The 243,793-nt window shown below is 39.9% G+C and overlaps 5 protein-coding genes and 1 long non-coding RNA gene across 13 annotated transcripts; 3 read left to right on the top strand and 3 right to left on the bottom strand.

The window, feature by feature from the left end:
- The first annotated feature begins 39,913 nt into the window (after nt 1-39,913).
- Nucleotides 39,914-44,819, top strand: LOC119483561 (multidrug resistance-associated protein 4-like). The gene is made up of 8 exons (XM_037761792.1): nt 39,914-39,978; nt 41,797-41,866; nt 42,120-42,226; nt 42,404-42,493; nt 42,586-42,758; nt 42,948-43,053; nt 43,807-43,941; nt 44,045-44,819. Exons 1-8 carry the CDS (start codon nt 39,916-39,918, stop codon nt 44,129-44,131), a joined length of 831 nt encoding a protein of 276 aa, XP_037617720.1. The 5' UTR covers nt 39,914-39,915; the 3' UTR covers nt 44,132-44,819.
- A 6,946-nt stretch (nt 44,820-51,765) lies between these two features.
- LOC119483588 lies at nt 51,766-52,393 on the top strand. Of its 2 annotated transcripts, none has more exons than XR_005205743.1 (3): nt 51,766-51,788; nt 52,029-52,102; nt 52,329-52,393. It is a non-coding gene; the product is annotated as an uncharacterized LOC119483588 (long non-coding RNA). The 2 variants fall into 2 exon arrangements; XR_005205742.1 differs by having other exon boundaries at nt 52,032-52,102.
- A 1,963-nt stretch (nt 52,394-54,356) lies between these two features.
- LOC119484014 (multidrug resistance-associated protein 4-like) lies at nt 54,357-62,247 on the bottom strand. Its single transcript, XM_037762572.1, has 6 exons — nt 61,854-62,247; nt 57,819-57,883; nt 56,660-56,826; nt 56,424-56,504; nt 55,224-55,352; nt 54,357-54,491 (listed from the first exon to the last, which is right to left on the bottom strand). The coding sequence occupies exons 3-6, from the start codon at nt 56,678-56,680 to the stop codon at nt 54,357-54,359; spliced, it is 366 nt and encodes a 121-aa protein (XP_037618500.1). The 5' UTR covers nt 56,681-56,826; nt 57,819-57,883; nt 61,854-62,247.
- Nucleotides 62,248-71,208: 8,961 nt separating this feature from the next.
- Nucleotides 71,209-158,868, bottom strand: LOC119483527 (gamma-aminobutyric acid receptor subunit gamma-3-like). Of its 4 annotated transcripts, none has more exons than XM_037761727.1 (10): nt 158,486-158,868; nt 157,985-158,139; nt 127,058-127,125; nt 104,580-104,671; nt 104,101-104,232; nt 99,547-99,629; nt 90,878-91,015; nt 85,429-85,581; nt 75,101-75,300; nt 71,209-72,599 (listed from the first exon to the last, which is right to left on the bottom strand). In XM_037761727.1, the coding sequence occupies exons 1-10, from the start codon at nt 158,644-158,646 to the stop codon at nt 72,318-72,320; spliced, it is 1,464 nt and encodes a 487-aa protein (XP_037617655.1). In that variant the 5' UTR covers nt 158,647-158,868; the 3' UTR covers nt 71,209-72,317. The 4 variants fall into 4 exon arrangements, with proteins under 4 accessions (XP_037617655.1, XP_037617657.1, XP_037617658.1 ...); XM_037761729.1 differs by lacking the exons at nt 157,985-158,139; nt 158,486-158,868 and adding exons at nt 151,821-151,899; nt 153,970-154,130; XM_037761730.1 differs by lacking the exons at nt 157,985-158,139; nt 158,486-158,868 and adding exons at nt 151,821-151,920; nt 153,970-154,130.
- A 2,059-nt stretch (nt 158,869-160,927) lies between these two features.
- On the bottom strand, nt 160,928-194,939 carry LOC119483532 (gamma-aminobutyric acid receptor subunit alpha-5-like). Its single transcript, XM_037761745.1, has 10 exons — nt 194,405-194,939; nt 193,930-194,008; nt 193,192-193,316; nt 190,864-190,931; nt 189,525-189,745; nt 181,932-182,014; nt 175,177-175,320; nt 167,589-167,741; nt 167,157-167,368; nt 160,928-166,699 (listed from the first exon to the last, which is right to left on the bottom strand). Exons 1-10 carry the CDS (start codon nt 194,427-194,429, stop codon nt 166,400-166,402), a joined length of 1,410 nt encoding a protein of 469 aa, XP_037617673.1. The 5' UTR covers nt 194,430-194,939; the 3' UTR covers nt 160,928-166,399.
- On the top strand, nt 169,379-243,058 carry LOC119483524 (gamma-aminobutyric acid receptor subunit beta-3-like). 4 transcript variants are annotated; one of them, XM_037761712.1, is made up of 11 exons: nt 169,379-170,014; nt 198,955-199,002; nt 201,552-201,643; nt 202,703-202,770; nt 215,693-215,913; nt 219,446-219,528; nt 220,790-220,927; nt 229,460-229,612; nt 235,903-236,150; nt 236,577-236,645; nt 238,493-243,058. In XM_037761712.1, exons 1-11 carry the CDS (start codon nt 169,863-169,865, stop codon nt 238,862-238,864), a joined length of 1,644 nt encoding a protein of 547 aa, XP_037617640.1. In that variant the 5' UTR covers nt 169,379-169,862; the 3' UTR covers nt 238,865-243,058. The 4 variants fall into 4 exon arrangements, with proteins under 4 accessions (XP_037617640.1, XP_037617641.1, XP_037617642.1 ...); XM_037761713.1 differs by lacking the exon at nt 236,577-236,645 and having other exon boundaries at nt 169,380-170,014; XM_037761714.1 differs by lacking the exons at nt 169,379-170,014; nt 198,955-199,002 and adding an exon at nt 201,030-201,459.
- Nucleotides 243,059-243,793: the final 735 nt, after the last annotated feature.

The raw sequence follows: 243,793 nt of genomic DNA on the forward strand, positions 1-243,793 counted from the left end.
AACATAACATGTGAGGTATATACTATTATTATCTAAAGCCAATGAGAATCATTTTAAATATTTATTTAGTCGTGTAAATTAGTCGGAAAAAACTATTTTGGTAACTCTGATGAACTGATTTTGCTACTGCCATTTTCACTGCTTTTATAACTGTGAAATCGTGGGCCATTATAATTATCACACCCTGTTGCTGCTAATTGGCATCCACTGTAACACCCACCTTTTGTAATTATGCCGGTCTTCAGAGTTGACGCCTGAATCCTGCCGTTTCAGGTTGTGTTCCTGTTATATGTTCCCCTCGCCGCCGTGTGTGTGTGTGTGTGTGTATTAAATCCCATTCTGCTCTCAGCGCTTTTCTGATTTATTTAAAGATACAGCGGGTGTTACTCACTCCGTCTCCGTGGCCTCGGGCGGACGTCGGCCAGCTACAAAACAAGCCGAGCCGGGCCTACAACTTGATTTAACCCTAGCACTCAATTTCACTATCGTCTAATCTGCGGCGTCAGGTGACGATGGGGGGGGGGGGTGCTCAATCTTGTGAAGCTACAACACTTAGTGGTGCGTTTCAGTGTCGGCGCATATGGTGGCGGGGGTGACCTCAGGCGAGAGGGAAAAGTGGTTAGGGAGGACATGGAAAGGTCAAAAAAGACAACACAGACGGTGTCAAGGCTGTCTTTGGACCTTTGTGTGAATGCTGTAGCTTTGAAGCATTGAAATTAAACACAGTCACGAACTAGTTATTTAGAGTTTCTCAGTATGGGAGATGCATTTCCATTGCATGCAGCACCAGTGTGCGTTACCCATTGATGGAGGTCTGCAGTGCGACAGCCACCTTTTTTCAATATGTGGACTGCTTTCAATTAAAGCGTGCTTTAGAGCCGCCTAAGTGGGATTTATGCTGCCGGGCTTCATCAGTGTGTGTATGCGCTCTGGGGAGGATTAAGGCCCATAGCACAGTTTTAATCTCTGATACAGATTATGACTTCTACGAAAGGCTTCGCCACCGTCAGATACAGTATCAGTGCTGCTGTTGCATTCAGGATTTGCTTACTTTTTTCATTCATGGCTTTTCAAAAGTCTTTCTTTACCACATTCCCTCTAAAAAATAAAAAATCCCTCCAGCGTCTTTTTCTATCAAACACCTAGACGTGCCAACGACAGGAGAGGAGCAAAAGAGACGAGACACTGACAGCTTTAACTCTTGTATAAACCTTATTAACACGTTCTTGTTAACAAGCTCTTGCAACAGCCTCCGGGACTACGTTTTCACACGTTAACACACTCACAGCTGGGAGATGTGCACCGTTACCAACCACTTTGCTTTACAAACTTTTCATCACTTTACTTTTTTATTAATACACATTATTTTCTTTGTACCAGTTTTGCTTTTATTATTCTATTTTATTGTTCTTACTTCTGCAAACTGCACTTATACTGTTACTCACATAAACTTCCCCCTCTTCGCCGCCGGGGCAGCTCACTCTGTGTTTTGCCGCGCTCAAAGACACGTCAACAGTAGTCGCTTAAGCTCGCAGAGAGTGTTATTCTCCACCTGCCCAGGTTTGCCCTGCCACTCCAGGGCCTCAGACCCGGCAATTGTCCTGTCACCAGCCCACTTTTCCAGCCCTCAGGCTCCCAAGTCACGGCCTATTTCCTGACCGCTTATAGAGATTTGCTGCTTGGATGGAAGTGTACTCAACAGGCTTTCAGTGCAGGCTGACCTACTGGCTTCCATAGCATGGGCAGAAAGCTCAGCTAATGGTCTGTTTGCTAAGCCAAAGCTTGGATAACATGTTCGGCGATTGCCTTACAGTAACTACTGTATATATTATTAGTTGTAGTTTTCATTTTGGTGTTTTATTTGGTTACTTCTATGCAGTTTTAGCAGTCTGGTGCTAGTGATGGCAATGTCTGTTGGTCGGTTAGTCCACCACTTAAGCTTTGTTTTACCATGACATTTTGTACAGACATTCATGAGTCCTACTGACTTTAGTGATCCAACTTCTGAGTGAATATCTCAAGATTTGTTTAATGCATTGCCATGAATTTTGGTGCAAACATTCATGGTGCCCAGAGGACGATTTGTAATAACTTTCGCCCAGGAGACCAGTGTTTATATCCCGTATGAAACCAGAAGTCAGCGTTGGTTTATTTGTCACGTAACTTTGGTACTGAAGTTCACCACTTCCATAGTTATTTTAAACCAAACCACAATCTTTTCCTAAACATAACTAAGTAGTTTTGTTGCCTAAACCCAACCAAGTTGTTTCCTGTGAAGCCGGAAGTTTATTTTGAAAAGACTGTATGTATGTAACGAGCAGAAATTGACACGTATTGCTAGACATTTGTAGGAATACGCACAAAAAATGAGGAATAACTTCTCGTAAGATATCAACAACAACATCAATTTTTCTCGTTATTAGCATGCAGCCAAGAAAGTTTGTTTTCTTCCAAACTTTTAATTTTAATATTCAGTGCAGGTTATAATGCGAACGCTATCAATAACAAGGTTGGCTGCATGTACAGTATGTAGGCTGTATGTAGAATGGCATGCATACATAACATAAACATGAACGCAGACATTCCCAATACAACTGTGTCTTTTATTCCACCCACATCCCTTCACTCCTCGTCCCACACACTCACACTCACAGGTTGTTATTGAGGCATGGTGGGAATTTCATTTCAATCCATCAAGTGAATTCTGTTCAAAAGCATCTGACCAAACCAAAATATTGGCAAATCTCCCAACAAATCACTGAAAACGAATTCCACCCCCAGGTAGGCTGAGGCAACCCTCCACATCTGGAGTGTAAACGCACACGGTGGGTCGCTTTAGCCTATATATGTGCGCGTGAGTGCACGCGGCGAGTAATAATCTGTCGGCTATCATCACTGTCAGCCATGCCGGCGTCGAATCCCTCTGGGATCACACACATGTGCACGTACGCTCGCAGGCACGGGGGATGAGCGACACAGCTGCTTAGGAGAGACGGAGAAGGCTGGGGATTACTAAGGGTTACCCACTGCTATTACAGTATGCATGTGTGTGTGTGAGTGTGGCTCTGTCTTTATGAGGACCAAATGTCCTCACAAGAAGAGACAGGTTTATAGTTTCTCTATCTGCTTGTGTGTGTGTGCAGTATGTGTGAAAGACCTTGACCTGTTAGTGTAATGTGCGTTCACCCACCCTATCGCTAACAATCCATCAGTGATATTTACAGCACGGCGCGTCAGATATAAACACCTGATGAGATGAAATATTGATTTCCCTACCACCCTCACACACACCTAATAAAACGATAACCCCGCGGCCCATTTCATAGCTTCTGTGTACTTTAGAGTACGCAGTTAAAATGATTTGTGTGTGGCGACTGCACTAATTCATCACCGCTTTATTTCTATTTTCCATATTTCTCATAGAGCAGACAGGTAGAGAAGCACTTTTAACTTGAGGAATGTTTCATTTAACTGTATCTGTGGAAGAATTGAGAAACAGGTGGAGGTTATTGGTGAATCAAAGTTGTACAGAATTTGCCTACAGGGATAGACGCTAATATTTTAACAGTAATTTGCAATTTTTAGGTTGTAGCGGATTGACTTTTGAAGCTAGAGTGAAGATACTTGTATCATATGAAACTACAAAACCTAAGGAATTCATTAGTACCAACCACGTTTGACTAGCTTGTCGTGTAGGAAGTTAAATATTGCTGTTAAAAAACTGTCATGGCCATTTTCAAAGGGGCCCCTTGACCTCTGACCTCAAGATATATGAATGTAAATGGGTTCTATGGGTACCCACGAGTCTCCCCTTTACAGACATGCACACTTTATGATAATCACATGCAGTTTGGGGGCAAGTCATAGTCAAGTCAGCACACTGACACACTGACAGCTGTTGTTGCCTGTTGGGCTGCAGTTTGCCATGTTATGATTTGAGCATATTGTTTATGCTAAATGCAGTACCTGTGAGGGTTTCTGGACAATATGTGTCATTGTTTTGTGTTGTTAATTGATTTCTAGTAATAACGCATAACGCAGCATATTTGTCCACTCCCATGTTGATAAGAGTTTTAAATACTTGACAAATCTCCCTTTAAGGTACATTTTGAGCATTAAAACAATGTGTGATTAATTTGCATTTAATCTTGATGACCTATAGACAATCATGCAATTAATCATTAACAATTACATATGTTAATTCAAAACAATACAAAAAAGGCAATTTAATGTAACTTAACACTTCCTTTCTTCACTGTGACATTAACAGAATAAAAATATGTAATTATTTATTTAGATTAAAAGTTCTTTGTTCTCTCACAGTCTCTTAGTGCACACACCACAAAAGATAGTCTTTTAATCTTTTTCACATAAAAACACATTTTAAATGAGTAGGAAATAAATTATTTAAATATTTGCTTTGTTTTTTTTTTAATTAAGTATTATAAGCTGCTTAGAGTTAGTGTTAGGAAGTTAAACAGGTCATATTTCTCTCTCTGATATCTATTTTATATTGCTGTGAAAACATCTCCGTCCAAAACATGGATTTATTCAAGTTTCTCGCCAAAACTAAATTTATAATATTACATTTAATAATAATAATAATAATAATAATATTAATAATAATAATAATAATAATAATAATAATAATAATAATAATAAATTCAACTTATATAGCGCATTTCAGGAACTCAAAGACCCTTGTCATGATGTCATTAGAATTTATCTTTACCAATACTATTTTTTTACTGAAAAGAGTTTCATAATGTATCATAACCTTCATTTACATTAGCTCCGTTATTTAGCCTGTGCTGCCCAACCAGCTGCTAACAGCTAACAGCTAACGTTAAGGGATCGGTGACTAGAAAGCATTCACGTGGGATCCCACAGAGTAACTTTTCTTGGCCAGGGGCCATCGGGCCGTGGTTAATGTCGAACCCTGGCCTACATGTGTTTGTTGTTGATTTAGAAAAGGCTTCTGACTGTGCTGCCCAGCGTTTCCTATGGGAGTACTGCCAGGGTCACTGCTGCAAGCCCTCTAAGCAAGAATTTTGTCTTCTTGGCACGGAGGCAAAGAAGAGTCACCTTAAGCTCATTTTCCTCTTTTCTCTTTGTGACATTCAAAGGGTGTAAAGGTGCAGCTGAGGTCTGGAGAGAGTCCAGTTCACTGACATTAGGGGTGTTATCTGCTTTCTTTGCCGACGACTCTGTCCTTCTGGCTCCAACGAACTGTGATCACTGATGTGCACTGGAGCAGTTTGTTGGCTGAATGCGACGTGGATCAGCACTTCCAGGTCTGAGGTCCCATACGACGGAGCAGCTGCAGTAAATGTGGATGTTGTACAGGAATGTGGTGGAGTCAGTTGAGATGCGCCGTCCCTTTTGAAGGCATTTTTGCACAGACTGATCCAGGACATGCTGGTGGATCACCCAGCTGGCCTGGGGGCACCTGGGACTCCCGTGGGAAGACCTGGAGGATGCTGATGGGGAAAAGGACATCAGCCTGCTCTGCTAATTTAGTTATCACTGCAACCTGGCTAAATAAGAGCTAGATATTGGATTGAATTATTTCATTTTATCATATATATAACATCAAATGGCGTAAGAATGGAATTTGTGGTGCAAAAACTGAGAAGCCCTGAATGTAAACATAACTGTTTCTAGATAAATCCACACATTTAAGTTACACTATATTGGGAGATGAGCTGCAAACCTTGGTCTTGCCACCTCTAACCTCCTCCTCATGACTTTGCAATCACAACTTTATGTTACTTTGATGCCAAAGTCAGCTTATTTTGAGCTGTTTGAACAGTCAACCAAGGCTGCCCTTTATCTGGCGAGGACACTCAATCAAGTGAGTAACCCCTCCGCTTTACCCCAACAACCGTGATCAAGAAGCCCTCGATCGGAGCACATAAACCCCGCTCAATCACCGGCGGTTTGAAGGCTCAGAAAGTAAAAGTCCCTGGGTAAATATAAAGTTGAAATGAATGTATGCTTTGTTCGCTTCAGGAGGAGGATGCTGTTTGGGGGTGCGAGCTCTCCCAGGTGTTGCTTTGTGACACCAATAAGGCAGACTGTTGCTCTGTAATGAGCTGAGAAACCACATCCCACACTCCGGTTCTCTGGTGGCTGGAGTGTAACAGGCCTCGTGCTATTTTTTGATGAGACCTGAAAATGTCCGTTCTGCTCAGGCAGGACTGGGGGAGGACAACACGGGTAGCCTGCGCTGTGTGCTCTGGCACCGGGTCAGCTGACAAGCCCATGGCTCGGGTTAGTGTTTTCTCCGACAACATTCCCTGTGAACATTTTATTTATTTCCATGCAGATGTTCCAGGCATAACAAATACAGTCGCCTGCTGTTTACTGTCTTGTACTTTCAATAACACATTATTGTTTGGAGGGTTTGGCAGCACCAGTCAATTATCTTCAAGTGGATTTGACAGGGTGCCTTAATATTTATCGTATAGTAAGTATGTGCCTTCATAACCATTACTGCGTATGCAGAGAAGATATATTATTCAAACAGCTTTGCCCATATCTATTTTTTATGGAGTGTACAGTGGCACGTATTTCATAAACTGGTCACGTTCTGCGTGTAACCTGGCATCTATACAAAAGTAATTGTTTCCTGAATGTCAAACGAGATGTTTTCTTTCCTCCCCGCATCCACTCATTTTCATTTGGGACATTTTGCCGCTTGTTATTTATGCCTCGGCTCGCTTTCAAGGCGAAATAGGAGTTTCAGCTCTGTCTGCACAACACCGAGTTTTAAAAGAATTGTTCCCGCAGAAGCGAGGCTCTGCATGTAAGCGATGACTGCAATCTGTCTTTTCAGTCTTGTTCGCTGGCTACAGATCAGCAGCTCGTGGCGGCTGGTGGGATCTGGTGGGCGAATAAAACGCAACAGCTGATGTTTTCATGATGCAATCCCAGCATAAAGTGGGTAAGCACATCATCAGCAGCTCAACCGTCTCTTTTATTTAGTTATTTACTCAGCAGTTCAGCCCGTGGGCGCATGTGCATGACTCCACAGCACAGACGGGGGAACGCTGTACAAATGTGATCTGCACAGGCGTCATCTTCAGTAGAGGAATAAAGTTTACAAACAGCAAAAAATAAATAAGTGATTTTTTTTTTTCTTTTTTAAATAATTGCTAAAACAGATGGGACATTTGTCTTTGTCTTGTTTACTTGTATTCAAAGCCAGCTGTTGCGGTTCATTTTATTCTGTTTTATTCATTCCAAGCAAAGTGCAGATGTAAAATGCATCACTTCCTGTAAGCGAGAGGATTCTGCTCAGGAAAAGACCGACCAGTGTAGATGCAGAGACTATTTTCTGTTTTGGTTTACTGCTTTCATCAGGAATCTGTTTTTAGTAGGGCTGTCAATCGATTGTTAGATAGATTTGTCAAGTATTTAATACTCTTATCAACATGGGGAGTGAGCAAATATGCTGCTTTATGCAAATATATGTGTATATTTATTATTGGAAATCAATTAACAACACAAAACAATGACAGATATTGTCCAGAAACCGTCACAGGTACTGCATTTAGCATAAAAAACATGCTCAAATCATAACATGGTAAACTGCAGCCCAACAGGCAACAACATCTGTCAGTGTGTCAGTGTGCTGACTTGACTATGGCTTTCCCCAAACTGCATGTGATTATCATAAAATGGGCATGTCTGTAAAGGGGAGACTCATGGAACCCATAGAACCCATTTACATTCACATATCTGGAGGTCAGAGGTCAAGGGGCCCCTTTGAAAATGGACATGACAGTTTTTCCTCTCCAAAATTTAGCGTACGTTTGGAGCGTTAATTAACTTCCTTTAGGACAAGCTAGTATGACATGGATTCCTTAGGTTTTGTGGTTTCATATGATACCAGTATCTTCACTTTAACTTTAAAACTGAGTCCGCTACAACATAAAAATCACAAGTTACGTTAATGCGTTAAAGAAATTAGTGGCGTTAAAACAAATTTGCTTGTTATTATCACATTAACTTTGACTGTTTTTAATGAAAGGTCTCTGATAATCCTGAACATAGTGGAGCATTTGGCAGTTAAAGAGCCAGATATTTCCCTCGGGAGTCGGTGGAGACCAAACCAGAGCTAAAAGATATTGAATAATGGACTTTCGTTCATCAAGTGGCCTGAAGCACGACTCCACATAAATGATAATGCTGCTCTGTATCTGTGTGTGTATGTGAATGAGAAACTGTATACAAAAACATCTTTATACGATGATTAAATGTCAATGTCGTGTTTACATCTTGACAAGATTATTATTTCAAGTACATTTTTACCTCAAAATTGATAAATGCATGTTTTGAAATCAGACCTCAGAGTGCAACACTTCCAAAGTGGTGCCGTTCTTTGAAAATATTCCGGGTCAGCCCTGCAAAAAAAAAAAAAAAATACAAAAACAAGCTTTAGCAAAGCAAGCAAGCAGACTCTCACTGGAAACTAGATTAATTGGCATTTACTTTTCCCCGAGCACCAAAGCAGCATACGACAGAAACATGGAGTGCACCCAGTCATAGCATCGTATTCCAAAGGTTTCCAAATGACACTTTGATATGCAGTGTTTCCTCCTGCCAACAAGAATGAGCAATTAAGGCATGTTGCACTCAAGGAAGACAGGCGGCGCTTGGCAAAAATCACACACTGTGGCTCACTCTTCAAAAAAAAAAAAAAATACGCAATTAACACCTGCTCTCCTACCCTCGCTCACCCCTCCTGGCTCTCAATAATTATTTCCAAAGCTCTCACTACACCATTAAATCCAAAAATACAAGCATGTGCATGTATGTGCTTTTTCAGTCTGTGACTCACTCAGTTTTTAGCTCATGAATGGGAAAAGCTTTCCAGCACATGTTCTGACACAGTTTCACAGGACAACATGTTAGACCTATATGTTCCGTTCCCGAGTTTATTTATACTCTGAACAATCCTGCAGCTCTCCTCTAGTCTTAAAAACACACAAACGCACACAGAGTGTAGGAAGGCCTCTTAGCTATTCCTGCTCCTTCCATTACAGAGCAGCAACATGGTGCATTTGCTGATGCACTACACTTAGTGGCGGGTGTACGCTCGCTCTCTTTTTCGAGTAGAAGTTTGGCAGAGAGGTCGAATCAAAGTTCACACAATGGACCGTATGGAGTGTGTGGACTGCTGTGTCGGTGCATGTGACTCATGTTGCTGTCTTGTGATGGAAAGTGAACCAGACATGTCACAGGAACCATGATAGCACATCAGCTCTCTAAATATAATGTACTCTAACACACTCATGTTTAAATTTAGCCCCTATTGTACACTTTTGTTTTGTAGGAACACGTATTGTAATTGCTTTAAACTATTGAACTTCTACATTAAATGCAAAGCTTCAGGAGATTTAGGACTGCTGGGAGTAAATCAAAGCTTTTAGAGAAACGTTTTGTCGACAGATGGCAAAGTAAATCTGCGCATTCTTTTTGCGTTCAGTTTAACTTTGATCCACAAAGTTTAGACCAAGAGCAACCCGTCTTGACAGTGCTGACCTTTTAAGGGAATGAGGAGCCCGAGAGTCCATAATGGAGCAGGCGATTATAATTTATTAATTGCGTTGCACCTTTCACTTTTATTTAACCTGCTTTGCTGGATTATAAACTGCAGGGATGACATATTTTTGTAGGCCAACCAGGAAGTTAGCATCGCCCTGGTTCCCTCGACAAAAAGCCAATTTTTCCTTTGGGTTTTTGATTATTACAGAAAATAAGCTTTGTGGTAAACAAATGTTTATGATACTTAGCAAGATAATCTTCAAAAATGAACACCACTTTTATGATTTTTCAAGTTGCAATCACCAGAAGTAAAAACCTAACGTTAGGCTTGAACAATAGTATACACAACGAGGCTGTAAAGACGACACAATGCGCAAGGCAAAAGCGTGCCATAAGAACACCGTTCTTAGTTTTGTCTTGTCATTTGTACGCCATGTAGTCTGTACTGACTGCAATGCAACAAACACAGGACTTTAAACCAGAAGAGTGGTGTTCAAGACCAGTGTTTTGTTTTGTTAGATTCGTTAGTTTCGTTTGTAACACGTTTTTTGTGAAATCTGTGACCTGTTTTCATGCATGATTATGTAACAGTACTACACGGTACTATGTTATGGTACTACACCCTCATAGACGCGTGTAATATTCACATCTCGGCAAGGCAAAACCTGACACTATCATCTGGTGGACAGGCAGGTCTATACACATTTTCAGTCTGTTTCAGTGTATCTTTGGTGAGCCGACGACATTATTCCTGGCTGAAAACATGCAGAGTGAATAGACCTAGGCTACCTAGCTAGGCTGTAGCTTTATATTTAACGAACAGACTGGTATCAAACTTCTCATCTAAAAGAAAGCAGATTATTTCCCAAAATGACAAACTATCCCTTTAAAATGATTCACTTTAACTTTTGGACAACCTCCAGTTTTACATACTTGCAGCATCAGCAGATTCTTCTCAAATCAAACAAGTCTTTTGTGGATTACTGGCCTGAAAGCTGGCGTGTTGCAGTTGGTTTAACAACATCCTTTAACACAGCAGACTTAAGTGTCGGGTATGAAACTTTCAAGAGGAACATGAAAACTGTCCTCCAGTCGGCCTCGTCTATTAAGCTGCCTTTGACTTCGGTAAGCTGCCCACTCTATTCGTTTTGTTCTTTGATGGTTTAGGCAGCTTGTTTGCTGACGCTCTATTGAACGATTCCCTTTTTTCTCAACGGCAATAACAGAGAAGGAGATAAACGAAAAAGTAAGGATGGGGGGACAAATGTTAGACATTGAACAGCAATGATGAGTTGACGTTGATACAGATAAATACAGTTGATAGATGGCTAGACAAACAGAGAGAGAATAAGAGAGAGGCTTTGCTTTCACTGCCCAGTTGAAGCTTGGGTACTAGCGCCTAGCCTTTCAGAAGAGACATGATTTATTAAAACCGGTTTACATGAGGGAGCAACATCACGCAGTCTAATTCTTCTTCCTTTTTTTAAAAGTAGGGATACTTAAACCCCAAAAAACCGAGCTCTAAATAAAGACATACAAGCCCTACTTTTTATATCTGTCCTGTGCTGCTGCTGCTTCTGCGGCGTCAGTCGGCTCCCCAGAAAATTAGTTCTGTTTCAGTTGTCGCGCATGATTGAATGAAACTGGCCAACCAGGGAGAGGACAGTCAAAACAAAAGGCAGAAAAACATGCAGAGTGAATAGAGAAACCACGAAAACATAGCAGCCGAACAGGGAGAGATACAAGGGGAAAATGAAACAAACATGGATCCGATAGTTGTCAAAGCAAGTTGCGGACAGATGCGGGTTAGTTGTAGGTGACTGTCAAAGGGAAATGTTCAGATATCTCATCATGTAGATTTTTATTTCTTGCAAATTACAACATGCTCAGGAGCAGATGCCAGCCTCGGACTTGGCAAATGTACATCCATCTGCTCGTGAAGTTTGATTCCTCACATTATTATTGCACTCCAGTGTTCATTTATGTGGAGATTAAAGGGAAAAAAAACCTTTATAAAGAACTTTAAAGGGGCACACTTCCAATTTTACACCGTTTACTTGCCATGGATAGTACGACTCAGCCAGCCTGTGAAAACAACTGTATTGTGTCTTTCATTACAGACTGGGGAACAGTTTGAAAGATGAGGCCGCTTAACAAGAAAGATACTATTCAGTTGCATTACGGCAGTGGTTCCCAACCTGGGGCCCGGGACCCCCTCAGGGGGGCGGTAAAGATCACAGGTGGTGCACCAGGATTTGTCTGCTCTGAGGTTGTCAAAATTAAATTTGCATATGTATAACTAAAATCATAATAACACACTTACTGGATAATTTATACAAAATTCAGTATATAAACCTATTTAAAAGATATATATTTTTGCTACTTAATAGGCCACATTGTGTTTAAACTTGGTATTTGTGCTTATAAATAACTTATACTATTTGTAGAATTAGCTTCGTGGCTGCGTAGGATTGTTTCTGACTCGTATCATGTGCATTTCCAATAACTCCAGAGCATTGTAAAGTCAAGGAGTCTAAATTTAACGACCCTATTAACAGCTTCGTAAATTACATTTATTTAAGCGCAATAACAAATACATCTATTGTAGTAAATTAATTAAGTCATTTTTCCAAATAAAGATCATATTATGTATTTGCATTTATTTATGTTGATGAAACTAACGACTTATAGTAATTAAAGAAAGTTGATTTAATACAAAAAGACTAATTTAATACACTGAATCAACTTATTCAAATTGAGGATTTTGTTCGGGGATTTATAATTTTTTTAAGGGAAGGGTGATGACGTACAAGCAAGGAGGGCTTCAAGGGAAATAGGTTGAGAACCACTGCATTATGGGAATTGTAGGATCCAAGTGTGGCTCATATTAGAGACTAAAAATCAGGATCTTTCGGCCTCTGCTGCACCAATTTTGACCATTATTTAAAAAAATCTGTGTCATGTAAGTCCTCTAACTTTATGGAAGTGCAATTCTAAATCGCTGGAGTATCTCTTTAATGAATTTAGTAGAACAATTAGCTGTTGTTTTTACCTTGTTCTCCTGGTCCATTGTGTGGTGTGAGTTATTTCCAACGCAGCTAAAACCGTCTGCAGGGAAAGTGTCAGGTCTGGGTGTCAGTCCTCGGAGCAGGCAGAAGCACCAATTTCTCTGCTGTCAGCTTCAATTGACCAGAATGCACTGCACTGAACTGCACAGCCACGAGAAGTGTGGCGGTTTCCATAAGGGCCTTGAGTATCACTTTTCCATACCAAAAGCTCTCTTCTCTTAATGCAGTTGCTATGTACCCCTCTCTATGATTCATGTAAGAAATGAAGTGTGAAAGAGTCGCACAAAATAGTTCCAGCAATGCAAAAAACATGACCGACTGGTGATATACAGTGTGCTGTGTTGTTGAGACACCCTGTCCTCCTCTCCGACATGCCCACAAACAGCAAACAGACACACTAGCAAACACACACAACAGGCTTTCCCACTAATTATCCTTTTTTTTGTCTCAGTGCCACTTAGGAGCTAAGCCTGATTGCACCTCCGCATGATAAATGCTCCTGTCTAAACTGCTATTCTCTTAACTGCTCCTGCCGCCTTAACTGTGTTCTTCTATGAACAAACAATTGGGTTATTTATCCTCAAATGGCAACCGAATGCTTAGTGGCTTAATTTTTAAAGCAGCTATAGTCAATATAGTTGTATTAGAAATGGATCCAATGACTGTGTGTAACGTGAAAAGTGTTGCTGGTAGTGATGAACCCTCAGCGAATTAGCACCAGACTCTGCAGTTCTCTTTGTTTTGGTTTTCTGGTTTGCATCTGTGCTGTTTTTGCTGTTTCACTGTTTTTATAGCATAGTTTTCAGACATAGCAGGCCGATAGCTTCAGAGAAAATGCTCTAAATACCCACTGTACACTAAAGACAGCAGACAGACAAAGTTAGAAACTGGCTAGTGTATTATTTAGCAGCTAAAGAGCATATTTGACCTAAACAGACCTAAAACCTCAAGTAAAGTAAATATTGCACTTGCCAGGTAGCCAGAAATATGTCTCTAAATCAGACATTATTATAGGTGACTGTATGCTAACCAGTGGACAACCTCCGAGGTCTGAAAAGTGAAGCCGATGCTGAAGTGCCTTAAGCATGCATTCTTTCTACTAGCCAGCAGGGGGCGACTCTTCTGGTTGCAAAAAAGAAGTCTGATTGTATAGAAGTCTATGAGAAAATGAGCCTACTTCTCACTTGATTCATTACCTCAGTAAACATTGTAAACATGAGTTTATGATCTCAAACGCTAGTTTCAAGTCTTCTTCAATACAGCATGATGTTCATTTAGTAAATTATGGTCCCATTTAGAGTCAAATAGACCATAAAGCAGGGGATGCTTTAGGGCGTGGCTACCTTGTGATTGACAGGTCGCCACCACGACGTTGTCCGGTCTGGGAGTTGTCCGTGTTTTCGTACTACAACTTTAACCATTTCACAGTGTTTTTTCACTTCATGATAATAATTGTAACAATTTTGGTTGACTAAAAATGTCTTATTCAGCGTTCGGTTGTACTTAGCTCCACTCTCTCGTGTCACTTCTGGTTGCAAAGAACCAAGATGGCAACGGCCAAAATGCTGAACTCAAGGCTTCAAAACGTCAGTCCACAAACCAATGGGTGACGTCAAGGTGACTACGTCCACTTCTTATATACAGGCATGATGCTAACAAGTATCAATTTAAAGCTAATAATATATAGTTGTGTTCGCAGCTTGTTTCTGCTGCCCCCAAGTGGACATAAAATCAGAGATTGAAGAGAAAAATATGACTTAATTTCAATACATGTCAGTGTTTCAAGATCATTTATGAATTAAGTTCTTTATTTTGCCGGTAACAAGCTGGTTTCAGAAGTCAACCAACTAAACAGCAGCTCAAGTCACAGTAACGGTCCACCTTTGCATGTCCCACAGGCAATGAGGGAAATTGAATTTAAAAAGCAATTATAAAACATCTAGAGGGAAAGCACCTCTTTACCTTCCGAGTGATTCGGCCACCCTGGTGTTATTTATTCCCTTTTGTTTTTTCTCCAACTTTTTTTTTCCGCAAACTTTTCCACCTCAACCAATCGTAAAATTTCTAATTTCTGTCAGGTTTTCATACACTATTTCAATTCTATTTTTTCTGTCATTTCAATTTCAAAACCTTTTTGGTGTCGAGGCTTCACGGATCGGCCCCTCGCTGGGTTAACAGGGTGATCAAGATGGCTGAAGCACATTAATCCGTCGACTTCTTTGATGAACAGCTTTATCTTTTAGCGACTAGATTTGAAATCGCGTGGAGAGAAAAAAGCTCTGAAAAGCTTTTTGTTGCTGTTTTGAAAAGCCAGTAATGGCACATTTTGTTGTATCGTTTTTTTTTGCTATGGCTACCTTTGTAGGATAGGTGAGTTTATTTTGGGAATAAATCCCCCGAGCAGGGGAGTTGCTGTGTTTCGACGTGCTTTCCCCGAGCTATCCACATCAGCAGGCTGCCCCTGTTAACTGCCAGCCCTTATCTTTCTCTCTCTCTGTCCTTCCTTCTCTCTCCATCTCACCCTCCCTCCTCTTTCTCTCCCTCCCTTATCTCCCGCTAAGACTTTTTCTCTCGCCGCCATCGCCTTCGCTACTCCCTTCCGCTCTATTTCAGTTTCCTCTCTCGTCTAGCTCCCTCCCTTCTCATTTTCATCATTTACTTCTATTTAACCCCCACCACTTTCTCCACATCCCACACACACATGTATTGTGTCGTTTTTGTCAATCATTTCTCTCACAGTAGGAAATGTTTGATCTTCACTATACACACCAAGACTTTCTGACACACAACTTTCAATAATAGCGTAGGAATCCTTGATAAATATAATAAAAGATCCTCATCTTTCATGCAAATGACTCAGTACTGTAAGTAATTAATTACAGAAATGTCATGCTGCTTACATCAGTCAAAGGGAAAAAAAAAAAAAAAAACGGCTTTAATTGTGTTTTTGGAGTTTGAAATAGAAATCTCTTAATCAGAGTTTTATAGATTTAAGACTTATTGATTGCATGAAAAGAAAGCATTTATCAAAAACTATAAACAATAGCTTAGTCAAACTGTCAAAACTGCTTTTCATGTTAACTTACAAGCCAATGTGACCTTGTGATGATTGAAACTCTGCACAGCAAGCCACACTTTACCACAACCCTACAAGGACCAGCAGTATTTTACCCCTTAAGCCCTGTAGGATATCAAACCTCTCTACTAAGTATCTAGAGACGTGCTGCCTGCCCTGAAGCTCACTAATTAACATGTTTATTGCTCACATTAAACAAACAAGATATAACAAGTTAATGTCTTGTCTTGTTTCCCCCTTTTCCTGCCTAAGCTAAGTTAACTGGCTGCTAGTATATTTAACAACATATGAGAGTAGTATTGATCTTCTAAGTCTCGGCATTAAAGCAAATTAGTGTATTTCCAAAATGTCAAACTATTCCTTAGCAGAAAACAAGAAAAAGGACAGATTTGTTTTTTTTTTTAAGGATAGTTTTAAGGAATCTTTACTGTATTATTAACCATCTGCCCTGTGTAGAAACCATAGTGGACGTAGAAACCATAGTGGACGTAGTCCCCGTGATGTCACCCATTGGTTTATGGACATTTTGAAGCCTTGAGTATGGCATTTTGTCCGTCGTTATCTTGGTTTCTGGCCGTTGCCATCTTAGTTTTTGTTCATTGCCATCTTGGTTTTCGTCCGTCGTCATCTTGGTTTTTGTACGTCGTCATCTTGGTTTTTGTCCATCGTCATCTTGGTTTTTGTACGTCGTCATCTTGGTTTTTGTCCATTGTCATCTTGGTTTTTGTCCGTCTCCATCTTGGTTTTTATCCATCGCCATCTTGCCCTTAAGCATCCCCTGCTTTATGGTCTATTTGACTCTAAATGGGAGCATAATTTACTAAATGAACATCATGCTGTATTGAAGAAGACTTGAAACTAGCGATTGAGACCATAAACTCATGTTTACAATGTTTACTGAGGTAATAAATCAAGTGAGAGGTAGGCTCATTTTCTCATAGACTTCTATACAATCAGACTTCTTTCTGCAACCAGAGGAGTCGCCCCCTGCTGGCTGCTAGAAAGAATGCAAGTTTAAGGCACTTCAGCACTTAGCTTCACTTTTCAGACCCAACTGGTAGAAACTAATCCATCTAGCACTTTGTTGGAAGACAAAAGTGTTTATACCAGCTCCGAACAGCCACACCTTAAGGCCATAGAAAGGGGCTTCCTAGAAACATTCAGTTGCACATGAAAAGTGACAGAAAATAGTTGTGTAAAGAATGAAAAAAGAGAGTTAAAAGGAAAAGTTCAGACTCTGTTTTCTTTCTCACCTCCACCCCTCTGCCCAATCACTGCATGGAGTGTGTGGGAATGTCGAATTGTTGGTTTCAGGAGGTTACAGCAATTGTCTGATGCAATTCAGACATCAGAAAGTAAGGGGAGGGGGGTTTCAAATGCTGTTCGGCCATTCAGCAAACACTTCTGACGGAGTACTGTATAATGGCCACCTTTTATTGTTGAGCACCGCGAGATCGGTGCTTTGCTTGCGGCAGTATATTTGCCGAAGGACAGAAGAGTGCTACTCATTCATCTTCCCTTCTCTGTTTCTAGGGGATTTGAAAAGTGGCCTTCCAGGCAAAAGCCTGCTTCTGTAACCGGTGGGCTACTATTGCCCTATTTTTACACCACTGCTTTCCCAACAAGGACTGCATGCACTTTGAATGAATATATCAAACCCTGAAACACATTTGGATAGTCTGTATTGAGCGAGCTACATCAGATCAACCAGTAACACCCCGTTGATGGACACTGGTTTGTGCAAAAACCACTGCAGGTTTCACAGGATTAAACCTCTGGTCCAGTGTAGCTCGTATCTACAGCTTCCCAGATGCATCATAGCCACAGCTTGTGTTACATTTTTAATGTAATGCCACTATTTCTCAACTGGTGAAACCCCTCTCTCCTCTCAGACGTTGTTGTTTGGCATCCTGGGAAATCACAAAATAACTTGAAAGACAAAACATGAGAATTTGATCAAGAGGAACTCAGCGTGTATTTTCCGTTTAACTGCTTTGGGGACAGAAGATCATGTCTTTTATATTTGGTGTCATTTTGACGTCGACCTTGAGCGAAAAAAGACCAAGAAATATCTGTACTTAGCTTTTCTTTTTCTCCTACCCCAGCCTCATTCATGGGCGGTAGTCAATTCTACTATCGATCAAGAAAAATCTAACGAGATGAAGTACCTTTGATGATTAAACTGCTAAGTCCTGTGAGGGTAATCAGTCAATCTTTACAGCTCTCTCCTTGAGATGCAAAGCTGTCGAGTAGGGATGCACCAATCCGACTCTTTCAGTCCCAATACCGATACCTGGGCCGATATAGAGGTTATTAATTATGCGTCACTGTGTGGAAGTGACTGGGATCATTCTTTCATGTGTAAGGAAACATCAGGCTTGACTTAAACATTTACTTTCCTAACAAATAAACACATAGATATAGATTTACTGAATTATTTGGTAACACTTCTTTTTACAGGTCTGCAAATTTCATGGTAATTAGGTGATACATAGCAAGTAATTACTTCCAAATTACCCCAATATTAACCTCAAAATTGATCAAAAATGACTTTATTATAAACATAATTTAATAATGATATGCTAAAATAGCAGATAATGGTTAAAATAGGGCCCTTAGGCTTGAGAAGCAGCTGTGCGCTGCTCTTTATCGGAGGTGGAAAACTAATAAAAGATACTTCTGATCAAATCTCACCGTTATGTAACTTATTGTCAACACTAATGTAACCTGGTAGCTAATATAATGATTCAGGGAGGTTTTTTTTAAGAAACTTAAATATGTAAATAGATAGTAATTAATAATAGCATAATGAGTTATTACTCATTATGGTAATTACTATCTATTTACCAGCAGACATGGAAATAAAGCAATTAACTTTGTATTCTTTTCCTGGAAATGTATTAAATAAATTACCAGCTATTGGGAAATAGCAGAATATAATTATTAGATAATGTTTATATTAAGGTCACCTTCGATAAAGTTTGAGGTAAATATTGGGGTAATTTGGTAGTTATTCCAAAAAGGTTACTGGCTAATTATCACCTCATTACCATGAAGTTTGAGGACCTCTTCAAAGCTAGATGTAAAAACACTTCTCTGTAGTGTAACTAGGCCACTACGTGCTCTATATCTTTTTATATTCATTATTGAAAAGCTGTGAATGTCATGTCAGCGTCTCCTGTTAGTGAATTCTATATGAGATTTCCTATCAAACCTGTAGCCTGTAACACCTGATATAACAAAGCCACCCAGATGACAGAGGTCCACATACTGTAACAGCAGTTTCAGCGTCCCCAAAGCGGGCAGGCGGCCGCTGGAATATAGATCATATGAATTATGGATTTTGATGGAAACAGGGAAGCAGCATGTTGTTCTTTGTGTTTGTTTGCCAGAGGTTCAGTCGGTGTGCAGAGGTGAAACTCCTCACAGCGGGAGTCCTGCACTGTGGAACGGGATTGCTCTTGAATTGGCTTTGCATTTTGGTTTTGTGCCGTTCCTGTTTAAATCACAGGATTTTCAAAAGCAAAGGCGAGCTGTGCCGCGCTGTAGAAAATAATCCTCCTTTAAATGATTTACTCAAGCTACTCAGATTTAAAGGAGACTGTGTGACATTTGTTCAACAGCAGCGTGGGATTATGTTTAAATGCTAAACTCTTGAGCATTGAGCTAAAATGATAAACTAACTGCCTTAACAGTAAGTGAAGAGTCATAAAGTCAGCGAACTGACTCAATAATATCTGTTATAGTAGTACATAAATAAATAATGCTAACAATAAATATTAGTTATGATCTGAATTGATTAAAATAATTGTGATAAAACAACATATCAAAGGACAGACCGGTGATCCATGAACTGGAAGCAGTGACGTTAACGTATTATTTATTGATATTTAACAGTTTTTCACCAAAATCTTTGGGAAAAGAAAAAAAATTGTAACGTTAAGTTAACGTTACTCCTCGTAGATCATAAACGTTTGAATATAAAACGACTCGTTGAAATCAGTTGAGAAATGTAGACGTTATGTTGCTTTTTATCCAGAAAAACAGCATCTCCCCCGTACACTTGTAGAGGGTTACAGGACAGTCTTGCGCCAATATGGCGCCCACGTTGATGTACGATCCAGGAGTCAATGCTATGATTTAGCCTATTAGTAACATTTTCTCTCCATCTCTCCAATAGTTTAGCCTTCTGCATGAGCGGTGAGCTCAGCGTTGCAGTGCAGCAGCCGTGACGGCTGATTACAGCTATAGCAGAAGGCTAAGCTATAAGCAACGTTTTCTCTCCGTCTCTGAAACACTTCGCCGCTATTGTAGCTCGCTAGAGCCTGGAATCATAGTTTGTCATCTCAAATGTATGTGATAACGATTCTGGCCCCCAGCAAGATGACATTTTAGATGTGTTTGCTTCCAGTCTTTTCTTTGTTTTGCGTCCAACACTGTGACATAATCATGACGTTGGCTGTAAAAAGGTATATAGAACAGTATTTAACCAAGGTTTGGCTAACATTAGCCACCATAACTACAGACCAAGTAAAGCTGTAGCACCAAAACTCCTGACTCTATTGAATTAAGCAACGGAGCATTTTATTGCTTATGAATCCAACTTTTCATTTGTAAGATGAAGACATAAGTTACTTAAGTTAAAATATGAATTGTGTTAAAAAGAACATAAAATATGTTTTAATGAGTGAATACAGTCTGACAATAAGTAACTTAAAGGATCAACCACTGATGTTTTGCAGTTCCTCACGGTGCTCCATCCAAACTACGTCAGCCTGGTAGCAGTTTAGCGTTGATAATTGAATGAAAACAGCTCTGCTAGTCCCAGCAGAGAGCCTTGACCTTTGCCATATGTCATCTGCTTCATCTCCCGTCTCGTCTGGCGCCATCAGAAATGCAACGAGCACTGAAATATTCAACATTCAAACAAGCGATACGTCTCCCGTAAGAAATCGATTTGGAATATCAAGCAAGGCATCCCTCGCCGTTGCTTTAATTTGTAATGTTCGTAATTAATTTTTTTTTACACTCGCCACTGCACATTTTAATAGAATGCTGTTTGTCAAGTACAGTACAACCAATTTCAGCGGGTGCTCTGCTTTCCTGCATGTCCTCCTCTCAATATTCCTGTCTCATTCAATTTTAATTGCAGCTCCCAGGCTTCATACCCGACTCTGAACCTCAGATCATAACCACCTTGTTTACGACCACATTTTTAGATGTCGCTGTATTGAAATTACAACGCATTTCATAAACAACATTCTCTCACGTAATTTGAATGATTTAACGGCAGAAAATAAACTCTCACACACGACGAGGTAGTAGTCAATCACAGGGATTACACTCTTAGATACATGTACACTCTCTGATTCTCCGTGCAGCACGTTCCCCACAGGGGTATCCGCTTTATGTGAAACTCACAAATCAGTGCGTGATTGATGTGCGGTCTGGCCGTGAAAGGAACTAAAGCGCTTGATTGATGTGGCATGCCAAAGAGGAAATAGCAGGGTGTTGATGAGGTGTGTCTACAACATTGAATTTTGTTGTCATAAAATAGAAAGGATAGCTCTGCATCTCAGGCGCCAGCGAGACACCATCTTTTTTAGTTTGGGGACCTCAACTCCAGAAGCTACATGCTATTTTTCGTCCCCGTAATTTCCCGGCCGTGTAATAATAGGGCCATTAGCCACTGCTGATGACAGTGGTCAACCTTGATGCATGGCTTGCACAATGCAAAACCCACTTTCCATCCTCTCTCACACACCCACGCACTTTTACTTCCTCCTGCTGTCGATGTATTGAATCAGGAAGCAGCAGAAGCTAAATTACGTATGATCACGGATCCGAGCTGAACAACAGGTCAAGAGGGATGTTTCTTCTGACGCAGGTGTGCACTTGACCAACAGCAGGCTCTTGTGACCCTAAAGCTAATTTATAGATGTACATGAAGGATAAGTGTGCGCTCTTGTTTTCCGCAATCATTTTTTCACATAAAAATCGCCTTTAAAATGTAAAAAAAGTATTTTTTTCTGCCACAGATCAGACTGCAAGAGATAAACTGTACACGCTCCGAACACTTAAATCGGTATGGTGGTTTTCTGGCTGGGTAGTGCTTTAGCAAACAGCCTGAGGCGTTGGACATAGCCGTCCTATATATTCTCCACTGTTGTTAACCTGTGGTGTGTATAGACATATTTATCCTCTGTGTGTGTGTGTGTTACTATTAATAGCTTATTGGAAAACTATTTATTATGTGCTGCTACTTCTACACAGCTCTGTAATAACCTGTTATTTTTGTACACTCAAAATCACTATCTTAATTGGGGCACTATACTATCTTCTGTCTTTCTTTCTATCTTTTTATCTTTCTTGCTTGGTTTCTTTCTTTCTTTCTGTTTCTTTCTAGATTTCTTTCTTTCTTACTTTCTAACTTTTTTCTTTCTTTCTTTCTTTCTAGCTATCTTTCTTGCCTGGTTTCTAGCTTTCTTTCGAGCTAGCCTTCTTTTTTTATAGATTTCTTTCTTTCTTTCTAGCTTTCTTGCTTTCTAACTTTCCTTCTATCTTTTTTGGGGCACTATACTATTCTTTCTTTCTTTCTTGTTAGCTCTCTTTCTTGCTTGGTTTCTTTCTTTCTTTCTAGATATCTTTCTTTCTTTCTAGATATCTTTCTTTCTTTCTTTCTTTTCTAGCTATCTTTCTTTCTGTCTAGATGTCTTTCTTTCTAACTATCTGTCTTTCTTTCTAGCTATCTTTCTTGCTTGGTTTCTTTCTTTCTTTCTAAATGTCTTTCTTTCTTTCTATCTATCTTTCTTTCTTTCTAAATGTCTTTCTTTCTGTCTAGCTATCTTTCTTTCTTTCTAGATGTCTTTCTTTCTGTCTAGATGTCTTTCTTTCTTTCTTTCTAAATTTCTTTCTTTCTTTCTATCTATCTTTCTTTCTTTCTAGATGTCTTTCTTTCTTTCTAAATGTCTTTCTTTCTTTCTATCTATCTTTCTTTCTTTCTAACTATCTTTCTTTCTGTCTAGATGTCTTTCTTTCTTTCTACCTATCTTTCTTTCTGTCTAGATGTCTTTCTTTCTTTCTACCTATCTTTCTTTCTGTCTAGATGTCTTTCTTTCTTTCTTTCTTTTCTAGCTATCTTTCTTTCTGTCTAGATGTCTTTCTTTCTTTCTTTCTTTTCTAGCTATCTTTCTTTCTGTCTAGATGTCTTTCTTTCTTTCTACCTATCTTTCTTTCTGTCTAGATGTCTTTCTTTCTTTCTAACTATCTGTCTTTCTTTCTATCTTTCTTTCTTGCTTGGTTTCTTTCTTTCTTTCTAACTATCTTTCTTTCTGTCTAGATGTCTTTCTTTCTTTCTTTCTTTTCTAGCTATCTTTCTTTCTGTCTAGATGTCTTTCTTTCTTTCTATCTATCTTTCTTTCTTTCTAAATGTCTTTCTTTCTTTCTAAATGTCTTTCTTTCTGTCTAGATGTCTTTCTTTCTTTCTAACTATCTGTCTTTCTTTCTAGCTATCTTTCTTGCTTGGTTTCTTTCTTTCTTTCTAAATGTCTTTCTTTCTTTCTATCTATCTTTCTTTCTTTCTACCTATCTTTCTTTCTGTCTATCTATCTTTCTTTCTTTCTACCTATCTTTCTTTCTGTCTATCTATCTTTCTTTCTTTCTACCTATCTTTCTTTCTGTCTATCTATCTTTCTTTCTTTCTACCTATCTTTCTTTCTGTCTAGATGTCTTTCTTTCTTTCTAACTATCTGTCTTTCTTTCTAGCTATCTTTCTTGCTTGGTTTCTTTCTTTCTTTCTAAATGTCTTTCTTTCTTTCTATCTATCTTTCTTTCTTTCTAAATGTCTTTCTTTCTGTCTAGCTATCTTTCTTTCTTTCTAGATGTCTTTCTTTCTTTCTAAATGTCTTTCTTTCTGTCTAGATGTCTTTCTTTCTTTCTTTCTAAATTTCTTTCTTTCTTTCTATCTATCTTTCTTTCTTTCTAACTATCTTTCTTTCTGTCTAGATGTCTTTCTTTCTTTCTAAATGTCTTTCTTTCTTTCTATCTATCTTTCTTTCTTTCTAACTATCTTTCTTTCTGTCTAGATGTCTTTCTTTCTTTCTTTCTTTTCTAGCTATCTTTCTTTCTGTCTAGATGTCTTTCTTTCTTTCTAACTATCTTTCTTTCTGTCTAGATGTCTTTCTTTCTTTCTTTCTTTTCTAGCTATCTTTCTTTCTGTCTAGATGTCTTTCTTTCTTTCTTTCTTTTCTAGCTATCTTTCTTTCTGTCTAGATGTCTTTCTTTCTTTCTAACTATCTTTCTGTCTAGATGTCTTTCTTTCTTTCTAACTATCTTTCTTTCTGTCTAGATGTCTTTCTTTCTTTCTTTCTTTTCTAGCTATCTTTCTTTCTGTCTAGATGTCTTTCTTTCTTTCTAACTATCTGTCTTTCTTTCTAGCTATCTTTCTTGCTTGGTTTCTTTCTTTCTTTCTAAATGTCTTTCTTTCTGTCTAGATGTCTTTCTTTCTTTCTAACTATCTGTCTTTCTGTCTAGATGTCTTTCTTTCTTTCTAACTATCTGTCTTTCTTTCTAGCTATCTTTCTTGCTTGGTTTCTTTCTTTCTTTCTAAATGTCTTTCTTTCTTTCTATCTATCTTTCTTTCTTTCTACCTATCTTTCTTTCTGTCTATCTATCTTTCTTTCTTTCTACCTATCTTTCTTTCTGTCTATCTATCTTTCTTTCTTTCTACCTATCTTTCTTTCTGTCTAGATGTCTTTCTTTCTTTCTAACTATCTGTCTTTCTTTCTAGCTATCTTTCTTGCTTGGTTTCTTTCTTTCTTTCTAAATGTCTTTCTTTCTGTCTAGATGTCTTTCTTTCTTTCTAACTATCTGTCTTTCTGTCTAGATGTCTTTCTTTCTTTCTAACTATCTTTCTTTCTGTCTAGATGTCTTTCTTTCTTTCTTTCTTTTCTAGCTATCTTTCTTTCTGTCTAGATGTCTTTCTTTCTTTCTAACTATCTGTCTTTCTTTCTAGCTATCTTTCTTGCTTGGTTTCTTTCTTTCTTTCTAAATGTCTTTCTTTCTTTCTAAATGTCTTTCTTTCTTTCTATCTATCTTTCTTTCTTTCTACCTATCTTTCTTTCTGTCTAGATGTCTTTCTTTCTTTCTAACTATCTGTCTTTCTTTCTATCTTTCTTTCTTGCTTGGTTTCTTTCTTTCTTTCTAACTATCTTTCTTTCTGTCTAGATGTCTTTCTTTCTTTCTTTCTTTTCTAGCTATCTTTCTTTCTGTCTAGATGTCTTTCTTTCTTTCTATCTATCTTTCTTTCTTTCTAAATGTCTTTCTTTCTTTCTAAATGTCTTTCTTTCTGTCTAGATGTCTTTCTTTCTTTCTAACTATCTGTCTTTCTGTCTAGATGTCTTTCTTTCTTTCTAACTATCTTTCTTTCTGTCTAGATGTCTTTCTTTCTTTCTAACTAGATGTCTTTCTTTCTTTCTAACTAGATGTCTTTCTTTCTTTCTTTCTAGCTATCTTTCTAGCTTGGTTTCTTTCTTTCTTTCTTTCTAGATATCTTTCTTTCTTTCCAGCCCTCTTTCTTGCTTGGTTTCTTTCGTTCGTTCTTCTTTCTTTCTCTCTATCTATCTTTCTTGCTTGGTTTCTAGCTTTCTTTCTTTCTAACTTTCTTTCTCTCTCTCACTCTCTCTCTTTCTCTCTTTCTTTCTAGATTTCTTTCTTTCTTTCTAACTTCACTTCTTTCTTTCTTTCTTTCTTTCTTTCTATCTTGCTTTCTTTCTATATTTCTAGCTTTCTTTCTTTCTAGTTAGCTTTTTGTCTAGCTAGTTTTCTTTCTAGCTTTCTTTCTTTTTAGATTTCTTTCTGTCTTTCTTTCTTTCCATCCAGTTAACGTTGTTTAGTTCCGTCAATTTAAATCAAACACCAGCATACTGTATATACACATATCCCAGGGATACATCCACCCACTTCTCCAGATGAAAGCAAGTGAGACACGACTGTGTCACCAGCCAATTTTCATGAACACAACAACACAAACACCATCTAAGAATATTCATACCCTGCCGCGCTCACATATTTATTTCCACTACTAAGATACCGCAGCAGCTCAGGGATACGACTTGTCATTTATGGCGAGATTTCACTAAAGGTGTGAATGTAACATCGCTGTTCAGACACTCACCTGCTTGTTCCACTCACCTAGCACTGACAAAATAAATAGCAACAAGGCAGCGCCGCTCCCTGAGAAATGACATGCGACTAACAAGATTTGCCCTCAAAGTCTGCCATCTGGAGTTGCACATCTCCAGTGTGATTATCGGCTGAAAGAGCTGTACAATAGGAAGTGCGTGTACGTATTTGCGCAAAGCTTTTTCACCTTTCGTGCATGTTTATGTGTTTGCAGTTAAGTGACAAGTTAGTGTAGGCAATAATGACTTTTCAATTTTTTTCTTTTGAGGATTACCACATGCTGCCACACACAGGAAACACACATGCTAGTCTAACGGGAGCTCACGTTGATATGTTGATTTGGTAGCTGTAACATTCACACAGGAGCAAGGGCAGAAACAGTGGAAAGAGGAGAAGAAAAGGCTGAATACCCGTCTGATTGGGTTATAAATACTCTCAATGGGGACTCTGCCTCATAAAGATTATCTGTGGCACACAGAGCACAGAGGCAAACAGTGTATGTTTGTGGCGTTGGCTGGTGTGTGTGTATGTGTGAGATATAGAGAGACAGAGAAAGGCAGAGTGTGCATTCAGAAAAATTTCATCCGGAGTGTCTTCAGCTTGCAGGGATGAAGCCTGAATATTTTATTTGACTCGAGCAAGCGCAAGAAAAAAAAGAAGAGGCTCCAGCTTCTAAACGAGTCGGTGTGTCTAAAGGTTCACCACTTCTCATGATTGCACACTCCACACGTCTTACTGTATATATGGGTTTGGTGGCATCAGTCCAAATTAGGCAATCATGTGCCAGCAAGTAGAGGCTTTAAAAGAGCACTCCAATCAATACGGTGGTCATTTCAGCCTCAGGGTCCCATGCAGGAGGAGCTGTAGAGGAGCAGGTATATACTGACCAACACACCAACTGGTGCATTTGACAAATCTCATAGGTGTGGTGGATCTCCTTACGTTTATAAAAGCTTGGTTCACTTCCAAGCTCTGGTCCCGTCTGTGTGGAGTTCACTATTTTGATGTATTTCGGTGTGAGTTTTCTTCTTAGAACTTGAACCCTTTCACCGTTTGTCTTTTTTAGTTCATGAAAGTTAATTATAACATTTTTGTCGCCTAAAAATGGCAGCAAACTGTGGAAACGAGATTGTTAAGGTCATTGATCTTGAATAGTTAAGGTTAGGCATTGACCTTGAAGGCTTAAAGCTTCAGTAGGCATCGCAGAGAGAGAGCATTGCAGAGAGAGAGAGAGAGAGAGCGTTCCTATTGGCTGTTCATTCAAGGGAAGCAGCTGAGAAGCTGAGAAAGTGTGCTCTGGCTGGTGGGCGGTGCTTGGTATTTCCTCAACTGATCTCCACATGGCTGCAGGATCACAAACGTTCTCATTTGTACGGCTCAACCGTGCACTACAAGATGTTTCTGACAACATTTGAGGCGAGAAATAGGCATTACAGTAACAGCATTATATCTTTTTTAGGACATGGCAGGGGAATAAATTGGAGATCAGCTTTTTGGGAGTTACTCTTATATATATTCTCTTATTTATACTCTTCGGCATAGCGTTATTACTGTTACCGGTTTGTTTGAAGTAGAAGTTTGGAGACGGCTGTTACCGTCTATGAGGGACACGGGCGTGGTCATGAGAGCCTACTCTGGATGACGTATATGATGTCTGATTTATAGCCACTAACAAGAATGAAGCTGCCAGGTAGCTAGCTACCGTTTCACTGTTTTTGTGTCTTGTCTGTTCCCATCTCACGAGCAGCGTGTCCCACTAGGAGTGTGATATAAGTTCAAATTTTCTGCCTTTGTTTTATCAGCTCCCCTACGACCCTCATAAAGGCATTTCCATGCTTCTCTAACACTATTTTAAGTTTCACGATCTCAAGGCTCTTTTAGTCAAATCAAAACCTGCGATTGTATACTAAAACTTGACTGCTATTAGATGCTTTTCACACAAGATGAAATACCGTGTGCACAGAATTTAAGAAGCATCTAGATATCGAGTCAAAAGGGGAGAATCCAGGTGTATTTTCCAGTTGCCGCTCCTCTCTCTGAACATCGTACCTCTGTACTCTAACAGTGTTTTTGTCTCCGGCTTCTCCTCTGGCATCTGTCCTCTCCTGAATCCAGAGAGAGAGAGCACTCTACAACGTAGCATCTGCCAGAAGATTGGTGTTGATTCTGCCCCCGGGTTTGTTTTTTTGCAGCTATTTCAAATGCAAATAAAAAACCTCACAGCGTATATTCCACCTTTAGGACGGTACATTTCTAAAGGCACTTCTGTGAAAGTATAGCAGAGACGTGGGGATGGCATGTAACAGAGGTCGGGTTTGTTCTGCGCCTCACATTGTCCATTAAGACACCCACCGGACTAGCGTGTTTCTTCATGGTCTGTTGTATGATTCAGATAAAAGCAAAACATGTGCACTTAAAGTCCTTTTATTCCAGCGCCATGTGAAAGACATGTGAATCAATAGCAGCTCAATCTAAAGTAGGACCCTAATCGCAGTTTGTTTTTTGGCTCGGCTGATTTTTAATCCGCCTTTTTGAAGCCAGTTGGGACGCCTTGTTTTAAATCCTGACTTTGTAAAAGCCATTAGGATTGTTATTACTCTACAAGATGGTTGCAGTCCTGCCAATCCAAGCTTTAACTTTGAGCCATCAGTGCTTTAAAAGTGAAAAGCAATATCATGACACCAGTAACTGTATCAAAAAATACCACAATAGCCAACCTCGGGAGTGCGAGCGCCCGGCGGCGACAGCTGGTGGATGTGATGACTTTGACTCAGGTTCCCCCTCGCAGGATCCAAAAAGTCTAACGGAGCTGTCACAGATGTTTGGACGACAGCTCCTCATTTCTCTTAATCACTCCCCTGTAATGAAAGTCAAAGGATTTCCCATGAGTCTGCGTTTTTTTTGTGCGTATGACAAAACGGGAGATCTAACTGAGGAAATGCCGCTTGTGTGTCGATACAATTTTTGCTTTAGAATTGCATATTTGTAGATATTTTGAAAAGTGAGTATTGGGAATTTTATAGATGTTTTGTTTAATTACTCAAATGTGTGCAGATCAATCATACTAGCTTGTCGCTAAATAACGCTCCGAACTTGTGGTACATTTTGGCGAGGAATTTTGTCATGGCCATTTTCAAAGGTGTCCCTTACCTCAAGGTATGTGAATGTAAATGGGTTCTATGGGTACCCACGAGTCTCCCCTTTACAGACATGCCCACTTTATCACACTTTATCACACTTTATCACACAATCACATGCAGTTTGGAGCAAGTCATACTGACACTGACAGATGTTGTTGCCTGTTGGGTTTGCCATGTTATGATTTGAGCATATTGTTTTATGCTAAATGCAGTACCTGTGAGGGTTTCAGACAATATGTGTCATTGTTTTGTGTTGTTAATTGATTTACAATAATGAATATATACATACTTTTGCATAAAGCAGCATATTCGTCCACTCCCATGTTGATAAGAGTATTAAATACTTGAGAAATCTCCCTTTAAGGTACATTTAGGACAGCCTTAATCATCATTGTACAGTTCAATCATCTTAATTCCCTTTTCAGCCCATTTTTAAATCCAGGATTAGAATTTCCTTATTTGCTGAATGCCTAATTTAAAGTGGGAATTCCCCCAAATTGAATAGAATGGAGACGGTTGTGATGTTACTCCTGAAAGTTTGGAGTATAAGTACATAAAGGCTGGTGGGATGTTGTGTTCGGTTCAGTTTGTACCCAAGACATATTTAATACATTTCTAACAGCAATGTTTTTACAGCACAATAGTACCAGTAAAAACTGGGGAAAGTGAAAGCCATCTCTGTCATCAATACATTTATTTTTTGTCTGTATTCCATATCAATTTTGTAAAACGTTTTAAAAATGGTACCAGAATCAGCTGGAGGTTTTGGTGGAACGGACACACATAATTTGGGTTTGCAGATGAACCCGTCACATTTTTGTTTTGATCGGAAGATTTCCCCTCGGAAACATACAGATATATCTCCGTGGATCTATTTTGGTCAGATTTCCCCTGAGCTCCTATTTGTTACTTTAGGCACCCAGACAGAAACAGGATGCATCTTTAATGAAGTCGTCAGCGGTGGGCATTGTGAGATGAAGCCCGACACTCTGCGTCCTTTCCCTCTCTCTTTCTCTCTGCTGCCGCTGCGTTGTAAACATTTCTGCCATTCAGACGAACCTCGCCAGCGCACAGATTTCCCCCGAGTTTCCATTAATGGAAGCCCTCAGATGAGGCCCAAATGTTGAGTTGTCGGAGATATGTTTGTGCATGCGGCACATGCCTTCATTCCACTCTCCAATTTGCAGCTGTAATGAAACCGACATGCTCAGTTTTCATTTTTAAACTCCTCGCAATATCAGATTGCTTTATTTAGACAGTTGTTGATAGTATTGTACCACCACTGAGCAGCGAGGGGTTAACAGCCTTACTTTTTAAAGTTTGACTTTCACACTTACCCTCTATTAACAATTAAATATTCTCTGCCCAGTTCAATAGTCTGAGTCTTTGTAGTAGCGTCTGTAGCCCTCAGGCTGTTGCCACCCATCCATCCAGCTTTGATTGTCTTCTTTTAGGACTATTTTAGCACCAGATGGCGTAGATGACTCTCAATAAGTAGGCCAGGTACCCGAGCCCATACAGAGAAGTCACTTTAATAACTGATAATGTTCCTATCTTGTCACTCTGAATCGTTTTAATGATATTAACCCCACTCGACCCTCTCGTGCTTCAAGTTGTTTCAAAACGCCGAGATTCATTCTTGAAAAGCAATCCGACGAATGTCAGGCCTCATATTGTCACAAAATTGCTGTGAAGTGTCCATTAACACTGGCAGACATAAAGGAGCGCGACAGCGAGCATTCATGCGGCAAACTACGCAGATGCGCATCAATTTTGCGGCATCAATTATGGATACGGAGGAGTATAATGAAGTCTTTCAGTGACATAAAAAACAAAATTGTTGTTTCATTATTTGTGTGAAAAGCTGTGCTTTCTTATGCTTTTGGCTTTGTGTGGTGAAGTACTGCTGCGGCACAGCAACTTGACCCCTGTACTGCCACGGTATTACATCACTCAGGAGAAATACAGCAACATATTGCACAAGGTTATGTCCAAGGACACGACTTGTTACTAATAAATAATTAAAGCTGGAGATGGATGCATCTTACTTAAGTAAGTAGCTGTGTGATAAGCGCTGTCGGGTTTTCTTTCACAACAATGACCCGCAATTAAATGCCATTTAAGTATTACATCTCAAGTTTTTCCCCCCGTTTTCAGTCTTTATGCTAAGCTAAGCTCATCGTCTCCTGGCCCCAGCCAGTGGCGCCAGAAGCCGTAATCCTGTACGCACCGTGCGTACATTTTTGTGGGTGGTTTTGCTGTTGTAACTGTTGTTATGCTAAATGAGGAAATCTGTTGCTTTTGCACTTAATGTCAACCTTTATTGCATGTTTCTCTGGGCTATGGTTTACCCTGGCTGACCCTGGCAGTTAAAATGTTGTTTTTGAAAGGCTAAACGCCAACAAATATGGTTTGAAGCAGAATATTTCATGATAAAAAGGATAATTTTTGAAATTAATACATCTCTCTTTTTTCAATAAATGAATGATTGTTGCTGTGGCATATTGTGAAGGGAGGAAAAGGCTATATTGTAGCCTATTATTAAGCTGGCTGTTGTTTTTCAGGCCTGTTGGCTGGTCTTTGAAATGCGTGCGGTAGGCTAAAAAGAGTTTTATGGTAGTGCTGTTTCTGTAACGTTGTGGAAACCTAGACATTAAAGGTAGCAGGTCCTTTAAGATCTGAAAGGTCCCTATAGTGATGTAAAACACAAGGGAATACAGGAGCGTATAATTATAACTTGTACAATTTTGCACTCTTTCAGATACAGATTTTTATCTTTTTATGCACTGTACTGCTGAAGTGTTGTTTCTGTTCTGCTGAGCAGCTCTTATTGCAGCCGTCTCCTTGTTGCTGCTGATGAACGAATATCATGTTTGAATTCATTCGATACTGTCGCTGATCAAGACTCAATCACTATTCGGTGTTGCATGACTGTAATGATTTAATCCTTCGAGATACTGACAAAGGAGGTTGCTACAGTAACGCGGATTTGTTATTCACTTCCCTTTGATCATAAATCATCTGGATGTTGGAGCTGATTTAGATGGTTTATCATATTGGAAATGAGCAGCAGTAGCTTATTACTGACCGCATGAACTCTGCACACTGTTCCCTAAAATCAGCTTATCTTAACATTCATACATGTTTTTTTCCCACTGTGCTGCAAGGGAAGTAAAGTCAGATGGGTAAGAGAGAAACTGATAATGACCCCTGCCCAATTTTTTCCATTATCATGCAGAAGCATCATATCAGCCATCATGCCATCATGAATTTGGGCAGCCAGCAGGGATTTGTTAGTGACAGTGCAGCTGTTCTATCTCACCAATAGTATGACTTTTTTTCAACATACTATAGTATGACGTTTTTTTTCGACATACTATACTATGACGTTTTTTTCGACATACTATAGTATGACTTTTTTTTCGACACACTATACTATGACGTTTTTTTCGACATACTATACTATGACGTTTTTTTCGACATACTATACTATGACGTTTTTTTCGACATACTATACTATGACGTTTTTTTCGACATACTATACTATGACGTTTTTTTCGACATACTATACTATGACGTTTTTTTCGACATACTATAGTATGACTTTTTTTTCGACATACTATACTATGACGTTTTTTTCGACATTCTATACTATGACGTTTTTTCGACATACTATAGTATGACTTTTTTTTCGACATACTATACTATGACGTTTTTTTCGACATACTATACTATGACGTTTTTTTCGACATACTATAGTATGACGTTTTTTTCGACATACTATACTATGACTTTTTTTCGACGTTTTTTTCGACATACTATACTATGACGTTTTTTCGACGTTTTTTTCGACATACTATACTATGACGTTTTTTTCGACATACTATACTATGACGTTTTTTTCGACATACTATACTATGACGTTTTTTTCGACATACTATACTATGACGTTTTTTTCGACATACTATACTATGACGTTTTTTTCGACGTTTTTTTCGACATACTATACTATGACGTTTTTTTCGACATACTATACTATGACGTTTTTTTTCGACATACTATACTATGACGTTTTTTTCGACATACTATACTATGACGTTTTTTTCGACATACTATAGTATGACTTTTTTTTCGACACACTATACTATGACGTTTTTTTCGACATACTATACTATGACGTTTTTTTCGACATACTATACTATGACGTTTTTTTCGACGTTTTTTTTCGACATACTATACTATGACGTTTTTTTCGACATACTATACTATGACGTTTTTTTCGACATACTATACTATGACGTTTTTTTCGACATACTATAGTATGACTTTTTTTTCGACATACTATACTATGACGTTTTTTTTCGACATACTATACTATGACGTTTTTTTCGACATACTATACTATGACGTTTTTTTCGACATACTATAGTATGACGTTTTTTTCGACATACTATACTATGACTTTTTTTCGACTTTTTTTCGACATACTATACTATGACGTTTTTTCGACGTTTTTTTCGACATACTATACTATGACGTTTTTTTCGACATACTATACTATGACGTTTTTTTTCGACATACTATACTATGACGTTTTTTTTCGACATACTATACTATGACGTTTTTTTCGACATACTATACTATGACGTTTTTTTTCGACATACTATACTATGACGTTTTTTTCGACATACTATAGTATGACTTTTTTTTCGACACACTATACTATGACGTTTTTTTCGACATACTATACTATGACGTTTTTTCGACGTTTTTTTCGACATACTATAGTATGACTTTTTTTTCGACACACTATACTATGACGTTTTTTTTCGACATACTATACTATGACGTTTTTTCGACGTTTTTTTTCGACATACTATAATATGACGTTTTTTTCGACATACTATAATATGACGTTTTTTTCGACATACTATACTATGACGTTTTTTTCGACATACTATAGTATGACTTTTTTTTCGACACACTATACTATGACGTTTTTTTCGACATACTATACTATGACGTTTTTTTCGACATACTATACTATGACGTTTTTTCGACGTTTTTTTCGACATACTATACTATGACGTTTTTTTCGACATACTATACTATGACGTTTTTTTCGACATACTATACTATGACGTTTTTTTCGACATACTATAGTATGACTTTTTTTTCGACACACTATACTATGACGTTTTTTTCGACATACTATACTATGACGTTTTTTTCGACATACTATAGTATGACTTTTTTTCGACGTTTTTTTCGACATACTATACTATGACGTTTTTTCGACGTTTTTTTTCGACATACTATACTATGACGTTTTTTTCGACATACTATACTATGACGTTTTTTTCGACATACTATACTATGACGTTTTTTCGACGTTTTTTTTCGACATACTATACTATGACGTTTTTTTTCGACATACTATACTATGACGTTTTTTTCGACATACTATACTATGACGTTTTTTTCGACATACTATAGTATGACTTTTTTTTCGACACACTATACTATGACGTTTTTTTCGACATACTATACTATGACGTTTTTTCGACGTTTTTTTCGACATACTATACTATGACGTTTTTTTCGACATACTATACTATGACGTTTTTTTCGACATACTATACTATGACGTTTTTTTCGACATACTATAGTATGACTTTTTTTTCGACACACTATACTATGACGTTTTTTTCGACATACTATACTATGACGTTTTTTTCGACATACTATACTATGACGTTTTTTTTCGACATACTATACTATGACGTTTTTTTCGACATACTATACTATGACGTTTTTTCGACGTTTTTTTTCGACATACTATACTATGACGTTTTTTTCGACATACTATACTATGACGTTTTTTTCGACATACTATACTATGACGTTTTTTTCGACACACTATACTATGACGTTTTTTTCGACATACTATACTATGACGTTTTTTCGACGTTTTTTTCGACATACTATACTATGACGTTTTTTTCGACATACTATACTATGACGTTTTTTTCGACATACTATACTATGACGTTTTTTTCGACATACTATAGTATGACTTTTTTTTCGACACACTATACTATGACGTTTTTTTCGACATACTATACTATGACGTTTTTTTCGACATACTATACTATGACGTTTTTTCGACGTTTTTTTTCGACATACTATACTATGACGTTTTTTTCGACATACTATACTATGACGTTTTTTTCGACATACTATACTATGACGTTTTTTTCGACATACTATACTATGACGTTTTTTTCGACATACTATACTATGACGTTTTTTCGACATACTATACTATGACTTTTTTTTTTTTTCAACATACTATACTATGACTTTAAATTTAAAATGTCATAGTACATAGTATAGATTTTCATGGTACTTAATGAAACTTTACTCAGGTTAAAATGATCATAGTGTTATCATAGTACACTTGTAGAAGTTATTTTATAACTGTAATCATAGTTGTTGTTTTAGGCTCAGATGTTTGTGAATGAGATGCAAATCTCATGTCTTCCTTCTCTTCTTTTCTCCCCAGAAGAGTGCAGAGTCTTCTGAGGATGACTGAGTTCATCCTTCGCTGACTTCATCCACGTCTTCGTCTTCTTCTGTATGAATGCAGACGGTGTAACCAGAAGGATCGGAGGGGGGTCATGCCAAGATCACGCCAACAAAAGTGTATTGTTCTTATCAAAGACTTTATTCATTGTACTCATGGCTCATGTAGTAAAATGCATTTCTTTAACAGAATAACATTTATAAAAACAAGCTGTAGAAACTGTACAGAATCCTATCTATAACGTGTCTCTGCAGGACAGATGAGCTGATCCCTCGTCGTCTCAACACCATCATAGACAGCGACAGGATACTGGTGAGTCCTCTTACTCATAGATTCTAGAAAAGACTGCTTGATAATCATCATAAAGGAAAGATGCTTTTGTTAGTATACTCAGTCCTTGAATGTCATCGTTCATGATTGTCAATTCTTTTCATTCAGGGGTGGGAGATAATATATGTTACGCCTATCAAAAAAGAAAAAGAGGAATATTAGAAAACACATCTGGGCTAAAGTGTCTGAGGGTTTTCTCTGTGATGATTTGAGCACAATGTGGTTCTGTATCGATTAAAAGGCTGAAAGAGCGGATTAGTAATCAATCATTACTTAATATAAAAATATGGATTCATAATTAATAACTCAAAATTATGAATCATAAACGGAGGAGAGTGATGACAGTCAGCAATAACAATTCACCCTTATATTCAATTCAATTATTTAATTTAGGACGGCACCCAATTTAAAAAAAACAAAAAACAGGGAAAATGTGTGTGTATGTATGTATATATATATGTATATATATATATATATACATATATATATATATAGTATAGTATGTCGGAAGAAATCATAAAAAAGTCATAGTATAGTATTTTAATAAAATAGTCCTACTACAGTATGTCCAAAAAATGTAAAAAAAAAAAAGAAAGAAAAATGTCATGGTATAGTATGCCAAAAAGAAATTATAAAAAAAACATAGTATAGTATGTCGCAAAAAAAAACATAAAAAGTAATAGAATAGTATGTAAAAAAAAATAGCCATGATATGGTCTACCTGTCTACTTACCTTTTTTAACATTAAAGGGATAGTTCAGGTGTTTTGAAGTGGGGTTGTATGAGGTACTTATCTACAGTCAGTGTATTACCTACAGTAGATGATGGTCAGCACGCCTCCAGTTTTGAGAAGCAGACAGGAGCACCGGCATGGGAGCAAAGTGTGGACGGGGGCAGCAAAACCTAAAATAAATATCAGTTTAAGTGTACGCTCTATTAAGAATATTTTCACCACTTAACCTTACCGTCAGACAGCCCCTTTCTGATGGGGAACTGAAGCCGTTGTATCCATCTATGCTCTAGTCAAAGCCACCAGAGTCCATAGAAAAAACCTGTAATTTCACCTTGCTGAATACGGGAGCTTCTGGTCTACTGCTGCCTCGATCAATTAATTTGTTTGTGTTTATTTATTTATTTATCTAAAAAGTATCCCCATTAGCTGATACCAATGGCACCAGCTAGTTTTCCTGGGGTCTGAAATCATGTACATTAATTTATCACATACATACCATATACAACATCACATTTGTGTTACACCAATAACACTAAAATTTTCAAACATATATAAATTTCAGATTTGAAATTCATACACAAATGTTCCACAATTTTTGTTTAGCCTCAAGGCCCATCATCAGGGAAAAGGAACAACGAAAACCATACATGACCAACACCGGACTATCGATCAGCTGTTTAAGTAATGTATTCTTAGATGGTATTTGAATGAGGATTTGTTAGAGGATTGACGGATGTGAAGAGGGCTGCTATTCCAGTGAGCGATGGCGCGGTAAATGACCGTCTTTTTTAAGGCATTAGTTTTTTAGAGTTAACATGATTTGGCCATCACCTGTTGTTCTAGTGAAATGACTGTGAACGTCCCTGCATATGGTAATTTGACTGTATAAAAACTCGGGTTTAGTAGAATAAATGCTGTTACTAAAGAACGTCGCTGTGCTTAAGGCAAGGCTTTTCTCTACTGGTAACCATGACAGTTTATGATGCAAGCTGTCTGTGTTCGTTCTCACGGGGCAGTGTAACACAAGTCTTGTTTTGGGCAATTTGTAGTTTCCGCAGTATGCTTTTCGGTGCAGAAGACCATACAGGTGAGCAATAGTCCAGGTGGCTTAAACTTAAAGATTTAACTACTTGTCCCAGAACGTGTGCCGGAACATACGGAAGGCATTTTTTTGCCACGGAGATACCATTTCCCATTTTCCTGACAATTGTTTCTATGTGCTCGACCCATGACAGCTGATTGTCTATAGTTAGTCCCAGTTAGTCCACCTGCTGTATAGGTTCACTGTCCAAGTAGAGATTCATTGTGGGCATAGATGACAGCTTATGACTAGATCCAAAAATATTTAGTACCAACTTATTTTGTTTTATCCAATCGTAGACCAAGTTTAGGTCTAAAGATAGAACTTGGTGTAGTTCGCCGCTTGTATTTGCTGCGAAATACAGTGTGGAATCATCGCCGTACATTTGTATACTGGCTTTATGCAATACAGATGGCAAGTCATTTGTGAAGATGGAGTACAGGAGAGGTCCAAGACAGCTGCCCTGGCCACAGTTAAGCCCTTTACTGTTAGACATGCTGCCATTGTAATACACCCTTTGTGTTCTGCATAAAAGATAATTCTTCATAAATGTGATTGCACTTGATCTAAATCCATAACGTTGTAGTTTATTAATTAAAAGGTCATGATCTATGACATGAAATGCCGTGCTGAAATCCAGTAACACTGCACCTGTTATCCTAGAATTATCTATCTCTTTTAGCCAGTCGTCTGTCATTTGCGTTAGTGCAGAACAAGTGATGTCTGTAAGCATGTTGAAATCTAGTGTACAGTCAAAGTAATCTTGTATTTGTGAATGGACTATTCTCTCCTTCTTTCCAAATACTAGGATATATACCTTCCACTAGACATTTATTTAATATATGACATATGGGACCAGAAATGTAATCGGCTGAGACAAAGTACCTTACTGTCCAGCATATCAGTACGGAGCCATAATCAGGAAGGGCTTTTAACAACTTTCTTACTTCACTCTCATCCACACTGTTAAACTGAAATGAACAACTTTTGTTAATTATTATATTGTTACTTATAAGTTTGAGAGTATTGGAATCCATGCTGCTCATATTCTTCCTTAGTGCATCGACCTTATTCACAAAGTAATCATTAAAATAATTGGCTATGTCAAACGGTTTAGTCAAAAACCTGCCATCCGACTGAACAAAAGAAGGGCTCCCAGTTTTATTTCTCCCCATTATTTCATTCAAGGTTCTCCAGAGTTCTTTACCATGTAGTTTCACTGCATTTATTTTATTTTTATAATATTCCTTTTTCATTCTTTTATTCTGTTTTGTCACTCGGTTTTTCAATTGACAATATTTTAGTCTGTCTTCCACAGATCCTGACTTTGCTGATTTGGCTTTGTCTCTCTGTTTCATAAGGTCTTTTAAAGAGTCATTCAACCATGGAGCTGGTCTGGATTTGGCGGTATGCTTCTTCACGGGAGCACGGTCGTCGACAATCCTCATAAAGATGTTCATAAAAATATGTAAAGAAGCCTCAGGCTCCTGTGTAGCATACACATCGGCCCAGTTTATATTCCTGACATCCTCCAAAAAACGTTCTGAGATGAATTTCTTGTACATTCTCTTATTTATCTTATTTTGACACCACATTTAGGAATTATTGTGTGACTTTGGTGAATCCGAACTCACCAAAGTCACACAATAACAAACAAACTAACCGATCGAGGCAGCTCCCGTGTTCTGTGAGGGTAAAATTACTGTTTTTGTCAAAGGAGTCTGGTTGCTTTGGTGAGAGCATAGATAACGGCTTCAGTTCCAATATGCAAACATAGACTGTATAACTGTCTCACCTCAGGGTAAACTGGCAAAAATATTCTATATGTAGCGCATACTTAAATTGATATTGATTTTTTTCGGCGAACCTAAAATACATTTTGCTGCTGCCCCCGTCCACAGCGGTACATTACTTTGGTTCTGTGCTCCTGTCTGCGACTCCAAACTGGGGGTGTGCTGACCGTCATCTACTGTTGGTAATACACTGACTGTGTATCTCATACAAGCCCACTTCAAAACACCCAAACTATCCCTTTAAACACTGGCTGTCCACCACAGTATCTTTTCTGATATCACCAGAGTCAGACACGTTCAAATGCGAGACATTAATTGTTGTGATAAAAGAGAGAATAGTGTCCTGAAATGTGTTTTTCCTTTTTCTGTTAGAGATGGATGCTGGCTCCGTTTGTTCCAGTGGCGGGTTCAGGCAGAGTGCAGAGGTGGAGAACCTGGTAAGATATTCCTTTTGTCTTTGACTTTATTTACAACTTGTATTTGTAGCTGAAGGATTTATGAAGCACGGCCAACGCGGACCCCAGGTACTGCTGACACAACTCGTAGGGGTGGGGGAAAAATATAGTATAGTATTGTATATAGTATTGCGATATTTTGCGTGGCAATATTGAATCGATACACAGACACCAAGTATCAAACTTTTATTATATAAACTATTAACCTCTTAACAATCTGATGGCTATTGTGTCTTTCAGAGGTTGTAGCTGCTCAGTTTTAAAGCTAGAGTGATACCGGTATTTTATGAAACTAGAAAACCTAAGGAATCCATTGGTGTCCATGTCATGTGAGATTTTGGGAAGAATTGTAAATAACGCTCCATATTACAATTTTGGTGAGGAAAAACGGGCATTGCCATTTTCAAAGGGGTCCCTTGACCTAGATACAGTGCTTTCAGAAAGTATTCAGACCCACATTTTGTTATGTTGCAGCCTTATGCTGAAATTGATAAAATTACTTTTTGTCCTTATCAATCTACATGCAATACACCCTAATAACAAAGTGGAAACAGAATTTTATAAATTTTTGCAAATTTATTAAAAAAGAAAAAGTGAAATATCACTCTGTCAGGTTGGATGGGAATCGTTGGTGGAGACTCATCTTCAGGTCTCTCCAGAGATGTTTGATTGGGTTCAAGTCGGGGCTCTGGCTGGGTCACTCAAGGACATTCACAGAGTTGTCCCTAAGCAACTCCTGCGTTGTCTCGGCCGTGCGCTCAGGGTCATTGTCCTGTTGGAAGGCGAACCTTCGGCCCAGTCTGAGGTCCCGAGCGCTCTGGACCAGGTTTTCATCAAGAATATCTATGTACTTTGCGCCGTACAGCTTTCCCTCACCAGTCCCTGCCGCTGAAAAACACCCCCAAAGCATGATGCTGCCACCACCGTGCTTCACCTAGCAATATTGGGCAGGTGATGAGCGGTGCCTGGTTTTCTCCAGACATAACGCTTAGAATTGAGGCCAAACAGTTCAATCTTGGTTTCATCAGACCAGAGAATCTTGTTTCTCACAGTCTGAGTGTCCTTTAGGTGCTTTTTTGCAAACTCCAAGGGGGCTTTAATGTCAGTCTGGCCACTCTGCCATAAAGCCCAGATCGGTGAAGTTGGGTGACGGTTGTCCTACTGGAAGTTGCTCCCATCTCCACACAGAATCTCTGGAGCTCAGCCAGAGTTTTTTGAAGCCTTCTGCAGATCTGTGCCTCGACACAATCCTGTCTCTGAGCTCTGTAGGCGGTTCCTTTGACCTCACGGTTTGGTTTTTGCTCTGATATGCGCTGTCAGCTGTGACACCTTACACACAGGAGTGTGCCTTTCCAAATCACGTCCAATCAATTGAATTTACTACGGGTGGACTCCAGTCAAGGTGGAGAAACATCTCAAAGATGATCGAGGGAAATGGGAGGCACCTGAGCTAAATTTCAAGTGTCATAGCAAAGAGTCTGAATACTTGTGTAAATGTGATATTTCAGTTTTTCCTTTTTAATACATTTCTAAAATTCTGTTTCCACTTTGTCATCATGGTGTATTTTGAGTGTAGATTGATGAGGGACACAAATAATTTTATGGATTTTAGCATAAGGCTGCAACATATCAAAATGTGAAAAAAAGTGAAGGGGTCTGAATACTTTCTAAAGGCACTGTATGTAAAGCAAAACTCTGAGACGAACAAACTGTATCTTATTAAATAAAACAGATGTTGTCAAACTGTCGACATCTCACGGCTTTGGTCACATTAGTAACCTGTCTCCTTCTTGTCTTCAGATGATGTCAGTGGAGAGAGCGGTGGAGTACACTGAACTGGAGAGCGAAGCACACTGGGAAACCCAGAAGCATCCTCCTCCCGATTGGCCCAGCAAAGGCCCGGCGACCTTGGACCGGGTCAGCTTCTCCTACGGCGGCGACGGCGCTGCAGAACCTGAAAGCAATGTTCCAACCCAAAGAGAAGGTCAGCCGTCTTTAGTCTTCAGAGGACTGAATTCATCACGTTCAACCTAAACTAATACATTAAACCAGATTCTTCTCTCCCGTGCTTCAGGTTGGTATTGTGGGGTGAACCGGTGCTGGGAAAAGCTCTCTGGTCTCAGCTCTGTTCCGCCTGGCTGAACCTCAGGGGAAGATCTACATCGACGGGGTTCTGACCTCTGAGATCGGCCTCCACGACCCGCGCCAGAAGATGTCCATCATTCCTCAGGTAAACATCAGCTGACCTCCTCTTATTGGCTGTTAAAACACACACATGCAGAGGATGCCTATTTCAGAATAAGAGCTCTTAACCTGAGCCCAAAACAGAAACACTTTACCAATGACAAAGGTTAAAATAGCTGGAGACTCAACTACATTAAAGTCCTCCCCCTCCCCTGTTTTCCAGGACCCAGTGCTGTTTACAGGCTCCATGAGGAAGAACTTGGACCCTTTCAGCCAGCACGCTGATGAGGACCTGTGGAAGGCTCTGGAGGAGGTCAGCATCCAATCAGCACACTCCAACAGTTGAGCTTCTAGCTCTCACTGTCGCCTGCGTCAGGCAATCACTCCCTCTGTGTTTCCCTACAGGTGCAGCTGAAGTTCGCGGTGGAGGAGCTGCCCGGGAAGTTGGAGACGGTTCTGGCCGAGTCGGGCTCCAACTTCAGCGTGGGCCAGAGGCAGCTGGTGTGTCTGGCCAGAGCCGTCCTGAGGAAGAACCGCATCCTGGTCATCGACGAGGCCACGGCCAACGCGGACCCCAGGTCAGGTGACACAACTCGCCCCACTGGCAGTCGTCGCAGAACGCAAAAAAATGCATGCCACGACTGCAGCAGTTACAAACTCAAAAGATCACACCATCAAAAGTGTATTGTTCTTACAGTCTTCTTTTTACTCGCGGTTCAGGTAGATAAATGCATTTCTTTAACCGTTTCTATACCGTGTCTCTTCAGGACAGATGAGCTGATCCAGAAAACCATCCGGGACAAGTTCAGAGAATGCACCGTGCTCACTATAGCTCATCGTCTCAACACCATCATAGACAGCGACCGGATACTGGTGAGTCCTCCTACTCATAGAGTACTTGTTTATCATCATAGAAGTCATAGTATGTCATAAAAATGTCATAGTATTGTATGCCATATGAAAAGTTAAAGTATAGTATGTCACACAAATAGTCAAAGTATAGTATGCTATAAAAAGTAATATTATAGTATGTCATGAAGTTATAAAAAAGTCATAGTAGGTCTATAGTATGCTATAGTATAGTATGTCTTAAAAAAGTCATAGTATAGTATCTCATATAAAACATTATAGTATATATAGTTTGCCATAAAGTCATAATATGCCATAAAATGTCATAGTATAGTATGTCACAAAACATGTCATAATATAGCCATAAAGTCTTAAAAAAGTCATAGTGTAATATTTTATGGCAATAAAAGGTCAAAGTAGGCCTATAGTATGCTTTAGTATAGCATGGCATAAATTGTCATAGTATAGTATTCCATAAAAAATGTCATAGTAGAATATGGTAAATAAAACCATCGGCATGTTAAAGTTGCTCTTTCAAATGAAAAACGACCATAAACATAAAAAGCCAGGTGTCAAAATGACTTTACCTGTTGAAGGATTGTTGCTCTGATGTTGTCATTGGCTGCTTTCAGTGATCCTGTGCAACCGGCCAATCACAGCCTGACCTGAAACAACATGGCACATTTTCTTTTAAAAATCTAACTAAAATGTACAGTTGAATTATTATAATGTGGAAACACTTTTCAGCAATAACCACAAATCTTATTTTGCCTCCAGGTGCTAGATGCAGGGCAAATTCATGCCTATGATGCGCCTTACACCCTGCTTCAAGACCAAGAGGGCATCTTTTATAAGATGGTGCAGCAGACTGGCAAACAGGAGGCAGCGGCTCTACTAGAGGCAGCTAAACAGGTGAGCTTTAACCCCTCAAACACTTTCTACATACACACTTTAAAATGTTAAAAGCTTTCATGTTTAAGTGAATCTGACTTTGCAAAACGATGTCTCTTTAAAGGCGTACGACAGCAGAAGCCATCTCATATCAAACGGACATGCAGAAACAGCAGACGGTAGCTTGGTTATCTTTGAGACCGCTCTGTGAGCCTCAGGGACTCGCTGCTTCGCCAGAAGACTTCACAAATTGCCTGGGCCCCCCCTCCAGCCTCTGAGGTAGCACACAAGGCCTGAAGGTAAAAGGCCTCATCCACTCCGGCTGGTGAGGAGACGGGATCTGACGAGGCTGCGGCCTCACCGCGGCCTTGAAACCGGCTGAGCCAAATATACGCACTTTACTTTACTTTAAGTAGCGTGGAAATCACTGCTGTAAACAAAATCTAAATAGAGCACTATTTATTTTCTATGCTTAATATTTATCGTATGTTAACAAAATTGCCTCAGAGAAATTGCTCTTACATGGCCACATAGTCCTTATAAAACTCTAAGTGCCTTATTATTTCAAGAGTGCAGCAGTTTGTACACGTTAATCTAAAGAATGATATCTATCCAAAGTTGCCTTGTGTTTGTATAAAAAAAAATACTGATTACCAAATGTAACAAATTTCACAGCAACATACATTTCTGCAAAAAATCTGTTTTGTACGTTGACGTCTTGAAATTTGACTGCAGATTACACTTTATTTTTTACCAGTTTCAAATGCGTCATGACTATCTGACATGTTATAACTGCCAATTTTTACATTTTATTATGTTAAATGCTGCATAAACACCTACAGATCTTACTTTAGTGATGTCTTTCAGATCAACCTACACACTCGTTTAGTATATTTACACAGAAAAGACAAAAAGTTTATCACCTAATGGAGTCTGTTATACAGCAGTCTCTCTAAATCTTGCCTCAGGCAGAATTTTTTTTACGGTATACTATACTGTGACATTTTTTATCGCATCCTATGCTCGGAGGAACTACAAGCCGTTAAAACAGAAGTGAAACGTCGAGGAAAGGGAAGAACTAAGGCTGTTAAATCGACCTCTGAAGAGGAGCTGCAGTAGAAAAAGCCGATGAAGTCGGTCAAAGAAGCCAGAGGTGTCAAATTCAGAGTCAAACTAAACTGCTATAACTGCAGGTGATGCTGGAGAGGAGGCATCACAACACCGTTCTGAGGAGATCCAAGAGGATTGCCAGAAGGAGATGAATGCGTTTGCTGGAGATTCACTGATGCCTAACTCCAACAATGGGATTTTTATTTCTGTTTTATCTTTTTAAGTATGTGTTGTGTATAATGTTTAAGAATTTACACCAGCTATTTTATTCTTAATATGAAAATAAAATGTAACTTTCATAAGACTGGATTCACATCTGTTGCATATTTTAATGTCAAGTTTCTACTTTAGGTGTACAATAAAGTCAGAATATGACAATTATAAATTACTAGGCCTGTCAATCGATTTAAATATTTAATTGCAAATTAATCACATTTTTTTTATCTGTTCAAAATGTACCTTTGAAGGGAGATTTGTCAAGTATTTAATACTTTTATCAACATGGGAGTGGACAAATATACTTGCTTTATGCAAATGTATGTTTATGTTTATTATTGTAAATCAATTAACAACACAAAACAATGAGAAATATTGTTCAGAAACCCTCACAGGTACTGCATCTAGCATACAAATATATGATCAGATCATAACATGGCAAACTGCAGCCCAACAGGCAACAACAGCTGTCAGATTTAAAGATAGACGGGGTTTTGGTTGACTGTCTGTCTGTCTCTCTGCACACCTGCCTGTCTATCTGTCTGTCTGCCTGTCTTGTGCAGCTAAAGCAGGACTGGAGAGAGCTGGGACTGTGAAACTTACTCTGCCTGACTTCATTTCATGGTGATTACACAACTTTTTCCACGAATTTAGCTCTTAATTAAGTGTATCTGTTCCATTTGAAATAATGTCATATTATAATTGAATTAGCTCATTTCACATATCTCAACATTGTGACCACAGTTGTTTATGTTTAGAGCAGGGGTCAGCAACATGCGGCTCTTTTGCTCCTCTCCAGTGGCTCCCTGTAGATTTTTAAACATGGAAATTAATAATATATATAATAATAATATATAACTATATATATATATATATGTATTATTATTTTATCTATCTATTTATCTATTTTATTTTATTTTATTTTAATATAATTTAATTTATTTATATTTATTTATTTATTCATTCAGTTAGTTTGTTATTGTTTTGTTTCTGCACAATCTCCTGTTCCACACTCCAGTCCAGATGGTGAGTTTTCCTCATTATTATTATTAATATTATTCTTATTATTATTAGTCTTATTACTATTTATTTTTATTTTTTTTAATAATAATTGTATTTATTTTTTATTTAGTTTCTGCACAATCTCCTGCGCCACACTCCAGTAGTCCAGTAGGTGGCGGTCGCCATTTTGGCTCAAATTCACTATGTTATGCTATGTTAAATAGCGTCACCATTTTGGCTCAAATTCATTATGGCTGCATTCCAAATTGCACACTTTTTCACTTTTGGTACATACTGCCCTTACGCAATACATACTACTGTTGCATGCAGTATGCACACAATTGGGACATACTACTTTGTCAAAACATTGCACCTTGAACTTTGACCCTCTTGCTTTCATGTTGCAGTCATGTTTTGAATCTGCTGTATGTGTGTGTGGGTGTGTGTGTGTGTGGGCAGGTTTTGTGTCTTCTGTATGTCAATATGGAGTTAAATAATGTCATTATTTATTTGTGTTTCAAAGTGTACTTATAAGTTGTTAAAAGTGTGTCCGCCCATGTTTACTCTCAAGTGTGTTTACAATGCGTGCTTCCATTTATTTAATGCACAGCTCGTTTCTTATTGCTTTGCATTGTTTGCTTTCTTTGCTGATAAAAAGTCATTGTGATGGTTTCACAGACATCTTCATAATATTCATGTTCTGTTAAATAAGTCTTTTTTTGTGCAGAGGATTGTGGGTCAGAATAGCCAGTAAAAAATACTGCATTTGACATGCTATGTTTTGGGATATACCAAATCGTTAAAGGCATACTAAATAGTATGGTAGTATGAGTATTGGAGCGCACAGCAGGTTGCATTCCTCTGAGCAGTGAATATATGAGCAAGAGGGGCAAAGTTTGTGCAATGTTATGATGAATTGTATGCATACTGCATGCAACTACTAATTTATAAGGGCAGCTGCAGTACGAACTGAAGGAAAAAGAAAAAGTATACGATTTGGAACGCATATGTTATTCTGTGTTAAGTAGCGTTGCCATTTTGGCTCAAATTCACTGTGTTATGCTATGTTAAGTAGCATCGCCATTTTGGCTCAAATTCACTATTTTATGCTGTGTTTGTTAACCAGAACTGTTCCTGCTGTGTTTAAAACTGCTAGAGATGGTAGAAGTTATATGTTAATCTCTTTTCTGTTGTTAAAGAAAAATAAATGGGCATTTAGAGTTTGGGATAAAGAAACACACCAGCTGTACTGTTAAAATCACATTTGATTATATAATAATAATAATCTTTATTTGTATAGCCCCTTTCTAAACATAGTTTCAAAGTGCTTGCACAGATACAATGAAATACAGACAAAATAAAAACAACAATAAAAGAACATAACCAAATAATGACAAAAAAATAAAACCAGCGGAATCAAAACAAGTTACTACATATAAGCCAAAAGAGGACAATATAAGGTGTGGGAAAAGGTGCACCAAGCTGTTGCCTTACGGAGTTAAAAAAGCCTTTTTGTAAAATATGGAATAGCTTTTCACATCTATCAATAAACTGTTCATCTGTTAAATGTTTCAAAAGTCGCTTAAATGGTCATTTAATTGCTGTCTTGTAATTGCTTTTCCCCATGTTGTCCATGTATCTGTTATGTTTTTTTATTTTTTCTCACTCAAAATGTTGTTTGGTTACGATTGCCCAGAAGTCCTTATAGATATTTACTCACATACACTTCCACGCAACACACACACACTTATCTTTGTTGATATATTTACTGTATTGTTATTACATATATCTTGTCCTAATTGTTTGTTATCACTATTATGTAGTCATATTTTTTCTTTATATTAATCTTGTCTCTAGGTGAAGGCTTCAGATAAGCCCAGTGGATTTTTTGCCTCTTCCTGCACTGTATATTATTCATTTATTTTTTTGTTATGTTGTTTAGTCTTAAACAAACACACAGTGCTGATTTGCATCTCAAATTACTTTACAGGTTCCCAGCTTTCAGATGATGTACACCACTTCTACGGGATATCTACTGTTGACCTGCTATCTCCCCTTAAAGACCCCCTGTACCCTCCTAGAAAAGACTAAAACTGGCCTATTTGTGGGTCTCGGAGGGTTAATTCAGCATGTTCCAGCTAAGAGAGATTCCTATGAACACGTCATGGCTGTAAACACACCCACAGTCACAGATGAACTCAGCTCATATCCTGTAAATGGAGAGGGGAGGAAACACACAGATCCAGTGATCCAGGCTCATGAGAAAAGAGAGGGAAACTTCCATTTTGAATCAACGGCGGTGACAGAGAGGTGACAGCTGAAGACTGAAGCAGGGTGAGTGTTAATCCTACATTTCATTATTTCACTGTCAAAGTCTCTAAGTCAGTTTTCTCCCTGTGGACAGAACTCAACAGTTTGATTAATCTGTGAACACAAAGTCGCGACAGGTTGAATAATGCTCATTAAAACTGCTGTAACCCAAGAAAAGAAGCAGAGATTGAAAGAAAAGTGACCAGGTGGAGTGCCGGGTGGTTTTATTGTACTGTATACTTTGTGTGTGTGTGATAGAGAGAGAGGTTGTGTGTTTCTTCCTGTTCTCTCAGTCTTGCCTGTGTCCTTTACATGTTCACAGTCAGTGTTGAATGTTTTACCTCTTAGACTGACTTCAGATCAGAAGATGATTGACTGTGTGGAGGAAGAGGAGGACGGAGCAGAGTCTCTGGCTGTCTGTCTATGAAGAGTGATCAGTCTATAGGTCATCCTCTACACTTCAGTAATGAACCTGGACCCTCAGAGTCAAAGTAAGAGAGCTGCTACTAACTCATTTATAGGACTCATTTTCACTTTCCTCTACCAATACTGTTTTCTGTTGATTTTGTGTTTCTATTTGAAATTTTCTACTAAAGCTGAACAAATGTTTCTTGACACAAAGAGAATGCCATGCCAATGCCATGATTTTGTTGATTGTGTGTTTTTTACATTACATTTTTACGTTTTAGTGTCAAAATATTAATTTCTTAATTAAGTAGCCGTGTAATAAGAGGGATAATGCACAGCTAGCGGGTCATTGTTGTGAAAGAATCCCCTTCAGGGCGATGACCGGCTCGCTGTACATTATCCCTTACTTATTGACAGTAGCAGTAGTTTGTGTATTTAGAGCTACTGAAATGTCTTTGTCATCAGAGACTTTATTAAGGATTCATGTGATGTGAATAAAAACATCTTGGTGTTTGCAGAGTCCAGTACAGACCGAGAGCAGAGTCTCCAGTACCCAGCTGTCTGTCTATGAAGAGTGACCAGTCCAAAGGTTGTCCTCTACTCTTCAGTAATGAACCTGGACCCTCAGACACAAAGTAAGAGACTGTTTCTACTGTGTGCTGACCTGATGGATGATGACGCATTGAGGATGAAGACAAAATGTTCTGCTAAAAGATTTATATTCCTGATGCAGAACTGTTAGTGCAGATACTGTTTCAAACTAAGATAGATGGGTTTTATAGCCACAAACTACTGATTGTATTTCAGTAACAAAACACCTGAGAACCTCCATTTCACAATTTACACTTCATGAAAATATATATAATTTTGCCCGAAAGTTGAGGTCGCTGTTAAGATTTACAACTATTCAAAATCTGAAAGAATGTGCTACAAATGTGTAATTCATTTTCATTAAAAAAATATATATATATATATGAGTTTGTTCTTTAAATAACTACTTATATAATATATATATATTACTAGGGATGAAGGAAAAAGTCTGTTGGAAATGGTGCATTTCTCCACCTGTATCTGATACGCTTTGGCTCGATGTTTTTGACAGATATCTTGTTTTTCCGCCCTTACAAGCAAAAAACTTGTCGCTCTTTTGGCAACAATCATTGTGTGCATCGACTAAACTGAAGCAGAACCACACTTTGGACCGGTTTGTTCTCTATGCCACTGTTGCTAAGAGCCGGGTCTCTTTGACGACAGGCCGAAAGAGAGAGATCTCTCCTCTGGATTGGAAAATGCATCATTGACGATTGTTTTAATTTTATAACAAATTACAAACAGAGTTTGCGAGTTCAAAGGCGCAAGATAACATTAATGTGGCCGAAATAAATAGGAAATACATTTTAGTAATTAAGTAGCGTTCAGTAAAGATCAGATGGGATTTGGCTCTCACGGCACGTCTGTTTCTCCTCTCCGCCACACTGTGGCCTATTTCAGAATAAGGGCTCTTAACCTGAGTCCAAAACAATTCACCAATTACAAAGGTTAAAATAGCTGGAGACTCAACTACATTAAAGTCCTCCCTCTCCCCTGTTTTCCAGGACCCAGTGTTGTTTACAGACTCCACGAGGAAGAGCTCCAGCAGCCGGCGCGTCTGTCCACAGCAGCCCTCAAGAAGAACCGCATCCCGGTCATCGACGAGGCCACGGCCAACGCGGACCCCAGGTACAGCTGACACAACTCGCCTCACCGGCAGGGGAAAAATGATGCATACTGCACCATCAAAAGTGTAATGTTCTTATCAAAGTCTTTATTCATTTTACTTGTGGATTTATTTAACATCTACAACGCGTCTCTACAGGACAGAAGAACCATCCGGGACAAGTTCAGAGAACGCACCGCGCTCACTGCAGCTCATCGTCTCAACACCATCATATACAGCGACAGGATGCCGGCGAGTCCTCCTACTCATAGACTCTAGAAAAGAGTACTTGTTTATCACCATACAAGTCATCGTATAGCACGTTATGAAAAAGACAGCGACGTACATTAAATTTGCCTCGGCGGAGGTCATACAGTATATACTTAATACTTGAACAGTATGTTGAAAAAAGTCGCTTAGATGAAATTCAACTTCATTGCACATAGTACAACTGAAGAAGCTATGTTGCATGTGGTGGCGTTGGCTCATAAAACATTGCATGAGGTTTTGTTTTTTTAATCTGTGTAACTCTGAAATGGTAACATATGGCTTCAGAATCATCTACACAGTGAAGGGAACAAAGTGGTCCAACAATCGCACACTAATGTTTTTATCTCAGATCACAGTGAGTGAGAAAGAAAAATGTTTATCTGCTGTACTAAACTGAAATATTAGTATATAGTATTCAAGTTGCATTCAAGAGAAGTAACAGATGTTACATCTTTGTTCAAAAGATGTAAGATGAGAGTAGCAGAACAAGCTGTGAACTAGAGGATAGGAAGGTAAGTCACACCTGCTGTGATTAGCGATTGGCTCGTTGTCAAGTTGAGCAGTGTGTTTGGTTTCTGAGGGCTGCGATTGGCCGGTGTGCAATCTGGAACAAGTGCAGTCAGCTGTTGAGCAATCAGTCTGGGGCGAGTTCAGGTGCAGTTGCCAGTACATAAGCTGGGAGTTTGCGGAGCGACAGCTGGGAAGCGGCAGTCGGGTTGCGCATAGACGGCATTGTTGCTCAGACAGATCTATGCAAAGAACTGTCTTAGCAAACTTTGGTCTTTGCAAAATGAGCGTCTGAGGAAAAGGGCGAGGGCACGGGGCTATGCCACAAGTGTTGCAGGATTTTATCCAGGTTTGTCTTTTTTTCCTGCATTCTCTTGATACCATGTGCCTGACGTGCTACAAACATTTGCCTGTCTTTCAGAGTCCTTCAATCCTGAACCAAACCTCATGGCTTCCCTTTGTCTGAATCCTTTCACCCTTGGACCAAAAGAACCACAAGTGACTATCTTTTTTGAAATTCCTGCTTGGCGCAATTTAGTTCTCATGTGCAATGACTAAACCCTTTGTCTGTCTCTTAACCTCTGCACAGAAGAACCTGCTAGAGTTCGACCGAGCTAGGACGCAATATTCTACAAGTTTGTCTGCTTGCATTCTCCTTTGTCCGTATTGTTGCATGCCTAACTTGTGCTATACCCGTTTCTCTGAATCCTCACCCTTGGACCAAAAGAACCTGCACAAACAACTTTTAAGGCTTCAGCCTTAGTTACTATGTTTTTTGAAATTCCTGCTTGGTGCAATTACTAAACCCTTTGTCTGTCTCTTAACCTCTGCACAGAAGAACTTGCTAGAGTTCAACTGAGCTAGGATGCTGTGCCCAATTTTCTACAAGTTTGTATTGTTCTCTTGCTGCATGCCACATGGCTGCCTTTTGTCTGAATCCTTTCTTCTCACCCTTGGACCAAAAGAGGCTGTCTTTTTTGAAATTCCTGCAATGACTAAACCCTTTGTTTGTCTCTTAACCTCCTAGAGTTGGACTGAGCAATATTTGTATGCCTAACTTGTGCTAGACTGCCCTTTATCTGAATCCTTTCTTCTCACCCTTGGACCAAAAGACTATCTTTTTTGAAATTCCTGCTTGGCGCAATGACTAAACCCTTTGTCTGTCTTTTCTCTTAACCTCTGTGCAGAAGAACCTGCAAGAGTTCAACTGAGCTAGGACAGCAGGATGCTGTGCCCAATTTTCTACAAGTTTGTAGTCTTGCCACATGAAACCTTTTTTGAAATTTCTGCAATGACTAAACCCTTTGTCTTAACCTCTGTGCAGAAGAACCTGCTAGGATGCAATATTCTACAAGTTTGTATTGTCCTTTATCTGAATCCTTTCTTCTCACCCTTGGACCAAAAGATCTTCTAAGGCTGAAGACACAGGTGACTATCTTTTTTGAAATTCAGTTCTCATGTGCCAGGACTAAACCCTTTGTCTGTCTTTTCTCTGCACAGAAGAACCTGCAAGAGTTGAACTGAGCTAGGATGCTGTTCTCCTCACCAAAAGAGGCCATGTTTTTTGAAATTCCTGCTTGGAACAATTTAGTTCTCATGTGCCAGGACTAAACCCTTTGTCTTAACAGAGTTCAACTGAGCTTGGATAGCATGCCCAATTTTGTATTCTCCTTATTGTTCTCTTGCTGCCCTTTGTCTGAATCCTTACTAAACCAAATGTGCACTTTATGAATGATTCTTTTCTCACACACTATGAACATTTTTTAATATGATCATTTGTATAGCTGGATGTTGAAAGCATTATTTCTTCTGGCAGCTTGGTTGACATCTTCAGTGTTGACTTTATCTCCAATCTCTCTGTGCTCCAGAAGGATTCTCTGCTGTCCTTCTCCAATGATGAAGACCCTGTGGAAGTGCTGTTACTGACAGATGGACTCCTTCTGAGGTAAAAGATGCAAGTGCCTTACTTTTTAACCCAGACTTTAGTGTTAGCAACTGAAGTCTCACTTTGTCTGCAGGAACAAACTGAGTTGGTGCCAATCTGTGACAACAGGATTGACCCAAAACTCTCCAAGTGTGACTCCTAATTGCTTTTCTTCTGTGGACTGGGTAAAGTAACACCTTAGTGAGAGACTGTTTAACGTCATTAAATGCTCTTTATTGCCTTTTGTGTGACTATTTGTACTTAGTAGATATATATTTGGACTTGAAAAGTGGGATTTTTTTTCAAGTACCAAGTTAGAGATTACTTAAAGTAAAAAAGACTAAGTGTTAAAACAAACATTTGATTATAAAAATCAAATGTTTGTTTTAACACTTAGTCTTTTTTACTTTAAGTAATCTCTAACTTGGTACTTGAAAAAAAAAACCAGAGAGAGAGAGAGAGAGAGAGAGAGAGAGAGAGAGAGAGAGAGAGAGAGAGAGAGAGAGAGAGAGAGAGAGAGAGAGAGAGAGAGAGAGAGAGAGAGAGAGAGAGAGAGAGAGAGAGAGAGAGAGAGAGAGAGAGAGAGAGAGAGAGAGAGAGAGAGAGAGAGAGAGAGAGAGAGAGAGAGAGAGAGAGAGAGAGAGAGAGAGAGAGAGAGAGAGAGAGAGAGAGAGAGAGAGAGAGAGAGAGAGAGAGAGAGAGAGAGAGAGAGAGAGAGAGTGAGAGAGAGAGAGAGAGAGAGAGAGAGAGAGAGAGAGAGAGAGAGAGAGAGAGAGAGAGAGAGAGAGAGAGAGAGAGAGAGAGAGAGAGAGAGAGAGAGAGAGAGAGAGAGAGAGAGAGAGAGAGAGAGAGAGAGAGAGAGAGAGAGAGAGAGAGAGAGAGAGAGAGAGAGAGAGAGAGAGAGAGAGAGAGAGAGAGAGAGAGAGAGAGAGAGAGAGATATTTATGACATACGATGACTTTTAAGGTGATAAACAAGTACTCTTTTCTAGAGTTATAGAGCTATATGAGTAAGAGGACTCACCGGTATCCTGTCGCTGTCTATGATGGTGTTGAGACGATGAGCGCGGTGCATTCTCTGAACTGGTTCTCTGGCTCGTCTGTCATGTAGACACACGTCATAGATGTTAAAGAAATCCATTTTACTACCTGAGCCACAAGTAAAATGAATAAATTCTTTGATAAGAACAATACACTTTTGATGATGTGAGAAGCTTCTGCGTTCTAGGTTTTGATACAATTTGGATTTAACCAGATGAAAATGCCTCCTTCTTCTTACAGCTACATCATCATACATAAAAGCACCAATATTAGGATGTTAATAGTTAACCGACAACAAGAACACTGTTTTGAATTTGAAAAACATGTAAATCGGTCTGAACGGCCTATTATTTTTAGGGCTATTTAAAACAGATGTCCGGTAGTTCTTATATATGGTCGGAATCTGGAATATTAACGACCAAATTGACCGTCCGCAGAAAAGTCTAGTGGAAACCCTGAAAGGGAGGCACGCGCGTAACGGGGCGATCGGCAATCCACGGCACCGTAAATTTGAATGAATTATACTTTAGTGCTCGTGGTTTCTGTAAAATTAACTGGACGATTGAATTGTGGAGAATCTAACCGACCAAACAATGTGTAACGTGTCCATATTGACAAAAGTTACCCTGTGAGTAAAAGGAACTCAGCGTCTAATTGGGGCTCGACTTTAATTGCAGTTTTACGGTAATAGAGCTTGTCCCCGAAAAAATTAAATAAGTCATAGTATAGTATTTCAAAAAAATAAAAAGGTCACATTCTGTGCAGTTCAGGTGCAGTATGCATAATTGTTCCCCCTACCAGTGAGGCGAGTTGTGTCAGCAGTACCTGGGGTCCACGTTGGCCGTGGCCTCGACGATGACCGGGATGCAGTTCCTCCTCGGGACGGCTCTGGCCAGACACGCCGGCTGCTGGAGTTCTTCCTCGTGGAGTCTGTAAACAGCACGGGCTCCTGGAAAACAGGGGAGAAGGGGGGGGGGGGGGGGAGACTTTAATGTAGTTGAGTCTCCAGCTATTTTAACCTTTGGAATTAGTCAATTGTTTCTGTTTTGGGCTCAGGTTAAGAGCCCTTATTCTGAAATAGGCCACAGTCAAGCAGTGTGGCAGAGAGGAGAAACAGATATACAGACGCGCACGGGGAGCGAGATGCCTGAATATTAATTCGTATCAAATTTTGAACCAAAATCCGATCTGATCCTACTGTGTTTTTGTAGCACCGCTGTGCAAATCAATTACAAAAATGTATTTCCTATTTATTTCGGCCACATTAATGTTATCTTGCACCTTTGAACTCGCAAACTCTATTTGTAATTTGTTATAAAATTAAAACAATCGTCAATGATGCATTTTCCAATCCAGAGGATTGTCGTCGCAGAGACCCGGCTCTTAGCGGCAGTGGCGGAGAGAACAAACCGGTCCAAAGTGTGTTTCTGCTTCAGTTTAGTCGATGCAGACAATGATCTTTGCCAAAAGAGCGACAAGTCTTTTGCTTGTAAGGGCGGAAAAACGAGATATCTAGCCAAATTGTATTGTGTACAGGTGGAGAAATGCACCGTTTCCAACAGACGTTTTCCTTCATCCCTAGTTGCCCGATCCACCCTCACATTATAGTTTATAATATTGATTTGTTCAAAACATGACCGCTTCTTATACTAGAAATAATTGTTTTTTTTTATTTATTTTACATTTTAATTATCACATTATCAGTAATTTGTTCTAAACAATACTGTTGCAGTTGCTACTCCAATGTTAATGTATATACATTATATATATGACAAAATAAAGCAATGTTAATCCTGTTATTAATTTGTTTCATTTTTTCTCTAAAAACAACAAAAACAAATCGTTCAGAGTACCGGATCAAACAGTACCGTTAAAATCTAAAGATACCTATCAATATTAATACTTAATTAATTGATTGATTGATATTCAATAGACATTTAGGTAAATACAATGACCGGATCGGGACGTCCCCAGATTGTCCGTTTTAACAGCCAATTAGAGGAGGTCAGCTGATGTTTACCTGAGGAATGATGGATATCTTCTGGCGCAGGTCGTGGAGGCCGAACTCAGAGGTCAGAACCCAGTCGATGAAGATCTTCCCCTGAGGCGGAGGACAGCTGAGACCAGAGAGCTTTTCCCAGCACCTGTTCTGCCCACAATACCAACCTGACACACAGGAGAGAAGAATCTGGTTTAGTATATTAGTTTAGGTTGAACGTGATGAATTCAGTCCTCTGAAGACTAAAGATGGCTGACCTTCTCTTTGGGGCGGAACATCGCTGTCAGGTTCTGCAGCACCGGCGGTCCGTCGCCGCCGTAGGAGAAGCTGACCCGGTCGAAGGTCGCCGGGCCTTTGCTGGGCCAATCGGGAAGAGGACGCTTCTGGGTTTCCCAGGGTGCTTCGCTCTCTCAAATGGCATCATCTGAATTAAACCAAAGAGTTTAATTTAATTTCAGGCTCTTGGCCAGCAGTGAGTTGCTTTCACTCCTTTATGGATGTACTTCTTTCCTCTATTATTTTCACTTTATTGCTAATGTGTTATTTTTCCAGAGTGACAAACGGTTAGTTTTGTTTTCAAGGGATGTCAATCGGTGTATATTTTTCAACTTTGTCTTGTATAACAAATAATAAATTAAAGAATATAAAGATGAACCGCACATAACAGACAGTAAATCAAAAGCATTCACTGTGAATAATAACAGAACAAATAACATTTTTGGACACTCTATGGACATTAGTGCAAACCAAAGCCATGAGATGTAGACAGCAAAGGCCAACTCACCTAAATAATAGGGGTGGGAATCACCAAAGGCCCGTCGATACGATATTATCACAATACGATTTTGTTGCGATTTAAAACATTTAGCGATATGCCGAGTATTGCGATCAGATATACTGCAATTTATTAACTTTTTTCAACTGCAAATTCTGCAGTTTGTCAACATCTGTTTTATCTAATAAGATACTGTTTTCACTCTGTTCATGTTTTCATTCACATATCTTGAGGTCAAGGGACCCGTTTGAAAATGGCCATGCCAGTTTTTCCTCTTCAAAATTTAAATATGGAGTGTTATTTACAATTCTTCCCAAAATCTAACATGACATGGATACCAATGGATTCCTTAGGTCTTATAATTTCATATGATACCTGTATCATATGAATCTGTATCATCTAGCTTTAAAACTGAGCCCGCTACAACCTCTGAAAGACAGAATAGCCGTCAGATTGTTAATAGTTTATATAACAAGAGTTTGATACTTGGCGTCCGTGTATCGATACAATATTGCCACGCAAAATATCGCGATACTTTGCTGTGTTGGTTTTTCCCCCACCCCTACTAAATAATGTGCATAAATCCTTCAGCTACAAATACAAGCTGTAAATAAAGTCAAAAACAAAAAGGAATATCTTACCAGGTTCTCCACCTCTGCACTCATCCTGAACCCCCCACTGGAACCAACGGAGCCGGCGTCCATCTCTAACAGAACCAGGAAAAAGACATTTCAGGACACTATTCTCTCTTTTATCACAACAATTAATGTCTTGTATTTGAACATTTCTGACTCAAGTGTTTAAATGGATAGTTCAGGTGTTTTGAAGTGGGCTTGTATGAGGTACTTATCCATAGTCAGTGGATACCTACAGTAGATGATGGTCGGTACGCCCCCAGTTTGGAGAAACAGACGAGTACCGGCACCGACCCAAAGTAATGTACTGCTGTGGACGGGGGCTGACAGTATAACAGATTTTAGCTTCACCTGAGAGAATCAATATCAGTTCAAGTGTACGCTACATTTAGAATATTTTTGCCAGTTTACCTTGCCGTGAGACACGGTCTATGTTTGAAAAGGGGAACTGAAGCAATTATGTATGCTGTCTTCAAAGCCACCAGACTCCTTTGACAAAAACAGTATCTTTACCACGCAGAACAGAGTGGCTCGTCTACCGCTGCCTCAATTGGTTAGTTGGTTAAAATTAGTTTTTTTCAATGGAGTCTGGTGGCTTTGGCGAGAGCATGGATGGATACAACGGCTTCAGTTCCCCATCAGAAGGGGCTGTCTGACAGCAAGGTTAAGTGGTGAAAATATTTTAAATATAGCGTACACTTAACCCTCCTGTTGTCCTCGGGTCAAATTTGACCCGTTTTCAAACTTCATTTTATCATAAATATGGATTTCTTTCACGTAATTGCCCCAAATTTACATGGGTCTATAGTCTTTGCAAAAAAAATTAATGACGACTATTTTCGTTGCATTATGGGTAATTTATTCAATTTTGTAACACCTGTTGTCTTCCCGGGTCAATTTTGACCCGGTGGTGCAATGTGTCACACTATTGTGTTTTTCAGTAAATAAACACACAGATGCACAACCACACACATACACACACCTCAAACACACCTCACACACCCCTCAGATACGCACGTGCATACACACACACACACACACACACACACACACACACAGCCGCATTACTCATGTACTCACACATTATTGTGTTTTCCAGCACATGAATACACACAAACACACTTGCACAAAACCATGCACATACACATACACTTGGACACACCCACAGGCATGTGTACACACACACAATTGCGCGCGCACACACACACACACACACACAGACACAGCAGCAGCAATAGTCACCCACACTCTATAGTGGGCATTGTACATTTCCAGCAGATGAACACACACACACACACACGCGCGCACACAACCACACACACACAAACACTTCAGATATGCACGCGCATACACACACACTTACTCACACACACACACACAGTCGCATTACTCATCTACCAACACATTATTGTGTTTTCCAGCACATGAATACACACACACGTGCACACAACCACGCACATGCACAAACACATGGACACACCCACACGTATGTGTACACACACACACTATCACACACACAGACACAGCAGCAGCAATACTCACCCATACTCTATAGTGGGCATTGTACATTTCCAGCAGATGAACACATATACACACACACACGAGCACACACACACGAACAACCACACGCGCACAACCACACACACACACGCATACACGCACACACATCTTCAAAGCTACAGGTGTGTAAACCTGATTTTATCAAACTTTTTCATACATCGGAACCAGAGCTTCCAGACAACACAAAATCATGCCACGCAAAAACACACATGCGCACGCATGCACGCATGCACACATGCCACACACACAAACTGAATGTATCACTATTGTGCTTTCCAGCACAACTTCAAAGCTAAAGCTGTGTAAACCTGTTCTTATCACATCTTGGATGTACCGGTCCCACCATGGGCCTTGTTCAGGCTGCCAGCCCAAATCCATTTTGTGATATAATAATAATACATATCCAGATTGTATCCAGATTGATTTTAGAAAGTTTGGACAGCAAAATAAACATATGAAATGCAAATTTGAAACTGCAATTCCAAACAGATTTCTACAGATGCGTCTCAGGCCGGACGTTCTGGCCTCCCAAATTGGATTTGAAAATGTGGAAGTGCTGGGCAGAATCCATGCTGCTGCTAGCAGAGAGCTATGGAGGACAACAGCAGTCAATGGACAGAAATAAATTGTCTGCTGGCACTTTCACTCTGCTTTCACTTTCTGCTGCTGTAGTCTGTAGACTTTCACAGTGTCTACCAGCTTCCATCACTGAGTTTGTCTGGTGCAACGAAGGAGTTCTGCACCGCGACTTCACTAAAATGGTATCGATCGGTCGCCAGCTATTTTGACAAGCGTAATTGCTACTGTGCAGTAGTAATGACACATTGTAAAGGTCATTGTGGACTTGGTCTATTAGCTTGTCTTCAAAGCTTTCTGCCATTGTTGTCACTGCTGACGTGCCTACTGACCCCTGACCCTGTCACAGACAGCACCATACTGCCCCTACACTGCCCCTACTGTTCATGTGCATATTGCATCTTGCGGAAGCGTAGCGTTAATTTCTGTTTACATGCAGAATCAACACTCCATACAGATACCAGTCTGTGATAATCCAAAATAACTAAATTTCTGCTTATCTTACTCAAAAACAAGTGGTATAATTTCATGTAAATGAGGCTTATTGACCATTCATTCCAAAGAGCTGTAAAACTTGTGGTTATGAGTTGAAATGAAGTTGGCTAAAAAGGTGTCATTAGGTGCTGTCATTGAATATTATAATATTTATAATATTCTGACTAATCTTTGACATATACCAGTCTGTGATAATCCATCAAAATATGTTCCTACAATTTTGAGTAAAGTCCAAATAATTCATAATTTCTGGGTCTTTTTACTCAAAAATTAGGTATAATTTCCTATAAATTAGATTTATTGACCATAAATTCAAAAAAAAAGTGTAAAACTCATGGTAATGAGTTGGAATGAAGTTGGCTGTGTTACACCTTTTTAGGTGTAACACAAAATTGGCTGATAATTTATAGTTTATGCTTCATAAACAGTCAAACCAGACCGGGTCAATTTTGACCCAGGAGGACAATAGGTGTCACTATTTGCTGCCATTCAAAAAATTGAAATGGTTTCAAAAAATTTTTTGGACTAAACTTTGACATATACCAGCCTGTGATAATCCATCAACATTATGTTACTCTGATAATAACTATAGTCATAATTTCTGCTTATTTTTACTCAAAAAATAGGTAAAATTTCACGGAAATTAGGTTTATTAACCCTAATTTAAAAAAAAAAAGTGTAAAACTTGCAGTAATAAGTTGGAATGAAGTTGGCCAAAAAGGTGAAACACAAAATTGGGTGATAATTTATAGTTTATGCTTTATAAACAGTCAAACCAGACCGGGTCAATTTTGACCCGGGAGGACAATAGGTGTCACTATTTGCTGCCATTCAAAAAATTGAAATGGTTTCAAAATTTTTTTTTTTCGAAACTTTGACATATACCAGCCTGTTCCATCAACATTATGTTACTCTGATAATAACTATAGTCAAAATTCTGCTTTTTTAAAATTCAAAAAATAGGTATATTTTCATAAAAATTTGATTTATTGACCATAAATTCTAAAAATAAGTGTAAAACTTGTGGTAATGAGTTGGAATGAAGTTGGCTAAAAAGGTGTAACACAGAATTGGGTGATAATTTATAGTTTATGCTTTATAAACAGTCAAACAAAACCGGGTCAATTTTGACCCGGGAGGACAAAAATTGCATGGTCGACGGGAAGACAATAGGAGGGTTAAACTAATATTGATTTTTTTAGGTGTCTCTAAGCAGTTTTTCTGCCCCCGTCCACAGCAGTACATTACTTTGCTCCCGTGCTGGTTCTCCTGTCTGCTTCTCCAAACTGGGGGCGTGCAGACCGTCCTCTACTGTAGGTAATACACTGACTATGGATACACCTCATACAACCCCACTTCAAAACACCCAAACTATCCCTTTATTGTTGAAAAATTTAAATTATTTCTTACGGTCTCTTAGCAGCAGGCAGCCAAAGGCGGTGACGGTAACAAAGATGGAGCAGATGCCGTCGAGACGGTCGGCGAGAGGTGGTCGGCGACAGGAACCGGGCCTAGGTTATCGACGCTGGACTGACGCGCCTCGCAGAAGCTTCGTATTGATGAGCAGTGAATCTAATAGTGAGTGCAAGTCCCGATGGGCATCAAAGTCTTTCTGGAACCTCTCCTCGGATCCAAAGGCTCGGATGGTCCGCGGGCCCTGAAGAGACGCTGGACTCCGAGCTGCAATAAAGATGAAAGAAAAAAAGCCATTTTAACTCACTAATATTACACACACACATTGTGGTTGTTGTGTCTAGCCTGCATACTGTATATCAGTCATTCCCAAAGACTGGGTCGGGACATTTTTGTCTTTAAAAGGTATACTGTGTAGCAGTTGTCGGTTGCCGTCTGTAAACGCACTGCATTCAAAGTTGGCTGCTTCTCCTCGGCTTAACTAGCGAACTACTGAACTTACCTCGCCGAGTTGACTCGTGCCTTCTGTCGCCCGCCGAGTGTGGCTCCTCTGTCCCCGATCGGTGTCAGATCTCCGTCTGGGATCGGCTCCGTGCCCTGCACAAACAGTCAGAACGACATAATTAATGTGGAACTCGCAAACACCGAAACAGAGGAATGATCGCACTGAAGTTGTATTATATATTCAAATAGGTATGCAAAATGTGGAAAAACTGGCATGGTCATTCTCAAAGAGGTCCCTTGACCTCTGACCTCCAGATATGTGAATGAAAATGGGTTCTATGGGTACCCACGAGTCTCCTCTTTACAGACATGCCTACTTTATGATCATCACATGCAGTTTGGGGCAAGTCATAGTCAAGTCAGCACACTGACACACTGACAGCTGTTGGCATAAGGTTGAATACATTTACAGTAGCTTGTGTATGCATTCATATTTTTCTCGAGCTTCAAGGCTCATAATTAGTGTTTAGACATTCAAATAAACACGCACAAGTGAATAGAAGTTTCAAATGTATTGTCATTGCACAGAGTACAGGTACTGAGACAAGACTTTAACCAGAAGTGCAAAGTATTGTACCATACAAACAACTTTATTATCAAAGCTCTGTAAGCTTATGTTGCACAACTTTTTGAAATGTTGTGCTGTAATGCATATTTGTTTTCCATTCCCTTACAGTTTAAAGCGATATATAATGTAATATGTGTGCCTTATTTCATATTGCAGCAGAATGAATTGGGACAACAGTGACACCTACTGTTGAATATGAACAGCAGCTTTAAAAGACTTAAAACTCAAAGTATAAAATTTCATCTGTAAAAAATAATTTCATAAATATCTGCTATGTCATAATTAATACAATAGAGCCTCTCTTCCCCCAATAGATGCACTAATTCATTGTTAGTATTGTTTCTTAACTGAAATCACAATAAAGACATGAGTTCACCCTGATGATTCTTGTTGTCAGATGGGTTTTTTTCTACATTAAAATAAACTGAATAAGACTAAATGAAACTGAAATTTACATGAACTTGAATGTTATGATTGGCTAACAAATGTTTTAATAACAGGAAGTTTTGATTAACAAGTACATGTTTGGGGCAAGAAAACTGAAATTACTAGGAGCCGGCAGAGACACAAGCCCGTCTCAAACTTCTGTCCTCTCCCTGCCTTCTTTTAAATGCACATTTTGTTTAGTTTAATTTATCGAGTTCAGTCATTTTCAGTTTGCTAATAAGTAAATAATCATAAGCTGCAGAGCAAAACTTTAAGTAGGATTATATTTGTTTTTTTAATCACCTTCCCTACCTCTACTTGTTGTTTCATGCATGCATGCATGCATGCATGCATGCATGCATGCATATTATAAATTCCGGTGCACACCAATGCCTCAGTAAATCTTATATTTTGATATATATTTGAAGTAGATACTTGGAAGTGTGTTACACCTTTCAACATTGATTGTGAACCATATAATCATTTTTTTCACTATGACTTTATTTTTGGCAATTTCGAAAAGGTTCAGTGAGAAATATTCTTCTAAATACTCCCAAAAGGCACTGCACAACAATATTTTTCTGCAGAGTATGCATTGCCTCAAATCCACTGCAGGCACATCAATGAAGGGTAAAAACAAAAGTTAAACTCAAGATCTATGACTTTACTTTCGGCATACTATACTATGACTTTATTTTTGGAATACTATACTATGACTATTTTTGGCATATTGTGCTATGACTATTTTTGGCATATTGTGCTATGACTATTTTTGGCATACTATAGTTCAACTTTATTTTTGGCATACTGTACTATGAATTTATTTTTGGCATACTATACTTTGACTTTATTTTTGGAATACTATACTATGACTATTTTTGGCATATTGTACTATGACTATTTTTGGCATATTGTGCTATGACTATTTTTGGCATATTGTGCTATGACTATTTTTGGCATATTGTGCTATGACTATTTTTGGCATATTGTGCTATGACTATTTTTGGCATACTATAGTACAACTTTATTTTTGGCATACTATACTGTGAGGTTCTCTGTAAGGTTAAGGTCCTCAACTAACACTGAAAGCTTCATAGCATTCTTTTTCTTCATATGTTTCAGAGATGAAAAGTAAAGACACAGCTCCTTATGATCAACAAGTAAACAAGTAAACAAGTAATACATACCAGCAATTCCATATTGGGGTTTTATGAATGGGGACTAAAATGATGCTTGTATATCATTTTCCTTAATGCATTCAATATCAACAGCCTCAAGTCCACCTTTTTTCATATTCTTTAACCATAGTGCCTTTCTCTTTCCCTTTCTAAATGTTACTGAAATTAGTTTGGTTTATGGCTTTTATTGCATTTTGGGGAATTTCCGGTGTTATGCTACTCACTTGTTAGCTTGCTGGCTTGTTAGCTTGCTAGATTGTAGCCTCTGTAGCTTCTCAACGCCGACATTAAGGTTAATATGTGGTGTTCTCACGACTTTAACCACTTAATCGCCAAACATATATATACATATTATAAGTTATATCTTGTTTAAAGGACTTCACAAGTTGTAAACACGAGGAGCTAGCGAGCCAACATTTGAATTCAAGGCATGTACAGTGACGTCTCTTTTCAAACCGCCGTGTACCAGCCGTTAGCATACGTTAGCTGGACGTTAAGCTACCTAGCAACGGACATCTCAAAGCTACCTAGCAACAGTCACAGCGAGTCTCCGTACTTACCTCATAAACGTCCTCCATCACGTCTTCAAGAAGCAGATTCATAAATCCAACAAGTTAATCCGCTCAAATGTCGACGTTTCCAGCCGTCGGGCGTTTCTCACGGCAGACATGTTGTGTTGTGGTAGAAGCACACAGGTGCTGCTAATTGGTGTTGTGGTCAAACCGCCACTACACCCTACACCCTCTCCCTACGCACTTCCGGTCCCAGTGCCGTCCCAAACTAATTAGCGGTTTTTAATTTAATTTTATTAAATACAAATTTAAAAATAAAACAAATAATAAATAAATAAAACAAATAAATAATTATTTTTATTTATTATTTTTTTAAATTTATTATCATGCTGAGTTAACCTTAACCTCTTACTGACGTGTAACGTCATTTTGTGTTCGTCATGGAACACGCTCCAATTTAAGGTTCCGCGCGACTACCATTACAAACATTTACTGTTTGATTTATTATTTATTTATTTAAAAAAAATAGTCATAATATAATATATTGAAAAAATAAAAATAGTCATAGTATAATATGTCGTAAAAACAATACTCATAATATAATATGTCGAAAAAAAATTGTCATATTATAGTATGTCGAAAAAAATAAAAAGTCATAGTATAGTATGTCAAAAAAATAAAAAGTCATATTATAGTATGTCAAAAAAATAAAAAGTCATATTATAGTATGTCAAAAAAATAAAATTTGACATAGTATAGTATGTCGAAAAAAACTCAGTGCGTCCAAAAAATGAAAAAAAGTCACAGTATAGTATATTGTGTTAGCTCACCTGGTAGAGCAGATGCCCCATGTACAAAGGTTGAGTCCTTACTGCAGCAGGTTCAAATCCGACTCGTGGATCCTTTGCTGCATGTCATCCTCTCTCTCTGCCTTTCATAACTGTCACTTTCACTAACTAATATAAAGGCAGAAAATGAATCTTTATAAAAAAAAAACATAGTATGTTGAAAAAATTAAATAAAGTCCTAGTATAGTATTTTGCTTTGTTGAATACTCGATTCTGATTGGTCAGTCACAGCGTTCTACGGGTCTGTTATTTCTTTTTAACAGACTGTTGCTATGTATAACAGACCAACATCAGAACTGCGCCCATAGCAACGGTCTGTTATACATAGCAACGGTCTGTTATACATAGCAACGGTCTGTTGTAAAGAAATAACAGACTGTAGAAAGCCTTGATTGACCAATCAGAGTCGAGTATTCAACAAAGCCCTGTGATAAAGTGAATTAATTAAGTCATTACAAAAAAAAAGATCATATGTGTCTGCATTCACTTTGCAAATCTGTCAAGACGTCATCACTTTATTTATGTCGACGAAACTGACGAGTTATATTCATTAAAGAAAGTTGATTTAATAAAAAAAGATTTACGTGCATTTTGTCCCCAAAAAGAAGTGAATCCCCACATCATGAGTCATACACGCCCACCTTTAAACACCATGCACACTCATTACTACACGCATACAGTAACCGTACATACCTGTGCACACTGCTAACATAAGTGTACACATGCACCCACACAAAAAGCTTCTCGCTGAGCCAGACGTGCAGTCCTGCTTTAACACATAATGTCTGAAATACACACACAGCTCAATTTTCTGCTGCATAAGTGCTCCTCTCTCCATATCCACTCTGATGGCGTGCCATCCTGCTTCTGCCTCGCGTAGGTGGTAGGAGCTCCTTCCAGTTTTGGCGGACGGCGCAGCTCCACGCTGCAACATCCACCCTTTGACTCCACTTATTTGTCTGCTGCTCGCTTGTACTCTGTTTTTCATGAACTAGGTCAACAAACTCGGGGTAAAGCAATGACGTGCTCGTGCATCTGTCGCTGGATGTTAGTGGTATCATTGTTATTAGGCAGGCGGGCTGCCTGAGGACAGTTGTAACTCATTCTGGTGTGTACGGAAAAGCTTAATTTGTCAACTTGCCCGTCGGAACATTGAATTAGAGCTGGGGTTTTTTTTTGGACTAAAGAAACCAATGAATGTGCAACGGCCAAATTGTGAGCTCATCATCTCAAGGTTACAAATGAAACCACCTGAGGTTGCATCACGTAAAACTGACTCAGATCATTTCAATATTTCATTTTGCACCTGTAATGTCCTTTCAGTAAACACTACAGTAATTAATGCCAAGTCTCCCATCGGTGAGATGTCTCTTTTACTGAATAACACCAAATTATTGCATGTCATGTTGCATGAAAAATATGCATTAGGGGGACTGTTCAAAATGTTTCTAGCTCATAACTAGAATAGTATTGATCAGTAGCTAAAAAGGGTTAACAGAAAGAAAGAAAGTATAGTCGGCATCCCGTCGTGCGTAGTGCCATATATAAAAATTAGGGCTGTGTATTGGCAAGAATCTGGTGATATGATACGTATACAGCGGTAACGATTCAATATATTGAGATGTATTGCAAGACATGGTTGGTACCAATGGATTCTTTAGGTTTTTCTATTTTTATATGATACCAGTATCTTCACTCTAGCTTTAAAACTCAGCCCGGTACAACGATCGATTGCATTGATACATTTAAGAAATTAGTGGTGTTAAAACGAATTTGCGTTAATCCGTTATCGTGATACACATTATCATTATTTGCATGTAAACAGTGGCTTTAAAGGAACAGTGTGTAGCATGTGTTGGCAGAAATGGAATATAATATTAATAAGTACGTTTTCTTTAGTGTATAATCACCTGAAATTATGAATCGTTGTGTTTTCGTTACCTTAGAATGAGTCGTTTATATCTACATAGGGAGCGGGTCCTCTTCACGGAGCTGGCCGCCGTGTTTCTGCAGTAGCCCAGAACGGACAAACCAAACACTGGCTCTAGAGAGAGACATTCACGTTTTCAAATCTGCAACCTCACCGCTAGATGTCGCCGAATCCTCAAAACTGCACCTTCGAGAGAGAGAGACGTTTGTTGGGTCACTTTTGGCAGCATCATTTGTCTCAGTATGAAATCCTGGTGATGACTCACAGGGATCAAGAAGCGTATTATGAAGGATATATTGACTAGATATACCTGTGGACAGAAGTGTAAAAACCCAACATGATGTATTTTCCAGTAGAATAATAGCGTTGCCCCAGATTCTTTCAGATATATCCTGAAGACTTTCATTCTCGCAGAAAAAGACTCCACAGTAGCACTTGACCAAAACGTTATTTATTAATATAAGCAATGTACCACGCACTAGAAAAAAGATACCTATACTCACTCTAGATCCTGTTTTCATAAAATATCCCCCCCACAAAAGAGTGCTGATCCAAAGTCAGAGTGGCTTTTTTGTTTGCTCCGGCCCCTCCGGAGACCTCGCTGACAATCAAAACAAAATTGGTTGGTTGGCGGGATAAAGCGGGGGTAATGCGTGATTTTTGTGACACCTCGGTGCGACCGCTTTTCGGAGGAGCTTTAATTGGGGTGACGAGGTCTCCGGAAGAGGCTCTTGAGCGAGTTCGTTACGCTCGCCGGCGCTGATCCTGGGTTAGTACTCTTGATTCCAAAGAGGCTTTATAAATACAGATCCCAGTCAGCTGAAACACACGGGTGATTTTCATTAAGACGTAGAAAATAGTGATTTTTTGTTTTATTGAAGTATCTCAACGGACTAAGACACTTATAAAGTGTAGTAGAAATATCAGAGGTGAGGAGAGTTTACGGCGGTGTGGGCCAAGCTCTGTTCAATTCAGTCAGTTCGCAGATGGATCTAAAATACTAATGAAATATCACTGCATCTTTATGAGCTCATCAGCGGAGGACGTAATCGCCCACAGGCCCCTCAGCTGTTTCGCCGGCATCACTTGAGGCGATTTGAATTGTAATTACAAACCTCTGGACAGGCCACAAAATGTGTCTGGAGGCCTCATGAATATGTAGGACCCCCCTAAATATAAACTCGTTTTAAGCCGCTTGAACTGACTGAACTGGAACCAGATTGACTCCGGCCTCGCTACTGGCCTAACTTACATTCCATATATATATATATATATAACTGTATGAAAATAGAAACATTAATTAGGTACATCTTACATAAAAGCGTTTCTCTGAACATACAAATACCGGGGAAAAAGTGTGTGTGTGTGTGTTTAGCGGGAGAGAGGAGGGAATAAGGGGGTTGATTGTTCTACAAAGCCAAACGACTGCAAAAAACACCATAGAACAGTAAACAAAACCAAAATGTTTTCCGCCGGTGCCGTCCATCGCTGCGTGTCCGTATGCCTCCATATGTCAAATTTACATATTTGAGTCACCAACAACCATCCCCATTTTCCAACACCGCCTATCACAATATGTAGAACCTATTTTACAGCACCTGTGATCATTGCCAGCAGGGCACAAGAGGATGTGCCTTTAGGTCCTGAAGCTTTCATCAAGACTCCAATTTTATGCACTCAAGCTTTACTTCTGAAGCCGGATGGAATGACTCTAATGCTAAATAAAGAGGCCGTGTACAGTATGTGTTTGTATTTATGGTTCAAGTGGCCAAAATGAATATTTCTGCAGCTCATTTTGTGCCAATATATACTGGTATATATATATATTAGGGCTGGGACGATGCACCTATGTACTGATTCGATATTATCACGATACTTGGGTGCCGACTCCATATGTATTGCGATTCGATATTGCAATTTTTGTTAACTTTTTTAACACTAGACCATGGGAAAAAGTTGAATCATACACTTCCAGGGACTTTTACTTTGAAAAATATCTAAATTAATACATTAAAATGTTTGATTTTCAGCATGTATGTAGTCAGAGATGTGCTGAAGTCAAATATATCAGTCATTTTCCAGCAACTAAAATAATCTTAAAGACATTTCCTTCACAAATTAGTGGTATTTTCTTTTTAATTTATAAGTGACATGTAATGTTTTATACTTCTGGTGAATATAATCCAATCAATCTTATTTCTATATATGTATTTTGTATATACAGTTCCCTTTGTTAACATCTAATTTTGTATTATCTATGATTGTGTATACTTCCTCTAACTTCGCCCATACCGTCGTTAGCTCTGAGCTTCTCATTTCAGCTCACGGATACGGGACTAATATGATCTAACGTTACTCGTTACTACCACAATAAAAGCGGTAACTTCCTTCTACCTCTTCATAGACTCAAATGAAGCAAATAAATCGATTCTGATGTTATAAAATTGATTTTGAAAACATTATACGTAGGTGAATCGATTTTTTTCCCACCCCTAATATACTGTATTTTTTTAACAATTTTCATGGCCAAACAATGATTTCACCCAGAATTGCACCAGCTGAAACTCTCCACTGAAACCAAGGCTGATGAATTTTCTTTGGGGTTAGTAACTTTTTGGAATAGTTCAACATTATGAGAAATACACTGCAGAGATGAAAAGATTAACTCTGTACGCTAAATATGAAGCTGCAGGCAGCAGACTATGAACAAGGTAGCACCTCTAAAACTCACTAATTAACACGATATAGCTTGTTTTTATTTTAATCCATACAAAACCCTAAGTGTATAAGTTAAATTTCGCTGAGTTACGGGGTTGCTATATAAACTATTTCTTGGCCAAAGCCAGTTGCCAGGCAACCAGTGGAAGTTACTGGTTCACAGCACATAACCCCCCCCATAAAATAGTGAAATTTCAGAGGTGCCTTTGCCTTTGGACAGAGCAGAATATAGAAGCAAAGAGACGAAACTCCAGTGTTTTTTTGACAACAGCCGCTGCTGCCATTTTGGACTGAAAACGCCATTTCAGTAGATTATGACAATAGAATAGAAATAATTTTGTTTTACTTATGTACGGCACTTTGTAGGCAAACGTTCTACTGGCGTCCGGTAGTCGCTTTCAGTCCAAAATGGCGGAAGCGTAGCTTTGCTGCTGGCAATAGCTTCATATTTAGTGTACAGACATGAGAGTGTTATCCTTCAACTAACAAATACTTTTGCCGTACTCCTGATCGATGTTAACACCATCAACAAAACTTCTTCCTGTTTTTTACACATTAAAAGCCTACCTTTAAAAGGAATGCTGCAAGAAAGGTAAACATGAAGGAAGTTTAGAGTTTGCATTAACTGGGGAACAGGGAAAATTATAAATAAAAGCCTGTCTCCGGCTACTATTTGAGAATTTGGTATATTTCGCAAAATGCTGAACTTTTCCTTTAAACGAAGGCGATCCACAGGCCCTGTTTATAATAAAACAAAAATCAGTATAAACAAGGATAGAAAGCGTGTGAAATAAAACGTGAGACTGTTTTGATATAGCTGCTGTCAGGAAGAAACCGGCACTGCTCTAACCCTAATCTGTCTATTCATGTACTGTAACATACATAATATGCCCGTGGATGAGATTAGCATGTTTAGCATTAGATCCGTATGCAATTCTTCAACATGTTGTGTGTGTGTGTAAGAATGTAACCCAGCATTTATTATAAAACACCCAAATCTTCTTGGCATTTACTGTAAACTGCATCGCTTGGTCGTAAAGCATCATGAACAAAAAGCTCACTGACTTAAGAAACGAGATTTTACCAGACAACCACTGCCCCCCCTATCCCCCGACACTAACTCGTATTCAACAATTAACAGCTGATGGGTGAGCTGGTTGACTCGCTGTGAAAATACAACTAATTCTAATAATAATAATAAGAAAAGGTTGCTATTATTAGAACGTAGAAGTAGGGTACAACTAAAACTAGTGTGCTACAAAATGAATGAGTTTTGAAACATCTCCAGTGGTGTTGTTCCGGGTTTTCCGTTAAAGAATAGACAGCTCGGCATGCGGCGGTGTGGTGGATGAGGTAATAAAGATAATGGAGGGAACTCTGAAGTCTCTCGGTGCCGCACCCTTTCTAAAGAAGGCACTATGGGTGCTTCGCCATCTCGATGACCAAGATGTCAGCAATGCAACCCCCTGTCCCCGAACGTCTCCGTTGTTTGGTTTCTGAGTCATAAGCGGGACCGATCCATTCAAGTTGATGCTGGCGGCTTGTTGTTGTACTGCGTTTTATTCTCCTTAGGAGTGCCACTGCCTCAAAGTGTCACGGCCTTTACACTGTGCACTACGGCGCACGTGCATCTCCTCCAGAGGCACCACGTCTTTCACAATTCCAACAGAGCGTATCCACCTTATTTCCTCCTCCACGCTTAGTTTTGACCTTAAATCACGAGCCGCGGTGCAAAGTGGCGGGGGGACTGTTTTTCAGCAAGGGCCCGCGGGACCGACTAGAGGTAGAGGTAGCTGACCCAGTAGACTATGTTGAAGAGCAAGAAGGAGGTGGGGAAGAAGACCCGAGAGTAGGCGTCCAGCTCGCGGATGTTGACGTGAATGCGTCCTCTCCTCCAGCCGCCTTCTTTACACTCCTCGTAGCAGCAGAAGAAGCTCTTGCAGTCTTTCCCGTCCAGGCACTCGTACAGGCAGTTGTCGTCGTAGTCCTGCCAGAAGAGGGAGTTGCCCATGGGCATCATGGACCGAGGAGTGTGAGTCATGTTGAAAGATGAGTAGGCCTGTACGGGGTGACATAAAGAGAGAGTTATGGTGGAGGAGTTGACTATTAACTAGCTCTATGCTGCAATACAAGAACAATGCTTCTTTATTTACATGACTTCTTTACTGGTGAAGATGCTGACTTTTTGCCTGAGACGCTTAGCTTAAGTGTGTTTGCCGGAAAGACAGTGGACGTAGCTCTCTTATTCTCAAGCACAAGTACCATTACTTTTGAAAAAATAAAGTAAAACGAAGTAAAAGAACAAGACTAGTTTACGAAAGTTCCCTAATGTTTGTCATTGTGGCAGCGTGCCTTTCTCAAAATGCAATATGCCTTTTTTTGCTGCATTGCATTCTGGTCCTGGCTGCAGTGGAGAAATTGCGCCACTTCTAGGGGCTTACACTCTGTGATCGATCATTAGTGCGAAATGGAAAGCCTATCAAGACACAAAGCCCTGACATGCACTTATCTATGTTTTTAGATTGCTGAATAAACTCCATCAAACGCCGCTATTGATGTGTTGAATACAAATGTAGAGAGTCGTCTCTCTAAAACATACACTAGCAAACAACAAAATGGGTCCAGCAATGCATAGGGAATTGGTTAATCGATATCCAACAGCATAGTGATGTCTAGGGTTGTTAAAACAGTTCAAATTCACACCTGGAAATTGATTTTTGAATATAATGAAGTACAATACTTATGCTTAAACATAGTAATTGAGAGTAAAACCACTGATAAAAAGAAAACATCCTTTATCCTTTTTATAGGCAGTTATAGCCTGATTTTTTTTAGACTGTAATGCTGAATAAGTGCCTCCTGAGAAAATTCATTATGTGACTTCCTCCCTGATGTTTATGAAATCGTGTGGGACAACCTAATTGGGGTAAAATCTTCACACATTTTGCCAGTCCTCGACTCGGCTCTTGAAGGAAGAGTGGGAGGCGGGAGAGGGAGCGAGTTAGATGTGTCTTGTGGAGTAACAGAATCGACTGAGTGGGCGGCACAAAGGGGCCACACGGATGGTGGAGGAAAGGGGGGGGAGGGAGGGAAATATGAGGCTTCCCCGCAGACAGACGAGGCCAAAATACAGCACAGAGCCAGAAATGCAGAGGAGGGGACCCAATGTAACACAACTTAATTGTTCGGGCCGAGCTGACGGCCCTTTTTTAGCCCCGAGACACATTCGGCAGAAGTCCTCTACGCTGGGAGGAAATAACGAAGAGGGAGGGGGAATGACAGCAGCGGTGGCTGACTCAGTCTTAGTAGATGTGTGCTGCCGCCATTAAAGCATTCGCGGCAGGTGCAGCCTTGAGGACGCCTACACAGAGCATTAGGCTCTCGCACAGGAGCGACTGCTAGAAATGTTTTCACATCATATAGCGCTCATATAGACAGATGCCTGGATAAACATCGTGCACATACTGTATATGTTGACAGCCTATAGATTTGTATGAGTTTCTGAAGGCTGATAGTAGCCAATAGCAACGATGCTTCTTACTGAACATTATTACTGAAAAGATTAACCTCAAATTGACAAGACAACACATCAACACACGCATTTTTCAGGTGACTCTTCCCAGATTGTTTTTATCCTGTCTGGACACAGAAAAACAATCATTGGTACTGATCCCATGGGTGCCCTGGGGTCTCGACGGCCTAGGTTGCTATGACGCCCGTGAACCTACTGTCCTTAAACTAATGAGATCATTATTAATACAGTCGTGATACACATGGATTATACTATGAGATAATGGGCCCCTGGGCACAGAAAAAGGAGCGAGACAGTCTTTGTGTGAGTCTTTGCGGTCATTTTGTGTCTGTTTATAGTTGTTTTGAGTCTCTATGTAGGCGTATTGAGTGTCTTTGTAGTTGTTTTGAGTGTCTCTGTAGTCGTATTGAGTCTCTTTGTAGTTGCTTTCAGTCTGTAGTTGTATTGAATGTCTTTGTAGTTGTTCTGAGTGTCTCTGTGGTTGTATTGCGTCTCTTTGTAGTTGTTTTGAGTGTCTTTGTAGTCGCTTTCAGTCCGTAGTTGTATTGAGTCTCTTTGTAGTTGTTTTGAGTGTCTATATAGTCGCTTTCAGTCTCTTTGTAGTCACTTTCAATCTGTTTGTAGTCGTATTGAGTTTCTTTGTAGTCGTTTGAGTCTCTTTGTAGTTGTTTTGAGTGTCTTTGTGGTCGTATTGAGTCTCTTTGAGTATTGTAGTCTCTTTATAGTCACTTTTAGTCTGTTTGTAGTTGTATTGAGTGTCTGTAGTTGTTTTGCGTGTCTTTGTGGTCGTTTGATTGACGTTCCATTAGAAATGTTAACAGTCACTTCAAAAAGAGTCTCATTCAGCAATCTATCCACGATGCTACATTACTGAGAGCATTATATGAACGATGCTGATGAAAGATGCTTTACAGGCTGGTTCTACTGCCGCTGTGCTCAAAGAAGAACCTTAGCGGTAGTGGAGGTGGATTTTAACATAAAGAAAAAGCAAATGCAGAGCAAATGTACACATCGACATACAGACTTACCATTCTCTGCGTCTTGACGGGGGGTCTGCGTATAGGAGTGTAGGAGCAGTAGTTGAGCATGGCGTACTCGATCATGGCAGCGAAGACGAACAGGAAGCAGACGGTGACAAACAGGTCCATGGCGGTCACGTAGGACACTCTAGGCAGCGAGTTCCTGGCCACTGTGCTCAGGGTGGTCATGGTCAGCACCGTGGTGATACCTGGGGAAGGTAATGCATGTGTGAGCAATGCAGTAGAGAGAAGACAGCATGATGAATAGCTGGTCAGCACTGGGGTGACCCATGAGGAAGTCAGTGGTTATATAACATGTAGGCAGAGGTTTATTAATCACCATTAATAATGCATACGGGGTATTCTGGGTAGATGTCCCCATTCTTGCATCGATTCTGTCTTCTATGAAAACAGCTGCAGTTGGGAGTTGCTGTGAGTGTTGTGAAAACAGGATAGTTAAAATGATAAATGTGATAAAATGATGTGTCAGAAATCGATTCTCGGGTTAAGAACCTCTATTATACAACATCCTGACACCTTCTCCTGACTGAAACATGACTCGTCTGTGAGGTGGAGTGCAGTGCAGACATAATTCAGCCATAATTCAGCAAGCATGCTCTAATAAACTTGCCCTGTATTCCCTTATATAATCTACAGTGGAAACTTTCCAGAAGTGCATGGATAGGAAGTTAGATCTTTTTTGTCAACAAAAAATGTTGCTTTTATTGTACTTTTAACCACCTTGAGTGAATATATTTATTGTTTTAAACTGAGTATTTCCTGTTCACTTCAATCAGGACACACCCACTGAACTAAAGTTTTGTCATGTCCACAACTGTGTGTTTAAATTTGGATTTGTTAAATCATTATCAGCAGTAATAGCACTAAAAACAAATCATGCTGTTGTAATTATTTCAATAATTATACAATGGAATATCATATTGACAATCTTTAACATAAAATTGTACATATATACAGTGCTGGACTAAATCTACTTTGTTTCTCACACCTTTGGCAACAACAAAAATTGGCATTTGAAATTAGTTTATATCATTATACAAAAAAAACAACAGCATTAAAACACTTTGGCTGCATATTTTCTCTCCAACATGATCTCAGTACAGCTGTTGTAAAATTTAACTTATACGCTTATTTATTTATTAATGATATACAGAATCAAGTCAAGAGACGCGTTTTGAAGTCCTTCCTGCTTTTGCCGGTCAAGTGAGCAAGCTGCTCTTCTTCTTTTTGTCCAACAAAAAAAACATCCAGGACTTGACTTCATCCAGCCTGGTTTCCCTCTGAGCCAACTCCTCCTCTTTCTCCTGCAGTCTGCTGAAGTGAGGCCTCCTCCTCCTCTGCTCATTTTGTTTCTAACAATCTATACTGTGAATTTGTTATACTCTTTTATCCACATACTATACTTACATTTTCTCCCCACGTACTACATTATGATTCTTTTTCAACATACTATACTATGAATTTTTTTTCAACATACTACACCACCAACAACTGTAGCAACTGAAATGTCAAAGCAACGTACCAATTAGCGCAAAACGGACCAAAATGACGGACGAGTCATGACCAAAGAGACACAGTCCACTCCCGTGTTTTGGTACATTTAGTTTTCACACCTGATGCAACACATGAACTGTACTCGAGACCACCTTTTCAAGTGGACCCAGGCGTGGATAGATGAACCCTCGAGTACGGTACACAGTGTTCGCACTACTGTTCTTTGGTGTCAAGTGTACTCAGATCCGGGCCCGGGTTCCTTATGTGAAAGCCTCCTTAGTCGGCTTCCGGAGGTATCTAACCTTGTCTGCAATAGATGTGCAATGGTGTAAGTGGCTGGTATCAATAAATACCTGTCACACCGTAACTATTCTAATTGGGGATAACTTTTGAATCTCATTGTGTCATCAGTGAAATTGTTCGAGAAATTACTCCCCATGGTGTCTTGAAGGAGAATATTGTGTTTGCTAGCTGAAATGAAATCAATTCTTTCAGAGAGAGATGAACCCGGTGACATTAATGCCCACTGGGGGCATCGATATCTACTGCTGTGACACACACATCATTCTCGTAAGCTCGCCGTCTTTCCCTCTTATCCTCTCCTCTTCCTCCCTCACCCCCTCCCTCTCCATCCCTCTCTCTACTCTGTCTCTTTCATCCTCGTCTCCCACATGTCTTTCATGGCAGAGTGTGCCACTGTTTTCGCCTGTGGTTTCCATAGAGACGAGTTGCTCCCATCTATTTCAAGCTACCTCCTCTGGTCTAGTGCTCGTCTAGACTTTCTCTTTTTCGCCCGCTCATTAGGTTTAAGCGCCAAACTAGGTAAATGAGCAACTCTTGTGTTTCTAATACCTTAAATCTTACTACCTGTTCAAATCCCCCCGCACTGTGAACAATGTGATCACAATAAAACAGCAAATGCATCGACACCACTGTTTTTTCTTTGTTTTTTGAAAACCACAAGCTATCCGTCGGCTGCTCACAGTTTGGGCTCGATCAAGGTCACGAGTTGTCTTTCTACAGTTTAATTCATTCTGTGGGAATTGTCGCTACATGATGCCATAGCAACTGGGTGATTCCTGTCTGTGCAGGCGATCTGAACAACACAATTTCTCACATCTACAGACGGAAAACAAGCACCGTCACACAGAAGTGAGAAAAGCTCCAGTGCATATGCCTGTGCGAAGCAAATACGCTACACAGGGTGCAGAATAATATTGATGGTGTGATCACAGCAATAACAAAAAAACAGATTTCCTGTTTTTTTTTTTTACATGCATTTACAAGATAAGATTTCAAAGATGTGGTATTACGCATAAAACAGTGATGGGGTGTTGCCAAAATATGCCAAAACATATCAGACATTGGCCTTTGTTATGTGTCCAGGGGTAAACCAGGTGGAACAGGACACAGCTTGTGTTCATAGAGCGTCTATAAATAGTACTGAGGAGTACCAGTCAGGGATCAGTGGCCGGGTCACACGACTGCATGGGTTTTTATTATGAATGCAGATTTAAAGGTAGGGTTGGTAATCTTGAGAAACAAGCAAGAGTACGCTAGATTTAAAAAAATGATCCAACCGAAAAACTGAGCACAGTGTTGCCAACTCTTTTCCAATGAAAGTAGATAGCAGCTAATATAATTATTAAATATTTATAATAAAGTAATTTTCAATATATTTTGAAAAAATATTGGGGTAATTTGGCAGTAATTCCAAAAAAAATTCAACTAACTTGCTAATTATCACCTAAATACCATGAAATTTGCAGACCTGTAAAATGAAGTGTTACCTAAAGTGTTTTTTGACGAATATTACCAACCCTAGTTTTAATCCGTCCAGTGTTTTTTTCTATTTTGATTTTTCTATTTTTACTGAAAAGCTGGGACATTGAATGTTGGGTTTTTGTCGATATTAAAGCTATATCTTTCTGCATGTTTGGAATACAACATTAAAGGTCCCATATTGTGCTCATTTTCAGATTCATTCTTGTATTTTGTGTTTCTACTAGAACATTTTGACATGCTTTAATGTTCAAAGAACACATTATTCTCCTCATACTGTCTGCCTTAATATACCTGTATTCACCCTCTGTCTGAAACACTCCATTTTAGTGCATTTCAATGGAATGCAACAGAACTGCGTTGCTAGGCAACAGCTTGGGTCCATGTTTACTTCCCGTCAGCTGATGTTATTCACATACACTGCAACAGGAAATAAACTGGGACACAAATGGACAGAAATCCTGAAACGGCTTGTTTCAAACGCAGAATTTCTGAATACGGGCTGTGTGTATTTCTCCGTATATTGAGCGTTTTGATAGTTTAACAGGATTTATATAGCACTTAAACCTGCTTTATAATGTAAAAGACCTGAAGATATCACTTTTTACAATATGGGACCTTTAATCTAAGGCTAAGCACCCACCGTTGTGTGTATGGAGCAGTTTTGCCTCATTTGGGCCAGTTTCAGTCCAGTTGCCACACGATGGGGTGGGTGTCACTACTGTTTGTATCAGTATGTTTGTTTTGAATAACAAGAAGCGAGATTAGAGACCACAGCGGCCCCAAATAACGGTGGATATATACATTCTGACAAAGCAGGCTAATGTGAAGTTGAAATTATGCAGTTCCCAACAGTTGAAGTGGAATAAAAGTGCGTATTATTTGCAAAAGTGAAGGCGGTCCTGTTTTTGAGCTGTGAAGCACTCCAGCACATTTTCCACCACATCAACACAAAGTAAAAAATGCAGTGCACATCGGAGCTGACAGTCTGCTCGGCGAGAGCTTGTTTGTTTGTGGTAATTATGCTGATGTTTTCAAATTAATGTGCTCGTGATTGAGGTTAAAATGCTACACATGGCAACTTCAATCTAATCTGATTAAAGGTGTTTCACGCACACTGCAGAGGCCTCGACTTAAGACCGCATCTCCCATGCGTGTAATCAGTCAGATGGCCCTACATGAGTCCCCTCTGACCAAGGACACACTTGGGACTCAACAGCGTGAAGTGAGTCCACTCTATAATTCACTCAGCCGTGTATTTTCTGACGGTCGGCTTGAGATCTATAGACCGTGATATATGCAGCAACAAGGAATTATAGTGATGCTTTAATCACAGTATATGAACAGTGATGGAAGCAGTAACAACGTACCATTACACCCTAGAAAAACATGGCCGATCATACAGCCAGTTTGTCCCAACAGAGCATTCGATTTAGATTCCCCTCTTCACAGCACACAATTTGAGGGACTGATGTCTCCGCGCTGCCTCCTATCTTTAACTCACTGCCTTCTTGGTAGAGTTCCCATGAGGAACATTGTCAGCTCTCACACCCGAGCTGACATATCACCATTGACAGGCATTTGTGTGAATGACGGCTCTCGCAGGGAAACCTTAGGGTTTTTAAAGGTTTTTTTTCCCCCACTACACCCATATCATGAGAAATAACCTTCTTTTGTTGCCAGTGCTCGCTGCTATATAGCCGGGGCCCAATATTTGAGATGAAGGGTGTCGGAGCAATTTCTTTAGTTTAAAATAGTTCCAGTGAAAAATGTGGATAAGTCAGACTCTTCTCCCACGAAAAACTACAATCGCTAATTTCAACAAATTCCCCAAAATGACATGCGTTTACATTAAAGCAGCCCTATGCTGTAGAGATAAGTCAGTCGGAAGTAAAGGATGATTGTTGGACAGCAAAAAACAAAACAAAGATCAAATCGATTGCAGCAGAAATCTTGCATTCTTACTTGTAAAAACCTGGTGCCTACATTACCCACAATGCAACTGTAGCCGCTAGCCTTGTACCGGGCTCAGTTTTAAAGCTAAAATGAAGATACTGGCATCATATGAAACTATAAAACCTAAAGAATCCACTGGTACCAACCATGTCATACTAGCTTGTCGTGAAGGAGGCTAAATAACGCTCCAAAATTACGCTAGATTTTGGTGAGGAATCACTGCCATGGCCATTTTCAAAGGGGTCCCTTGACCTCTGACCTCCAGATATGTGATTGAAAATGGGTTCTCTGGGTACCCACGATTCTCCCCTTTACAGACATGCCCATATTATGATAATCACATGCAGTTTGGGGCCATAGTCAAGCCAGCACACTGACACACTGACAGCTGTTGTTGCATATTGGGCTTGAATTTGCCATGTTATGATTTGAGCATATTTTGTATGCTAAATGCAGTACCTGGACAATATTTGTCAATGTTTTGTGTTGCTAATTGATTTAAAATAATAAATATATACATACATTTGCAAAAAGCAGCATATTTGTCCACTCCCATGTTGATAAGAGTATTAAAGACTTGACAAAGGCTTTGAATTTTTTAATACCCTCGCCCTGGCGATATAGTTCAGAGAAAATCCATCTGCTACTTCAGCACCACGATTTTATCAACACACAGCACAGTTACTGATATTTCAGAGTCATGGTCGGGGCCATAGATTGTAACTTGCACAAACCTCAGTGAGATAAAGGATCAATGAGTCAGGCAGACTAGACTAATGTATTCTGCCCCTGCACTCTCTCTGCTACTAGAGGATGGAGAGGAGCGATGGCAGGTTAACAAGGGAGATGGTCATTTTACTAACAAGTGGGGTGGCATCCCCCCTTATATAACCTACTGCCTATATTACCCTGGCCTATTTCATGTATAGCATGCTGATGGATGTTTCCACGCGGTTTAATTAACTCCCGTTCTCTTTTACTCTCTCTACTTGTAGGTGGGTTTATTTCCCACCAACAACCCTCCCATGTCTCTGTCGAGATCCATCTGAGCTGCAGAGATTGAGGTCTAATGGGAATCAACCCGTAGCTCTCTTACTTCCACCTCGCTGCCATCCGCACGTCCTGACGCTGAAGGAGTAGCAGGTGAGTGACAGCTCTTTGGAAATACCACCTGGAACATGTTAGCAGCTTGTCAAGGCACACTGCCTTGAGGGGTTGGGTGGGGGTAGCGGCACCACCTGCCTTTTTCTTGGACTTTAACCTCTCCCGATCCTCCTCCCTCCTCCTGACATTTCTCCCTGCCGCTACATGCCAGAAGCCTTCACTTTGCACTCTTGTTTTGTCCCCCTCTTTTCTTCCTCTTATCTCTCCTCTCTCCCCGCCTTTCAGCCTTGGGATCAGGTCTCAGGCCGCCCTGGAAACGGGGGCGATGTACTAGAGAAGAAAGGCTAAATGACTTTCTGTTGTTGAGCTGAATGTGGATGTTTATCAGGGCTGGGACAGCTTGCTTCTCCGCGCTACCTGTTTGAGGTAGATCACAAGCCTTTTCTGTGGCTTTGGTCATGTGTCACACCGCCACCCACGTACTGTAAGACTTGACGGCGTTCGGTTGACAGAGAAACGGAGAGACAGAGTGATAAACATCAAATAACAGCCGCAGTAGCGAGCTGCTATAACGGTGATGCAATGACCCTACATTTTACCTACACAGCCTAGCCAAATGAGGTAGAAGTAATACCTCTCCAATGTATCTTAATCTACTAGTTATGAGAGTTTTGGTAGATACAAAATTGAATTAATCAGCTTTTGGTAAAGAGCAAAAAATCAGTAGTATACCTGCAGCAATTAGGGCTAACTAGGGCTTTTAAACGCAATTATTCGCAAACCAATCACATTTTTTATCCGTTAAAAATGTACCTTAAAGGGAGATTTGTCAAGTATTTAATACTCTTATCAACATGGGAGTGAGAAAATATGCTGCTTTATGCAAATGGATATATATATTTATTATTGTAAATCAATTAACAACACAAAACAATGACAAATATTGTCCAGAAACCCTCACAGGTACTGCATTTAGTGTAAAAAATACGATGACGTGTCAAGTGTGCTGACTTGACTATGACTTGCCCCAAAATGCATGTGATTATCATAAAGTGGGCATGTCTGTAAAGGGGAGACTCGTGGGTACCCATAGAACCCATTTGCATTCACATATCTTGAGGTCAGAGGTCAAGGGACCACTTTGAAAATGACCAAACCAGTTTTTCCTCGCCAAAATTTAGCGCAAGTTTGGTTATTTAGCCTCCTTCACGATAAGCTAGACATGGTTGGTATCAATGGATTCTTTAGGTTTTTCTAGTTTCATATGATGCCAGTATCTTCACTCACTAGCTTTAAAACTGACCCTGCTACAACCTAAAAATCAAATTTTCAGTAACGCGTTATTATTGTATTAACTTTGACAGCCCTAATACAGACACAACCGTTCTTAACTCTGAAGATAAACCCTTGTGTTGTTGTCTCTCTCTCTCTCTTCACACTAATCATCAACCTAACAGCAAAAAGTAAACTGAGCAGACCGCACTAACACAATCTCTTATTATGATCCGCTTTCATTAACAGCACCAGACGAAAGGCTCCATTTGGCCCCAGCACATGCATGAGTAATAACGCTCGGTTATTATTGAATTCGATACAACGTGAGACAACTTTATTGTTCAACGTTTTTTTTTCCTTTGGGCTTGATAATGGATAGGGACGGACAGAACTCCAATATAACTTCTTTATTACCGCTGAGGCGTTCCAGATGACCTTCTGCGATATTGGCTGACTGGCAGGCTGATGAAGGGCAGGAGGGACTGAGTGGAATTAAAGTACTTTACAGTTGTGTGTGGCGTCTCGGTGCAAGTGATAGCGCGGGTGAAGGTGGCTGGAGGTCGGAGAGGTCGGACCTCGGGTCAAGTGAGTTAATTAGTTAACGGCTAACCTCCTTCAACAAGGGTTAACGACGTGCCAGAGAGCAAGGCACAGGTCTGTTTGTGAAACGTAGGGGAAGTTTTTCTAATTTCTACTCAAATTCAAGACCATCTAAATGAGACAAAATCATGACCAAGACTAGAGTGTATCAAGACAAGACCAAGACTTTGAGGGGTTGAGATTAAGTCAAGACAAAGACCAAGGCAGGACGAGACGTCAAGACCAGACCAGTGCAAGTCCAACGCTGCATGACGCACTTACGACTAAATGTGGAACATGCAAACCATAAGCACTCCTCAACTTGATCTGAAATCAAAATATTGTGTTATTCAATTCAATTTATTTTTATATAGCGTCAAATCATAACAGAAGTTATCTCGAGACGCTGTTCCCTGCAGTTGTGGTCTTGACCGGTCTTGAAATAAAATCCAGACTACTCTGTCTGAGATCGAGACAAGACCCGAACCTTCCAAAGCTGGTCTTGAAATCGATCTTGAGTACTACAACACTACGTTACGTTGCAACAAAGTCTACGCCAGAGGAGTAAATGAGCAACCCCTCCCCACATTGGTAGTCTTACATAGACCTGACCTGTTGAAACTGCTGGATTTCTAGAACAAAAAGTGATAAATGAGCAGGATTCTGCTAAATACACTAAAATCACACATATTACGTCCAGGTGGGCAGTGCAACTACAATTGTTAAGTATCTTTTTTTGTAATTAACTGCCAATCTTAGCCATTAAACTATTATCACATAAATTAAGTAGAATTCAATTAAGTTAAACCAGCTATGGAATAATTAGCCAGTAAATTTAATTAGGATTATAGGAAATTATCAAATGGTGTACCGTAGAGGGGGGGCTGAGCGATGCAACACGGTTGTAACGGTTATCAGAAAACACAATTAGCGATCTGATGGAGGTCAGGCTGCTTTTGACCCTACAAACTGTGAGCTTTTATAATCTGCTGTGTCACGTTTACAAGCTTCTGTTTTACTTCTATTTGAATCTAAAATTATATAAATATAGCTATTATTATTATTATTATTATTATTATTATTTAGACTTAATTAAGACTGACAAATTTGGTATATTTATTTTTTTAATTTTATGACCTACACTAAAATATTAAATAATGTTAAAATTATGGATACTCTGCCTACGGTAATATTATAATTCCCCAATTGGACATACCGTCTATACATCGTCATGGACATCTCCTCAGACACTTACCTTGAACTCCACCATCAGCACAACATCATCATCCACAGGAAAGCAAATGAGCTAATGGAAGGCATGCAGCGGGGGGAGGAAAATAAATCAAAATAACAGTCAACTCATGCAACAACAAAAAAAAAAGATTAACTCTACAATAAAGAATGAAATGAAATGATGGGACATACATTTCAAAGATGGCTTTATGAAGAGCTAAAGGTGAAACATGCATATTCATGTGTGAATGTCTGATATACACTATGCACACACACAGCTTTTTCTTCATTTGTTCCTCTCACTCCACAACAATGTTGAGCGATGTGCAAGTATTCCAGTAATATGATTGCTTTTGCCGGTAATAACTACTGCAACAAAGGCTGAGTTATAATATTGCAGTTACCAATAAAAAAAAAGAGATTATTGCTTTTTGCTATCAAGCTGTCTAAATCTCAGATTGAATGGGAATTATCAAAAAAGCTTTAAATCCTGCCACCGACTTTCATTTTCCTCATATTAGACTCAGTTATGAGCAGCGGCGGAGGAATATATATTATCTGGTGAAAGTATTCCCATCACTTCAATTAAAGTAAATGGATGATAAAATATTGGACATCCAACGCTATTCTTCACTGCTGATCATCGGCAGGAAAGAAAAGTGTGATTTGCTAATTTGGTAGGCCGAACAGAAAATGTATTGCAACACATTCTTGCTCCTAAAGCTGGACATACACTGTACGATTTTAGAAATGTTATTGTGTACTTCCTACTCCTACTGTACGAGTAGATCGTTTGCGATGAAAAGCCAAAGCTCGCGATTTATGTGTAAAATAGAGAAAAACACAAGCTACAGGCTTCCCCTCACAGCTACATGGGTGGTGCAGTCGCCTACCCAGTGCCGTCCTTGCGGGCGTGGCGTCGCTCTTGATCCAGAAGGAGACCCAGGAGAGGACCACAGTGAGGATACAGGGGATGTAGGTCTGGATGGTGAAGTAGCCCATCCTTCTGCTGAGGTCAAAGTGCACGCTCATCACCACATAGTCACCTGTTGAGAGAGTAATCATTTTCAACCGTGCTAGCGACTGTGGATGTTAATAATTACTGTGATGGTGAACATCGTAAACATTGTTAGTATTGCCATTGCAAGCATGTTTTGATGTCGACATTAGCATTTAGTTCAAAGCACAACAGTCTTCTTATATAATCAGAGAGAAATCTCTTGTAATAATATTAAGTTGCATTTTATTGCAAGGTGACCCTGCTATTTTTGTAAGTTTTTTATCCACCCATAAACTAGAGACCGTCGTCCCTGAGGATCGCCGAAGCAACACACGGAGTAATTAAAAGGTCCGATATGTAGCTGGAGGCTACATCACGCTGGGCTCTTAATTTGGTCATCAAAACAAAGAGGCCAGAACCACTTTTTACTGCAAGATTGTTATTATCGGAGAAGCTGTGATAGTCAGCAGATTAGTCAGCAGATTTTTGTAAGGAGACAGATCTGTGTATTGTGTTTGGGACGAACAGAATTTAGGTGTAGCGCTTACAAAATAGCCAGGGGGCCAGGGAATGCCACACAAAAAAATGAGCCATTGGAGTTTAACAGAGACCATTTTAGAGAGACTAATGAGACTGTTAGAAGTGTTTAAAGCTGAACTTAGAGCTAAGGTGGCTTTAATCATGTCTGTGCAGTGAAGAGCCGAGAAACTCCACTGAAATGTGTCAAAGTTGTTATTATCGGTCATACGAGACATCAGCTCTAACTTGAGCAGCTAACAATGCAACAGTCGGTGTGAGTGAGTTTATTCCGCGTCTTTACTTGTCCGACTACTCCTTACGATGCTTGTTACAGCGAGCGTCAATTGACAGCAGTATGGAGACATGGAGCTACAACACTTGGCGAACAAAAGCCATTGTTCTGTGACCTTGACAAAGTTCTATGCATCAGACGAGCATTACTTTTGATAATCTGCTGCCACTCAGGGCGCCTCCATGAAAAGGGTGTCGGATTGAATAAAACATCTTTAGAAGGAGACCTTTTGTCCTCGGCTCGCAGCTGAATCTCACCTCATACATCGAATTGAAATAATCATTTTAATCGCCAGGTGCAATGAAAAGAGCGGCGTGTCACGGCGACACGGTTGCAGAGGAGCGTTCAACGCTTGCAAATGTAACACTTATCTGCATAGCACCTCCATCTTCGCTTTTCGGTGATGTCCACGGCCGTTTTTAGGGCATTTGTAAATAAAACTGTCAAATTCTGCACTACAATTAACATATTTTATGTTTTCATGTTTTTGTCCAGCGCTTGCTTAACAACAACACTTGGACTAATTTTTGAAGAGTTATTGTTAAGGCATATTGGGGAATAAAAAAGTGTGGAAGTGGAAAACAGAGATATAATATATAAGGTGCATTTAATCAATTCTGTACATCCCTTGGTTGCCAATTCAATAATGCTATTAAGACCAAAAAGGGGGGTTTTATAGCCCATTAAAATGTAATCGGATCTAGTACTAAAAAGAATTAATTGACTGTATATCACAAAGACTATACTGCAAATTACCTGGTTAATGTTACAACGACTTAATCACAACACACTAGGCACAACATCAAGTAAGTATTTTACTATTTCAACAACAATAAAACTGTCTGGTTTTATGTTATGTATGTCCGAGATAGAGTGCATGTTCTTTTAAAGCAATCCAAAGCGGGTTGGGATTGGAACATAACGCCGGTTAGATAAAAAAACAAAAACAATTTAAGATACCAGCAGGGGTAAATAAAACAACAACTCATTGTAGCTTGAATTATTCTCCACTTCCTCCGTCTCAGTACAACACTGCACCGTTGTAGAAGCAGAACGAGCCGGGAACAGTTCACAGAACGTCTAATTTGACAGTTTAATGCACGGAGGATAAGCGTCAAGTTATTCTTGCAAATGCTGCAGGATAATTCTGTTAAGCTTGCATTAATGACTGCGAAAAATGTACACGTCCCAGATGGACTATCTATAGCTGTGTGCACACCCTCTGCAGTGTGGCGACTTCTGTGCTCCAACAAGCTCTCTGTTTACACTCTGTTAGGACAATAACAACCCCTCTGTTTACACACTGCCGCAGAATACTTATTAGCCCGAGTTGGCCGCTCTACACTCGTCTACTGGCTCTGTCATGCCACACGATCGGGTCGACTCTCTCTGTTTTGGAAGCTGCGAGGGAAAAATCTTTGGAAAACTGTCCCATTAATGAGCTCAAGACGACTCGGCTCAAATGTTGTTATTGTGGCTGCTTCCTGCTTCACTACACCGACACACAATATGAGTTTCCTCTACTAAGTTTGGAAATCTTTCCACACATTTGTATGTATATTTTATGTAAACTAATTCATCACTGTGGGATGGTTATTAATAGGGGTGGGAATCACCAGAGGCCCCACGATACGATATTATCATGATAATGAAGTCACAATACGATCTTATTTATTGCGAGATATGCTGAGTATTTCGATAAGATATATTGCGATTTATTATTATTTCCAGTTTGCATCTGTTTTATCTAATAAGATACAGTTTTCACTCTGTTCATCTCAGAGTTTTCATCCACATATCTTGAGGTCAGACGTCAATGGACCCTTTTGAAAATGGCCATGCCAGTTTTTACTCGCCAAAATTTAGCGTAGGTTTGGAGCATTATTTTGCATTCTTCCCGCCAAGCTAACAAAACATAGTTGGTACCAATGGATTCCTTAGGTTCTCTAGTTTTATATCACTCTAGCTTTAAGGCTTCACCCGCTACAACCTCTGAAAGACAGAATAGCGGCTGTTGGATTGTTAAGAGGTTAATAGTTTATACAATAAAACATCAATACTTGACGTTCGGGTATCGATACAATATTGCCACGCAAAATATCGCGACACTATGCTATATTGATTTTTCCCCAGAATCAGATTATGTGACAGCAGCACATTCAATTATACTATATGTTTGTTATGTAAAAGGCTAGTTTAAGCAATGATAGTGATGCTTTAGGTTGAGTTTGGGTAACAAAACTCTGATAGTATACTACACAGTGGATGCGTTAGTCATTAAAGGAGCTTCCTTTTAACATAACCTGTAACCTCACAAGCTAATTTACTGTATAGTAGTTAGTTATAGATGCTCTTTGGCCTTGGATGTCACGCTCCGTTACTACTGTAGGTAGCAAGCTAGTTAACAGTTGTGTCGAGCAGATAAACGCTTTTTATTTTTTGGACAGGCTTGGCCCTTCTAACTCTATAAATGCTGAGTATCTCTCTTACTACAGCCCCACTTCAACATGTGTCCAAAGCTAGAGAGCCCTGCCGTGCCTAGTTACAAGTGCTACGCTTTGATTGGACAATTGAGGCTTTTTTTTTTATGGCTGCATGCCTGGACACGTCTCTTCTGCCTGGGATTTCACTGCGGTCAGCTGCAGGTTAGTGAGCACAGGAAAAAAAAAAGGATGTATGAAGGATCTCACACATCAAGCAGAGAAGGAACATCAAATGGAATATCAGCATTGTGATCCGTGATGCAATCGGAGAACACGACGTGGGATTGTCAGCAATTTCACGACAGATTTTACAAAAAGGCATTTGAAGAATTTCCAGGGTAAAGAAAGAAAAAAAAAAAAGGGAGAACATCAGCATTTCTGCAATGTAACCGCAGAAAAGGGCATAATGGGAGCTTTTGGGGAATCTGCGAGGGGGTAGCAGAACAAAGCACTGAAGTGTTTGGGATTCCGCGTTGGGGCCTTTTGAAGAGCTGAATTGATAAAAGCGGTGGATTTGCGGCGGCGGTCCCCGGTGGCGCCGTGGCCGGGGATCTGTCCACTCTGTCCTCATTAAAACAGCCCCATACCTCATGTGTTTATGAGGGATGAAGGATAAAGCTGGAGAGCTGGGAGACGAGGGAGAGAAAGGGGGACGATAAGAGAGGGGAGAGGGAGAGAGAAGCGCAGCACTTTCGGAGTTTGTCATGATGTAAATTAATGATAGGTATTTTTAGCCGGGGATCTAATCATCATGCGTGTGGAGATGGAGCTCCGGCAAGTGAAACGGGGAAAAGGTAATAAATGAGAAACGGGCTAATTTTCCTGAACAGCGTGAGGCGGATGTGTAGGTTTTGCTGTCGCTTTCGAGCATCTCAGCAGAAAATTAGTTTGGGTGTGTTTTTGGCGATGCAGCGGGAAGTCCGGGAAAACACACAGTTTAGAAGGCCATCAAAGTGTCTCGGGATGCTCATCAGTCACCTTTTTTTGTGTCATCAGAAACACGATTTCTCATTAGATAGACACAGGATGCGTGGTGAGTAATCCCAGTGGGTGAAATAGATTTGTTAACGTCTTCAGTTAAAAAGGATATATTTGATTTAGCCATGTCACGTCGGAGTACCGGGACAAACGCTACCGCCGCATTTTGCGAAATGAAGCTGTACAACTAATTTCCACTGAGCTCCTTAATAATGTGACGCCACTCCTTGTTATCTCCCTCCTAATCATGCTGAGTACTCCTGTTCCTCGAATATTCATGAAACAGAGGTTTCGGCTCTTAGAGAGCTGAATTAGGTCACATTATGCAGACCCGCTCGAGCACCAGAGACAAAAGACCGTATGGCGCAAATTAGAAGGAATAAATGCGACCCATAAACAAGGTTAAGAGGGGTTAACCAGCGCTGCGTCATGCTCTTTCTCCATCTCCCTCATTCATAATGCTGCGCTTATTAAGCCGTTAAAAATCTGCCACGTGGAGGCATTAAAAATAGATTAGGAACTTGTCCACCCCGTGCCAGTCGCGGGTATAATTACGGGCACCTGTTGGACCGACAATATTTCTCTCTGCCTCCCAAACACGCTTAAATTAAATCATCAAAAGAACACAAGGCCTGATAACCGCACTGGAAGCATGGGAAGGGAGAGGGAAAAGGAGTGAATAATTAAACTTCCTTTTTAATCTTTAATCTTGGTGATTAATGTCAGTGGAGAAACCTATTTGCCCTCACACCCGAGGGGAATACTTATGAGCTTTTGAGCTTGTAGTTATATGATTACATTTATGGGCACGGCGCTAATGTTAACCTGTGCTAAGCTTGGGGCGGCGAGGTAGTCGAGCGGCTCGGGAGTTTTATTTTGGAGCCGGCTCCAGCTGCTAGTGTGCAGCTGAAACCTGACCTTTAACCTCCACGAGCAGGTAAGGTGGAAGTGAGAAAAAAACAGCGTCCTGCAGGGATCAATAAAGTTGTATATGATTATCAGTCGTGATGCCATGAAGTGCAACTGTTTTGTGACTCCGGCGTCGACCTTTTGTTGCCGTCTTCCCTTACCTGCTGTCGTTTTGAGCACGTCTGTGTCATTTCTGAGCCCCATGAAGTCAAACTGGTAAAGCCTCCAGTATTTCTGGTCCGAAGTCTCCACCGAGTTGCGGCTCCACTTGTATATGATCTCGTCTCGCGGGTAGCCGTCTGGAAAGCACACAGAGAATGAGTTAAAAGTGTGAAAGAAGCAGTCCTCTTAGAGGAGCTGATTATAAGATTGTGACCTTTGTATTTTTTGTTAGCTCGCGGCTGGCTCTCCTAAACCTCCCAGTTACATTTTATCGTCTAGAGACGTCATAGAGCACTTAAAACTAGAGAAACTCCGTTTTATGCTTCGGCTCTGCCGACAAATTTGAGAAAATGTGGCGACCCTTCCTGGACTAAGCTGCATCTGAGCTTTAAATCTCCTCCTATGTAATTTGCAGACCTACAGTTATTGTTTTTTTTAATCCTTTGGCAAGTATTTATTCTTTTTTTTTTTCTTTTGTGCTCTTTTGTTTGTAAAATACAAAATGTTCTTTGCATAGAACTTATCTGTAAAACCAAACACATTTTTTTAAAGAAAGAAAACAAGACGGAGAGAGCAAAGAATATAGGAGAGATTAATGCAGCAATGCAGCTCTTATTGTATGCATGATTTATACCGGATTTATACAAATTTATACAGTAAGTTCTCTTTGGCAATTCAGTGGACTGCAAACCAACGGAGCAATTACTGTTAACTTGTTTGCTCGGAATCTGCTGTGGTGCACCCACGGTGAACAAATATCCACTCCCCCCCGTAATTCAATGTCTTAAAATCTTAATTTCAGAAGAATAATTTCACCTATTTCAAGTAAATTGGCCCCAAGGATGCTCTTGAATCAAATTAGATTTTAATGGTAAAAAGTGAGCAGCCTTTATTGCAGGATATGGTCATCTGGGGTGGGCACAGGCGAGGCTACTTTAAGGGGAAAATAAAAGGAAATGGCTTGACTATTTTTCATATAAATGGCTCATTTTTGTAGTGTAAGATTATAGGTTATGCATCTCAGTGAGGAGCCTGTTGTTACACTTCAGCGACGTGTGAAAGTACTTTTCCGTGGAGGAGCCAAGTGGTGCTCGCGAGTACAATGACCTGCTCCGAGTGCTTAAAAAAGCTGATTCTGGACATGCTGAACGTTAAAACGACAGGATGCTGATCCCAGCTGGGTGAATCTGAATAAACAGCTTCATTTTCTATGAAAGCTAACAAAAAATAAAAAGTAGCTGGGCTCATTTGACAAGTCGAAGCAATTTTTACAGAGAGAAATGAGTGACAGCATTAATGAGCGAGCCTTGTTGTGCCCTGTAGTGGAAACCAGACTAATTATGTAAATTGTCTCATTTAGACGATAGCCATCTATAACCAAGAAGAGCAATCACCATCATGCAAGAGAGAGGTAGTTTTCTTTTTTCTCAAACACTAATATAGATGGCCATCATATTTTCTCTTGGTGTGTTTGTATAATTATCTTTACTGCAAACAGCATCACCATTATGCTACCAGTGTGTCTTCATAGCTACGAAATGTCTTTAAAAGCCCCCTGAAGCAACATGTTCTTTCACGAACTACACTCTTCTGTTGCTTTGAATCTAATATTCTCCCGTCTATCCTGCAAACAAATAAGACTAAGGGATGTCCACTTCTGCCATATTATTGTAAACAAAGTCCAGTAATGTGTGAGGTATTCCGCCAGTGAAAACAAAATCGTGTTAGTAGAGATATGAGAGGTTTCAAATCTAATTGAACTTTGAATTCTCCTCATTTCTTGCAGCTATTGGACATGTTTTTCATATTATTAATATAATATAACCTGCATTCCTTCTAACAACCAGCAGGGGGCGACTCCTCTGTTTGCAAAAAGAAGTCTGATTGTATAGAAGTCTATGAGAAAATGAGCCTACTTCTCACTTGATTTATTACCTCAGTAAACATTGTAAACATGAGTTTATGGTCTCAATCGCTAGTTTCAAGTCTTCTTCAATACAGCATGATGTTCATTTAGTAAATTATGGTCCCATTTAGAGTCACATAGACCATAAAGCAGGGGATGCTTTAGGGCGTGGCTACCTTGTGATTGACAGGTCTCTACCACGGCGTTGTCCGGTCTGGGAGTTGTCCGTGTTTTAGTCTTAGAACTTTAACCATTACACAGTTTTTCACTTATTCAGTTCATGAAAGTTAATTGTAACATTTTGGTCGCCTACAAACGTCTTATCAGCGTTTCGTTGTACTTAGCTCCACCCTCTTGTGTCACTTCTAGTTGCAGAAAACCAAGATGACAACGGCCAAAAACCGAGATGATGATGGCCTAAATGATGAACTCGAGGCTTCAAAACCGCAGTCCACAAACTAATGGGTGATATCACGGTGACTACGTCCACTTCTTATATTCAGTCTATGATTGAAACATGCGAGTCATACATTTAAAGATGCAATCAGCAGCAAAAAGCTGAGGACCTCCATCACAACTGCCACCGAGCTTGTTATATTATCTGAAACTCACAGGGGGTTCTTTAAAGGTCACTCATGAGAAGTTGTCACTCTCCGATATTGTGTTCTTCACAACTTTTCATTTTGAAAACCTCGTCTAAAAAATGGCCTTGTGTTAAACTGTTGGGTGTCAGTGTAAATAACAAGGGAGAGAATCCTGACTGCTTACTGTTTATACGTATTCCTAAAGCAGCTGACGCTGGAAAATAAACTGCTACTGACCTTCTGCACAGGTGTGGTTGTTAAAAAAGAGTCGCCGCTCCACAATAGGTGGGGAGAAAATGTGCTTGGAGTCGGCGGTTTTCTTTCCCCTTCACTTTATGATAAGTTATCTCTACTGAACACGCTGTAGTGTGTTTCAGACAAAGCCTGAACAACCATCTTTACGCATACTGTAGGTAGATAAGCACGGTTTCCACATTTGAGACGATGAAATGAGCTTCTGAGTTTGGAAAATCGCATGAAATGTTTAATATTGTAAAGGTTTTTAACATAGACTGTGTATAAGACGTGGACGTAGTCGGTTTTGAAGCCTCAAGTCCGTCATTTTTTCTTGTTTTTTGCAACTACAACTGCATGCTGTTAGCATTTAATGATTTCAATTCAGACATATAAGTGTCTTTTTCTTCTAGCTGCAAGCTGATTGACAAGAAGCAGAGAGAAATGCACAGAAAATGTCACAGATTTTGGCATTTGTTACACGCAGCAAGACCTCAATCATACCCAGCGTTTTGTGACATTACTCATATATAATCATATGTGCAATAAAATGTAAATATCCTACCAATATAGCCCCACAGAGGGTGTTCTTCAGTGATTGCGGCTCTACCTGCGGTGTGGATAACTGCATGGGTCCCTTGTAATCACAGTTAAGGCTTTTCATGGATTTTATACGGAGCTCACCAGTCGTCAGGGAAGTTTTTCCGAACGCATTATATGGGGAATAAACTAAAAAAAGAGAGAGAGAGCTTAAAAGCCGTGAATTCGCAACATGTTTGCAAGGTGTCATACTGCTATCAAAAAGTATTCAGAATTAATGGGGAAGATTAGTGAGGTCATTCATCATGTTTATAATGTCATAAATTTAATTTATTGCTGTTATAATAGCGAGGCTCCTAATTTGCTTCATGATGAAGAGACAGTTTTGTGAATTAGGCTTCAACAGTATCATAATACATTAACAGCCACGCGCCTTCAGTGGTGAGAGAGGTTGATAGTAGTGCATGTTACAACAAAAGCATTCTTTTAGATGACAGAAATTGTTTCTGAACTTCTAAATGCACGAATATTGTGTCTAACCAAGTCTCGCTCAATGAGAAGTCTCGTTCTGAAGTCTCGCGAGATCATCAGACCTCATCCGACCTCAAGAAGCGCTGTGTGTTTCAATAGATTTAGACTTTTAGTTTCTTCTCAAATGGAAGTTTTTGTTCGGAGGGATCAATGGAGTCTATTTGTAATTTGACCTCCAAGGTCGGCTTTCTGCTGCTTAGCTTCTTCAATTAATAACAATCAAATCAAAAGTGCATTTGTTCAGGATGGCCTCCAATTTCTTTTTGAATTTGACATCGTCATAGCTAAATGACGGGAACTTCTGAATGCGTAATCCTCTTGGTACCATCTCCTCCTTCCAGTAGTTTGACAATGTGATTGTGTGTAAATCAAACTCCTTTTCTTGGAGTTTTCTCAGACTGAGATGTAAGTTGCGCAAATCACTTGTTTGACCACTGGCTTGTCCGTCTAATAGGGAGTACAATAATGTTTTTGCCTTGTTCATTTGTAAAGAAAAATGCATAACGGAGCTGCATCCCAAGGCCTCACCCAAACACAGTCCTGCTGAACATAAAGACCATGGAGAAGAAGCGCTAAATATTCAGCCATGACATTGAAAATCTTTTATATAACACCACGCTACACTTTCTGTACTCCAACACAACAAACTCTTCCAGGCTGTCCTCTCTCAAACTCAATGCTTCCACCGTTGTTTTACGGCAACAAGTCACCTCTCGCGAGATTTCAGAACAAGACTTCTCCTTGAGCGAGATTTGGTTAGACACATTAACAAACAGACCAGAAAGGTAGACAAAAACATTATATGTGGAGTCTGTAGGGTCCTTTCCATAATGTTGTCAGACACTTATATTAATAATATGAATTTATCTTTTTCGTCTTGATTGCTGCAACTTTTATGCAGGGAATCGTGGACTTTGATATATTGCTGTCGACGTTCACGCACGTTTATTTCTTTATAAACGTCACTATTTTTGTGGCTTTTATTTACCATATTCTGTGAGTTCTCTTTGGCCCAGATGTGAAGCAAACATCAGTCAGTCCTCTCTCACTCATGTTAACCTGTCGTTTAACAATCTCAACAAATGCCCGCAGCAGGAAGCCTCCTCGGAAACGGTCTGTGAGCACCTCTTGGTTGGTTTGGTCCACACCAGAGTACGATTACTGCATTCACAACTGCCCAACAAACCACAACAGAATTCAATTTAAAACGGACTAAATGTTGGCTTGTGAAAGCGCTCTTAGACACACAAACATGGGAGATTTGCCTTTATGAACATCTCCAGATGTAATCTCTGTGATTTCTTAATTATCTTGCTCAGCTTGATCAGAAAATCTTTAATAAAGCACATTTTTAAATGGGGGGTATTTAATATTACTCCAAAGACAGCCTCATTGAGCCAAACACAGACGTTTTCTGCTATCTGAGCTTGCTTTTGTGTTCATTACTAATGACTTATATCACTTTTATGGAGAGGCCAAATCTAAAACATATTATGCAGTGATTTTTTACCAAAATATGTTTGATTAATTAGCTATCAACATGGTAGTATTCAGCTTCAGCAAATATAAACCTTCAAGGCTTTAATTCAGTGTTATTGAAGACCTTAGCTGGTACAGACAGAGGAAATGTCCATCCACACGGCGTGGGGGGAAAAAAGGGTTATTACTGCAAATCCTTTCATTGAGAGCAGAGACATAATGGAAGCCCATTTGCGGTCAATAGCTCTTTCACTACCAACAGCACGGTGACATCCGGTCCCATCACACTGTGAACAAATTGTATATGTGCTCGAACATACTCGATTGATTATCCGAACTCAATGCGGAGAGGAGGGTTTAATAATGGCCTGTGACGAATGCTGCCATCTGTAGGCGCATCAGGTAATGATTATTACCTAAATTAAATCATATCGAGCACTGGGAGATGTCTGGTCCGACAGAATGACCCGTCATACTGTGATTTTGGTGCTTTTTAGGTGACGGGTAACTGAATAAGGCACTGGTTAATGGGACGATAAACGCTTTGAGGGCTCTAATTTCACGCCAGCGTGAAGCCGTTGGTAGTGCTAATGCAGTCATCATGCCATAGTTTCTGGCTCTCAACCACACAGACGTAGTAAATACAATTACGGTGTTATATTCAAACACATTAGGGCTTAAGTAATCCAATTTTTATTTTCTCATTTCAGTCCGTATCACCTCGGATATGTTGCCAATTTCGGGTATACTGCTGATTTTAGAAAGTAAGAAATTTAGATGTGTTCTAATAGAAAATTGCCTATTTTACACGACCTACTTAAATGTTAATAACCCCGAGACCTGCGTTTTTCTGTGGTGTTCCTCAAGGTCTTGATGTCTTAATGTGGAATTTTGGAAGGATTATTGATCATTTTTTATCAAATCTCGAGTGGTAAAAAAGGTTAAATTTAGCACCAAATCTGTGTAACAAATGATGATGTACACCACCTCTTTGTGACATTTACTGTTGACCTGCTATCTCACCCTAAAACAGGTCTATTGTGGGTCTCACAGGGTTAAAAAGCTACATGGATGATCATTTTCTTCCGCTGATGCTGGTAAAACACAGGTCATTATTTCCGCTCCTGCCGGTCTCGTCTTTGTTTCCTTCCCTTCATCTGTTAAACCCTCAGGCAGACACTCAGGTGTCACTTTTGACCAGATGCTGACTCTGGACCAGCGTGGGAAGTGTTTGATCCGTTCCTGTTTTTTTCCAGCGGAGAAATATTGCTAAGTGTAATCCTATTGTATCTCAAGCTGAGCTGGAGATTATCATTATTCACACTTTACAAGGGGTCCAAAACGGTCTTCAAAGACGTCTCATGTGACATTTATTTCTATAACAAGTCTCTATTTTATGTCTTTTGTCTTCTTTGTGGCAACTGATCTTTTAGTCACTCATATGCCTAAAAAGCACTATAACTCAACAGTGTGTGTGGCTCTAAATCACAGAAACACTCTAAAATAAGCCTCCTCATTAGAGTCAATAGTGGCTCCACTGATGCTGATGCTGCGGTCCTCACTGCGGCTCGATGCATTAACTTCATCCCCCTCATTTGAATCTCATTCAGGGAGGCAGAACTATAATCAGGGTGCGAAATACGGGAGGAAGGACGGGACATTTATACAAAATAGCCGCTGCAACTTGATTTATCGCTGCAGACTGACCACTGCCAAAGACCTAAATTGCATCTGAAATTTAATGTGTGGGAAATGCAGGTGTAAATCTGCGGCACTGTGAGAGAAACACGAATTAAAAGACTATTATAGGTTACTTTATAGGAGCTCTCAGCTCAGCATCACGGCACAAGACAGAAGAGCAGCAATGTAACATTCACATGATGACACGTCCCTCCTGTCTATTTTCTCTGACTTTTAATGGCTCATAGCCAGGAGGTGATTTGTTAATTTGTTAACAGGGGCGACGGACTCCCTCAGAGAAAACGAAACGGACAGAGTGGTGGGACTCAGAGAAAAAGTCGCATTACATGTCTGTCTGCTACTTCAGCACCACGGACAGCACCGTGGATTTATCAGTACGCAGGTGGAAACCGTGAGGTGCCCCCAAGCCCCCAGGAAGAGCGCCGGTCGTTGATCCCAACTTTCGTAGTGGCCAAATGGTGATACTACAACTTCCATGTCCTTCACGTGATGCCACTGGGCCCAAAAATACTTTTTCCCATAGACTTACATCGTGAAAGAGACGTCTGTAACTCAGCAGATAATTTTTTTTAGGGAAATCATCTTCCCAGTACGAACACTCTTATTTAAATCATTAGGTTTTATAAGTTGTAAAACACGCTAATAGCTGAATCCAGAGTTATTTGCCTTCCTCCGGTCATGTAGATGAGACCAAGACCGAGGCTGGAGTGCAAGCCGTGACGACGGCGTGACGTTAGGACCCCCGTGACCGAGTCATGTGACCATGCGGACGCTACTGCGCATGTTCCATGTGCCCAAGATCCGGGTACTTTTCCAGGCGGAAGTCGAGCCATTTTGTCTTTATGCGGCCACTGAGCAACTTTCATAGGAATGAACGGGGCCCCGCCTCCAACGCTGTATCCAGTTCTCTTTATACATCCATGGGCACTGCCATTTTGTTGCAGAGTGCTAACGTTACCTTAACACAAAGCATGAACTGTACGCTACCCAAATAGGTAATAGTACAGTTTATGACGTCGGGAGCTTTTACGCTCCGAGTTGAATTCTTTTCAACCCGAGGCGTTCAGGGTGCTCCGGTAGAAACGTGAGGCGCTCAGCAAAAGCAGCATACAAAACGCTTCACTCTCATTGAAAACAATTACAAAAAACCTGCACCAGGCTGCTAAAACGCGCTCTGTGTGTGATCAATGATATTTCAGAGCTATGGTCGAGGCCATAGATTCTAACTTGCACAAACCTCAGTGAGATAAAGGATCAATGAGTCAGGCAGACTAGACTAATGTATTCTGCCCCTGCACTCTCTCTGCTACTAGAGGATGGAGAGGAGGGATGGCCGGTTAACAAGGAAGGATGGCATCCTCGCCTCATTCCCCTCATATACCTACTGGTCACACCAGTCCAGTGCAACAAGATTGAAGAAGCCAGTAATAATTGATTAATGTTATATGTTTACAGAAATAATACTTCCCTCCCTCAATCACTCATCTTTCTTTTCTCTTTCCTCACGTACAGCCTTCCTATTGCGAGACAAATACAGGCTTGTTTTGTTCCAAAAGTGTTTTCTCTTTAACTAATATTGAGCTTTGAATTTCTTTTGTGCTCCCTTTAAATGTTTTACTTTAGCAGGTGTTCACATGCGTGAATATGTGCATATTTGCGCATTTGTGTGTGTTATGCTACTGCCAACACTCACAGCTGGAGAAGACGAGCGGACAGGAGTGCTCGTCCATTGGGAAATTATGGAGTTGCAGCTGGCATTCTGCGTTGATGGTCATCCTGAAGAGAGAGAGAGACAGAAATACTTAGACAAAGACATTCCAGGCACTAAAAAAAGCTTTGGATCCTTAATTTCTCGGTCCATGAAGCACATGGGGTATTCATCATCTCCGCTTATATCACATAATGCACTTTTTGTACACTATATGAAACGCTGGCTTCGAACCAGATGGCGCAGGATCACACTCGGTTGCTCGGTTGATGTGTGAAATCCCTCAAAATGACAGAACTGTTTAATCATCAGCGTCGGACGAGTTTTTGGCGAAGACGTCATTAACTTATAGGTCAGGGCCCGGAGGCGTGTAAGCTTCTAAAAACAGGAGTACTTAGCTCTGATCACTGGACAAGTCAATACACCAGATGTTTTAGGAAATCAACGGTGAGCACAAAGACGCGGGGGATTAGTTTATAATATAAATCTGACTCAATTTATATTCTCCGCGTGTTGCTTCGATATATCATCCCTAAAATTAATTTCCACTGGATGCGATAATGCCTGTAAAAATGACACCATCATGTAAATGGGCTTTTTCTTTTGACTTGTTATGTGTTGTCTTTGTCCCCGCTACAGTTTCTCATTAATATCGCTGACTTGGGAGCACAAAACAGGAACCTCATTCAAAGCAGGAAGAGGGCTGTCTCGCTCGTCTCGTTTGGAGGTGAACAAAGTGCAGATGATGTACTGTACGGTCCCCAATTTGCATACACTTACACCCCTGTCGGGAGCCGGGAAAGTCCAAATTTGGGCAAGAGTGTGGAGCCGAGGTGAGGAGAGCGAGAGGAAAGCAAACACTGACGCGGGATGCGAGTGTGAGAGATGTATCACTCGATGCAAATACGCCCCCAAACATACGCCTCTTTAAGGCTTAATATCCTTTTAATGAAACAATAATTTTCAAATTCATCACCGAGGCACACATTAGCAGAAGTGAAATTAGCTATTAAAAGCCAAACATTTTGGGGGAAGTTTGTGGTGGCGAGGAGGAACATGTTTTTCCATTTGTGTATTTTTAGGAGTGTACGTGTCGAGATCTTTAGAAGCTCCATTAGCAACAAGACTCAAGACAAATCCTGTGATTTGTTTTTTGTGTGTCTGGTACAGGCTTTTGCCGTGCTACATCAAACTAAACATACATAAAATACAAATATTTATTGCTACAATTAAAGTGAATGGAAAGCGTATCTAAACCATTTTATGTGATCATCAAACCTAATAAGCGAGTAATCAGGTTGTTTGAGGTCATAAAAACAGTCTCCTATGGAAAGTACCACAGCTGAATTAATTGATTTGTTAGCCACTTGGGAAGCTGAGAAACACAACACTGACATATCAGCCTATAAAGCTTTTATGGCGAGCCTGTAAGCACACAGTTGCCTATTTACACAACATTAGCATTCATTTGGAGTCGTGTTTCTGCCCACCTGATGCATGCAATTGCAATATTATCTCTTTTTTAGTTTAGACCCCATTGAAAATGGCCATGCAGAGTTTTTCCTCGCCGAAATTTAGCATAAATTTGGAGCGTTATTTAGCGTTCTTCTGGACAAGCTAACATGACATGGTTGGTCCCAATGGATTCTTTAGGTTTTCTAGTTTCATGTGATACCAGTATATTCACTCTAACTTTAAGACTGAGCCCGCTACAACCTCTGAGACACAGAATCGTGGCCAGGCGCGCCGTCAAATTTGATTCGATTGTTGAGAGGTTAATACTACTGCTACTGCTAACTGTGTCTGCCGTGAGTTTACCAGAGTCGGGAGATCATTTGCTGTGGGTTAGTTACTATAAGTGACTTCTTCCATATTGCACATAATCATTAGAGCCATTGTTAATATACAAATATTGATTAGTGCAGCTTTAAACTCGTTTGGCAGCTCATGATGACACCTAAAACATCCCAAATCCTTCACCTACAATTGTGGGTTAGATTTGAAGTCATTGTTAGAACTGTTTTCTTCTTACAGTCTTTCTGGTACACCTTTATTGGATTGATTCTTCTCTACGTGACAGGATCTGAGCACTCCTGATGCAGCAGGAGCTGTGCATCTGGCCCTCCGAGGGCTTGAAAACAAACACTCCTGGTTGTACTTGCTATTTGACCAAGGTCTAGTTTGAAATCCGGGAAGCGCAGGTGAAATTGGATCCCCAGGACAGAAAAAGCTCATGTCAGAGCTTGAGGGTTCATAAACCCAGATGCCACTCAAATTTAAAAAAGAACCTGTCCACTCGAATCCTGAGTGTTTTTTTTTTTTTCTGTAGACACTGACACGGTGAGTGTTATTTTGTCATAAGGCCATGCACACTCATACACACACACACACACACACCTTCCCTTGTGTCTCATTTCTCTAGCACTGAGAGGCTGTCAGAGAGAGCAGCGCTAAACAAGCAGTAACACATGACATGTTGACATGTTGCAAGAGAAGTTTCTATTCTTCTGTGCTGACGTAAAGCGAGGCTTTTTAAGCAAAGGCTAAGGTATTCTAATTTCAAAATTGAAAACAACATGCAGGGGAGAAATATATAATTAATTGTACTGAAGTGGAAGCTAAAATAAGCCAAGCCACCAGAACACAGTAGTTATAATTCTATTGAAGTGTATGCGCAGGTGGCAGAGTGGTTAAAATGCAGAACACCTAATATCACCACAGTGTCCCTGGTTGGATTTCAGCTGGTCCCTCTCTCTCTCTCTCTCTCTCTCTCTCTCGCTCTCTCCTCGTTTCCTTTCTGTGTCTCTACTGTCTCTATTACCACCTCACAGTTGTATGCTTCTGCCAACCAATGAAGTTGCAGTTTACATCCATGTCTGTCCAAAATGTCATCGCTTTATCATTTTATCCTGTTACATTTGTGTGAAATTGTTATAATTAGCATATGAATTCTTGAGTTATGGCCAAAAACGTGTTTTGTGAAGTCACAGTGACCTTTGACCTCACAAAATCTAATAAATTCATCCTTGAGTCCAAGTGGACGTTTGTGCCAAATTTGAAGGAATTCCCTCCAGGCGTTCCTGAGGCGTTCACGAGAATGGGACAGACAGACAAACCCAAAACGTAATGCCTCCGGCCAAGGCTGTCGCCAGAGCAGAGGCATGAAAATGTGTCCTTCAGAAATGATGCATATCAGCTTTTCCAAAATCTTGTACCCCTGTGATAATATACTCAAGGGAAGGGCAGCACGATTTAGAATTTTTTTTATATTATATTCCATTTCTGCTAACAGATCCCCGAAAATGTTACACGCTGTTCCTTTAAGATTTGAAAACATGTTTTCAGGGGCTTTAAGGACAGGAGGTGGGTGCTCTTTATCAGTGATTCTCAAAGTGGGGTCCGTAGCACTCTGCGAGAGGGACTGCAAAATAATTTGCTATAAATGATATAACCGTGCTGTATCATTAAAAATCTACAGATGGGGACCATGTGCGTCAATAAAACAAGCATATTGTGTACCACCCACGCTAGCTTTGGGCCAATAGAAACTCACATTACGTCAATCTGTCATGAATCAGTCAGGACGCAACGAAACGTTCCTGCTGCTGCTTAGCTTTGCCTGTTAGCCAGCTGGAGAAATAGTTGAGTCAGTCCAAATCGTCAAGTGAAGCTAAGCCCAAACTAGTTCAATTGAGAAAATATGAAGAAAATGATATCGATCGACAGCGACAGGAGACCAAAATGCGTCATGTGTCTTCAGCTGGCCAAGCTAAAGCAACATCTGATTACAAAGCATCCGGAAAATCAGGGCAAAACCAAGTGGTGTTAACATGATTCAAATTGAAATGTGTTTCTTTTTATCACTATCAAACAGGTCTGAAGTATTTAGGTTGAAAAGTTTTAGAGTACAAATAGTTCCAATGGCATCTAAGAGTATAAATGGTAGTAAAAATTATGATTAATCAGTGTTACTATTATGAGGGTGTCCTTGGAAAGAACCCCTGCTCTTTATGCACAAACTAACAAGCTTGACGGGAACATGCAGTACAGAGCATTTAACCATGTGTTTTTATTCCACTGTTGGAAACTACTGCAACGGACGATGAATTTGAGATGACTGCAGCTCGAATTCATCTGCAAAATGCACCAATAATTGCCTATTAATGAGCACGGCCGGTTCCTACGTTGCTGCTTGCACCACTCAGGCTTCCTGCCTTTTGCCCAAATTATGCTTTCAGTAACTTCCAAGAAGACAAGAAGCTAGAAAGTGAAATCCAATGCTTCAAAACTGTTTAAAATCTGGGGTGATGTAACAGATGTCTCCAACACTTTCATATTGATTTCAGAATCAGTGGGTTTAGTCACTATCAGCGGTTTGCAGTTAAGGTTTAACTATGCACATTAAAAATGTAAGTCTTCCTGCTGTGTTTAGCCGCTGTTAAAGATATCTGCTATTGATTCACTGTGTTCTCTTCTTTGTTGGATCTCTACACACACACTTTTGTTTCTTGTATCATACTGTGTTTTCAAGTCTTTTACCTCAGCGTGTAGAGCACTTTCCCATTGTTCCAGATCCGGAGCAGCTGATTGGGCGTCGTTATCCAGTGGGAGTCGGCGTTCTTGGAATTCCTGAAGATGGTGTCGGGCAGCCAGATCAAGCCAACCATGTTGCTGGTTGAATAGGAGACACGCAGAGGGGTAGAAGGTGAGAAACGATTGCTGGTGAATTCCTTCATATTTCTCTGAAATGCATGAAGCAGCTCCACTTCCCAATAAGAGGATAATAAAATACCCGGGCGACACGGTGAAAACAAAGCACATCAATCAATTTGTTCCATTAATTACAGGCCTCTTCCTGAGAGAGAGGAGAATATTGTTCTCAAATGAGATATTCACAGTATGAAAATGCTGAAACATAATACAGCGGAAAGAAAGAGTCACATTTAAAATGCTGTGAGAGGTGTCGATGCTACACCTGCAAAATTGGTGAAATAAAGCTGCAGTGAAATCCAGCGTACCTGTTGAGGGTTAGCCGCATGTTGCCGCTGCTGTTGTACCGCAGACGGGTGTCCACCCAGGTCTGGGCGAAGATAATATCGATCTGGTACTCCTGGGGAGACAAAAGTACATTCAATACACTGATCTGACAAACCCTTTCTACAGCGGCGCAGAGACAGAAGGAGATGGATGGAGAGTGTGTGAGCCTCTGTCCGGTCCGTCTGGAGGAGCTGATAATGTGTTTGTTTGAATGCAAAATGTGTCCACATCAAAGGAAATACTGAAGCAGCGCAGCACTCACTGGAAACACTCAAATACACATTATGCTTTTGATATGGAAATTAAATTACACCATCGCACAAATTGTTTACTTCAGCATTTTTTTTTCTTTCACCTCAGCGATGACCCCTCTTCATCTAATTGTGACAAGTTTCAGCACAGGAACGTTGAATCTGAATTTCCTTACTTGGCATTGTGTTGCCTTCTTTTCATTATGCAATATGTTAAAACCTTGAAATAGTGGATTTGAATACACTTTATTGCCACACTGTGTCAAAGTTGAGTACATTTTCCTAATCTACCAACCTTGGAAGATGTTAGACAGTTTAACTTTCTTATCCAATTTTATGTTCAGGATGTTTTGGGCAGGCCTGAAATCATGGCTCCATGATGCACTGGAGCCATCCTCAGCATAAACCCTCCTCTAACGCTATATAAAGAGTAGAGCACATAGCATCAGTGATTCTCCCGCTCAATCACGAGTTACAGCACTTACTTACCAACCAGTGGTGTACTGGCAATCTGGCATACCGTGACTAATTACATTTATATTTTGGGTATAAGGGAAAGCTATAAGGGAACCATGACAAGCAAGACATGCATGATAGGCAATCGGCGTGCAGAGGACGGAGCGGTCACAGCCGGTGTGCGTGGCGTAGCGAAAGCTCGACTGGAGAGGCCAGACACACAGCCTTAAAGATCAAAGTAAGCGCTCTGCATATATCGAGCATCATCTTTTCTTGTAAAATGACCGGTATAATCGGTAACACCGGTGTTGTCAAAAGTTTATTAACCGGTGGGAAAATTTCCTCACCGTGACATCCCTACTGCACATATGTAATCAAGCAACCCTCACCCGTGACTGGGCATGATTTCAACGCCTTCAGTGGACACACCCCCAGTGTTTCAGAGCAGAGAATACTGCTTTTGTTTTAACGATTTTGAAACCTAATTTTATAAACTCTGTGATTTATTTTTGCTTTATGTGCTCTACGCCGTTAGCACCGTTAGCTGCTCACCCGTCGCCATGTTGAAAGCCGCGCGGAGGCAATCCCTCTGCTCTGAATGTCGAATTTAGCACCTTTAAGGTGGATATATATATAGATGTAAAGCAATGAGACATGCCTGAAAGTTCAAAAGTTTATTTAGCTCGGAGGTTTTATCTGCTTGTAGTGCAGCTGAGTGACAGTTACGAATGTAACCACCCATCCCAGAGACTCCAAATAATGGCTAAATATAACCTGGCGAGATATAGCTGACAGAGTGTGTCATTCATTGATCTCTACTATCTTTATCTTAAATCTGGAAAGATGTGGCTTCTGCTGACAGCTGGCTACACAGCTGTCTTCAGTCACCCACATCTTAGAAAACACTCCAAATAGCACATCACTGTTGCTGTATGAGTAAAAGGAAATTTGGTAACATGAAAGTATAGTGGTGGCAGTCACATGTCAAATCTTGCCTTTAGCTGTGTACAAATATAGAATAGAAATAGAATAGTTTAAAAGGCTGGGGCATGTCCTTCCGGTAATGTTACAAATATTACTTTTATTTTAAATACTGTAAATAATAAATACAATTGGGGAGTTGAGACCCCAAAAAACCTGTATTTGACACCCAGCAAACCAACAAAAACACATTAAATTGAAAACTGAACCCTAAAAAACTATATAGTTTCCGAAAAGATAACTTCAGCTTGTAACTAACTGTGAAGCCACATCGTCCGTAACCTTGAGACAATCTCGACAAACAGAAACTCTATTAAAACCTGAGAGGTTGCAGTGAGCTGGATGGTCTCCACAACATTGTTTATCGCTGACACTCTGTCTCTAATATTGTTTTTATGATTACCATAGGAGACACCACATCCACTGCTGAGACAAGAGAACATTTATTTCGTCAAATAAATTCCACTGAGATTAAAATCACATTTTCGACTATGTAAAAAATAATTCAACATAATGTCAAAGAATATTTCATTACCGCCGTTTTACATAGCAATTTTCTAGCTTTTTTTCTTGTAAATTTGCCACTTTAACCCTGAAGAATAGCAGAGTTTTTACTCGTAAATTTACGACTTTAATCTCGGAAATTCTGAGGGTTTTTTTCTCTGAATATTACCCCCCTTCCCCAGCTCTGTAATTATTTTTAATTTTTTTTTACCTACAATGGTCTTAATAAAAAAATTAAAAAAATATTAGAACAACACAATTTCAAAGAATATTAAAGGATATCATTAATTATTTGAAAATAAAAGATAATACTTGATGATAAATTCATTGTATAGTGAATCAATATCAATATCTATGATCAATCTGAAACAGCCCTGAGATTAAACTCATTTTCATGCCCAGGAAATGTGACACATTAACAGCTTCCCAGGACCCCCAACATGGTCGTCAGAAGGTCAGTACATCAGCTGGAAGTCCTGTATAGAACAGACTGATACATCAATGATAAGGTCAGACAGTGAGCTGATATGAAATTTAGGAAAAGAAAATATTGGTATTCCTGAGTCTATTATGTGAGACTGTCTCGGAATGATCCTGTTTGGGAAAAAGCTGATCTGAGTTCAAGGGGGGAAAATGTGCAATTATAGGAGGATTTTCTCCAGAGGACAGAGAGAGATATAGCTTCAGCAAAAGTTTATAAAGTGACCCAACAAAAGATACATCCCAGTGTGTTTAAAGCAGAGTAAGAGATGCACAAACCCACCCCAGAACAGCACGATTTCATACACAGCGTCGCTCCACTTTCTTTGACCTTTTCCAAAAAACAGACAGACGAGACCTGACCTTCCTAATACATCTGTCGCCACAATCCCCATTGTTGCTGTCGGCCTGCGTGACCTTTGGAGGATAATGATGGGGAGACACGCGCACCCATAATTCAGACAGCACACCACAAAGTGTTACATGTTACGCCTGGAGCAGAACGAACTCTCGGGATGGGATTTTCTGCTTCCACTGGGTCCTTTTTTTGAGGACTACACCTACAAGCCGAGGCACTGAAGCAGGTCCATTATTCATGGACATTATGCAAAACAATGAGTGTTTGGAGATATCCAACTGAAATTAACCACGGAGGCTCGCGTTGTTCCCCTGGGGATCCATTTCAAAGTCAGAAAACGAAGGTGTTAAGGGAGTCCATTACTCACCGCTATTGACAAAAAAACAATAAAGCGCGAACCTGTGGGCGAGATAATCAAGGGTGACTCGTGTTGTGTATCCTCTGCTGGGAGAATCCAACATATAAAGTCAGACACAGCGAGTTGCAAGTTCGTTAGTTAGGGTATAAATATTTTATTTTAGGTTTAAAATATTCAGAGTGTGATAAACTATTTCCCCTTCTGCCCTGACTAAGTTTCACACGTCGGGGCGACAGGTACAGGAAGTGCTAGGAAACCCTCACATGGTCAAAAATGTGCAAAATTTGAAGGTGCAGATGACAATCTTTCATGCATATGATGGAAAACGTTTGCATAATATTATCAAAGTGTGTGTAGTGTTGTTAAGCTACCAAAATGATGACTGATATGAAACACTCCCTAAATATCTTGATACCGATACTGAAACGATACCACGGCAAAAATCTAAAACATCAGGAAAAGTAATGGAATAATAGATGACAGAACATGGAACTTAATTTTAATAATTTATATTATATTATTAATATTAACTTTTATTATATTATATTAATATTATATTATTATTAAAAATAATAATTTTAATTCTTTTTAATTTTCTATTAATTAAAAATGTATTAATTAAAAGAAATAAATGGTAATCAGTAATCTGACGTTTCCTACACTTGAGGTCTTTAATAGTCAATTTTTATTTTTTGCATTTATATTTGATAACATTTTATAATTCTTATTCTATTTTTCTGATAACTTTTCTATGTTTATATGTATTTTTATTCTAAAATGGAACAACTGTAATTTCCCCCAGGGGATCAATAAAGTATTTCTGATTCTGATACCTCTGAAACAATGTTTAAAAAGGCTATTTCTTTTGTAAAACAGCGCCCCTGTCGGTGCATTAGTAACTGTTAAGGCGGAGAGTGGTACTGCAAAACAAAAACCCACAAAATTATAATAAATTCAGATGAAGTTCTGAGAGAAGTTGATGAGAGAAAAGCTGCTAAAATCAGAAAGACACCACAGCAACTGTAGAAAGAGCTGTGTTGTGTTGAAGTGGTGTGAAGAGAGAGAAGAGTCACTCTCACTGGACTGCTTATCCTCTCGGTCCATTTCACGTTACTGAGAAACACGGTAAAATAACACTTTAACACGTGCTCTTTGGTGGATTATGTGTTTGCTGAATTACAGGAGATGCTTGGATAGATTCAGAAAAGATGGTGAATCTAATTATATGGGTACATTTGATCGGTAATTAGAGCTGTGCTCTTATTTCCTGTTTTTTTGAAGGGAGTTCTGCTGCACCAGCTCAGAGCGGGGCTGTACAGCTGGTGAGAGGTTTATGACCTGCTTACGGTACTAATAAAAAGGAGTATTGGATCGTTTTTAACGTCAGGGTATCGTGATACCTTTCTAGTATCGGTATACCGTGTATCACTATCCTCTTGCCATATCAAATGACAGCAACACACCCCGAAAGGTGTCATTTTCCTTCAGCACACACTGGATATCAGCAGATTAACTTGCCGTTACAAAGGTGGGTATAAATCAACAACTACTCTCTTTGGGAATGCAAATACTACTCCGAATCTGATAATATGAAATCCATTATTAAAGCCCGAGGATGTTGACAGCAAAGCACGTCTGACTGAAATTAATTATCTTGACTTGAACAGCGTCAGAACAAATAGCTTCCTCCTTATCCAGCCTCATCATTTTTGCATGGAAGGGGGGGGGAGGATCGCTCCTCGTCAATTACAGCCGTCGCTCAGCCACATTTTCCACATCCGTGTACCGAGACATGTTTCCCAAGAGGGTAGATAAACTTAATACTTTGTCTTTATAACTTTGTGTTTAGCGGGAGCTTGATTGAAATCTTCACACTCACTGAGCCAGAAATGTTGTTCTTGCCTGAACGTTTCTGATTGCAAACTTTCAATAGAAAAAGTGTCGAGGTCGGTAATGAAAGGCTTTCCCGCTATCAACAGTCTCAAATCAATAATTAAATTGAGTCATCCGTTGTTTACTGCTGATTCCTCCATTCATTACCTGATGTGGGGTCTGGACATGAACAAATGCAAATTAAAGAAGAAAAAGCAGAATACTTTCTAGTTGCTTATCAAGAGTTTACACACAAAACATCTGATTATCTTCAAGGATATCATGCATTGTTCAGAGCTGTATTAACCTGTTGGAAGGACCTTATTGCCCCTTTCTTCATTATATGTCTGAGTCAATCATTTTGAGGCAATATAAACCAAATTCAAGTCTTGTCACACGATGCTCCTCCTCTATAAGACAGGGCTGCATAGATTGGTAGTAGATAAAGTAGATCAAATTAGGTCCATCATGATTAACTACGATATTTAAAACAATTATTCCAACGTGTCCCCGATAAGACACTGGCAAATATTTGGTTCGAAGCTCGGTGGCGTGGTGACCACTCGCAGGAGTACTTGATGAACTACTGTAGCTGGCGAGCTAACTACTAACATGTTAGCCACCCAGGAACATGCCAAACATACATACGTTCATTGGGTAGATTACAAAGGATTACAAACATGCATAAAATGCACCAAACCTTCTGGAAAACGCTTCTTATTCAATAGCAAATAACAATACTGTAAAATAACAGAATCCTTAAAATGAATGCCTTTAATCAAATCGAAATACACGTGTTGCAGCGCCGTGCTGTCTATCTCAGCCGAGAGTGGAGTAATGTCTCGCTGAGTCTTTCTGAGTCATGTCATGGAGACGAGCCAAGCCAGAAGCCATCGCTGCTGTTGCTTGTGTCATAGCGAAAGACATGCGAGGGTCCAGTTACTTTACAGTTAATCAAAGTTACTGAGACTGTAAGTTTGCAAGCTTGTTAGCTTGGTCAACAACACATACAGTAGTTAATACAAAAGATGTATTTATACCATCAGTCTGTAAACATTCCTCTCAACGCAGCTAAGAAGCTACATTAGCCCTGGTTCTCTATTCCCACCAAAGTCAGCACAGTCGTGGCGGTTTGATATTCGTTAACGGCATACAATTGCAAGTTAAACTTCACCAAAGTTGAACTTGACATTTTGCTTTTGTGAGCAAATCCACTTATAGCAGCAATTCTATTGGAATTAAATTATTTTGCTGCAAAATGTCCTCATTTTAAATGCCGGTTGACCAGGCCTCAGTGAAACACTTCTTGCACAGATGTTTCACGTTAAAAGCCTTCCAGCAGCTCAAAAACAACCCCATCAGTAGGCAAGAATGTAATCATTATTCAAAATTATAAGAAGTACTTTTACTTTTCCTGCTAAAGGATCTGAGTTCTTCTTCCACCACTGGCTCTTTTCTCTTATGCTGGTTTTCTTAATTAACTATCCCAAAAAAAAGTCAGTTCAGCCTGCCATTAATATTGCACCATTACAACTCCCTCATAAAGAACCCTACTCTGCCTCATTGCTGATCAAGTAGAATCCAGCGAGCTCTAAAATACTGTCTTGCACTTTATTATATTATGCTTTGCAGTGAAGGAAATCTCAAACTTCAGCACAGATCACTGACTAATGTATTTCTTCAGGCAAAACCGATGCCGCATAGTTGGTATAAATATTTATAAGTGAAATATTTATATCTCCCAGACCTCGGAAAATTGGTTGCTGGACTACATTTTCAATCCCTCAAGAAGAAGAAAAGATAAACATGAGGAGTGGTCCATTTCTCAGAGTCATCTGTCCATTCCTGTGCTGGTTTCTCGTACTGCTTCGTCATCGTGAACCATATTTAGATATGCAGTTTTACTCTCAGCGCCCTCATGTCTGCTCCCCCAAATAAACACATTCACCCAGAATGCATTGCTGTGTCCTGCAGGCAGCCTCACAGTGATGCCCCTTGTGTGTGTGACGGGCAGAAATAACGGTAAACACGACCATTCAACCACCGCTTAGGGCTGGCGATGAACTTCTGTCACATGTGTAATAAACAAAACTGTGCGTTACCTGCGGATATGAGTGGCATTTTAAAGATTGCTTTTGTGTGTGTGTGTGTGTGTGTGTGTGTGCGCAGCTAATTTCACAAGCATGTTTTTGTCTTGTTCATCCCTAAGAATCAAATAGAAAAAAAGACCTTTGAAAGAAACAAAAGGAAATGATTTGCATACCTGGCTGTCTATTTGAAGTCTGTTTGTGAAGGAAGGAAGAAAACACAAGATGAGAAATGACGCAAACTGTCTGGCTGTGCTTCACTGAGCATCTGGCCTGAGGTACAATTGACACCTGTCCTTCTTTGTCTAACTCTAAGACAAATTATCTACTTTTGTTCGTACGAGTAAAAGAGGTAGCAGAACTAGACGTAGTAGAAGCAGCAGTAGTGTCCATTTATCTACCAGTAGTGCTGCTACTAATGACGTAAGCAAGAGAAGTAGAGCTAGTAGTAAAAGTGATGGAAGCACGGCTATAAAGTCGAGTACGCTCATGTTTTTGATGGAGAGTTAACGAGTGACATATGGGGGATACCTCATTTGATGATCTGGCAACCCTGTGTTCAATGCTTTTGCAAACACCTGCAAAACTAACCTCATTCTCAGTGAGGTTATGTCCTACTGGTTATTTTCTTGTCACATTTATTTTGAAAATCTACCCCATTTAAAGGTTGAATATTATCTTAGTCTCAGCTTTACTTAATACAACAAAATACTGCACTATATTAAAACTTACACCTGTTTAGGGGTGTAAGAAAATATCAAGTATCGCAATATTATGTTTTGTGATCCTGTATCGATTCTTAAAAACACTTGATTTTTAATCAATAGGTTACATGCAAAGAGTCAATACTTTATTTCATTTGCAAAGTAAACTGTTCTTTTACTCAGATTTTTATGCAAATTGTTTGCATATGGTGATGTGTTCTTTATACTGATAGTTTTCCTAAAATAAATAAATATCCTTTTACCTACAGTATCGCAATATATCGCAAAATACTGAATGGTAACCCCTGTATCATGATACGTATGGCAGATTCTTGCCAGTATACACAGCCCTATGCCTATACTAGTATCAGCAGCAGGATTTTAAAGTCCTTTTGCTTTAATGCACAACATGCACCTTCTCTTGTTTATCTCCTTAAACATCTTTTGCTACGTAAAGCTATTTCCCAGTGTCTTTGAACAGGTGATCTTTTTTTCCGGGCTTCAAACATCAAACACAAAGTGCTCATAACTAATTTATATGCCGAGTTTCACTTCAAACACGAAATTTCTGTATACATTGTTTCTGAGGAGGGGAAAAGGGAGGAGAAGGAGAAAGAAGAGGAAACGGATAAGAGAGGAAACAGTGGAAGGGAATGGAATCTAATAAGGAAGGATGAAGGGCAATGAATTGAAAGGTTTAAGAGGAAAGATGCTTGAGAGGGAAAAAACAAACACGATTAGTGATTCTGTAGTTATCGTTATGTCAGCTAATCAATATCAGCTCAAACTCAAAATCATATTCAAACAAGTCCCATCTAATGGGAGGCGGTAAAGCGGTGTCACGCTTACATAACGCTGCAGCTGCTGGTTGTGCGTTGTTCCACCTGCTACACGCTGTATACTGACACTGATGATTGATATCTACCTCCAACACCCAGCTCCACCTGTTCTACTTACTCATTTCCATACTTGGAAACGGCATCTCTTGCCTTGTTGCTTTTTGTGTGCCTTTATCGGTTCAGCCCTGGAGGGTTTTATTGCTTTCACAGCTCTCACTGCTGCTTGGATTCATTGGGGAGCATCCTCAAGAGTACACCTACGCTACAACCGTATCGGCAGATTTCCATATTGGAGTGGTTAAACTGGTTCGTGTTCACACCGTTTTGGCAATCATCAGCCACTTAACTGAACCTTATTATGTTCTCTGGCATCACAAAGAGCTTACCGAGAAATTATGAGCATTAGGGATGTTAATAATTAACCGACGTTAAGAACTTTAACCGATTAACGCTATCGGTTAAAAGGTTAAAAGAAATCAAAGCTGAGCAAAACTCAGAGGAGCGGCTTGTCGCTTAAAGGACAAAAGCTGGTCCACCTTAAGAGAGTCTGAGCCGGAGTTGCAGGAATAGGAAGTCGGCTCCCGTCTTGAGGAGTTGTAGCCTCGTAACATGTATTCACCGACAAATAAACTGTACACACACTGTTACACCTACGTTCACAGCTATAACGTCACACTCACCGCCGCCACACACACATCTTTTAGGTTATAGGTTTCCACTACGTTTTTGTGAAAACTATGAAACAAGCATAGAGATTACATTTCAAATCCAAAGTTAGAAGTTAGCAAGTGGAGCCTTGTCTGAGTGCTCTCTACTTTCAACAGGTGTGCCCCTTTTAAAAAGATCACATATGACAGTTATGTAAGGAAAAAAACTGTACTGCTAGTGTTGCCAGGCCACACCGGTTTCCCATCAACCTCAGAGCAATGCAATTAAGCACAGTGAATGCCATTTTTCTGAATTAACGTACGTCTGAATACTGTCTTGGTGCAAGAGGTGAAGAACAGCGACCTTCTGCACTGCAATTTAAATAACCTTTTCTTATGAATTTCAGCCTCCTTTTCCCAGCCCCTAAATGAGTCACATCATTGAAGGTCAAGCATGGAAAAAGGTACAAAAAAAACACAAGCCGGCCCACACACACACACACGACATTAAAAGGTACTTTACAGTGAGGTTTGACAGCTGGAAAAAAAAGCACACATTCTCTGCTCTTCAAGTGTATAAAGATTTCTCAGCCTGAGGTAGATATTTTCCTCTGAATCGTATCAACGGCATGCTTAGCGTTGCTCAGGATGTCAGCACCTTCTATACGCTGCTAAAGGCAGACGAAACTGAACGGACATGGCAGCCGTTGTCTCTGCTGGTGAGACTGGTGTGTGAAACCAAAATTTGATACTGTAATATACTCAAATATAATGTCAAAATCTTAAGAGTTCTATTTTTTCCTCAGTTAGATCCTAAAATACTACAGAGCAAAATAACTGAAAGACCCTCACAGGGACTGTGTTCAATGAACGAGTGAGCTCCGAGTGCATCGTATTATAGTTCTTGAGGGTGTGGAGTACCATCAAACAAATAATCTTACCCATCATGAAACCCAAGAGGTGTATTGTATCCTGAAGCGAGGCGGACTGATTAAGAAGCGGCTTTGTTTAGCTTGTTCAGAGCTGGCGCTACTTGTAGTGATCTGATGTGAGAACACTTGGCACGCATGTTTTATTGAGTCAGAATAAAGGTATATGCCGTTGGCAAATGCATATTTCAACGTATGTTTTTTTTTAACAATTTCATGATAAAATATTTGGGCTGTCAAGGTTAACGCAAATTTGTTTTAACGCCACTAATTTCTTTAATGCATTGCACTCAACTTGCAATATTTTTGGTTGCAGATAGATAGATAGATTTGAAGCTAGATTGAAGATAATGGTATCATATGAAACTAAAAAAGCTAATGAATCCACTAAAATTACCATTTTCAGAGGTCCCTTGACCTCTGACCTCAAGGTATGTGAATGAAAATGGGTTCTATGGGTACCCAAGAGTCTCCACTAACAAAAACACAACGGTTCCTAGTTTCAGGTGATCATACACTAATGAAAACATGGTTATGAATATTATATTCCATTTCTGCTAATAAACCCCCCTGAAATGTTACACATTGTTCCTTTAACACTGCCAAGTACTCCATGACAGATACACAAACGTTATCAACATCGCATAAAGCCAAAATGAGCGGCGAATATTGGACAGAAATGAAAGGCGAGGCGGAGGGAGGGAAACACAATGATCCTTTTAAAGTCTAAGAGTCTCTTCTGATGAGGGTCAGAGCCTTTGATGTATGTTGCCTGCATGTGTGTATTTACACATCATAGATAGATAGAGAGATAGATAGACAGAGAGATGGATGAATAGAGTGTGTGTCTGTGTTCTAGTCAATCCTGTTTGTGTACCGTGTAAGTAAGTGTCCCCTCCACAAAAATAGCTTCATCTGTCTTTTCAGAGTGGAAGTTCAAAATGTCCTTCAATCTCTATGGACTCAATTATTCAGTGAGTCCGTCCCCTGTTGCTGTTACCGAGGGTGCACACTTCCTTTCATTCTGGCAAGGTTTAAGTGCATGTACAGGTTGAGTCAATTCGATGGGGAGCCAAAATTACAAGGGATGAATAAAGCGAGAATAAACATGAGATTCCCTGAGTCAAAGGTTCAGCATGTACTCATTTTTTACTTCCTGTTCTCAGACACACGGTTTAAAGGTAGCCTTAAAAGATGTTTTTGCATGCATTGAAAGTCTGAGGTTTTATGCAAAAACACACCTGTTTTATCAACCGTAATCACTTAAGTGGAGCAGCAGGATATAGAGCATCCCATCAACACTGATTGAGACGCCAGCGATTCAACCTGTCTGCCAAAATTAGATTCCAGAAAACGTCTCCATTTAGAGGAGGTGAAGAGTTGAAGCTTGAGAGAGAAACATGATAAAATAAATTAACTAACTGCTGCTTTGTTCTCAGGCCAAGGGAGAAAAGGAGAAAGTGTTTTTTATAATCAAATTACTTTGCTCTGTGATGCACTTTTGCTTCAATAGGCAGAGAGCACAATTTAAAAATTTCACCTGTCGGTCTTTTTCCCATCCAAACCAAAACAAGAAACAACCTTGTGTAAGTTCAAATATAGGCTGTTGTTTTTTTTCTTAAATTACTCAACACTAATAAGAAAAAATGGCGAGAATAAAAAACAGGACTAAGGGCATGTGTCCACTAAAGAGTTTATTTCCCAGCTGAAAATGCCAGGCACTCTTCTGAAAACGCTCAGCTGGGAGCGTTTGAGTGCGCTTTGGAGGCGAATCGTTGTTTCAGCTGACATGCTTTGGTTGCGTCTGATGACGAAGATGACGACGGCCAAAAACCAAGATGGCGACAGCCAGAAACAAAGTTGGCGACAGCCAAAAACCAAGATGGAGACATCCAAAAACCAAGATGGTGACTGCCAAAAACCAAGATGGCAACTGCCAAAAACCAAAATGAAAACGGCCAAAAACCAAGACGGCGACAGCCAAAACCCACGATATCTAGGGCTAAAAACCAAGATGGAGACGACCAAAAATCAAAGCGGCGACGGCCAAAAACCAAGATGGCGATGGCCAAAAACCAAGACAGAGAAGGCCAAAAACCAAGATGATGACAACCAAAATGCTGAACTTGAGGCTTCAAAACGGCAGCCCACAAACCAATGGGTGACATCACGGTGAATACATCCACTTCTTATATACAGTTTATGGTTTTGCAGGTATTTTCCATAAAAAGTTTGAGCTGATGATGGCGTTTGATTAAAAGTAAAGGGATCACCAACGCAATCAGAATGAGTGGGACATGAATGTCTGAACCAAATTTCATCACAATCCATCCAATTGTTGAGCCACTTCATTTAAAACCTCATGGCAGCACTACAGGAAGAGTCATGGATTCATCCTTTGGGGACCATGAATATCTAAACTAAATTCCATGGGAATCCATCCAATCATTGTTGAGATATTTCAGCCTGCACCAAAGTGATTACTGAGAGCAAAAAAAAACTTAATTTTAGAGCATTATTAAGAAAAAAATGAAATTAAAAAATACAAAATAAACCACCAGTCCCAATGCTGCTATTGTCCCAAACACAATAGCCACAAAAGAGATAATTACAGTGTTGATTGCTTGCTCACTGGCCACTGTGAAATGTAAAAATGCAGCGTGAATTGACAGCACTCAATCGCAAATTAAAAGTAGGGCTGTGCTGAATTGCCGTGACCTGCTTCGGGTTTTGGGTCAGTAATAACATCTTTGAAATGTGTGCATGCTGACTTATAGATGCCGGATCTCTGTGCCAAGACGACAGCTAGATTGATGGCGCGCCAACGACAATAATAATCTGTCCTCTCCATCTCTGACTCACTGTCCCTCTCTTTGTCCCTCTTCTCACTTGCAATTATGGAATGATAAATGCGTTCATTGTCAATACGTCCGCTAATTTGGTTAGCTTGTCTTTGCAAAGGACGACCTTGATCTCAAACCTGGATGAGCGAGGATTTGTGAAAAGAATAAATGAAAGTGAGGTTTTTTGTCTTCATCAGCCGAGCCTCCGGCAACAGCACGAAATAAAAGCAGAAACGCTAAATAAATAAATAAATAAAAAGGATCTCAATAAGCAGAAGTGATCAAAGGCGAGGGAAAAGAGGCAGGAATCGCTCGCACAGAACTTGTTCTTCAGTGGATTTATCAGTACAAACAATAAAAGCACACAGAGCCAGAGCCTCCATGTACAGACTGCCTCTTCGTCTCGGACTTAGTGTACAGAAAGACAAAAACACACACTGTAACAACACACACACACACACACACACATGGCTGCTTTGAAATATTGCCTCTGTCAAACAGGGACGTTGTCTCATGGCCCGGGATGACATCCCTTCAAAGATTATTCATGTAAACACATTTATCTGGACTAATGTAGATGACTGTCTGCACTGGATGTATCAATCCGTCTCCTCTCACCAGAGACGAGTTCAGACTGGCATGTTAGGAGACACCCACAAAAAAATATGTGCTTTTGATGGATTCAATAATGAGGTACGAATAATATCATGAATTTTGGTGAATAAGAATCCTTCTATAATCCTTCTGTAACAAACTGATTTATTAGAATTGTATTATTAACAGGGCTGTCAAAGTTAACGTGATAACGACCTAACACAAATTAATTTTAACGCCATTCATTTCTTTAACGCATTAACGCAACTAGTGATTTTTAGGTTGTAGTGGGCTCAGATTTAAAACTAGAGTGAAGATACTGGCATCATATGAAACTATAACCTAAGGAATCTATTGGTACCAACATGTCATACTAACTTGTCGTGAAGGAGGCTAAATAACGCTCCAAACTTATACTAAATTTTGGCGAGGAAAAACTGGCATGGCCATTTTCAAAGGGGTTCTTTGACCTCTGACCTCAAGATATGTGAATGACAATGCGTTCTATGGGTACCCTCGAGACTCGTACGCTAAATACAGTACCTGTGATGATTTCATTGTCATTGATTGTGTTGTTAAATTATGTCAACAAAGCACAGAGAAGCTCGGATTATAACACAAACAAGGAGAGAGACTTCATTCTCTGCTCAGGTAGACATTCACGAAATCTTTACATTGCAAATAGTTGTTTGCTGCTATATTAATGCTCTGGATGTCATATAGAGCACCTTTATGTAAAAGTACACAAGTATTAGCCTCAAAACTTCAAGTATCAAAACTAAAAGTACTCATGATGCAAAATGGTATATTTCAGAATAATACAAATTATTGGATTATACTTATTGATGCATTAATGTGTACATTATTTTAATGTTGTAATTTTAACGATATAATATAAAGCACTTTACATACTGGCTTGGGAATTCCAAAACCAATAGGATGTATTGAAAACAATCTAAGAACCTATTGCACCACATGACACTACGTCCTCCTTCGTTAGTTTGGTTGTCTCCCTGCATTAAGATGAGCTTTTTGTCATGTGTGTCCATGCATACATGCTCTTCATGAACTGTGGCCATCAATAGCCAGCTCAGAGAAGAGGGTCACACATCTTTACACCATGAAAACCTTAATTTGAAGCACTAAATAAAGACATTGGATCTACATAGTAAGATAACCAATCAGGCGTTTGTAGTATAAAACGTATCTGTATAAATAGATCTAGTACGTTTTCACTGCGAATGTGATGCTGAGCTGTGACACAACTTTCACATAGCTACAAATAGCAGCTTGACACTTCCACGTAGGTGAAAATGATCTGCTTTGACACCCAGATGTGAGCAGTGAAGACACTTCACTGATGTTTAAAGGGAGTATTTCCTCTCTGGCCAAAGGCAACAAGTGATGTCCAGTGGCTGCAGTGCAGATAGTACTAGTTTTGAGCCGTTAGTTGGAGAAAACCAGACGTTAAAAGATAAATCCTTGGGGTAAGACTGCATGATTCAGGCCAAAATGATATATTGAGATCAAGATTATTTATAGATTTTAGCGACAAAATATTTTTAACGCACTTTCACATTTAAAAAGATCACAATTAATATTAAATTAATTGTGCAGCCCTACCTTGGTGTTTGGGCAGCTGTGATGGACACTTTTCTATTTATTAAGCAATTGCTTGACTAGTTTTTTATAGTTTTTAAGGCTGAATCTGATATTTAAATTCTCAATTTCTTAAAATTTGACTGTATTTAGGCAAAAAAAGAATAATATAATAGAGTTAGGGCTGTATTCCTCCACCAGCATTATGTTTCTTACAGCAGTTAATCATCTATGGAGATAAAACCACCTGTCTTTGATTGAAGCACACATGCTTTTGAGTGTCAGGCTTGAACATCTTCAAGTGCCTCCTCCATTTCATTCCTCAGGTGGGTTTAGCATCGGTGGTATCAATAGGGAATCATGGCTTCCACTTGGTTTCACATAATCAGCTTATTTCATGGACAGAGCAGGTGGTCCTAATAATTTCTACGCCTGGTTGATACACAGTGGCGTGCTCAATAGCAGAGCGGTAAATTCAAGGTGCCGCCCACTCGCTGGCTTCGAGAATAGGCCACAACAACATAGCGTTGATGTCAAAGTGCGTCCATCTTTGTCTGTTAATTTACCGCCTGTGTTATCTGACTCTCCCAGCAGCGGCTATAAAAGACCGGCGCTTTCGCTTGACTTTAATGCCGCTAATGCTGTTTAATCACTCAACCATTCATCACAGTACGTCCTAAATTACTATCAGCTTCATTTGGCGTTGCATCATCCCAGCCAGTGGCCATTACCGTTGGAGCAAATGAGGAAAGATAATGTGTTTAGTTGAAAGGCAGATGAGGAGCTTCCTGGAGTTTGGTCTACGTCGACTCGTTGCGCTGGAGACCGATAATATGTGTGTGTGTGTGTGTGATCAATATGGATCATGCATCTTATACACCCGAAGGATTTGACCTGGTTTTTCATGGAGAAGTCACACACACACACACACACACACACACACACACTGGGACCGTGAAGATCAGAGGGAGCGAACACACTAAATGGAGGTCACATGAGGGATCAACTAAGCAAGAAGAAGAGTGCAGTGTGAATGTGGAAAAAAAGTGTAAAAAAAACAAGGCCAGGCCGAGCCATGCCAGGCCACGCTGAAGGAAATCAGTTATTTTCTCTCTGACATTATATTTCTGGACAGAAATGGATAAAAGGGGAAGACAGAGAGCGAGATAAAAGAGTTGTGACTCCGCACTAATTCCAGTCCAGTCAGCCCCCGAGGGCGGCCGGGGATTCGCATCCCACTGACCGGCGTCCACCGACCCTGACAGGGTGAAGCCAATCAGCGTGTACACTGAGGAAAATCACTGGAATGTCACAGCGGGACGCGGCTCGCCGTTGAAACAAAGTTTGGGCTCCCGCAGCGAGCCGAGCCCGGCCATGCCTCACTGACCCACTATGGGAGGTTTTAATTCACAACAACTCTATTACCCCCGATAGTGTGAGAGGAGTTGTCCTATTTTGTAGAAGCTGCACTCCACCGCAATTTTAACATAGATTTATAAGGATGGACATTTGCAGTACAAAAGTACAGCATAGAAATCATGTGATTTTCTCACTTGAAATGAATGCTGGAATAAACATGATTTGCATACAAGTTATAAATAGAAACAAGGACATCCTGAAACAGCTCAACACTTTAGAAACGGGGACTTCTTTGAAAATAAGGATGCATTTCTTCCCAATGCATGTAATTCCAAGAGTTATTTTCCATAAGTACGCCTACTTTTATGTTCTTGTAACTGATGCGCCTTGTTTTAATTCAGTGTCGCAGCAGGAATTTGTATGGCTCAGCAACAAAGGAAAAACATGTTTTTTAGGTAGAGAAAATGTATGTCAAATAAATGTTTCTCCGGCTGCTATCTACTGTAGGTAAAACACTGACTGTGGATAAGTACCTCATACAACCCCACTTCAAAACCCAAATTATCTCTTTAATCTAGAGATAATGTGTATATTTTTCCCCACCGTCGACCAATTGTATCGACCATGTCATACTAGCTTTGCGAAGGAGGCTAAATAACGCTCCAAACTTGCACTACATTTTGGCGAGGAAAAACTGGCATCTTCAAAAGGGGTCCCTTGACCTCTGACCTCAAGATATGAGAATGAAAATGGGTTCTATGGGTACCCACCAGTCTCCCCTTTACAGACATGCCCACTTTATGATAATCACATGCAGTTTTGGGGCAAGTCATAGTCAAGTCAGCACACTGACACGCTGACAGCTGTTGTTGCCTGTTGGGCTGCAGTTTGCCATGTTATGATTTGAGCATACATACATACATACATACATTTGCATAAAGCAATCATATTTGCCCACTCCCGTGTTGAAAAGACCATTAAATACTTAACAAATCTGCCTTTAAGGTACATTTTGAACAGATAAAAAATATGCGATTAATCACGATTAAGTATTTTAATCGACTGACAGCCCTAGTTAAAACAAATTTGCGTTAATGCCTTATTATCGTGTTCATTTTGACAGCCCTTGTAAAAAAGTGAAAGGCGTGTTGTGGGTCACGTGCTGCTGGACATTTGTAGGAAAATGCACGAAAAACGAGGAATAACTCAGTTTTTTTCTGAAGTCTGCAACCTGGGCATTTCAAATCAAGTTTATTTTTTCTTCCTTTTAAGTTAAATTAAAGTGCAAATTATAAATTGGTTCATTATTAGATGCTGCTGAGATTCAGCAGGTTTCTGAGGTTGATCTTCTGTCCGTGTTCCCACGCTGCCCCTCTGCCTAGTGCAAAACACACTGGCATTGTGCCTCTTTGCTTAATATTACACAGCTTTGTTGAATACTCAGTTCTGATTGGCCAGTGAAAGGTAATCTGAGGTCTGCTCAGACGTCTCTTTCATCACATTTAGCCATGGGCGTCTGGTCCATTTTGTTGATTTCTCTTCATATCAGCTCACTTCTAACCAGAAAGCTGTTTACTGGTGCAGACAGTCTGTTTTTCAATGCGAGTTTCTCAGTGGCTTTAGTTTGAAATAAAAGCAAGGGTTTTATCTGTAGTGTCAATTGATTGATGTCTTTTGTAAGCAGCCATCTAATAAGCAGGGTACTGCAGGAAGGAAGTCATCATGGTAAAATAAGCCCCATCAGTGTTATCAAGAGCCCTCTATTTACTTGCTGAATCATCCTGCAGGGGCTTCAGTAGGAGTGTTGACCAGTGTGCTATTATATACATTATCTTTATATTGCGTAACACTTGTGCAATTTAAAGCACTCAGCCCTGCAACAGATCATGCCTTTGTCAAGATTATGTTCAGTTTCTTTCGGGGCATATATATGTTAAGACTCTTTTACTGTATTTATAGTCCTTGTGATTTTAATGAAATCAAACCCCATTTTTGATACTGTTTACGGTCTTCATTTTTTAAAGCAACAGCCAATAGAGAGTGCCTTGGTACAAGTATTTCATTGTATATAATGCTGTGGTTCCTATACAGACAACAAGAAACTTGAACTTGCTCAGTGTATTTACATCAAGTAATTACCTCTCTTTATGTGGAGGATGGAACCTGCCAAAATCAAAAAAATAAATTAATACATAAATAAATGATTTGGTAAATAAAAAATAAATATGTCATTAAATGTTGCAAAAATAATATTAAAAATAAATGTAGCCATTAATTAATTGATAAAATGTGACAAATTTATATGTCTGTTTTAATTTGATTCTTTATTTATTTATCTTTGTAATATTTCTCTTATTTATTTACTCTTTTGTTTAATTTTCCCTTTTATTTATGTATTTATTTTGTATTCATTTTTAAATTGATTATTCTTTGCATTTTTTCATATATTTTTTCATTTATTTTTTATTTATCTTATATTTATTTTTAAATGTATGTATTTATTTACGTATTTAAGCATTTATTTATTTATTTTTGCACGATTTTCCTTCAGCATTTCACCCCTTATTTATTTCCCTAGAATAGATTATTTCTGTATTCTTTTCTTTACACATTTCTTTTTACATTTATAATTATGCAATTCTGCCTCATTATGCAAATTATGCTTATTAGAATCGACTATATGCTAGCCAGCTAGCTGCACGTCAGCCTTCATTCCCGGCTCCGTACAGCGGGTCATCTGCCTGCTCCTGGCTTTGTATTTCTGACAATGTAGATGTTCAACAAGTGTTTACTGCCTCCACAATTGAGGGACCTGCAGTATTGAACCGCACTTGCTGTTACCACGGCAACTACGGGTGTCCCAAATCAACCAGGACTGAAATACTGAGGATTACAACTCGAGTCAAGCTCAGTTATTTGTATGGCCCAATATCACATATCAGAAATTTACCTCGAGCGGCTTTACAATCTGTACAGCATACAACACCCTAGAGGGTACTGAATCGAGGGTCTAAGGATAGATCCTTCAGTTCAGATATGGAAAAAACTCCCTAAATATCCCTTTAACAAAGAAAATAATTAAATAAATCTCAGGAAGAGCGACAAAAAAGGACACACGACATCTGCAGTGACTGCAAAGTTCACAGTATTTTCCAAAGTGCATCTCCTGTTGGCTCCTCCGAGTCCAGAGTACAAAAACAACTTAACGCACTACGAGTTCAACTGCACCATTTTGCATCCAAAATTGAATTTACCCAATTGCACTTTGGAAGGAATCCTAAATGTCTTCTGCTAAATGACTGCATAGTAATGATCTGGCATTAATTAATGGGGTTAATTTGGAACAACTCATTTAAAATATACTCCACTGTGCCAAACCTCTATCTGAAAAACATGAAAAACAGGCTCGCTCTCTTACTTGCCAGCAGATATTAACATCATTTTCACAGATTTTATTAATTAATTTCTGGAAAATATTGATAATAAAGTCAAGCACAGCACTGCACTCAGGAATGACATTCAGTGCAGCACATTTGTCCATGCACTAATTCATTTTATTTTTTGTAATTTAATTCAGAGTGAGCCGATGTAGTCTTAAATAATATAAGTCGCAGGCAAGTGCTGACAGTAAAAAAAAGACTAAATTGCTTTTATATCTGGGAATATTTAATGTTGCTAGGCAACAGTCACAACTCAACATCTGGTGATCTGGCGGGTTCAGAGATAAAACGCTTTCATTATCGTTTCTAGCTCAGTTAATATTTGCAAAGCAACACATTTATGATGTTTTGAGAGAGAACTTTCAAGCGGTAAAATATAATATTTGAGTGTATTGACAGCGATTGAATGGGCCCTTTTGCATTATACACAATGAAAGGCTGCATCCATTTAGTCGAGCTCATCTCACTCGAGGCCAAACAACAGACTGCTTATGCTTTAAGTTGTCTGAATAGTAGCTATTTTCTCATTACCGCACATCAAGCCTTTCAGTTTCAGCATTTCAGATGGTTTTATGGGCATCTGATCAGAACTTCTATAATGAAATATGCATTGATCCGTGTCCTGGTCTTCTTCCAAAACCGTTTTCTCCTTCTAGTCATCATTTATTCTGGGAATTTCAATGCTGGTGCAAAAGAGCCACTAAATAAAGCTAAAAAAGCAGAAAAACAAGCCAGAGGTCTCCTCCCTACAGAGTCACTAACTGCTAGGGCTGTCATGACTTTGTTTATAAATCGCAAATAGATCGAAATTAGTTTCCGATCTCAATCAAAAGCAGGATGGATGATTCGTTTTTTTCTCTCCGTCCCATCTACCCACTTACCTGCGTGCGGTCGAATGAAAAATACAGCTGTAACAGCATTCTCACTCATGGTTAAAACTATAAACCAGCACAAAAATCACTATTACCAACATAAGTCACCATCTTCTGAACACACACATTACATTACAATCAAACAGCAAACTTAGGGTGCTTTGAATTAGGGACCCGGGCCCGGATCCGAGTACACTTGTCCCCAAAGTCAAGTTTGATTTATTAGTGTGAACGCTGCGTACCGTACTCAGGCGCGGTTCGTCAATCCGTACTCGAGTCCACTTGGAAAGGTGGTCTGGAGTGCGGATCATGTGGACTCGGGCACGGTACGGATCAATCGTACCTAATGTGAAAGCGCCCTTAAACTACTCAGTCCAGAACTCGGAACTCGGCAGGCATGATGGGAAATGTGGGCCGCCCCAGTCGCTACGATACTCAGGGCACTTCCTGCATGCCTATGACATTTTACACTCATAGCTCTTTTACTTTTACTTGGTTTAACGTTAAGTCAATACATCTCAACAACACCAACAACAACAACAGCAAGAAGCTAGCAGACTGCTGAGTGCCGTCTCTTAGCACACACAAGCCCCGCCTCCGCCGTTGGAGACACCCATGGGTGACACACAGCGATCACAGGAGAGAGCGAGAGAAAAAAAAGAGAGGCGAGAAACAAGCGTGACAGTCAATGACAACAAAACCGTATTTTTGTAGATTACAGCACTGCAATGCTCTGCAGAAGGATTTATGTTATATTTTTGTAATGATTATGTACTGAGGTGGGTCACACAGACACTTATATTGAAAAGATGCGTCTTTTCATCTCGTAGTTTCATTTTTTAAACACTTTCTATATAATAAGGGAGTTCAGTTCTCTTTTTAAAGAAGAATTTGAAAGTCTAAATGACAGTTGTCAGGGCTTAAATCCAATGATCTGTTGATCTTTATGAATCAAGACTTCATAATCTAACAATTGCGTGTTTAAATCAAAAACTGGATAATCGTGACCCCCCTACTAACTGCTGTCTGACTCCATAGTGGAGAGCTTCCATAGCAAATTTTCTATCACCTGTCTGGGTTTTTAACTCATTTGCTTAATCCCAGCTGATCCACGGGACGTGAACAAAGCGTCCACACCTGTCTTTCCTGGCTTCCTTCAGCACAGAAACAGCCGTGGTGGCCCACATGACCTCCAAATAACAGCGCTCATGTGTGATGATGCTAATGCCAGAAAATTGACAAATACGTGTGTGTGACTGGGGGAGAGAGAGACGGCTTTAACTCACCATATCGATGGACGACACAGGCCCAATGCTGTTGACATATATGCCCACATCGATGACTGTAGGTTTCACTGCAAGAGCCAGAGGGAAGAAGAGTGAGTGATGGTTGCTGCACACATTGTAGGTGGGACATGTGAGATTTATACATGCAATCATTAGATTTTATTTGTCAGTGTTTTCATGCTGTAACCAAAAATCCAGTTAAAAACAACGGTTATCATCATTCAGTGTCACCTCGACGAATACAATGAGTTTCCTTCTTCCCCCACCATCCACCCAGAGAAAGAAGATTTACTTTTGAAATCAGAAAAAAAAAAAAGCTGCACCGTGCTTCCTGGAGCAGTTACCGTGTTACCATGGCAATTAATAGCATTTCCAGCGAGTCTGTAGGATTCTTGGCTAATTTTGCTTGGCAACAACATTCGGTTGTTCCAGGAAGAGAAAATTGGAGCAACAGAAATGTGGATTGGAACCAGACCTAAATGCTGCAAAGAAGAATTTTGTTTGTTTCATTACTGTAAAACGGAAATAGATGAATCTGATATGCAGCAGGAAAAAAACAGAACGGTTGATCAAAAATTCAGGAACGATAGCCTTTACATTATAAAACTGTGTCCTTGGATATTTCCTGTAAAGAACATGTCACATGTTTTCTCAGAATACACATACACTAATGCTAATGAACTGTTTGTCCTTCATCTGGTGTTTACCGGATCAATTTGACCCAAGACATCTATATATATATTGCCACACAGCAAGATGCAGGATCTTTTCCTCACTGCCTTTTCTAAATCTCTAAGTTACACATCCACTCAGACCTGTTAGGGAGTGTTTAACATGACGTGGGGCCTCCCTGGCTTCAATGTTTTTGGATCATTTGAACTCAGTGTACAGATTGGTCCCCCACAAGCTGCATTTCAATCATTTTGGTGATCCCTTAACATTTTGTCAAGCGCCGTCATCGGGTTTCAATTTGTCCAATAAAATGGATACAAAGAATCAGTTTCATGACATCATTAGATCCATTAAAATAAGCTTCAAAATATTTCCCATGCACCATTTTTCTCCCTCACTCTTTCGCGCGGTTCTCATAGCTATTCCTGTGAAAAGTAATGCACTGTAATTCGTATATATCCCACGAAATCACTGGACTTTTGCCCAGGAGACCGCTGTTCATACCCCATGTAAAACCAGAAGTCGATGGCTGTTTTGTCACATAACTTCCGTACTCAAGTTATGCCACTTCTGTAGTTATTTTAACCCAAACGTTAACTTATTTTTCAATAACTTCCGTACTTAAGTAACACCACTTCTGTTGTTTTTTTAACCCCAATGTTGACTTATCTGTCACATTACTTCCGTATTTAAGTAACGCCCCTTCTGTAGTTATTTTAACCCAAACGTTAACTTATTTGTCACATAACTTCTGTATTTAAGTAACACCACTTCTGTTGGTTTTTTAACCCAAACGTTGACTTAATTGTCACGTAACTTCCATACTTAAGTAACGCCACTTCTGTTGTTTTTTTAACCCCAATGTTGACTTATTTGTCACATAACTTCCGTATTTAAGTAACGCCACTTCTGTAGTTATTTTAACCCAAACGTTGATTTAGTTGTCACGTAACTTCCGTACCTAAGTAACGCCACTTCCGTAGTTATTTGAACCCAAACCACAATCTTTTTCCTAAACCTAATCAAATTGTTTCCTCTGAAGACGGTTGTTTATTCTAAAAAGACTGTATAAATGTAAATTAACACGTGGATATTTTGTATGAGAATGCACGAAAAATGAGGAATAACTTTTCGCAAGATATCAAACGAGCCGTTGAATGAGGATACGTTGACTCTTTACACCACATGACGCTGTAGCCGAACTGCTGCTATTCACTTCTGTGACGGCACGGCTGGACACACAAACACAGTTTTCTCCTTTTTTGAGTGCTATTGAACACAACACCTGCAGAGCCTCTTTCAAATAACAGTCTAAATGCCCGTTGAGCTGTTATGGTTACAACGCGCAGAATGAGGTTAAGCACGGTGCAAGTGGGAGAGCTCTTGTACGCCTACCCCCGTGAGATAGTGTTATAGTTGTATTATTTTTGCAGGATTTTGCGACCCGCTGATCGGACGTGTCTGGAATCTGCGGCCTGGCTGGGAAAGTGGAGGAGGGCAAGTTGCCATTTACTGTCATGTTGTGTGCCAAAGGTTAGACGTTCTGCCAAGTGCTGTGTTGTCAAAAAATCTCTGTGGGAAGCCTTTTTGAAAGTGGGGAGACTTATTGAAAAAAAGCCCAAAATAAGTTAACTTAAAGGTGTTTTATGGACAAGATATTTTACACATCCACTCGCAGCACTTTTGTGAATTTATAGGCTCTTCTTTTGCCTCTTTTATCTGCACTGTACAATCATATTATTACAGTTTCCGTATGCGTTGTTGCTGCCTTGTCCTTAAAAGATATCAGCACGGCCTCAATGTTGCACAAGATTGCAAAAAACTCACAAAATGATGTTCAACTTTGCATGTTTATACTCCTTCGTCCCTGCAGAAAAGGTGTCTTCGAGCAGTGTGCTTAACCCCCGACCCTTAATCAGTCAAGCGGCTCGCTGTCAAAAAAAAAGAGTGCTGTTTTACAGAGCAGCTTCCAGGTGTGAATATGAAGCAGAGAACATATATTCTCAAGTAAATCTTCTCAGTACAAATAGAAAGGTAAAAGAATACTGTGACTTTAAGTGGAATCTATATTTCTACAGACAGCAGCCCTATCAATTAAGAGCACTAAATGAAGGCACTTTGCATGTAATTTAATTATGTAACTTGTCACATGTTGGGGAAACGAGCTCCTTAATGAATCCATGACCCATGTTCTAGTCATTTTAATGGTGCTTTATGGTTCATTGCTATTGAAGACTTTCTATATTGTTAAACTGTCTTCACACTCGGAATTCTGGGATGTTGAATAGCAGGATCGACGTGCACGCGGGTGTGTTCATGTGTGCACATCTGCGTGTAATGTCCCCGGGGACCTGCTGTGCTTGGGCCACTGATGCAAACAGTTTTGGTTAGTGATGGCCTGCTGGGAGGCTTTGATTCAATTCCAAACGGCATGTTCTGCTCCACCAACTGGACAATGAGGGACAACAATGCAGATGCACTTCTGTAATTAGTATTATTATTTGTCCATGATTCAGCTTGTGATCTTTAGGTTGAAATCTGTATTAGGGATGCACCGACACCGATACTGGATCAAATATCGGGCCGATACTGACTCAAACAGCTGGATCGGATATCAGTGACAACGGGGTCGATCTATTAAATTAAATTCTATGTTTATATACTATATACATTACAGATTGGAATTTGAATTCCTGTTTAAGTTTTGACCAATTTGTTGCTGCATTAAAAAGGTTTACACTTGAATTGTAATTCACATAAAAGAATGATCCCAATCATTTCCACACAGTGAGGCATACAGCTTATTAATTAAACACTGGTATTGGATCTGTACTCTGTATCGGCCGATACCCAGAGCCCAGATATCGGTATCGGGACAGAAAAGGTTGTATCGGTGCATCCCTAACTGTATTCATTAAAAAAAAATACAGCATCCAGTTCAAAGAGTGCGATGCTGATAATAATAAGATGCAGATAATACTGTACTAATCAACTAGTCGATTTTATATTCAAGGTTTTGAATGCAGTATTCGAATAAAGCTTCAAATGTCGGAATATTTTATGACGTTATGTACCTAAAAAAATGGTTAAAATATAATTATGTTTTTGTGGTTAAATAAATGTAATTTATGGTGCTGTTATGCTAGAGCCCCCCATTGTCACAAGTGCGTGCAGGGGAGTGAACAGGTTTTTGACCACAATGAAAAGGTTGTTTTTGAAAGGCTAAATGCCAACAAATACAGATTGAAGCTGAATATTTTGTAAGATAAAAACATGTTATGGATTTTGGAAATGATTAAATCTATCTTTTTTCAATAAAGTTTGACTTTTGGACTGAGACGAGAAGATAGAAGGTAATAAAACTTGCACACATTTCTTAGACCACAGTACCCGCTGGCATTTCATCAGATATTACACCACACAACCCGGCGACCGGAGCACACACTGGAGACATATTAATTTCTGCAGCATTTAAAATACGATTTGGTTATTGAAAAATGTGATTAACGATTTCAAATAGCTCTTATACACAATTATTAAACCTTAAAGATAACATTGTTTGACTATTTTCAAGTCGACTAGAAGTTTAAACTTCCGTTTAGACGTCAGGGAAATTAGTCGTTAGGAACATCCCTACTTTTAAATGCTGCCTTTAGCAATTACAGTGAAATGTCTTGAAATCTGGTAATATGTTTACCCTCCACCACCCTTGCACCCAGAAGAGGAGTATTTCTGTTAATTTTCTGCTTTTTAATCATGTTCAAGTAACAGCAGGGTTTCCTCTTGGCATCCTTCTGGTCACTGGCTGGCGTCTCTAACCTTCTTTTGAGTACCGTCTGGCACAATTACTGAAATGGGCATCAAGCCCGAGTTCAAGCACAGAATCAAATCTTTATCGTCCATTTGGGGAAATCTGGCATCGGAGGCGCGCAAGACAATGCATAATCACGAAGAGCAAATTATGGAGATGCATTCATTGTTCATTCAGGGTGACCAGGGGACCAGTATTCTAGCGTGCGGTGGGAAACACCAGGACTCACTGCCAGTCTCAGACATTATTCACACATTTGGGCAATGTCGACGAGTCCAATTCATCTGTATGTCTTTGGATTATGGGGCGGAAACACCTGGAGGGAACCTAGGTGACAGTGTCCCTCCTGTGGGACCCGTTTACAGTAGACAATTTAAAGACCACAGAAGTGGAAGCACGGGGTGCAAAGCTGATCTGTTACGGCTTAGCAGCATTTGGAAACTGGGACAACCTGAAGGGAATTGTCCTCAATTTACACCACGGTGGATAATCAAGGTAGAGGATGACACTCTGCATAAGACATGTTTTAGACAGACATTAGTCAGCTCTACGGAGTTACAGTAATCACTACTTCTTCTTCACTTAGAGTTATTTACCGGAAGGAAATAACTACAGTCCAGTATTATATATCAAGCCTTTCGTCAATCTTTTTTTTACCCCTCCTTCCTGAAGTGAGCGTGTCTTTGAGCAAACACAACCATCACAAAAGCTGAGCCGACCTGACATATGTCCAAATAACGCATGGCAGATTCATGCGGGATGGTGCATAGGTAATGATGACGCGGCTGTAAAAGAGAATATTCAGGACAGAGATTCTTCTTCTGAGCCGTTTATTTATTTCTTTTTTATACTTCTATCTGTGTGAGAGCTTGTTTTGCGCTCTTTCATCTCTCAAAGAGAAAAATAAAAAAGAACTTCTAATCAATGTGGGAAGAAGCTAGCTATCAACCTATCTATCTATCGACTCCACTTCTAATGGAGAAACCATGATCCACAGTCTGGGGGACAGATGAAACCGTCCTCCTCCTCCTCGTCATGTTGCTCATCTTCCTCCTGCTCGTCTTGCTTTTCAGAAAAAGCATGACAGGCCCCATCTGTATTACCTCATTACCCTGTGGGCCTCGATTAAGAAGAAAGGGCTTTTTATGCCTGCTTGGCCTGGCTGGCATGACAAATGCATTACGCATTGTCGGCCCTGGCAAACACACACACATACACACACACACACACAAGTATGCAGCAGATGTACATATCCCCGCTGACCGTTCAACTCCCATATGTTCAGTGTCCTAGGAGGAGGAGGAGGAGCACTGTACTGAGATTACTGCAGGCCTCAGAGGGCTGTCAGATGATATCCCCAGGGCTAGCCTCACGTCTTCAGGCATCACTTTCAAAATAAATGTGCTGGAAAATAATTCATCACGTCCTGTTTACCAAAAGTCATCTACAGTACTTAAATCCCTCTAGCTATTTGCCTCAGGTGGCTCCAACAGAAAAACATTGGTTGATAAAGGCTTGCAATTACAAGTACTACTCTGTCCTATAAAGCCAAAATAAACGTATTATAAATTGTGTTAAAGGGGACCTTTTAAGCTTTTGTGCTTTTTCCCTTTCCTTTAGTGTGTTGTATAGTTTTTTTTGTGTATGTAAAAGGTCTGCAAAATAACAAAGTCCAAAATCCACAACAAAGGGAGAAACACTGCTCCTGAACTGTATGAAATGCCTCACTTGAAGTCCCGCCTTTTCTTCTGTAACGTGGTGATGTCACCCAGTAACACATTTGCATAATACCTGCCAAGCGCCTACTTAGGCACCATAGACTGTATATAAGAAGTGTACGTAGTCACCGTGACGTCAACTATTGGTTTGCGAACTAGGAAAAGAGGTGCTGCAGAACAGCCAGTATGAAAAAGGTAAAAACGTTTTTTGAACATTAAAGCATGTAAACATGTTGTAGTGGAAACCAAAAATACAAGTATGAACCTGAAAATGAGAATAATAGGTCCGCTTTAAACAATATCCTCAATGTAACTTACAGAAATATGGGACTCTCCCTGATAATTTAACAATCCTATAGGATATATATTATGACCCCTAGTTTTACGTAGCTCAGCTTCATGCCTTTGTCCACCAGTCAGACACGGTGTATGTCTCTAAATACTACAATATTTATGAGCCTTAGCTGCTGTTGCTACGGAGAAGAAGCCAGCCTGAAGCGTGAATCAGAGCGGTAGCGAATTCAAAATGTTTTCACCGTTGAATTTGTGAACAAAACGTGGAACAATAGTAGCTGAATTCATTCAATATTGACCCAAAATTAAAAAGTGAATTGAATCCAGAAACCTTGTCAGGTCACTTTGCTGTAAATTCATTTGGATTATTCCAGCAGCACGAATACAGTCTGCACAGTCTCTGTTCGGTTATCCTTTTAAGTCACGGTTATGGGTCATATAGTTCAAGTCAGTTGGATGGATCCACAAGAGTGTAGTCTGCACACACACTGTAATCCATCACTCCATACTCTGCTGCACTGGTACAGCCCATATCATCCACAGTAATCACACATCATGTCATGCATGACCTCTCTGCTCCCGTGTTAGTATGTGTAAAAGCCCTGCAGCCTACATTGCCTTTGGTTTGGGTTTGCATGGAAAAGCTGTTACTGCTGCTGCTGCTACAGTCGGCCAACGGTGATCATACAGTCTCTGTTGCTATAGTTTCATGTTACTGAAACTATGTAAACAAGAGCTGGTTATATTTTCCTTAACATGTATTTTCCTTATACAAATGTAGAACATGCAGGACTAAAAGGTAAATTATTATTTCAAACAAGGTGTTGTGCACACTTTCATTAAAAAAACGAATGCCGCATTGTACCTTTTGGATAAAAAAGGCTTGTTGTTAGTGCCATATACATGAATAAAGCAGTTAGTGTTTGCAAGTCAGTGTTTGTGCACTAAACATTAGTCCCTTCAACAATACAGTTATGTAGTAGAGTTCGAAACGCTCAGAAGTAGGGATGAAACGATACCAGAAATTTAGTAGTCAATACCAATACCAGTGAAATTCCTCTATCCTCTATTACCGTTTGCATACTGGTTGTTGTTAGGAAGTTAAACAGGTCATAATTCCCTCTCTATTATCTATTTTATTTTGCTGTGAAAACATCTCCTTCAAACAACTGGATTTATTCAAGTTTCTCGCCAAAAACTACATTTTAAAAGATTACGCTTGAACGCATCATGATAACGTTACATTCGCCCAATACTCATTTTTACTGAATAGGGCCTGAACACATCATAATGTAAGCATAATGGCACCTCCCATGTTGATATTCGTAGGACGAGAGCTAGTTAACGTTAGCCGTTAGCAGCTGGTAAGCATCACAGTCCTGCACGGAGCTAACAGCTAACGTTAACAAGCTCTCATTCTGCCAATTTCAACACAGTTTTGTTGTTCGCAATGTAGAATTATCAGGGAGAAATCAGTGTGCGTCCCCTGGAAGCATCGATACTGAGTTTACTATGTCCCAAACACATATTCTATCCTCCCTGGGACGACAGGACGCAGTTAGTCTCGAGCCCTGACGGTACCTATGGTACTGTAGAAAAACAAGTACGGTCACATTTTCATAATTCTGGCATCGACTTGGTACCGAAGTATCAGTTCTTGTGAAAGTCCCTTCAACAATACAATTATGTAACCCAAAGTCGAGTTCAAAAGGGTTAGAAACACTATAGTTTGACATTTTGGGAAATATGCTTATTTGCTGTAATGCCAAGTGTTAGCCTAGATGAGAAGATCGATACCGTCCTCATGTCTGTCCGTTAAATATGAACCTACAGCCAGGACACAGGTAACTTAGCTTAGCGCAAAGACTGGGAGCAGAGGGAAAGAGCTAGCCTAGATCTGTCTAAAGCTCACTAATTATATACATTATATTGTTTGTTAAGTCTGTACAAAAAATGAAATATAAAAATGAGTAGTAGTTTTACAGGGGAAATATACCAGGCTATTTCTCGATTGGGTGTAATGAATATCTGGAGACTGATTGGGCCAAGAGCTGGTGGACCACTAAGGCATTTCAGTCAGTAACTGTACCTTTACCTTAGACTGAATGGTACGAATTTGCAGCTTAAACTATTGTCAACAACGTTATAGCAGATCAAAAGGTACAAATATGGGAGGCCTGTACTATACTTCTGTTTTTGATTGTGTAGCTGCTGCAGGCCTGCAGTCATCTGTTAGTGGTGTAATGTACAGCCATAACAGAAGTCATGTAAATATGAGCTGACAACAGGAATATTTGTGTCAGCCCTCTGGTGTCAGCCCCCTAGTGATAGTCACAAGTAGGCCATGCAGCTCTTTTTTTGTAGGGCTCCCAAAACTCCCTTTTAGCATTACAGAGTGATTGAAACGTGTCAACACAAGTGCACTGATGGTGGTCTCCTTTTCTATCCTCAGAGTCTTTAAATGGTAGAAACATGACAAAATATAACACAGTAAAGAGAAGAGCCCCCCAAAAAATGTTTGATGTGGGAATTCAAGCAGTTATATTTCAATTAATTTCTTCTTTAATATGAATGTGGCATTAACAACGAGCAATCAGCACGCAAGTACTAAATCTGAGTTATCACAAATGTCATAGGTCTAGATGCAGTGAGAGAGAGGGGGGGTTGCACAGTGGCACCTAATATTTATGTATGTGACTGCACCAGCTCCACTTGGGAAGAAACCTCTCCCTGCTGTCTTTTCCAGCAGTTCTCAGCATGCATGGCGCTGCAGCAGCACACATTGGCAAAGCAGTTAATTTCCAAGGCACACGCACACAAAAAAAGAAAATCGTTGATTACTGAAAAATGTCAAAACGGCTGCGGAGAGCCAGGAAAACACAAACAGAGCGACTGATTTACATAAGAAGCTCTCCAAACTAAGTTTTAATGAAAATCGATCCGGTGAATTTGTTAGATAATGGATTTATTTATGTAACATTTGAGCTAAATGTCAGGGCACGCCTCAGCTCACACTAGACAATTAAATAGAGAGGTAGAAAAATCAGGTGGGTAGACACATCCCTATGTTTTATATTTACATCCAAACAGTGCACTTAATGAAATATAGACACAACAGCAAGGTAAAGCAATGAATATATATATTCATTGTTTTTCCTTGCTGTCAGACAGCCCTTTCTGACAGGGAACTGAAACCGTTATCTAGGCTCTCTTCTAAGCCACCAGACTCCATTGACAAAAAATAGTATTTTTACCTTGCAGAACACAGGTCATGCATGAAACGGGAGGAGATTCAAGATAAAAATAAAGTTGGTTCATGAAACCATGCACTTTTGAGACGGTCCCTAACTTCCACTTGTCAGTTTCCAATCTACTCTCAAGTCACGCAAGCAAGGTGCCAGGCTTAAATATCAGATGATGAGGTAAAAATAACACCGGAACAGAAGGCAAGTGTTATCCTGAACTACACTGCACAACTAAAAGGTGAAAACTGGGATTTAACTCCACCGATGGAACTATTTCTGCCTCCAAGAAATGCTTAAATAACTAAAACGGCATAGAGACAGAAGCCATCTGGTTCTCTCAAAACAGAGAAGGCTAAAAATTATTTGCACATGCCACATTTGACCCACATCTGTACATTTCAGTAGCTATTCACTCCAAGGACAAGCTGCTGCAAGCCATCTGCACCGCTGAGAGGGACATCAGCTGCCGTCTCCCAACTACTGGGGAACTGTAGTCCGACACGCAGGTGATGTTTACTGCCGGACTCTTCCGCCCTATAAAAGCTGCATCATTTGACCGCCTTTCCTCTGGCAGGAACTACAGGTCCAGCAGTGGAATCAGAGCAGCTAATTATAATTCTTGTAAAGTTGTCTAACTTGAGGAATATTTCTGGAAACACATGGGATGTGAGCGCTGCCTAATTTGACAAATCTGGTGCTTCACAGGAAAGAGAAACCAGAAGTCTTGATAGGCGGACTCCATTGTCTGTGCCTAAACCTGTACAGTAAGTTATTCATTTTAGCTTCATAACACTCATAACACATTGCGCTGTGCGAAAAGAAAATGGTTGTGAAATGGTTTGAGAAAAATCACTTTGAGGTGTTGAAATGGCAGTGGTGGAGTTGTGAAAAAAGTTTGAAACTGTCAGGATTACTTAACGGAATAGTTTGACATTTTGGAAAAGTTATTTGCTTTCTTGCCTACGGTTGGATGAGAAGATTGATATACGACATGCCTGTATGCCAAATATGAAGCAAGATCCAGCAGCTTGTTAGCTTAGCTTAGCATAAAGACTAGTAGTAACAGCACATAACCTCCCCTAAAACTTAAATTAGCACTTTTACAGTTGGGTTTTTGTACGGATTAAGATATAAGATAAAGTAAAAGTAGAGATAAGGTGTTAATAAGGTTTCAAAATTCATGAGTGGGATATTTATTGATGTATTTTATGTCGTAGAACAAAATGTTAAAATCTCTTAAGCTCGCCACAGACCTTATTTATTACGAGGGAACCGGAAATGCTAACATGATGCTCATTTCCGGGTCTCAGGACTAACTCCTATAGCACTCTACAGCCAGCAGAACTGTGACTAAAATGAGCAGCTATAGTTGTGCACATCTACTTGAATGAATTCGCTGTTGCTGACGCACGTTTGCTCAGCAAATCTTCCTCGGATAAACAAATATTATTTAAATTGGAGGGTGCAGCTTCAACGGGTGACCCTGCAGAGTGTTTTATTAGACCATGCTGGCAAATAGAAACGCTGGTCTCGCTCATTTCCCTGGACGGAGATAAAAGATGACATCAGGTGTGCCGAGGATTTGGTAAAAACTCATATATTCTCTGCAGGAAGGCATAAGAAAGTAATGTAAGTCTTAATGAAAAGACTTTCCCATCAGACAAATATTGACCGCCTGTGAAGGTGTGTATACACTACAGTGGGGGAGCACATGCTGTACTGTACCAGATTGTATTCAGCTCCGTGAATCAAATATAATAGATCTGGGAAGCGGGAAGGTATTTCTATTCCCTCGGAGGTTTAATGAGAACCAGGCAACGGGAAAGGTCTCACTGCTTATGAATCGCCACCAGGCAAGCGCACACCTTAACACCAAGCAATAACCTCGCAAAATAGGATGGAGGAGGCAGGGGGGATGCTTGTTCACACAAACATTTATGCACGCAGTTAGGAGGGCGTTCTTGTAAATTATCTCGCAATTCAATTTCCGTTAATAATGAAATAATCAACCTCTTATACCTGATTCCGCTCGTAAATGAGTAGCATGTCATCCATTTATTGTATTAATTACTTTGTGAATAGAAAGAGTGTGAGTCAGAAGCTACAATGTGGACATTTAAAATCGACTTGGTTCACACGCTGAAGATTATGGTGCAAATGGAAAGCTTTTTGGCTCCGCTCAGGCTATTCTCCGGGATATTGACGGAATAATAATAATGCAAATAGGCCTCGGAGGCCTTATCTGCCACGACAGAAGTTAATCTCTATGAGGTGCTTTAATTCACACCCACCCGACCATATTGTTAGACTGCCTGAATTGATAAGTTTGGTGACTGGCATTCCGACTTTTTTCCACGAGCAACTTTGTCACTTTAACACACAAAAAAAGCGGCGGCATCCGTCACAGCTAGAGACATTTTGGAGATTTAATTAGACTTTGTGTCCATCAGGTAAACAATGAATTATGCATTATTGTGCTCCCCTGGTGCAACAACAATGGAAACTGTCTGATACCAAACAAGCTAAAATCATGTGGAGGATGAGATCTTAGCAGTTTTTCAGAGAAGATGACACATCTGTCTCTCCAGTGAAGTTCAGTGTCCCCAGAGTGGCAAAAACATGCAGGTAACACACCCGTTTCTCTGATTGCATTAGGTGAAGTCAAATCAGATGGAGGCTTTAAAATGCCAACATTAAAAAAAAAAATCTAACTAAGAAATTAAGTGAAATACAATACATAATGTTACATGTATTTTCATTTGTATTTATGGTCATAATTAAATTAAATAATTTATTTAAAAAAATATTTAAATATGTATCTTTCATAAACAAATGCATTCTAAATACAAAGCACTCAGTTTTCAAATATTCCATAAAATCTAGTTTAATCAGAAAGAAATATTATCCGCAAAGAGGCAGGGCTGTACCTAACTTTTATTTTTTTATCAATTAATTTTACGATTATTTTTAAAAATTATTTGATTACTCTACCTACTAATTTATCGATTATTCTAAAGATTAATTTTTTTAATTCACGATTAACAATTAATTTACACAAAGTAAACAAAAACTTTTGTTATTTTATTTAATTATCTTATAAAACAAACAAATGTAACAAAATAATAGACCCCATTTGTCAGATGCCTGATCAGAAAAATATTTGCAGAACATTATTGTATATATTATTACAATAATATTGTTATTGTATTATCACTGTATGTCACAGCAACCCTTTCTAGGAGAATTTGTATTTCTACTTACAGTAGTTGACTTAAATCTAAAAATAGTTATAAGATGGATTTATTTCATCACTGGAGTAATATGCAGTTAAGATAATCACTTGCAAATGTATTTTTGCATCAGTGAGAGGCAAGGGAAATAATTAAAAACGATTTACAGACTGTAATAACACTAGTTTAAGCCATTTTCTCAATCATACATGGCCATTAAAGTAAACAGAAAATATAAAAAGGCTGAAAAACAACGTTAGATGACGCACGGTGTGCCGTATTTTTGTAATCGATAACGTTGATTACATGATGAATCGCCCCAGCCTCACAAAGAAGCATAAGACAAAGAAAAAACAGCTCTAACAAGATGCTCCCTCTCATTTATTCTCCATAGCAGCTCCACTAAATGACTGAGCTTAACTGGAAATACAAACCACACAGGTGCAAGCCGCCCTTTCCCTTTCTACATTTTCAAAGTCTATCCGCCCCTCCCAAAATCCCTGGCTAACCACCGGTGCTTTGGCTGGAGCGGAGTGGACATGGGAGACACAGATGGAAATCGATTAACTGGTTAGAGCTCACAGGGATGGGAAATGTGTCAGCCATGATCCGGACCCAGCTTGGTCTTATTACCACCTAATGCACTTCACTTTGGTATCAGCCCCCCCCACACACTTTAAAGCGCTACACGATTGCTTGGCCATTCCTTTGTGGTTTCTCATTAACTCGGGAATGCTGAGGGAATGAAAGGCGAGGGGTTTACGGCGCGCCGCAACCTCTCTTTGGAGATGAATTAAACATTTTAAAAGCCGAATTTCTGGTCAAGGCCCGCTGTTTGCCTCCTCAGACAGTGTGTGTGTTTATTTTTAAAGAAATAGCACAGGGAACTGCATTCATTTGCAAACATTTCTGTCAGCTCACTTGACAGGTAGCTCCGTTTTTTAAGCATTGAGGAGGTACAGAAGTTTGGAAAATAAAATCCTCATTAATTTGCAAATTTATGCAGTGAATCCAAAAATATAATGAGATCATCTTATCTGTAAGTTATTATGATCACAATGGCTGTCAACACTCAGACAGACATCACCATGGTGACGTGAAGTCCCACTGACAGTGTAGCATTGTGGCAGATGACAATACATGACATGATCTGGCTATCAACATGAAAAAATCATCTCCTGTTTAATTTGCAGCTTGTTCTGAAAAATGAAGCTCAGTCATTGAAGAAGTCAGAGTCAAATGGCATTGGATTGCCCTTCTAGAAACTTTTTCTCAAGTGACCTGAAGTAGGTTTCTGCATGATGATGCTGCTACATGTACAGTATATATATACATCCTTATAGTCAGTGTATTAACGTCAATGTACTACTATGGACGCCATGTTAGTTCGGATCCGAAAGTCACACAATACAACAAACAAACAAACCGATTGATTGATTCAGCGGTAGATCAGCAACTCCCATGTTCTGCATAGTAAAATTACTGCTTTTGTGAATGGAGTCTGGTCTAGTGGCTATGAAGATGAAGCTATATATAACGGCTTTAGTTCCCTGTTGGAAATGGCTGTCTCACGGCAAGGTAAAGCTGTGAAAATATTCGTAATATATTATACACTTAAACTGATATTGATTTTTTTAGGTGGGTAAAATATGTTTTCTGCTGCTCCCGTCCACATCCGCTTTACCTCGCCGTCAGACAGCCCTTTACCCTTGACTCTCTTAAAAGCAGCCAGACTATATTCACATAAGCATTAATTTTACCTCGCAGAATGCCAGAGTATACGTACAACCCCACTTAAAAACAAACCAAAACTAACCCTTTCAGTTATTTCCAAACTTAGCACAGCTAACGTTGACCCAGCTAGTGCTAGCGTTCACATTATTCATAACCTTATTGATTAAAAAGAAACCAAAAAAGAATGCAAAAGGACCCGTCCTTTAAGTCTAAATGTACACAAAGTGTAAAACTCGTGAGAAACATTGTTAATCCCGAGACATTAAGCCCCTCCAACACACACACAAAGAGCAGAAGAGACATTTGCATCACAGAGCTCTTAAAAGGTTACTCCATCCGCCAGCCTGTGTGTGTGTGTGTGTGCCAGCAAGTGTGTATCGTGTCTGCTGCGTCCATGTGTGCGCCGTGCACCTTGTGTGCCGGGAGCTCCTGCACCTCCCTCCCGCAGGTGATTGTCAGCTCAGCTAACCCGGCTACCTTGAGACGCGAGGAGAAGCATTTGCCAGGATCTAAACTCCTCTTCATCTAATGAAATGTCACTGGACTTGAAATATTGAGGAAGGCTCAGTCTGAGGATCGTCCTTTCAGCTGGTGAGGTGTCACCGCTGTGCCAAATGTCAGCTCTGGGAGGATCAAGGAGAAGGGGGCCTGCCAGGACCGAGTCAGCCTCAAAAGCCACCCGGATCTGAGCCAGAGGTGGAGAAGGCAACTATTTTACTCCGGCGGAAATGCTTCAACTTGGAGTGGCTCTTCCATTAAGCAGCACCAGACAAAATTTTACGCAAGATTATGTCTCGGAGGTCTGAAACAGAAGGATCACAGAGCATCCAAATGGCTCAACATGTATCTCTGCAAACAGTTTAGAGCTGCAACGATTAGTCGATTGTCCAACATCAGCTACTGTTTTGTTTTAGTAATTTTTTCAAGCAAAAATGACAACATTTGCTGGTTCTAGCGTCTCAAATGTGAAGATTTGCTGCTCTTCTTTGTCATATATGATGGTAAACGGAATATATTTGGGTTTTGGACTGTTGGCAGAATAAAATAAAATAATACTCCTGTCTGTTTCTCCAAACTGGAGGCGTGCCGACCGTCATCTACTGTACACTGACTTATTAAGTACCTAAATATTGCAGTTCATATTAAATTCCCCCCATAAACCAGATTTTGATCCAGCTGGGTGGTTCCTATGATGAAAATTACGCCCTGTTAAGCAAATATTAAGCCAATTCATTAACTGTATCTAATGATTTGAATGTAATGCGGTTAAAAGGCATTTCATTCGGAAAATTGACAATTAACGAGGAGGTCCGTGCAGTTTTTTTCAGAATGAGCCTGCATGCATGTTGTGGTTCTTTGAATGCATGTTTTCTAGGTTGTTGATAATGTCACCGTGTCAAAAAAATCCAAACTAAAAAGCACAGTGAGTTTGAAATAATCTTGTGATCTTTTAACGAAGCTGCACGCACTTCTGTTCATTAGCGAGAGGCAACTCAATCTAAAACACCCACCTGTGTTTGTGATTGTTTACCACCTTTTCAGGAAGACGTACGTCTTTAAATTCAAAGATCAAAGAGCATCGTCAACTGGTGGAGAGCACAGTTTTTCAATTATTTCTGAGCTGGATGTGAAAAAATAAATTTACACTGACTGGCTTTTAGGGAATTTCTGCCCTTAATTCAACCGCGCGATTCGGCATATGGCCTTCATCGGTGTGTTTTCCACAAGAGACTAAAGCTACAGCTTAGCAATCAGGAGTCAGGAAGTCAAACTAATACAAAAAAAACTGAACTCAGCCACTCATTGGGAAAGTCTATAGTAAAAGTGAGATATGTATGACCAGCTGGGGAGTGTTCACTGAAATGATCATAGAGCGAATGAGCTCTTTTATTGGTACTGATGGAGTCGATCTTGGACTGACAAGCGCTGATCTTAACTTGGCAGCTGAGAGGGATGGATGAGGATTTTAGCATAACTGTTTTTAATAAAGAGAGCTTTAAAGTTTTTATACTTACTTCCTTAAACACTCCTTATTATGGGACTGTACTCTGTGAGTTTGTATTGTAGTTTTTAATGTTTATAACAGCACTTTTGTTATGAATTGTCTTTATTGGAGATGTGTCATCCTTCCATGTGTCTGGTCCTGATTAGATTATTGTAAAGGGACAGCATTTAAGTTTATATATATATTTTTATATTCACCCATTCATTAGGGCTGCAGCTGTCCATTATTTTAGTAATCAAGTATTCTACTTATTATTCCATTGAATAATCGAGTAACCGGTAAAAATAAGGGCTGTCAATAGATTAATATATTTAATTGTGATTAATCTCAAACTTAGCGCACATTTTTATCCGTTCAAAATGTACCTTGAAGGCAGATTTGTCAAGTATTTAATACTCTTATCAACATCGGAGTGGGAAAATATGCTGCTTTATGCAAATGTATGTATATATTTATAATTGGAAATCAATTAACAACACAAAACAATGACAAATATTGTCCAGAAACCCTCACAGGTACTGCATTTAGCATAAAACAATATGCTCAAATCATAACATGGCAAACTTTGGCCCAACAGGCAACAACAGCTGTCAGTGTGTCAGTGTGCTGACTTGACTATGACTTGCCCCAAACTGCATGTGATTATCATAAAGTGGGCATGTCTGTAAAGGGGAGACTCGTGGGTACCTATAGAAACCATTTACATTCACATATCTTGAGGTCAGAGGTCAAGGGACCCCTTTGAAAATGGCTATGGCAGTTATTCCTCGTCAAAATTTAGCGTTGATTTCAAGCTTTATTTACCCTCTTTCATGACAAGCTAGTATGACATCGTTGGTACCAATGGATTCCTTTGGTTTTGTAGTTTAGTTTCATATGATGCGAGAAGCAGGAAAACTTGTAACAGAGTATTTTTGCAGTGTGCTGTTAATGCTTTTACTTGAGACGTAGAATAGATCTTTGTCACTGTGCTGCTAAGAACAATGAAAATCTGTTTAGCGGTTCTTCAGCTATGTGCAACATAAAGGTACGAGTAAAAACAACAACCTAGGAAATGAATCTAAAGTCTGAATACTTCCTCCACCGCCGTGCATCATCTTCCATTCATTTCCAGTAAAAGCTACTCGTCAGAGTAAAATCACAGCACTTGAGTGCAAGACAAACACGTCCGTGTTATTTCTGGCGCTGGGATACAGAAAAGAATACAATCTGAACTTCCTAAGTAAATAATGTTAAGATCTGATTTCCTCTGGTTTTACGCTTTAATAAAACAAAGGCTATATCTAAATCTTTTATCAAACAAGGGGGAGATGTAGGGCTGCTGACGTATAATGTACAAGGATACGAGTAGAAGGCACGGAGACCAAATGTGGCAGTGCCTAAATCCCATCCTCCTCATCGCGTGCTTCGACCCTGGAGTGATTGGATCTGACATGACTTCTGAATCAGATCTATGAGGTTTTAATATAGGATGCAAAGTGGGTCAAACTTCCACTTCGGGTTCCAAAAGACCTTGAATCTGGACCGCAAATACTGACATGAATTATGGAGCAACATACAGTAATTGATAGTAAGTATAAGAGAGAGATGTGATTGAGTTAGAGATGGAAACAGATGGAGGAAGAGTTAGAGGGAAACAGGAAACAGCTGCAAACCAATGATGTCTGAGCGGTTTCTATTTCTGACACACACCTGGCTTTTTTCCGAGTAAAAGTCCTTCACTTTAGTGACACACACTTTGAGATCATGCATATTATGTGTCTGTAAAAGTGTGTAAGAAAACCAGTGACCACACATCTTATAAATAGAAAGCAAATGAATAAATAGTAGGGCTGTCAAAGTTAACTTGATAATAACCCGTTAGCGCAAATGTGTTCTAACGCCACTGATTTCTTTAACGCATTACGGCAACTTGTGATCTTTAGGTTGTAGTGGGCTCAGTTTTAAAGCTAGAATGAAGATACTGATGTCATATGAAACTAGAAAACCTGAAGAATCCACGATACCAACCATGTCATACTAGCTTGTAGTAAAAGAGTTTAAACAACGCTCCAAACTTACGCTAAATTTAGGTGAGGAAAAACTGTCATTGCCATTTTCAAAGGGGTCCTATGACCTCTGACCTCAAGATATGTGAATGAAAATGGGTTCTATGGGTACCCACGAGTCTCCCCTTTACAGACATAACCACTTTATGATAATCACATGCAGTTTGGGGCAAGTCATAGTCAAGTCAGCACACTGACACACTGACAGCTGTTGTTGCCTGTTGGGCTGCAGTTTGCCATGTTGTGATTTGAGCATATTTCTTATGCTAAATGCAGTACCTGTGAGGGTTTCTGGACAATATTTGTCATTGTTTTGTGTTGTTAATTGATTTCTAATAATAAATATATACATACATTTGCTTAAAGCAGCATATTTCCCCACTCCCATGTTGATGAGAGTATTAAATACTTGGCAAATCTCCCTTTAAGGTACATTTTGAACAGCGTTTAATCGTGATTATTCATAGACAATCATGCGATTAATCACGATTAAATAGTTTAATCGATTGACAGTCCTAGTAAATATACTGTAGATGAATAAAAGTATAGTACAACAACAAACAGCTTACAGTTACACACACCTCTTATTGAAATGCACACTCACTGTTTCCCTTTTCACTCCCACCCACAGGCTTAATTGTAAGCAGCAGACATATTCATGGAGGCAATGATGGCGGATATGATTGCGGCGACCTGGTCAGTCGGTGTAGATCAACAGCTTGTTGGCTCCGGGCAATTACAGCCTTCAGTCACAGCGGCCGCCGGCTGCGATTGCACACAACTGGATTAGCTAAGTGGCTATATTGGAAAGCTGTCAGGTTGACTGTATTTGCATGCCGACTGACAGACACTGAACCGTGCACCTGATCGGAGTGAAAAACAACATCTTGTTTAGGATTAACTTCTCGAAAGAAAATCTCTCTCTTGAGTTTAAATCTGATAAGGACCAGTTATTTTATGTTTCTAAAAAGTCGAGGGATTTGAAATAAGGGCAGTTTCTTAGAGTAGTAATGGCTTAATAAGATGTTTTGTCTCTAAATTCGGAGAAGCTAAGCAGTAACTTCTCTTGAGATCAGTACTGTGACTTCCTTGGATTTTCTGTTCTTTGTCCATGGGGCTCATTTCCTCATATTTTCAGCCATAAAGTATATTGCTGCTTATATCTATTTCCCTATCATCTTTTGTTTATTGCAAAACAAACAGCTGCTGCTGTTAAATGCACCATTTGCTGTGTAACAACGGCTTTTTTTTCCCTGCAAGGAGCCACTAGTATGTGGCGTTATATCTACAAGGATTCTCAGTCATCGAGCTTATAGGCTAACTATAAGTAGTAGAAGTAGGGAGAGACATGAGGCAAAGATACTGCATGAAGTGAAACAACAGGAAGTCAGTTATTGGAGTTTGGCCCGCTGGCGTTCCTTCTGAGTCATAACTCAGTCAAATCTGAACTCTGACATGAAACAAATATTTTTAGATTCGCTGTGACTTACACAGGTATGTTATCTAGGGATGTCACGAAAGCAGATATTTCGGTACCAACTCGATGCCAAAATTCAGGAAACGTGACGTTTTTCTACAGTTACGCAGGTACAGCCAGGGTTTGAAACTAACGACGTCCAGGGGATGATAGCAAATGTGTTTGGGACGCAGTAAACTCACTGTCGACCCTATTTTTCCCCTGATAATGCCACATTTCGAACAACAAAAATGTGTTGAAATTGGCAGAACAAGAACAAGGATTTGGTATCGACTACTACAGTAGATTTCTGGTATCGTGACATCCCTAATGCTATCTCAGATGTCCATCGCAAATAATATGTCCACAAATCCACTTACAAATCATTAAAAAAAGTTGCTTGTAACTGCAGAACTTGCCTGACAATTATCACATCTTCAGTGTCAAAGTAATCTAGTGATAGTTGTCTGTACGCCCACGACTACACTGCAAACAGGATCTGCTAATAGCTAATTCAGCATACTTTTAATGGTGCCAATTTGTTAAAATAAATATGGGCTTTAAAAAAAAAAAAAAACGTGGCTCAAGTTATAGCCCACAGCATAACTCAGAGAATCTAATCAAACTCATATTCCCATATCAGGGGAACTGGAGCTCCAAAAAATAATAATACGAGTGACAAAATCCATTAATATTAAAGACCAAAACCATGTTAGTCGTCTCTTAATCAAATTACCTTTCTGACTTCCCTACTCTGTATGTGGCTCTCTGCCCCCAAGCTGAAATCTTTAAAAACAAATCACAGAAATATAGTTTCTTTTTATAATTTCCTAAAATCACCTGGGCTCTGTGGATATTAGCAAATGTTACTCAAACTGCACTAAATACAGCATTTATTGGGGACTATTTTCAGCAGCGGATTAATACACATTTGGTGCTCTAGTGAGTATTTACAGCAGCAGGATGGTGTGTGTGGGATTAAGTCAAAACAAACGACAGTGTGTGCGTTAATGGTAATGTGTGATGTATTTTTAATAGGACAACAAGAGATGGTTGTCTGTGGGCTCAAGACTTTAACCTTGTTTAGATGTAATTTGTTGGAGGACTGCTGTATTTTTACAGTGAGGCTCAAATCGAACTCCTTGAATCATCCCTCTGCGTGGCTGCAGAGCCCTCACAGCATACTAAAGCCCTCCACTCCAACCCGCTTTGTCCTCGAATCCCTGGTGAGTGCACACGCAAACACTGACACACTCGCGAATGTGCCGACGCACGGTACGCGGGGATCACACACATCGCATGCAGTGATCACACTTTGAATCCAAAAGGAAAGTGACACAATAGGGACACAAAAGCATCTCATCTTCATCCAAGGCGGACTGCTTCTTATCGGGTAAGGTGAGGCTCAACACTTCGCGTTCTGCTCGGGGGAAATGTGGGACGCTTTTTCACAAGTGGACCAGTCACCCACTTTATATGAAGATTAGGCCCGCTGCTGACTTCACAAGACAGGAAGAGACAGGGGGAAAACAAACAAGGGAACTAAGATAATAACCCTGTTAGGTTGAATCTCAGATTTCGGCTCTTATTTTCTGCAAGTTTCACCTCACTGCTGTGCAACTGAACTGTACTTTTGACAGTTTTGATTGCTAAGTAACATAATAATCTGTAAAATAAAGACTAAATTTAAGTATCCTAAGTATAATTGTTCACAGCTAAATGTGATTTTTTAGCAAAGCTATTTTTTTATTAAATATATTGTTTTGAAAAACACAGCTTTCATACAGTATGTGCATTAAATCAGCAGGTTTCAAAGGTAAATAACATGATTAGCTTATGCTAGTATGTTATATTTTGAAAATACAAAATCTAGCTCTTTAGCTCCTAGTTTTAAAGGTTCTGTGTGTATGAGTTGGCAGCATCTAGTGCTGAGGTTGCAGACTTCAACTAACACTCGTGTCCCAAGTGAGTAGGAGAACTACATAGGCCGGCGCTAAAACGTGAAAACGCAAATGGCCCTCTCTAGAGCCAGTATTTAGTTTGTCCGTACTATAGAAACATGGCGGCTCCATGAACAATTCTTATTACCAGGTGATTATACACTAAAGAAAACATACTTATTAATATTATATTCAATTTCTGCCAATAGATCCCCCTAAATGTTACACACTGGTCCTTTAAAGATGGTTTTGACAAACATAAGTATAGTGATAATCACAGAATGTACATGTCCCAAATGATACAATTAAAGCACAAAAAACACACCAATTGTATTGAAAACTGAGGTCGCCTAAACTGCACTAAAAAGGTAACTTGGGAGGGAAATTAGTGATACAGTATACATAATCCCACATTCATTTGTGGCTAATACAAATCTTTAAAAATGACAAACATTTTGGGGAAATACGCTTATTATTCATGATGAGAAAATCAACAACAATCTCATGTTTATATGCTAAATATTTAGATATTTAGAGATTAGAGCTGATAGAGGAGTAGCTTAGCTTAGCATACAGACTGGAAGCAGGGGGAAACAGCTAGCCTTCCTATCAGCACCTCTAAAGCTCACTAATCAACACGTTTCTGCTTTTTTAATCCATACAAAAAAGAAGTGTAAATGGTGAAGCACATAACGAAGGTCTAACACAAAAAAGAGAATATAAATCAGCGGTACAGCCATTCCTAGTCTCCCCTACTTTACTTTAGCTTAAAGAGGTTGTTTTTACCACATAAGTGAGCTCCGCTGTGAGATACAAATACACGTCTTATATTGAATTAATGGCCAATTAATACAGAAATCTCAAATATGCTTAAAACAACAGTATGTGCGCTGGTTCCACAGCCAGCAGCATATAAACAAGCCGAACTACAGAGGGGGGAAGTTGCTCGCATTTAAAAAAGAGGCAAACGGAAAAGCATTGTTTGATACCGTGTGAGTGTGAGTGTGTGTGAGTGTGTGAAGAGGATGACTTTGATTTTCAGGTGTATCTCGGAAATGAGCCAAACTCTTCTGACTTCAGTAGCTGGCTGTCTATGTGAGTGTACTCTTGTTTTTGAGTGTGTTTCACAGAGATTCAGTGCAGCAGTTCTCAACTGAACCCACTCTTTTTTAAAATGACTTAAATGTCCCAGATCTGTCTTTGACTCAGCGTCATCCTCGAGTGTGTGCATCTCTACGTCAAGTGTGTGCGTGTGGGTTTTTTTGCCCGTGTGTTTCCGCTGCCTCACATTATCCTGCTAAGACATTAACATTTCATGGACGACACTGGAGGTTTGTCAACTGGATCTCATCAAAATTTCAGCCTTAATTATGGAAGCAGCGCTGGAGGGAGATTCCCCCTCCGCTACCCCGACTGAACCGAGCCGAGCGAGCCGCCGGCGGCGGAGGTGAGAAAAAAAATCAATTCCCACCAGCAGGTTATATTGTCTGTGAAAGCCGGGGTGCTCGCCTTGGTCATTTTAAATAACCTAAGAACACAAATAAACACTCTTAATGATCTGGAGATAAGTATTCCCACCAGAGTCTTTCCACAAACTCTTTTCAAACTTCATCTCGAGCGTAACTCTAAAACTCGCCAACGGAAGCCATTACGAATGAAAGTCTTTCAGGCTTGAAGGTGGCAACTTCAAGGTACAGAGTGGAGTCTCAGACCAAGTCTTAATAAACATTAACTTCAAACCCACGAGAACCTGCAGCTGAGAGACAAATGTTTCGACTACAAGGGAAGCACAGTCTTACGGCCCACAGAGTTGAAACAATCCAATAGTTCACACAAAAAAGCCAATATTTGAAAATCATCCAAAAAATGTATGTACTTTTGTGCATTACAACGTCTTTCCTCTCCATTAATCATCTCACATTTATCTTGTGACCCTTTGGAATGGCACGACTCCTACTGTAAGTTGGGAAGCACTTGACTAAACTAGCAACTATATATAAAGTAAGAAAACTAGCTCCACCTTGAGCAGCTACAACAGTGAAATCCTACTTACACATTGCTACATCCCAATATAAAAATGTCATATATAATAATATCAGTCACAGGTAGGGCTGGGCAATATGGAGAAATATCATAATATTTTTTACCAAATACCTCGATATGGATATTGCAACGTTATTGTAGAGTTGACTATTGGTGCTTTTACAAAATATACACAATAAGATTTTTGATAGCTAATCATCAGTATTGTAGATATAATGACTAAGTGGGTAAAGGCAAATATAGAACAGCTAGAACAGTCTGGTAAGTTCAGAAAATGACATCACTTTACTGTAATGCAGCTGTTAAAACCAGGAAAAGTCACCACGTATGCCATATTACGATATGAAAAATCTAAGTTTATATCTAGTCTCATATCACAATATTGATATTATATTGATATATTGCTCAGCTCTAATCACAGGGGACATTTTTCTGCAGATAAAGTACTTTTACTTTTGATACTTTCAGAATATTTTGCTGATATTACTTCTATAATGCAAAACTTTGACTTATAGTAGAACTTGTTTTTATTGATACTAAAGAATCTGGGCACTGCTGGGTACTCACCATTGATGATCTTGAGACTGTGCCAGCGAGATGCTGTTAATTTTCGAGGCCATACTTTTGGGGTGGTGTTGTCCAATTTCTAGAAACCCAGGAGGCCAAACTTATAAGAAAACAGGGGATATTATGGGGGTGAAATACCTTTGTATAAGAAACTTTTCTGGATATTCCAGGGCTGGTATGTACAAAGCTACTCAGAGGAACATAATGGTGTACATCAAAATTGTACAAAAATATCTAATTCTGATGCATTAACTTTCCTGTTACTGAATTGGTCTCAGCTACCAAAACAAATTAAGAAGGACAAATAGAGGCAGAGGACACACTTCCCAACAACAGCATTGAAATTATTAATTAAAATCATTTTAAATATTTAAACTTGCCAGTAAGTTTTTAAGGAGAAGTTTCATTCTTTAGGTTGTTTTCTATGTTGGACAAATAAAAACAATTCACTTACTTGATTAACATGAATTAATTAATAGGACCTCCATAGATGGTTCTCAATTGAAACTGTTATCATATCCTTATTTAACTAATTTAAGATTTTTATGAAAAATACCCAAAATAGGATATATTTACATTGTCAACATAACTGCAGGGGAAATATATTTACTGTAAGCTTTCCTCTTGCATGCTACAATATATTGAAGAATATATGCTAAAGTTATGACTTTATTCTCGTAATATTACGACTTTTTTTCTCGTAAAGTTATGACTTTATTCTCGTAATATTACAACTTTTTTTCTTGTAAAGTTATGACTTAATTCTCGTAATATTACGACTTTTTTTCTCGTTAAGTTATGACTTAATTCTCGTAATATTACAACTTTTTTTCTCGTCAAGTTATGACTTTATTCTCGTAATATTACGACTTTTTTTCTCATAAAGTTATGACTTTATTCTCGTAATATTACGACTTTCTTTCTCGTAAAGTTATGACTTAATTCTCGTAATATTGCAACTTTTTTTCTCGTCAAGTTATGACTTAATTCTCGTAATATTACGACTTTTTTTCTCATAAAGTTATGATTTTATTCTCGTAATATTACGCTTTTTTCTCGTAAAGTTATGACTTTTTTCTCGTAATATTATGACTTTTTTTCTCGTCAAGTTATGACTTTATTCTCGTAATATTACGACTGTTTTGGCGTAAAGTTATGGCTTTTATCTCGTAATATTATGACTTTTTTTCTCGTCAAGTTATGACTTTATTCTCGTAATATTACGACTGTTTTGGCGTAAAGTTATGGCTTTTATCTCGTAATATTATGACTTTTTTTCTCATAAAGTTATGACTTTATTCTCGTAATATTACAACTTTTTTCTTGTGAAGTTATGACTTTATTCTCGTAATATTACGAATTTTTTCTCATAAAGTTATGACTTTATTCTCATAATACTACGACTTTTTTCTCATAAAGTTATGACTTTATTCTCGTAATATTACGACTTTTTTTCTCGTAAAGTTATTACTTTATTTTCGTAATATTACGACTTTTTTTCTCGGTAAGTTATGACTTTATTCTCGTAATATTATGACTTTGTTCTCGTAATATTATGACTTTTTATTCGTAATATTATGACTTTATTCTCGTAATATTACGACTTTTTTTCTCGGTAAGTTATGACTTTATTCTTGTAATATTATGACTTTATTCTCGTAATATTACGACTTTTTATTCGTAATATTATGACTTTATTCTCGTAATATTATGACTTTTTTCTCGTAATATTATGACTTTATTCTCGTAATATTATGACTTTTTATTCGTAATATTATGACTTTATTCTCGTAATATTATGACTTTTTATTCGTAATATTATGACTTTATTCTCGTAATATTATGACTTTTTTCTCGTAATATTATGACTTTATTCTCGTAATATTATGACTTTATTCTGTAAATCTCAGATGTTTTCCCCTCAATGTGGCCCTAATACTCCGTAGTACATTTGCATTTTGGCCCTCACTGCATTAGACTTATATACTATACACTTAGACTATAAACTGTGTTACCTTCATCACAATAATGAAAATGTAAACAACATTCCACAGTGGGGGGACAGACATTAATGTAACACCAGTGATTTCCGCTCAATATGGCGGTTTACCAGGTGAAGTTCATGAAACTGATTATTAGCATTACTTACTCCACAATGTTGAGACGTTTTTCGGCGTCGCAGTCAACTTCCACCGTCGCTCGTTTTAACGGAACAACAACCCGGTTGATAACTTACAACATTAATAGCGAAAACACGTGTTTGTTTACGTTTAGCTGCCGTGTAGTTAAACTAACTGTTGGCTAATTCATCCGGACGTTGCTAACGGTTACTACAGTCTCTCTCTGACGTAGTGCTCTGAGCAACCAATCAGAAGGGGGGTCAACTGGGGGTAGATTTTGCCGGAAGTTACTGCAATTATTTATATTTTAATGTGAATTAAATTTGTGTTAGAGTCACTTTTAAACAAACGTTTTGATGACGAAAATTAATATTTTAATTTAATAATAAAAAATAAAATAAATAAGGGGTGCTTCCGGGGTCGATCTCAAACGCCCCCTTTCCGGCCCTTTGCCACTGCGCATGCGTGAAACCATTTAGGTAATAAGAGGTGAACAAAAATGTCACAGTTAGCTGCAGGAAACAAAACAACTATAGCATTTAAATAAGTTAAGACTGTGTTTATTCCAAAAATGTAGAGCAGAGCAATACCCAAATGGTTTCTACATATCAGATCAACTATTCCTCTGATTTCTTTTTTTTTTTTCATTGCTGATTGTAAATGCAAAATCCCAAATGCAGGGAAAAGAAATAGAGGAGAAAAAAATGTGAACAAAGCAGAAGTAAATTGGAGTATAAGAAGAATAAAACAGATCCTATTGGGACACAACAACATCTATAGACAACATCTGAACACCACTATGTGTGTGTCAGGTGTCTAAAAAGCTAAAAAGAAAGACAGACTTCGGTAAAGACTACACTTTTCAACACAGGGAACTTTCTCCAGTCGGCCCAGCCCACCGTTGAAAACACTTCAGGGATAAAACCAGTAACCATTTGATTAGCGGCCGGCCTCCCTGTGCCTCTCTGAAGAGGAACATTCCTCCTCCAAGAAGTTTTGATTGCACCAAAAGCACAGGTGCAGGAATAATACGGGTGCAATCAGAGAATGATTTGGACTCAGGCTACCACCCTCAACCTCTCACACACACAGGCAATCTTATATGTATGGTATGCCAGCCCTGTAATCTCCTGTAGGGGTGAGGTAGGGAAAAATACCCACCCCTATATTTTTCCATTCAGTCTGATTTTTCTTGTCATATGAGGAACACCTTCAGTGCATCTACAAAGTTCTTAAAAAATCATCTAATTACGAGATACATGGTTTATCTTGGACAGAGATGATGTCATTTAATGATGTCATACACTGATAGTGCTGCTAACTACAATCAGCATTCAGATTAAAAAAAAAATTAAAGCCAAGCCTCATTAAAGGTGCTAAATGTGAGGATGGAAGAATTTCTATCGCCTCTGCAGAGAAAACGTGATAAAGTGCCCTCTAGGCTGCCCTTCCAGTAGAGAAAACGTGATAGTGCCCTCTAGGGTGCCCTTCCAGTAGAGAAAACGTGATAAAGTGCCCTCTAGGGTGCCCTTCCAGTAGAGAAAAAGGAGTCATTTTTGATTCCCAGTTGAACTTTGAGACACATCTTAAGTCATTCAGTCCTGTTATTTTTCATTTACTGCATCCCCTGTCTATCTTTCCAACAGCTTGAACAAAATATCCACCATTTTGTCAACTCTTGACTATTGTAATGCATGTTTTTTCATGTTTAAGCCAAGAAATCATAGCACCTCTACAATTAGTTAAAATTTCTGCTGCACAATTACTCATTCCCCTGTGCTGGCTTCATTACACTGGCTTTCTTAACCCTAACCCCTCTACTTTTAAAGCACTACACAATTGGAGTCTACTATGTATCAGTGGGCTTTTACAGATCCACTACGTCGCTCAAAATTCAAGACTTGTGGTGCCCGAGCTTTTCCTGTCCTGACTCCTGGACTATGGATCAGTCAGGTCAGCAACTGACTGCCCCCCTTGGTGCCTTTATGTTCGAACAAACCACAGCAAAGGTGCCCTCTTGGATTCCCCTGTTATGGTAGATGAAAACATGATAAAGTGCCCTCTAGGGTGCCCTTAAAACTCAGAAAACATAATGCAGTGCCCAAAAAGGGTGCCCTTTAATGAAGAAAAAGTGATAAAGTGCCCTCTAGGGTTCCCTTCCAGTAAAGAAAATGTGATGAAGTGCCCTTTAGGGTGCTCTTCAGTAGAGAAAACATGATGAATTTCCCTCTAGGGTGCCCTTCCAGTGGAGAAAGCGTCATAAAGTTCCCAAAAGGGTGCCCTTCAAGTGGAGAAAACATGATGCAGTGCCCTCTAGGGTGCCCTTCTAGTAAAGAAAACATGATGCAGTGCCCTCTAGGGTGCCCTTCTAGTAGAGAAAACATGATGCAGTGCCCTCTAGGGTGCCCTTCCAGCGGAGAAAACATGATAAAGTGCCCTCTAAGGTGCCCTTCCAGTGGAGAAAACGAGAAAACATGATGCAGTTCCCTCTAGGGTGCCCTTCCAGTGGAGAAAACGTAATAAAGTACCCATTGGGTGCCCTTCAGTAGAGAAAACATGATGAAGTGTCCTTTAGGGTGCCCTTCCAGTGGAGAAAACATAATAAAGTACCCATTGGGTGCCCTTCAGTAGAGAAAACATGATGAAGTGCCCTCTAGGGTGCCCTTCCAGTAGAGAAAACATGATAAAGAGCCTTTTAGGGTACCCTTAAAATGGAGAAAACATGATGCAGTGCCACCCTACATGCTAGACAACTTTCTGCGTGATGGTGCCCCACCGGTGTCCCCTTTTAATTTTTCCGCCCCTGACCCTCAGACAGCCTGAGTCCACTACTGCTGAAACCACATTCACACACCTTTGTATTTTATCCAGTAAACAAACAATGTTATTAGCAAGCTGTGGGCCTGGGGTCATTATTACAAACTCAGCTGTCCAGCCATACATTGTCCAAACATACAGTACTTTATCCTCAATTATAGTGGACAAATACACCAAACATGGCCACCTGCATTTTAAGGAAACATGCATAAAATAATGGGAAATACATGCAGAATATCTCCATTAGATATCCATTAGATTAACTAATGGAGATGTGGAACAAGCTGAGACACACCAAGAGACTTTAAACAGCCTTAAAGCCACAGTATCCAGTGTTTCAAATGTACGTTGAAGGGCCCTGAATATTGTCTTCTGTGATTGTAATGTTTAAATGTATGTATCCTTGTTTCTTGTCTCTGTCCTTTCTGTGATGCTGCAAATGGAACTGCTGTTATGCAAAACAAATTTCAGACCTGTCTGACAATAAAGTATTATCGTATTATCGTATCGTACCCAACCAATAACAACCAGCACCATGGACAGCTCCTCTCCTCATCCAATAACAACCAGCACCATGGACAGCTCCTCTCCTCATCCAATAACAACCAGCACCATGGACAGCTCCTCTACCCATCCAATAACAACCAGCACCATGGACAGCTCCTCTACCCATCCAATAACAACCAGCACCATGGACAGCTCCTCTACCCAGCCAATAAAATCCAGCACCATGGACAGCTCCTCGATCCATCCAATAACAACCAGCACCATGGACAGCTCCTCTACCCATCCAATAACAACCAGCACCATGGACAGCTCCTCTGCCCATCCAATAACAACCAGCACCATGGACAGCTCCTCTCCTCATCCAATAACAACCAGCACCATGGACAGCTCCTCTACCATCCAATAACAACCAGCACCATGGACAGCTCCTCTGCCCATCCAATAACAACCAGCACCATGGACAGCTCCTCTACCATCCAATAACAACCAGCACCATGGACAGCTCCTCTGCCCATCCAATAACAACCAGCACCATGGACAGCTCCTCTCCTCATCCAATAACAACCAGCACCATGGACAACTCCTCTCCTCATCCAATAACAACCAGCACCATGGACAGCTCCAATAACAACCAGCACCATGGACAGCTCCACTAACCCTGAACTCCTCTAAGTTTTTTTGCCTTTTTCCACATGAGCTCATCATCATCATCAGCCTTACCTCCAATATCCGGCCGCAGCGTCTTGTCGTATTCCTTGAGCAAATTGTTGAGTATGAGTGTGGCATCCTCCTGGTGCGACCTGGGGACCAGCATCTGAGTGACAGTGGTGTCGTTGGGATCTTCATCGTCGGCGCCATAATCCAGTAGATCAGAACTAAGGGAGGGGGAAAACAGGAGGTGGGGGGTTGTTAATCATGTTTATGTGCACCCCTTTCATAAACACCATAAAAAAACTTTGCACAGCAGCTGCCTATATGTGAATATTGAGTTTAATATGAATGGAGACTGTATTGTGGCACAGCAGTCTGTCTGTGTGTGTGTGCGTGTGTGTGTGAGTGTGCATGTGTGGGGAAAGCCCTTAGAAAAAAAAAAAACAGCCACTCATTCACACGAAATGCGCACTTGCCTTTATATTCCCCCCACACATGTGAACTTTTAACACCTCTCAGCTGTTGGTCATGCAAATAAAATAATACAAAAAAAAAAAAGGTGCGACTCACCTAGCAGCCTGAACGAGAAGTATGAAGAGGATGAACTTGATTGTCATTATTCCCATGCATGCATCACCCTCCGAATCACAGGAAATTTGGTGGTATGCTGCTGCTGAGCTGCTGCTTGCTGCTTGCTGCTGCGATAAAGTGCACTGTAGGTGTGTGACCATCAATCCGTGCTCTGAACTTCCTCATCCGCCCACACACTTTCTTCTGCGTGTCATCCAGCGACCACCACACAGCGGTCCTTTTTCCTTTTCACCCCCCTTTCCTTTCCTCCTCCCAAGCTCCGCAGCAGGGGGGTTCCTCCTGGGACGCACCAGATGATCAATCAATGTGATCAGTCCAGCGGATGTGGAGCTGAATGGACGGGATCCAGCAGCGCCCTCCTCTCTCTCTCTCTGAACGACTGTGTGTGGGCAACAGTGCTGCTGCTGCTGCTGGTGCTGAACCTTTAGGAGACGAGCATCTTTTGCGTGACTCATACACCGTGCACATACCTGAAAACCACAATTGCATTATCCAGATGTGTTTTCTTTTTGCAAGCTGCGTCATTTATTTCACTATTTTATCTACACATTTAAACATCTGCATCAATGATGATGTGTTTTTTGGATTTTTCCAAATTAATTATGACATATAAACCCCCAGTGTTCTGATGATGCACCATATGAGCATAAAGTCATAATAATAAAAAAAACAGCAGGGTGTCCAGTTTCACTTTTTTTTTTTTTTTATCTTCATACTGATGTTTTTATATTTGATGATGGTCACAGCTGGAATCCATTTGCACGCTTTACACACCCGTTTTCGTACCACAGAGTCACACTCGGAATAAGACATTTTTTCTGAATAGGCGCACAACTCAGTAGGGCAGCCCAGCAGACTGGAGAGCTCTCTGCTCAGCTCTCTCTAACTTCTGAGGCTTCTGATGCAAACAGCAGCAGCAGCTCAGTGAGAGGCTCCACTGCCCTCTGGTGGCTGCAGCCAGAAATACAGTCAGGAGGATTAGTTTGTCACTGCAGCACTGACCTCCATAAACAACTGATTATTAATGCTGATACAACACAGTCTTTACTTAAGTAAAAGTAGCAGTGCCACAGTGTAAAAATACTCCATTAAAAGCAAAAGTCCTTCATTCAAAATTATACTAAAAGTCATTATAAAACTACAAAATTATTATCAGTAGAAATGTGCTTCAAAAGTAAAAGTATTTGCTCTGCATGAAAATGGCCCTTCTGATATATTAATACATGTTACATTGTTAGTACGGTCTGATACTAAGTATTAGTAATAAATACAAATATAGTTACAGTAGGTATGTTAGTCCATGGTTCCCAACCTAGTGGTTGGGTCCCTCCAAAGGGTCACAAGATATATACGAGGGGTCATGTGATGATATATATGGTATAAAAAAAGAAAAAAAGTTCTTCTACACAACTATATAATCTTCTTTTATTTTACTTTCCTCTATTTTTTTTTTTTTTTTGTGAAATATTGGATACTTAAACCTCTTTAGGCCCCGAACAGTTATTTAAAGAGGACCTATTATATATACATACATACATACACATATATACCTAAAAAAGCTTTTATTTTCTCATACCCAACCGAACCAAACTCTTTGGCTCCAGCTCCGCTCTAACTAGCTTTGTTTGAGGGTGTGCCAAAGTAGCCGCTGAGCGGGTATTATGTATATGTCTTACTTGATGACATCACCACGTTACGGAAGAAAAGGCGGGACTTCAAGCGGGGCGTTTCAGGCAGTTCAGGAGCAGTTTTTCTGTGGGGGAGAGGAACTTTGCAGACATTTTACATGCACAAAAAACTATATAATACACTAAAGGAAAGGGGAAAAGCACAAAAGCATAATAGGTCCTCTTTAAATTAAACAATGTGAGACTTTCAGAGGGTAAATCGTTTGTGGGGAAACTGCGAACAACTTATCGACCATACAAATACTTCAAAATTGTATATTAGCGCAAACTTCAAAAGTGAGCATATTAATGATTTCCTTCTCTCGTGAATGACAAGACGTCTGATGTTCTTGTATCTGTGCTCAATAGAAGTGAAAGCACTTTTATCTATAAAAAGCTGGTCACTCATTGTTCATCAAGTACAGTGATGAAAATAGCTTTAGATAATGATGATAAATAAGGATTGGCAGAAGTATAACTGAAGCTGATTTGTCTTTTTTAGTCTTCTCTGGAGAACGTAATGACAGCGTTGCTTTCACAAAAGCAAAGACAGACGGAGTTATAGACGTTTTCCTAGATGTGTGATCAGTGGAATCGGAGCACGCAGACACTACATGCATCAAGCAGTTAAATATCAATAGGGAATCAGCTGAGATGCACCGAAGAACTGCAGTCAGATTGCACTATAATCATGATTTAATGAAGCTATAAGAGGGATTCTGTCAGCTTCGCCTCATGCTTAATAACGAATGCCGTCGTTGCTCATCCTTTTTTATTTGATAATTTTAAGTATAATACATAAAACAAATACAGTACATAAAACAAAGAATGAATAACACAAATACGTTGTTAAGCCCAGCTATAGCTACAATGGCTTTGCTGCATTTTTGCAAAAAATTGTAAGCAAATATCTCAGTTTAATGTTTCCTCCGATTGATGCTCAAAAAGCAAGAGAAATGTCATGCATGTGTAATGGCTGCCTGTTCCCCTTCCTGGGATAGACAACTGTTGCGATCGCTGCACAAGTCTCTTTAAGAAGACCGCTGCATGTGTGTTACATTCCCCAGTCGAGAGACACAAGTTCAAAACTTCCCAATGCTTCGCTGCCCATGAGCTAGCTTTGGATAAAGTACATATAATCAATCCTAAATTTGTCCCTGACACGCACCAGCCACAGCTGTCCAGACACTACGGGGAGAGAAAAACAAGCGTTTGTCATCGGCTGGGCCAGTCGGGGCTTAAATTGGAGTGAAGCGCTTTGCTGTAAGGGGCCCCCCTGAATGGGTGAGAGTAACTTAAGCGGAACTAAATCCCTTTTCTAACAGATGTATGGCAGATGAGTCTGTCACAGTGGCTGGAGGACGGAGGGAGGGGTGGGCAATCGTTTCTTGGCTGGCAATAGAGAGGAGAGGGGCGGTTAAACGGATGGATGGATGGATGGATAGATAGGGGCACTCAGAAAGGTGTATGTATGGACAGAATAGCAGTCTATTTATGAAAATAATAAAGTTTTGTAAACTATAAAAGTTTACAGCTTTTGTTGGAGGGCCAAATTTGGCTCACGGACCACTATTTGCCAACCACAGCCCTGCTAGTGTGTGCTAGCAGGGCTGTGAGGCTGCACAGCAGTGCTTTGAGCTAGATGATAACATCAGCCTGCTAACAATGATAATACTAATATGCTGATGCTAAGCAATTTAGCATGTTCGCCATAGTGTGTGATCATGCTGACACACTGTGGCAAACATGCCAAAGTGACGCCCGACACGCACTACGAATAAATTTGAGCTGGTCTCAACTTTTTTCAGCTCTCAAATGACGTGGTGAAGCGTCAACCAATCATGTTTTTGTTTCACCCTGTTTTGTTCTGTCTATGTAAATGCCGTTAGCGAGTTCCCAGCACTATATAACGTCATAACTACGTCAACGAGCATTTGAGCAACACTTCGACGGTGACTCGGCGACAATGTAGCTGGCCACGCTGGCCGTTTTGTTGCTTTTGTTGCTCGTAGTGTGAACGTAGCATTACAATGATAATGCTAAAATCGGTTGCCGAGCAGTTATAATGTTTACCATGTTCGCCATGTTATATATCACGTCTAGCCTGGGAACGCTCCCAGTAAGAGCTGGGAAACGTTGCTAGGGAGAGGGATGTGTGGAATTCCCTGCTTAAGTCGGCTGCCCCCACGACCCGGCCCCAGATAAGGGGATGAAAATGGATGGATGGATGGATGGATAGATGTTTGCCAGCTTGTTAGCATGTTAACCATCGCTAATTAGCCCATAACGTTCCCCTAATGCTGTGTTCACACTACGAGCAACACAGCAAAAGGGGACATGAAGCTACAAACTGACGACCGACACTTGTCGCTGTGTGACGGGCATGACACGCTACAAATAAAGTTGAGCTGGTCTCAGTTTTTTCCAGCGCTCCAATGACACGGTATTTAACGCCATAACTTATGTCAACGAGCGCTTGAGCAACACTTCAACGGCAACTCGGCGAGATGTTGTGTCTAAAATGTAACCCCCAAGTTGCGATACTCTCACAAGATAGTTAAGGTTAGGCATTGACCTCGAATGACTAGGGTTAGGATAGGTCGTCGAGCAGCGAGTCTCGCGAGAGTTCTCGCACGTTTTCGCAACTTGGGAAATACATTTCTAGACACAACCTCTGCGACAATGTAGCTGGCAACGCTTGGCCGATTTGTTGCTTTTGACGCTCGTAGTGCGAACATCATCTCTATACTCCCAGGGTCCTATGTTCTTTACATAAACTAACATTGTAAGACATTGCTAAGGCTTATGCTTGCAGTTCAAACATCAAAATGACAAAGGGACATGAATGTTTCAAATGCAGTTGGAATGGTAAAGATCCGTTCAGCCACTGTGGAGATATCAATGTCTGAAGTCCACATATTAGAGTGTGTGGGTTTCAAGGAGTATAACATCAGTGAGCTATAAGCTGACCCAGGGAAACATACATTGAACAGGGAAAAAAAACATCACTGAGACCTTTGAAAGGTCGCCTTAATGAGCCATATTAAGAGGAGAACATAGGACCCTGGGAGCATAGATAACGCTCCCCAGCTAAGGCTGATGGGAATGTTTTAGTGGCGGACAGACGGACCGACGTCGCCATCCATAGAGAAAACAATGGAGGCTAAATACACTTACATGATTAGGGACCAAAAAATGCTTATTACAGTTTCATTTCCTTTGGTAATACAACTCAAAATAAGGCTTAGTCAGCTGAAATAAAGCAGCACTGGAGCAGTTCAGCTCTGACAAAAAACAAACAAAACGACCCCCAAACTTTGTGAAGGACTCCACTACTGCGGGCGTAATCAGAAACAAATTAGCATATTATACACAGTGATAATGTGTACAAGCAGCAGAGTCAGTGGAGGAGCAGATAGAGAGGTTGGAGGTTATCGCCGGGGGAAAAGGATGTCTGGGTCTGTTCATCTGGACTTGCTGCCATGGCGACCCCCAGGCAGACGGACGTATAGATCGCCTTCAACTGCATTTCACTGGACTTCCTTTTACACTGCTGCTGCTGCTGCGCTTTAACAATCACTGAAACGTACAGTAGCTTTGCTCTGATACACACCCATCGACAGACACCTTAGATTTACAGAAAATGCAGAATCAACATCAACTCAAACTATCACAAAAACACTACAAGAAATTATGGCACAAAAATTCAAAACAAAAGCGCTTTGGAAAGAACTTTAAGCTGATATCGTGACGATATTTGTAGGTCCCAATTTCACAAAGCAAAGCAGGTACAGTAGCAGCTGATGTCATCTTTATTCGTAAGTTTTTTTCACCAAGCCGTTGTGTCACGCTCCCAACTGCACTGTTTAACATCCATGAGATTAAAGAAACAGTGACTCTGAGGCAACTCTTCTGCTGGGAGCATGGGTCCTTTTGTTCCTGAGTATGTCTCACCATAGTCGAACAAGTCGCACAGGCTGTGCTATGGTGGGCTCGAGCCAAAATGCCACAATCGTGTGCTCATTTCTTCCGGTTCGATCAAGTCAATGTAGAAATAGATGAAACCAAAAACATATCATATTCAAAGATCGAAAAAGTTTGATCAGATGTAAGCTCCTCTACAAGCAACAAGAAGAAAAGAATCTTGCACACAAACATTAAGAAAGATATCAGATGAAAACATCTTCAGAAATTGAAAGTCAACGTTAGGCATTGGCTTTTTTTTTTTTCTTCCAAGGGTTTAAAACTCAAAGTCTCAACATTGTCTTTTTTTGTGTCAAAGCAAAGTTGAAAATTAAAAGTTTATTTACATGATTCCCTTACGAAACTCAGCCTAATTTCCCCAAATCTTCGTAGCTTAAAGGTCTGCTGCACCTGATTCGACTGTAATCAGGCCATTAAATGTGCATTATCAGTCGCTATAAGCCTCATAAATGTGGGTGAGTAGGGGCCTGCTACGCCTACTAATAGCGAAACTTAAAAGCAACAAGTTTTAACACGTAAAACTGCATGAAACGTTACGTTTTTACACATACTGTCATAATTACTAGTTGCTAGAGGTCGCTGTCGTCTACTTTTATTCCTTCTTTCGGTGATCCACCATGTGAATCAATGATAAAACCTACTAGTATAGTGTAGTAGGCCCCTACTGACCCACATCTATGAAGCTGATAACCACTGACAACAGTCTAATCAACTTGTCTACTCACATCATCATTTAAAATGGCAAAAAAATGCTGAAGCTTAGCCATTGTGACTGACAAGCACTAGCATGTCCCGGCTAGATAGCTAGCGTGTGAGCAGTCTCCAGCTAGTTCACCAAGTAGCCCCTTTAAGTCACCACATATTCCACGGTACCACAGGCCTTTACAGTAAGTTTGCTGACATGTATTCACCTCTCTCTTGGGGATATTTTTGTCTATTTTCAGTTCCTTTACTTTCAGTATTTTACTAGAATGCAGAAAAATAGTATGATAATTGATTGCTGGGAGGTCAGATATTCCCCAGTAAAACGTCCTTAATTTACCCAGAATTCATGGCAAATTAGTCCTACAACTGGAGCTGGTAGTGTTGCAGCAATATGGATGCTTGCCTAAATCCAAGTTTGTGCCCTGAATGACAGCCTCTGAACTCTCACGACGCTGATTTGTATGTGACACATATACTGCGTTTCGAGCACTGGTCTCTCAGCTGTGAATATTAGTTTCCTAGCTGAGTGACCCAGGCTCAAAATTCAGTCAAAGCACCAGCATCCAATTTCTAAATTTGTCCTGAACACACCGCCTACAGCCGTCCAGTCACCCAGTGTAAGTGGGCCAAAGAAGTTTTTCTGATATTCTTGTTGGCAAGCTGCCCATAAATGACGACTTTTTAATTTTTTTATGAATGGAGAAGCCTTTAAAAACCCCTGCGGTGATAATTTCACCTTCAGGTAGCATTCAATCTATTTTTCGTCATTTTCCATCGAGGCTGCCGATGCTTTTGGGAAACCAGGCCTGCAGCAGAAGGCTTTGAATGTTCAAGTAAAGATGTACAAAGAGACACACAAGCACCGGCTGCAATAGGAGAAAAAAACAGCATTTTGTTTTTTTAAAAGAGACATAAAACGTAATTATTAATGCACTTAATCTCAAGAGAAGTTTCTTCCACACGATGTGGAATTAATGTTTTAAATAATTTTTTTAAATTAAAAAAAATGCATGTTTTTTTCCTCCGTAGCACACGCTCTATGCATTTCAAGCCTCCATGATAAGAATATATTTAAATTTAGGCAAAATTGCTAAAAATGCCTACGTTAGTTTCCGTTTAAAACCTCAAGTAGTAGCGATGAAGTGTGCTCCCATACTTTAAGCGGTGATTGACATGTACATGGTCGGTATTCAAGACAAAGAGGAGTTCCCTTTTGAGGAGAGCGTCATGCAAACTGCAGCAGGAGAGATGAGAAAGAAGCAAAGCAGCCGCTCTCTCGTCGACGTAGTCTTAAGAAGCAGTTTCTTTTTGTGATCGAGCAGTTTTTTAGGCCATGAAAAACGGGAAAGGGATTCTGTTGAAGCCTTGCATCCATTCAAAAGTGCTTGAATTAGATAGTTGAGTATAGTTTGTTTTTGTTCTTCAAGCGCAGATATTTCTTTTTTTGTCTGGGGCAGAGACCTTTTTCTTTTAGTCCACCCACTCTCAAACTGAATCCCCTTACACTCTGTCTCAGAAAAAAAAAAAGAGAGAAAGATTACGTCGAGGTGACCACTCCTTTCACCACTGGTTCTCTGTTAAGGTACGTGGCCCAGTAGACGAGGTTGAAGGTTCCAAAGAGGACGGGGAACACTATCCGCGACATCTTGTCGATCTTGCTGACGCTGTTGTAGGTCTTCTTGGGGTCCACCATCTTGGTCTCGGAGGCGCGGAGCTGCACCGACGTCGTGTTGGAGATGGTGGAGATGGACACGTCCTTGGTGAGGTTGGGGGTGTAGTTGACGCCCGCCGAGCAGACGTTGTTGGGCTTTTTGGACAGCACCATGGGGTCTCGCTTCTACAGCGGGAGAGAGATTACATTGAATGGTAAAATAATTTGAAGCCGGAGCATTTCTGTATAATCAATGTGTTTCACTCTGTCTGGAATGATTAGTGATTTCACAGAAACATTTCTGGCAAAGCATTCTGGTAAATGCAGGGGTGCTGTGTAATTAAATTTCACTCACTTAGCGAGCAACTTGAATAATAATCAATGTTGTGAAGTCAAGTCAATATCCAGATGACTCTGATGCAGTTTGTGTGGTCTAGTGTATAAATCATTTTCATAGTTTTCAGTGCAATTCACACATCTACCTTAAGACTGGCTGTGGGAATACCACCTTAATGCGAAATATGTGTATTTGTTTTCTCGCTCTCTTGTTAAGACGAGAAGACTGATACCACTCTCTTCTTTAACGTAGACTTGGAAGTTTACATGTGTGCTACTTCAAGGTGTTCAACATGTAATGTGGTACCTTAGGGTGCTGTGCCTCCAGAGCCTTCTTGCCGTCCCAGGCCCAGCTCCTCTTGGTGAAGTAGTTCACCGTGGCGAACTCGATGAGGGCGGAGAAGACGAAAGCGTAGCAGACGGCGATGAACCAATCCATGGCCGTGGCGTAGGCCACTTTAGGGAGCGAGTTCCTGGCGCTGATGCTGAGGGTGGTCATAGTCAGCACGGTGGTCACCCCTGGGTGCAAACAAAGGCCGTGACAAGTTTAAATTGAGTTTCTGCTCTCCCCTCACTCAAAGGTGGGCGCTTTAATAACTCTTAACTGCCAGCTACCGCAGCGCTGCTGCTCAGTGGGCAACTGTTATTATTCTCCCTTGTGTGGATGTGCATGACAGGAATATTACCCAGACAAATCAAACGTTAGGAAGTAAATGAGTAAACAAGCGGCTTCACTCACCGAAGACAGTCCTCGCAGGAACTGATTCTCTGTTTAGCCAAAATGACACCTGGGACAGGATTACAGTCATGAAACAGGGCATATACGTCTGGATGACAAAATATCCAATCTTCCTCTTCAGGTAGAAGTGGGCCATCATCACTGTATACTTTCCTGAGGGGCGGGAAAAGAAATAAACAAGGATATAAAGTTAGATAGGGACTTTAAACGAGGCGAGCGGTTAGATGTCTCTTAATGACAGAGATATCTGCTTTAAGCTGAGCCACAGAAATGGATTTATTAATATGTGATTTGACCTCCTCGCAGCACCACAGGTGTCGGGCTACCACACAGGACAACATAATCATTACCGGCTAAATTACTTTTTATGACCATAAACTTGACAGCTTGAAAAGTGGTCGTAAACCTTCTCCCCCTAACTAATGTATCTCTCCTCCTACCTGCTATTTCATTATGAACTAATTAGAGGTGGTGCAAACTGCAGAATGGAAAGCGGCGGAGGTGGATCAGTTAAAAAATGAAGCTGGGATAAACAGAACATTTCATATTCAGTTGGCGAATTGTATGTCCTAGGGGTGCCATAAAAAAAGAATAAATCTGCAAAAGAATTAAAAAGAAATGTGGTAATATAAAGAGGAATAAATAAAAGAATAAATAAGTTAAAAAAAAAGTGAAAATATAAAAATGAATAAATAAAAGAATAAATAAGTAAAGAAAAAGTGTGGAAATATAAAGAGGAATAAATAAATGAATAAATAAAAAAATGTGGAAATATAAAAATAAATTAATTAATGAATAAATAGGTAAATAGAAAATGTGGAAATATAAAGAGAAATAAATAAAAGAATACAAAAACGAAAATATAGGGAAAAGAATAAGGAAAAATAATGGGATGAAAATAAAGTTAATAATATAATATAAATATATTATATATAAATTAAAATAGATAGTCTTTTAGAAATATACAGAAAAAAGAGTAATCTATATGCAAAAATAAATAAATATGTATTTAAAATTAAATAAATATATACTTAAAAATACACATAAATGAACAAATAAATGAAAAATTAAATAAAATGCTTATAATCATTCTTTTTTATATTATGTTATTTGTTTGTTTGTTATTCCACATTTTTTTATTCTTTTGTTTATTGCTCTTTATATTTCCACATTTATTTTCTTATTCTTTTTATGGCTCTCCTATGACTCCACAGAATTTAACCTGACTTCTAATCCATTATTAAACTGTTAATTATTGTAAGAACATGATTGTGAAGAGGACATGACAATAGATTATTATGCGTTTAATGTCTGATTCAACAGTTGGAGGTAAATCCAGACAAAGTGAAGCCACAGAGACAGGAAGAGAGGGGACACAATATTCAGTTAAACAACCGAAGATTGCATTTGAGGCTTTAAAAAATCCTCTCGCCAGCAGCAGTTTGTGACTGCAGGCGCTGGTAAACTATGAAAAACCCAATGACTATATTCCACACACTAGGGCACATGTACGCAGCACACACACTCACACACACGCACACTCACACACACACACGCAGAGTAATACATGAGGCTTTCTCCAGGCAAAATCGGATTTTTGAACCTCCCTAATCCCTGGTTACAATCTGCATCCTGCCATCAGTGAGGGAAAGAGAGGGAGTGTGGAGGAGGAGGAGGGGGGGTGAGGCTTCCTGTCCCGGGATCCTCACAGAGCCCTGAGCCCCGCCTACTCCGCCCTGCCAATCCAGGCGCCGACACGCACACATACACACCGTGAAACACACACATGAAGCATGATTTCTAACTGCTGACACACACTGTTAAGCCGCGGATGAGGGACACTCGCTGCTGCTAATCACTGCTGGGATGGAGGGGGGCTAACCGTGTGGACATTTTATATCTTTTATCTTTTTTTTGTGGAATAAGGATCAAACGTTGATGGGACTGTCTGGCGTGCGAAGGGGAAAGAAGAAGCAATTCAGAAAATGCATCCGTGGGCATCAACTGACAGCAGGCTGGAAGTGAGGTAAATTTGTTTCGCAGGCCGATCCACACTGAGGGTCAACAACAGCTATATACAACACTTATCAAGATCACTGCCACGGCCATGCCTCGACCAGGAGATCCCCATTAGTTCTTACTGCGACCCCATCGCCTGGGCCCTCTAACGCCCTCATGACTCCAGGCCGTCTGGCTCACAGCTACTTCTACTACTGTCGGAAACATCCAGACACGCGACCTGGGGCACCCCAGGGCCACCTTTGCCCTTGATGCATGGATCCCGACAGGACCGGGGGCAGAGGAATGAGGAGGAACATGTTCCTCCGGTGGATCTTACTGCTTTTCTCCCAAGGATTTGTATTTCACAACGTCCAGGGGGAACTTCCCTTCATCTCGGGGAACAACGCTGCCATGCTGGTCAACTGGTGAGTAGGAAAAGGAGCTCGCACATTCGCCTGAAGGGTAAACAGAGTGATTATCCACTGGAGAGTCCCTACAAACTGTGCATAGAACTGTTGCTGTAGTACGTCTTATCTACTTTTAGAGACGGGGAGTTATTTTAGGAAAGACACTGCCGTCTGAGACGGTGGAAGTCATATCCTTAAAGATGTCTTTAAAGAGAAACTTGTAGGCTAATCTCCTCCTTCGTGTCCTCGAGTGGGAGTGTTGTACTAAGATTAGATGTGTCTCACACCATCACATCCCTGCAGTACTTTGACCTATGGAGGTTTCAGGATCTATGTCCATTCTCAACTAACAAAAAAGGACGTTTTCATTGAGGTCATGAAGCCAGAGCGAGCAGACGAACTGCAGCTCTGAGTAACAGCACAAGAAAAGGCCAGGCAATCATTTAATTAACTGCTATTTTGAATTTTACAAGTGCTTCATTACTTCGTCTAGACCCAATAAAACAGCAGGGTACTGTCAGACTTGTTTTAATCAAGCGAGGGGAACAACAGGTCACTGGAGGTGACTTTTATTAAAGCAAAAAGAAATCTCCAGTCCAGCCAATTGCCAGATCTTGAACTTGTATAATATCAAATATAGTCACATAGCAGCACCTTGCAATACAAAAAAACAGTGAGAAGTTGTTGCTAAAGTTGCAAAAATGGTTTTACATGTAGGCTGTTTTCCCACTTCCACCTCCAGTAACACTTCTCAGCTGTGCCCAAGGTGGTGGTATTATATTTAAAGCATGTTTATTATAGCTGAAAGTGTCATATTTGCTCTGTGGTAGTTATTAGCAAAGAGAGTCAAACACATACAGAAAGTAAATTAACCTAGTGGACTGAATGTGACCCCCCCGGAGCCCAAAACTCATCAGCACTGATTTGGCCGGTTTCCAGACAGAAGCTTTGAGCTGCATGAATGATGATTTACTGCCTTTAGTCCGTCGGCTAAATGGAGTTCACAGATAACGTTTAGCATTTTCTTGTATTAATCAGAACACCAGATGGCGGTTTGATGATTTAGGGGCGAACAAATAATGTCAAGTGAACCGTCAGACACGTAAATACATTAAAAAAAATGACCTTGGCTATTGATTAAATGTTGAAGTAAATGATGAAGTGATATTTCAAAGAGGATAAAATGTTGTTTACGCCTGGGCTTGATCACAGATAAGAGAAAGAAGGAGTAGTGGGTGTCATCAAACAATGTCACTGGAGGCCAGACCTGGTCGGATGATGTTGAGAATATGGCAGAATATGACGTCCTAATTGAGCAGAAAATTGACGACGAAACATGTCTAGCTAGTACGCATAATTTAAAATATACTATATTATATATACTATACTATAAACAGTTTTAAACATGAAGTTAACATTGTAAATTGAAAGAAAACAAGACAAAACTACTCTGTTAGGTTTAGGCAACAAAACTACTTAATTAGGTTTAGGCAACAAAACTACTTAGATAGGTTTAGGCAACAAACCTACTCGGTTAGGTTAAACCAACAACACTACTTAGTTAGGTTTAGGCAACAAAACTACTCGGTTAGGTTTAGATAACAAAACTACTTAACTAGGTTTAGGCAACAAAACTACTTGGTTAGTTTTAGGCAACAAAACGGCTTTGGTAGCTTTAGGCAACAAAACTACTTAGTTAGGTTTAGGCAACAAAACTACTTAGTTAGGTTTAGGCAAAAAAACTACTTAGATAGGTTTAGGCAACAAAACTACTTAGTTAGGTTTAGGCAACAAAACTACTTAGTTAGGTTTAGGCAAAAAAACTACTTAGATAGGTTTAGGCAACAAACCTACTCGGTTAGGTTTAGGCAACAAAACTACTTAGTTAGGTTTAGGCAACAAAACTACTTAGATAGGTTTAGGCAACAAACCTACTCGGTTAGGTTAAGGCAACAACACTACTTAGTTAGGTTTAGGCAACAAAACTACTTGGTTAGGTTTAGGCAACAAAACTACTTCATTAGTTTTAGGCAAAAAACGACTTTGTTTAGTAAAAACAAAGTTTCACACTGGACACGATTTGTCTCTCGGGCCAAAGTCTGAGGTTTGTTGACCCATCCACCTTCCCGACCTCATCCCTACGCGGCCTTTCCGTGGAACATCATTACAAATGTATTTGCGATACGTCAAAACCGAACGTAATCCCCGACAAAATAAGTTTCCTTCAAACGTAATTCACAATGCAGTTTTGTTGTATGGAACAACATTTTTAGGAGACCAAATGATGTATTTTGGTGAACACTGAATGTAAACATAAGCTTGTTTGTTTACAAAAAAAACTCCAAATGGTACCTTTAATTTAAAGTATATTCTGGATTAATTTCCCACAAGACTACTTTTTTTTTTACTACGATTTTGTTCAACCTTTTTGCAATTTTTTTATGTCAGTTCACCTTTAACTTTTCTACATATTTTTCCTGGATGGATATTAAGGTTTCCCTATCATGTTATTTATAGTTACCAGAAGACATTTTGCCAGCCAGACATTCAGCCAACCTCTTATCAACTGGTCAACATGCCAAACGATCAACCATCCAGCCAGTGAACCAGCAATTCGGCTCTCCAGCCAGGCAGTCCCTCAACCAACGAACCCTTTAACCCTTTGCTAAGCGAGGTTTCAGTTGTGGCGCGCAAATAAATAAATAAAAAAACAGGGGAAATCCACTCTTTTAATAATGATTCTACTAGAAACTGGAGGGAAGTGTATTACAGTTCCGTTTTACATAAGAGTATTAAGCAGATGCCTTTCAACGCACCCCACCCCCACACAACCACCCACCCAACCCACACGTCAGAGCGAGGCTGTCCAATCCCAACATACAAACAGACACACACATTTCTTTTTCTATCTTTGTGAGGACCTAGATCAAATTTGAAGTATTTCAAAATAAAAGCCTCCAATCATACTTAATAAAACGTATTTAATGTTTCACCTTCATACATAGCTCAGCTATAACTAAGAGTAGAATTAACCTGACTTTGTAGGTTTTTTTACTATAATTGTGAGGACATTTAGTACTCATGAGGATAAATGTACACACAGATACACTCAGCGACAGCCAACCAACCAATCCCTCACTGATCTGTGATGTCATCTTCTTATGCAAAAGCTGATGGGTGGTTGGATGGGGGGGGATTAACCCGAGGTCTCAGGTCTCTCTCTAGCTCTATGTGTGTGTATGTGTGTGTGTGTGTGTGTGTGTGCGCGCACTGGGCTCATGCGGGGATAAGTGTTGTTTGACAGGGCTGTCCGGGCCTGTAGACAGCTGGTTGTGTGAGGGATAGGCTACTCTCCTCCACTAGCCTCCACTCATTGACTCTGATCTCCTGATAATGTTTCCCACATTTACTCTCCGCCTCGCACGCCCCATCTCTCCCAGCAGCGTTTATCTTCTTCTAATCTAGAATTAGTTACATCACGTTATTTGGTATTACACTTATCGTGCGGTACTCACATACAGTAGAAATTTTTACTCGTGAAAAAGGTGAAAGAAAGAAAGGGGAAGAATGAGGGTGATTGTGTGAGTGGATATAAGAGGATAGAAATGTTGCACTATGAAGGTGGTTGAATATTCGTTTGGCAAATGTGATCCCAATGCTTTAGAGTAACATTTTACATTACATAATGTATTTTATTATGCATTTTAATGGGTTAAAGGCATTATTCTATATCTGACTTACTTATGTAAGGTGTCTTTGAGTACCCTGAAAAGCACTTTATAAATAAAATGTATCATTATTATCGTTATAAATGTCCAAAACCAAATGGTTGGGGACTGTTTTCAGTCATGGAGTATTTACAGCAGCAGGACGCTGTATGTAAAGTTGACTTAAAATAAACTACAACACCCACCAACAGCTCTGTTTACACTGTTAGCACCGTTAGCTGCATGTTGAGAGCCACGTGGAGGCAATAGACATGCTCTGTGAAAAATACTACTCTACAAGTAGAAGTCCTTCATTCAAAACTGTACTTAAAGGTGCAGTGTGTAGGATCTGGTGGCATCTAGCGGTGAGGTCGCAGATTGCAGCCAGCTGAAACTTCTCCCGTGTGTCAAGCGTGTTTGAGAACTACGATGGCCGACGTGAAAATGCGAATGGTTTACTCTAGAGCCAGTGTTTGGTTTGTCCGTTCTGGGCTACTGTAGAAACACGACGGCTCCGTAAAGAGGACCCGCTCCCTATGTAGATATAAACGACTCATTCTAAGCTAACAAAAACACAACAATTCTTATTTTCAGGTGATAATACACTAAAGAAAACATAATATTATATTCCATTTCTGCCAATAGATCCCCCTAAATGCTACACACTGTTCCTTTAAGTAAAAGTATGTAAGTATTATCAGCAAATTTGATTAAAGCATCAAAAGTAAACGTATTCCTTGTGCAGTAAAATGTTCCCTGTCAGTGTTTTACTTTTATAAATGACATTTTTGGATTAATATAACTGCTGAATTAATGTGTATGTTGCATTTTACTGCTGTAGATGTTTAAGGTTGTGCTAAATGTAACTACTACTGCTTTAATTGTAATAAAAAAAAGCGAAGTAAAGCTGTCAGATAAATGTAGTGGAGTAAAAAGCACAATATTTGCCTCTGAGTTTAAAGTTGCATGAAATGGAAAATACTCAAGTAAAGTACAAATCTGTACTTAAGTACAGTATTCAGCTACAGTACATTCCACATCATTTGATACTAATAATTCTGAAGCACATGTTTCTCCATGTATACAGACATAAATAAAAGAAACCAAGGGTTGGCTGTTAAATATAAATTCATCTAAAACGGTTATGTTACAGCTACAGCGGCTATACATAATTGATTGCTTTTTGAACGAACGGCGCAGACGTTTCCTAGCAACAGACAATGCCGGCCTGCTCCCTTCGTCGAATGAAATGATATGGACAGGATGTCCTTCCATTCAGGCAATTCAGAAGCCCTACTGTACTCCATTATACCTGCCTTCACAGAGAGTATTCATCCTTTTACATAAATAGAATTTGGTACAGGCCTTATCCTTTACTATACAGCTGCCTGCTGGGGTTCTTTCACAGGCACGTTAACTATTTATTTGTCTTGCATCACTTTCATATGTTTTTTATCCATAGACACCACCCACCTCTGCTTGTGTGTATGTCCTCTTTGCCAGCGGTTTGCCCGATAAGATGGTACTGGTTGAGTCTGGAGCCGTCCTCTGCAACCACCACCGACTTAGCAGCTCCCTGCATCCAAGTGTAGACCACCTCTGACACCGGATAGGCATCTGAGAGAGAGGAAGAGATAGAGGACTCAAAATTAGATTTTAACATGTTCATTTTTAATATACAAACAATCTAAAATGCAAGATAAACTACTCAGCAACACGTCACAGTTAGTTTGAACCCTGTTATCGCTCATATTATGTGCTGGGAGAGTCTTTCTAGCACTATTTGATTAGACCGCAGGCTTAAAGCCCAAAACAGAATTTCGCTTGCATGCTATGTGTGTGTGTGTGTGGGTGGATATTTGAGTGTATTTTTGTTTAAACCACACTTCTGGGTCAGAGGTGATCTCCCCTGTCGGGCAGGAACCAGACCAGAGTCAGATTAACCATAATGTGTTGCATCACACTTGATGAAAAACAAACTCTGAAGCCTCTCCTGCTAGTTCGTGTTTGAATGGCGTACAAACGCTGGACGGCGATCTATCATCTGCCCCCCGTTGAGGGCTGGAATAGGGAGAGATGAAAAGTCTAGCTCACACAGAGAGAGGGGGATTTGTCTCTAAAATGGCACGTTTGGTTGTTTTTATCAATCGTCTTTCAACCTGAGATCCAATCCGAGTGCACTATTTATTAGAAAAGAGATGTTTGAGGATCTAAAAAGCTATTAGTGATCATGTCTATTGACATAAGATTAGGAAAAATATTAAAGATCTTAAAAACACATTCCAAAAACAGAGAGGGGAAATTGGGAAAAGGAATTATCTGCTGAGAGGAAAAGAGGAGGGCTGCGTCTGCCCACTTACAGCACTCAATTTAATTTAATATTGATTTTATTATTTTGATGTTCTCTAAAGGCTGCAATTTCATAGCAGGGATAAAAAGTTGCTGGATGAATCGTGTTGAAAAAACTGTTCTGAAGGTGTGAAGTAGACAATTATGTACATGACATATCTATGAATAGAACACAGGGGAAGCCAAAAACCACATTAAAACATTAAATGTTTACAACTTATTTAACTGATTGTCACAAACACTAATAAAAGCCTTGGCTTGGCTTTGTATTACAGGGTTGTTTATTTCAGTCCAGTGGATAACATCTTAACTCGAGCATTTCCATTCTGGGCGCTCACTTGGCAGCTGCACGCTGCTGTACAATATATGTAGTGTTTAAATGTGGGCACTGTCAGGCCAAAGGCCAGGACCTTAATTGTAGGGTAGTTAGATTGCTATAAGGGATTATTGGGGAATTTCATTACGCAGAAGAAGAGCTAAAGACTTTGGCAGGCAAGGCAGTGCACCTGTGCCAAATTTTCAACAGGTCACGCTTAATGCTTTGCTGCTCCCGTCTTGTGCGCGAGGCAAAGGGAGCTACAACTCAGCCAAACTCATCACCGGCTATACAGTTAGCTCCACGCTCTCTGAGTGAAGCTGAATTTTAATGGAAATGAATGCAGGGGATTTCACAAACCCAAATGTGTTCTTCCTACAGTTACATGTAAATTAACATTCAGGGTGTCACACAGGTCAATATCAGGCCAGTATTACCACAGGGTCGCTACCTGAGCAGATTTCAACAATATGTAACGAGAGCTGGACAATCAAACGGGAAGCATATGATGGCCTGAAAGAGAAAACCAACAAGTTCTCCAATCTAAACAACTAAATTTGTTGCTTATCAGTGTCTTTCCACCAAGATGGTGACAGGAAACAACCAAGATGGCGACTGGCAAAAACCAAGATGGCGACTGGCAAAAACCAAGATGGCGACGGCTAAAAAAAACAAGATGGTGACGAGCAAAAATCCAAGATGGCGACGGCTAAAATCCAAGATGGCAACTGCCAAAAACGAAGATGGCGATGGCCTAAAAACCAAGATGGCAACAGCCAAAATCCAAGATGGTGATGGCCCAAAAACCAAGATGGCAACGGCCAAAATCCAAGATGGCGATGGCCTAAAAACCAAGATGGCGATGGCCAAAAACCAAGATGGCAACTGCCAAAATCCAAGATGGCGATGGCCCAAAAACCAAGATGGCAACGGCCAAAATCCAAGATGGCGACGAGCCAAAACCAAGATGGCGACGACCAAAAAAACAAGATGGCGATGGCCAAAAACCAAGATGGAAAAGGCCAAAAAAACTAAATGAGTTGCCTATCAGTGTCTTCCAAACCCAGGCAACTAAAGCTACTAAATTTCTTGAGGTTGGGAAAGTTAAAAAATAGATAAATATAACTTATGTAACATTAAAAGTGAAACATAGTGTTTGAATATACGAACAAGTACGTAAGATAATATCGTGTTTGCAAACAACTCATGAAGCCGACGTTCTGCTAGCGACAGGTGCCATTTGAGCTGGTAAAAATTGACAAAATTGTGCTGAGCGAGAATGGGAAACCTGACAGGCGTAGCAGCAGCAGCGACTAATGGAGTGGGGTTTGGAAAACAGTCAATTACTCCCACAACTGCAAAAGGTCACCTGTCAGGGAAGCATAAAACATAGGTTGTTAAACCAATGCTGTCATTTTCTTTTTGTGGTAAGAGCAGTCACGAGAAAGCCAACTCACGAGTTTGTAGCATTCATCCAACAAGAATTGGTGCCATGGTTTGGCTTTAGAGCAGCTTCAGCCCTCCCTTTGACCCTCTAAATCCTGAACTGCTGTTCGTTAAAGAGGAAATCCTTATCCTGAATCTGGTGGCTGCTGTGGATCGCAGACGTCTCTCTGCTGTTCATGAAAGCGTGTTTATTTATACGAGCAACCCAGACATTCATATCTTAGAATATGAAAGGCTCCAAGAAGGAGAGCAATCATAAAATGATTCACTACTACATATGTTCAGCGGGATCGTCGTGGGTTGAAGGCAAGACAAGCTGAGAGATGACTCATTAGAGCAGATTTGATTGTTTTCCCTTCAGGTTTTGTGCACCTCACATCATCATCTGCATGCTTATGCACTTACTCGGAGAACAAGCAGTTTCTAAACATCCGCCTGGCCAATGAAAAGCTCCACATGACAAGTCTTTTTTTTGGTCTAAGAGCCGTCGATTATGGTAATCATGAGGTAATTTCTGAGATAGTTATTGTCATTATGAGTTGGCTTCGACCTGCGGCCTTTTACTGACGCAGATTTGATACGATTGTCATGGATTTCCGTCACTTCACAGCTTTTGGCTTCCAATGCTTGCTGCAAAAACTAGTGCAAAGCTTCTCCGAAAGATATATTTTAGCTGCCATTTTTTTGTTTGTTTTAATAAAAAGAATTGCATTAAATTGAATTAAATGCTACACATCACTGAGCTCACCATTACCTGAATACTATTCCTCTAACTCCTCAGTGTATGTGAGAGCTGCATGGCTGAAGCCATCAGCTAAATTAGGATACAGATACTGTAGGCCAGAATAAGGGATTAGCTGCCCTTTACCTGGACCAACTTTAGAGCAGGCCCCTTGTGCTATTTATTGCACAATGAATCACTACTCTGTCACCAAAGAGTGGATACAAAGGAGCGATGGAAGATGGCCTTATGAGTGTGCACTTCAAGGCTATTATGACCTTCATAAATGAACTGGGCTTTAAACTCTGGTGTCCTTTTGACCATATAAAAATGATTAATTACACTCTGGTGTGGTAATCTACAAGCTGCACTTACTGCACTCTGTTACAGACAAAGACTGTACAGTATATAAGAAGTGGACGTAGTCACCGTGACGTCATCCACTGGTTTGTGGACTGCTGTTTTGAGTACAACCGAACACTAAAACGGAGCGTTTCAAACAGAGGGTGAAAACAGGTATATTCAGACAGACTGTATGAGAAAAATAAAGTGTTTTTTGAACATTAAAGCATGTAAACATGTTCTAGTAGAAACCCCAAATACAAATACAAACCTAAAAATGAGCATGATATGTGCCCTTTAAATCACATGTTTAAATATATTGAACTGAAAATCTTATGTATTGTACTCATTTCAATATAAATGTTAACAGTAGATGGACAGACAGGCACGTAGCAGAACAGAGATACATTTAGTTATCTGTTTAGTAAGGGATAATGTACAGTGAGCCAGTCATTGTTGTGAAATAAACCCCGACAGGGTGATGCTGCAACTCGACACGGAGCCCTGAAGGGGTTTATTTCACAACAATGACCCGCTTGCTGTACATTATCGTGCTTAATGTACAACTACTTACTTGAGAAATCAATAATTTGACACAAAAACGGTCCTCCAGAGTCCGACATCAGAACTGTGCCCATAGCAACGGTCGGTTATACATAGCAACGGTCTGATATGAAGAAATAACAGACCGTAGAACGCCCTGATTGACCAATCAAAATCGAGTATTCAGCAAAGCCGTGTAATAAAACTGACATCGCGTGTGTAGTATCATATCAATGATATCTGGGGTAAAATAATCAGCCTAAAATGAAGACATTATACCTTTTTAAGTGTTACGCAGTTTGCTGGCCAGCCTGAAAAACCCCTTTAACTCCTTTAACCTTCACTGCTTCTGTAGTGATGCTTTCTGCCTTTGTAGGGCAGTACTGAATGATCAAATCATGACATTTTGAACTAGAGTGGCACTCGAGAAAAAGCCAACCCGCTCCAAAATTTAGTGGGTTATTCCTTGGCCTGTGCTACATCCTTCCACCAAGTTTCATGAAAATGGGACCATTAGTTTCCCCCGTAACCCTGCTGAGAAACAGACAATCAAACCAACAAAGCGAACAGAAAAGGAGGAGGGGATGGAGAGATTTGGTGGCTTTTTTTTTTTTTTTTTTTTTTTTTTTACATGAGGGATTAATTTTGCTCATTTTTCATTACACCGGATGTTGTCTCTTTTCATCCCCCACTGATGTACAATAGTAAACAGTGGATACAGTCAAAATACTGTTTAGTGTTGTCGCAGATTACTGGACTAAAACAATGTTTGTGTTTTGTTCATTTTAAGAAAAAGGGATTGCAGTCTTTTTTTTAATTTCCTTTTTGCAGGTTTAACTATCACGTTGTAGTCGTGGTAGTGGATTTTGCTGCAGTGGGATGTGGAGGTTTTAATATGTACGGCGTAATGCCACCTGAGGACAGAGGCTAAATCGCGAGGCGGTCAGGTCAGACTGAGAGGTTGCACTCGTTCACGGCGCTACAGACAACGAAAGGAAAGATACTCTCCCTATTAGGACGCTTCACCTTGTAAAACTGCAGTGTCACCTTCGACACATTATTCCTATTATACACTTACACCTCTCACCTGCAGGGTATCGCAGCGGGGGGCGATTAGGTCAGACTTTGCCCTGGGAAGGCCCAACAGCTCCTTACGCTGTAATCGGATTGCCGTCAAATGTGCTTCCCTTACATAGTGAGTGTGGGTGGACCGCGTCTCGCAGCAATCTGGGGATAAGAGCCTCATCCTTTTAGCCCAAGAGGCTCCCAAGGTGTGGCATTTGGCCAGATCTTTCTTTAAATACCCCCCCGGCCACTCAAGTTTCTATACATGTCGTCGCTGGTAAGACACAGAGAGCAGCCGTCGTGTTAAGAAGGCATTGGGGAGAACTGCTCTTATCATTGGCCTGATTAAGTGTTGGAGAACATTCACTAATCTCTTCACTCAGTGACCTCTATCAACGTTAGCTGCAAGAGAGGACCATGAATATCTGTCAAATCAGCACTTTACCGTTACGCAGGAAGTTTAAAATCCCTTTGCAATGCATTCTGGGTGACTTAAATTGACTGTGACTGATACTGTAAAACAAACAAGTGAGTTGACCCAGGTCTTAATCCTCTCGGGTAGGTCTTACGTCTTTGCTTACTACACAAATAAATACATACATTTCAAAATAAACATAAGATAAAAAATAAATAAATAAATAAATACAAACAAATAAATAAAAATAATTAAATAAAAAACGAAATAAATGCATAAATAAATGCATGACTAAGAAAATAAATGCATAAATAAATATATAAATAAAAAATAAATGCAAACAAATTACAATTAAATGTAAAAAATAATAATAATAAATAAATAAAAGGGAAAATTAAACAGAAAAGTATATAAATAAGATTAATTAATACAAAGATGAATAAATAAAGAAGCAAATTAAAACAGAAATATCAATTTATGGCACATTTTATCAATTCATTAATGGCTACATTTATTTTTTGTTTTATTTTTGCTATATTTAATGACATATTTAATTATTTATTTATTTATCGAGTCACTTATTTATACATTAATTATTTTTTTTATTTTGGGAGGTTCCGTCCTCTATAGATCTCAGTCAGTGTACATGTATATCTTCTTAAACTCACGCTTTTTGTGGCTTAAAACTTAAAATAACACAAAAATATAACACAGTTTTCCTCTTATTATACATATAAGTTGAATTCATAAGCAATAAAACACACCATCAGTGCACTCAGACTCACTTTGCTGACTTTACTACACTTGTGCTGCTGTTACAACAGCTTAGCTACATGCTTTAAGAGTCAGCAATCTCCAGTAGATAATGACTCCTCAACTGCAGCATCAATTAGCCAAAACAATTATCCCTTATTGTTCTCTAAATTTAGATTTTGTGCATAACTTATTGGACTCACAATAGCTGGGATTAGCATATAGTGAAGAGCAAGATAAATGTAAAAGTAGACATTCAGAGATTGTACAGTACTCACAGCTGCCGAACTTGAGAGGGCAGGCGTGTGCATCCATGGGGAAATCCTCCAGCTGCATGGGGCATTCTGCTGATATGGTCAGTCTAAAGGAGAAACACATGTAATACACCCATTATCCATGTAGCACAGTCTTACTTTGGCAGTTTGAACACTTAATTGGGGGTCTTATACAGAACACTGTATAATTAGCTCCAGTTGCTGAATCACTACAATTACAGGGTACCAAAAACAATTAGAAGGAAGGTCGCAGCTTTGCCATCTCTGCAATTAAATAAACTAAAGAAGGACGTAAGCTAAGGAGAGAGGTACAATGTACAGTACTGTTTGTAAGTGCAGTATTTCCCCTCCCTCAGCAACACCAGTATTACAGTGGCAATGCTACCATCTGGTGGTCACAGAGCTTCTGTGTTATTTGTCTCTCCATAAAAGATGGGGAATCTTTTCTAAATGACCCTCGGGACAGCCTCTTATGTGAGTCATTTTTGTTCTAAATATGAATATTACACAATCTTATCTCCTCATGGACACCATTTGAATTGCTAAGGACTTGAGGTGAAGTCTATCCCCTTCTTCGTTTAGATTTAGTCAATCACATATACGTTTTTAAATCTAATTTTCTGCCAGTCATTCGCAACATGTTCTTATCATTTTAGCTCCCGTCTCTCTCACCGTCCTGAAAGAACGGCAACATTAAAGTCAATTAGGCGTACAAATCAAGCTTACACACTTCATAATACTTGTTTTTTTTGTTTTAGCTATCTGCCCTAGATTGAATCAAGTCCCTCTGGGTATTGTTGCACATTGCATGATGATAAACAGTAATAGAGTGATATGTTGATGTCGATTCACTGAACTTAAAGAGGACCTATTATGCTCATTTTCAGCATACTTATATTGGCTATACGTATTTTGGGTTTCTACTCGGGCTACTCTTTATCTGCTCAAAATGTACTTTAAAGGGAGATTTTTCAAGTATTTAATACTCTTATCAACATGGGAGTGGAAAAATATGCTGCTTTACGCAAATGTATGTATATATTTATTATTGTAAATCAATTAACAACACAAAACAATGACAAATTGTGGGCATGTCTGTAAAGGGGAGACTTGTGGGTACCCATAGAATCCATTTTCATTCACATATCTGGAGGTCAGAGGTCAAGGGACCCCTTTGAAAATGGCCATGACAGTTTTTCATCGCAAAAATGTAGCACAGGTTTGGAGCGTTATTTAACCTCCTTTGAGACAAGCTAGTGTGACATAGGGTTTCTACAACCTAATAATCTCAAGTTGTGTTAATGCGTTAAAGAAATTAGCATTATCGCATTATTATAGCATTCATTTTGACACCCCTAGTTTCTACTAGAACATGTTTACATGCTTTAATGTTCAAAAAACGCTTTATTTTTCTCATACTGGCTGATTGGTCAGCTGGCCCACTCTGTTGTGATTGGTCAACCAAACCAAACTCTTCGGACTCCGCTCCAGCTCCGCTCTAACTAGCTTTGTTTTAGGGCGAGCCAAACTAGCTGATAGGCAGGTATTATGCAAATATGATACTTGGTGACATCACCATGGTACAGAAGGAAAGCAGGACTTCAAGCGAGGCGTTTCAGGCAGTTCAGTAGCAGTGTTTCTCCCTTTGGCGTGGACTTTGGGCTTTGTAACTTTGCAGAACTTTTACAAGCACAAAAAACTATATAACACAATGAAGGAAAGGGGAAAAAAGCATAATAGGTCCTCCTTAATGGGGATGGATGAAGGGGAATTAAGTGGTGTAGCAACCCATGCACAAAAACACATGTTTATTACATTAAAGGTTCCTCCAGCATTGTGTTTTCTGCTCTAAGCATTCAGGCATATGAGCAACGTCGACATTAGCTACAGTATAAGGTTAATTATTTTTCCTTCACTGATCTGCGTTATGATCTTAATGACAACTGTGTCACCAAGATGTGGCAAAATCCTCTTGGGTCGTGTTTTTTTTATGCCCCAAAAAATCTCCCGCATGTACGTATCTACCGCAGGGAGGTTTCCCCAATTATATCATTAAAGCGAGCGAAGCATAGCAAAGTGGGATAAGAGGCCACCTCTGGTCCCCACGGAGTTGACTGTTTTGGGACTCAGCTTGCTTTCCACATCAGCGCAGGATTACCCAATTGCATTATTGTGTGTAAAACAGCTGAAGGATTTGTGTATGGAGGAGAGGGAAGAGTGTCTTTGGGATAAATAAATGAGAACATGGCTGTTGGCGATTATACCATGTTCTAATTATTCATGTGGCCTTGCTCCGTTAGCAGGGATGCCTGTAAAGATTTTAATTTGGTGTGTGCCAGTTCCTTTAAAATCCCAATGCAGCTATAATTTAAATATCAGGGGTAAAATAGAAGCTCGGATAAGCCCCGTGATTCTGTTCGGCCGGTGTGGACTGAGTGGAGAGCAGTGCATCACCCCAGAAACAGACCAGCGTACGCACCTTCACACCTGTGGGAAATCTAAAGTTTCCAATACGCCTGACCTTGCAGAAAAGTCCAGAACTTGGACGACAGGACAAAGCGGGAAAAGGGCTGAGTCCAGGAGCTTTATGCTGTATTAACCACTGAGCCACCATGCTGCACCATCTGTCTTTTCACACTAACAAGCACTTTCTATTTGGCCATTTTTGCCCTTTTTTTTATTTGCCAGTGTCGAGGTAGAGACTGGAAATGAGGGAGAGTGAAGGGTACGACATGCAACAAAGGTCCTGGAATCAAACCCGGGACCTTGCAGTCAGTGCTGTTAATTTATTACATATTACTAGATACTTTTATTTGAAATTAATAAGTTACTGTATAGTATTACTGTCTGTGTAGAGCAGTGGATCTCAAAGTGACAGCCAAAAAGATGTTTATTCAAGTGTGCTATTAGTATACGTCGTTTAAACTTAAAATAAGAGAGTATGCTTTCAGTTTACTTTTTATGTACTTATCAGAGATATACTTAACAAAATTATACTTAAGTAGACTTGGCTTCTACTGACAAGTATACAGAAAAGTCTAAGTAGACTTGGCTTCTACTGACAAGTATACAGAAAAGTCTAAGTATACTTGGCTTCTACTGACAAGTATACAGAAAAGTCTACTTGGCTTATACTAACAAGTATACAGAAAAATCTAAGTATACTTGGCTTCTACTGACAAGTATACAGAAAAGTCTACTTGGCTTATAATAACAAGTATACAGAAAAGTCTACTTGGCTTATCCTGACAAGTATACAGAAAAGTCTACTTGGCTTATACTGACAAGTATACAGAAAAGTCCAAGTATACTTGGCTTCTACTGACAAGTATACAGAAAAGTCCAAGTATACTTGGCTTCTACTGACAAGTATACAGAAAAGTCCAAGTATACCCGAAGAGGACCCGCTCCCTATGTACTGTAGATATAAACGGCTCATTCTAAGGTAACGAAACCACAACAATTCGTAGTTTCAGGTGATTATACACTAAAGAAAACATACTTATTAATATTATATTCCATTTCTGCCAATAGATCCCCCTAAATACTACACACTGTTCCTTTAAAACACGAGAAAAATAAGGAACTGTCATTATAATTCACACAAATTGTCAGTATGGTAGCAAATGACTACACAGAAGAACACCAGTCTAAAGGCAACGCTAGGAGCATCAATGAGAATGGCAACTCAACTGTACCTAATGATAATGGTGTGTAATGCACTCACTCCGAGGTTTCAAGCAGCAGATAAAGCTGTATACGTTGCAAGCTATCTGCTATAATGGGGCGCCATCAGGCTCCGTGTGCATTAAGCTGGCGGAGGGGTTGTGAAAAGGGGCATTTTATACTGTAAATTATCCACGGAGACAAATGCATAGAAATTTCACTCCATAAAAAAATGCCCGCTCCTCCTCGGAGTAATGCTTTTCAAATGACAGGAGGGAATTGACACCCATGCGTGATGTGGAAATGGTGTGAGAGAGGATGTTTGATATGTGACATGGCAGTATGTCTGCTCACTAGTGTGGATTGTACAGGTTTTAAGAGCAGGTTCTGTATAAAATGTGCATCTGCTTACAGTACCCATACGTGTTTCTGTGGGTATCATTGAGTAAACTGACGACCCCTGACTAAGTGACATTTCATGGATATTTCATATTATATTTAATGCATAACAATAACAGTACAGAACAGCTGATATGCTGTACAATTGACCTCAATAGTGAACGCAATAACTGCAGAAAGTTTGTGCAAAAACGAGCGATTTGGATGAATTTTGAGCTGTGAATATTTCATCAGAAATGAGTTTTCCTGCTATTTTTAGGAACTTTTAATACAAATCTCTGTCTGTGTTATGTATATCTTTTATTTCTAACAATCATACAGACTTTATAGGCTTCATTTTTGATAAATACAGTGTTTTCATCTCCCTGATGTAAGGCCATTGTTCTATTAGCTCTTCTGCTGTTTTAACCGTATACATATTTTATATTAGGTCATTCAATGTTAACGCGATAATAACGCAAATTTGTTTTATCAGCACACATTTTTTCTTAAACGCAATCTATATCTTGGAGGTTGTAGCGGGCTCAGTTTTAAAGCGAGAGTGGCATACCAGCTTGTCGTGAAGGGGGTTAAATAACGCTACATTTTGTAGAGGAAAAACTGGCATGGTCATCTTTAAAGAGGTCCCTTGACCTCTGACCTCCAGATATGTGAATGAAAATGGGTTCTATGGGTACCCACGAGTCTCTCCTTTACAGACATGCCCACTTTATGATAATCACATGCAGTTTGGGGGCAAGTCATAGTCAAGTCAGCACACTGACACACTGACAGCTGTTGAGTTTGCCATGTTATGATTTGAGCATATTTTTTTATGCTAAATGCAGTACCTGTGAGGGTTTCTTGATAATATCTGTCATTGTTTTGTGTTGTTAATTGATTTCTAATAATAAATATATACATATGTTTGCATAAAGCAGCATTTTTGTCCACCCCCATGTTGATAAGAGTATTAAATACTTGACAATTCTCCCTTTAAGGTACATTTTGAACAGATAAAAAACGTGTGATTAATTTATGATTAATTAGCCCTAGGTTATACCTTATAATAATCCAAACTTGAAAAAAAACAAAACAATTGTTTTTAAAATAAATTAATGAAATGCTGAGATTTAGGCCAACCTTTTTTTTTGTTGTCTTACACCTTAAAAATTAAGAAAGCCTTGTGACCCCCTGTGAAGCTTTGGAGAACCCTATCGGGGGATGGGACCGCCAGTTTGGGAACCAGTGACCTACTGTACATCAGAGTAAATAATGTATATAACTACATTTAAGAAATTGGGAAGATTTTCCTCTAAATAATCAACTTTTTCCTCATTCTCGTGACAACAATCTGAATAACATATAGTGCAAATAACCATAAAGAGAAACAAAAAAAAGCTGTTGTTGAGTTAACCTGCAAGTAACCCAGATGGCCTGCGTGTATGTGTGTGTTAGTGTGCAGGAAATAAAACCACTACTGCCTGTGGTTAAGCTCCGCCGGTAATGACGAGCGCAGTACTGTAACAATTAAAACGATTAAAAGTAACCTACTGCTGCTTCATTTCAACTGTGGCAGAGAATCTGACGCAGATTATCAAAGCTCTCTCCATCTCTCTCTCTCTCTCTTTCTCAGATATACATTTTTGCTTTCAGACATAAACACATGCATGCATAGATTTCCATAAAATGACACATATGGAAATGAACGCACATTCACGCAATCCCCTCGCTCCTTAAGCCTCGAGGTCAAAGTTGAGCGTCACTATAACTGATTAGTGCAGAAGACTCGACACCCGCATGTGTGTGTGTTGGATGACAAAGAGGCGACTATAAGTACGCACTTCTTTACATATGTATATCTACTGTATATATGTCAGGGTGGTGGTTGCATTATGGATAATCTGCCCTCCATCCAGCATTATTCTCCCTGTGGGTGGCTCTGGTATCAGATAGAGTGCTCTCATCCGTGATACAGTCACTCTTAAGTCCTGCGGCCGCAGTAACTCCTGAGGATAAGCACAGAATTATTCTAATTCTCTGGTGCAAAGGTCACGGGGAGTCCTGGCGCTTACACTGCTAAACAAAAACAACTATTTTGTACGTCACTTTCCTCTATATTTTAAGCTTTTTAAGTCTGTAAATACTGGTGGTTTCATTTAGAGTGATCACCATCTGGTTGTTGGCCGGTCTCTCTATTGTATCACTACATTACTGCCAAAAACTATAGTTCACAATGAGGCTGCTTTTCATAATGGATGATCTCCCTCTCCGGTTTGCTCTCAACACCCTACTTTTAAAGAGACACTTCACTCTGATATTCGTATATCTCAGGAAAAGGATACAATAATATAAAGCTTATTTACTGGGCTGCAAATCAAGTGCATGGGATTGGCCACTGGGTGACACTGTTCTCCTACAGTCTGTCTCACTTTCACTTCTCTCTGAGCTCAGAGCTGTATTGTGCATCATGTTGGCCTTGCTGGCTTGGTTTTTTTTTCTTCATTATCATATAATCTTAAAAACCTTCCCTTCTCTAACCTCTTATAAAAGAGGTGGGCGGTGTCCTCCACTCATTTAACAGTTTTCGAGACTCAATACCAGCATAGAAACACCGCGCCTTGAACCTCAGTGCTGTGCAGACTATCTCTCTATGGTTGGCAGCATATTGGAAATGAATAAAAATCTTTAAATGCCACCAACCTTGGACACCGAAGGGTTTTATGATTATTCATAGCTCATTATTCAGTGTTTTGAAAATGTGTTGAATAAATCACGTCAGAGTCGGAGAAACGTGTGTTTGAACCGAGGGGTGGGAATCACCAGAGGCCGCACGATACGATATTATCACGATACTTAAGTCACGATACGATATCTTATTGTGATTTTATTGAGTATTGCGATAAGATATATTGCGATTTATTATCTTTTTTTCAACTGCAAATTATGCAGTTTGTCACCATCAGAGTTTTCATTCACAAATCTTGAAGTCAGAGGTCAAGGGATCCCTTTGAAAATGGCCATGCCAGTTTTTCCTCACCAATTTAGCGTAACTTTGGAACGTTATTTAGCGTTCTTCCGGACAAGCAAACATGACTTGGTTGGTACCGATCGATTCCTTAGGTCTTTTAGTTTCATATAATACCAGTATCATCATGCTTGCTTTAAGACTGAGCCCGCTACGACCTCTGAAAGACAGAATAGCGACCGGGCCTTTCACTATAGAAGTAAACTCAATGTGAGTGAGACTCATAAGAGTGACTATTCTGATTATAGGTTTCTCTTCCTCCATCGTTATCTCCTCCTCATATGTAGTTGACAACTACAGAATTCTGGTCTTAATCATATCTAACAACCAAAATCTTTTCAGATGGAGGTCCCTGAAGCGAAATCTTATCAAATGGACCCCCATTTTGAGTCCTTGACACACAAAAAAGGTTGAGAACCACTGGTTTATATAATAAAAGATCAATACTTGATACTTGATATTGTCACCCAAAATATCCCGATACTATGCTGTATCGATTTTCCCCTCCATCCCCTTGAGCCTACCTCATTGTGTAAAGCAAGGTGCCGTCATCCTGGAGCCTCAGCAGCTTGTTGGGCGTGGTCATGTTATGAGCGATAGACTTCTTGCCGTTGAGGAAGAAGGTGTCGGGGGTCCAGATGTTGCTGGCCAGCAGGTTGTTCAACGGCAGCATCTCCATGGGCCCTTTGAAGCACAGACGCTCGTCCTTCCAGCTCTGACGGAAGAACACGTCTATGGTGTATTCCTGAGAGCAAAAAGAGAAAGGTTCAACTGGAAAAGGCGAGCCCCAGAAATAGTGGAAACTGTTTGGACCCAGAAGTGTGATGTTTACCATCCTGTCTGCTCTCTGATCATTACATACCAAAACATGCTGAAGGGATGCCAAAGGCAAAAGATCTTCCTCTGGATCACTGCGTCTATTCCACTCTCAACTTTCACAGTACCATTTCGTCTGGTGTGTATTTACCCACAACAAGAATTTAAAGTTATATAGAGCCTCAGTTTCTGTTGCAGCATCATTTTCTGCCGAAAAATAAAGCGTTTTTTTAACTTTAAAGCATGTAAACATGTTCTAGCAGAAACACAAAATACAAGTAAGCACCTAAAGATGAGCATAATAGGTCCTCTTTCATTTTCTTCTTTGCTTTGCACAAAATGTGCCAACATCGTGCTTCGCTATGACAGCAGCTCCTCCTTAATGCCTTCATAAGCCCACTAAGATTTTGCAGATATGGTGAGCAAACATTGCAGAAATCGTTCATGAATTTGCTCGTGCGTGAAATATTGACAAGCTTCAAGCTCAAAAAAAAAAAAAAAAGCAAATGAGGGAGAAACATATGCTCCTTCCCACAGAATAATGACGCTGTTAGCAGGCCGACATGGAAGCTTTTATGGACCGCAAAACCATTCAAGTCTCTTGCCACATTTCATTAATCAATCGCGCGCCCCCTTGTCAATACCTTTTTCAAGTCAATTATAGGAAAGTGGCAACTGCTGTGTCAAAGTGTGCCAGGGATATAGCAGGGTGTAATAGAGGATTTAATGAAAGAGGGGATTTAATGCATACTGCTATCCAAGTGGAACCTTATAGTTCATAAGAGAATGGATTAATAAAGGGATGAACGAGTGGGAATGAGGCAGCCACATCACATTAAATCTCACATGTTTAAGTCATTCATTTGGTGTCATTTACAAGAAACTTATAGGACCTGAGTGTACTTCTAGGGGACAGCAGTGAAATGTAAATACGATCTAAAAATACCTACAGTAGCCTTGGTGGGCTATGTGTGTGTGTGTGTGTGTTTGTCCAGCTCAGCCAATCTCTCTCTGTGTATCTACGGCGTTTGCTGCAGATGAACTCACCATCTCCGTGTCCGACACCGGGCCGAAGCTGGTGACGAAAATATTCGTCTGGATCTCGGTGACGTTCTCTGTGGAGAGAGCACAGGTGAGAATGGTTGAGGTCGTGAAAAGGCAGTGAAAAGGATCATCTAACTGTAGCAGTATAGAACCAATATCTGGGTTTATTAGCCATCCGCGAGTCTTCGCCTGATATTTGGGACGTTATTCCCTGACCACAACCACAGAGAATGTCTGCCCACAGCTCAGTGGACACAACTAACGATCAGTTTCATCATCGATTAATCCGCAGATTAACTTTTAAAATGAATCGTTTAGTCTATAATATGGTCTTCAACAGTCCAAAACCCAAAGATATTCAATTTACAATGATGTAAAAAAGAAAAAAACAGCTAAACTTTACATCAGAGAAGCACAGAAAAGTCTTGAAATGAATGTTTTGTTTATTTCTGTGGAAGATATCTGACGTTTGGTTCCCACTTCTAACAAGGCTTGTGAGCCAATAGTAAAACAACACTAGTATCACGTGGTATCTCTGGGTCGTCAGTTAGTGTGGGAAAAACAAATAAATTGCTGAGTTTGACGTTAAATGCCTGGCAATGACTTGTTGTGAAGTAAATGCAATGGAACGGGGGAGGGAGAATGCGACATCTAGTGGCTGAATGTCATCAATAGCACCTTTAAAAAATGACTTAATCGATTAACAAAATAGTTTCCAATTAATTTTCTGTCAATCCACTAATGTACTAATAGTCGCAGCTCTTATTTCAGAGGAACAACTGGTTGCTTATAACTTAGGGGCGTGCAAATGGTCGAGTCTAAAGATGTCGGCATATTAAAAACCTGCATCAGTTGAATGGCAGCGACAGAATAAACTCGTCAGTGTTCATATGAATCTACACATTTTCCCTCGCGGTGCGTTTCTTCCGACGATGACGTGAAAAAGGTAGCGCATTACTTCTGTCATTTGTACCGGCAAAGCCGACAAAAATCTCTCGCTATGCATATAAATTTGGTCCTGGGCGAGCCAGGGATTGGCCGCGCCGTGGAGAGCAGCTTGTTGAATGCTGAATGAAGGCCTGGTATGTATTTATAGGCCCTCTTGTCAAGGGTAGCAACCGTTACCAGGATGTGAGAGCAGGCTTTTTGCCATGACACATCAGACATTTAAAAAGCCTAGTTTCTTCCCACTGTGGGACACGTATGTGCATGGGAAACTAACTGAAACGGGGAGCAATGGCGTGAGGACAGAATAAAGAGCTGTGGGATAAACGCAGGCCATTAGAGAAGGAGGAGGTATGGATGGCGATAAATGAAGAAAAGCTGTTATTTCAGTGGCCCCTTAGAAAGAAAAAAGAAATCTCCATCTCTGAATGGCAAGCTCTCAAGGTTATCTCCTGTTGCCAGGGTGAGGAGCGTGAATAAAACACCACTGAATTCAGGCTGTGTTGAAGGAAGGCGGCTTGATTGATTTACTCTCCTGGCCGTGGCGGCGAACAAGAAAAAGACCGCATGATCCTCAGCCACGGATCAGGAGGAAACGTGCAGCGTCTGACAACATGAGGGTGTTCACCTTAGCTGACAGGGGAGCACAATGCTGCACAGTTTTCTACCCTTGTTAGTCTCACAGCAATTTCCCATGAATCAGTGCGTGAAATCGTACACACTAGACGACAATCAAGCCGCTTTTGGGCCGACAACGGTCAGCAAAGCCCCGGTTTTTTGATGATTATCATTCCAGATATTCCTGTCGTGTGGGTATGTTAAGACGTTTTTTTACATCCTCCAATCGGCGCGGAAGTCAATTAAAAATTGAAATTAAAATCTGATATCCTGTTGTGTGTTGGGAACCCTGAGGACAGCCTATTTGGAACCAAACTGATTGAAGCAGAAAGACAACAACCGCTGCATGGCGGTTAATGCATGAGCTAATGCAAAAGGCGAAGCATAAAGTAGTAGTGAAATGAGCTCAGAAATGGAGGAGCAACTTGTTCATTTGTGGCAACAACACAAGTGTTTATTTAACGTGTCTCAATGACTTCATGCATTATTTTTCTTTTTAGTGGGGACTCTTGTTCATGAATGAATCTGTCAGTGTGTGGTGTGCTGTTTTCATCACACTATAGGAACAAAACTGTTCGATTTATAATAACGTGTCGTCACATTTTTTACATCTGTTAAGATTTGAAAGGTCTTTTAGCGTGGGCCAGCCTTTAGCGGGTTAGTTCAGCATGCATGGAGGCTCCACTGTGGCATTGTGATATTAGATAATGTGTTGTTTTCAAATAAAAGGCTCTTAATGGTGCTTTAATGAGAAATTAATAAGCAAACCTCCAAGCCCCGGCCGGAGCCTGTTGTCATAACCATCCAGGAGCCCGTCCAGGATCCTGGTGAAAACTGTGCTGTTGTCGTTGGCGGCCGCCTCCTTCTGAGCCTCTGAGGACGTCAGGCAGACGCTAGGAGAGGAAATAAGGGAGCGAGAGTTAAGATACTCGTCCTGATGAAACTGCAGGACGTCAAACATGACACGGTTATTGTGATTAATTAGCCAGCCGCATCAAGGACGGGCTTGTTGTGATTAATTATTGAACATAAGCGCTGCTTACAACTACCAGTAGAGATAATTAAGGCTTTGACATGTGATCCAAATATAAACAAATGAGTTTTCCCCCCGTCTAAATATGGCGAGAAGCACATTCTCTGCAGCTAGAAAACGAGGAAAATTACTTCTCTTTTTTCCACAAAGAACATTGTGTTCAAGCAGAGGAATTACCACGGAGAGGACGCTGGATTTGAACATGTGATCTCATTGATCTGGTGTATGAGAGAGGACTATTCCAGTGATTTACTGACAGCATCGCCCAGAGATCTGGTTCGCTTTTCTTGAGTGCAGGACAGCCACTTAAGCGTGCGTAGCAGAGTGCAGATCAGGATGTGCGATCAAGGGAGGAACCTCGGCAAATATATATAAGCAACTTTAAGACATTTTGGCTTTTATAATAACACCAAAGCTGCTCTATTTTTTGACATTTTTGTATAAACACTTTTTCCAGCTGCTGTTTCACATACCTATTTTGGCATCCACACAGGAGCAGGAGGGAAAGGACGAGCCTCGCCATGACTGAAATCCTCACTTTGTTGTTTAGAGCTGGAAACACATGCAAGAAAGAGAGACAGCATCAGAAAATAGCTAGAACACAAAACAATGGTTTTTCACTATCCTGTAAATATGGGGAAAAAAAGGTCTGGCAATCACAACAAGGCAACTCACACAAAGAAACTCTGCATCCAGAGGCATTAAATCAAGCGGCGGGACAACCTCTGCTCAATGCAACTCTTTAACATCTCATATTGGATATCATAAAGACATATAAGATTATTTCCTGCAGTGTGATCCCCATTGAATCCAGCAGACCACCCCCCATTCCTCTCCTCCACCATCACCTTTCCCCACTCTCTCCATCACCAAAAAATCTCATTCCCATTCCTATTTGCATGCTGTGTCTAATTAGACAAAAAGCCGGAGGGAAATAAAGGGAGCTACCTGAATGTAGATCCATCAGCTCCATGTTTTATTGTTTTTTTTTGGGCTGTTTCCCCCCCAAACAGCGACTGGAGGGCTCCGTCGGCGGTGAAACAGTGCGATCACGGGTTCAATCACCTAATCCCCGTGCTTGTCTCCCCTCCTTCTTCTTCTCCACCATGGGTTGTTTCTGCTCTCTCTCTCTTCCCTCTCTCTCTCTTCTCTCTCTCTCAGTTCCCCATCAGGCTGTGTTGTAGTAGTGTCTAGTCCTCTCCTCCTCTTCAGCACCAGCTGCACCGCGTCTCTTGCATCCCCTCCAGAGGTGTTGCATTGGCAGCAGCAGCATCAGCATCAGCATCAGCATCACACGGGCTGCCTCCTCGGTCTTATCCGCCAGCCTCGGAGGAGACTCCACATATTTTTCCGTCTCGCAGAGAATGGAAGTGCTGCAACGGGGGCTAATAATTTTATAATAGGTGCTGCCTATTGGAGGGTTGGGAGGAGGATGGAGGAGGAGAAGGAGGAGGAGGAGGAGGAGGCAGTGAGATTGAGGGAGGGGGGAGAGGCAGATGTGGACAAAATCAGGTGCGGGGTTTTAAACCCTGTCACTGAATACAACAGACACAATGATGCTTTGTCTATAAGTGAGGTCATTAAAGTACCAGTGCTTCATGAACCCTTCATAAACGCCACCTGTCATGCTCCACATGTGTTCATTTTTAACTGATTTTATCGTTATCTAACGCTATCAATAATATAAAGATGTGATGTTTTCACGCAATTGAAGTAATGTTTAGCTCGGTTTGGATTTTGCATTTGCAGAAGCAGGACATTTCAAACATTTATCCACGAGTTTAGGTAACGTTAGCCTATATTTCAACCATTTATGCACAACTTTAGGTATATTTTAACCATATATGCACGAGTTTATGTATATTTTAACCATTTATGCATGAGTTTAGGTATATTTTAAGCATTTATTCACAACTTTAGGTATATTTTAAGCATTTATTCACGACTTTAGGTATATTTTAATCACTTATGCACGACTTTAGGTATATTTTAAGCATTTTTGCACGAGTTTAGGTATATTTTAAGAATTTATGCACGAGTTTAGGTATATTTTTAAGCATTTATGCACGAGTTTAGGTATATTTTAACCATTTATGCACGACTTTAGGTGTATTTTAAGCATTTATGCACGAGTTAAGGTATATTTTAACCATTTATGCACGCCTTTAGGTATATTTTAACGATATATGCACGAGTTTATGTATATTTTAAGCATTTATGCAAGGGTTTAGGTATATTTTAACCATATTTGCACAAGTTTATGTATATTTCAACCATTTTCCACGACTTTTAGCTACGTTTTTCAACCGTTTGATCCTTTTAGTTTGGCAATTTCAAGCATTTATTCAGGGCATTCAACTGTTTATCCATCACTTTAGCTATGCTAACTATTTCAACCATTTAACTACCCAATACTTTTAATTATGATAACTATTTCAAGCATTTATCCATTAGCCTACTTTTAGATAAGCTATTTCAAGCATTTATCCGATAGGCATTCAACTATTTATCCACTATTTTACCAAACTACTTCAACTACTTACCCAATAACCTACCTTTAGCTCTGCTGTTTCAACCATTTATCCATTAACGTTACTTTTAGCAAACTATTTCAGCCATTAATACCTTTAGCCAACAGTTTAGACTTCCCTGCTAGTTTTTATGATAGAGTTAATTAGCTATTTCCTCTAAGTTTTGCTAATTAGCTGAAGTACTCCCATTTACATACCAACCTGCCAACTGCAGAGACACCCTCTTAGTTGTGAATCACTGGCATATAACATAACAACAATAACAATTTAGATTATAAGCTGCCACAAAAACTGAGAGATCTGATAAAAAACAAAGCAGAGCTGTTTATTTTTACTGTGTCCTTGAAGTGTCTCACTTTTTCTTTTTCTTTTTTTGCATACTCTATGTACACTCCATCTCTCAGAGAATTGATTTCAAACTACTCCTGCTGGTTTACAAAGCACTATATGGTTTAGGGCCAAAATACATTTCTGATCTTCTGCTATGCATGAACCATCCAGACCTCCCAGGTCATCTGGATCAGGTCTGCTTAGTGTCCCCAGAGTCACAACTAAACATGCAGAAGCAGCGTTCAGTTTTTCAAACTTCCCTGTTTGCTTCTGCCTTTTATTAAACCAGATAATGATCTTATACTGAACTAGAGCTTTTACTCGTGTGTTATATTCTATTTTAGCTTCTATCCTAGCTTTTTATTTTTAGCTTATTTTTATTTTTTAATCTTTAATGTTTTTATAACTGTTTTAATTATGTCTTAATGTTCTTTTGCACTTGTCGCAATGTTTTCAACCCTCAAAACAATCGTTCTCATTTAATTAGGTATATCTTAACCATATATGCACGAGTTTATGTATATTTTAACCATATATGCACGAGTTTAGGTATATTTATCCATATATGCACAAGTTTAGGTATATTTTAACCATATATGCATGAATTTAGGTATATTTTAACCATATATGCACGAGTTTAGGTATATTTTAACCATATATGCACGAGTTTATGTATATTTTAACCAGATATGCACGAGTTTATGTATATTTTAACCATATATGCACGAGTTTAGGTGTATTTTAACCATATATGCACAAGTTTAGGTATATTTTAACCATATATGCACGAGTTTATGTATATTTTAACCATATATGCACGAGTTTAGGTATATTTTAACCATATATGCACGAGTTTAGGTATATTTTAACCATAGATGCACAAATTTAGGTATATTTTAACCATATATGCACAAGTTTAGGTATATTTTAACCATATATGCACGAGTTTAGGTATATTTTAACCATATATGCACGAGTTTAGGTATATTTTAACCATAGATGCACAAATTTAGGTATATTTTAACCATATATGCACGAGTTTAGGTATATTTTAACCATATATGCACGAGTTTAGGTATATTTTAACCATATATGCACGAGTTTAGGTATATTTTAACCATATATGCACGAGTTTAGGTATATTTTAACCATATATGCACGAGTTTAGGTATATTTTAACCATATATGCACGAGTTTAGGTATATTTTAACCATAGATGCACAAATTTAGGTATATTTTAACCATATATGCACGAGTTTAGGTATATTTTAACCATATATGCACGAGTTTAGGTATATTTTAACCATATATGCACGAGTTTAGGTATATTTTAACCATAGATGCACAAATTTAGGTATATTTTAACCATATATGCACGAGTTTAGGTATATTTTAACCATATATGCACGAGTTTAGGTATATTTTAACCATATATGCACGAGTTTAGGTATATTTTAACCATATATGCACAAGTTTAGGTATATTTTAACCATAGATGCACAAATTTAGGTATATTTTAACCATATATGCACGAGTTTAGGTATATTTTAACCATATATGCACGAGTTTAGGTATATTTTAACCATATATGCACAAGTTTAGGTATATTTTAACCATATATGCAAGAGTTTTGAAATGCCCTGTTTCTGAAATGTGCTCTACAAATAAAGCTGCCTTGCCTTGTCTTGCCTTAACCTCAAAACAATTGTTCTCATTTAATTCCTCCTCAATAAAGTCTCTTATCATCCTGGTGGTTGCCATAAGAGGGTAGCCAAGCTCCATGTTTCGTAGTACGGTAATTAGTGTCTGATATTTAACCTCGCCTCCACTTTCTTTAAATCCGTGTGGAGGAGCTGTCTGTCTGTGGTCGGGACATGTTAGAGAGAAAACAGCAGTGTGTTGCCCCCTCAGGAGGGCTGATTCCAGCAGAGTGATGACCAGCTGGACAAGTGTGTGTGAGGAGAGGGGAGCGAATAAAGATAGTGGGATGTGTGTGTGTGTGTGGATGAGGAGGTGGGGGTGTGAGAGGCTCTCCCAGAGGAAATCGACTGCCTTTCAATATTTGCCCTGCAGGCATCCCACTGTTTTATATTCCTGCTTTACTGGAGGCTACAAAGCTGCAGTAGAAACCACACAGATCAATTAACCCACATACTACAGTGGGTTAACACACAAAAAAATAAACTTATGAAATGTAATAATCAAAAGCATTAACATATAGTATTTTTCCTCTATCTATGTTTGTTAATTGTTATGATTGAAGTGACTAATCAGCTGTTTTCATTGGCTAAAAGCTGATTTTATCCTTTTTTTTTTTTCATTTCAAAATTTATTTCGAACATGTAGAATACAAAAATAAATAAAAGAAAAAATAAAGAAAAAAACAATGATCATACTAACAAGTGGACAGTCAGAAACAAGTTACATAAAATGAAAAGCATAAGAAAAATAAATATTATATAATATCTAACTATAATTATAATTATTATAATTATTATTATTTGTATTTGTATTATTATTATTATTATAATTATCATTATCATTATTATTATTATTATTATTATTATTATTATTATTATTATTATCATTAATATTATTATTATTATATTTAATGATGTCATCCCCTTTTCCTTCCAGGAACGCTGTTGATGGAAACAAGAAGTTGTTCGCCATCTATGACACGAGGTAGGAAATGTCACAACACACACACACACTATTTATTAATGAGCTTATCCTGCAAGCGCGCACACGCACACGCACGCGTTCCAATATCCCTCAGCCTGAGGAATCTATGGCAGAGCTCTGCATGCGTTTTAGATAAGGGAAAGAGGCCATTATAGGCGGTTAGAGGGCTAATCAATCACACGCATCGATTAATTGGTTGATAAATGCAGCCTGTCTCCTCCTTGATATTGTTCTGGTCCCGCCATTTTTATAGGAAAGGCAAGGAGAAGGGGATTGGCGCAGATGGAGTGAGGAGCACTGTAAAAAGTGTCCATTTGGTGTAATATTGAGTGTTAAAATTTATTTCTGTGTGAGGAAAATTAATCGATTAAACTCACAAAAATGATCATGTTTCAGTAATTTTCTTGCCTAAAAAAAAAAATAATAAATCAAAGTTGAAGATGTCAAATTATTTAAATAAATAAATAAAACAATAGAATATCATCTTGAAATAAAATGTTGTTTCCTAGATGGAAGTGTAATTATCTCTCCTATTAAAAGAAATATATATATAGAGAACAATACATACAAATATATTTAAAGGGGCACTGTATTGGTTTAACACTATCGTGGGAAGTACCACTCAAAAAAAATAAAATAAATATATATATATATATATATTTTTTTTTTCCTTCACGATATATATATATATATATTTATATATTTATTTATAAGAAAGTACCACTCAGCCCGTGAAAACAGTTGTATAATGTTCTCTTTGGCTTTTAAAGTCCCAGAAAATAACCCTGATGATGTCATCAAAAACAACCCCTGTGATGTCATCAGGGTTATCTTGGACTTAAGACTTAAAATTTTAAACCGAACAATATCTGTGTTAAAAATTTGAGTTTGAAAGATATTTACCATTCAGGGAGAGTTGATTAAACTCACAAAATTTGTATAATTTTTTGCCTTTGTCAGTCATTTTCTAGCCTAAAAAAATAATAAATCAAAGTGGAAGAGGTCAAATAGAATAGATAGAATATAGAATAATGTCTGGAAATAAAATGTGTCCTAGATGGAAAAAAAATAATAATAGTAAAGAAATAATAATAATTAATAAATATGTATATATATAAAAATATATATAGATAAATAAGTAAATGTATATACTTAAATATATATATATATATATATATATATAAATAAATAAATAAATATTTAAAGGGGCACTGAAGTGGTTTTACACAATATACAACAGTTGTATAATGTTTTATTTGGCTTTTAAAGTCCCAGAAAATAACCCTGATGATGTCATCAAAAACAACCCCTGTGATGTCATCAGGGTTATCTTGTATTGGGCTTAAACGTCACATTTTCAAAAAAGTCTGTGTTACAAACGTGAGTTTTAAAGACATTCAGGAAGAGCTGAAATGAAACGCAGCAACTGAGTTGCATTGTGGGAATTGTAGGATCCTGCATATTTGGAGTTTGACGCAAAGTAAAAGTTAGGTTATCTCTGCTTCTGCTGCTTCGATTTTGATGCTTCTTTTTTTTTATATATCTCTTGGGAGTCGCACAACAAAATTAAAGCATAATGCAAAATCCCTGGAGTGACCCTTTAAATACCTACATCTTTGGCAGTTTAAAAAAAGATAATTGATGGATTGAGTTTGAAAGACATTCAGGAAGAGCTGAAATGAAAAAGGCGATGCTGAGTTGCATTGTGGGAATTGTAGGATCCGGCATAATTGGAGTTTGACGCAAACTAAACGTTATGATATCTCTGCTTCTGCTGCTTCGATTTTGAACCTTTTTTTTTTAATATATCTCTTGCGAGTCCGACAACAAAATTAAAGCGTAATACAAAATCGATGTAGTGACCCTTTAAATACCAATATCCTGGCAATTTACACTGGAAATAGGAATTATTGGCAGTTTAAAAAAAAAAAAATACCCCTGAGACTACACTGCAGCTACTGGTGGGTATTTTTTACAGTGTGCAAGTGTTGGGCTTTGTCTCTCTCATTTGAAACAAGCCGAGTGCCTTCACCACCACCACCACCACCAGCAGCAGCAGCAGCAGCAGCAGCATCTCTGCATCCCTGTGCAGCCTCCTCATCAATATGCGCTCCAGCTCCTGAATGTAACAGTCTCCTCCTTGCACAGTCACAAACGGAGCCAGTGTGTTTTTGCACGATGTCTGCACAGATCTCACATCTCACTCCATCCTCAGAGAGCTGCTGACTTTTTTTTTTTTTTTACATCCCTCTTTGCTCAGTCGACTTTCTCCTCTCCAATCGATGGATTTACTCTGATTTTTGCACAGAGCATCTCGACTGTGGCTGTTGCTGTTGTGGTTGTAAAAGAGAAAACAAAAACAGCAGAAAAAGGGGTGATGTTTGCTTTGCACAGAGTCCGTCAATTCCGCGTCTTGTCCGCACTGGTTGTCGGTTCTATTGTGTGTTGCGCGAAAAGGTGAGTGCGCTTTACTCATCCAAGGTTATTTCCAGGGCTGATTGGTGCACGAGTCAAGGTGATGTTTGTTTCCTCTCCTCTTCTTATTCCAGCGTCAATGAACCAGGCAACATGTCATTCGTGAAGGAGACGGTGGACAAACTGCTGAAGGGATATGATATCAGACTGAGGCCAGACTTTGGAGGTATGTGCATTTACCTCTCCATCTCCATCTCCATCTCCATCCCCATCAATTTCCCCCCTTCATGCTTTATTTTTGGCGCCATTCACAGTGTTGTGGTCAGGTGTGCATGGTGTGGGCCTATTCAATTCAATTCATCTTTATTGACAGACTCGAAGTCCATTAAAAAACATACAACACAAACAACAATACATACATTAAAGGGACTGTTTGTAACTTTCAGAAATGCTTGTTGTGGCCGTTAAGTCAACGAAAGTCAGCGTTGGGCTCGCGCTTGCTCGCTCTAAATAGACATGAACGAGCATCGCTCAAAACATTGAGGCGAAACACGTCAGCTAAAACCACAATATCACTCTATATTTCAGCTGCTTGGCAGTAATGTTAGCTGACCAGACGGCGGTCTCTTCATGAATCACTGCTGATACTAGTGTTGGCTTTTCCTGCTTCAGCAAAAGCGGGTCGGTGCCGAGGCTGCAGCAGGAAAAGAAACGTTATCGCCTTATGACTGCGCCCGCAGGGAGACACTGGCACGTGAAACCTCTGTTGGTCTGGAGGAGCTGCAGGAGTTATTTCTGCACAAACGTCCACTGTACATTCACTAGACATTCTCAGAGCTAAACTAACTCTTCTGGTGAGCGCGCATGCTCGTCTAGAGGTGGAGTGAGACAGCGAGAACGCGCGCGCTGTGTGAGTGAAGGCAAGCAGGCAGAGGAGGAGTGACTCCGGCCACACGCGAGCGCGCATATGCGAGCGCTTATGGGATCCCGACCCGGTACATTTATACGCTTAAAAAGTTACAAACAGTCCCTTTAAAATAGAAACTGCCACTTTTTATAAAAGACAGTTATACCAGTGTTTCCACAGGGGTGACTGGTATCGTATAACACTAAAGCAAGGATTTGACAGTAGCATGATGATATAGCGATCTGAGAATCATTTAGCCGACATAAATGTATACATCAGGTTTCTCAACAGAGCCTGGAAAGTGTTGACATCTGCAACATCACGTCATTGTAGGCAACCTGAAGCTTATACATATTCTTCTGTTTTAACCTCTTGCAGGGGCCCCGGTTGCAGTCGGGATGAGCATAGACGTGGCCAGCATAGACATGGTGTCAGAAGTCAACATGGTGAGTGGATTTAACAGCTATTCCCCCAGGGCGTCAAATACCGACGCACAAGGCACCCTTTGTGGGTACATGTCCACAGTCCTTTCTTCCTATTCATTGTCTATGTAAACTGCTGTGCAATGCATTCTGGTAGCGCAATACGAGTGACAGACTGTCACGTCATTTTCACTGAAAAGTGACTCCGATGGCTCGTTAAGCACGTTTACTGCAACCGAAAAGTGACGCTGAGGGGTCTGAGAAAGCGTCAGTATGTGACGAGTTGGGACGAGAACACGTTGAATTTACTAACACAAGGCTTTTATCCAGAAGACCGCTGTTCCATGTGTTAAGTTTCACTTTCATGTCACAATCAGCTGTTAATTCATGGCCCGTGTTCACATCGTTTAGTGTCATTTTCACTGTACAAACGTAGTAGTTTTAAGCCCAACCATGTAGTTTTTCCTAATCCTTACTATAGTGGTTTTGTTGCCTGAACCTAAGCTTGTGTTTTTGTTTAATTCACAACATTAAGTACATGTTTACTGACAAACATGTTTGGTCTGACAAAGTGTCCGTATATGGCGAGTTGGGACGAGAACGCGTTGAATTTACACATAAATACTGTTTACTTGGCCGCATAATACAAGCAGCCCTGCTGCCTTGGCACTCTCACACTCTCTATAGCTCCCTCGCTGTAGTAGGGAAGTGCTGATGTAAATCCAGTTTTGTTCTTCTCAGGCCATTATGTGATGCCGAGATGGATGGGCTGGGTTTCCTGTAAGCAATAAAACATCTTTATCTCACACACACTGCCAGGCGCAGTGTTACCTTGGAGCCGCTCAGTAAAGCGGGTGTAAAAAATAAACAGAATGCAGCTTCCAACAATGCTGATCCTCAGACAGTGGCTCACTTAGAGGAAGCTGCAACAGTGGTTTTGCAATCAATACGCATACAATGCATATGCAGGACGTAGAGGGAGGAAAACATGACTCTCTGCTCTCAGTTATAAATGTTTTTATCGCAGCCAGACAAAAAACCTCTGCTTGTTAACCTCTGGAGCCACAGTGTTTCAGGAGCGTCCTCCCATGAGGCCCCCTTGAGGAAAGAGCTATCAGGAAACTCTGATTGGATTTGCTAATTTGCGAGCTGGTCTCAGTTTGCCCAGTGTTGACACGTGTCCCCCGCATGCAGGAAAAGTAACTTCAGGCTATCGTATCTTAAAATATCAGCCCCGACGAGTGACACTGTCTCGCCCCATTGGCCACGTTTTCCATTCTTTCTGCAGAAGGATGTGATTTTAAGACCGCGTTGAACGACTTGTACGAGAGGAAATTACCTCGGATCCAGGCTCTGAAATCTACAAGCCACAATTCCTGATCAGCACCTCTGCTCCGACATGTTTCATGGGCCATTTCCTGTCGCCATTATGACTTTTATTATAGATGTGCTGTTGCAACAATACAGCCACTAAAGCACTGCGGTCATGAGGAGTCAAATTCAGGTCGGTCAGGGATGCAGCTGTTTACGCCTTCGACCTCTATATGTACTCAGTTTACAGAGCATCGTTTCACATAATGTCAGTTCCTTATCGACCAGATCTACTGGAGAGGAAAAAAGGCGAGATTTTTACTGCACCATATTCGAAAATGATCACTATTTATCTGGTGGGAGGTGTGTGTGCGTGTGTGTGTGTGTGGGTGGATGTTGATCAATAGTAATGACTCAATAGTTTCTTCAGCAGGTGACTCCTGGCTCTGACTCTCCAGCCTCTTTCCAGCGCTCAGGGGTTGAAACAAGAGCTTCAACACACCCTAGAAATGCAGTTATATATACTACTAATCTGGTTAGCCAACAAATATGTTTTGTAGTAAACAGGTTATAGTTACATGAAGTGATATTTTAGTCATATTTCAAGAAAAAACAGCAAATATTATCAATTTCCAGCTTCTCAGCTGCGCTGTTTTTATGTCTTATATGAAAGTAAATTGATGATTTGGGTGTTTTTTACTAAAAATCAAGCACTTTGACGACATCAACATGGCATTTTCACTCCTTTCTGACATTTATTATTGTGTATTATTTGGTATCTTTTGCATTGTGTAGTGTGCACGCATGCATGTGAGAGGTGGGGCGAGTGAGAACGAGCGTGGTGTGTGAGTGACGGCAAGCAGGCAGGCAGAGGAGCAGAGCAGCATCAACTCCGGCACTGGAGACCAAAGCTACGGTCTCCCCTGTGTTGTATGGCCGTGGTCGGGGGGCTGGAGCAGGAAGAGTTGACACTGTTTAAAAGACCGGCTTCACTAGATATAATTTTGCGGTTTTGGTGCTTCCGTGTAGTTTGTGTTGGAACAGCGTAGCCACACGCGAGCGCGCATGGGACACCGACCCGATTTATACGTGTAAGAAGTTACAAACAGTACCATTAAGTCTGTGTTATATGTAGGAGAGTATTTGCGATTGCAAATTAGTAGTAAAAAGACGGCATTTCTAGAAGACAGACGTTTAGTTAGTTACATTATCATGAGAATAGAAATCTTAGTTGTCAACGTTCACACAAATCACATCATCTCTGTCTTAAATTCACATAAAACCCATGATATATCACACGAGGAGAGTCTGTGAAGCAAATATACCATATTTTACTATTGTTTTAGCCGAGCCTTTATGATCCATGCTATAAGCTTTTTCTTTTGCCAAAAGTTCAGTTGCTAACATTAGCCAACTATGCTATTCTCCACAGAGCGAATGCAGGTCACCAGAGATCACACTGAAATTGATAATTAATTAGGTCTATTTCTCATCAGCACCAGTGCACCGGGGGACTGTACATGTGCATCTGCACTTGTCAGATGAACAATTCCTGGCCGCGATCCAGTGTTGAAGCCAAAACAAGACCGGTCAAGCTGTTTGTTATTTTCACACCAGCGTTTGACATTTGGTGGATGCTTTTCATCCAATTCTGGGGACCGTCTGCGGCTTTAGCATGGGGGGATTTCTCCAGCGGGAAATGGATAATGAGTGCTTTTGTCCTGACAGTGACAGCGCCGTGGTTTATCCACTGAGCAACGCTAAACAGCACAGCCCCCCCGATAAATACTGCTGCTCTCCATTTCTTTCTTTTGTTAGGCTCCATCTTGCATCAATTTCAATAAAACTGCAGCAACTAAATCCACTTCGGCAGCCCAGTGGAACGACCCACAGGCATAATTGGGAAACTAGTTTTAAAAGTTGACAAGTACTGCTTGCTGTGCTGAAATGAGACCTGGATCCGATGCAGCGTGTTCTACAAGGAGCACAGATTTGCAAAAACAATGCTGCCAAAATTTTGGTCTTGATGTGGCGTTCTCTCTCAGACAAAGACAAAAAAGGAATTGTACAACACTGTATGATGAAACACAAGCGTGTAGAGTGACTGAGGTTTTTGCAGCTTCTCGTTGTTAAGAAAAGGGATACTTAGTCTATGCAGGTCAAAAGAGTAAAGTGCTATATTAGGGACTGTACACAAATTATTAGGGGGGTCAAGAAATGGGGAGGTTTATGTTATGTATGTATGGATTAATATGTCAATTTTGAGAAGGGATTAAATCTCTCTATACTAGTCAGAGATATCATGTTTTATGTTCCATGCATTCTTCTTCCTTGTCAAATTCAGCAGCCCGGTTGCACAAAAAAGCGTATGAATGACATGATAATGTGTAAGACTTGCAATAAGAACGCCGCTCTTGCTTTTGGCGTGTCATTTGTACGCCATGTAGTGTGTTCTGACTGCAGTGTAAACGTATCCGCATAAATACGCTACGCTCAGAGCTAGTGACGTAGAATAAAAAGAAAGGCTGCTTAGGTGGATAGGTCCAACAAACACAGGACTTTCAACCAGGAGACTGTTGCTTGAGACCGGTGTTTTGTTACGTTAGCGACGTATGTGTTTTACTTAGTTTATGTACTCATTTTAAGCCCAACCATGATGTTTTTCCTAAACCTAACTAAGTGGTTTTGATACCTAAACCTAACTGTGGACGTTACTGTAATTTTTACTGCGTGGCATACAAATAACAGGCTATAACAAAGGTTAAAATGCATCCTCATGACACGCACAATGTCGTAATGTTGTGTAATATCTATACGCCTTCCCATGAGATCGGCTTGAAAGCTGACACCTACATTACCCACAATGCATCTCCACAGATCCGGGTGTGTTATACTAGTAGTGGCTAATGCAACCTTGAGCCGCTAGCCTCAAGCAGAGATGAGAAGCGGGCTACAGAGGTTTGGTAAAATAACTTCTTTCTAAATCCAGAGCCCAAGATTTTTTATCATGTTTAAGCTTGTAGTCGTCAATCAATACAACTTTTCTATCGTAGTACTCCCCAACACCTGTAAACAGACTTTGATGTATAAAATTGGCGAAATTCCTTTGAAATATTAACTAAATTAAATTAGATTACATCTTAAATTCTTCATGCTTTGCCTCTTTTAGTTATAAAAACTAGTTGTACCAACTCAGTGCTATATTTGGGAGGGCTATGCACTTTAAGTAATTTGAGTACAGTCCCTTAATGTTAATATTGATTGTATCCAGAGTTTGCTGCGTCACACTATACATTCTCCTGACCCCTAAACTCTACGTACCTCCACTCTCGTTTTATTTGATGTGCAGTGGGAGTTCATTTCATCAACCCACGCTGGAGTCGAATAATTTGCATCGCTATTAGCCCTGGGAAATTCACTGGACGTAACACCCGAGCAATAAAATAAGCAGATCAACAGACCTCGGACATAAAGGGAAGCGGGGAACTAGAAGATCTAAAGATTTATTGAGAGCAGAGAGAGCGAGGGGTTGAAGATGTGAGAAATCCAGAGGAAAGGGAAAAGAGGATGTGGAGAGCTGATCGAAATACCCCACAAGACGGCAAAGCGAATACGGCATCTGGCTCGTCCGAGAAATCCACCTGGCAGGGCAGGTTGACTAAAGTCAGCTCACTCCCGACGCTTTCGCCGAGCTCCCGCACTGGCAGATGCTAAAGCGTCTGAGAAAGGCGCACTAATTACCTCTGAGGTTTGTTTGTGGTGTGCCGGGGGCCTCCGCTGATGAGAAACACATACGAGGACAAGATCAGAGCAAGGCAAAATAGATTATGTGTGTGCTGAGGCAGTGCTGTACTCGGAAACTAGTTGTACACTTCGGAGTGGATCACTCTCACGGAGAAATGTGTCACTTGTTAGAGCGGTGAGAGGAGTTTAATGTAAGGTTTTGGAGGTGGGAATGAAACTGAATTTATTGTGTTTGCATGCATTTAAAATGAAATACTCTATTGAGAAATGCAAAACAAGGGGCGCCATGTGTAGGTGTGTTTTTCATTATCATGACCTCCTCTCGCAGAAATGGACAAACTCCGTCGCGGTAAGAGCTATCGAGGCCTTTATCCCGGCCCATTATCCGTGCCTCGCCAAAGTCATCATAATTTGCGGGAATTAAATTACAATGAAGGTAGTGCTCCTCCTCCTCCTCGCACGGGGGGAATGGTCAGAGTCGCAAATGTAGTTGCAGTAACAGGCTGAACGAGCTAGTCATCCGTACACCCACGGCAGGCGTGTGGGTGTCAGAATGAAGAAAAATCTGTCATTATGGAGAGGTGAAAAGATCTCTCTTTCTCCAAATGTTCCTGCTGCCTGGTTTGTTTTTTAGAGTGCACCATAAAGTAGCTTTCCATTCATTCGTTTGTTAGTTAAATGTGTGTGTGCATCTAGATTTCTGCTGACATCATTAGGTGTTAAGGCCTGGTTAACAATCATTAAGGTATACGGCATTAAATACATCTTGGAATCCGATGTCGCCCTAATTATCTTATATAGGTCTTCCAGCTATGCAAAAAGAGCATATCTTTTCTGTGCGCTCTCTGAGTGTGGCTTAATATACCCCCATGTCTTTTATCCGGCATCCGGCTTCCTGCCTGATGGAATGTAATTGGCCTCGGGAGAGAGCGCGCTGTAGGGTGAAGCCATGAAGATTTAGAGTAAGCAGAGTGGGCACTTCCTGGTTTCGCACTGTGCCAAACCAATCACGTGATTTGATAAAGGGGATTGCCCGTTCTACTGATTCTCGCTCTGAGCGGCGTACACCTTTAAGACACTGCACGTCTCGGTCTGGGGAGTCTAAAATTGACAGGCGCCGTCCTCATTTCCTCTCTCGGTGCCACTCAAACAGCCGTTATGTTGTGGCAAATAAAAAAGGGCAGGTAAACTATGAACTGGATTTATGATGGGGTTTTTGAAAATGTCATCAGTCAACACTAACTGTAATGGATAGGGCAGATATATGAAGACCCCTGCAGCAATAAAATGAAGGAACACTACACCTTTGGTTTTGAAACTGGTTTGAAGACTCGGGGGTGTATTCACACCTAAGCTCGTTTGGACCAGTGGTTTCGAAACCTGGAGCGTTTCATCATTTCGGAGGTTGTAGTGGGCTCAGTTTTAAAGCTAGAGTGAAGATACTGGTATCATATGAAACTAACAAACCTAATGAATCCATCGGTTCCAACCATGTTATACTAGCTTGTCATGAAGGAGGTTAAATAACGCTCCAAACTTGCGCTAAATTTTGGCAAGGAAAAACTGGCATGGTCATTTTCAAAGGGGTCCCTTGACCTCTGACCTCAAGATATGTGAATGTAAATGGGTTCTTTGGGTACCCACGAGTCTCCCTTTACAGACATGCCCACTTTATGATAACCACATGCAGTTTGGGGCAAGTCATAGTCAAGTTAGCACACTGACAGCTGTTGTTGCCTGTTGGGCTGCAGTTTGCCATGTTATGATTTGAGCATATTTTTTTTATGCTAAATGCAGTACCTGTGAGGGTTTCTGGACAATATTTGTCATTGTTTTGTGTTGTTAATTGATTTCCAATAATACATATATACATACATTTGCATAATGCAGCATATTTGCCCACTCCCATGTTGATAAAAGTATTAAATACTTGACAAATTTCCCTTTAAGGTTAATTTTCAGCAGATAAAAAATGTGATTAATTGTGATTACATACTTTAATTGATTGACAGCCCTTAGTTTATAATAGTTTTACATGAAAAAAGCAAAATCCTCAAGAGAAAGGATGAGATATACACCAATAATAAAAGGTACAGTTATGTATACTGCAGTGTCTGTTCATATAAGAGAAAAATGTTTTATTTGTACCTTCACTATTGTTTGCACCTTGTCTTTCTCTCCCTCTCTTATCTTGTTATGAGGCAATACATCATAAAAATATCAAGACAGTGAGGAAATGATCCTGTATATTGAAGGCCAACACTGTCATTCGGAGGGGAAAAGCCCAATTCAATCACCTCCCCGTGTTCGCTCCCAATAAGGGACAGTGCTATTTTTACCATTCTATAGCGCCAGAAGGAGGGGGGGCGGCGGTAGGAAGTCGCTGAGGGATTCCCCCGCACTGCGGTGATATACCGCCTCGGGGCCGTCCTGAGGGAGGGCTCCGAAATTACATTGAAGTGACGCAAATTGCTTTACTTGGACGGGGGTTCATATGGAGTACACAGTGATTACATATCATATCATCGCCTCCGAGATGTGAAGTTTAGCCGGGGAAAACTTGCAGAGCTGGGGTTATTTATTCTTCATGTTGCTGTTGAGACATAACAATGATTTTCAGTTTATTAACACATTCGATCCTATTGTGCCGCAGCCGATGATGACACGCTCGGGACGGAGAGCATATGTGACAAACAACGTTATTTCCTAGATACTAGTGGTATCACGACGTAGCAGTCTAGCGCTGCAGACAGAGAGAGCGAGGGGAGAGATTAAATTGAATATGGGTCAGTTCACAGCCCAAACTCTGCTTATCTGAATTCTCACACACCCTTGAATGAAAGTGATTATCCAGTCGGGCTAATTGAATAATTGACGCTTGCTGGAAATCATTTCCACTGGTCACTTTCATTATCTCCGCTGAAAACATATGCTAATAACCAAACAGCGCTGGTAAAGCAGTGTGTGTGTGTGGGGAATTCATATGTTGTGGGAGACGGGGGAGTCGTCAATAATTCATAATCCATAGTCCTAGTTCATAGAAAATCTGAGACCCACCTCCCCTCAAGTTCCAGGGCAGGTACTGCGAGGCTGCGCTCCTCATCTGAAATTCAATTTGATTGTCTCCATGCAATATTGATGAGGATTCCTTGGCCGCGTGTTTGTACGCGCTACACGGTTAATTTAAATCATTTATGTGTTACGCGCCGCGCTGTCCACCTGCTGACACTCTGGAGGGAGATGGAAACGTATACCTAAAGAGCGATACCGCTCTGGGGAGGAGGAGGAGGAGGAGGAGGAGAAGTGATGTAATAAGGGTCAAAACGAGGTAGTGCGAAAGTGACATTTGTATGGATTGATGGGGGGAAAGAAGGCAGGTCTACTTTACTCACACTTACGATAAATCTAATTTTCACCACATGCAGTGATCAATCCACATTGACCACTCTAATGAGACTATGATTGATAACACTTATCGCCCTTTATGTCATAATATCCTGGAAACTGACAAGGATTTATTCTTATCACTTAAAGGAGGAGAAGAACGGCGTGCTGTCACTGGTCGACTGTCAGCCTTCTCGTATAGGCAAGTTATTCAAATTAAGAAGATTAACCTATGTGTGTTTTATCACACGGCCAAAAGATTCACATATTCTGAGCAACGTATCCTCATCCTACAACGGCATCATCGTACGATATCTTACGAAAAGTTATTCCTCATTTTTTGGGCGTTTCCTACGAATGTCCAGCAACACAGGTCAATTTCAGTCTTTTCAAAATAAACTTCTGTCTTCACAGGAACAAATTGCCTATATTTAGGTGACAAAACCACTCAGTTAGGTTGAAGAAAAGATCGTAGTTTGGGTTAAAATAACTCTGGCGTTAGCGTAATTTAAGTACGGAAGTTACGTGAGAAATAAGTCAACGTTTGGGTTAAGATAACTACAGAAGTGGTGTTACTTAAGTACAGAAGTTACGTGACAAATAAATCAACAACCTGTTCTGAGCAACAATGTACTCATCCACCAGAGCTGTATATCTTATGGAATCAGAGAAAGAGAGAAAGTAGTCCCTGTTATATAATAGCTGGATACCGGGGCCCTACGCGGCTACATAACGAGCTGTTGGGCCCCTGTTGACCCGGCTTCCTCCCACTCCATGAGCATTGTGTCACTTTCAAGAACCTATTAAGTGCCGTTTACACAACAGACTACACCTGCAGCTTAATTATATATTTCACCTACAGCCCCGACCGGTACTGTATGGTAATTAGTACTCCTATTTATGATGTGATTCTGCACTACCATAAAGAGAGACAGATTTGAAACAGAATGGTCATAATTGAAGCAGAGACATCCTGACTTTTAGTCCCTAGAGTTGGTCAAGCTCCGAAGGATCCTCCTACATTTCCCATTATGCAACTCAATAGTATGTTATATTGGGACCCCTGACTCAAAATCGCCACTCTTAAACCCCAAACCCAAGCTTTTGCTTTTATTAAAAGGGCACTCCAACAACGTCTATTCCCTAGTAAGGGTTATTATTTCAGATTTTGGAAAGCTCCTCCAGAGCCAAAGAGGATATTATACAACTGTTTTCACCAGCTGACTACTCCTTATGACAAGGAAATTAATTTGCTAAATTGATGGCGTGCCCATTTAAGTCTCCTGTAGTTTTAGGTGGTATGAGCTTTAAAGATCTAAAGCAGTCAGTTGCCTGATTAGCAGTCCAGCTCTGACTGCTGCAGCTACAGTACTGTACTGTAAGATTTGGGTCATTGTTTTGCCTGACTCGACTTCGAGTTTTGTCAGTGAGTTAAACTGAAGCGTTAACATGAATCAATTTAAAATGGTCTACTCAGAACAATAGACTGTATATAAGAAAGTAGACGTAGTTACTGTGATGTCACCCATTGGGTTGTGGACTGCCGTTTCGAAGCCTTGAGTTCAGCATTTTGGCCGTCACCACCTTGGTTTTCTGCAACCAGAAGTGACACGAGAGGGAGAAGCTCAGTACAACCGAACACTGAATAAGACATTCTTAGGCGACCAAAATGTTACAATTAACTTTCACACTGTGAAAGGGTTAAAGTTCTACAATGAAAATACATACATACAACGTTTTTTCCTGAAAACTTGACAGCGACCTGTCAATCACAAGGTAGCCCCTCCCTAAAGCATCCCCTGCATAACGGTCTATTTGACTCTAAATGGGACCATTATTTACTAAATGAACATCATGCTGTATTGAAGAAGACTTGAAACTAGCGATTGAGACCATAAACTCATGTTTATAATGTTTACTGAGGTAATAAATCAAGTGAGAAGTAGGGTGATTTTCTCATAGACTTCTATACAATCAGACTTCTTTTTGAAAGAATGCAAATTTCTGCATTGGCTTCGCTTGTCAGACCCGGAGGTTGCCTCTCTGCTCGGAGCACACTGATTATTCTAATGTGTGTGTACTTATCAATAATGGGTAAAATGACCAATGGGATTTTGGGGAAAGACTCACATACCTCTAGGGCTGCAGCTAATGATCGCTTTCATTATTGATGCATCTATTGAGTCTTTCTTTTTTTAATCTATTGATTAAACATTTCGTTTTTCAAAACAACAGATGGTAGTGAAAAATGGCCAACGCAAGATCCCAGAGCCCATGGTGACATCTAAAGATCGCTTGTTTTGTCCAAACAACAGTCTAAAATCCAAAGATTGTGATTATAGTGGTATCACAAAAGATAATTGCTATCTTAATACTACATTTTTTTGGAATATTCCTTCCAACATAATTGGTAAAAACTGGCCACAACCAGAACGGCGCCATCGTTTTAGGGGCTGCAGATACCAAACAGGCTATGGTTCTACCACTATACATTCGTGGCTCAGAGCCAATGAGCTTTCCTTCTCATGCTGGGGGACCAATCTGGATCCTGTGCTGACTAAGATCTTCCCTGTCCGCAAATATCTGTTGTGCTAACCAAAACCTGGACAACATGTCCATTGAGTATGAAGCCATAATAAAGGAATAGATAATTAACACGCAGTTTATTTCATCATATCTCATGCAAATGCAAAACCTCAAGTGTTTTTCCCAGCTCCAGTATCACAGCGTTGAGACAAATAACTATTACAGTTATGTAACAGAGATTTTTGAAGCCGTGCTCATTGCAGTGGCCGTTTTAATCTTCATTTTTTTTTATTGCCGTTCGGTGCCGAACCTGAAATCTTGCAGCACCAGCACCGGCGGACATGTGTGCCTTTGCTGGTGCCAGCTTGGTGAGGGCTGGTTTCATTTCAACGCCACAGCGGGCAGAGAGGAGATCATGGCATGGCCCCGAGAGAGAGAGAGAGAGAGAGAGAGAGAGAGAGAGAGGTGCAGACAGACTGAGAGAAAAACAGAAATAGAGAAGAGACACTGTTAGCTTGGGTAAGTGGATTATGTGATGTGGAAGGAAGGAGGGGAGGGGCTCTGTCCTCTATCTCCGCCGCTGCTTCTGCTCTGGTCAAACACTACTTGAATCAAGGCAAAACAAATATTCTTACTGTCCTATTTTTTTTTTTATTTAACTTACACAACCGTCCTAAAAAAACAAAAACGCTTGCCATCCCAGAACTACTAGTATCCTCATGGCTGGATTTGAGCGCGTCTTGCCAATGCTTACTTGGCTTAGGTGCCAGATGGCGAGGGTTTGTCACACGGGCAGATACAAAGACTCTCCAAATCGTACATGTTTGCAAACACTTAAGTGATTTAAAAGGAAACCAATAATTAACTCTGTTGTGAAGTCCATTAGTAATTGAGCTCAGCACTTTGAGGTGACTTACATGGGAATTAGTCATGACCAGCTAATGCAGCTCAGAATGCATTTACAGGAAGTGGTAAAAGAGCTCTTGTATGCTGCAACAGAGCATTTGGGGAATGGGGAAATACCTATTTGACTAACACGTTCGGTGTGATCTCAGAGGAGAGCAGTAGTGGAAGAAGTACTCAGATCCTTTAGTGAAGTAAAAAGTAGAAATGCAACAGTCCATTACAAGTAAAAACCCTGAAGTGAAGAGTTATTTAAGCACAAATACAGAAGTATTATCAGCAAAATGTACTTAAAGTATCTAAAGTAAAATAATTTTCTAATTTTATTCTTTGAGAATATTATATTATTCAGTTTTTATCACTAATGAAAACATGTAGGAGGATTTTTAATGTTGTAGTTCATCAATTTAAAGCCAATTTTAGATGTTTTAGATGTACTATTGGGTAGATTAGTACTGCATCATATCGTATTTTATATTTTTCTGCGTTCACGAGAACAGTACGGACCGGTTAGACAACCCAAAAACATAATGCTTCCAGCCCCGGCTGTCACCGGCACGGAGGCATAAAAACATTGGAATATAGTTGACGATAATTTAATATATTTGAGAGAAAAAAAAGTCCTGTAAATCTCAAGAGTCGGCCTATTTCAATGAAATGAAAAGCAACGTGTGTTTAAAAAGCTTTTGGGCTCCATTACAGTTCAACTCTGAGGCTTTGTGAATCACTGCCTGTACTGAGAATACATTACTGTTGATATATTAGGTGGAAATTTCTATGAAATGTTCCACTAAGGCTGCAGCTACATGACTCAGTCAGCCCGTCAACGCGCTTGATGCACAATGGCACGTTAATGTATGGGTTACTGTATACCACAAGGGAGGGCGAAGGCACTTCAGCTGGCCCACACACGTCCAGCTTGTAAGATGCAGTGTCATGTCGTATAAATATTAGAAGAACTAACAGTGGGGAATTGGTAGTGTTAATATTTCAGAGCTGTTAATATTTGCTTGTGAGGTCTGCAGTGTAATTTAATAAACTATCCTTATTGTCTCTTTCCCTGTGCTTGTATCCATAGGACTACACGTTGACCATGTATTTCCAACAGTACTGGAGGGACAAGCGTCTCGCCTACTTAGGGATCCCCCTCAACTTGACCCTGGACAACAGGGTTGCCGACAGTCTCTGGGTCCCCGACACCTATTTCCTCAACGACAAGAAGTCTTTCGTCCACGGGGTCACCGTCAAGAACCGCATGATCCGCCTGCATCCGGATGGAACCGTTCTCTACGGCCTCAGGTGGGTTCTGCTTCACACTTCACCCATTCTGGCCTCCCACTATTAGCCCAAATTTACCCAAATAAAACTATATACTTGTACCCAGTTTTAGAGGTTTATGTTGGGGCTGTGTGCCACGGTCAGAGTAGGGAAGTCAGAAAATATTGAGAGGTGTTTGGGTCTCAAGGCAGTTTGTGAAATAGTCATGAAATGTAATCTATTTGATTCATGGTGACGCTCAGCGTGACTTTCAATGATGTATTTTTGTGCGTTTTCCTACAAATGTCCAGCAACATGTGATGAATCTGTCAATTTCCGCTCCAGACTTTTCAAAATAAAACTAGTGAGTTAGCTTTAGGAAAAGATCACAGTTTGTGTTTAAATAACACAGAAAGTACCGTAACTTAAGTACAGGATTTACGGGACAAATAAATCAACTTTGACTTGTGGTTTCACACGGGACAGCGGTTCCCTGGGAAAAAGTCCTGTGTTTTTGGACCCACCCATCCAACTCGACCACCCTGCCATATCAATTTCCGCCCCAGTTATTTCAAAATAAACTTCCATCTTCACAGGAAACAGCTTGGTTAGGTTTAGGCAACAAAACTACTTAGTTAGGTTGAAGAAAAAAATCGTGGTTTGGGTTAAAATCACACCGGAAGTGGCGTTACTTAAGTACGGAAGTTACGTGACAAAAACTACTTAGTTATGTTTAAGAAAAGATTATGGTTTGGGATAAAATAACTTCGGAAATGGCGTAACTTAAGTATGGAAGTTACGTGACAAATAAATCAACGCTGACTTGTGGTTTCACAAGGGGTACGAACACCCGTCTCCTGGGCGAAAGTTCTGTGTTTTCTGACCCACCTCGATCTCCTCCCTACACGTTGTTCGCCGTTCTTTATACTTCCGGTTCACAATTACATAAAAATAGATTTTTTGCTGACCATCAAAATGTTATATTCGTGTTGATTTACACGAATCAGTACACTATTTCATGAACTGCTGTGCAACTGGGCTGGAAAAACACAAAGAACCCCAGTTCAAGATGCCATCTAAGTAATATCTATTTGTTGTGTTTCCCAGTATAACAGGAAATGAGTTTATTTAATTTATAATGTGCAATTTCTGGGCCATGCAAATGAGCAACACTCCCCACAACAGGCAACAAAGTGAAGCTCGGGGTCAGAAATGTTCTCAGATGTTTCCCAGTGTCAAGTTAATTCTATGTGTTTAAAGCCCTATTACGGCACCACAGTTGCCCGTGCTGAGAACTTGGCCGTGTTTCTGCTGCTGGCCGCTGAGCAGCCAGAGGATTATGTGTCGTGCTCAAGGGCACCCCGGCATTTGATTTTATAAGAGCAGGAGGGTGCAGTCAGAGATCACCCATGAAAGGAACAGGTTAGACGTTGCATTAATGCAATATTAAGCTCGCAGCTGTTGTTTGATATTTGTTTCATAAAGCCCTTGTTTTGAATTTTTCCATTGATCTTTTCGACAGGCAGGTTCAGAAGAGTTAGAGTGACCTATGAATATGGATGCATGCTTTGAATTATTAGAGTGCTGAGCGTGTGTGTTTGTTTGCGTGCATACTTGCATGCTTGTGTTTGCGTCCGTCAGTGTTCATACTTTACAGTCATACAGCCATGCTTGATTATGCAAGTGGAGTTCACAGCACTTAGCCTTGTGGGCTACTTATAGACCTTGCAATGCTTTCAAGAGATCAAAGAGGAGAGGGAGATGTCTGACGTGGTGTTTGTGACATGAGCTGTTAAATAAATGTATGTCAGGTAAGGCTGAGGAACATGCTGAATACAGATTCCTATCACGGTATCAAAGAATGCACTCTGTATATTTATGTGTGCTGTTTATTGGAGCTGAAACTAATTATTTTCTTGATTAATCACTAATTTTATGGCAGAAAATAGTGCAAAATGCAAGAACTGGTGTTTTCATATTTACAGTACGTTGAGTTTTATTTATATAGGCCTATATTTAAACTATGCTTTTTCAAAGGTTTTGTATTAATGCAGAAAATAAGCTCTGCGGCAAACATTTATCATATAATCGTATATAACCGTAAGTGCAAAAATGCTAACTCATCTGTCAAAGTCGCTCAAAAGAGGCTGGGGTGGTGACTGCTGACAACAGCACACTGTAATGAAAAGTGACATTATGAAAAGTGACATTATGAAATAATAAAATGACATTATGAAAAGTGAAATTATGAATTTAAAAAAATGGCATTATGAAAAGTGGCATTATGAAATAAAAGGTCACTTGGGAAATTAAATTATGACTTCTGAAAAACAGGAAACCACAAACGGGCAAAACAGGAACCCAAATAAAGCTCTGTTATTTTAAAAATAATAATAATGACAAGAAATGTCATAATAATGACTTATGTTTTTATATTATATTATTTAATATTATATTTTTAATATAGTTTACCAATTTATTGGTTCATTTATGTTTAATTTACATTTGTAATTGTTTTTTTATTATTTATTATTTTATTGTTATAAAAGACTATAAATTAATCAATTAATCGACTATTTGTTTCTGCTCAACTGTTTATTATTATTTTAAGTTTGCAATATGTACAGTTTTAAATGTATTTTCTGAAAAATTGACGCAACAGACAGGCTATAATAGTATAAAAAGTTCAGTCATATATTGGAAATCCAAATAATAAAATGCACTGTGTCACAATAACCACAATACGTGTATATCTTGCAGACGGCATGTTGTGTTGCTGTAATTTTAGCTGTATAATAATATCACCTAATGGGTTTCCGCAGCCTCATCTGCGTCTTAACTGAATGAAGACATCCAGTGGCTAACTGCCAAGCAGCCGGCTTTTAATCAGGGCAGACTTAGCCTAAATCATTTTGCATTTGCATTTCACTTTGCTGCTTATTCTAACTGTCTTGATCATCAGCCGTGTGAGCTCATACATCTGATAAACAAAAGGGATACCTCCTCATGACCCAGTTCAGATGAGCAGGCGAGAAACTGCCAAAATGTGTTGCCTTAATATGATTTTTATTCGCACAAATTTTTCACTTAATCACTGGATGGAGGGGAGCCAGTTTGTTTGAGCAGATTTAAAATACAAGAGCGAGGACTGCTTGTCTGCGTGTGATCTATAGCATAATTATGTATACTGTTACACAGTCAGCATTTTAACTTGGAAGCAGTGCTATAATCTTATTTTAAGATGACAATGCCAATACTCTCCAGTAATATGACGCCGACTGAGGAACTTAGTGTAAAGACAAATGGACGTTTCGTTTCCTTTAAAGATGATAAGACAAAGTCAAGTGCTATTAGCTTAATGCTTTAATCTAATTGTATTCCCACGGTCCCTTATACTTCCTTGTTAATTTGCCTGCTGTGCTGTTTTTATAACAATTCAAATAGGACAGACAATATGATAGTCACCCCTTCCTCCCTTCTTTGCTACCTTCCCATCCATCTTCCCTTCAACACAATTTGTGTAAATCACATACAGTATCTAACATATTCTCTCCTTCCCTGTCTTCTTTTTCAGGATAACGACAACAGCGGCGTGTATGATGGATCTCAGGAGGTATCCCCTAGACGAGCAGAACTGCACTCTGGAGATAGAGAGCTGTGAGTAGAGAGATCTAAAGCCTTTAGGACCGACTGTCAGCACACTACGCAGGCTGAGAAGAAAACCAACACAGCCTCATGTGTGAAATGTTACGAAACAATATTGAACCTGGATGTTTTTTCCTATGAGGTCTGAAGCATTTGTTTTAAATCTGTCTCAAGTCAACGTACCCTCATACAACGGTTCATATGATAACGAAGTTCTCTGAATGTCCAGCAACACGTGACGAATGTCCAGTAACACGTGCCAATTTCCGCTCGTTACATGCATTCAGTCTTTTCAAAATAAAGTTCCGTCTTTACAGGGAACTACTTAGTTAGGTTTAGGCAACAAAACTACTTAGTTAAGTTTAGGAAAAGATTGTGGTTTGGGTTAAAATAATCAGTTTCCGCTCGTTGCATGCATACAGTCTTTTCAAAATAAACTTCCGTCTTCACAGGAAAAAACTTGGTTAGGTTTAGGAGACAAAACTACTTAGTTATGTTTAGGCAACAAAACAACTTAGTTATTTTTAGGCAACAAAACTACTTGGTTAGGTTTAGGAAAAGATCGGGGATTGGGTTCAAATAATCAGTTTCCGCTTGTAACATGCATACAGTCTTTTCAAAATAAACTTCCGTCTTCACAGGAAAAAACTTGGTTATGTTTAGGCAACAAAACTACTTAGTTTGGTTTAGGAAAAGATTGTGGTTTGGGTTAAACAGACAATATAGAAGAAAGAACGGTCAATATTGAAGCACTGACTTTTAGTCTTTATTATCAGTCAAGCTCCAATAACGCTGGATGCTACGCTTGTGGTCTCCAAGCCATAGTTGAAATTACCCTGATGACATCACTAGGGTTATTTTTTCAGAAAGATCTCCCTCCAGACCCACAGAAGACATTATACAAAACAATGATTAGGATTATCAGAGGATCCTGTTGGCATCCTTGTAGGTTAAATTGAGCTGAAGCCAGTTTTCTCAAAAACTGTTTAAGATTGGAGCACTTTCAAGATCTTGTCAGATTTCTTGCTAATAGTCTCTGTATTATATTTTTTTAAAAAGTAGACAGGAAATGTCAGCTATTTTTGGAAAATCTTTGTGAACCTATTAACTGACTTGCTTTTCAAAGCAACGTCTGGTTCTTGGAAACAACTTCAAAACATGTTTCTTCCCGAATGACAGCCCAGTTGGATGATAAGCAACGCTGCATATCTTGGTCTCCAGTGATGGCTAGACAGATGGTTACACCTTGGTGCATGTGTCTGTTCCTGTGCAGATGGCTACACCACAGACGACATCGAGTTCTACTGGAAAGGAGGCGAGTCGGCTGTAACGGGGGTGACGCGGATCGAGTTGCCTCAGTTCTCCATTGTCGATTACAAGCTGGTGTCCAGAAACGTAGTCTTTTCCACAGGTAAACGCTCTACTGTAATGTGTTGTGTAAGCGCTTTGGTCTCCGCAAACTGAATTTCCTTTGGGAATAATACATGACAGACTGACAAGTGGGTGTTACATTTTAGATGATATTGTTCATATCAAGCGTTGGCCTATTTTCAAGCTGATTATTTAATCAATTTCTGTAGCAAACAAATCCGTGCCAAAGCTTGATCTGTTGATCTTAAATCCTCAGAGCACAAAGTTGTGTTTGTCAGTGCTTCTAATTGGGTTGAAGTGAGGAAATGCGCCGCCTTTGAAGTATCCCTCAAGTAACAGCGGCTGGTGCGAGGATGCTGGGATGGTACTTAACCAAAAACATGGTGTAAACGCTGTGATTTACAGAGCAAATTGTGTCCATGTCAGGTGGCCTTTGACCCTGAGAGGTGACGCTGGAATTAATGGTTTGGTTATCATGCTGATGCTAACAAAATGTAGTTGAGGACCTCAATCAATACAATCAATCAGTGTGACATAGCAGGTTTATCTTAAAGGTGCAATGTCCCCTCTGCTACTGGGTTCATACAGTTTAAATTTAGTTAATTCAGTTCTAACTAAAAGCAGCGCAAGAATACGCAAAATTCGTCCAAACTACTGACACTCTGACAGACGTCAAAATAAAGTCAAAATAACACTGTAATCTTATAATCTTCACGTGTGGTGGTAGCCTATAGCTTACGTTAGTTATCGGTGTATTTGTGCCACTAACCGGGACTGTACGGCCCATGCAAGGTCTGCTTTTATAGTTTGTTCATTGTAGAAAACAAGTGGTATTACAAGACAGGACGGGCCGGGGATAGCTGGTTAGCATGCTAATTTCAGTAGATATCTCTGCAACACAATGCATAGACGTCTTTGAAATAACGTCAACACTGTAGCCTTTTCGCTTTCTGTTGATAATGTTCATTTTTTTAATATTTTAAACAAAAATTCTGGCCATATCTTACACATTGCACCTTTAAAGCCCCTGGTGTAAAGGCCTTATTGATAACATTTTTGTGTAGACTAATATGTTTTTAATAATAATACATCCACAGAGACTTTAGAAAGGTGCCGAATAAAAGTACGGCTATTCCTGAAAAAAAAAGATATGATTGTGAATTAATCATTTTAAAAATTTTGGCGGGTCCAAAATTAATGTTTTGTTTACCTTATCACTTCTAACAAGGCTTGTGAGCCAATACTATAACAACGTTGGTATCTCTGGGTCATCAGTTAGCGTGGAAAAAATGGATAAATAGCTGAGATTGACGGTAAGTGTCTGGCAATGACTTGTTGTGAAGTGAATGCAATGGAACAGGGGAGGGAGGATGTGATATCTAGTGGCTGAATGTTATCAATGTTATCAATAGCACCTTTAAAATCTTAAGTATTTCTCTATAACATTAAATAGTCATGATTAAATATGCAACAAACTAAGTTAACATCCATAGTTATTCGTTTTTGAAGACTTTATAAGTGATAAACTCAGCTAATCTGCTAATGTTGCTCCATTCTGATTGGTGAACGGAAGTATGTGACATCACTTTTTTTCCCAACTAAGTCCCGTCAACTTCAAACTAGTGAGAAACCCAAAGAAAAAAACAGAAATACAGACATTTTTCTTATAAAATAACCAAAACTGTTCTTACTTTGGCAAACGATTGCCCAAGAAATTGAGAAAATATGTTTTCAGTGCCTTTAAGTTGAAGTGTATTTACATATATTCTCAAAAGAGTTTGACTGTTGAATGGAAAATACGTTCTTTTGAATCCTTTCTAACAAATTTTACTACTAAATTAATTGTTTACAAAGGCAATAAGAAAGCTTTTACACCCTCAAAGTAAAGGTTTATCTTGTGTTTAGCTGTCACATACAGCTCAGATGGTACAATTCATGGTAAAATAGCTAAATACAAAGCCATAAACTACTTGAAAACAAAGCCAACAGCAGTGCAACAGAGAATCAATGGCCTGCAGTATATACCCAAATGAACCTCCAATACCCCTAATGAATATTTAATCAATGAATATTTAAAAATGAAACATGGATGCTCAGGAAAGAATAAACACAAGACAGGGGTGTGCACGGCTTATAAATCTTTTGGCGTCGTGATTAACTGGTGTTGTGAAACACATCAATCAAGTGTTATTTATAGGTTCACAATGGCCATTTTCTTAACAGATTTTCGACTCCCGGAGCAATAAATTAGACGGCATGGTGACACGTTGAAGCAATTTGTCAAGTTAGTGAACACGAAAATCATTTGCACAGTATCGTATTTCATGTGATTCATTGGTAACTTGGAGGAGTGTAGAGGAGTAATTCAACAGTCCTTATTGCTCGCAGGGGTATTCCACTATATGGCGTGAACTTTATTTTTTATTTGGCGTACACAGAGGCCCTAAATTAATCAGATTTTTATGTGTACATTTACTCCTAGATGCAGAACTTTATTGACGCTCCCTAACCAAGCTGCCATATAATCTGGTCAGCGGAGACTCATTCAAAGAGGCAGCTTCTTCACAGGCGGGGAAATAAAAGCTGTGTGACATTTTGTAATAACAGAATTTCTTACAGAAGTTATGCTCATGAGGAGGAGCCACACCCAGTCTGAAAGGGACATGAATAGTAAATCAGTCTTTTGTTTGATTTTTGGGGTATTTTTAACATTTCTATTGAGGCTATGCAGTATTTTTTTTCCCTGCCTCACTTTGAGTCGCCCTAATTCTCACTGTCTTTATCTCGCAATGTTGCACTGGCTGTGATCACAACACGTGTCTCTGCCTTCATGTGTAAATCACATGTCAATGCGCCGAGGCGAGCGCACCATACCAGAGTGTACTTGTTTATGAGAAGTGGCACGTCCCCCGTGGGTGGCGACAATTAAAGTTTAGTGTCCAGTGATGTGCTCCCGTGCTCTTGGCGGGATGTGTGAAGCACATCAAAGGCTCCCCGCGAGGCTGGCTAATGACCAGGTTCCCTCCGATACATGTGCCACTAGCCAGCTTTTAATTCCCTCTTTCCCTTTCCGTCCTGTCTTGGTATCGCTCTCACCCTCCGTCGCTTCTTCTTTTGCTTTCTCCTCTCTTAGTATATATCTTCCTAAGAGGTGTGGTTGGATGCCAATTACCCTGCTCTCTGACTGAAAAACAGCCCAGGATTCAGGGCATCATATATTCATGTGGAATGAGGTCCACAACATCAATTATTCTCCTCTAAGCACACGCACAAACACTGCCTGTTTGTGTGTGTACATACAGTAATCATGTCCGTATGCAAATGCACGCGTGACCGGACAACGTTTGCCGTGTTTGGTGACATTTAAGTGTGTTGTTTTCCCATCAACGTCATGGCTATCATCACAGTTACTGTCTCCATCCTCTCCTTCGTTAAATTAGCTGCAATAATAACAGCTTTAAGTATTCTATAACATCTATATTTCATGTTTTTGCTGTAATTTGACAGTAAATTCATTGAATATTCCTTCATATTTGTAGGTTTTGGGAAACATGAAATGCTTGGTTATCAGCTTTTGAAAATAGCCCGTCAATTAATATAGCGTTAAAGTTCATTAGAATACCTCACCGCACTGGGGGCGTTTTACTCGTGCAGTTAATTCACACATCAATATATTTTATTAACTGCTGATTTTGTCATGCATACTTTCACACATAACGCGGATATGGTGAAAAAGTGCCATACTTTTTTTCTGGAAAAAGGTTGATTTTCTGAGCTTTCGCACCGGAAGTGAAGGCATCAACCAATCACGTTGTGCGGAATTGAGTTGCGCCTATATTTATGAAACAACAACACAGATGCTCCGTAGTACGAAGCAAGACAGCAAACTTTATCACTCCTTTCAATCTTGAAAAAGGCAGCGCAGACCAGATCCACTTCTTCGGTTCTTAACTTTCAAAATAAAAGCCCTAGACGTATAATATTCCCAGGCAAGTATTTAGCATTTTCATGTAGTTCATTCGTCACGCCCACGAGTGTGTAAAGGTCTTAACAGCGGCAGATTTACCACTCAAAATTCAAAGTAAGTTTTTAAACAATGCGTCTAAGCTAAGCAACGTTGGTTGCAAAAAAAACAAGATGACGATGGCCGAAATGCTGAATTCAAGGCTTCAAAACAGCAGTCCACACACCAATGGGTGACGTTACATTGACTATGTCGACTTCTTATATCCAATCTATGGGACTAACCAGTGTTACTGCCGAATGTAAAGCTATCTCGGATAAGGAGGAGTTTGGGATGGCGAGGAGTGTGACTTCACCAAATCCAATAAAAACTAAAACAGGGGTGGTGGATGTTATCGTGACTTTTTAACCCCACAATGTGTGAATGCTCCTTGGCCTTGGATGTAATGCTTGGTTAGGTTGCTACTGTGGGTAGCAAGCTAGTTAGCCGGACAAACGTTTGCAGCTTACATTGGAGCAAACAAAGACTGTTTAATCTCTTGGCTGCAACACCCCTGCCATGAGGGTGACAAAAGAGACAAAAAAGAGACAGCAGACCTCCTACTCCCCAGCCTCCCGTCTACCCAGCCACCCTCCCAGACTCTATTGTTGTACTGTCATCATCCACTCAACTTTTACATTCATCCCTGCATCCCATCGCCTCTTCGCTCTCCTCCTCGGCTCACACATGGTGTTCCTCCCACTCGCGGATGCTGTTTGGTGTAGCAGTTACAGCCAGTACACTTCTACACCCACGCGCAAGTGAACCTCAGCCTACCTCTTTTTCTTAAAACCACTCCTGCATCTGCTACTGCGAAGATACTCGGCTCCCATTTAGGCTTGGAGGAGCAGCCATTAAGGATGCATCAAAAGGAGTGAATGGGATATTTTAAGACCTGTGACAGTCTGTTCCCATATTCAGAGTGTAATGAAGTGTATGTTTAGCGTGTGTCGAGTTTGTTCGCGGCTGCCAAACCGTTAACCACGAGCCAAAAACAGGAGGATCATGTAATGTGATAAATAAGGCATAGTTTGAGCATTTATATGCGTGATCTTTTGGTTTTATACAAAGTTTGAAGTTCTTGATCAATTACTTGTACAGAAAAACAATCTACAACAGTATTTTTTAACTGAGTAATTGTTTAAGTTAGGTTACATATCAAGCAAAACTGCAGTTTGAGTGTTATAGCTTTTGAAATGTGAGGATTTACAGCTTTTCTTTGTTTAATATTGTCAATGTTATTTGAGTTTTGGACTGTTGGTCGGACAAAACAAGACATTTGAAGATGTGGGCTTAGGCATTTAGACTATACAGACTAAACAATTCATTATATATTGGATAAACAAATGAGTTGTTCCCATTTTGAAGCATCGAGCTTGGCATTTTGGCCGTTGCCATCTTGTTTTTTTGCTACCAGAACGGACACAAAAGGGTGGAGCTAAGTACAACCAAACGCTGAATAAGACATTTTTAGGCAACTCAAATTATGCAATTATATAAATGAAACAAATAATAAATCAAGTGAGAAGTAGGCTCATTTTCTCATAGACTTATATACAATCAGACTTATTTTTGCAACCAGAGGAGTCGCCCCCTGCTGGCTGTTAGAATGAATGCAAGTTTTAATTAAAGCACTTCCGCACTGGCTTGACTTTTCAGACCCGGAGGTTGCTCACTGTTGTTGTTGTTGCATGGATTAAGGGGGATTTAAGAGGTAAAAACTTCACAGGTACCACTTAATTTGCTCCTTTAAAAGGATCTTAATTTTTTCAATTAAGCTGCAAGGGTAGGGGAAATCACAGACATGGAGTAAACGGATAAAAACGACTATAGTGGTTCTTGTTAAGGCCCCTTTAAAGCCCTTAAACCATGCAGATAATTCTTTGATCTTTAAGTGCTTTTTAATTCTGAAGGACAGTGACTGGCTCTCTTTGCTTTTTAGCGCACTTGTCTTTCTCTGAGTCATTAATTTGTTTGTTTTACCTTGATTTTATTCCTGTGAGTGCCACAGTCTTTGATCAACCATGTCGCCTATGCTGCTCATGCAAAGCACCCAGCAGTGCCTCTGTTTATTTATAATACCCATACAGTATATCTTATGATTATTTTACCTTCCCTCCCTGAGGCTGATGGGAATGTTTTCAGGTATTTATCATAAAACCAAAGTATTGGACAAATTCAATTTCTGGACTGCATGGAAAATGAAGGCATCACAAATTATTACAAGTCAGGGAATGCGTGTACCAAATGTCATAGCAATCCATCAAATAGTTGTTGAGACATTTCACAAAATGTCAACCTCATGGTGGCGCTAGAGGAAAAGTCAAGGGATCATCAAAGTCTGCAATATAATTTTCAATGTAAGTCATCCCTTGTGTGACAAATGTTTCACCATTGCAACAATACATGTGGTCTCCTGTGGACTGGGCGCAGTTCGTATGATATCTTACGCAACGTTATTCCTTATTTTTCCTGCGTTTTCCTATGAATGTCCAGCCACACATGACACGTGTCAATTTCCGCCATAGTCTTTTCAAAATAAACTTCAGTCTTCACAGGAAACAACTTGGTTAGGTTTAGGAAAAGATCGACTTGGTTAGGTTTAGGCAACAATTCTACTTAGTTAGGGTTAGGCAACAAAACTACGTTGCTATGTTTAGGAAAGATCAACCTGGTTAGGTTTAGGCAACAAAACCCCTTAGTTAGGTTTAGACAAAAAAACTACTTTGTTAGGTTTATGAAAATATCGACTTGGTTAGGTTTAGGCAACAAAACTACTTAGTTAGGTTTAGGAAAAGATCGACTTGGTTAGATTTAGGCAACAAAACTACTTAGTTAGGTTTAGACAACAAAACTACTTAGTTAGGTTTAGGAAAAGATCGACTTGGTTAGGTTTAGGCAACAAAACTACTTAGTTAGGTTTAGGAAAAGATCATGGTTTGGGTTACAAAAACTTTGGAAGTGGCGTAACTTAAGTATGGATGTTACGTGACGAATAAATCAACATTGACGTCTGGTTTCACACGGGGTACAAACACCGGTCTCCCGGGCGAAAATCTGGTGTTTTTTGACTCACCCATCCATCCCAACCTCCCTCCTACATGGCGTTTGTCACTCTTTATACTTCCTGGTTCACGATTATGTGGATTACATACAAATTGATATTTGCAGGATATTAAAGTGCATTACTTCTGGTAGGTATAGCTACGAACGCTGTATGAGAAGAGCCTGACATGACACAATGAATAACATAAACACAATTTCCATTTAGACCCATATGTTTGCTCAGGCAACACACTGGGTCTTCTGGTTGCTGACTGCCTTTGAATGTCAATTATATCAGTCAGCAGCTATAGATAACATTTGGCGAAACCCTTTAAAATAACATGCTGGGATATTATTGCAATCCAGCATACAGTCGGCACAGAATCTTAATAAGATTGTGTGTTTTTTTCAGAGTGACTCTGTCCAACTCTGCACACAAGGGTGCAGGCGATTGGACCCACGCTCGCCACAAGTAGCTTTGGCTGAAACCCACGGATTGGAAATTACAGTGTAATGGCCCCCAGTTCTCCTCCAATATAAAGAGAAAATGGGAAAAATAGCTAAGAATAGTGGGAGCCATAGATTCAATCTGTAAAGAGACGTATGCTGGGAGATAAGAAATCACACTATATACAAGCACACACACACACGCACATATACTGTTTATATTCCAGGTCGTGGAATAATAATGCTCCGTCATAGCAGATTGTAAATGTAAATGGTGGTGAGGAATATTATTTCCCTGACTTATGACGCATCAGAGGCGCTGCTACATGCATTTAGAAAGCTATTATCCCTGCAGTGATGCTGAATCCCTCATATCAGATGAATAATGTAGGTGGATGAGATGCGCAGAATTGAATTGTTCTATCGCCATCTTAAATATTGTGTCACATCGTCGCGAAATAGGGTTACAGCCTTGTGAGAGAGTTGGTGTTGCGCAAGTGAAGGGGATACTTGTTACCATGGCAATAAATCCAGCCCATGCTGTCGGGGTTGTCATGGAAACTGAAACAAAAACATAAGGTGTCCCTGTGTGCTCCTATGAATAATATAAGTTAGATTTTACTGTCAGCAATTAAATGTTTTTAAATCAGTGGAGCCAAATGTACTTTTTTAAATTTGATGTACTCTTAATACTACTAAAAAACTTCTAAACCAACACTAAAACTATACAGTATGTGTGTATTATTATTATTATTATTATTATTTTAATTATTTTATTATTATTATTTCATACTTTGGTTTATATGTGAAGATAATTCTGCTCTGTATTTAAATTTAAATTTAAATTTATTTATGTTTTAATTTTATTCTTTATTTGTTTTGAAAAAAAAAATAAAGAATAAAGAAAAAAATATATATTAAAAATATATTAAAAATCTAATATATATTATATAAAAAAGAATATATAAAAATGGTTGAATGGATGAAAAAGGAGAAAATAAAATAATAATTAAAGAAATAGATCTAAACCAAAAGATTTAAACACGCTGCTTTGATCTTTGTCTCCTCTTCCCTCAGGTGCCTACCCTAGACTGTCTCTGAGCTTCAAGCTGAAGAGGAACATCGGCTACTTCATCCTGCAGACGTACATGCCATCGATCCTGATTACCATCCTCTCCTGGGTCTCCTTCTGGATAAACTATGACGCGTCGGCAGCCAGAGTGGCTCTAGGTAAGAAGCAGTGGCTGCTTAAAGAGCAGGTATTTCCTCAGATGAGATTGGGGACCAAGAATGAGCCACAACCTGCCCGGCTTAACTTCTCATACTGTGGTGGATTTAGTGGGAGCTTTAGGGGAATGGGTTGGAAATTGGTGGGCCAAATGGAAATGGATTTGAAGAAGTTGTTGTTTATTATGTGGGAAAAGAGAAATGAGGTCCTTATCTTCTATTGACACAGGGAATCAATTTTACTTTAAAGTGTGATACTAGCTGGAAAGCTGCAACAAGCATGTCAGCATTGTTTTGTCCACTGTGCCTTTCCGTAGGGCAAAACCAGGAATACACAACCTTGACTCGGACCAAACTGGGTCATACCTTGTGTCTGTTGTTGCTGTGGTCACTGAGAGGCCTCCAGGAGCTATAAATACATCACGTCTCTAATGAGCATGATTTCACTTCTTATTGAGGAGTGCATGTGTGGGTGCAAAGGCCCACGCACCGTGGGGCTCCTGTGAGCAGTAAACAAGGCAGAGATGGAAGCAGCAGGTCGCTGGTTTGTAATCATCGGGATTCCTCGCAGGAGGCTGCAGCACAGTTTTGTCTTTGGTGGATAATGTAGTCTTAGATGAGGAATCAGGCAGGGATGATTCGTAATATGAAAGTTATGAAGACAATAGCTAAAAATGCAATTTAAGCAATAGACTTTCCACAGCAGTCGTAATTATTACCACGGTAAATTGGCAATTGACTGTTCGCTAAACGCCTCTCCTGAAGAGCAATGCTTCAATCATAGCTTAGCAACAGTAACTAGGATTTCACCACAACTCAATGTATCCTCATACAACGGCTAATTTTTACTATGAATATCCAGCAACATGTGTCAATTTCCGCTCGTTACATGCATTCAGTCTTTTCAAAATAAACTTCCGTCTGCACAGGAAACAGCTTAGTTAGGTTTAGACAACAAAACTACTTAGTTAGGTTGAGGAAAAGATCAATTTGGTTAGGTTTAGGCAACAATTATTATTAATCAAGGGCAATTATTTCTCATTTTTCGTGCATGTCAAGCAAAACGTGTCAATTTCCCCTCCAATCTTTTCAAAATAAACATCCATCTTTACAGGAAACAACATGGTTAGGTTTAGGCAACAAAACTAGTTAGGTGGATTACATATAAATTGATTGCATGGGATATATACAAATTATAGTGCATTACTTTTTGTAGGTATAGCTACGAAAAGTAGTGAGAACAGTCTGCTCAGGCATTAAAAACAACAACAACAACAAAAAAGTCACTATACATGCCCAAAATCCTTTGAGAATTGAACCATCAAAGCAAAAGCAGCTCACTAGTTGACTGGAATACAAACCAGACAAATTAGGTAACTCCCCAAGGGGACCTAAAAGCCCCAGATTCACTGTGATCTCAGTTGGTTCGAGGTAATTTGAACATATAATGAAGCTGCCATGTCTACTATGTGGACATGCTTCAGACGGGGGGGCCGATAGGGGCCAAGCAGCAAATCATTGCCCCGGGGCCTCCTAACAGCTCAATCTGGCCGTGCCAATTGATTGCTGCTTTGGCTCTTAAATCATCATCATATGGGCAGATAATGGAACGGTAACGACCTTAACACATCATAATGCTTTTTGGAAAACATGGTTTGATCCATTACCAGTTATCCACGGGCGCATGCAGCTCGTTAGAGACTGGAATCTGGACGGCAGCAGCGCGTGTGCGCACATATCTGTTTTATATCCATGACTCATTTGCACCGCTTGAACAGTTTTTTTTTTCGTGAAGGTACGCGTGCAATATCCGGTCATTACCTTGGAGTGTATGTCTGCTTTTTATGTTTGTGTGTGTGTGTGTTGGGGGTGAGGGGGATGTATACGTGTGAAGTCCTGCTGGCTGCAATATCCGGTGTGTGCCTCCTCAGCTGAGAGGCAACCGGAGGTCCATTCACTTCTCCTGATGGATCATTACAAGCTTTCAGCAGGTGCCTTGATGGTGGAAGAGGGTGTGTGGGCATGCATGCGTGTGTGTGTGTGTGCGTCTGCTGCTTTTTTCTGTGTGCAAACCTGCCAGTAAGAGCAGTGTAATCAGGAGAGAAATCAATTCAAGGAGGCAGCGGGCAAACAATTGAATTGTTTCAAGGTGAATCTCATTTTCCTGAGCAATTTTCAAAGGATTGCAAAGTTTCAAATGACCCGCTCGCGCCCTAATCTGGTTGCAACCCATTTCACACAGCAACGCCTCTCACTCACAATCATATTATATGAACAGTCAAGGTGTGGGCATTAGCTGTAATTGGTGCAGGAGCACTTTTAGTGTAATGGTAGACACAGGTTTGAGTTCACTGGGTGTTTTTTTTCTCGACCGCAGACTGCCAAAACGACAAGTGTTGAAGTATTGCGCTCATAGATGTAAAAATAGTAGATGTGACGTGTTCTAATGACGTTCTAGTTAGATAGTTCTTCAACTTTTTGTAGTTTTAGTTGACCAATAAGTAAAAAATATACCTCTCATGTACTCTATACTGATTTGTGGAAAGTGATGCCAGCCTCCTGGTCGCAGTTAGGTACTGAACAGCTGATAACCAGTTGCTGCCCATAGGCGGCAATTGTAAATAAACAATACCCAGGTTCCAATTAGTCATGACATAATGACGCATCCACTGTTTTCTATCTATGATTATGCATGCTAACTAGATAGCTGCCAGTTTGTGCTGTCTGCGAGTGATGAATGGAAGTGTTCAATTAACGCTGCTTTGATTTACCGCCCATGCCTATACTCTCGCAGTCAACATTCATTGCCGTTTCCCTCGCTTCATTGCATCCTACATGATGCCTCTTCCTTTTTTTATAATGTTGAGCCGTGTTGCTAATGGCCTCTCGGCTTGTGATTAGAGGAGATTTGATTGCGGTGTGCCTTTGTTCCAGCTGTTAAGGTGGAAAAGAGACTCTGGGACATATAATAAGAGAAAAGGGAAGAGAGAGAAAGGGGGGGTGGGATGGAAAGAGGGAGACCACCACAAAATGATGGTGAGATCCGGGAGGGGGGAAAGGAGATACAGGATAAATGAATAGAAAGAGGTGGAGAGGATGAAGCAGAGGGAGAGATAGCTGAGAACAATGGGACGAGACAGAGAGAGAGGATGAGGGAGATAGAAGAAGACGGAGAGCGAGAGAGAGACCCTATAAAACTATATTTCTCCCCGGAGAGCGTAACGGCGTGATGAAAAAGGAGGGAGGCCCATGGGCGCAACGGCCCCTTGATTAAATTGTCCGAACAGGGAGCGAGGGAGCAAAAGAGAGGGAGGAACGGAGGGAGGGAGTGAAGGACAGAGAGTAATGGCGCAGCTGAGAGAACACCTATAAAGAACAAGGCTGTCGTTAAGCAAAAAAAAAAAAAAAACGAGAGATTGCACCATCCAATAGGGGCAGAGACACGAAGCATGTGCACGTGCAGGGCGAGCTCACTCACAACACGCTTCTCACACCTTCTCTGACGACACACACACACGCATGCATGACTGGTGTTAGCCTTGTAATGTGCCAATAAATCACACTAAGGGCTAGATTGACCTTCGCCATCCCGCTCCCTCCTCCCAACCCCCCGACTGTTCCTTGTCTCTTTGCCGTACTTTATGTCACACGCATTCGTACACACAAACACTCGTCCGCGCGTGTTATATGAGCGGCCCGGCTACTGATAGGCTCCATTTATTTCCAGCACGGGTAGATAAAGCAGTAGAGATATATCTGCCACATATCTGTAATGAGATAAGATATAGCGTTATTGCATTGCAGGAGGTCAGGGTTTGCATTGAGTATGAGTGAGGCGTGGGTTTATTACCGCAACTTGTTAAATGGACGGTGGCACTGGAAGACACATGTATACGTGGTTGTAGAGCTGCAACACACAAGCAAATACAAAAACACGCTGCGCAGAACACAATGGAAAGTAATTACAAAACATTGTAAATCGTTTTCTGTATTTGGTTGTTTTCTGTTGTTGCAGCGCGTTTCTCTATGTGGTTGTGTTTTCAGTTTTTTTTTTGGTTGCGTTTCTTTTGTATTTGCAGTGCATTTCTGTATTTGGTTGCATTTTTTGTATTTAGTGGCATTTAATGTTTTTGCAGTGCGTTTCTGTATTTGGTTGCGTTTTCTGTTGTTGCATTGCGTTTTTGTATTTAGTTGTGTTTTCTGCTGTTGCGGTGCATTTCTGTAGTTGGTTGTTTTCTGTTTTTGCAGTGCATTTCTGTATTTGGTTGTGTTTTCTGTTTTTTTGCGGTGTGTTTCTGTATTTGGTTGTTTTCTGTTTTTGCAATGCATTTTCTGCAATTGGTTGTGTTTTCTGGTTTATTTCTGTTTTTGTAGCATGCTTCTGTTGCATTTCCTATATTAACGTTTTGTCTATTTGCATGTGTTCTCTTACGTCACAGTGCATTGGGCCACTGTAGAAATGTATCAAACCTCAGCAAATTCAATTTCCCCTCATTTATTTGTCTGTAATTTCATATGAGTCTCTGCGCCTCTCTCTTTCTGTCTCATACAAGGTGTGAAGGTGCCTTTACTGGGAGTCATCAAATAACCACCACTCTGTATCCCTTGTGGTTAAGGTTACTAAGAGCTGGGGGCTAGATACATGCAGCACTATTCTAATGAGTTATTTCTGCTTGATGACCATGGGGCAGTTGGAGGTTTCTAGGCAGACCTTTGAATTTCAATGAGGCAGAGGTTACGTACTCACCTACCAGTGCGTGTGTGTGCGTTCATGCAAGTAAAATAAGATCATACATGAAAGTGATCAGGAAATTGTTTCATAAGAGTGCTCAAGCAAAATACTGTACGTGCAGTATTCGCTTCTTCTCCCCCTCTTTCTTTGACACTTTAGGCAAGGCAATCTCATGGGATCCCTCCATCTCTTAACTAGAAGAGGAAATAGCCACAGAACAAACATGTTTTCTATACAAATATCCTTGTTTCTATAGTAACACCTAAGGCATCTGTTGAGGTTTTTCTTCAACGTGACCTTAAGGTTACTGACGAGATTGAAGCATCTGCTTAGAATGACGGAATGCTCTTTGGACTTCTGCTATGACAGGTTTGGACTAATTAAGCATCAAATTTACCATCTTAGATTTATTGCCAAGATTGGTAATGAGGAAGCCTTGGAGAAAAATTACACGATATATATAGTATGACACATTTTGTATGTATGAGCTGAACAGATAGAATTTACTGTGCGCAGTTGAGAGAAGGACGGAATAATTAGACAGAAGATGCAAGAGATTGTTTTCGTGCTACGAAATCAGGTCATAATAAGCGTTTGGATCGGTGGAAATTTTCATATTTCTAAGAACTTAGTTCTAAGAACCGTTTTTTTATTGTGTCTGCACCACAAGAACTAGGAACGATCGTAATTCTTACAACGCCGGTTTGAGGGACTTTTTTCCGCTCCTATTACAGAGCAGGTACTCTCCCAGCACAAGAGGAACCGTGAATGACGTAAATGAGCGATGATTGGTCGAACACATGAGCCAATGCAGACTGGCAAGCACCATTTTTAAAAACCTGTTAGCCGTGTAAACAACAAACAACACAAACAACGGTTTGTACAAATGGACTGACAATGTAGTCCAGAATTTAAGTTCATGAGCACACACCCACTGAGCCAAAGAACGAGTGAGAGCCGCTGCTCAGCGAGCTAACCCAGTAGCACAAAGGCGAACCCAGTAGCACAAAGGCTAACACAGTAGCATAAAGGCGAACCCAGTAGCGCAAAGGCGAACCCAGTAGCACAAAGGCGAACCCAGTAGCACAAAGGCGAACCCAGTAGCACAAAGGCTAACACAGTAGCGCAAAGGCAAACCCAGTAGCGCAAAGGCGAACCCAGTAGCACATAGGCAAACCCAGTAGCACAAAGCACATCCACTGAACCAAAGAACAATAGATCGATTCATCTCAAAAAAATACTTTTGTGACGGCTACTTTGCTTGCGTTTATATGATTGTGACATGTAACAGAGTTGTTATTCTTATATTACTAGAAAAGCTAAGAGAGCTTGTGGAAGGTAGCGAGCTGGCAACTTGCAGATCTCCCAGCTGGAGATGTGTGCGAACGGTGCCGAACGGCAGTGTTCCTATTGGCGGTGTGAATGCAAACAGGCGGTGTGAATGCAAACAGAAAAAAATGGTATTAAGTTCTCCCAGTGGGAAGTTCCCAGAACTGTTTGGTCCGAAAACGCCTAATGACACCTATAATAATCACCATGTTTTTCATTTTCCTCATCTAAGGTATCACCACGGTGCTGACGATGACCACCATCAACACCCACTTGAGGGAGACGCTGCCCAAGATCCCCTACGTCAAGGCCATCGACATGTACCTGATGGGCTGCTTCGTCATGGTCTTCCTGGCCCTGCTGGAGTACGCCTTCGTCAACTACATCTTCTTCGGGAGGGGCCCTCAGATGCAAAAGAAGCTGGCGGAGAAGGCGGAGAAGGCCAACAACGAGAGGGCGGCCAAGTACGACGCCGCAAGGGTGAGTTGGGACTTGATAAATGGACTTTTTTGACGTGATTTCTGCACTTTCTGGTGGATGATTGAATTAAAGTATAAGTAAATCAATAAATGATGCATGCTGAATGTGTATGAATATTTGGTTATATCCACAGAACATGCCACAGCACAGCACTGTAGAAACTCAAATTCCTTAACTTTTCTTCCTCCGAGCAGGCCATGAATGATAAAACAACCTTGACAACATTTATTCTAAAATGAACTGTTCTGTCAGCTCTCGATAGCAGAAGCAGCAAAAGGAAAATGTTCTGCATAATTGAAGTGTATATTATATTCATAGGCATCTGTATCCCCGATGGAGGCTTCAGTAGGCAAAATATGTTGTTAAAAAAAGTCAATTTTCAGGTATTTGTTCCCGACATGTGGCTGAATATTTTCATCTCCTCAGGAGGCAGGTAGTAGGACCGCGTCCCTAAAGCGGTCCAATCAGGTTAAAGGTCTTCGCCACTCACGCTCGGTGAGTTGTTTGTCCAGAGAGACTCTTCAATATCCTTGAGTCAACGCTGCCATTGCCATCAGCTGACATGGATGTGTTTGATTTTCTTTTTTTGCCGTAATGCAAAAAATATTCCCCCATCCATGGAATGAGTCAAGCGACAGCAGACATCTTCATGACATTGCCACATTCTCAGGAGTATTCATCTTTGACTTTGACTTCTTCATTGCAGTTCTTTCTACATTGAAATGCTCGATCTCACATCGTAAAATTGGTGTTTCAGATGTGAACCCGTTTCTTCTTTCAGGGGTCTTCCTGAATGCATGCTGTCTGTAAATCTTTTTTTCATTAAAATCATCATTAAAAAGCCACATTTCCAACACAGCTTTCATAAAGTGACATTGCCGCATGTCAGGATTTGGTAAATCAGTCTCGACTTTCAATGGGTAGTTACTGCAGAGGTCCCCCATCATGCATCTGTGCTGCCTTAGTGCCAGTGGGACTTCCACAGTTGCTACATTTGCATGAATGATCGCCATTGTCCATTATTGTTGATTTGTTTTGTGCCACACATCATAGGCATGGAGTATGATGTGTGTCCTATATGCTTGATTAAATTGTTGAAAGTGATGATGTGGGCTTCACTCGGAGGGGAAAAAAATCTTCAAGTGCTTCAGATGGGAGGTCCACAGGTTGAGCAGGAGTCACGGCACCCAAGAAGATAAAAGATATGTCTTTGATCATTTATCAATGGAAACTTTCCTCTTGTTCTTCAGTCAAACAGAGCAGCCAACGTTTAAGTGGCTGCTGCCGTTAATTGACAAAAATGACATCATGGAACTGAGAACCAAGCTCGGCCTGAAACTGCTCCCTCCTCCACTCAGTTACTTTTCCACACAAAAGAAACACTCATAAGGTTTCTTGTGATGCAATGAGGGTGTTTAAGAAAAAATGTTCCAAGGAGACATCCATGGACGGATTATGAGACAATGGGCCCCCGGCACAGGCATGTATAAAGGGCCCCCCACTCCTCCTACATAGGAGCAAAACACCCAGACTGAAAGTACAAAGAGTCATTAAGCGTCTCTTTGTAGATGTTTTGCATCTCTTTGTAGTTGTTTAGCATCTCTTTGTAGTCATTTTGCGTCTCTGTAAATGTTTTGCGTTTCTTTGTAGTCAATTTGCATCTCTTTGTAGTCTTTTTGCGTCTCTTTGTAGTCATTCTTCATATTTTTGTAGTCGTTTTGCATCTCTTTGTAGTCATTTAGCATCCCTTTGAAGTAATTTTGCGACTAATAATTTTGTGTCTCTTTGTAGTCTTTTTGCATCTCTTTGGAGATGTTTTGCGTCTCTGGAGATGTTTTGTGTCTCTTTGCAGTTATTTGGCATCGTTTTGTAGTCATTTTGCATCCCTTTGTAGTCTTTTTGCGTCCCTTTGTAGATGTTTTGCGTCTCTTTGCAGTCATTTGGCATCGCTTTGTAGTCATTTTGCATCCCTTTGTAGTCTTTTTGCGTCTCCTTGTAGATGTTTTGCGTCTCTTTGCAGTCATTTAGCATCCCTTTGTAGTCGTTTAACATCCCTTTGTTGTCATTTTGGATCTCTTTGTAGTTATTTTGCGTCTCTTTGTAGATGTTTTGTGTCTCTTTGTAACCGGTTGCCAGTTTTTGTGGTCGTCTGGAGTCTCTGTGTCCCTGGGTCTGTGCCCGGTAGGCCCATTGAGTAATCCCTCCATGATGACATTTCATGGTCTTGAATGCACTGTGCACTGAGGGAGAGTGCCTTATCACTTCAGGTAGAGTCTTCTAGTTGTTCCTTTTATTTGCACATAATGTTGTTAATTAGTTTTCTCATTTCTTTATCCATTCAGGCGGAACCGCACGGCCACGGGAACATCCTGCTAACCACCCTGGAGATCCATAACGAGGTGGCGGGAGGCGAGATCACCACCAGCTTGGCGGACATTAGGAACTCTCAGTCCATGGTGCAGTTGGACAGCACGGCCTCGTCGCACATCCAGTACCGCAAGCAGAGCGGCGGAATCGGCCCGCGCTCCGCCAGCAAGCACTCCCTGGACCGGGCCGCCCAGCTGAAACGCAGCCGTCTGCGGAGGCGGTCCTCGCAGCTCAAAATCAAAATCCCCGACCTGACGGATGTGAACGCCATCGACCGCTGGTCACGGATCATCTTCCCTTCCGTTTTCTCACTGTTCAACCTCGTCTACTGGCTCTACTACGTCTGATTGGACTGTTTTGTTGAGGTGTTCGTTGTTGTTTGATTTTTTTTTTTCATTTTGTTTCTTTTTCTTCCTTTTTTTCTGTTGCTTTTATACATGATGGAATATGTCGAGTTAAAGACGGCAACGCTTCAAGACAAAAACAAACAGACTGAGAAAAGACTACTGAGTTTTGGACCAAGTTCTTGTCAAAATTGCTTTTATATTTGTCTTTGAATCCTTAGTACCACGGTATTTTTATTTTCTGAAGTATGTACTGTAATTGGGACTTGTGACAGTCATTTCCCAACACTTGCCCTCTCAGTAATGTGTAAATAGAGAGATACAAAGCCAGCAATTGAATAAATAATACAGTATTTGCAAAAAAAACAAACACAATAGCAGTTAACGCAATGATTTTTCTAATCTAAAAAAACAACTAAGAAAACTTTATACTACACAGGTGGTCAGATAAATGCAGGCAATTCCTAAAAGTCCATTAAACAAACTAATGTATGTTTGACTGGTACCCTATGCACTATTAATGCATGTAATGATCAACCGTAGTGGAAAAACTCTTTTTTTGCCTTGGATTATTGTCACAACTTTACAGATGTGTATTTGTTTATAGCGTTGATAATATACAGAATATTTGCTATTATATGTCATGCATTGATCTGGTAAACTTTTACCCAAACACAATAATTCAAAGTTGAGGATTTGTATCCTCTGTTCAGGAACGATTGTGACTCAGGTTCTGAATCTTTTGCTATTGGACATCTTTTTCTTGACAAAGAAAAAGTATCCTTTTTTGGTAATTTGATAAAGGAGAAGCACAAATACGAATAAAACTGCCATTTTTTCAGCAACAGCGCTTGGAGTGATATAGCATGACACAATTGCACTCAAATTTATTGAACTTCCTCTAAAAAAAAATGTCTTATATTAATTTAAAACAACTGCCAAGGGCCTTTTGGGCGACACGGTTACTCAACCCATGAAATATTATGATATTTTTGTACTCTGTGTCTTCAGGTATTCATTTGATTTTCCTAACCTGTGTTTTTTTTTGCTCAACAATAACTGTTGTGGTGATAGAGTGAAGGAATGAAACCCATTTTTTTGTACATAAGTACATAGGTGTGTATATATATATATATAAATGTATATATATATACTGTGTGTACAACCCAAAAATGATCTGAGCATTTTGTGATTGTCATACTGGCAGTCAGAATATTTATTGCAAAAAAAAAAAGATAAAAAAACAGGTCAGTTTCAAGCATCGGTTTAGTTTTCAAGCATTTGTGGGGCACTCTGAATATCTTCTCAAACACCCGACCATGTTGAAGTCCACTCTAGAGACTGTACGTATGTTCACCCTTAGAGCTACTGTATGCCCCGCCGTACAGCAGCACATGCAAATGGATTTCATTGATTCCGCGATACCCGGTCTGTCGACGAATAAGCACATACTAGCGCTGAATGTATCAGATCCATTCTTCAGGGAGAGGATAATGAGCCATGGTCATCATTTCTCCATCAGAATGTAACACGCCCATTCTTACAAAAGAAAGAGAGGGAAGGGATGGTGCTTTAAGAGTGTGTGCATGTGCATGTGTGTGTGTGAGAGCGATGGGGAAATGGATAAGGAGAGCTTGAGATGGGAAGGGCGTGGGTAGACCATTTATTTTCCGTGCTGCTTGCTCGACTATGGACAAATGTCAACGTGTAATAGTTTTGTGGATAAAAATAGCTCTCCCATCCCGCTCTTTTGATAAACTGTGTGCCATTCCACCTAAGGTCGCAGAGCAATCAGCCGCTTAAAACTCACGGACGACGATGTAAATTTGTCATAGATACATGACATGCATTCACTGTTTGTGCATGTACAAGAAGAAAAAAAAAATGATAACATTGAGTTCAGAGTTGGGATTAATTTAACAAAAAGTTTCATGTGTACAGACTGATTGATATATGACTAAGAACTGAATGTATTGTACTTGGATTGTTGCTGCACAAATGCAATTTTCTTTCTGGAAACCTCAACCCTGATTAATTAGGGCTCTCGTTGATTCTACATTCAAGTGACTCCCAAGTTTATGCTGGTTTCTTGTCCTGTTTTCTACTGTGTAGACGGGGCGCAGTGCACATATGAACTGAAATAATATCATATATAATAAGCCAAAACATCTTGCTAAAGGTGTGTTCGGAAGGAATTTGAAGCGAGTTTTCACCTTGCACCATTCGTACGAATTTCTGTTTATTCGCCCCCAAACGGCCAATGTACCAACTGTGGACGCACTGAAACTCTTTCTATACTTCCCTCTCGTCTCTGTTTGTTTATGAAGCAGATTGGGATGTGCACAGTTTTTCGGACGCTGAAACATTTTCAACTCGTGCGGATACGTTTTCGTGTCAAATCGTGTCTTTACGTAGATTTTGTACGCAATGGCGCCACCACTAAATAGTCGTTTGGCGTTCTGTCTGAACACACGATAAAAAGAGGACGTCTTGACTCAAGCACAAATCAATGTTTTCCTTCCTGGCTTAATGGTTCACTTTGTTAAACCAAAACATCTTACTAAAGGTGTGTTCGGAAGGAATTTGAAGCAAGTTGCGGCAATTCGTACACATTTTTTCGCCACAAACAGCCAATATACCAACTGTACCTTAGCGTTAAGTTAGCTAGCAACGACCGCACTGAAACTCTGGTTCTTTCTATACGTCCCTCTTGTCTCTGTATGTTTATGAAGCAGATTGGGATGCGCACAATTTCGTGTCAAATTGTGTCTTTACGTAGATTTTGTAAGCAATTGCGCCACCACTTAAAGTCGGTTGCCGTTCTGTCTGAACACACGATAAAAGAGGAAAGCGATGTTTCGTTATCTCATGCATTCCAGGTTGTTAAGGCATGGAACCAGTTTGTCCAATGTTGTTTCAAGCCGCGAGGAAATTCGTACGAATGAAAGCTCAAAACAGTTTATGACGCTTCAGTGTCGTACCAACTGTACGTTAGCTAGCAAATGGACGCACTGAAACTCTGGTTCTTTCTATACTTCCCTCTCGTCTCTGTATGTTTATAAAGCAGATTGGGATATACACAATTTTTCGGATGTTGAAACATTTCAACTCGTGCGGATGCGTTTTGTGTCAAATTGTGTCTTTCCGTAGATTTTGTATGCAATTGCGCCACCACTACAACACACGATAAAAGAGGATGTCTTGAATTAAGCACAAAGCAATGTTTTGTGATCTCATGCTGTCGAGGTTGTTGAGGCATGGGACCAATTTGTTTCAAGCTGCAAGGAAATTCGTACGAATGAAATCTCAAAAACAGTTTATGAGGCTTCAGTGTTGTGTAAATAAGATATAATAAGACAGATTTCTGCAACACTGGAGCTAGAAAATAACTGTTTTCCTTCCTGGCTTTACTGGTTGACTTTGTTAAACGATTACTTCCGGGGTCAAGTTTTTGCAGTTGGTCATCGTCTGAGTCATTATTTTATTTACCAAACGACATAGTGCGGTTGAAAAGTGAAAGAGACGGTAACTCTCGATACTTGTTTATCATGCATGCAACTACAATTCGTAACTTGGGAAAAAAAAGAAGATATTTTGCAAACTCACTCATGGGAGCTGCCAACTGCTCATTTTAGAGATGACAATACGCCATGTGCGCCTACAATAAAAAGAAAAAAAATCAATAAAAATGGTGTTGTATGGCCTTGGTCCCATAATGGAATGTGAAATGTTCTGTGCTGCCACAAAATGTATTTAGGCTTAGATTTATACTGTATATCTCTGTATGTTTCTCTTCCTTTTTCAATAGATTATCATGTTAAACCATCGAATAAATTATATACATTGTACCTGTGTATTTGGTATTGCGAGCATGCATGACACTCCGTGAAGAATCTGCATATACTGTACATGTAGATGCAATGAACAGCCATTTCAAACATACATATAATAGGATTTTGATATGCCTGTACATACCCCAAGTCTTGTTGGGAATATCTCCTATTCAGGTGCCCTTGAGCAAGGCACTTAATCCCCTATCTGTTTCAGTGCAACTACACAGTTGAAGACTTTTTATTGCAACTCCCAGTTGGACATCTTTTGTGTATGAAGTGAACTTTATGAATGTGTGCCAGAGTGTTGGTGAATAAGAGTACAGTAGTTCCCCGGATAAATAAAGACTGAAAGAAGAAAAAGACACTGTGGAGTTGGAGGTTATTATTCGGTAACTTGACGTTTTTTTTTCCATCCTACTCAAGTGACACACAGTTCATGATGAGCAACTTGTCTGTGCAAGTGTGAAATGAAAAAATAGCGTGGAACTCTGAGAAAGCTTTTATTTTTGCTCAAGTCTTTACAATATCAGCTTGCACCTAAGATTTCTTACTTTACATTCAACCAATCAGATTATTTCTGTCTCCAGAACAGTTGAGAAAAGTTGGTTTAAGTGTTAATTTTAGCATCTGTTTTACCCGTTTATAGCCTTTTTAGAGAATCAGCAATTGTTAGTGCCCACATGAATCATCAGCCCATTTGCCCCAAATGGAGTACAAATGCCACCATAATGCGCGAGGCATTTAGCGTGCAATAAGAACACCTTTCTTGCCTTTGGCGTGTCATTTGTACGCCATGTAGTCTGTACCAACTGCAATGTAAACACTCCACGTAAATATGCCACGCTCAGAGCTAGTGACGTAGATTTAAAAAGCGAGAAAGGATGCCTATGGTGGGCCGGAGGTGGATGGGTCCAACAAACACAGGACTCTAAAACAGGAGACCGGTGTATTGTTTTGTAAGTTACATTAGTGACGTTTGTGATGCGTACTTATTCTAACATTGTTTCTGTATGTATTTTACAACCATGATGTTTTCCTAATCCTAACTAAATGGTTTTGTCCTTGTAATATCAAGCTATTCATACGCCTTCCTGTTGTT

This window comes from Sebastes umbrosus, chromosome 24, assembly GCF_015220745.1.
Source record: "Sebastes umbrosus isolate fSebUmb1 chromosome 24, fSebUmb1.pri, whole genome shotgun sequence".
In the NCBI taxonomy this organism is placed as follows: Eukaryota; Metazoa; Chordata; class Actinopteri; order Perciformes; family Sebastidae; genus Sebastes; species Sebastes umbrosus.

Excerpts from the sequence above, each read along its gene's own strand:
- LOC119483561 (XM_037761792.1), top strand. The coding sequence starts at position 39,916 with ATGGATGCTGGCTCCGTTTGTTCCAGTGGCGGGTTCAGGCAGAGTGCA. Across the intron at positions 39,979-41,796 it reads GTGCAGAGGTGGAGAACCTG|ATGATGTCAGTGGAGAGAGC; the intron begins GTAAGATATTCC and ends TCTTGTCTTCAG. Across the intron at positions 42,494-42,585 it reads TGTGGAAGGCTCTGGAGGAG|GTGCAGCTGAAGTTCGCGGT; the intron begins GTCAGCATCCAA and ends GTTTCCCTACAG.
- LOC119484014 (XM_037762572.1), bottom strand. The coding sequence starts at position 56,680 with ATGTTCCGCCCCAAAGAGAAG. Across the intron at positions 56,505-56,659 it reads TGTTCCGCCCCAAAGAGAAG|GGGAAGATCTTCATCGACTG; the intron begins GTCAGCCATCTT and ends CCTCCGCCTCAG. Across the intron at positions 55,353-56,423 it reads AGATATCCATCATTCCTCAG|GAGCCCGTGCTGTTTACAGA; the intron begins GTAAACATCAGC and ends CCTGTTTTCCAG.
- LOC119483527 (XM_037761727.1), bottom strand. The coding sequence starts at position 158,646 with ATGGTCACACACCTACAGTGCACTTTATCGCAGCAGCAAGCAGCAAGC. Across the intron at positions 104,233-104,579 it reads ATGCGGCTAACCCTCAACAG|CAACATGGTTGGCTTGATCT; the intron begins GTACGCTGGATT and ends CTATTCAACCAG. Across the intron at positions 99,630-104,100 it reads AAAGTGCTCTACACGCTGAG|GATGACCATCAACGCAGAAT; the intron begins GTAAAAGACTTG and ends CTCTCTCTTCAG.
- LOC119483524 (XM_037761712.1), top strand. The coding sequence starts at position 169,863 with ATGGATCCCGACAGGACCGGGGGCAGAGGAATGAGGAGGAACATGTTC. Across the intron at positions 215,914-219,445 it reads ACCGTTCTCTACGGCCTCAG|GATAACGACAACAGCGGCGT; the intron begins GTGGGTTCTGCT and ends CTTCTTTTTCAG. Across the intron at positions 219,529-220,789 it reads CACTCTGGAGATAGAGAGCT|ATGGCTACACCACAGACGAC; the intron begins GTGAGTAGAGAG and ends GTTCCTGTGCAG.
- LOC119483532 (XM_037761745.1), bottom strand. The coding sequence starts at position 194,429 with ATGGAGCTGATGGATCTACATTCAG. Across the intron at positions 167,369-167,588 it reads TCCTGCGAGGACTGTCTTCG|GGGTGACCACCGTGCTGACT; the intron begins GTGAGTGAAGCC and ends GTTTGCACCCAG. Across the intron at positions 166,700-167,156 it reads TGGAGGCACAGCACCCTAAG|AAGCGAGACCCCATGGTGCT; the intron begins GTACCACATTAC and ends CTCCCGCTGTAG.